The 283595-nt window shown below is 43.9% G+C and overlaps 13 protein-coding genes and 2 long non-coding RNA genes across 30 annotated transcripts; 7 read left to right on the top strand and 8 right to left on the bottom strand.

Moving 5' to 3' along the window:
• Window positions 1-94466: 94466 nt before the first annotated feature.
• TINCR (TINCR ubiquitin domain containing) lies at window positions 94467-94730 on the bottom strand. The gene has a single exon (XM_074808377.1). The coding sequence runs from the start codon at window positions 94728-94730 to the stop codon at window positions 94467-94469; it is 264 nt and encodes an 87-aa protein (XP_074664478.1).
• A 10259-nt stretch (window positions 94731-104989) lies between these two features.
• Window positions 104990-114565, top strand: TPM4 (tropomyosin 4). Of its 4 annotated transcripts, none has more exons than XM_074808569.1 (9): window positions 104990-105321; window positions 107842-107967; window positions 110851-110984; window positions 111237-111354; window positions 111687-111757; window positions 111979-112054; window positions 112671-112733; window positions 112817-112886; window positions 114081-114565. In XM_074808569.1, exons 1-9 carry the CDS (start codon window positions 105208-105210, stop codon window positions 114161-114163), a joined length of 855 nt encoding a protein of 284 aa, XP_074664670.1. In that variant the 5' UTR covers window positions 104990-105207; the 3' UTR covers window positions 114164-114565. The 4 variants fall into 4 exon arrangements, with proteins under 4 accessions (XP_074664670.1, XP_074664669.1, XP_074664673.1 ...); XM_074808568.1 differs by lacking the exon at window positions 114081-114565 and adding an exon at window positions 113407-113633 and having other exon boundaries at window positions 104991-105321; XM_074808572.1 differs by lacking the exons at window positions 104990-105321; window positions 107842-107967 and adding an exon at window positions 108670-108824.
• Window positions 114566-114952: 387 nt separating this feature from the next.
• RAB8A (RAB8A, member RAS oncogene family) lies at window positions 114953-129868 on the top strand. 4 transcript variants are annotated; one of them, XR_012621076.1, is made up of 9 exons: window positions 114953-115105; window positions 115471-115531; window positions 116179-116239; window positions 116613-116690; window positions 117146-117235; window positions 117898-117963; window positions 118504-118554; window positions 128835-129678; window positions 129771-129868. XR_012621076.1 is itself a non-coding variant. In XM_074808345.1 (8 exons), exons 1-8 carry the CDS (start codon window positions 114982-114984, stop codon window positions 128880-128882), a joined length of 579 nt encoding a protein of 192 aa, XP_074664446.1. In that variant the 5' UTR covers window positions 114953-114981; the 3' UTR covers window positions 128883-129679. The 4 variants fall into 4 exon arrangements, 3 of the variants coding, with proteins under 3 accessions (XP_074664446.1, XP_074664445.1, XP_074664447.1); XM_074808345.1 differs by lacking the exon at window positions 129771-129868 and having other exon boundaries at window positions 128835-129679; XM_074808344.1 differs by lacking the exons at window positions 128835-129678; window positions 129771-129868 and adding an exon at window positions 119487-123582.
• Window positions 124013-128813, bottom strand: CIB3 (calcium and integrin binding family member 3). Its single transcript, XM_074808348.1, has 6 exons — window positions 128478-128813; window positions 128133-128167; window positions 126335-126446; window positions 125838-125985; window positions 124744-124939; window positions 124013-124257 (listed from the first exon to the last, which is right to left on the bottom strand). The coding sequence occupies exons 1-6, from the start codon at window positions 128526-128528 to the stop codon at window positions 124236-124238; spliced, it is 564 nt and encodes a 187-aa protein (XP_074664449.1). The 5' UTR covers window positions 128529-128813; the 3' UTR covers window positions 124013-124235.
• FAM32A (family with sequence similarity 32 member A) lies at window positions 129569-130815 on the top strand. Its single transcript, XM_074808349.1, has 4 exons — window positions 129569-129678; window positions 129771-129909; window positions 130036-130089; window positions 130275-130815. Exons 1-4 carry the CDS (start codon window positions 129602-129604, stop codon window positions 130341-130343), a joined length of 339 nt encoding a protein of 112 aa, XP_074664450.1. The 5' UTR covers window positions 129569-129601; the 3' UTR covers window positions 130344-130815.
• A 487-nt stretch (window positions 130816-131302) lies between these two features.
• On the top strand, window positions 131303-139566 carry AP1M1 (adaptor related protein complex 1 subunit mu 1). Of its 2 annotated transcripts, none has more exons than XM_074808617.1 (12): window positions 131303-131381; window positions 132030-132186; window positions 132570-132637; window positions 133213-133343; window positions 133488-133635; window positions 134030-134156; window positions 134544-134686; window positions 135521-135592; window positions 135880-136038; window positions 136701-136826; window positions 137025-137100; window positions 137683-139566. In XM_074808617.1, exons 1-12 carry the CDS (start codon window positions 131340-131342, stop codon window positions 137703-137705), a joined length of 1272 nt encoding a protein of 423 aa, XP_074664718.1. In that variant the 5' UTR covers window positions 131303-131339; the 3' UTR covers window positions 137706-139566. The 2 variants fall into 2 exon arrangements, with proteins under 2 accessions (XP_074664718.1, XP_074664717.1); XM_074808616.1 differs by lacking the exon at window positions 131303-131381 and adding an exon at window positions 131414-131713.
• A 13763-nt stretch (window positions 139567-153329) lies between these two features.
• On the bottom strand, window positions 153330-165364 carry LOC141916463 (uncharacterized). The gene is made up of 3 exons (XR_012621132.1): window positions 165268-165364; window positions 162711-162733; window positions 153330-153606 (listed from the first exon to the last, which is right to left on the bottom strand). It is a non-coding gene; the product is annotated as an uncharacterized LOC141916463 (long non-coding RNA).
• Window positions 165365-167074: 1710 nt separating this feature from the next.
• KLF2 (KLF transcription factor 2) lies at window positions 167075-169568 on the top strand. Its single transcript, XM_074808793.1, has 3 exons — window positions 167075-167192; window positions 167378-168269; window positions 168678-169568. Exons 1-3 carry the CDS (start codon window positions 167118-167120, stop codon window positions 168851-168853), a joined length of 1143 nt encoding a protein of 380 aa, XP_074664894.1. The 5' UTR covers window positions 167075-167117; the 3' UTR covers window positions 168854-169568.
• Window positions 169569-175914: 6346 nt separating this feature from the next.
• Window positions 175915-221713, bottom strand: EPS15L1 (epidermal growth factor receptor pathway substrate 15 like 1). Of its 6 annotated transcripts, none has more exons than XM_074808476.1 (25): window positions 221638-221713; window positions 216450-216491; window positions 216136-216225; window positions 215744-215791; window positions 214943-215038; window positions 214259-214321; window positions 213212-213337; window positions 211606-211665; window positions 211042-211278; window positions 210282-210439; window positions 209724-209880; window positions 208923-208985; window positions 207271-207356; window positions 206792-206864; window positions 206117-206284; window positions 205069-205266; window positions 204622-204786; window positions 202613-202739; window positions 202440-202490; window positions 201926-202062; window positions 200801-200861; window positions 200329-200411; window positions 198764-198896; window positions 186080-186285; window positions 175915-181445 (listed from the first exon to the last, which is right to left on the bottom strand). In XM_074808476.1, exons 1-25 carry the CDS (start codon window positions 221665-221667, stop codon window positions 181299-181301), a joined length of 2805 nt encoding a protein of 934 aa, XP_074664577.1. In that variant the 5' UTR covers window positions 221668-221713; the 3' UTR covers window positions 175915-181298. The 6 variants fall into 6 exon arrangements, with proteins under 6 accessions (XP_074664577.1, XP_074664578.1, XP_074664579.1 ...); XM_074808477.1 differs by having other exon boundaries at window positions 206123-206284; XM_074808478.1 differs by lacking the exon at window positions 208923-208985.
• Window positions 221714-223362: 1649 nt separating this feature from the next.
• On the bottom strand, window positions 223363-227515 carry CALR3 (calreticulin 3). Its single transcript, XM_074808735.1, is given in 10 exon segments — window positions 223363-223637; window positions 223750-223842; window positions 224483-224626; window positions 224713-224826; window positions 224945-225158; window positions 225919-226013; window positions 226701-226872; window positions 226874-226901; window positions 227035-227136; window positions 227269-227515. Coding segments are annotated over 10 exon segments (1377 nt in total). The 3' UTR covers window positions 223363-223469.
• Window positions 227516-227787: 272 nt separating this feature from the next.
• C29H19orf44 (chromosome 29 C19orf44 homolog) lies at window positions 227788-233026 on the top strand. Its single transcript, XM_074808512.1, has 8 exons — window positions 227788-227906; window positions 228111-228752; window positions 229009-229366; window positions 229903-229979; window positions 230347-230818; window positions 231611-231706; window positions 231837-232003; window positions 232404-233026. Exons 1-8 carry the CDS (start codon window positions 227868-227870, stop codon window positions 232488-232490), a joined length of 1938 nt encoding a protein of 645 aa, XP_074664613.1. The 5' UTR covers window positions 227788-227867; the 3' UTR covers window positions 232491-233026.
• CHERP (calcium homeostasis endoplasmic reticulum protein) lies at window positions 232957-245878 on the bottom strand. Of its 2 annotated transcripts, none has more exons than XM_074808510.1 (18): window positions 245780-245878; window positions 245503-245676; window positions 244755-244936; window positions 243879-244016; window positions 243497-243648; window positions 243018-243129; window positions 242577-242666; window positions 241691-241925; window positions 241164-241342; window positions 240365-240761; window positions 238180-238418; window positions 237213-237346; window positions 236834-236920; window positions 236383-236532; window positions 236137-236253; window positions 235538-235632; window positions 234848-235033; window positions 232957-234091 (listed from the first exon to the last, which is right to left on the bottom strand). In XM_074808510.1, exons 1-18 carry the CDS (start codon window positions 245802-245804, stop codon window positions 234054-234056), a joined length of 2730 nt encoding a protein of 909 aa, XP_074664611.1. In that variant the 5' UTR covers window positions 245805-245878; the 3' UTR covers window positions 232957-234053. The 2 variants fall into 2 exon arrangements, with proteins under 2 accessions (XP_074664611.1, XP_074664612.1); XM_074808511.1 differs by having other exon boundaries at window positions 232957-233672.
• A 1585-nt stretch (window positions 245879-247463) lies between these two features.
• Window positions 247464-251494, top strand: LOC141916233 (uncharacterized). The gene is made up of 2 exons (XR_012621086.1): window positions 247464-247663; window positions 251133-251494. It is a non-coding gene; the product is annotated as an uncharacterized LOC141916233 (long non-coding RNA).
• On the bottom strand, window positions 248805-255751 carry SLC35E1 (solute carrier family 35 member E1). Its single transcript, XM_074808523.1, has 6 exons — window positions 255352-255751; window positions 254622-254692; window positions 254097-254234; window positions 253286-253411; window positions 252539-252784; window positions 248805-252069 (listed from the first exon to the last, which is right to left on the bottom strand). Exons 1-6 carry the CDS (start codon window positions 255746-255748, stop codon window positions 251836-251838), a joined length of 1212 nt encoding a protein of 403 aa, XP_074664624.1. The 5' UTR covers window positions 255749-255751; the 3' UTR covers window positions 248805-251835.
• Window positions 255752-256778: 1027 nt separating this feature from the next.
• Window positions 256779-281061, bottom strand: MED26 (mediator complex subunit 26). 3 transcript variants are annotated; one of them, XR_012621077.1, is made up of 4 exons: window positions 280779-281061; window positions 262488-262562; window positions 259100-261125; window positions 256779-258356 (listed from the first exon to the last, which is right to left on the bottom strand). XR_012621077.1 is itself a non-coding variant. In XM_074808397.1 (3 exons), exons 1-3 carry the CDS (start codon window positions 280851-280853, stop codon window positions 259431-259433), a joined length of 1845 nt encoding a protein of 614 aa, XP_074664498.1. In that variant the 5' UTR covers window positions 280854-281061; the 3' UTR covers window positions 258398-259430. The 3 variants fall into 3 exon arrangements, 2 of the variants coding, with proteins under 2 accessions (XP_074664498.1, XP_074664499.1); XM_074808397.1 differs by lacking the exon at window positions 256779-258356 and having other exon boundaries at window positions 258398-261125; XM_074808398.1 differs by lacking the exons at window positions 256779-258356; window positions 280779-281061 and adding an exon at window positions 273472-280185 and having other exon boundaries at window positions 258398-261125.
• Between the last annotated feature and the right edge of the window lie 2534 nt (window positions 281062-283595).

Here is a 283595-nt window from a genome sequence, read left to right as displayed (position 1 = left end):
TTGTGGGTGTTTTTTTCCTTAGGAGAAACATTGCAGTGAAATTACTGTTCTCTTGTTGTTGCTAGAATCCCAGTTGAACGGAGCCCGGCTTTCTTCTCACTCAAGCTGGGGCAAATCAGGACAAAGTCCAAAGATGCTTGTGACAAGAAGCAGGCATGAAGCTGGTTTGAAAGGTAACTTTGGCATCTGATTCTTGCTACCAGATGGAATATCTCAGGATCAGGGCCCTGCTTTGTGAATATTACAGCAGGGGCTAAGGATGGAGTTGTTCAGTGGGACAGTCTGGACGGCCTCTGGCTGAAGAGGTTCCTGAAGATGCTCATCTGGAGGACATGTGCTGGGGACAAATCCCACATCACTCCTCTTTTCCCTTCTCCAAGCAACCTGGTCACTGAAGGTGGGACGCTGGGCAAAGCAGCCCTGAGCCATGACCCCCCTGTATTCCTCCTTGCTCTGTGAGCTCTTTCAGAAAAGCAGTCCTTGTCCAAAGGCCCAGCTGTCCATCCAACACCCCCAACAACCCAAATGCTCTTTTGCTACCACCACTGAGCAGGGCTGGGGCTACTCCCGTTAGCTTGGTTTATCCATCACCACCTTCTGCCCTGTGTGGGCAGTAATGTCCCCTTCTTCCTCCTCTTGCTCCAGCGAAGGCAGTGCTCCCACAAAGGCGTGTTTGTACAGGGGAGGGATGTACATCAGCAGCAGCAGCAAAGATCCCCATTCGCTTTACGCACCCTCTCCAAGCATCACCCGAGGATATGCATTAACTTGAACAGGCTTGTTCCTTTATCAAGGATTCCTTAAGAAGATCTCAGCAGCCTGGAAAGCTGCGTGTGCTTCAGACAATATGTCTGCACTTCACAGCTTTATTTGTTTAACAGGTCTGATAACAGCTCTGCCTATTGCACCAAGAGCCGCCCCATTCAGGCAACAGGTTCGTTCCTTTATCACGCATCAATCTAAACTGATTCCACCCAGGAGACTCTAGAAAGAAGGTGCACAGTCAGGTTATTCTTCTAACAGCTTCATGTTGATATCATGCCGTTGTTTCACTGTATTTAAATCACCAGAAAAAAGAACACCGTCTCTCTCTCTGTACCATTATCCTTTGCTGAGACAGTCTGAGGAATGTGTCAGGGAAAGGATTTATCAAAGCCAACAATCCAATAGTTTTATTTCCTTCTTGTCAGACACAGGGGCCTTATTCAGCTCTTTTATAGGAACCCTGGATTTGCCAGTCTGGATCAAACCCAATCTCTGTCTCCAACAGCAGCCAGTTTTGTTGGCTTCCATGGTAGCACACAAATCCCCTGCAGCAGGAGCGCTGGTGGTAACCCAGCCAGGCAGCCAGCATCCTTCACACTCTCTGGGAAGGTGTAGGTGATGCGCTGGAGCAATGAGGTTTATGTCCTTTCTGTAGATTTTAATGCCCATCGATCCAGTGCCTTTCCCTCATGCTACTGTTTATTCCAAGAAAAGCAAATAAAACCCTGCAAGGTGTGCTAAAAGGCCACCATTCTGATTCCAAAGCGGTTTGCACTGGTGTAAATGAAGTTGCCAACAGGCTCGTAAAGGGGTTGGTTTTCATCTTTCCCCTTATGACCACTGAATATTTTAACTACCTACATGCATGGTCAAACATTAATTGTTTTAGTTTTGCTTTGCCCTTGGCCCAAATGGGATTCTGAGAGCAGGCGTCCCACAGGTTAACAGGGAAGCACTATGAAACTTTCTTGCCCCAGGGCCCGCTCTAAAGTGGCTGCTTTTCAAAACTATGAAATATCTCCTTGCACAAGCAGGGCAACTGGTGTTGCTAACCCAGTTTCAAACCCCTCTTCCACTTCTCACACCACCAGCAGCTCCTTCAAGCAGGATGCCAGGGAGGCATTCCCAGAGGATGCAGAGGAGCAGGAACCCTCTGTCTTCAGCTTTCCTGCGCTGACGTGACATCCCCACTGACCACCCAAACTAACACCGGGGAAGCTTGAACCAGCAATATACAATCCTGGGCTTGGCCCAGCCTGGAAGCAGGGAGAGGAGCAGCTAACTGGGACCCACTCAAAATGAAACAGCTGCAAAGGGAAGGGGGTGAGGGGACAGGGAGGGAAGAGAAGGAGGGAGAACGCTAAACAGATGGCTGGGGGAAGAGATGGTGAAAGAGGAGGGAAGCAGACAGATGGAGGACAGAGAGGAGTGGGGTGAGTGACATAAGCAATTCTCTGCGCTTGTTCATGTTTAATCAAGAATTTGCTGCTGCTGCTATTTGCATTTTGGCATTATTTGCTTTACAGCAGCATTTAATCGGGCCCTGCCAAAGGCCAGGGCCCTGGGAGCTGTGTCGACACTCAGGTCCTGCCTCCAAGAGGTACAGCAGCCAGGCTGCCTTTCACGGGTGGCAGCAGGGCAAGAAGAGAGATTTCTGGGCACCCATCTGACACCAAGCACAAAACCAAAGCATCCAGACCCATGCAAAACCTCAGGGAGGAGGCGAGGCAGCATCAGCAGCACAGCCACCTCCCGACTCTGACTCAAGACAACCCACAGGACCCCTGAGAGGCAGCCGTGCCTCTGAGGGGAAAATGGCGGGTCCTGGGGGGTGGGGCAGTTCCCTCACTGGCCAATCAGCAGCTGCAACCTGTTGACCCCAACCAATCCCATCCAGCCGTACCTCATGGCCGGGCTGTAAATGCTGGCTGGGCAGGCAGCCCCTCACACTGGTGTTGGCTGCTGATAACAGTTGCCCTGTTGATGTCAGGCAGCTAAGGTGTAAAGGCTTAGTTTAAGTTACCTCGTTTTGCCAGCTGAAAGTGGGTAAAGGCTCTTTCAGCCTCCTTTTTCCTGCCTCAGCTCCTGTGCTCCTGTGCCAGTCAGAGGTGAGGCCACTGGGGGCTTGGCTGGGCCTCAGGGCCTTTACATGAGGGCTGTGTTCTTGGACCAGTGTCAGGGTGAGTGGGGAATCTCCTTCCTGCAGAACCAGAGTTTCTCCCATGGCCAGGGAGGAGCTGCTTGGCCTTGTCATGAGGACAAAGCAGAGAGGGACCTTTGGTGATCCCTCTCCCTGCTGTGGCCGGTGCAACCTGTGCTGTGGTGGAGCAGCAGGCTGTCTGGGGGGGCGGTCGCCTCCTTGTAGCCTTTTTGAACGTTATATGTACTGAGGAGAGTCTTGCTGTGCAGCTTCACCCTCAGGGCAGTGAAGGGCTTTGTGGAGGAAGGAGTAGATAAACTGAGGCACAGTGTGGTTACTGCAGGGTGCCTCTGATCACACAAGGGAGTCATAAGCCAGTCTGAGAAGGGATGCCAGAAGTCAGGATGACTAGCTTGTGCTGTGCAGGGAATGCACTTGGGGCCTGAGCGAACATTCCCAGCAGGAAATTTGCTTTTTCTGCCCAGCAAAGGACTCTTGTTTCCAGATAGAATTCCTAGCTTTTTCAGAGTCCCATATAAAGCATAATGTCTTGCCACTTTGACATATCCCTAGCTGATGATGTCTTAGGCCAGTTCTAGGAGGAATAATAAGAACAATCATTATTATTTGTCACATCTAATCCAGCCTTACATCCTGTGGGATCTCAAAGCTTGTTAGCAGAGAACAGGGCTAATTCTGCTCATCTCTGCCACCTGTGTCCTGCTCCTAAAGGCAGGGTTTAAATATGCTGTATAAGCCTGTAGATCTCCTCTGGGTAAAAATAGCAAAATAGCTTTAACTCCTGGAGTGTCTTCCACTGCAAATGGGAAACTGAGGCACAAAGTGAGTAATTTACCTTTAAGAAAATTAGTGGTAAAACACAAGAGTTACCAGTCTACTTTTGCATCTTACTGGAAGTTAATGTTGCCTAGTACTTTATCAAAAGGAAAGAAAAGAGAAAAAAAAAAAAGAGGAGGGAGGAGGTGGTCTAAGGAAATAAGGAGGGAGGATGGCCTTTCCAAAATGAAGCTCAGGCACAATGGTTTTTGCATAACAGTAAATCAAAACTGCCCTCTCTGCTCTTTTTTTGAAATATGTTTTAAAGCAATTCTTTAATTTCTGGGTGACTGAAAGACAAAAGCATCTGAAAACCTCTCCAGTTTTCTCTTGCTCAGATTTTTTTTAAATTGTAATTATGAAACTGTCCCATTATCATATTGTGATGAGGAGCCTTTCAAGTAATGAGAAATTCAAGTGAAGTCTTGATTATCTCCCCTGAGAACAAAATGTGATGGGGAGGACAGAGGAAGGGGGGGGGGAGATACAGACAAGTTTTATAATAATAAAATAAAGAAAAAATTAATCATGGATCCATTAGTGTTAATACAAATGCTTTATGACTCACCTCAATCATTTTACATTATTTAATAACAGAAAGTCATTATTTCCTGGGAGAATTAGGATAAAGCCTGTTGGGGGAGTTTTGTGTGGTTTTTGTTTTTTAAAGTAACCTGGTAGCTAAAAATTGGATTTTAGCTGTAGTTAGAGCAAGACAAGGCGGGGGTGAGGAAGGAATGTTTTAACCCCTCCCAGTTATTACCCTTCTTGAGCTTAGTCTGCTACAGGTGTCTGGGGAGGACACCAGCTGGTGGTCTGTGAAGGTGATCCAAGAAAGGGGAGAGATGGTACCCAGGGGAGTGGAAGAACATCTGAAAAGCCTCCCTGGGTGTAGGCCTTGCAACAGCTCAGCCCATCAGTCGGTTTTGGTAGTCTCTTGGGGTGATGTGTGGCTTTGTAGACATAGGAGGAGCTTCAGCTGCTGGCATGTGTGCTGTCATATTTGCTAGATGGTTGGTCTGAGCAGCGGGACATCTGGGGGCAGTGAGGGGCACAGACTGGCTCTGTGATCCAGACACCCAGGCACCTCTGCCAGACATGGGCTTTTCCTCTGAAGTCGCTTAGTCTCTTTTTAAGCTGACCTCACATCTGTCTCCTGCACTTCAGTCTTTCTTGCTTTCTCTCGTTTCCAGAGATGGTGCTACACTCATTAATGCTGTTCCTTCAGAACTGGCTTTTAAAACTGTTGCAGTCTGTCTCCAGGCCAGTGTTATGAAAGGATTGTCTTTTTACGGGAAAGGCATCCCCAGAATGAAGCAAGATGCCTTGTCCCTGACCAGGTGAATAGTTCCCAACTGTACCACAGAAGGAGTACAGAGAGGCCCTCGTCTGAGGCTGACCAGGGGATCCTCCACTAATTTCAGTGGTCCAGAGTGAGTCAGTGTATCATTGCTCTGGGAAAGTAGATATGTGGAAAGATGAAGGAGCCATAAGCAGGGTATTATCTGCATCCAGGCTGCTTTCCCTCAGCCTGTGCCCAGTGTTCACGCTGCCTGGCTGTGTGGTGACACGGGGATGTGTTCCCTTGCAGCTGTGACTGTAGCTGAGCCCTGTGTGCTTTCGGGCTCCTCTGTGGGAGGCGAGTGAGTCAGCTCCTGGAAGTGGCCTCCTCTACATAAAGGCTACGTGAGTTATAAAGGGACCGGAGGCATCTCCCAGCATGGGAAGTGGAGCAGCACAAGGGTGCTCTCTACTGATTCAGCTTTTCAGGTTGGGGGAGCTCATCTGCTCCTGAACTGCAGAGGCTAATGGGAATTGTGCTTGTGCTTGCTAGAAGGCAGGTTTTAAACCAGAAGGTTACATGCTACCTGCACACAACCCAGTGAATTGCAAGGTAAAGGGATTACATGCAGCTTAGTCTGGAACTCTGGCTCTGTGAGCAATTAAACTCCAGTGATTCCACAAAGATGAAAGTTCAGGCTGAATGCATTGCATTCCTCATGTTGCCTTTTGTCAGTGAAAATGAACATGAATGTTACCTGTGGCTGAAGCCAGCTCCTGGAAATTTGCTTCATGGGAAGATGACAGAGTCATCTTTTGACAAAACTACTGCAGAAGGGAACCTGTTGGGGATCCCTGGGAGAAGGGCTGCTCCAGGGTGTTGGGATAAGCCCCTTATTAACTGCTAAGCTGTTGGTCCTGTGTCTCGGGGAGAGGACTCAGTTGGCTGACACTTGTGGTTTGGGTGTTCAGGAACCAGATGGATCCACAGCTGGTTCCATCTGACTCACTACTCCACTCTTCTATGCCTCAGTTTCTCCATCTGTAAAATGGGAATAATTACATTGATAGATGTATCAGTGTAAAATGTCATAGCATCTGATTGGAAAGCACTGCTTCTTGAAAATCTATCCTTCCATTTGAAAAGAAGATTAATTTAAATACATTTTCTACCAAAACCTGTTAAAACACGATTTCTGTCTTGTACTTGCAGAATCCTTTGTGAGTGTTGGCTTTATAACAGCTTGAAATAACCTTGCTGTTGAAACTGAAGCTGTTTATATGATGAGCATCTTCCTGCCCCCTCAGGTACTGCTGTCATGGGGTCTTGGGTGCTTTACGTGCTCAGGCCAAGAACCAGTGTCTGCACAGATAATAGGCAAAAGAGGAATTATTCCTCTCACCTCGTCATGAGAAGCTGAAGGACAGAAATGAAGGTAATTTTCCACGGAGCTCAGTTTCTGTACCAGGGCCAGGGAAGGCACTGACTTCTGTGTGACTCAGTCCAGTATTTTAAAGAAGAAAAACCCCATCCTTTCTATCTAGGGAGAGACGAGCTGCTTAATCCAGCTGTGGGAAACATGACATGTAACTGTTTCAGTGTGGGCTGGGGAAGCTGGGAAAAGCTCCTGCCAGACCCAGGGCATCCTGAGGATGCCTTGCTAGTGTCTGTTTACCTAAGCAGTGTAATTGCTCAAGCTATTTGCTACACGAGGAGTTCAGAAAGTGACAGAGGCAAACAGGACACCCAATTTTCTGTGGAAAGTTAACTTTTCCAATTGCAGTTGAAAGCTTGGTTCTTTTGACCTAATTTCACACTCCAAGGGTTAACTGCTCTCTGTGGTACGGCAGGCCCTCCAGTGAGTGCAGCCAGACAATGCCATTTAAGTGAATATTCGTAGCCTACAGAAGTCCTGGAGATAGCTCCATCTTGCTCACAGTAGGTGTTACATTAGCTGCTCAAACCATATTCCAGTAAATTAGAGCTGGGCTGATTTAGACAATCACTGGGTCATTCTTTCCTCCAATTCCCAGTTTCACACAGAGATAACAGCAGCTGGGGGAAAGCAGGGAGGTGGACGAATAGCAGTTTGCTTGCTTATTAGGGGTTAGATGCAGTCTTGAGTCTGTGATTTGCAGAACACGACTGATACCAGCAACAAAAGCCTCAAAGTTAAATGCAGTATTTGTTTCAGGTCTAATAAAGACACTTAAACAAACGCCAGGCACTTTCTTCCTCAGAGGCAAGTCAATGCGTTAAAATGCCTTTATAAACCAGAATGAAACCTATGGTGAGCAGGAATTTAGGGGTGAAGGCTGGTCAGCCCACAGCTGGTCTGTGGTACATGGGAAAGCATGGCCAGAGCCCTGGACTAGGTGTCAGGCCACCTCGTCAGTGGTGTGTGCTGTGTGACTCCACATGTTTGTACACCTCTTCGTATCCTCTAGCTATCATAAACCTTTTGCAGTGTTTTTGTACATCACCTAGTGCCAGAGGAACCTGACTTTCATTTGGCCTGTGAATACAACAATAAAATGCTGTTATTGGAGTGAGTGATCTGGCTGGCTTGTGTCAGCTAGTGAGTAAGCAAGAGATCTTACAACCCTTCTGAAGTCCTTTTATATGATTTGGTTTTTCCTTCAGTCAGAAATGTGTACTACGTTCTTTAGAAACTGGGTAAACTGATATCAGAGAAGTGTTGTACCAAGGAGTTCTGCAGGTGTTTGGAGGCCTTTTTTGGCCCAGTTTAAGCCCCCAGTCCAACAAAATATTAAGCGAGTGTTTAAATAGAATCTGCCTTAGGGTCTGCGACTGAACAGATTGCTTGAAGCTGCTACAGTGCTGTGCAGAATATGGAGAGGGGCTGATGCTGCTCCCCAAGGCAGCCAAGCCGTGACCTCTTTTTCTCACATTGTAATGTCCCTGGCAGTGTAAAAATGCAGCACAAACGCTCTGAAAAGCAGTGACTGCAGGTGTGCAACAGCTTCAAGGGATTACGAAGTGGGAGGAAGCAGCAGAAGACAGGAGCCAAGGTGATGTGTAAGTGCCTGTAATTTAAAGGGAAAAAGGCTGTTTGCTGTTTGTTTACCTCTGGACGATCGGTTGCTGCTTACCTTCATGTTTTCAGCTCTGGTGTGAAATACTGTATTTTTGAAGGTGTGTCCAAGGCAGGCAGCTGCTCTAAGCTTCAGCATACAAATAGAAAGGGCACCACGGAGAGAATTATTTATCTATCTATTCCCATTGCTCTCTTTAAAACTCACTGTAATGATGTTGCTATGACCCAGGCCTCTATAATATGTGCCTCAGGTAACGCAGATTGATATATAAATACCTGAGTTTATTACACTTGAAAGACCTTTTGAAAACTCAAGGGGGGGAGAGAAATTGTGGGATCTAATCTAGCATCCCTGAGGGAGAAAATTAGCCCATGGGTAGTGCTAAATGGTACAGTGGCATTTGAATGCTGAAGAAGAGAGTGTCACTTATGAAGTGGGTCAGCTCTGTCCTGGGGAGAGGACAGGCTAAGTGGGCTTCAGCTCTGAAGCCCCAGTTCTCAGCATGCCACCCTCTCGGGATGACACAGGATCTGCTTAAATCCTGGTTGTGTTTCTGTAGTGCTGAGCTGGGCTGCAGCCTGCAGTCCTCTTTGCTCTGATGTCGAATGCTGTGTGAGATTAGACTAACCTGAACACAAGTCTTTTGGACCAGGTAATCAAAGAGCACTAGGGATTGTGTATCAGCAGGCACAGAATCAGATTAAGCTTTTACTGGGAATAATGCAGAAACCCCTCACCTCCCTACTGGCCTGTGCCCTGAGCATTTTCAGATGTTTAGGTGGAGACTGAAGGTTTCTCCCTGTTGCCCTATCCTGTTCTGCAGAAAAAATTCGATGTGTGACAGTTCTCCTTAGCTGCCTGTTCTGCCTGGTTCTGGTGGTGATCTCAGCTAGTCTGATAAAACTTTCTCATGTCCTAAATCATGTTGTATCCGTGATTATAAAGGTGCTTGCTACAACATAGTTCTAAAGTTCTGAAGGAGTAATTTTTTGCGTGATGTTTTAAAACTGACAAACATGGTCACGTGGTTTGCTTTTGGGCACTAACAGTTATCCTGGGGATGGGCTGGACTATCAGGCCTCCATCTCTATTACTCTTCAACTTGCATGGCTGCTCATGTGCATGTAAAATGTTCCTGTTTTGAGCTGGTAGCATTTCATACTCTGTTTGTTTGGGCATAGTAGGTGATGTCCAGGGCATGGAGGATGAAGAGCTGTTGCTTTCAGTGCTCCTGTGAAACCAGGACCTCTGACCTGTGAGTCAGTGCAGCAGTTACCCAGTGGAAGATCTCACTATCTGGGCTTTGTGCAGTCATGGACCTCCAAGTGCCAGTGGACCTACAGTGGCAACATTTCCCTCTGCACTGATCACTGGGCCCTGCGAATCCCCATGAAGTGCTCTGCTAATGAAAGCAGAGACGTCCAGGGGCTGGCATGGTCACAGGGGGATTCTCAGTGGCACAGCAGCATCGTTTAGGGACCAGACCTTTCAGCAGAAGTTGGAAGCACAGATGTAGCCAGAACTGCATTAACTGATAAAAAAGTGCTTCTCAACATACTGCATAATTACCATGAAACTCATTGCCACAGGAAGCCATTGAGGCCAGGCACTTAACGAGAGTCACCAAAGGGGTGGGCACTGCTACAGATGGCAAAAATATGTAAAAATATCTTAGCTAATGATGATAAATTTTACTGAAGGTTTATTAAAGCACACATTTAAGCCAGTCTCTTCCTGATAGAGTCCAAGATGGTACTTAACATGAGGAGGAGAATGAGCAGACAGACATTGGATCTGATGCAGTTTGGCAGCCCCTCCAAGGGGCAGTGTGTTTGACAAGGACCTGATCCTCGTGCCTTTAGCTGGCTCAGTGTCATGGTTCTGTCACTGTGCCTCTCCCCTCTGTAGCAAAGAAATCTGCATAGTTTGTGAACAATAAAAGTGGGAGCACAAAGGTGAAACTAGTTTTCTTCCCCCTAAAGAGGAATACATTTCCCAGATCATTACATTTTTGGTTCATGCGCTGAGGGTTTCTCTCCCTGGGAAGTTTTTACAGTAGATTGAATCTGATCATTGAAAAACTCATCTGGAAAACAGGTTAGATGCAAGTATGAAATCCTTCCCTCCCTCCCTGCTTACCCCATCTTTCCTCTCTGTACACCCAGAGAGAAAAAGCTGATGGTAGATTTAACAGGTTTTAATTATCATTTAGGGCCTAGGTGAAGTCTCAGGCCTCTCCTTCTGGATTAGTCTCCAGAGAATGGGTCTTAACTTCCCATTATCTGCTTGAGGTGAGTGGGTGGTCAAGGCACATATTTTCCAACAGAAGTTGTGGTTTTCTCTCGTGCCTTCTGAGCTTCCACTTCAGTGTTGGAGGGACGATGAGACTTCTTTTAATAGCTGGATTTGTCTTCATTCCTGCTTTGGTTATGGGTTGAGAATCTGGATTTATGCGTTCCTCTATGCTTATCTCTCAAGAGTGTAAAATATCTGTAGAGTTTGCAGGGTTCCCATGTGGGAATACAACAGTACAATAATGTTAGTGCAGCAGGAGCGTTACTGGTGGGAGGAAAGAGGAGCCATGCATTCTGAGCCCTCAGCTTTCAGCCCAGTGTTTGCAATTGCAGAAACTACTTTTTCCTGTGCAGATGCTTTCAGCTACAGCAAGGGCTCCACTTCACCCACTGACCTTTTGTCCCTGTGCTCCTGAAAAGTTTGGCATCCTTTTTTAATGGCATAACAAGCAGCTAATGCCAGTACCAGTGTTGGCACATTGTACTGGCCCCAGAGCCCCCCACTTTTCTGGACAGGAGGGGAGCTCACTGCCCTGCCTGGCTGGTCTTTCTGTGTAGACAGCAAGTAGCAGTGGTGGCAGCTCTGCTGTGTGGCCGGCTTGCCATTAGGAAATGGGATGAGATCACAGTCTAGTTTCACCTCCTGATTATTACCAACCTGGGCTGGATCTGGAGATGAACTGGAAGAAAGCTCTTGTGTGCTCTACCAGCCCTCACTAGCGGGCAGTCTTCAACAACAGCCTTCCATATTAACATAGGCAGTAACAGATACACCCATATGATGAGAGCCTTTTAGATAAAGACTATAATTCATACTTAAAACATAGGCTATAACCTCAGTGTTAACTGAATCCAAGAGATCCCTGTGTGTGTTAAACTGATCCTGTCCATTACGTGAACTTGATCTGATCAGACACATAATGCAAAATGCAAAGATGGTAGACTTGATGCTGTTAGTGTGTATGCTGGGGTCACCCTGATGCAATGAGCTGAATAACTGACAACGGGGGGTTGTTCCTAGTTGTCATTGTAAACAATGTGGTGAGCAGAAGTGAATGTGTGAACAAAAACATGTTTAGCCCTTCTGGCTGTGATGGAACCCTGCAAAGGCAGTGAGTAGGAGAAATAGGTGTTTCAGCTAAATGTAGATACTATTCCTGTACGGTGAATCTCAAGCATCCCACATCTTTGCTCACTTTCACCTAGCAAAAGCTACTGTTACAAATGATAATGATTAAGTTTTCTCCTGGAGATACAAATCAGGACTCCTGAGAGGTGGGAGATATCAAATACCTAAACAGGAGACGGCAGCGGCGGGTGGAGATCCCAACGTGGCCTTGCCAGTGCACTATAGGTGCAGTGACAGTATGGACCTTGCTCTGAAGGCAGATGAGTCCTGGCAGGAGGGAACTTCTCCTTGCCTGGGTTGAGCATGCTGATCTATGTTCCTAGAAGCCAAAGTCAGTCATGCACCTCTGTAGGGGTCTACACTGAACCATGTGTGTGCATGTTGTAGATTGTCCCCGCCCAAAGGATGCAGTGGGGCAAAGATGAGGCTTCAGTGGCCAAGCACCAGGAGGAAGATAAATCAGGCCTTGCAGGAAGCTGTTGAAAGCTGCTTGCACACAAAGCCAGACCCAGCCTGCACCAAAATGCTCTGTAAGAGTGCTGGAGGATGGTTAGAGTTAACATGTGAGAGCTGTCCTGTCCGTGCCTGCTTTTATTCCCTGCACTGCAAACACTTGTTCTGGTTATAAATGGATCCATGAAGAATTTATTTCTTTTGCTGTTTCTGGGTTCTGTATTCCCCTGCTTAAGTTTTTAGAGCACAGAGGGATATCACTCTTGCTTTGTGTTTTGCTGTCCATCTCCTTCCTGTGCTCTTTTTCTTTCCCTCCTACAGCAGAGCCATTTAGGCATCCATAAAACTCCAATAAAATTTTCTCTCCCACATACTTTTGCAAGAGCAGAAAAATGTCTGCTTCACTTCACAGACATTTTGATGTGGGGGGAACAGACTTTATATTAAAAAAGTGAACAGTGAGTAAAATAACAAGCACAGAGAAAAAGGGCAGCTTTTGCAGAGCTGATGTACTCCCACCAGCTCACCTTCAGAGCAATTACACCATGTAAATCTCCCGTTTGCAGAAAGAACCGAGGAGAGCCAAAACCAGCACCAGTCACTTTGGCTTGTCCCCTGCATGGAGAAATAGCCTTAGCATTAACACAGCTTGGCTGTGGGCCAGATGCCTGTGCATGGAAACATATTTAAACCATTGAATAAGCAGGGTATAAACAAGAATTTTCAAAGTTTGGTGTTTTTTGCAACTCCAGGCAATGCGAATTAGAGTCTACAGTTATTAAGTTCCCATCTGGTGGCTTCTTTATGAAGGAATGATATTTGCATGTTTCCAGCAGAGAAAAGCTGTTTTTAGCTCAGATAAAATGGAACATTTTGCGATGGTATGGGAAATAACAGATGATGCTGATTTTAGCAACTGGGGTTGTAGGTTTCACCAGCTGCCCTTTAACAAAAAAAATTATTTATCTTTAAGTAAGGGGAGCCAATGTTTTTAATAATACCCTTAACACGCATTGACTTGGAAGACTTTGGTCAGAGGAAATGGTGTCTTACAGAGAAGGGAAACAGCCCATCGGGTCCTCTTCTGGATATGTTGGCCCTTGGTGTAATTTTTTTTCCCTTTTAATTTCAGCAAGGTGCAGGGCTGGTGTAGCCATAGGTCACCAAAACACAAAAGGGCCTGATTATTTTCTTTCTTGTTAGAGAGTGGTTAGCAGGAAGGACTCGCAGTCGCTGCACTGCATTGCTGCTGCAGGGATTGTTAATATTCCAAAACACACAAGGCAGGAGCCGCATGGATTAACCTAGAAGGAAGCCAGTGCCTGGCTTGTTTTGAAATATCCTCTTCCACCACTGCAAACTGACTGTGGTTCTGGAACCAGACACAGCTTTGTAAACCAGCCTGTTCAGGCTGGCACTGCCAGCTTTGAGCCTTGAAAACCATAAATACAGCTTGGGCAACAACTGAACCACACCGCTGCTCAGACACAAGTGCTTTCCCACCCAAACAGCTGCTCTGCTGTCACAGCCAAGAGCAAGGGGGAAGGTAACGCCTCAGCGGAGCTGCAGCTTCGGGACTGAGGCAGGAGGCTGTACCCAGGCTTAAAACAGTGCCAACATCATCCTCCCCACCCTGAACTAAGCTTAGCACATGCAGTGTAGTTAAAGGGGAGGAAGGCATGGTATTTTGCACACAGGCAGTGAAGACTGTTGCTGTGTGTTAGCTTCAGCAATGGACACAGCTATCTGAACATGTTTGCACACCCCATTTGAAGCCTAGCAGCCTAGGTGTAACAGCTTCACTATTGCACTATACTGTGTAACTCCAAGGGTGGCATTTTTTTTATAGTAACTTGAGCTGTTTGGAGCCTGCTAATAGCAGAGTGTTTAGAAGAAGGCAAGTCTGCTATTCCCAGAGAAGATTGTTGGCCTGCCCCCAAGTCTTATAAGACCATTGGGGTGTTGCTAGGTTTGAACAGGGATGCTGTAGTGGGATTTTGGGGGAAGATTTGTCTTTGACATGTTCCTGCTCTCCTCTTTTGTGGAAAGGCAAGGCACAGCTCATGGTGTGTTTAAGACTTTTGCCAGTGGTAGTGTCCAAAAGAGCCCATTTCTGGGAATTCCCTCAGCTTCTTTCTATTGCTCCTGTCCTAAAAGTAAGGTCAAATCCTTCTCCAGCACTGAGAAGCCTTCGACTGGCTCTGTGCAGTGTCTGTAGCCTCCACCTTTCTCCAGGACCCTCCTGTGCAGCTGGGTACCAGGCTGGAGATTAGCTCAGCTGGTGGTACCTGGTCCTGGAGTAAGAGTGGTGCTGCAGTTCAGGGCTGCAAATACATGCATAGCTGCAAGCTGAAAGGGCAAAAGGAGTCCGTTCTCTGCAGTGTACTACGAAGGGTAGTTCAGTTAAACTTTTCTCCTTCTTGCTTCCTGCAAGGTTTTCTGTTCATGAGTAAACACCCGAAGCAACAAGTCTGCAGTTCTAAATGGCCTGGGAGCTGCTCTTTTCAGAGATATGAATACCCAGACAGCGTTCAAGAGCTCAGCCAGGTATGTGTGATCTGGACCCTGTGGGTCGCCTCCTTGCTGGTCCTGACAATGGAGAGTCCCGAGCCACTGAGCTTATTTCATTTTTTAACCACAACTCCCAGATCCCACACTTTGCTCAAGGCTGGCTGGGCTGCTCTGCAGATGATCTTGCAATGTTATGACAGTCCAGAGAGCCATTATTCCAAGCGCTTGCCAATCACCAGACTGCTGCCAGTCTGTGTCAAATGAAGCATCCCAGGCCCTGTCACATTAAATCCAGCAGCTCTTTCATTTAGAGCAGAGCAGTTTGTTTATTTGTGTTCCCTCCTCTCCTTTTGGGATGCCACACTCAATCATCTCAGGGGTTCGGTCTGCCTGTGCAGAGCCTGTAACCACAGCAAAGCTCAGTGCCCCTTAAAGGGCCCCTCATCCCCAGGCAAGCAGTGCTGTTGAGAGTTTTCCTGTGGTCTTGTTTTGGAAAGAGATGGGTGTAAATCAGGGGGAAAGCATGGAATACTGGTATGGCAGAGCGTGTGGTTCCAGATCAGTTCTCATCAGTCATTCACACCAGTTCAAGGGCAGGGTGTCTCAGCCTGATGAATCGCACAGCTGATGCGCTCTGTTGTAAATGAGAATAAGAGGTGCAGAGTAGTGTCACATCTGTTTGCACCAGTCAAAGCTATGCAGCACCTCTGTGCCTCAGTTTCCCTGTCTTGAAAGCAGGTGGGATGAGGAGTAGCCCAGTCTCTGGAAAGGGGAAGATCAAGCCAGGTGCCCTGCTGCAACCATATGGAGGGATGGAAAGGAGAATGGTGGGTTGTGTGGCTTCAGGTGAGGATACAGGGCTTGCTCACTTTCTCCACAAGCATTAGTGTATAGAGCTGAATTTTTCCAAGGCAGGATTGTGTGTGAGCCGGTGCCCTCACTGTTGCTCCAAAGCAGCTCCTGCCCTCTGCAACTTCTCTGTGCCACACCACCAAGCATGACAGTGCTGCAGCCGTCACGTGGAAGGAGTGGGAGTGCTCTTACAAGCATGGGTTTCTCAGCTATGCTGCTGCTCAGGCAGAGGTGACCCCAAGAGGAGAATTGTCCAATTCATGCAGGGGCTGCAGGTGGAGGGTACAGAGGAAGATCTGCACAGAATGGAGAAAAGAAGGGAAAAATTATGATGAGCTGGCTGGAAGCATGATTACAGGGAGGAACCAGGATCCTCCATGCAATATTCCTCTTTCATCAGTCCTGTATCCCTGCAGGAAAGCCTCTTGAATCAAGTCTGTCTGTGTAAAGGATGTGAAGACTGCTCAGCTTCTGTTGCTTTCTTACGTTGGGAGAACAGGAGAAAGAGATTTTTTTTTTTTCATTTAAAATGCAACTGCAATAAGAAGTCGTTCATTTCTTGTCATTGCTTGCTTTGGTGCTTAATTTGCCTCCTGTAGGATTTGAATTCAGATATTCTGATGGGTTTTTTCCTTTACAAGAATTAAAAGCAAATTCACAGTTAAAAGAGAATTCCAGGGCTTCCAATCATTTGACAGAATGAAGTCTGCAAGCCAAATTAACTGAGCTTCCTCATTACTGTTGTCACTTTGCATGCTGGCTGAATGCTCTTGAATTCAGCCCTGATCCATTACAAAAAATATTTTCCTTACCTTTCTTGCAAGGGGCCCCCAAGCTGATTAAAAGCAAAAGAGGTTTTAACTGTGGTCTCTTTCCCCTTGAAGAGTAGCTTTTATCTGGGGCTGCTTGTTTCACAAGATAGTTTCTGCTTGTTTCATGGTTATTGTGCAAATTCATGGGGAGAGTTTCCCTATGGATGAATGGAGATCTCTTCAAGGAAGAAAGATGCCTACTGATTTTAAAGACTGCCTTCTAACAAAACCTTTCAGAAATCACCATTTGAGGTGTCACTTCCATACCAATGTCTCTTTAAGAAAGCATAATGATAAATCTAGCTTCATTATCCGACATATCTAACAATCAGCCCAGTGACATCCTTTCCTTTCATTACACGAAATAGAGATTGACTCATTGGGTGACTCTGCTTTCAGTTGAAACCACATACAGTAACTGGAAACCCAGGGAGACTCTGCAGTCTCCATGGAGACAGCACACTTACAACTTAATGTGATCAACAGATGCTGCAATAATCTTGAAAGATGGAGAAAATGTTTCAAACCGAGTGTTGTTTATGGTGGTTCAGTGGATGTTCAAATTTGCTCTGTTATGACTGGGCTCCGTGTAAACGCACACTCTTTTGAAAACACAGACGTGTACTGAGGGAGAAGTCTCATGTGGATAAAGCAACTAGGAAGTGGGCTGTGGCTTTTCTGTTCTCAGCATCTGCCCTTGGGGAGGTCACTGTAACTTTCTCTTCTATCCCAGTTTATCTGTAAAATGGGGCAGTGCTAGTCATCCAGTTAATGGCTGCAGCATCTTTTATGCTCTGGGGTGGATGACTGTAATGAGATGAAACTAGTAGGATTCCGATGAATGAGTCTGTAATCTCAGTGAATTGAATAGGGATCTCCCTCTGTGCTGTATGACCTAATGTTGTAGCTGACGTCAAGATTTCCAGAGCAGATTTATACTTGTTTCATTTTCCTGTGAAACCTCTAACGAGTGATCATTTCCCACTGAATCTTACAAGCTGTTGTAAAGAAATGACCTGTTTTCTGCCTTCCCTGCTCTGGTACTGGTGTAGCCCTCATTACTGTCACATCTGGATGCCTTGCATCAGTCCCAGGGGTAGGGAGACACAGTACTCAAACAGAAGGAAGGGCACACAGATGCTAGTCCCGCATCAGAAAAATTCCTGGAGCATAACTATTAGAGAGGATGATCCAGATGCAAATACTGGCTCAAAGCCTTCATTTCACTGATTGCTGGGAGCTGGGAAGGTAGAAATTCATGCTGTACTTGCCTGTTTCTTATTCTTTCCCTAAGCATCCTCTGCTGGCCACTCTTGGAGACAGGCTGCTTGGCTGGAGGGATGCTTGCTCTGAATTCCTGTTTTGCTCTTAAAATCTAGTGGCTGTGGAGAGTGGAGAGATTTTTGTGTTTTCCCTTGCTCATTGGATTTTTTTTGAGGGAGGATTAATCTTTGATAATACAGTGGCATTTAGAGCTGTGCTAGGTGCTTTACAGACATGGGGGGAGATGCAATTACCAGCTCAGAAAATGTAAGAGCAGTCTATAAAGGAAAGACTACCTAGACCAGTTTTATAGGGAAGAGACTATCGGCTGTGGCAGGACTGTCCTCAGAAGCAAAGGAGGCTGGTCAGGGTGTTCGTCCGTACCTCTGCTGCCCCAGCTCACAGCTCAGTGTCTTTGCTGGCATGCTGAGCAAGATGACGTGAGCTTTCTGGCATTAGGGAGCACTCAGGCAGTCCCTTCTGCTGGCAGTCGTGTAGCTGAAATTCTCTGCAGATGGGCAGCAGTTGGTGACTTCATCTACACAGCTACATTAAGGAGAAGGCATCTTTCCAGTCTAAGCATCCCGCTGGAAATCACCTACAGAACCTTCAGCAGAGCAGGGTGCAGTCCTACCTCCCAGCTGCTCTTTCCTCCCACCCAGGGCCAGCCTTCCTTGCTTGCAAGACCCTTACTCTGTCAGGCTCCTAGCCTGGACTCTTGCCCTTGATACAAGGTGCTCAGCATTTTGAACTCACCCTTCCCATGCACCTGGGGGTCAAGAGTTTCCACGTAGAAACCATTTGTCACTTTTTGGGCAGCTGTCCTTGGAGAGATCCTCAACCGTGCAGTCCAAGTCCACGGACTCCCCATCCAGTAGCTGGTTTCCATGTCACATGCATTACATGTACACGCAAGGAACTGTAACCCATGGTGCAGCCATAAATATCAGCAAGGATTATTGATCAGGATCTGTCTCCAAATAATGACAGGAATGCATCTCCTTTCAAAATTACAGGATCTCTAATTCAATGAAAGGAATTCCTCGATAAAGTCCCACATGGGCCCATAAGATCAGCCTGATTATTTTTTGAAGCCTTAGTTGCTCTGAATAAGGCTGAAAATTGAATTAGCTCCGAGAGAGACAGCCCTGGCCAATCACTCAGGGAAGCTGAAGGACAGATTATTGATTTTCATGTTTCAAAAAAAATTAAATGATATCCCTTTTTGTTATTTAAAATGCTGCTTAAGCAATTTAGTAATGTGATGTTGGAGGCCCAGTTCCAGGCTCTGAATCGGATGAAGGAGGGGGAGATATTTCCCTTGACAAGAGAGCTAGGTGGAAGAAAGATTTAGTGTAATTGCCTTCCCTTCCAAATAATTGATGATGCCAAAAGAATGGCTATATTTTGCCAGCTTCCTTTCCTGCATACCATTTATTAAAGATATAGTAATTAATTATGTAAATAGTTGATTTATAATCAACAACACTGGTAGTTAATTGATTTTTTTATTTGTGAATTTATATGATGGGAAAATACTGATAAGGTGATTATACTGTCCTGCCAGGCTGCAGCACTCTCAGGGAGAGGGGGGTGGTCCAGTGAGTCTCAGCACATGTATTTGTGGTCCTTTCATTGGGAATTTAACCCTTCTCCATCCCTGGAATGAAACTGGTCTTTAAGGGATCCCATCTGTCCAGAACAGAGACTCCTTACTCCAAGGCTGTGTGGAAAGAAAACATCTTCCAGGAACTGCTGTCTCTTTTAGTTGGAAATGAGCTCTGCTCAGCTGCTTCAGAAGGGGCTGGGTGGAGAGTGCCAGCCATTTCCCAACCCTCTGCAGTGCTTCTTGGATTAAACTGTAATGCATGATTTCTCTCCCCTGCTGCCCCACCCCTTCCCTTCGTATTGTTTCAGGCAAATCTTTCAGAAACAGCTCTTAATCAAATGAATGTGCAGTTATAAATAAAATATCTTCTCCTCCCCCTTCTCCCCTCCAACCTCAAATCTTGAACCTTTGCCCAAGCAGGAGAATGGGAAATGCTTCAATATGCGAATGGTGGCTAAAAGGTGCTGTTTTGTGCTGTGCCCCTGTTTCCAAGAGCCCCATCCCACACTGGGAATGGCTTGAGGACATCTGGGTGGTCTTAACCCTTCAGCATGAAGGGAGGAAAGGTTTGGTGAGAGCTGAGTCTCCTTAAGCTTATCTAAATGCTACTAAGGCTCTTTTCACCCACAATCCAGGTGAGGTGTGCTTTTGTGGCTGAGGGTGAAAACGCTCTTTGGATGCCAGTGTGGGGGCAAAGCTCTGTCTCCCTCTCCCACTCTCTGCAGTGCTGCTGGGTTTAGGATCAGCCACCTTGAGCTTATCTAAAAGCCTCCTGTCGCCCTTGCTGGACAAAAGGCTCCTGCATTGGTTCTAGCCTCTCCCTTGTATGCCGCAGGTGATTTGGGAACTTAGGTGGTGTGTAAATCTGTCTCGTGCTGCCTGAAGTTCCTTGACCTTCAACTAAGACCTGAGCTGCCTCTTCTCTGTGATGAGTCGACGCTATTAATTGGAAATCCAATTTTGGAGGATGGCCAGGCTAATGCTGAGCCAGCATCACTTGGCTCTGCAGGCAGGATATAGGACATGCCTTGGTCTATCTATAGCCAGGGAAAGTCAGCTTGTTCTGTCTTACTGCAGGGGAAAGTGGGGTAAATAGGTCCCAGTTCCTACCTCACCAGTCTGGCACCTCACATGGTTTTACTTTTTCCTGTAACTAGCTTGTTGCAAAATGAACTGCACAACGGAAGTGTCAAGCAAAAGCTTCTTTACCTGATCCCTGTCAGCACACAGGGCAAAATGGCATCTGTCCTCCGCAAGCAAGGCATCCCATCGAGGTCCCTCCAGCATTGGTGGAGAGCAGTCAGTGTCCTTCCAGCCTAAACACTGACCTTAGGGCAAGGTCATTTGCCCTCAGAGGGGCCGATCCTGCTCTCCCTTGATTGCAGAGGGAGCTGTGATTCAGAGCACTGTTGTGACCTGCTTGATGGGATGGCAAAGCAGCTCCAAGTGCTCACTGCTCACACATGTGGCACATGAGATCATCACGCTCCTGACTCCCAGATGGGGAATTCTTCAGTGTATCCTTGGGATGCAAAACAGTGGTAGAACTGCTTTCCAGAAAAGCCTGTTGTGTTACATCACCCAAGGGGTAAACAAGACATGCAGGCCTTGGTGAACAACTGCTCCAATCCCAAAAGTCATGCTTAACAGAGACCTCGCAGTCAGAAAAGCTGCTTTTATTGACATCTGAGTTGAAGGCTGATTGACACCATGTGTCGAACAGCAAAGAGCAGGAGGTGAGCAACAGGACAGCACTTCTCTCAGATCAGAGGGTCTGCTCTGGCCAGTGCTTGACTGCAGTCTCCAAATTTATTTGTGACCCATCCAGTATTGCTGTTTCTTGATCCCAGAGTTTAAGCATAGTGCAGAAAAGGAAAGGCAAAGGGCAGGCTGCAGACTGTGATACAGATGGGAAGCAGACAATAGTGAGAAGGCAAAGCTGAACAAAGATTGGCATGGAGGACAGGGCTGGATGCCAGGCATGGACACCAGTCTGACACAGACATTCACTGCTGACTCACATGGGATATTTGATGTAAATCCTCTGCCCTCCCTTTTCTCTGCTTAGGCTGGGCGATCTCAAGGATGCATTTCCCAATGGGTTTGTGCATACCCCATGGCATGGAGGGGTAGGGAAATGCTGTAGTGGTCTAGGAGGCAGTGGTAGGCTGTCCTGATGGTTGGTCCTGGGCTGAGCCGCAGCGCAGTCGTGTATCACAGCATCGGCAATCAGCACTGAGATGTGAGAGTGGCTGACAAGGGCTGCGCTAAGCCAGAGCTGATCAATTCCAATCTGATTAATACTAACTGTTTATAAAGTGTGTCAGACCCAAACGTGTATCCAATATTAATTAATCCTCTGAACCACCCTGGGAAGTAGGGAGGAAAGGAAATATTGTGTCTATTTTTAAAGAAAGGAAACAGTTTGAAGTAATTGATTAGGTGGTGCTTGGAGCTTGTGGGTTATTTCTGCTTCTCCATTTGTCTTGGACATTTGTAGGGAGGTTTGGTGGGCAGGGCCCAGCTTTTGAGTCTGGCACAGGGAGGGGGAGGTTGTCCACACATTTGGGCTCTGCTCCAGGAGGTGCAGAATGACTGATTCATTGCAAGTCCCTATCAGGTTGTTAAGGAATTCCCTGCTACTGGGTGTGCATTCAGAAAGGGGAGATGTCTCTGGCAGGAAGCTGCCTGTCCTCTGCAGGTGCTTTGTTCTGGCCAACAGGCATGGCAGGCCACTGTGGGTGCACTCAGGGCCATGCAGGGGCAAGAAGGCTGCTGGTACGTGACCAGGGTCTCTGCAACACTAGCAGAGCTAAGGACAGGAGTTGGGGCTGTCCCTTCAGACACCAAAGCCAAGTACAATGGTTTGGAGATGAGGGAGTCCGGCTCAGTTTGGTCTGTGCCCCTGGGAGAGCCCAGTGCGTTGTCGACACAGGCTGAAAAGACCCTCTCTGCTCCAAAGACTGTTGCCTGGTGCACAGTCTCTCTGCTTCTTTCTGGGTATCACTGTGTTATCTCCCATTTTTGTCACATCACTGAGACAGCAGATGAAGCTGCAAAATCTGGGCCTTAGTTCTAATTTCAATCAGACTTTTGATTGATGCAGTAAAGCCAATGGAAACCTTTGGTGCAGGCACAGCTCTGTGACTCCCACAAAGGGTATCACATTGTGTGCCCTGACAGCTTTGAGGGTTCCTGGCAAAGAGCTTCCAGACCCTGCAGGTGGGAGCAATAAGTTTTTCAGCTGCTTTGGCTAAATGTGCACAAGTTCCAGGGCCCTCATTTGGTCTCTGTGTGTAGCCCCAGTGCATTGATGCGGATGGAAATCGATGTCAAAACAACAGCACCTTAAACAGCCCAGTTGAATCCTTGAGAATCCCTCCAGAGCTTGGGCCAGACCCTCTGCTGCTTGTGACAGCCCTGTGAATAAACAGAGTACTTTCTTCTCCATGCTGGGGAATCCAGGGCCTTTCACAAGCACTAGAATTTGCATAAAACACTTAAAACTCACATAAATAAACCTAGACAGCCAGATCTTGCAGGAGCCGAATGAAATCATAAAGCTCTGGGTTTTAATTAGTCTCTCACCCTTGCTATATCAAACGATCATCATTGCTCATGTCAAACTGCTGCTTATTCTGGTATATAGAAGAAAGTTGGAATCCCCTGACAGGGCTGAGGGATGTAAAGGTGGAGGGAGATGAATAGCCATTTGGGCCCGAATGGTTCCTGGGCTGTGGTTTCTCTGACACAGGACTTTCCTGAGGCTTTCTAGCACAGATGAACCGGAGTTTCCTTCCCTATTTCACCAGTGGGGACAGGGCAGAGAACTTGGGAAGGACTTCCTTGGGGAAGGACTTGCACCCCAGCTATGCCAGCCTCACGCATGCTCCCAGGGAGCAGAGCAGGGTTGGAGACATCTCTGTCTGGGGCAGACCTGGCCTGGAAACAAGAACTGTCTGGCAGGTCCCAAACCAACCCCAACCGGGGGCAGCACTAGGTGGCCTGATGTCCCCTCCAGACACTGACAGACGAAGCCTGTGGGTTTTTTTTCCTCCTTTCCCTTCATGCTGCCATCCATGCAAGTACAGGTGGTAGATAAAGAGTTGTTGTTAAGGATTATTAAAGATTGAATTATTTTTTTTTTGCTCTCCCTTTGATTGATGTGTTAATAGACCCATCCAGATGTGATAAGGTCAAATTTAAATTTAATCAGTTTTGTTTGGGGTTTTTTTTTTTAAATCCTGGGTGATGCATAAACACACCAGAGTGCTGGGGAGGTGCTGGCAGTGGGGGAGCTTGTGATAACTTTTTCTCCCAGCTTCTGTCCAAATCATTTTAATGACAGGCTGCTGAACTGTGGGATTCCAGAGCTTTCCAGGAAATCCTGGACACGGAACCTTTTTTGATTGAGAAATTCCTATAAAACACTAGAAAATTCAGAGAAGGTGCTGGGAAAATTCCTAGCTGGGAAATCCTTGAGAGCTTCTAGACCCAGGAATTCCTGGAAAGCACCAGAAAATTCCTACAAATCTTCCACAGCACAGCATCAGATCTTGCCCTAAAATAGGTCTGAAAAAGAGCACATTGTCAAAGATTCCTGCATCCTGCCCTCAGCTCTGCAGCTGCCTTGTGCTGTTCCTCTTTTAGGAGGTGAGGGGAGGTTGTTTCAGGAAGGGACCTTGCAGAAATCGAGGTGCCTCTGTTGGTAACCCCTTTTAAAAGGATTAGCCCTGATTTCTGCTTGCCTCGGTTGTTCTGCTTGGTGAAGTCATAGCATGGGGGGGTGATGGGGTTTTGAAGTGCTGCTTAGTCAGTCACAGTGTTACAATGACAACTTCTGGGTTCATAAATGTTGGTGAAACGGTGGGGTGGGCAGGACTTGCAGCCAGACTTTAGGTGAAGTGATAATGTCTTAAACAGTAGTACAAGGCTCAAATCTCTCACTGCCATCATTTCCTACCCGTAAGCAGAGCAAGCTCTGCTGCAGAACTGTGCCCAGGGCTGCTATTCGGGTGCTACGGTTGCGTGGCTGATGCAGGGTTTACACCTCTCATTTATTTGACGAGTTTGGCTGGTTTTCTTCAATGCTTATGTCTGGAGTCAAGCGAATACATCAGCCTCAACTTTCCCTTTTATTATGCCTGCTCTTTTCCTAGTTTTTGCTTTACTGGCCTTTCCCATTGCTTCCATCGGGGCAGGAGATGGTTTGCAGAGGTGTGCTGCCTGGGTGCAAGACCTAGAGGAGGAAGGCAGGATGGTCCCTGCCTCATGAAGGTCAGCTCCAGACAGGAGCAGCTCTCATTAGGCACTGGTTACTGTTACGTTAGCTGCTATTTAGACAAACATGTAATTGTTAAAATGCCTGCTCTCTGTGCCTTAATGCAAACAGCACTACAAGAGCAACAGCTTATTAGAACTTGTTTGCATTAGGGACATTTGCAGCAGGTTAGCCACCATGTGTCATGCTGCCGGAGCGTACTGACAGGGCAGGGTCCGCACTGCAGCTGAGGTGGCTCCAGAGACTCAGGGATTTGGTGAGTGGCCTGGCTGTGGCCAGTGTCTTCGCTTGCCCAGAGTATTTCCTTGCTAGCTCACTCTCTGGCATAGTTTTGACTAGTCCAAATACCACTGTCCCAGATGACGTGGGCCGGGTGTAGGGACTCATCCCAATAGGTGCTCTGGCTGCGGCAACGATGAGAGCTTTTGGCGAGAAAGAAGAGTTTGGCTATATGGCAACTAGCCAAACCATGCTACTTATCCTCAGGCAAAAGAGCAATCCGTGGCCTGCTTGCTTTGCTATATTTATAGCCTCAGCCAAAGTGCCCATGCTGTGGGGAAGGGCTGCCAAGCATAGGCCAGCACTGGGTGGATTGGGCTGCAGCGACTCGGGGCTAATTCACTGCATTTGCCTTGGCACAGAGATGATGAACTCAGCTGCATCTCACCTCCACGGAGCCCAGCGATGGGGCTAAGCCCTGGTGTGAACAGTGTGGGTCTGGATTTAAGAACAGACTTGGCTTTTACTTGACTGTCAGTGTAGACACATCCTTAGTGTTTTCATTGCTGGGGGAAACAAACCCTTTGGCGTGCGCTTCCCTTCACACCCTGTGTGGATCCAGCTGTCTCTGCTTTCTCTCTGCTCACAAGCAGATGGCGGAGCGAGAGAGGAGATGCCTCAGGTGAGTCGGGCTGGGAGCCGCATGGAGACACAAGTGTGAAGAGACATATCCTTGCGTTGTCAAAATATTGGGATGTCTAGTTAAATCAGAACAGAAGGGATTGCAAAAGCCACCAGCTCCCCTGGTAACGGCACATGGGTCCGTGTGTAGGCCGGGAGCTGGGGGAACATGCGAAGGTGGGGGTTAGCACCGAGCTGCAGATGCTATAGGTGGGCTGTGTGCCCTGAAGGCACCCTTGCGCTGCAAACAACGGGAACATTTAAATGCCATAAAGCTCATTTTATCAGGGAGATGGTTTATACTACTGAAAGTGGTTGTTGCGCACGCTTCCTTTGATGGGTCTCAGCAGATAGCACCAATTATAAAATTATTAACAAACGAATGTGCTCCTTCGCTCCAATTAAATGATAAGAGCCAAAGCAAAGGGGCAGATTTTTATCATTATCAGATTACAGGCCCATATTGTGCTGATAATAAAGCAGGCACTTTCTAATACGTTACCTCCAATATGGTTCCTTAGATTATTGTTTGGCTGTAGAAGAAATAAAAAGAACTTTGCAAAAGCAATAACAATGCTGGAAGTGTCTTTATCACAGGCCGTTCTAGGGAGCATAACAAAAGGGGCACAAAATGACTCAGTCCGATGACAATGAGGATAATAAGAACATCAGGAGTGGGGAGGGTGCCCACACCGCAGAGCACTGGGCCAGAACATCTCGAGTCTGTTAAAGAGATAAAACCTTAAGAGGGAGTTCGCTTCAATCAGGGAGGCAGTCTTCTGCAGCCTCTGGAAAAGTGAGAAGAGCCACAGGAGGAGGAAGAAAGGAATATTAAAAGATCTTCTGGGGGTGGGAGGAGTGTTTCTCTCCTATTCTTTTTTCCCCTAGAAAGTCGGGTAGGACTCAGGCTGCAGCTACAAAAACCCAGTCCCTCTTTTACTGGCTGAAATCTGATGTTTCAGAGGTGATCAAATGTAATTAGGCAGTGTAGTACTAATTCAGCTGCCATGTGATATGTTGAAGGAGGAGAATACCAACTGCATGGGAGGGGAGACGGAATGAGTTTCCCCTTCCTGACCCTGAAACAATCATACCTAGAAGCCTGAAAACTGATTTTATTTTCCTCTCTGCAGGGGAGAGACAGCAGTTTGAAGAAAGAGTCCTACTCTGTATTTGACTCTCTGTCTTGCTATGTGTTAGGTTGTTAGGCTGGTAAAATATGTGGAGGATGTGATTCCCTTCTTGTACTGGCATAAATCAGAAGTCACTCTAGCTCTGCTGATTTACACAAGCAAAGGGTTTGGCTTAACAAAATTATAACAGCATAAAGCTGGTGAGGAGGAAAGGTCAAGCCTGCCATATCTGTCTCAAAGCATGGTGATATCAGCCATGAAATTGTGATCATGACTGATCAGGGAACCTTGTCATTAAGTGATTAATTATTATTAATTATTATTTATTACTGTAGCACCAGGGAGCCCTTGTCACATCTGTATTAAGTTCCCTTGAACCTGGATCCACTCCAAGTTTTCTGAAGTCCTTGAGAGCTGCTGATCTTGTAGGAACAGGTCTTGGGGTTTAATACTCCCGGGACCTACAGTTCTCAAAGGAAAAGTGCCATAATGTGTGCATTGCTTGGGGGGCGGGGGAAGGAAAGGGCTCCTGGAAGGAGTCCAGCGAAGTAGAACTGGAAAATAATAATGTTGTGAAAACGGTGAGCTAAAGTTAGACAGACTTCTGCTTAACTCAGGGATAGCGCTTTGTGTATGTGCAGCTACAGGCTCAAGTGCTTCTAATTACCCATCCCTAATGATCAGATCAAATTATCTCAGAGGGCTAATTCCAATGGATTTTGCTCTCATTTTCACTGATGTAAATCACAGCTCCTCTTCTGTCAGCAGAGCTGGGCTGGATTTACACCCAGCGTAACAGAGGTTGGAAAGCATCTGCACTGAATTCCTGCCAGTTCTTTTCTGAGTCTGCCTGCAGAACCGGGTGACATTGGCTTTCCTAGGCATCAAAGGGCCACTTGAAAGGCTAATTAATGTTATCTCTGTGCCAGATCAAGGAGGTAAAGGACTGTTTTCTTGTCCTGATGCAGCACCAACATGTGCAGTTTTACAGCCCCAGCCTGTTGGCTGCTGATTCTGCTTTCGTTCCCTGTTATTTACAACCCTGCACACAAAAAGGTCTATTTTATTTATTTGTATGTTTTTGCTTCCCGGGAAGATCTTCAGCTGTAAGCTGAGTCAGCAGGATCTCTAGTCAAACGGTGAGCCTCTTTCCTGCAAGATATTGAAGCCCCGTGATGTTTAGCCTGACAGGAGAGAACTCTCTGCTTTCAGTGTGCCACATCACTCTTTCGTCTCCCATCTTTCCCTGCAAGCAGGAAGCAGCCCTCTTGAATATAATTTCTATTGAAAGCAAATGGTGTCTATGTCTGATTAGTTCTGGCTTGAGGCTGTATCAACAAGCTCACTGTTGGTCCTGCATTTGCAGCCTGGAATATTTTAGGGCACTTGAGTCTGACAGATTCATGTTTATTACATTAAACCATTTTATCATTGACTTGCCAAAGTGTTATTCTCCCAGCTGGAAACAGGCCGTGAAAAAAAAAAAAAGTTATCTACACCACTGGCCCAAGTGCTGACAAAAAGGCCAAATCCTGCAGCCTTCATCTAGATAGAGCCTCAGAAGGCCTAATTCTGCTCTTGTTCAGGGCTTGATCCTGCCTCTGCTGTAGTAAGTGCCACAGCTGTGGTAGAAGGGCCAGGCTGTTATGCTCTGTTGATGTTATCAGGAGACCCCTCTGAAATCAGTGGAATTAGATTGAGACACAACCTGGGTGAGTGAGAATCAAACCAGGCAGATTCTGGGCTGTTGTGTGGGCCAGGAGCTCTGCTGGGCTCACCCCCAGCGTGTCCCTGTCCTCATATAACTCAGACCAGACCCCTTCTCCCCCTCCAGGAGCTGCAGCCATTTCATCGTGCTAACATCAGCAAAACTTGTCTGTGTCAGCAAGTAAGACTTGCAAGACAAAGACGGAGCTGTAAGGGGAAGTGCCTTTGCTTTTATTTTATTCTTTTGCTAAGCCATTTCTGTAACTACAACTGTACAAACAGAATAAGTCACCTTTTCCCCCTAAAAGTCCAGGGCCTCAAGGCAGGGCAAGATTCTGTTCACATTTCTTCTCTGGGGACAGGGTTTCCATTACACCAAGGCCCCTCTGCTTCACTCTGGCAGCCTACAAAGGTCTTGAAAGGATTGGAAAATGTCCCCTGCCAGCTTCCCTTGCTCACGAGAGCTCCCTGGCTCACACAGGGCTGGCATAAGGCCTTAGTCTGCCACAGGAGCCTCTGCTCTGTGGGGAGTCCCAAGGGGAAGAGCTATGGTCTCTTTCAAAACAAAGGTATAAATTTCAAAACATCCTGTGGAAGGGAAAATACCAGCACCAACCAGAAAAAGGTTTTGAAGCAATCAGACAGTTCCATTTAAAATGAACTGGAGTCTGGCGGCCTCCTCCATTATTTTTCTTTCTTGTTTAACATCTAAAAGTCTCTGAGGAATTTCCTGGTACATTTGCTCTGCTTCACCACAGGTCTCCGTAGAGTGACTGGAACAGGCAGTGTGTGGCCTGACACTTGACTTTGTCATTCTGCCCATCCTGTCAATTCTGATTGAATAATCAGAATAATACTTAATATTTCCCAGAAGTAACTTCTGTCTAGGACTCCTACAGGTGTTTTACCCATGTTATTGGCAGCTGTACACCATCTCAGCAAGACAAGGGAGACCAAGGAATGGCAGGTACTGAAGGTAATTAATCAGAAGTGAGCTGAAAGTTAAGAATTTTAACTTAGACTAATTGTCCAGGCTTCCCTTGTCAACAAAGTGAGAGAGACAAACTCCCAGAGTACAGATGTCCTGTGTCGGGGGGGGGGTGAATAGTGGTTTGGAGACCTGAGAGCAAGTGGATGCCTGGAGTTGGTTAGGGCAAAAGGTTGATGCTACTTATCCAGAGAGATTTGGTGTGTGGGATTCCTGGGAACTGTATCTTTACCCTCATTTTATAGATGCGAGACAGCTAGAGAGGTGACAGGCAGTAGACGGGGGAGTCGCAGAGCTGCGATGCACATCAGGCTTCCCAAGTCCCAGGCCAGTTTCTTGTCCATTAAACAGCACAGCCCTCCTTGCTGCCTGCAGATTGTCTTTCAATCCAAGGCTCTGTTCACAGTCCAAGCCATTTGCAAATTTAAAGAACAGACAATAAAATAGATGAAAGCCAATCGGAAACTAAGTAAAGTCCATTAAGATCACACTTGGTAACCCTTCATTTAGCTAACCCGTTCTTTAAAGAAACTGGCTGAACATCTGAAGTGTTTGCTCAGTAGACAGATAACTCTGAAAGTGGAACCCGGTCTCTAAAGAGCTTTAAGCTTTCTTAAAAGGAAGCAAACGACTCTGTGTTGTGCCACATAAGACATTAATCTTTAAATGTTACGCAGATGACTGGGGAAAGAGGCTATTTGTTACAGGAGGGGAAAAAAGAGAAAGATTTTTTTGTTGGCTGCGCTGCCAGGAGAGCCAATTCCCATCTGTGGGTTTGATGCATTGTTTCATAAGTAACAGTGTTGGTTTTGCACGGGAGTCACTCTCAGAAACCATAACGTTTAATGCAGAATGAAATGTGTTCTAGGAGAGAGGTTTTCTTTGCTATTTTTGCAGTCGGTGGAGCAGGATGTGTCTCAGAAAGGTGCTCTCCCTAATGCCCTCTGATTCTGCAGCAAAGGCATCGTCTGGTTTGTGGTCCTTGTATCGAATGTTGCTCTGTGCACCATAGACCATTTCTGGGATATTTTTGTCTTCAGAAACTGTTGCCATTGCAGAAAGTGAGCCAGAAAACACATACATTGTGTTGTCCTGGGCAAGAGATGTTATTTTTGTTCTTTCTTCTTTGGTATGTCTTCCCTCAAAAACAAAAGTAATTTGGACTAATGGAATATGCTACTTGTGTGCAGAAAAGCGTGCGTGGCCCTGACGGTATTGGAAACTGCAGCTGTTGGTAGGATCCTGTATTTATGCTGATGTAGCGCAACAAGTTCTGGACATGGAGCAGTTTCCCAAAGGTGGTTCCCAAGACAGGCAGCGATGCCATGAAACTTGGTCACCTTCCTGCACTACATGAGTCAAGTGACCTCCCGGGGTGGGGAGTTTTGCATTTTGCTGCTCAGTGATCTCGCTTCTTGACCACAGTAGGAGATACTGTAGACTGCTCTTGTGGGGAGGAGACTGGTGCTGAAGTCAAGAATCCTTGAGTCAATTTGCTTTACATGGATGTACAAAGTCTGGTTTTTAGAGTAGGGGAGAAACTCCACAGCCTAAAACAACAGCTCCTAACCTTTTGTACATAAACATGACTCAGAAACTTGTTCCATGTCTCTGTCTCCCCACAAAACATGCACAGTTGTGTTTGACTATCCTTCTCTGCCCCTTTTCTCACTCCCACTCCAGATTAAACCAGGAATCCCCCTCCTGCCTTCCCCTTCTCAAAGCATTCATACTCAGGACAGCTTTACATTTCCCTTCTGTTTTCAGTGATGCATGCGCTTAACTGCAGCTTTCTTATCGAGGCCTAGCAGTTAAAAACGTACCGGTTTCAGTGTGGTTTATCCCAGCCTAGAGTAAGAGTCTGACCTTCCCGTTAGAGATGGCTCTGCTCTGCATGCAAGACGCGTTACCAGAATGCTGCTTTACCCTCTGGCACGCTTGCCTCTCTACGGGCATTATCAAAGCACTAGCTATCATTGCTATACTGCTCCAGCACAGCTCCTCCTAATGATAATATTTTTCTCATCTTAAAACAACTTGAACGACCATGACTAAGTACCCAGCAGGTCAGACGGGAATAATCAGGGTTCTGCCTGTGTCTTTCAAACAGAACAAGGCCTGTAAGGCATCTCCCGGTCTCTGCGTCACACACCCAGGCTTTGGGGGAATTGCCATTAATGGCTGGGAATGTGTCTTGGCTTTTCTCTTAATCTCTTATCACAAGATTAGCTAATGTCTGCGAAGCCCAGGAGGATTGGGTAATGATAAGGGATCATCAGGCAAGATGGGAAGATAAGCATTGTTCTCTGAGAAACCAGCCTGGTTGCTTCCAAGGAGATCATTATCTCCTGCTCTCTGCAAGCCTCACACAGTCCCCCACCCCAGAGACCCTTCGAGCTGCCGCTGACGTCCCCCCACTTGCAGTGGGGCACAGCAAAGCAGCAGCAGGGGAATTAGTGCCTGGTTCTCTGCAACCCCGTGGAGAACTGCGGAGCCTCGCGCTTCGTGTGAGTGTGTGTCATTGATGCCCTCCTGTCATCCTGGGCCACTCGGGGCTTTGCCTTTGGCTCCAGGATCCCAAATGCCACGTCGGGTTGCAGACCACCCTCCTTGTGTGGAGGACAGTTGGCACCATCAGCCCCACTACTAAAAGGGAGGAGGGAAAAGCCACTTCTCTTTTTCCCTGCTCCGCAGTGCTAGAAGAGCAGAGCAAACATCCTGCTGGATGTCTGTGTCTCAGTACATGGAGTGGTTGGACAGTCGCAGGCGATGGAGCAGTTGGAGACATTCCTTTCCATCAGCTGCTCGTAACCGGCCTCAGCCGAGACGCAGTCGCCTACAGTGCGTGCACATTCCCAGCTGTTCCAGTGGAAAATGAGACTGATTCCTCTAATCCGCCTCTCCCCATGACTGTGTCTCAGGGCTTCCTGGGGCAATTATTTCTTCAGAGCTGGCCGTTTGGTGAACAATAGTTCATATCCATGTGAAGCAAGCGTCAGGTCTCCAGTGGAGCAGGAAAGGCAGGAGCAGCCATCCTAAAACTGCTAGTGCTGGTGGTTTTGAACTGAGGAATTGGAAACGGGCTCATTTCCTCCACATTCTGGTGGTTGCAGCTCAAGCCACAGAGGAGGTGTTGGAGAGGAACTGGCTCCTATGCCACGCCATCTTCAAGGGAGTGGTAGATCTGGGCTGTCCCCTCTTTCAGAATGGACTGGGGACTCCAGGCCGTGGGCAGATGGAGACTGGTCCTGCTGCCTGCTTAGCCTCCCCTGGTTCTCCTTCCTCCCGTGCTCCTTGCTGTTACAAACACAGTTAGCTTGGATTTACGCCTTTAGAGGCTCTGTGTGTGCTGCTGACTATCCATTTCATTATCTGCTTGTAATTGTTTTGTCTTCCCTGATCTTTTGTTCACCTGTGATGAGTGTACAATCAGTTTTGCTCTCCACTGACATGAGTTACATGCCTTTTGAACCCTGACTGATTAAACTCTCTTCCTACTTCAAGTAAATTGGTTCCCATAGAGCTGTCCACTGGTGTGACTTCATTCACTGTCTGAATTACATCTTCCCAGCTGACAGATGGATTACTTGAGGGTTTTGTGGTCATTGTGCTAGCCTTAGAAGTTTGTGGATGATTATATTCCCAACCTGGTCAGCCTGCTTTTGTTGTTTTCTGGGACTTTTCTTTTTCCACTCTAAATATTAGTGACTGATGCCCAGCCTTCAGCCTGATTGTTCTCATCCTACTGGAACCCACAGCTGCGAGGGAATATTACTGTTATCTACAAGCTGAGTCGCACTTTTGGGGCCCCCTCCTGGCTGATATTACTTAGTATGAGCACCAGCCCCCAACCTTCACTGCATTTCAGTGAGAAATGGATGCCAGAGGTTTCAACTCGGCTGATAGTTTTTATTTTGTACATAAATGTACACAGACTGGTGCAAAACAAAGTGAATTTGAAGGATGAAGCTTGAGAGACCATGCTAAAAGGAGGAAGACAGCTACAGACAAGGTGAGAGCAATGCCACGCTCCATCCCAGAGTCATACCTGTGTCCCATGCAGCCTGGAATTCCCTGTCTGGTACCTTCTGCAGTGGCCAGGATGACAGTTCATATGTGCACAGCTCAACAGGGGTGGATTGAACTCTGCTTCATTGTTTTCAGAGGCTTATGTAGCCCTTGCCTGGCTAGTGAAAATGCTTGGAAAGTTGGCCAGTAACTATGTTCATTGGCTAGTATGTATGGTATTTATTTGAATGTCAATTTGTTGAGAAATCAACAAAAATAATAACTCTTCGTATGACACTGAATAATGAAGCAGTAGTAGAATTAGTGACACATTTTTAGCAGAAAGGAATACTTTTTTATTACTTAAAACAAGCTTAAATTAACAACTGTAGATAATGATTCCCCAGAGCTAGATAAGGGGTTAAGGATCATTGCTCTCAGTGATGACAGGCTACTCACTAAATGTGGTGAGTTATGTTTTGAGGTTAAGGTTTTATAGCTCAGATATATTGTCTCCAAGTGAGTGAAACTTGGTTGACTGGCAAGCGAAATGACTCACAAATTGACCTGAAGAATAGCGTCCCCTCCCAGCCTCCATTGGATGAATGGTGTTTGGAAACCACCAGCTCTGTGACAGTTTATAAGATTCATCTTATTTGAAGAAGTGGAAAAGATGAGTGTAATCTGAAGACAAAAGGATCTTGTGTCCCAAGATTTTGGCAGAGCAGCTGAGCGCTGATGTCAGTTAAAGGGCTGCTGTTGCTTGTTGCGGCTTTGGGAAGCGATGAGGCTGATGCCTATTTTGGAAAGCAGGTCTGGAGCATGTGGCGTCATGCAGTGAAGTCCGAGATGACAGGAACAGACTTAGGGTGTCCCTGCTTCTTACTGATCATCTCATCCTCAAGGGCACACGTTGTGCGCTGCACCGACATTGCTGTGTGTGTAAAGTGGATTGTGGAGCTGATCTGTGGAACGTTTCTTTTAAGCTGATCCACTTTCCCCGTCTGTTTCTCAGCCTGTTTGCACACCTGGTTGTGTCAGCACAGTGCAGGGGCTGTGCACGTTAGCATGAGGATGGGAACGAAGAGGACAGCGGTGATACAGTCACCTGAAATTGTCACTGAAGGTTTCATGGAGCAAAACCACAGCCCAGTTCTCTTATTGCCTTGAGCTCAGCTGAATATGCATTAGACCAGAACGAAGCTACCCACTGCTTTTCAGTGGGTTCGGTGTTAATGCATTAGACATGCACTTAGATTAGAAGTTGGGTTTCAGTGGAGTTCTGCCTCACTAGCAGCTTTGCAAGACAAGATGAGAGTCAGTTTGTGATGAAAAGCTAAAAATACCAAACAACTCTGGCAAGCTGACGGTGGCCCCTTACTGCAAACACAGTCGTGCCCTTCATGGAGACATTTATTCCAGCACTGAGTGCCTGTGGCCAGCCCCGTACAGGTGCCAGGGTCCAACTGCAGGGTATCAGAAAATCAGTCACATTTTCATCCAGATGTCACTGAGGGGAAGTTTCCTTCATGTTTCTGTCATATTTAATGGTGTCTGAGCTTAAAATAAACCTACTAAAGGCAGCTTCACCTTGGATTGCAGCTTCTCTGTAATCATTTATGCTGGTAAAAGTGGTGTAATTCACATTTCATTTATGCCCACGACACAGTACATGCAGCAGCAGGGGAACGTGGCCTCTTTTGTCGCTGGAACCTTTAAGGTTTCCAGCTCCAAGTGTAATTGGACACTATTACAGTGTTTTATGAGTCTTGTTTGCCTGTACTAAGAAGAACAAAAAGTAGTTCTTAACTCAAGCTAAAATAGCACTGAAAACAAAGCAATTTGCATTGTAATGTACATTTGTAGTGGTAACTAAAGCAGCTTGGTCTGCTGCAAGTGTGGGGTTGGCGTACCCCAAGTGAATAATGTGTGCACCCGGGCAGCACAGCCACAGAAACGGGCTGGGGGCCAGCTGGGAGCCCCAGCCTGGGATTTCTGGGGGGTCCCTACTTTCACCTGTGCCCAGAAGCTGCATGTGACAGGTTGCTTTACTTGGATGTATTTGTGAGAGTGAACCCTTGTTCCTGCTAATATTTATTGGGGTCTGTCTCACTGTAAACATATCCCTATTGAAGCTGTTAAATATAAACCAACTCAGGTAAATCCAGTGCAGACAAGGATATACTGGAGAAATATAGACTAAAGCCTGTCAGATTTATTTTTATTTATGTCGATTTCTACAAACATAAAGCAGCTCTGCTAGACTTTGAAGGAGTCAGAGAGATTCATGCTGTATTCCCTATACCCTCAGGAGTTGCATGCAAAGCTACACACTGGGTTTTGACAGCAAGGATTGAGCCCACACCCTCAGGTTAAAGCTAAATTATTTGAGCAAGAGAAACAATCCGCAGACTGTGGAAAACATCTTAAAGCCACTCATATCTGAAATATATAAAGCTTGAGCCAGAGCTTACCGAAGCCAGTGGCATGCTTGACTTCATTGGCTTTGGCTGCCAGGAGATGACCAGGTCCCATGTCTGAGCTCTGCAGGTATCCAGGGAAAAGGGGCTGCTCCAGACACAAGACTCATCTGTGGTTGCATGTCTAAAGCAGAGCTCTCACTTCATTATGTCTCAAGAAAATAAACTATCCTCATCCTCCTTCCTTCCCCTGCTTCAGTACGCAGGACAGGAGAGGGCTGTTCCAACAACAGGTATTTTTTTCACATGCACAATTCCAGTTCAGTGAAAAGACTACTGGAGTTGTTCCCCATTTTTGATTTATTGATAAGATATGCAACTATTTCTGTCTTAACAACTTGAAGCAAAACAATAAGGAGCAGTTGTTTCTCAGTCAGGTCCAAGTGGGTACGTAGCTGAGTGAACCATGGCATTTCCTGGCAGCCTGGGACAATTTTCTGTCCCTTTGGGATCCATGTGTAGCTCGTGCTGCTTTGGTTGTTTTTTCCAGGTGTAGGACTGCAAACATTTCACATGTTGAGGCAAGAATAAAGACTCTCTTTTCCAGCAAACATAATCCTGCACTGTCTATAGCTTCTCTGACTCAAAATCTCCTCCTTTTAGTTTCTGCTTCCTTCTCCATGTCTTCAAAGTATCCAGGAGAGGACCAGTGACTACTGGCTTCTCTGCAGCCACCTGGTGACAGCTGAGCCATAGGCTCTGGCTGCCTGGAGGCCCTCAGTGCTGGGGGAACCCAGACCTGGGGGGGTGTTCAGAACCCCCTGTAGCTGCGAGGGGGGCTGGAGGGCTGCTGGGTGGGCAGGCACAGTGCCAGGGCAAGTGCTGGGAGCACAAGCAGAACGTCTCTGTTCACTGGCTGGCACCCACGTTGCCTCTCCCTCGAATCCTGTGGCTAATGCTTTCTTAATTTGCTCATCTGTAAAGTACTTAACATCCATCCACTGAATTATGGTTTAATTGTGCAAGCTTCCCTGATAATGCTGTTCAGTGACATAAGGCTTAGTATAAAATGTTGATTTCTTGGTTGCCTGTAATTGTGGTAATGATGCTCTGTAGTCCTAGGACACTGGCCATGCTTTTGGGCAGGAGGATTATAGTAGATGGCACTTCACCACTTCGAACCTGAGTGAGCACAAACAGGTAGTGTTCCTGCCATTGCTGGAGGTCGGGAAATTGAGGCAGGGAACAGCTAAAGTTAATGGTCACTGATTATTTGGGAAGAGGACTTGAGTCCCTGGACCTGCAGAGGCTCAGAGCAGCCCCACATTCAAATGAAGTGTTCTGTCTCCCACCCTGTGCCAGCAGGATTATAAATCCTGAGGCTGAGGGCAGGTACTACTCTGGGAACACATGGGGAAAGTGCCACTGAGAATGTTTTGGGGTAAAGATCTGTAGAAAAAACTCTTATTCAGAGCATTTTTCTGCATCTCCTTCAGGTCAGGCATCTGCAGACAGCTCAGGAAACCTGTGTCTGTGTCTCTGGGACTAAACTGGTGTTGTCATGTCTGACACTAATGGAGAGGACGTGTTTCTCCATTAGAAGTTTACCGATAGTGAAGTGATTTCCACTTTGCTGGTAGTTCCAGTTCCCCTGTGGTTAAGTGAGGACTTTGGAGGTTAAAGTCTTGTCAGGTCTGGATCAAGGTCAGGAAACCTGCTTCTGATTCTAAAGATTTTAATTAACTTTGCACCACACAGAACCTGGGCATGCTTGAAAAGAAATATAGATAAATTTTACATTTAAATATTTGAATAGTGTCTATATCTTATGGCGACCGTAAAAAAGCCCCGTTCAGGCAGGCTGCAGGAAGAGAGGAGATTTGCATAGCAGAATAATTGGTTTTGCAAATAAATCTGGTTCTTGAAATTTGTAGATTAGCAATAATATGTCTCCAGATGAGAAGGAAAGGTCATGGATGAATAAAGCAACAATTAAACTTTCAGGAGATTATTAAACTAAACACAAACCTGGCTAAATGCATATGAGAGAATGTCAATAAAGGACAGGAGTGGCCTGTCAGGACTTGTGAGCCTCCAGGATATTAATGTTACTTGGAGATCTTTTCTTCCAATGCAGCTGCTCTTCTTGAAGTAACAGCCTTTGCAGATTCCTCCCTAATCTGGACAATCCATTAAATAACCCAGTTAATTTAAGCCATTTAAATCCAATAAGGCTGGTATGTAATGCTATAAAACTCTAAACAAAATCCTGGGAGTATTACCACGTTAACTGTTGCACTGCAGGCTCCATCCACACCTGATGCTGGCCGAGTAGGTGCCTCTCAGGACAAGGACACAGCCCGCACTGAGGAGAGGGAATACTAAGGTGGTAGAAATGTGGGTTCTGTTCTGAATCTGAAGGGAAAAAACAAATCAGTATTTTCCAATAGGGCCATGAAATACATCTTTTATGGCAGGGAGAATGAAGGTTAGGGTAATTCTCATTTCAAAGTATTGAAAAGTTGTGTCCAGAGCATTCAACTTTTGGTGCTTTCAAAAAGATCCTAAAATCAAATGTTCCTGGAATGAAAAACCTTTCCTTTCATGGTACTTTTTGCAAAAGTGCTTTTGAAAAAGAAAAGTAAAAATTTATCTCTTTGGAAAAGCAATTTAAAGGTCCCGGGCATTTTTTGAGGAAAATATCGCGTGTTCCCCTTCTCAGGCACCTCTGCTAACAGAAAGCACAGGAGGCACTGGGCTGACCATGCTCCTGACATCAGCTGGAGCTTGTGAATTCACATCTGAGCTTCCTTACCCAGCTGGTACTGGAGGAAAGCAGCTGCCTGTGGTGATGCAGGGGGAAGACCATGCCCACGTTCTCCTGCCTTGGAGACTTAAAGAGATCAAAGTTCCTGATGCTCAGCCACACTCCTGCTGTGTGAGCAGAGGAATCATGTCTGCTCTCAAGTCCGGTGTGTTAAGGATGAAGCCTTCAGCAGGAGGTGCTGACCTGGCTTGTCCTACCTGCCCTCACCCAGCAGAGGATCACGGGGCAGCACTGCCGGGGCCACTTTCCCCTGGATGGTTGGAGGAACAGCGCAGCCAGTGGCGTTGGCATGTGCCCATCCACAAGGGAGAGAGGTCAGTGCCTCAGTTGGGAGTGGGAGCGGAAGAAAGGAGAGCTTTCAATGGCTATTTCTTCCCCCTCCTCCTGAATCTCAGACATAAGGTGGAAATAAGAGTTGAGGGAGGATTTCAGTGGACCAAGGCCCAGCCCTAACCCACCTTTCCCTATCCTGATGCCACTGGGGTCAGTGAAGCTGCCACCTCCAAGCATATTTTGCTTCTAAATGTCAGGTCTGAATGACCCCAAACTGTGAAATGGCTGCCTGTTGCCTGGTTTCCAAGCAGCTTATCACCCTCACTTCTCTCACATAAACTCAGAGTGCTGTAGCTTGCTAAAAAAAGCAACATACACAGGGAGCCCTTCGTCCAGAAACAGAGCCCAGACATGAAACAAGCCTGCCAAAACAAAACACACCACCACATATTTAATTTTCCCTTTGGGGATCATAGAAAAGTTGCATATGACAGACATGAGTCATATCACTTTGTGCAGGTCTAGAAGATGCTCAGATATTACCTTGAGGAGCGCAGGGGAAGGAATTAGATGGAGCAATAACTCTGTGATGCAGTACTCCTCTTTGCTAGCTCTGAAGGCATTTTACAAAGGAAGACAGTGTCGGTATCCTTGTTTTAAAAGGGGCACTGAGAGGAGGCATAAATTCTCCAAGGCCACACAGCCTCCAGTGTCAGAGCAAGGGTGAGAGCCTGAGCTACCCAACCCTGCACTGCGCCCAGGGGCCACCCTGCTCCAGTCATGCTCTTGACATTGGCATTATTGCCTGAGCAAAGGACTGCAAAAACCCACAGGCTCAGCCTGCAAAAACCATGATTTCTCTTCTTTAATTATGCTCTCTGTAAATCAGTGGGGAATACCTCCCCCTGCTCCTCAGGACAGGAGCATGGCCACGTATAGGATTGTTCGGGGCATTTCATTCCTTGAAATGGTTCATTTGCATGTAAAATCATATTAGCCTTTATTGGCTCTCTCCACAGACCCTCCCAGCGCAGACAGATCTAAACCTTGAAGTGCCATTAATCTTTGGTGTACTCTGCCCGCTCTTTCACATGGCACTTTGTGGCTGGTGACCTTCAACAGAGGATTTTTGTTGTAGTCTTTCCCCAGGAGCCCTGGCAACACCTGCAGCAGCTGGTGCTAATCTTCCTGGAGTGAGAAGGAAGAGGGGGGGGATCAAGGCTCCTTCACATGTATTGACAGCTGAACACCGAGCTGCTTTTCCCCTTGCAGGAGATAATTGTTGAGAAAAGGCCAAGTCCTGGTGTAGTGGGGAGGGTCGGCGAATTCCTGCTGAAGTTGTTGTTTGAGCTGATGCTGAGCAAGTCAAGGCAGCCTGTGATGGTTGTGTTTGTACGGTGCCGGGCATGGGGGGTCTGCCCCTGCCCACAGATCAGAAGTACTGTAGGGGAGTGAAAAGATGATGAGAAGGTGAGGCTGAGGCCTGGATTTAGGAGAGAGCAGCTGGAAACTCAGTCCTAATTCCACTGCATACTTATGACCTAAGGCTCATTTATTGGTACAAGTCAAGCTAAATTCAGGTACATCAGTAAACAAGCACATTCATGTTAGGTGTCACTGGATCTTTCAAAACACTGGCACATGCCATAGTTCTCCCAAGGTTTACCCTGGGAGCTCTGATGGAGCTGAAGGCAGCTCTGGAGAGAGCAGAGTGCTGGGGGAGAGGCAAAGCTGGAGGGAAATCCAAAGCAGAGCTTGAAGTGTCTTGTCTGCATGTGGCGCAGGGAAAGCCTGCCTGTGAGACTCTCTCTGGTTCAGTCCCTTCCGAGGTGCTGTTTTTAGTGGTAGTAAGCGTTGAGCTGACACTTCAGATTTTCTCTGTATTACAATGTCTGCCAACTCTGATCAAATAGGTTTTTTTGCCATATCTCTTAAGGTTTAGCCTCTTTAAGACCTCTGCCTCTGTCAGATTAGACTTGGATTGGCCAGTGGGTTTGAAATTACAGGGGAATAAGGAAAAAAGATATAGACACACACATGTGAGTGTGCACACACAACCTGGTTTGATAAGAGACCAGGCTAAAAATAAATCTATTTGGCAATTCGTTGGCTGTATTGAGAACAGGTATAAGTTGGAAACTTGCTGTTTTGGAAGGAGAGAGGTTGTATTGTTGCTGCTCGTGTCAAGCCACATCACATCCACCCCACCTTGTGCTGACACGAGAGCAACACAGGACACTAGTCCTGTGTTGTCTGCCAGACATGTTCTGCCTCCCAATTCCTGCCCTCACCGAATCATGTCTTTGTGGGCCTGACTCAGGTTTACTGCATCACCTGGAACCTTTGCAGATGCCAGAGCCCTGGCATTGTTTGCAGAGAGGAGCATGCTGTCTCTCTGAATTAAATTCAAGCCCTTGCAGCTCTCCGTTTTACTCAGGCAGGATTGATCTTTTGTAGGGGGGTACTGTGGGAAGCAGAAATTAGCTGCTTGAGTCTCTTATCATTTGCACCCAAGGAAAGCACGAGTCACACGTAGAAATCGATGGTGCTACACCAGACTTACATTAGCATTGTCAAGAACAGTAGCCGGCTTCTGTATTAAAGACATTTATGAAGGAGATGCTGCAGTCTTTCAGACAGAGAGGTGAGGTTGCAGGGGATTATTCTGTGCAAGGGGGGAAATGTTCCTCTAATAATTCACTTCCTGAGCTCTTACGGTGGGATGCAGAGGCAGAAGTCTCCATCCTGCCTGAAGAGCTCCTGGAGGAGCAGTCCTGTGAATCAAAACTCTTCTTTATTTTTGTTCCCCCTTTCTTAAAGTACAGTGGATCTTGAGCCCTCTATCTTTACTCTCACTTGCCATTGTCTGTCAGGCTGCAGAAGCTGAAGAGAAAAAGGGATTTTTTTTCCCCACTCAGTCTTTGGGTGAGAGCCATCAAAAAGAAAGGAGGCAGAGTTGGTGACACAGAAGGTGTCAGCACTTGGTGAGCACGTTGAAGCAGCGGTCAGGTGTGAGGCAGGGGATGAGGTGGTGAAGGTGTTGCGTTCCTAGTCCATAAAGCCTATCTGGGGTCATTCAGAAGGGACCCACACACCAAAAAACAGAGGCTGCTTTTAGAAATGTTCATGTGTGAATCATGGCCTGTTACTGTATGTTACTTTTGCATCAGCTGGGAAACCATAAGGAGGTTTTCATAACCATCATTAGGAATTTGCTTTAGGAAAAATATATTGGGAGTCACTGTGGCTTGTTAGATAGCCAGACTGTGAGACAGCTGGGCTGAGGGCAGCACAGAAATTGCTCTTCTGGCTAAGGACTACAGCTGAGTGAGAAATTTCTAATTTGTTTCTTGGCTTTAACTGGAGGAAACTGGAGAGTGATGTTTTTGGGGGGAGGCCACCTGAAACAAAGTTTTTTCCATTATCTGTTGCCAAAATAGAAGTGATTGGCCTCAAAGAGTTGTATTTGTTCCACACCAAAGCAAAACTTTCTGTTGCTTTCTTGGATGCATTTACCCTGTTATTGCAGTTCTAAACAAAATGCCTTTTTTTTCGAAGTAAAGCATTGAGAAGATTTTGTTCTGGCTTCTTCAAAAGAGGAATTTTCCCATACTGCCATTTTGACTCAAGTGCATGAGCAGTTTTTGCTGACCTGCCACCCAAACTGCATTTTTTTACAGGACAAATGGAACACTCAGTTTCTAAGGGATTAAAGGTTTGGCCAAGACTCAGCAATTGTTTTATCATAACACAGGGCGGGAGATGCTGTCAGAGATCCTCCCATTCTTTCTTGGCTTAGGGTCTTCCCTTTCACTGTATTTTGTTTTCTTGTTTGTACCTGGGTATGCAAGCAGTGCCAGATCAATGTCAGGGCATTTCCCATAGGGCTAGTAAGGAGCAAACTAACCATGCCCCCACTGTCCCTCCCCTGCCCTCTGTGTGACATTCCTGGTGCCTTCTGAAGATCATGGGAAGTCAGCCAGCCTTGTCTGAGGCTGGGGAGCATGTGCTGCTGTTGAGGAGATGCTTTGGGGCTGGTTGCCGTGAATTGGGTTACCTCTGGGGCAGTCTTTCCTTGCCATGGCTGGTGGAAATCCACCAGTGCCTATTGCTGGTCTCCTCCTTACCTTTCTACTTCTCTCTTTCTTTTGCAAAAGCCCACTGTTATGACCCAGAATGTTTCACCTCGATGTTGGTGACATCCAGGTCTGACAGCAGAAGGTCTGGAGCACACATTGCTTCTGCTTGAGCTAGCAGAGAGGTAGCGGGTGACGAGCCTTTGAAGAGCAGAACAGCCTTCCAGGAAAATGGGTATCAGGGCTCTGGATCGGTGCCGTTGTTTCAGGTGCTTCAGTCTCCATTGCACACTAGCAGGGACCGGTAACGTGCAGGCAAGCGCAGGAGCCCAGGTTGACTGTATCACCAAGGAGAGCTTGAAGTCAAGGATCATCGTCTAATTAGTCCATGCAACGTTTAGCAAGGTTATTTTTATCTCAAGCCCTTCAGAACATACATAATCGTTCCACCTTAATTCTTTCAAAACTTGGTCTCTATGGAAACCCTAATATAAACGACTGCTCATTTCATTTCTGTACATCTGAGCCGTGTTGCAGACTCCCTCTGTGTGTGGATGTGGCCATATATACACATGTGTATACACACACACACAGAGTGACACCAGACTGATCTGTATTCTTTACTGCTGGTCTTCCTGTCCACCCTTCAGATAATAGCATTTGGGTTTTATTTCTTCCGAGCACTGCGTGTTTAGATCTGTAAACCTCTAAGGAGCCTTTGTTTCCAAACCGGAGGGAGGTGGGGGTGGGAGGGAAGGCAGAAATCTTTGTGATGCTCAAGTTGATGTTCAGCCCACTCTTGTGGAATTTGGGGCAGATGCCTGTAGGATGCTGCTTGTGGCTTCCTGAGCCATGTGAATGGAGTTCAGGGTGTGGACAAGCCACTTTTCTAACAACTGTCTCGCATTCAAGCGCAGTTGTTACTGGTTTCTCCATATTTCTCTTGTGAACACAAGAGGGCCACGTTTCGTGAAAAAAAAAAGGCTGACAGCCGCTCTGCAAAGGGAAAAGAAGGAGGCTAAGTGGAAGAAGCAAGCTGGGTGTGCTGTGCAGCTCTGCGTCGAGTTTAATTGCGTGTTGCTCTGAGATCGTCAGGCTGGGGGAGGATGCAGTGCCTGACTCTGATGATTAGCTGCATCTCAGTCACATCAGCATCAGCCTCTCTTCCCTTCTGCTGTTTTGCCTCTCTGTTAGTCCCATCACTGTGGTAGATGAACACCTCTCAGGTTTCACATACTTACCCTCCCAGCACTAAGGGCTGTCATTTCCTTTCTCTACAGTGGGAAACTGAAGCACAGGCAGGTTGCAGTTGTGATCCGCTAAAGGACACAGTGCTTCAAAATTAGCCTTATCACATCATCTTTAAGCAGCTGACTTGCAGATAATAATCTGCAATAGGACTGAAGTGCCTCAGCTCTCATGATTGTGCCATGGGAGGATTTTCCTCTCTGTTCCAGGAAATTCTCTTCTTCTTCTACCTGGTCTCTGGGCTTGGGACAACCATGATGTATTAGGGTTATGGCTAACGTGTAGGAGGGGTGTTCAGCAGGCTGGGTAGGTGGCAGATGGGCTCGGTAAGCAGGGCCAGCTGCAGCCACCCTGCGGGCTGGCAGATGTGCAGCCACTTCTACACCCTATAACTGGGAACATCAGTAATGCACAGAGAGAGCACCAGCCTCCGGTGGCCCAGCCACCCTCTCCTCCCTGTTAAATCTCTGTCTGCTGTTAGCAGGGAGGGAGGTTACTGGATATAGGGAGTGACGCCGCGACCTCTTGGGTTTGTTAAATCTCATTCCGCATGCCTTCTGGAGCACTCTCTACTTCCCTGTACGTGCTAATACGAAGGGATATCACAGGGGGTAGCAGAGCTTCACCCTACACCCTCTCACTTGTTAAGGTAAGATGTCTCCGAATGCACTGGGTGGTGCTGCTGAGAAGGCAGTGGGGCTGAGAGTTGGAGAAAACTCACTGAGAATAAAACAGATCTGAAGGCCTTTGAGCCATGGCAGGGGTTATTGTTCTCCAACTTGTCTTTTTTCTAAGAACTCCTCTTTTAAGCAGTTAGCTAATTCCCTGCTTCTCCCCTGCCCATCTGCCCCTCCAGTCCAGCTGTGAATGGCTGCAGGGCATCAGGGGAGATGTTGGCTCCCTCATGAACCTCATTGTTGCAGTCTCTTCTTTGGAAAGGATTCAGACCTGCTCCAGCAATTTTAGCTCTGCCCTCAATTCAGCCCCCATTTGCTGTCAGGTCCATAAGGACCTGGCTACCACCACCCCCAGAAGGATGACAGTGAGGAGTCTGGCCCACTCCTGCAGTCAGAGGAGGCTCGTTCGCGTGCTCGGTATAAAAGGCAATTTCATTAGTTTGCAGCCCTGGCTGGGAACCAGAGCTGGCACCGGAGATTGTTTTTATGAATAACACCCTGGCAAAATAGAACTGGTAGCAGCTTGGGTGGGATATATATTTATTTCATCCCCTTTCATTCTTGGATTGACAAACTGGCAGGTTGCAGAGTAGTTGCATGTCTCTCGCTGTGTGTGCTGTGAGTCACACCAGCATTCGGGGTGCCCGGCACGTGACCAGGGCTGTGGTCCTGTGCTTTGCACATCTATCGAGTCACCAGCTGGCACGGGGACAGGGCTCAGGGTCTTCATATTGTATTCGGTGTGGGCTCCTGGCACACCAGGCGCTTGCTGACCAGGGCTTAGTGAGAAAGCTTAGAAAATGAGAGATCTTTAACAAACAGATAACACTGGATCAGCTTCAGATTGCCTTCTCTTAATCCACTGGACTGAAGTCTGTTGGTTCTCACTGCAAAGCCCCACAGAACTCGTAGCTTTTTGTGAGTAGGCAGCGTTTGGTCTTCTACACAGCAAGAAACTGGATTAACAATGCCAAGGACTTCGTGGAGACAGTCAACATCTCAGCATAAACTGTTGGGCTGTGTGAAGAAATTCTGTTTTGCACCTGTCCGGGAGGTATCTGAGCAGCTTCCAGAAATCACCGCTTACAGGTTGTTTTCTGTTGTGAGCACAAAATGCCGCAGCTCTCTGCTGCACAGAAGCACGGCAGAGGTTAAACTTCATAGCTTGAGCAAATAGTCTCTTCCTTGGCTTCTGCTGCTGCAGCAGGCTCAGTTTCTCAGGCTGAATGAACTTTTCCAAGCTGCCAGAGTGATTTAGGAGCCCACAGGCAAGTTCATAGAGTGCAGCAAGTTGTGCACCGTCTCCTTTGTGCAGCCATGCTGCAAGGCAAGGTAAGTTAGCTGAGGTTTAAAACCACCCAGGCGTAGCTTCAGAGTTGCCAGATTGGAGGAAGGCAATTCTCTGGCCTAGAAAAGGGGGAAGACCCAGCATGACTCCTTGCTCTGGCTACATAAACATGCCCTAATCCCACAAAAGCCCTGTCAGCCACGGCAGGATTTTTCATACTGGTCTCCAGTGGGACAAGGGCTCTCACTGAATCTGATTGGAAGGTTTTTCTTTCAAGAACCTTATTCAGAGGGAGAAAAATGTTGTGCACTGTTCTCCATTGTGGACAAGGCAAGATTTATTAATTTGATCTTAAATTAGAAGAGGGGATATTAAGGCAAGAAATGGAGAAAACTTCCCACATATCAGAAGACAAGCTTCAGTGATAGGCAGCAGGGCTGGGCCCCACAGCCTCAAGGGTGTTGTTCAGCCCTATTTGAGAGTCTCTCCTGTCCGGTGGGTTTATGGAGCGGGGCCTTTCCCTGTTTACAGAGACGAAGCACTTTCCAAGGTGACTCATTTGCTTTGAATTGGAGACAACTCTCCTCACTGCTCTGCTGGAGAAACATGTAAAGACCAGTGGCCTTCCCTTAACCGTTGAGATGATATCACTTGCTAGAAACAGCATCCAATTTCCTGATCCTTTGTTTGAACAACAAACAAATAAGATACAAGCACTGCAGCTACAGGCACATCTTCTTCATAAATATCAAGAGGCACGAGCCTCTCGCTTTAAACACCTAACTCTAAATAATGCCTCAAGCCAGAGTTGTTACCCGCTACCTTGAATACAGCCCCACTCCATCAGCAGGTTAAAATAATAACAAATAAAACATGGAATTATAGCTGTGCAACACTCGAAAATGAGCCTGTCACTTTGCGTCTGTGTTGGAAATCAATCACCAAGTCTTCGAATCAGGTTGTGCTATTAAGGGCTGGAAGCGGGAAAGATTAAAGACATGTCCATGAAAGTCTCTTTCTGCAGATATGCTGATCTTCCACCATTTTAAACACATCTTTTTTCTTTCCTTAGCCATGGTTTCTGTCATTGTCTTCCAAGTTGGTGTCCTTTTTGCCAGTTACTATTAACTACTACATGTTAAATGATCTGTTTCACAGATGGGTAGGGAAGAGGGAGATTGCATTATTTGACTATGCATAGATGGAGTAAGAGACACGTGCAAGAGTCCCATTCTCCTTCGCAGCAGCAAGCTGGAGTTGCTGACAACGAAGCCCCAAAACTTGTAGCACCCTTTCTATAGACTGCGATTCCATCCCTTCTGTCGAATTCTCCTGGGCTTCAGAGCCAGCTCTACAAAAGGTTTTCTGGAGAGCAGGAAGCATGGCTAGAGCAGTGTTGTGTCAAGGGTACAGCAGTGCCTTGGCACTCTGAAATCCACATTCCAGACCCTGACTTTCTGTCAGTAAAGGAAAAAGCATTTTGCTTCCTGGCATGGGAAACAAGACCCATGGAACAGAGTGAAATATCTTGGGGCAGGAACTGCATTTGCAGGGATCCAACACTTCATTGGCAACTATTCACCACAGTTCCGTTTGGCACCATCTCTTCTTACTTTCTTCTGGCTGATTAAAAGTTTCTTCCCTCCAGTCCCATCATCCCGTGGCTGCTCCGGCAGAGGAAAGGGGTGCTTCGAAGCGAGCAGGAGGCTGGCAAGATCTGGGCGAAGGGGCTCCCATCTCCTTGACTGACAGTAATTACCCCTCGCTGCGCTGTGGGTGTTGCACGGCACATGCTGGAGAGGGAGACAGGGCTGTGCACGCCTCAACAGGTTTCTCCATTTAAATATCTTTTTAAGTTTAGAGAGTGGAGTGCTTTCTGCCTTTACCTCTTCCCCCCTCCCGCTTCCCCATTCGGGAGCTTTGAAAGAGTTTTGTTTTAACTAAACAGCATTTTACATTTCATGCAGAACCATCATGTATCGCGCGTTTGTTTTCCCTCTGCCATGACAGGCTCTGACATTATTTTGATGAGAAGATTTCTCAGCATTTTGAAACGATATTCAGTCTTTCCTCGCTTGGGGTTGCTTTTTAACTCTCCGAGTTTCAGCAGCCCTGTTGCAACTCCTGGGGGAATCTGCCAAAATTTGGGAGGCTCCAGGGATCAATTCCCTTTTCCTCTTCACTTACCAGCCTGCAAACTGCCCACGAGATTCTGTCCACACAGGGAAATCCCCTTGTGTGGTTGTGCTGGATGGATTATTCTGCTGTAGATATGCTGGATTAGCAGATTTTGGAGCTGAATTTAGTTTGGGATAAGAGTAAATCCTTGCCATAAAGGCAAATCCTCCTCACGGAGACACAGTTCTTGTCCAGAGAAGATAAGAGGACAGCTGCCTTGCCAAATCGAGGAAAACATTGACTATCTTGGCAAAAGGATCCAATATATGTTATTTCTTCATGGCAGGGGCAAAGGTGTGTGAGGGGCAGATGGGTCTGTGCGTGCTGGGGAAGGTGTGTAGGGGTGCAGGGAGGAGAAGGGCATGTTTTCTCATGTCTGATTAACATAAGGATGCCGGCAAAGTTGGCTTGAGAATGTCAGTGCAGAGACCATTTTTGGAGAAGGTTTGCAGCCTGATTTCACACCCAGATGCCTGATTCTGTACCATTTCCTCTGAAGCAGTTTTCCCCAGTAGCTGAAGATGCCTGGCAGAACCGGGTGCGTGGGGGACAACTCCAGGGCATATCCTCACTGAACTGCTGTTGCCCGAGGCTCGGTGCTTCTGTTCCCTTCTGCTAACATCTAACTTGTGTCACTCTGTTGTGCAATACATCCTGATTTACACGAGGATGCAGTTGCCCATCAGGGTCTTGAAAACTGTCCCAGCAGTCCCCAAAATCAATACAAACCCCAGTCACGGGCTTTTCAGCTTCATCAAACTGTTGGTTGTCCTAAAGACCTGTTTGGGAACGTAGGCTGCAGGAAGGCGAGTGCCCTCCCAGCATTGCACTGCTGCCGTGAACTCAATTCCCTAGGCTTTGATTAAGCTCAGTAATTTAATTCTGTCTTCCTGTGGGTTGGGGAAGAAGTAGGGGAGGAAGAGAGGGAAGACAAGGAAGGTGCTTAAAGATCAGTAGCAGTGTTTTGTGCTTGAAATTGGAAGCTTTTCAAAGCCTTCCAAAGGAGCTTAGAGGAGTCCGCAGGTAGGACGTGCTTTTAAATTTCCTGGCATCTCTTAATCATTAGCTGCATCCAAAGGGAATTAAAGAATGTCAATCAACATAAATTATTCTTCATGGGAGCATCAGCAGTGTGGGCAGTTTTTATTGTAACTTAAGCAGGAAATTGAAATATCAGCATCAGAGTGTGAAATACGCCATTGCAGTGAACTGTTCTTCATAAAGCAAGAGGAGAAATGTAAAGAAGATTACACACTATTAGTCCCACTAGAATTTTGCTCTTAATCTGCCTTAAATTGAAAAATTCTTTGGAAGTGTTAGCAGCTTTCTTGTGCCATGAAACAGAGGGGCTATCACAGACATGTGGCACCTGCAGGGATCTCAAAGGTGTTAGGACTGGAGGGATATCAGCACAGAGTAACTGTTGTCTACATTTACATAGGGGCTCACCTGGGCACCTTCACTATCGTGGCAGAGCAACATGGGGGTTTTTACTGTGTCACCGTGGCCCTTTGGGGAGGCAGAATAGTGAACTCAGCACCACGGGATGGTGTGCTGGGACGGCACGTGGCAGGAGGCAGCGGGGCTGGGCCTCCTCTTGTCTCACATCTTCACTTAGTACATCCCCACTCCTTTCAGGCCTTGGAAGTACATTATATCTTGTAGCAAGAAGGTAAATCTTGAGGCCCATTAGGGATGTTTGGTTCAATTTGAGGCACTTGAATGCACAATTCAATTGAATTCCTAATATTTTGGACGGGGGAGGGTGCTGTCCTCCCACCAGAACAAAAGAATGACATTTGGTAAATACCCAGGGAAAGAAAATTCCAGGAAAACATCTTCCTGGCTCTGGTGGATTGTTTTGTTTCGATTGTGCATAATCATTTCACCCTATAATGTTGAAATATTTCATTTGGGCTTTTGATTGTATTAAAATATTAAACATGGAATATAAAATTATAATAAAACGTTAGCATTAATATTTTATTACAATCCAAAGGTTGAAACAAAACATTAAAACCGCAGAGGAAACGTGGGGTGGGGAAGGCAGCGTATAGACAAGGGGGATTTATGCACATCATCAGCCGTGTCTGTCTTCTCTGCATTGCAATTATCTTGACGTGCATACTATACCCATCGCCTGAGCATGCATGCTGCTTCCTTCCCTCTTAATCTGAGAAGCTCCCCTTTCTTTAGGCTTAGGAAGGGACTCAGGCAAGAAGAAAAAAAATGTGTCCTCACTATTTTTGTAAATGAATGACTCTTGATCTTTAAGTTCACACCAAAGAGACAGACGCACACAGAGGCCCTGTGCTGCAGGGCACCATGAAGAATGTCACTGGGCTTGGAACTCACGGAAGAAGAAATTTCCTTGCAGGGAGAGAGTTTATGTCTACAGTATGTCAAGAGGAAAAGGAAAGAGAAAGAAAAGACTCTGGGGGGTAATTTTTATAGCATGCATTGAGAGAAGAGACAAACTTTGAAAGCTCCCAACAGTTGACGATCTGTTATTGCTGCACAATTCCTGTTAGCTTTCTGCTTGGAAGAATATGAATGGTTTCAGAGCAAATGCAGGCATAATGTTATTTACCAGACCTGGCCTTATTAGGGACATTCATTCTCTTGCTCATAACCTGCCCGTTTATTTTGAGGGGAGCTGTGACATGGACGGATGTGTGATGAGATTATCTGCTCTGCCTCAGGTGTTTTCAGCACACTCAGGATTTTGGGATCTGCTTTTGATGCACCAGTCTGGTGGCTGCACACACGGCCAGAATAGGTGTGCAGACCCCAGAGGCCAGTGAGAAACCAGAGCTGTGTTTCGGATGCTGGAGTCACCCAAGGGAGTTTGATTTCAATGGGAATTGGGGCTATCAGAGGAGCCAGGGTTAGGCAGGGGCTCAAACAGGGCTTCATTTTCTTTTAGGTGTGTCTTGTTTTCACCATTAATAACTGGCTCTGTTGAGCTGTAATGAAATACCCACTGAAGTTCAAAACTACTCGGACTATTTGAACCAATAATCCTTGAACTGTCCAGTGCTAACAGCATTAAGTCTTATATTACTGGGTGGAAGATTAATCAGTTGAAGAAGCCTAAAGAAATTTGCCTTGAATGTTTCTCTTAGACACAGAATTTGTGGTCACGGATTTTCTAATCTTCCCATGTTCTCTATCTGCTGTCCTTAGCCCGGGTTTCCTGGTGTGGGGCAGAGCATGGCAGTTTGTCTGAAACTTCCAGTCAAAGCCTGGGAGTTTTGGCCTCTGGTTTGCTCAGAGGTGAGCTCTGGCCATGGAAACAGAGCCTAGGAAGAGGCATCATGCTTGGCAGTGGAGTTTGATGCCATATTTAATTCCTGCTGAGAAGATGACTTTGAACAGGGAACCTCTTGACCTTTGGTTGGGCCTGTAGCACTTTATTCTCCAGCCAGTAACTGATGGGTGAATAAAAGTCCTGGAAAGTCCCCAAAGCCTCAAAGAGAGCAAGTAGCTTTAAACCAGAGCTACAGACTCTCACAGTGGGCTTTCAGCAAAGTGCTGAGGAGAGATGGGAGGGAGGGACACCTGAAATGCTGCCTGGAAAGCCAACAGCAGGACACACTGTGTCTCCCACATCCAGTCCAGCCACACAGCTCAGTCTGGACCGTGCAGTGCCTCTGCTTCCCAGTCAGGCCAGTACAACTGGTTGCTGCATTGTCCTTCCCTGTAGCCCTCCTCTTCCCTTCACACATCAGGACTGTGATTTAGCACAGGGCTTACGGGCACGCTTCAGTTCACTCCTGTGCCTGGGGACTTTGGCAGAGGCTCAGCACGTGCCTCAGAACCTTTCCAAATAGCAGTGGATTAGCGAGGGCTGGGTCAGGGCCCCTTGTACCCTCCAAGCTCATCTGCTGCTGGTCTGAAAAATCCAGTCTTCACTGCTGTCTGTTAGAGACTCTTTATCACCAGCCGCAGGGGCTCTGTCATAGTCAGCAGAGGGGAAGGGAGGAGTCACATTATTTCTTGCTACTGGGAATCATAAAAAGGAGAGGCACGAGAGATACGGGAAGCAGTGCTGATTAGAAGAGGTAGCCCAGGCTCTGGCTTTGAAGCGCTGTCCTCAATTTTATGCTTTTTCCTTGGACATCTGCTATTCCCATTGCTGGTAGTGGACTTGCAGAGCAGTGGGCAGACCCCATGTAGCTGTTTTGCATAACAATTACCCTTATCAAATCCTTAGAGACTGGGATGGCAGTTTGGAGCACACAACCTTTGTGGCTTTTGGGGTCACCTTCAGGGTCATGCTGTACCGTGCAGAACTTCCTAGGAGCAGAGCTGAGTCCCCACCTAACTCATTTCATACGGAGTGAATCTGCGACAGCAAATGGCACCCGTTTGTCCCTCTGCTCTGGTGCCTCAGGAACTCGGGAAGAGCAGATCAGTTACAGATAACTGGGATCTCCAACCCATTTGTGCCACAATGCCAGAAATCTGCCAGCTTATAATTAGCCTCCATGAATAATTCATTGCAGACACTGCGTCCATCAGATCTGACAGCCGTAATCGTTTTGCCAGCAAAATATGGGGTTTGTCTTATTTGTGAAAATGATTCAGGCAGCACTTTTAAATAGAAAAGGGAGGGGTACATGTGTCTATGCCTGTATATAAATATATATATTATGTACAAATATATAAAAACATATATATATCTCCAGGCACACACACACGCTTTGTGTGCTCACTCTATAATAAAAGCTATGTTTGTATAGCATGGATCAAACCTATCAGTGATGTAACTGATTAAGCCAATTGGATTGCACCAGGAATGAAGACATATTTATAGCTGCTCTCTTTTACAGTCTAAAAATACCCTGTAATTCTGAATGGATGTGTTTTTAGGCAGCTGCATTTAGAAATACCTCCAGACCCACATTTCGTTGTTGTTTTTGGAAGGGAGGCACAGAGATCAGTCTTGGGGTCTTGTCAGGAGCCCTCAGATCTCCTGTCTCTTTAAGGCTCCGTCACACTCCCGCTCTCTGTGCTTCATTCTTAAATACGGGATGTGTCCAGGCTTTATTAATTTATAACAATAGCTGATGGTGCTGGGGAATGAATGGGGCTATGAAATATCTGACATGGCAATTAGGGCTGCTATCGCAGCGAGGCCTGATTTTTGCTGGAAGGGAACTTGCTGTAAACCAAGGCTAATTAATTGCTTTTGGAAGAAAAAAAATAAAACCTACACACAAATGATCTGGGCCAAAACTCTTTTCCTGTCATGGTGTAAATCTGGAGCATATCCACTGATTTTTGCATGATTACCTGTTGTATATGACGAAGCCCTAGCAAGCACACTAAGGGTGATCTTGCAGGCAAAGGTGTGTGTTGCAGACCAGCAGTTTCCTCAAATATCGGCCTCCCTTTATTGCCACACACTCCAATTCCAGAGGCACATCAAGCGTGTTGCACGGGATCGCTTGTGTTTCTCTCTGTTGTGAAGGGAGACTGGTGTGGCACTGCGAGGCAGTTCGGCTGTCTGCATTACAGATATCCCCAGCTCGTCCGCAACTGCACGCAGTGCTTTCAGTCCAGTTGTGCCAGGATGATGAAAAATCATCTCCCCGTTTTCTCCCCTCGTTCTTTGGCAGTTTGCCTTTCTCCCTGCTCCCCTGAGTTGTGCTGTTTAGTCCTTCAGTTGATGCCGCACTCCAGTACCAGGTTGGGTCTGTGCAAACGGGGCTGAAAAATGTGAGAGTGTGATCTCAAGTGTGGAAAGGAGTTTAATGGAGGGGAGAGGGGTGGGTGCAAGCTTGCTCTTCCTGGGCTGCTAGATGCAAGGAATAAGCAGAGTGGATAGTCATATCCTCCAAGGGCAAAAGCCACAACTGACTGATACCAGCCCGAGTCTGGGGACCTCTAGACCACATGGTGAGTGCTGCAGTCCTGAGCATCTCGCTGCTTTTCCCCCTCTCTTCCCCAGCTCTATCTGGTTCCCTGCAGGTTCAGGGAGAGATGATGTGTGGTGGAAGGAGAGAAACTTTGATCAGCTTCTGAGTGCTGGGACCTGGATGGTTTTCAATATTCAGAGAAAGTCTTGGGGGCAGAGAGAAAGGGTTTTTTCTATTAGCTTTTCATTAGAGTACACTGAAGCTACCTCTAGATTAAAATGTTTCTCTTCTAGAGAGAGAGGGGGAGGGAGGTGGGGGGGTAGCCTGCAGTTGGGATGTTTAGAGACAACACCTACAAGTTCAAGCACAGGGAGCTGGGGCGCCTGTGGTTCAGTCCCAGCTGGGGAGGTGAGAGCTGTTGATAGCCAGAGCAGAGCAGGAGCCAGAACGCCTGGGTTCTCCCCTGCTCTCACCACCCAACCTTGGGAAAATCCACCTGCTCTCCAAGAGCCCAGACGCTCCACAAACACATTTTGCAGCAAGGTCAAAGGCATTTGACTCTGGGCCTCAGAAAGCACTGTGAAACTGGGCCACTGAAGGCCACAGCCCTGACACGGTGTCCCCAGGTGTGCTGGACCTCAGGAAGGGAGCAAATGTGCTGGCCCCAGACCAGGGTGGTGGATGCTGACTACGTACATCCCAACTCACCCTCACCTGCCAGCAGCTTTAAAACAAGGCATCCAAGGGTGACTTCAGTAATAAAATGCTCTGCAGTGACAAACAGCAGCAGGAGAGGTGCTGGCAGAAGGTCACATGTTTCCAGCTCCTTTTCCTATCTCTGCTCAGTGATCCCAGGCAGAGGTGTGACACCACCTGCTAACACACCGCTCAAGATGACTGATCCAAGTAGAAGTGACAGCTCTTGGCAACACATCACAAGCCTGAAAATTCAAACCAGGTCCTCCAAAATGTTCAGCTAAGAGTCAACAAGGTAGATTCTGGCTGCTTCTGCTCTCTCCTCTTTCACGGAGCGGTGCTGGAGAAGGGCCCAGAGCACAACTCCGCGTGATGTCTCTTGCTCTAGTAGGGAACGTGGCCATGGCCCATGGGGTTGGAAGGGAGGTCCGTCTATCACAGCGGGCTCTGGAGAGAGCTTTGGGCTGCTCCTCTGAAAGGACTTACATCATTGCCCAGGTTTGGTGCATAAGCCCACTTCTTCCTCCCCATCTCCAGGGCAATGAGAGACACCCAGGTAATCACAGCCACTGGGTTCCAGCTGTTTTGCAGCAAGTGTGCCAGGAGGGATACAGTTACAGCTACATTTTAAGGCCCATTATAGTTATCCTTACATCCACCCAGCCCAGCAACATGAGGTCTGAGTGAGCAGGTGTGTTGGTGCGAGGTGCAGAGGTTTTGGAGGTGTGGAGAGGGACACGGTGTGCAAGTGAGGGTGGGAGCATGTCCATGGCCATGCCTAGGGAGCCAGAACGTGTGCAGGAGGTGTGATGGGCTACTGAGGTATGTATGGGATGTGGAGAGGGAGTGTGTGAGTGGTGGGACATGCGACTGCGAGTGTTGTGTCTGCACAAGGGCTTCCAATGGCTCCATTATAAAGAACACAGAGCACTGGGACCCCAGTTGCTTTTTCTCTCTCAGCCAGCACTTAAATGCCAACACAATAACAAACACAATGCATTATTTAAAAGCCGCTGTGCTTGACCCTACAAGGAGCTTTTCAATCGCCTGAATGTCAAGGAAAAGGATGTTGCTGTTTCACCGATGGCTGGTGGGTTAACCTCCTTCTCATTTACAACGTGACTGAGGTGAGAGGCAAAGAGCTGCTGAGATGAGCGTGTGTGGGGGTGCACGAGGGGATGGGTATGAAACCAGTGTAGTCACCCACATGGAGCGACCTATGGAGCTGATGCTGTGGACTGGGAAAGCCCAGTGAGAGAAGGATCAGTCCCCAGGGAAGGAATACAAGCTTAGGAAGTAGCTCTTAAAAGAAGCTGTTCTCGGCCTGTGCTGCTCCAACCTATCAAGCTGGGTTTGTTTGTCATTTGGTCTTGGTGGTTATTAGTGCTGGCACTGAGATGCCGGCGAGGCTGATGTGTCTGCCCATCTCTCAGAGCTCGAAGGCCACAATCTGTGGCTGCAGTGCCCAGCAGGGCTGGACATGTGCTAGGGCTGGGCCTGGTGGGGTCTGCTCAGAGGCATTGAGTCATTTGGTCCTCGCTGTCTGGAGCTGCTCCTTTGCAGTGTTTCACATGTTTACCCCCCTCCCTTTTCTTGGGCAAAGCAGGTTTGGCCATGGGCTTTTGATTGCTTATTTACCGAGCTGCAAACCCTTCTGGCTCGCTGACTGCTGTTAGCAAATTAAATGTTTCCAACCTCCTGTCCTGTTCTCTGGCTTCAGAAGAGACTTTTTCTTTCTCACAAACTTTCCCTGAAACCCCTTGCAAGGCTGCAGGTCATTATCTGCGAGTCACTGTTGGAATGAGGTTGTGAGCAGTGGCAAAAGTCAGAAACTAGGATCTCTCTGTAAGGAAAAATCCTCAATCACGTTATAAACAACCAGTGGTATATGTCTATATCTAGAAAATGTTGTTTTGGAGATGAGAAAAGGTCACCAGTTGCAGTGGTGGCATTTCACCCCTTATGACCTCATTAGAGGTTTTTCCCAAGTAAGTCACTAGTTTTATTTATTTAACAATGAGACTGACTTTTTTTCCAGTGTCTGCACAAAATATGAGCCAAAGCATCCTTTGCTGGATGAGATGTACCACATTAAGAGGAGAGGTACTTGGTGCTTAGATGCTTTTCACATTCAAAGCACCTGAAAGGTGGTACACAGTAAAAGTGAGGATTAAGCTGATAGGTGTGTTGGTGATGTGAGAGGTGTTTTACTGGGCAGGGCCATTAACTCAGGTGCTGGGAGGTTGTGACAGCCAGCTTTGGATGAGGAGGTAGAAAGACCAGGTTCATTAAGAGAGACTGGCTGTGCTTTGGATCTGGAAGCTGTGCTCCCCAGCCTTGCTGAAAGCCGTGGAGTCCCCTGAGGATGCTCAGCGTGCGGGTGCTCCTGCCTTGCCGTGTGGGAGGCGAGTCTGGCACCGAGCAGATGGTGCGGGCACACCGTGTGCCTGTCGCATGGGTGGGGAGAGACCCCACACCATGTTCGGGTATCTCTGGGCGCTCACGTGAGCAACACCACCGGCTCTCTGTCCTGGGTAACGGGGGTGGAATTGTTCAAGATTTGGTTGTTAAATAATTGGAGCTGTCTTGGTCACAAGCTGTGCTTGTTATTATTCTTCACTCCATGGTGACTTCTGATAGCCCCGAGTAAAGTACCCACAATAGTCAGCAGCACATGGTGAGGAGAGGGCTGGGGGTTGTTCATTTCCACGCATTGGCAGTTTGGAAATAACTTTTAGGCAGCTTGATATTTTTGGCACCTGCAAAGATAGGCATATTTGTGTTTCCCTCTTTTATTTGTACTGTGGAAGGACTAAAAAGTCACAACTATAGTCTTGTCTTTGTAATTGCCACAAATACCGTATTTCATCTCTCTTACACTGATGATGATGATGCTGTATCCTGAATCCCTGCTGCTACCACTCCAGGTAAGGCTACCAGGTTACACCTAGATGAAAAGTTACCTAAATCTAGTTAGAATGGACTCAGTCTCAGGGTGCAGCAGACAAAAAGTGAAATTTTCCAAGCACTTTAGGAGTAGCTGCAACATTTTTGACTCGTATCTAGACACCTAACTCACACAGACTGAAACTTATAGCAAGGCTTAGTCTCCTCGCAAGAGCCTTTTAAAACTTGTTCTCAGAATCCAATATGGATTATAAATCATTAGAACAGATGAGGAGGGATCCAGAATGGATGAGGCTCTGGTAGAATAGATTAGTTAGAATACAGAGCAGATCTAAAAGCATGAACAGCTAGGGAGATTATTAGTTCAAGACGATGAGATTAGATAGAGCAGCTCTTCCTCTGCTACCCTGGCTTTCCTGTTCAGTCTCCCAGCCAAAAACAGCTTGTGCAACAATGCCAAAAACCAAAACATGCTTCCTCTAAGCTTCAAAATCAGGCAGCATTTGAATTTGTCCAGAACTCTGCCTCCATCCCAGCCTGTCTGTCTCTACTGAAATGAAAAAAGAAAGGGGAGGAAGGAAAGGCAAGTGCTAGCAGTTAGCAAGGGCCATGGCCCAAAGTCTTTTTTAGAGTTGGGGTGCAATGGGCAATTGCTTGCAGAGCTCATCAACTTTAGTTCTCTGGAGCTAAAAAAGAGGGGTAGAGCCCAGGCAGACAAAATCACTCAGTGCTTGGTTTTATTTACACCTCGGCTCCACACCAGCAGTTGCTGGAGTTGACCCTTTGGGTATCTTGCTTATTGTTGCTGGCGGTTTTTAATGTTTGTTTTTCCAGAAGCCATAATTCCAATGGATGGAAATGCAGTTAAAGCTTCTTAAAGCAATTAACTCATTTGCTTTGGTCCACACTGCTGGATATTATTGTTAACTGGAAAACATCATCCATTTGTTTACATTAAAGGGGAAAAGTGAGAGATTTGCAAAGAGGAGGTTGCGATGAGATCGATCTGTCCTAGTGGGCCATGAACTGTTCATCTAAGAGGAGTGAGTTGAGCACTTGCAGACTCCACATGTAAACCATGTAATCACCTTGTTAACACACCTTCCAGCAGTAACTTCCCCGACTCCTGCCTGCTCTGGAATATTCATGTGCTCATGCATCATTTTAATGAACTTATCAACACATTCATAAGCTATTAATTAAGCATTTATTAGTAATTATGCTTTGGGATCGCCTCATGCATAACTCCTGGGGTTATAAATATGACATCTCACCCCTGCGTTTCACCAGCCCAGTCCACAGGGCGAGAAAGACCCCTCTGCAAGGTGCAGGGCTCCTTCGCTCCCATCCTACCCAGCCCTCACCCATATCTGGCTCAGCTCTCACTAATCAGCGTATTCTGCTTCCCTGGGCATTGTGGAAATGAGCTGGTAGGAGAAAACAGCAGAATTCACTGGGTGATGGCCCACATTACCAAGGCAAATGTGTGCTGCGGGGCAGCAGCATGCACAGCCATGGCAGATCCTCGCTGCAAATGTTACAGGGATTTCCAGATGAGAATTAATGGACTTTCCTTGGCTAGCGTAGAAGAAAATGTTCTACGTGTGGTTGTTTATTATTTCTGTTACAGTCACTGTACTTGCTTATTGCTTCCATCTGTTGGCATCAAACTATTGGCTCTTGTCTTATCGCTGGGATGTAAACCCTTCACAGGCAGGGAGCATGGTTTGGTGAGAGGCATAACAAAAGCGCCTGAGAAATTTAGGTGCTTAAAAACTGAGATGCCTTGGAATCAGTTCCAGAGAAGAACTCTGGTACTTAATTCCCAGAGGTTTCATTCAGGAAGAAATACGTTCGATGGCCTGAAATATTAAGTGCATAAATTGTTACCCTTTAAGTCTTGCAAAGTCATTTGCTCCAGACCATCGTATCTCCAGTTGGTGCCTCAGGAGATCATTAGCTTTGTTGTGCGGAGTTCTTGGGGAACTGATTGACCCAGACCACGTCCTGCTTAAAGAATTCTTCAACTCTTACTTGGGCATAAGTTGTTCTGCTTATTCTTCCTTGCTGCCCCTCCTCTTTAGTGCTGACACATTAGGCAGGACAGGATCAAGCAGGCCAACTGGGAGATCCAGAATCATTGTTAAAAATAAAGCTGCTCTCTTGCCCGTTCTCCAGGCTGTGTCTAGATCCACCATCGTTAGTCAAAAGAGCGCAGACTGATTTAGAGGGAGCCATGGGACCCACTGGCAGCTAGTAGCCTCCACAAACAAAACTCTCTCTGTCCACTGCAGGCAAGTGCTGGCTCTCTGCTGCCACAAGGGACCCACTGAATAATCCTGTGCAGGTGGCCCCAGCTTTGCTGCTTATACGCGGCGATTTGGATGAATTGGCAGGAACGGGAGATGCTGCACTAGGTCGTGTGCTGTTTTATAAATTTTAATCCTCGCTTTGAATTTTCCAGCAGAATGGGTTTGCTCTACCTCTGGGCTGGAGGGAAACTTCTTTTCGTTACCCTGGAAACATGAAGACGACAGATCCATCGTTCAGTGGCAAGAGGGAGAGGATGAGAGAGAAGTAGGTGACAAAATATGGGGTGGGAAGACCAAGGGAGTAAAAGGGCCTTGCAGAGGAGCCATCTTCACCAACTGCATCAAGGCTGGGAGCAGGGAGTGCTCAGGCTACCACCAGTGGTCAGGACTTCCCAGCACTTCACTGGATCTCCCATAGAAACAGACTCACTGGAGCAATTTTGCTCAACTTTGACAATAAAGCAACAGGTGATGGATTAATGTTAATATTTCCTTGCTCTCTTCTCAGCTCTGGCAGCCTGGAGTCAGCTCACGCTTTACATACTTAATCTTTTACCTCATTTAAACCTGGGATATTGTGTATGCAGAGCACACTCAAAGGTCAAAGAGATGCTCAGTGAGGAAATGACCAAGCTGCAGGACAAGAGCAAGTGTCCTGATACCGTAGATGGGAACAGGAGGAATCCAGACATGCTCACTTGGAGGCCACCTCCCCTTCACAGGGAGCCTGTGAGGATGTCAAGGCAATTCACCTGATTAAAGTCAGGCAGGAGTTTACATCTCCCACTTAATTGGCTTTGTGAGGAAGCCAGTGGGTTATCCGTGTCCAAGCAGCCACAGAAGAAGTTGTAACATCCAGTGTGGGAAAACTGAGCACACACACAAGACACAGAAAGACAGGGTAGGGATCAGGCTCTGAATGTCCGTGCTGCTCTTGCAATCAAATCAGATCAAATCTGCTCTTGGCAACAGATGAAGTCAGGGCATTCTGGGTGTCATGTCCCTGGTGGCAGCTTCAGAACAGATCAGGAGTTGCCTTTTCTGCATTGTGGGGTCTGGCATAAGCACCGGGGGGAACCTGAAGCTCGCTCTGAGTCTGTGCAGTGGCATAGCTCCACCAAGATACACACCCATGCTGCAAAGTTTAAACTTAGGGCAGGGCTCTCTGCACTCAGCTCTTGAGTTACCTGGTGTCACCATGTGTCCTGGAGGGTACAGTGCCGCAGAGTCCCATTTTTCCCCTGTGAACTGAGAGTGCTGGAGAAGATAAACCACTCTTTAGTGTCTTGGTGAGCTCTGAGCTTCAATTAAAGGGAAAAGAATGCAGATTTCTGCCCTTCCCGCAGAACTTGCAGGAGTTAGACTCAGGAATTACTTTTTTTTCCTGCTGGAAATTTGAGAGAAGAGTAGGTGAGAAAGGATACTGCAATGCAACATCCAGCTGCTTAAAGTCAGGATATGTAGTTCTTGCCCCCTGAGTTCCCTGTGCTCACCTCCTGTTTCCATGCCTTGATGATATAAGTCCCCCTCCTGCACTTTGTCTCCCTGCTGCCCTCCAAAGCACCAGCTCATATTAATCTTCTCTCTCCTTGCTGAGTTGCAAAATGCTTAAAGGCAAGGGCTCCATTTTCCTGCTCTTATAAAGTCCCCTGTGCTCTCATGGCACCATGCAAATAAATACATGGTGATAAGCACTGGCCTCTCATCCATACTGCTCCCAGGGCCACAGGGAGCCTGGGATTTACCCCAGAGCTTGCAGGGGTGCCAAGGAGAAGGTATGTTCCCCTTGCCCTGCTAAGCTGCATCCTCCTCGCTCTGCCCCTCCCTGGTCCCCCAGTATTGCCTTCATGTCTCCAAGTTTCCACTTGTCGCAGCCCCATGTCCCCCTCTCCCATTGCCACCCTGCACCTCCCAGCACTACAGCTCCGTTAACGGCCTCAGCTCACCTCTAAAGCAAGCCCGGGGAAGAAGAGAAAATGGAAAGGAAATATTTCCCTCGAAATAAGAAGATAACCAGTGTGGGCCAGGTAAAAGTTGTTGGTTTCGTCAATATTTGAGGAGCTGTACCTGCTGAGACATGTAGGCTGCCATCGGAGGCAGAGCGCAGAGCTGGCTGGATTTTAACTTGCCACTGCCATCTGCGGGGCTGTTGTTGCTAGTAGTGAAGCCGGGCGGTCTCGGGAGGATACTGATCTGTGTTATGGTTATTATCCCCTTCCCCAAGGAAGTTTGTAGTCCCTTTTCCCTCTCTCACCCTGTTGCTGGAGCAGTGTCAGTGTAGCTGCCAGGCAGCATAGCGTCAGCAAGAGGCAAGTGTAGCAAACACTATTTGACAGTATGTTTTGGATGCATTTCAGGTGAAAACAGAAAAAACCAAGCGTGTTTGATCCTGGCTGTACCTGCCTTCCATATTCATGTTCGTGCGCCTCCATGTCATTATGGGATTAAAGCATCATTAAGCACACAACGAAAGCCTTTGATAACACTCTGCCCCATGCTCCTCCTTGCCTTTCTTTTTTGCATTTCTCCTACCCCATCCTCTTTCTTTTTTTTTCTTTTTTTTTAATCTAGTCTTTTTCCACCTTCTTTCTTCTCCCCAGTCATTTCAGGGATGCTCTGGAGTAATACCTTACCAAGATATGATACGGTTGAAAGGACTGTATTCTGACTGTCCTTTACACCAGCGTGTATATCAGTTTTAATGTGACAAACTGGAGGCAGTGTCACCCAGTGCAAATCTGTGCAGCTGTATCCAGGTCCACAGCAGCTCTGCCAGTCTGGGAGAGCAGAGGACGTGCTGCAGCTGAGGTGGTGCAAAGAGGGTGGGGAACACAAGTGGGTCCCCAGCGTAGGGTTCTGGTGTAAATCCAGGAGTTACTCCGCCGGTGCTGGAAAAGCTGCTTCAGATTTACACCAGGATTGCAGTGATCGGTATTTGGTGTTCAACATCCACTTTGCAACCTCGTTACTAAGAGCTGCAGAGTTTCAAGCAGCTGCTGTAGAATGCTAGTAGTATTTTTAATAAGGGTGCTGAGACCAATCTACTCCTGTACGGCAAACGTGACAGCAATTTCAATTGAAAGGCTCTGTTTTCCAGACAGACACTCAGCCAGTTAGTGCAAACAAAAAGGCACTTGTAACTCCAGTCCTTTAATCTTACTCTTTGCTTCATGATAGATAAGGCATCTTGACATCAAATTGCACTAATATGGTCCTCTGAAGATTAGCACTGTGGACAATGCTTGTCGTCTGGCTTTCCCTGATATGTTTTCTGAGTGTAGCAAGGTCTAGTGGTCAAAGCAGGGATGCTGGTGTGGAAAATGGGCTGTTCTCATACACTCCCCGCCTCTGACTTCTAGTCTGCCAGTGGCTGACCTTGGTTTTTGCAGTTGTAAAATGGGCATAATAGATACTAATTGCTGGGGGGGGGAGCTCATTGCGGGATGGTTAATGATTATTGGCTTGAAAATTACAGAGGAGAGAAGGGAAGAAACAGAAGGAAGGTTTTGCAATGAGTGTGGGATGTAGGAGCTGCTTCTCTAGAGATCTCAGAGCTTTTTCCTACAGATGGTCTCATTCCTCTCATTTGAACAAAGGGGCAAAAAAATATAAGGTCAAGCGATTTACCCAAGGTCATATGAGAAGTCTGGGAATGAACCCAAGTGTTGCAGGTGCTGCTGGCCTGCTGTAACCAGGGGGTTGTGCTGCCTGTTCACAGACAGGCTGTAAAGGCTGTCGATGCGCACAAACGCCCCACCACGTGCTTCGGTTCCCTGTACCGTGCATTGGGCAGAGCTGGGAGTCACTTCAGCAGACCCAGAGCAGCGTTTGAGGAGGAAGCGTTGGCTGCACAGCAACTCTGCTTCCACTCACGCGGTGTAAGGCCAAGGAGCATAGAGCCTGGGCTAAATTCTGCTCCCTGTTTCCTACCAAGTAAACCCAAAACAGCCTCTGAGAGAGGGGTGCAGACTTGCTGGGATAGGTGTGAGAAAGTGACAGCCACTGTGTATCATCCCAGGCTCAGCAGCATGCTCCTTCCACCTTCCTAAGGACTCTGTCAAATGTCCCAGGCATAAAAACCAACCTGAAGCCCACCTTGATCTGCTACGAGTCTGGGGATGAGCCCCTGCTGAGCCCAAAGCCCTGGGCTTTGCTTTTGTTGGTCACTCAGACCACCAGAATAAGGTTGCTGGATCAGCTCTCACCCTGAACAGGGCTGCATGTGCCATTCTGAGGTGGCTCCTCCATCCTGTGATCACCCTTCAAAAAAGCTTCACTGCTTCCATGGAGATGGGCCTGTCCTAGTACATTGCTCTTCCTCTGCCTGCTTGGCTTTGAGTGGATTTAGCACTGAAAATGACGGGGACTCACCTGGACTGTCCTACAGCTGCCAAAAATCCCCCACTGATGCTGTGGAGTCTTCCTTTGCAGAGGGGCCATGCCCTGACCAGGCCAAAATGCAGCGTCAGGGAAGGGGAGGCCTGGACACAACTCTGATGCCACACTGCAATCCTCCGTGACTCCATCAGCACCGGAGGATATGGGAGGTGTGGGAACAATGTCAGCCCAGCAGGGAGCTCACAGCAGCTTCTCTGAGATCAAAGTGTAGAAGTCTGGGTAAAATGGATGAACGAACGGAACCGAAAAAAGGAGGAAGATGCCTCAAGTCAATTACACCAAGAAGAAAACTCTGCGTGAGGTGAAGCAACTTCACAGTGGAGCCAGGCAAAACAAGCAGCTGAAGTCAAGAAGCAGATTAGAGCCCTGTGGCCAGGAATAGCAACCAGCCCTGCATGAGCAGCCACAAAGGGAAGGGCCCAGCAGGCGATGCCAAGCCACGGAGAGGAGAGGAAGGTGGTGGGTTAAAGACACAGGCCTGGGAGAGGACGTGAGGACTGTGCTGTGGGATGTCAGATCCTGAGAGTTCCCTGCTGGGGCTCCCTCTGGAGAGGCCTTGCTCAGCTGACTCTTGGTGGATGAAAACAACAGTGGGTAGACACCGAGGGCTCAGTACACTCGCAGGAACTGCTGCTTACCCAGCAGCAAAGACTGCTGGATAAAACACCTATGAAGTGAGCAACCTATCTGCACGCTGCAGACACAGGGAGCTCAGAGGTGTCTTTTGTGACTGACTTTGTCCTGAACGTTTGCAGTGATTAATTCTTTGCCTGGGCAATAGAGGCATGCCAGGGGCTGGGGCAGTTGTAGCTAACTCCCCATTGCACCAGCGCTGGTAGCTCTGTGTGTGAGTGAGGGTGATGTGGAGCTAGGCCCTGCTGGCTCCTCGCTCCTGGGCAGCGCTGCTCGGGCTGCCGGGCTCCCAGGGACAGGAGCAGCCCTGCTCCTGCCCGCAGGGACAGTCTGTGGGCACGCAGCTATTGCCAGGCATGTGGTACCAAAGGATTCCTGCGCTAGCAAGAGCCTTTTGTTGTTTCAAAGGCTTTGAAATGCATGTTTCATTCTTCCTTGTTCTGACATGACAAAGGACTATTTTAATAGCTGTGTATTAAATCTATTCAAGGGGGAGAAAATGAAGGACTGGTTTAGCCTGCAGTTCAGGGAGTTGGTGTGTTATCAATAGCATGTTTCCACCAGAGTTCGACAGGAGACGGTGTCAGCCTCGCCAGGGTCAGCGCTGGAGCATTCCCCAGCCTGCATTCCCTGGGTGTCGATGTCCAGCCTTAAAGGGGGATATACAACAGTGCAACGGGCTGATTTTTCCCTCCTGTCCCTCCCCTCCTGCTGAAAGCCTGGAGATCCCTGACTTAGAGCGCTTCCCTTGCAAATATTTTCATGCCAACATAAACAGAACTCTCCAGCTCCTGGTATTTTGGCAAGCGAGGCCCTCATGCCAGGCTGCGAGGCAGGACAGGCCAACACCACCAAGCTGTCCCTGAGAAACGTGCGTTTGCAGCACTTTCCCTTGGCTGCAGCAGAGCTCTGTCCCACGTTGGGACTGCCCGCACCTGATAGAGCCGGCCGGAGGATCGCAGGGCAGGGAGAGAGGTAAGCCTCGCAGTGGAGCTTGCAAGGCAAGGGACCGAGAGAGTGACTCAATATGTGAAACTTGACAGCTCTGTGTCGAGGTCTGGCCACAGCACAGGGCCACGGAGGGGAACGAGGCTCATCAAATTGAGCCTGGGAAGGTTTCCAAAACGTTGTCTTCACGAGGCAACAGCGTGCGGGTTTGCATAAATATCTCTAAAATTCATCAAACAGCTCAAATGAAATACACTAAGGAAGGAACTACTTCTGCATTTAAATCTGCGCACAGTTGCTCCCCTGTCTTTGAAATCCAGCGACACCCGCCCCTCCATCAGCCTAGGAGCAAGGTACATTCCAGATGGTTCCCCCATCCTAAAAAACTGCACTGCACAGCCGATTAAATTCTGCTTGTTGTAATTAAGCCCGACACAATTAGCTGTCAAGCAGGGCACTCATCTGTTTTATGTTGCAATCTCTTCAACAGGCGAGGCTGCTAGACAAGATTGTCACTTTTCGAAAAGATTTTCATTAGTTACCCTGGGCTCTGTGTCAGACTATGAAATATAAAAATGTGCTCTGTAGCCAAGTCAGGGAAATTCTCATTTAATGTTCCACACAGTATTATGAAAGTAATGTACTCTGAAAATGAATGCATTTTGGAACATTTCGGAAGAAATGTAATTTGTCTGCTAAGTAATAACTGCATGTTCATGAATTTACTGATTTTTTTCAATATGCCTTTCGTAAAGTTGGGAAGACTTTTTCTGACCTAAAACGAGAGGAAGAGAAACTGTTGATTTTAATGTAAATGTAAGTCCTTCCTCCCTCCCTTTCTCCCTCCCTCTGTCTTTCTTTTTTTCTTTTCCATCACTTCCATGCACCCTCTGTATAAGAACCAGGCACTGTCCGATAAAAGTGGAAGCTTGGCAGAGAAGAAATATGCAGCTTAAAATGGAAAAGACAGAAAATGATTGCGGTCAGTGAGGAACAAGGGAGCTCCATCTTTCTGTGCCTTTAAGAACAGAGAGCAAGAAATCCCCTGTTGCTCCTCACAGTTCAACAACCAGCATCTGTCAGTGGAGATGCAATTACAGTTTCCCTGTTTTGGTGGGACTGTGAATTTTCTGCATTGCTAATGTCAGAGACTAAGTGGGGGTCAAACACACAGAGTTGTGGGTGCTTCTCACCACCAAAATTCAGATTTGAAATCAGGGGAAATAAGGAAGTATTCCAGGCTGGCAGAGCCTTCTCCTTTCCTTATAAATAGCTGCTGGACTCTAGGACAAAAGGTTTAACCCTCTCCAGCCCGCACATTGCCTCCCTCTGCTCCAGTTCACATAGAGAAGTCGTACCTTCAGCTCCAGTGCTGAAGCGTTCATGAGTCTGGGTTCAGATCTGATGGTCTAACTGGGGATCTTGCACTGCCAGGGCGATGGGCAGCAGAGCTGAACGGCCACTGAAATGCTGGCTGAGCTTCCCCTCAGAAGAGAAATGGCTGAGCCAGAGTTACTGGGTTCAACCAGGCAGGAATTTGGTAGAGGGCAGAGGGGGAAATGAAAAACCAGATTAATGGCAACAAGTTGGAAAAAAAGAGGAAAATAAGTGAGGAATTACAGTGAGAATTGGGACTGTAGTCACAATTGGCATGAGTTCAGCAAGCTTCTGCATTTATTTAAGATGTGATTTTGATAGTTGAAGGGTGACGTGGTCCAGACCTGGATGAGCCAGCGGAACTGAGGCGATGGTGTCACCGCGTCCCTCCAAGCCGTGGTTAGAAATATTCTCCTCTGGTCTCTTATTACCCCACACTTGTGCACTTGTGCCCCTGTGTGGCCTTGAACAGGAACAAGTAAAAAGTGGCATATATCACTGTCCCGATATGTCTGTACAAATTGGGGTTGTCAGTTTATATGTTGAGATGAAATACTGTTTTCAGATCATAAGAACTTTTGTGCTGAAGTTTGAACCCTGCTGTGACAAGAATTACCCAGCTTTGTTTGCTGCCTGTTACTGGCCATTAACTCCCCGGGCAGACTCTCTTATTCAGAATTCAAATGGCTTTAATCAGGCTTCGTTTACCCTCCTTGGGAAGGAATAAAGTTCATTCAAATTAACACCACTTTATCTCCAAATAGAAGCACCCCCACATGAGGCTCAGTGTGCATTTTAAGATTTATCTTTTATGGCACACCTTTTCCTCACTCAGATTTCCTTTGCAGCGAGGCCTTTTCTTGAAAAAAACTCCCATTTTCCCAGGAGCAGTTCTGGACGTTGTCTCATTCCTGCCCTGGGTCTCTGCCCAGGGCTGGGAGCTCAGAGCTGGAGTGGAGCCCGGTCCATTAGCATTCACCACACAAGGAAGGGCAGGAAAAACTCCGCAGAAGCAGAGCAAATAAAAGCAGAGTGGGTGAGCAGGAAAACATTGTCTCTTAATTGAGCTGGGGGAGAAGAAGGAGTAGTGGTGATTACAAGGCTTGCAGATCTTTGTTTACGAGAGCTGCCTTCCCGCGATCTGTCTCCATCGGTCAGAAGCATCCAAGCCACCCTTGAGAGAGCGTCATGCAGGGAGGAACTGAACCAGAGCGACTCTATGCAAAGCATGAGGGGTTCATGGCTGTGTACGCACCATTTCAATGCTGTTCCCAAATGCTGCAAGCATTTTTGGTCAAAAAAGCAGAGCACCAGGGCTTTTCCTCTCCAGCATGTTCCTTTGCTTCAGCCCGGGGCAGAATCACCATGGAGTAGCGCAGAATACAGCAGGGCTCGCTCTCGTATCCTAAATGCTGATCATAAAGTTGGTCACATACACCGTGGCATGCACGGATGGGGCAGAACAATGCGGAGTCACAGTTCATTTGCCACAATGACAACCTGCATAAACAGAGTAAATCTAACACGTCTGAGACAGGAGAGACCCAGGGTGTCCATGCTGGAGAGCTCAGCTGGATGTGCACGGGGGCTGTTTGACCAGGTCTCTGGACATCTGCTCTCCACCCTGAGCTACTGCTCCAGCCCAGCTGCCAGGGCTTTAACATCCCAGAGAAACGGCTCGCGTCTTTTTTTACACTGGGATGAAATGCCTGGGCAGAAAGAGCAGGTCTGGGCAGGAGACACAGATGTATGGCAGCTCTGCTCCAAGTCCTCTAGCCATCTCCTGAGCAGGCAGTGATCGGTCTGGCGGATGCTGCCTTGAACACCCGGTTTCCCCGCAAGCTGCTCGCTCCGTGTAGGGCTGGGGCCCGCCGTGCGGCTCGGCTGACGCTGGCGCCCAGGAGATGCTGGCTTTGCTGCTGCAGGTGGCCGGCACATAGTGGGTATGGGCTTGCTGTGACTTGCTGCTTTATTGCAAATAGCTTTGGCCATAGCTGCTGTGATAACAGTAAAAACCAAACCCCCCTACATCCCTTCCTGCTCCATCCTTTAGCTGGATCTGCTGCTGGTAGCGGCTTTGCCAGCACCAGGTGCAAGGGGCTGCGCAGGGGGTGCAACGAAACCCAGCTCTGATTTTTTTGTGTCTGTTTAACCTTTTCCTCCCTCCATTAATATTTGTCCGTGGGACTCCCTCCCTTCCTAGGTAATCAAACTGAGGGATATTTTCCCATTTTGTGAGTGTTTTAACACTGGGAGAAGAGTCAGGAAGAGATCACTGAAAGAAAAAGGCCTCCGGGTACTGGAAGAAACTTCCAGGTGCCTCCCTCCTCCCCACGGCGCTGCTGTTTGCCACAGGCTGGGATACACAGGCAGCCCCACTGGGGTTCTTGTTTGGCGTTGATTTGGGATATCACAAAGCAGAGGCCTCAGCATTTACTCCCATGCTTGAGTTGAAGCCCATGCTTAAGAAGACTCCTAGTCCTTTTGCTTCCTCCTCAGCATCTCCCTGATGAGGGCCTAAGAGTCCCACCAGTCCCATCTGGTTTATCACACTGGACTGTCGACCACTACGCACTGCACGTCTCAGCGCTGGTCACAACTCCCTGATGCATTCCGAGCCTTCATTAGGTTTCATCGAAACCCCACGTTGGCAAAGGTTTTACCGCAGTGACCTCCTACACATCACAAACCACAAGTATCACCCCACTTTTTCAAAAAGAACCTGAAGGGATGGAAGAGAAGCTCTCTGTTGTCTTTCAGGTAAGCAAATTTAAATACGTAACTCTGTCTGACAGTTTCAATTATTATTCTTTTAACCTCACTACAAGAGAGGAAAAAAAAGAGATTTATCACAAAAGATTATTTTGGGGGAAGGGGGGGGAGGATGGGGGAACTCTAGAATGTTTTATTTATGGGAAAACTGAAAATTACCTTAATAAATTCCTTTACTAAGCTGTGTCAGCTACTAAAACATTGTTCTTTGTGGGTGAATAACTTTTAATTTGAGTGTTCTAGTATTCAGCAGAGTGAGGTAATGGATTAGCAATTGCCTGTATTGTAAATGTCATCTTGGCATAATTAGGGTGATTATTGTTAACCAGTGGAGTTTAGTATTTATCTGTCACTGGGTGAGAGAATATAACAAAGCCCCAATTAGTTATAAATGGTGGTGGGTGGTTGGAATGGAACACAGCCTCTAAAACGCTATTTTTGTTTTAAATTTGTTTCAGTGTTTATTTGGTTTTAACATCGGCATTAACGTGATCTCCTCCTGACAAGAGGGATGGCGAATCACATGCACATGTAGATGCCATGTGTGTCAGGGCAGGAATTACAGCGGGGCGGGCGGCAGGAGCGGGAGCAGCACTCCAGTTTACTGCACAGGGCAGGGGTTGCTGCCCGCCTTTCTGAAGTGTAAACTGCCCTCCACTGTGCCCAGCTGGGAGTCCATGTGATCCCTGAATCTGTCCAGTATTGCAGGCTCAAGAAAGAGTAAAAAGGTGTAAGAAAAGCTTTTTTAACTGACTCCATCTTGATTTCTCCCTTCTTGATCCACTCACCTCTGTCCCTTTGCCCTTGGAGCCTTATTTGCCCTTCAGATAGGCCAAGGGAATGTTTGAGCTGTGGTAACACTCACTCCCTGAGAAATGGGAGCAGAGAAGCCGGAGAAGCTCACGCCGGTAGAAGAGGGAGGCTGTGTTGTTGGAAGATAGCAAACACTACTCCAGCTTACAGTCTCTGACTGTGGTGCTTCTGCTAGCTCCAGCTCCCAAACATTTGCACCCACTAATTGCAGTGCAGATTAGGTGGCCTTTCCCCACGCAGCCCGGCTGCTCGCTGCCGTCAGCACCCGCTGTGTCATCGTCTCTGATGGGCACCAGCATGCCCAGACTGAGCACCAACGTTTAAGTCTTAATTTCCGTTTAGGCTCCTCACTGCCCGTTCATTGCTAACAGTGCCCTGTTTCTGATGGGCAAATGGATACTTTACGAGGAAGTGGTCTGGGATCAGCTCTGCAAGGGAAGGGATGCAAAACCTTATTACAGGCAGCTATGGAGCAGTGTCCCCAGTGGAAACATCATCTCCTTTCCCCTGAGGGCAGTCAGCAGCTGGCTCAAGGCACCAGGGTTAATGTCCTCTGCGAATACTTATCCGGCCTTATAGAACTGGGGATATTGCTATCACTCACAGATATTTCAAATCCCTCCTCTTAATCCTGACAAGCTCTTGCCCTTAATAACTTCAGTGGGACTTTTGCCAGAGCAAAGACTGTCAAGTCAGATTCTCAAATGAAATGAAAAGAAAAGCAGGAAGGGAAGTTCAAGGTGAGGGTTTTTTTCCTTGATGCTTTTTATGGATGTTCATAGCTGGAAACTGGGTTTTTTTTCCTTCTGATTATCTAAATGATGGATGAGTCAAACATCCTGAGAAATGTTTCCAGATCCAGACACAAATGACAGAGGACGGACTGAGCAGAGCCATCAGGGGCTGAGAAAAGACAGAGAAAGAAGACTTAGAGAGCTGATAGGGAAATAAAAGACTCAGTGGGAAGAAAGAGATTTCAGAGGAAAGCAGGGATCATGTGCTTTATGAAGCTTACACATAGAAAGAGTTTATACATTTTTAATTAATGGATATTTAAGTACATTGTAATAACCAGTTGATTTAGGCTATCTCAGACAACAGGTTGCTTGTGGCCGCAGTGTATTAGGTGGTAGCTCTTTAAATCCTTTGGAAACCTTTTGCAGTGCTCACTCTCCTGTGACACAGATTATCTCAGCTTTCTTTAAAAATGAGAGGAATGTTTCCATGCTCTCTCCATGGCAGAAAACCTAGAAAACATGAAGCTGAGAGCCACAAAGCAAATAAAGATCCAGTTCTTGTTTTAAGACATTCTCTGATTGCTGGAGACATTTCTACTCTACAGAGGGAAGAGGCTTGATCGATGGTTTGCAGGGTTTAGGGCAAGTGATGCTGATAAGCGATGAGCTCTTGTCAGGATATGAGCCACAGGAGACAATGAGCAGCAAGAACAGAAGATTTTAAGCTGTTCTTAGGAAGAACTGGTATTTTCCTGCATCTTTTAGAAGCAGGCACAAGATGCCATGGGATCTCTCCAGGCACCAGCTCAGAAACAGGACGGATCTTTCTCTGCCCAGCCTTGTCCAGCCCAGCACCATGTGAAGTTTGGCAAGCTAAAATCCCTCAGGGGAGCTAGTATCCCTCCAGGCCCAGCCTAACCCTGAATCATTTGTTTTCTCCCAGTGTGCAGACACTCACCTTTTCACCCAAAGAAGGAACTGATGTCACCACCCGAAAATCTGCAACATCTCTGGGAGGATCCGCGAGCCTGTGGCTGCAGCAGGGCACGACTTCAGCAGCCAGAGGCTTGCCAATAAAAGTAGGGTTTGACCTGTTTTTGGAGTGGGTGCAACCTGGATTTACTCCCCACAAGACTGCACAGGTACTGCTTCCATTGTAAACTATATAAAGCTTGTAAATACTCAGTAAGCCTAATTTAGATCCCGATTATACCTGAAACAAGCCCATAAATCCAATGTATTTTTTTGCAAATGCAGCCAAAGTTCTGCTATTATTTATTTAGATGCATCTGGGAGCTTACAAATTTGCAATATATTTGCCAGCACAAATATTTTTCAAAAAAGCATTTCCCCCCTTCTCTATAAATATTATGCCTCCGGCCTTTGTGGGAAAAAAGATGTTTTGGCCAAAGTGGGAAAAAATAAAAATCTATAAGCATTTTATAGAACTCGTCAAATACAATTTTAGTTTAGTTTTACAGAGAAGCAGGACTTTCTATTCTCTTCAGCGTCTATGGGAAGGTCAATATTACTTCTATAAAACCTTCAGCAGCAAGGTTTTTTCATGGGTATGTCCACTTTCCATGGAAAGTCAATAGATACACTCAGAGCAATTCCTGAACAGAATAGGAGGGATCAAAAGGGAATTTTTGAGAGGTTGAGCTCTCTTATATGAACTGAAGAAGAGTCTAATTCCTTAAAGGCTTGATCAGCCCCTACTGAGAGATATGAAATTGCTTCAACAGAAACAGGACCCGACCTTCACCGAGAGACAAGCCAGGACCTGGAGGAGCCCCAACTGCTTAACACAGGCACAGACACGCCAGCAGCCACCTCCTCACCCTGCCTCGGTTTGGATTGCACTCAGTCCCTGGGAGAAAATAGAAATTCATCATAATGAACAGAGCGGGAGGCTTGGCTCAGTAGCACCATTTAACGCCTGATAATCCCTCATCCCAATTTGCTCCAGTTTATTAGACATCCCTGGAAACAGGCGTGATGGAAATACCATGGAAACATGACAGCAAGTAGAGCTGTCAGTTCACCGCCTCTCCATCGATGGATTCTTCAGGGAGAGCAGAGCTGGCATCACATGGGCACCTCCCTCTCCTCTTCCCAGCTTCACGTCAAGAGCATGAAGACATCCCCATGCTGCAGCCAAGAGGGGCACTTTTTCATCAGGTCTGGAGGGAAAATCAAGCCAGCCATGTCCACAGCCGTCAGCGCCAACAATCCTCCCGCAGTAACAGCAAAAATCCCAGTATGGGCAGAAAGGGGCAGATTAAACTGGCTGAACTAAGCTGCTTGCATCTGTAGACACCAGAGGGAAGTGTTACTTCCCTCCCCCCAGCCCTTATGCTTCAGCATTGCCACTTGGCTTGGATAATTTACTTTTAATAGTCTGGTTACAAATGAGATTGCAAAGGAAGCACGTGACTCAGAAAAGGGATTTCTGAGTCACATTCTCATTTCCCCCTCATGCCTGCTAGGCCTCTAATAAACTACAAAGAGACATTAAGAAAACACTAAGAACTCTTTATCTGCTGAGATTCAGGAACTGGTGAGCAGGCAATAATGGATTCTGGGTATTTGCAATACGTCCCTGTGGCAGCAACCAAACAAGGGAGATGGGAAGTTCAAGTGCTCAGGACATGGACTGCCCCGATCAGGCAGTCAGCGGCGGATAGAAAGCAGGTGAGCAGTGGCTGAGGTTGGGTGAACACGCCTTTCCCAGACAGTCTCTCAGGAGGCTTTCAGCTGTGCCCATGCCTTGTTCCCTGGGAAACCCGAGGGGAATTAAGTAGCTGTGATCTGTGCTTTGAGACATCTTCTACATCACCCCTCAACATGTACCGTGTCACTTGGGCCAGGTTAAATCGTAGCATGCAAATGGGAAAAGGGGCCACATCCTTCCTCTGCCTACAACGTCCCTGACTGTAACACCAGCTCAACTGACAACTGCAGGTAATGGGAGAATCTAGCCTAGGGAATCAACGGGCAAATGTCCCCCCAAGGCAAAGAAATCAATGCAAAAATCAAGCAGAGGTTAAAAACACATACCTAGAACTAATTACAGAAAGAGAGCTAAGCCTGGGGTGGATGAGAGCCCTTGATAAAGGAAATGGCTCCACCAGGTAAACGGAGCAGTTGGCCTCAATGGCTTGGGTTATTTATTTTATTTTTTCTTTCTTCATGTAGGTCAGATGTCTTCCCGAGGGGGTTTCTCTTAACTTCCCTCTTAGGATCTCAATTACACACTCAACCCAGATTAACAACAACAACAGATAATAGAACAGTTAGAGCAAAAGAAACCTCAGAGGAAAACACAGTACACTTAGACCAGAACAAATAGCAAAGGGTTCATGGGGAAAGGAAATCAATGTGGCTGATATTTATTACACTCTTTATGGAGGGAGATGGGACTCAACCAGAGCCCATTTAGAGTTCTGTTCCGCTTGGGTTTTGCCATAAACAAAAATAATGAGTCCAGCTCTTCATTACAGTTTTGTGCCCAGCACATTTTAATTAGGGTTAGGAAAAGAGACAGGTAGGAAAAAAAGCCAGAAAAAATAAAGAGAAAGAAAAGAGGTGAGAAAAATCTTCAGCTAATTCATAATTTAGTATCAGTTCTGTTCAGGCTTCTGTTGGATCTTCCAAAAGCAACATCCCCTTTCATTCGGATTGGATAGTTGCTGTTCAAACAGCCTTTTGATGCCACACATGAAGCGAAAACAAACAACCATGAGCAGGGAGGGGAAAGGGGGAAAAAAAGAAGGCAAAGAATTCAACATGTATAGAATCTAACACAACACAGCGTCCCACACTGGGAGGCAAAGACCAGTGGTGGTGACTGTAATTCAGTACAGATGGGAACAAAGTAGAAAAAGAAAGGGCACAGGAAAACCACGTTGTGCGTAATCAAATCCTCTTGCTTTCACCCACTTGCTTCCTAGCATACACACACGGACAGACACACTCGGAGCCACGCAGCAGGGGTGCACAGGAACGTGTGCGCTCACTTACGCTTGCAGGGACATAACCGTGACCTCCACGTGGGACTGCGTGGCCCTGAGGCCGTGGGGCACAGGAGCATGTGCCGTGCTGGCTGCTGGGAAGCCGTTTCTCTCTGCCCACAAAGTCAAACGTGTGTGTGTTTGTGTTCAGGTGTCTGCAGTGATCCACAAAATGTGTTCGCCCTGCTTGATCCATCCTACTACATGACTGACTGTGCTCGGACATGGTGGAGATTGATAGCATTGAGATCAGACTCCAGTCAAGGAATTTGAAATCTGATTTGAGGTGAGTCCTGCTTCAAGTATAGCTCAAAATCAAATTATTTTAGTTTTGGCAGGGAGGGGGAAGAGAAACAGAGTAGGTGAAATAATAGCTGCTGTCTACCTAAGATAAGCCAGGCAAGACAAAATATTAATTCTGATTCTGTTAGCACACCAAACAGAGAGCGCCGAAATTCCATCCACCTGTCCAAATCAGAGAAAATTACTGTCACCGATGGTGCGTAATTCAGGAGTGATAAATCATTAAAACCAGGTAGAAATAGTAATATTCCACTATTTGATGCCATTGATAATAAGCCTGTCTGGGAGAGAGAGATCCTATGAGTTAGTGACTCATATTTCTTTGTGAACAGAGGTGTGGGTGGGCTTTGAAGTTCTCTTAAGGTTCATGAGCCTCCCTGATAGTGGAGAATATTTCCAACCCAGACTGCATGCTGACATCTTGTACCTCCCCATTGCAAAAGCCCAACACCAGACTGAATCTGAGCTGTCTCCTCAAGCTCACAGCTGTGTCCATCCACTTGCTCAGAGGCTGGATGGGGTGACTTCAGACCCAGAGGAGGCCTGAAGATAAAGCCCCGCTCTGCTTGCTCCCAGTTCTGCCAGCAATGTGCTGTGTCATCTTGAGCAATCACTATGGCTAGACACGTCCCCTTTCATATCAGATGGCTCATACAGGTGTCCTCGTTAACCTCATTAACTAATGAGCCAAACTGATCACACACGTCTGCTGATGAGACTCACTTTGAGTCTTGGAGTGCAAGTATTGCTCCATCAGCCCACAGTAATTCCATCCGACACGATCAAAAGTCTCCTTCCAACATTTGCCAGCACAGCAGGGGTAAAAGGAGATTGAACTGGGCTCAGTGCTTGGAAAACAGAGGTGTTGCAGGTGAAACACAAGGAGTTCAAATCAGAATTGAGAGGAAACTATTCTCTGCTCTACGAAATTAGTGCATTTCAGAAAGAGGACACAGCCGGTTTATGGAGCATCCTCGGTTTGTCATTTTCCCCACGGCTCCAATCACTTTGGGCTACCCTGGAGGAGTGGGACCGTAATCACTGCCAGACACAAAACAAAGACAGGAAAAGAATCTCCTGGTTTAGGGAAGTAGGGAAACCTGTGGCTCAAGCTGTGTCTCTGCAGGAGCTGGAGAAAGCTGCAGCTTTCTGCAGCCACCTGGAGCTTAATTGCCACTTAAAGGAATTATCTTTTGCCTTTATCCCTAAGAAAAACAACTATTTGTACGGAGCAGACAGACAGATAGGGAAGCACATTGGAAATTGCTTTGTAGACTTGCTTCCCCTCTTTCCCCCATGTTCAAAGTGAAAAAAAAATAGAAACAAAATTCAATCAACAGCAACAGGAAGAAGAAGAGGTGCTGGGCAGAGTGTGAGCCTCCAGAAGCTGGAATAGGAGAGAACAGACACTTGCAAGCATCCCCGGTTCCTGTGTTCCTCCCCCAAGCACCCACAGCTGGTCACTGGCACACACTCCGGACGGACTGGCCCTGTGTCTTACCAAGGGCACCCTTCTCACGTCATCTCTCAGGGTAGCTTTTGCTGCTTTTGGCATTACCGTAATTAAATGTTTTTAGGGAGTTCTCCCAGCATTTGATAGCTCAATACCATCACTGGGATTCTGTCAGGAAGACTATTTCTTCTCTCCTTTAAAGAAAAAAAGGAAGCTCTTTTCTCTTTCATACATACCAGGAATAACTCCTTGCTGAAATGAGCTACTCGCTGTGGGAGAAAAGCACTGCACTGACAGGCTTGAAAACTGACAACTTACTATTAAAGTGCAAAAAAAGTCACCTCCCCAGCGATGGTGGAGGCTTAGCAGCAGGAGACTCTTCTCTTCCAGCATCCTTTTGCTGTACTAAAAGCTTCAGAGGAAATTGTAGAACTGGGCAGGTCTAGCCTGATGTACCCAGAGCTTAAACTAGCTCTGGCTCAAACGCTGAATTGTTTTTTCTACCCTCTTCATTGCCAATACAGTCTTGCCTCATAACATCATGTCCACACTCCCTTCTGGAACATCTCTCTGAGCACTTGGTACTGAGACATCCAGGCCTCTTTACCACGCTGCAGCAATCTGGAAGGATGCCCCACAGTGAGAACGGACTTCAGTGCTTAGGGCTAGATCAAGGCTCCAGTTACTCATTTGTCCTTTTTTCTCCTTTTATTCCTAATGTTAGAGTCTCATTAGTCTATGGGTGGGTCTCCTTATTCAGAGCTTTATCCCATATCTACTTTATGTCCTTGTCTCTCTTTCTTCACCCAAGCATCTATATACATCAATCCAGGTACATGATCTGTTGCATTCTCAGCATATGGCTTTCAAGCACTTGCTTTTAGAACCATTAAAATCACCTAAAATAATCCAGACTCTTTCCCATACCACCACGTTCTCCAGTTCACAATCAAGAGCTATCACCAAAGGCTTTATATTTAAAAAACTTACTGTGACTTTTTTTCACAATGAAATATTTTAATCAAACCATCCAGCATCACATGCCCTGGGAGGCAGAGCAGACAGTGGGAAAGTCCTCAAACTATCCGCATAAAAAGGGATTGATTGAAGGACGGCACTTGGTCAGGAAGATGTGTTTTAGACATTCATATCCCAAATAGGTAGGATTACAATTTGGGAAGAATCCATTTTTTAGGAAATGACACATTTCCTGCAGTAACAGTTCCCTGGTCAAAAAGCTTCATACCTAGCAGACTCTTGCTTTCATTTTCTTGACCTTGGTCCTTAGTTTATGTATATCAGCGTCTCTTTACAGAAGTCAGTAGAGATACCTCTGTTTATGTGAGCTAAAGATCTGGTCCAAGCCTCAGTCTATATTACAAACAGGTTTCAAAGAGATTCTTGGCAAATGAAGAAGGAAAATAATAGTCTTTTTGTACTCTGAAATTTCCCAGGAATAAAACAAATGCACAGTCAAAACTATTCAAATGTCATTTCAGGAGATCAGTCATAGAATCTATTAATGCATTTGTTTTTAAACAGATGGAGTTTGCAAATTTACTTTGGGCTTATAGGCTAAACTGTTCTATTGCCATTGTGGCCAAACCTAATTTCTGACATAAGACCCAGCTCTGTGTTCACAAGAGTCTCCATGCTGAAATGGATAGGATTCTGCCCAACATAGATAGGGTTTAATTAGAAAAATAATAAGAATCTTATCAAGGTTGTATCAGCTATTGAAGCCAGGTTACATACATATTTGAGTAAATCAGGCATATACTCACCAAAAATGATTTTTCAGAATACAAGATGAGAATTAAGCATAGGGTCTCACATCCATAGTGGCACAGAGCAATGCCCTACCCTGGGGAAAGCTGTGCTGAAACCACTGTGACTAGTCTCTCAGTGAAGCTCTGCACAGCACAGTCCAGTCCACAGCATTTCTAGCTAAAGGCTGTAGCTACAAGCTTGGGCCTGATTCCCCACTGCACAGTGTGAACAATAAATTACAATTATTCCCACTTTTAAGGTCCTTGCCTAAAGAGTTTTATTCCTATAAAAGCAAATAACTGCCCCCCATCTTCTTGTATTGCTGGAGCAGAAAATATCTCTGCAGTTGTGATTCTCCCTTGACTGTATTTGGTGGTCCTATTACACCCACCGCAATATAGGCTTTATTCTCATGCACACTAGGATCATTTACAGGCAGTGAGTAAAGAGCAGTGATGCTGCTGAGACTCTCCAAGGAGCTTGGCAAATTGACTTTAGCTGGTTCACTAGGATTACATGTGCTTTGCAGTCCAGTGCTGCCCACGACTGCGTACGGTGCATTCTCGCAGAGAGCTGGGATTGGGCTGGGACTCAGTTACTCCTCGTTTCTGCTTTCTCTTTGCTTCCAACTTCACACGTCAGCCTCACTGACATGGATGAAATAAGCCTGTGGTACATGGCAAACAGAGTGAGAAATGGGTAAGCTGGAGCTTTTGTTTGTGTATCAACAATGCAACTGTCAGGTGCATCCTGGCTGCAGGCATTTATTCCAGGTGATGCTGTAAAGAACAGAAACAAGATAGCAAGACATTGCATGCCACGTAGTGCCACTGCAGTGCCAGCAATGAGAAAGCTCTCGCAAATTAAGCACAGCTGACCTGCAGGAATAAGCCTAAGCAAAAGTAAGCCATAATAATCACAGCTCTTTGAAAGCCTCTGTTTCATTAGAGAGACTTAAATAGCTTTATAAAATCAGGAAAGTATTTATTATAACAATTTACAGATGGGAACATAAAGACTCTGAGAGGTAGTGGCTGGAACGTTCAGATGCTAGTCGAGATCCGTGCGTGCTTTGTTGTTCACGATCCAGCAAAGGGTGATCGTGCATGTCTCAGGCTGAACATCTACACGTTAAGGCAACCATAGACAGAGGCCACTTGTGAGAATCTTGCCCAGTGAATTTCCTGAGGATCCCACAGAAAATCAGTGGCAGGGAAAGAGAAACAAGGGTTGCTGACCACACCGCTCCCCTGGCTCTTTGCCCCAGGAGACTGACTGCAGGCCAGCCTCCCTCTGTGGTTTTCAGACGTCGGGCTCTAGCCAGTCCCTTGAAAGAAGGACATACAGGCAAACAGTTATCCAACTTTCAGAAAACTCTTTACCTTTGAAACACTCTCCACACCTGTTATTACCGTGTTTGCCTGGTTACCAGCAAGATTTGTATTTGAATAATGGCTTTGCCCCTCCCTGAATCCCATTGACTTAGGGCTTTAGTTTGTTTGCATGTCTTCTTCTCCTCCTCTTGTTTTAATTAAGATATATTTTACTAATTATCCAAAGAGAAACATGAACACAGATTAAAAACTGAATTATGTAAGAAGTTGGGGTGGCTGAGATTCAAGGGACGGGGCTGACGTGGCTGTGCTCTTACTCAGGCATTGTGCTTTTCCAGTGACTTTCACCCAGGGAGGCAAATTTGCTGCTCAGACATTAATTAACCCTCTCACTTTCCCCACGAAGCAACGGGCCCCCAAGGCCAGCTGCACAGTGGCACAGAGAAGTGCAGTAACTTGCCTGCGGGAACGGAGCATGACACAAGTTCCTATTAGATCCATTAGGGAGGGTTATGGCTCCGTTCTGACCATCTGACTGAACACAGCAAGAGTGGAAATATGACATTATTTTGCTTATCTACGGAAAGGTCTCCTGTGCATCCTAGGAAATAGCTGGCCCTGACCACTGCTAGTGCGGAAGGCAATGAATTTGACGTACTTTGGGGAAATCAGAATAGTTGTTGCTAAGGTCTGTCCTCCCGCGAGCTCAATCCTACTGCTCTACATTGTGAACACAGAAGAACAAGAGCAAGTTTAAGTGACTCCAAAACCAAGCTCAATACTTCAAATTCATCATTTAGATTCTGAAAACACTAGCGAGAGCAGGGCTCATTTGTTGACGTCTGTTTGCAGGGGTTTATTTGTTTGAAAAGGCTAATCAGCTATCAGGATGCAGAGGCAATTGCTTAAATGTAAAGGAAAAGGAAGAAATTGTTCAAAGCTATTCAGATGAGGTAGCATGGTTTGCTTTTTGATGTCGGTGTGCAGCCAACTGACAAATGCTGAGCCACAGTCTGGTGTAAATCCAGATGAATTCCATTAGAATCAACAGACTCGCTTCCAATTTATTCTGATGTAACAGAGAGCATGGTATTTCCATTTAGATTTACATTACATTTGTTTCCTGTTTTCCATAATTCAGTCAGTTTCCATTGTGTACAAAAACAGCCTGGGCCAGATCTTGATTTCATTTGCATTGGATGAAAACAGTTGTTTCAAATGGAGCTACACTGGATTTATAATTGCATAAATGAGAGCAGAATCTGATCTATTCCAAGGGAGAATTTCCCAGGGCGTTGCCATGTGAGAACACCCTTGCCACGGTGAAGTGATCAGGTGCTTTGCCATTGAAAATGGAGAATTTTCATCTAAATCCTGCACTGGAACCTTGAGCTTGACAGCTGCTGCTTCACACACCCAAGTTCTAGAAGCCCCTTTTTCCTTCAGAAGATGAGCTAATGAGGCAACACCTCCACCATCTCATGATCTAACATACAAATACCACGCACTGGCTTGGAAGAAAGTCAGGAATGGAAGGAGCTCAGCCTTGCTTGGCAGAAGTCTTCCTCAAAAGATATATTGGCCTTGATGTATTTCATTTGTCACACACATTGCTTATAACCCAAGTTCTCCATGTTGCCTTTTGCTTCCTACAGAGCTTTCTCCCTTGAGGCCCTTCCGACTCCCCTTGTTCAGTTGAAATTGGAAACATTAGGAGCAGTACAATGATTCTCTGGCAGATGAGGCTGGCTGTTTTGGTGGCCATGCTGCTAGCAATAGATTGGGTTATTATTAATAACTAATAAGAAGGCTATTCCCAGCAACATGTGCAATCAAATGGATTTACTCCTCCCCATTGAAGCTGCTTATTTCACTGCTAGCGGGAAAATAAGGCCATTTAGAGTCATTTATGGTGGTTGCAAAAGCTTTTCTGAGTAGATATGCAAGCCATGTCGCCACAGCTTCTAGGAGGACTTTGAACTCAGCTCATCCATCTGGCTTCACAACGTCTCACTCCTGTTCCTTGCTGTCCTCTAGAAGCCACCATTTCAGTGGGCTGTGAACAGGTATTGCTCTCAGACTGGATCTTACAGATACTGTACAAGCTCAGCTAACCCTTCCAACACCGGCCTCCTGACTGCCAGCTATAACGCTTTATAAGCATGGATATTCCACCACAGTTCTCAAGGATGAGTTTTGCTATGAAAACATGCCACTTGATTCTTTGTTACCCAGGGCCTGGGGAAGTGCAAAGCTGATTTTAAAAAAAAAAAAAAAAAGGATAAAAGCAGCTCTATCAGCAGCATATCGCTTTACGTCGATATGGCTTGCCATTTGAAATGAAGACATACCTCTTCCAGTTGCAGGAATCCTGTGTGTTTAATTCCACAATAACAGATTTAAATATTTCTCTTAATTTACAACATTTAGTACCAAGCATAGGAAGACAACAATGACAAAAACAACCGCAACGACACCAATGACAACACCATGCTTACAAGGCTATCAGTATTAGGAGCACATTATGTGGCAGATTGAAATTTCAGCATCTCTATGCTTCTCTCACCACGTCTTCTTAGCCCTGTGCAGAGAGACTGGAAATTACCCCATGGGTTTGGCCTGCAGTATATAAAACAGAGCCTTGAAAAAACAAGGCAATCATCAAATTTCCAGTGTAGGCGGCAATCTGTCTGTTAGGTTTGCACACATACACATTATCAGGGCCCGTGAGTGCCTAAAGGCAGGCTTACACAGAGCAGCTCGGCAGCTTGTGCCTATAAAACACAAAGGCACACCAGGTTCTCTTCTGTCTGATGCTTCACAGCGAGCAGTAACTGAGCGGGACCCATCACGCAGTAACAAAGGCTGACATAAATACTTATTTGTGATTTTGTTCCCCGTGGTTTTTATTCCACTGTGCAATTTGCATTACAACTGGATCCTAATTGTCCATTTTAGCAGGCAAAGAGCAATCTGATACAGATTATAATACACGAGGTAAAGCAGCAACTTCACAAAATAGGTGCTACCAGCCAAAGACGGCCTTCCTGTCTCCCAGGGTTTTGACACCAGCTGATTAAGCAACTGGGTAGCACTGCTTGGAATTAACATGAGCTCAAAAAAAACAGGACAGTGGGAGCCTGCTTAACCAAAGCAAAAGTGCCAGAAACCCTTTTACTGGGGCTTCCTGATAGCCCTGAGTGTCTGAGGTGATGAAGTCCTGAAAGCACCTTTGAGGTGACACTGTCCTCGGTGAAGTGACACAGCACGATGGCCTGAGGACGGGAGCCCCTACGAAGCACCACTGGTCCCACAGTGTTGCTGGGATTCCATGGGAGGTAACGAGGCACATTTGGCCTCAGCCACCTGTCTGAGGTAGCACAACAGAGCCCCAGGAAGCAGTGTGTGGCCCTGAAAAGAAAGCCATGTGGCTGAAAACCAGGAACACTTGTAAGGAGAGCACTTCCAGCCGGCCTGACTAGGAGAAGCTAACGTGGCACAGCTGCCCTGTGCCAGCGAGCTCCTACAAGGAAATGTGGTGCAGCTGCCATGGATTGGAGAGTGTGTGCAAGTGCTTCTGGGGGAGGGAAATCCATAATGAAACAGCCTCAAAGGAGACGTGACATAACCTGCCTGAGACCCTGAGAGCTCAGCCAGCACAGCCACTGTGTTGAAGTCTCCTGTATATGAAAAAACTTCTGTATTCCCAGGACTGCTAGTGCAGACTCATTGATTAGAAGGCAGGGCAGGAAATTAAATGAGGCAGGTGAATTAAAGCCAGACTTCACAGGCTGCATCTGTTCCTCTATTCCCTCTGGGTACAACACTGATGTAACTTTAAAAAGTAAATTTAGTGCCGAGGAAAGCTGCCAGGCTGATGGCCCTGTAAACTGAAGCACTTGATGCATCCACGACTCGGGTACAGGAGAAGCACAGAAGAGCTGCTGAAACATGCCTCAGCCTGAGCTGCCTCGCTGAAGCACAGCAGCTAGCAGAGATGACCTGCCTGGGCTTGTCTTCTGCTCATGAAGCTCAGGAGAAAGGAGCTGGCTGGGAAGGCCTGGCTGCAGCTCCAAGGTAGAGTTGAATGCAGCAGTGAACAGCAGTGCTTTTGGTAATCCTGTCTGTGATGCCCCATGAATAGCAGGATCCCAAAGCTAAACACTCCTGACCAGAAGAAATCCCATCCATGGTGCAGCATACGAAGTTGTGAATGTCTCCATCTCACGATACGCCCAGGCTGGCACACAGACAGGCGCTGGCACGCAGACAGGCGCTTACACACCTTTCCACTTTGGCCCTTGGTCTTGTCCACACCTGTGTTCACAGAGAACAAGGGAACATCCACTTCAGAGCAGTTCTTACTATCAGCATCTTTCCTGGTATTTGAAGATACGACAAGAGCCCTGAACTCTGCAGTCTGAAGAGCCTGGCTGTTTTTTGATGGACCTAGACGGGCAAGGAGAGACAGAACATCTCAAACAATTGAGACCTATTTTGCCACCTAAGTGTGAGTTCAGAAGAGGATTCAAAGCATGCCTCTGCCCGTTTGGAGACCTGACCTTCTTGGCCAGACTCAGGTAAACCCTAAATGTCTAAATTACATTGTACAAAGTGGGTGTTACCTCTTCTGTGAGCAGTTGAATGATGTGCTCCCGGCATTTAGCAAGCATTAAGGATGTCTGAAACTTAAAAAGTAAGAGGCAGCGTGGGGAGGACAGGCAGTAGAAGAGACAATGTAGAATGAGTGAGTAAAAGAGGTTGTTCCAATGACTTCCTAGTCCCCTCATCACTGGAGGGTTGCACAGTCCTATCTGCAAAGCATTAAAAATCTCTTGAAGGTAAACAACATAATGAACAGTCAAAGAAAAAAAGAAAACTGTCAGCTCTTGTTCCGCAGAGTGTAGCCTCTTTTCTTGTACATTTTGCATTGGATTATGGCATAGAGAGGAAAAAAACAAAAATACCTCAAATAGATCCAGTTAGTTTTACCTCTTTTTATGCTGTACCTGTGGCTGTTTCCAGGTGGTTTGCCTTTATTTTTTTTCCTTCTTTTTCCCATGTGATAAGATCCATCATTTGAAGGACAGCAACCAAACCAGCTCTTCCTGCTCTGAAGAAAGACAGCAACTGCGCTTAGAATAAAAGATTGTCAGGCAGATTTGAAGTGTCAATCAAAGCCTATCTCTGAAAAAAACATTAGTCCAGGCAGCTCCCCACACCACCACAGTTAATTTGCTCTTTCCAGATATTCCCCTGAACTGAAAAAAGCCTTCCAGAGCTGACCAGAGCTGCCAGCTACAGGCATGAGGTGTTAGAGTAGATACTAGACCTAATTCAACTCAGGTCGCTTTGCCTTTTGCAGAGCAAAAGACTGTGATTATCAGGTCCAGAGAAGTAAATACTGGTCTGCCAGGTTTTGTGGGGCAAACTGTACCTTTGACTAGAAGAGGGGCATAGATTTAGGACTCTGTTGCTGAGTGTGTCCCATCTTCAGTGGCACACCTTCAGTTTAATATTATTATTATCATTTACATTATTATTTATGACCGCACCTAGGACTGCACAAGGCACTTTCCAAGCACTCAGAAAAGTACTGGCTCTGCTCCAAGAAACTCATTATTTCAGGACAGACAGACGCGCAGAGGCGCCGCATGGTCAAGTGGCAGAAATGCTGACCCAACAGCACCAGCACACTCTCCACCGCGCCTAGCTTGTTGGTTGACCTTGGAAAAGTCACATTCCTTCTTCCCATGCTTAGTCCCATCCTACTCTTTGTCCATCTCAGTTGCTTGGACAGAAGAATCTTCAGCTGTGACTATGTTCATGTCTTTGTCTGTCTTAGAATCCCTGTCTGTGCAAAGTCTGAGGAAGTACCTGGGGAAGTATTTTTGTTCCTAGGGAAAAAAAAAACCTGCAAAAAGAGAAACTCCATTTTCCATAGCATTTCTTCAAACGCTTTTGTTTGAAGAAATAATCAAATATTTTCTCATTGCCAAAGAAGTCCAGAAAGGCATGGTTTTCATTTGAAAAACAGAAAACGCAGGTTTGGGGGGTTTGTTAAGACAGTTGCCAGTCATTGAAATTTTCTAGGGAAAAAGTACTGTAGTGGTTGCAGAAACATCCATTTTGTCCTGAAAATAAGTTTGAACCTAAAAATCAAGTTGTTCTGTGAACAGGGGAACTGGTGAAACCCGTTCTCCTGATTTGTGTATTACAACTGCTTTTAATTTCTTCCTTTCTTGGTGCTCCCAGCTCATTGTAATATCCCCAGGGCACCCTTATCCCCTCCAGACCTCCCCAGCAAAGTCCTCATCTCTTCCAACAGCATCTTGCTCTGCAGGCAAGGGGCAGCAAGTGCAGGAGCTGGTTTGAAGCCAGGCAGGTACTGACTGACCAGCCAGAATCTAAATGCCAGCTGGTCACCTGGCTGCTGCATCTCAAAATAGATAGGAAGCAAGAGGTGTAATTACCTTTCCTTCAGTAGGATATTAACTTAAATGTCTCTCTTCCATCCAGCTGCTGTTTTTTCATGCAAATTGCAGGAATCTTGAGTCTGTGAGACTCTCTTTCCATCAAACTGTGTTGAATCAGGTCAGCTGGTTCAGAAGTTATCAGAGCAGGGGGACTGGCACGCAGATGGAAGAACAACACGAGGAGGCTCATTGTCTTATAAACCCTGGCTCAAAAGTAAGGCAGTTTTGGTGTAACAGTGGGTCCCTAATGTCAGGTGAGCCAGTTGCTGTAACAGTGACCAACCAGTCTCTGTCCTTTGGATACACAGAGGCTGTTAAGCTCCAGGACTGGCCATAGTGCGCTTACCGCTTACTGGCTGTACAGAGCCTTCAACCTAGAAATGAGGGCCCTGCTGTATAGGAACTTCTCAGGAGCCCAGACAGTTCCTAACCCCAGTCACAGCTGGATGGACAAAGAGTAGAAGAAAGGGAAGAATAAATTATCTCAGATTTACAGGAAAACAAAGGCCAAGATCAGCAACTTACTGAGGAATCCTGTGGGAGAGTCGGAAGGAGGTTCAGATGTCCAATGTCCCCATCTAGGGCCCTAAGCAAAGTCCACCTCAGCTCCTTCTCGCTTCATCACCCAGGCAGAAGTCACCCTTTCATGGGCATTTCACACTGATTCACTGCCCTCAGGAGCTGAGTCAGTCTTACCCACGCTTCTCCTTTGGCAGCTGAGACCACATGGCACGCTGATGAGGAAACGTTATTTGTTGTTTTGTTTGGGTTAATTATTCATGGGCACTGTGCTGAAAACACTCGGAGTTGCTTTCTGAACAGTCCTTGAGCTGGCGTGCAGGGAGGGACTTACCAAACACTGGTGGCCAGGCTGCCTTTCCACGGCCAAGCTTTCTTCCATCTGCTTCCCTTCAGCCCTTGTCACACTCCCCGTCTCTCATGGCTTTGGCTGTGCTCTTTGGCATTATCTGAATAAGAAAGAGGCAAATACTTGGAGCACTGTAGACATGAAATCAAAAATGGCATTTGACCAAGGAGGCACTGACCCTGGTGTGGGGAGAGTATAAACCTGATCCTCTGACTGTTTTCTTTTTTCAGTTACACTATATAGCTGAGGATAAGCCACTTGCAGGGTTTCAGACTTGTTTATCCCTCTGCAAAAGATGCCTTTGCCCTCCTTCAGATAATCTGCAACCGTCTGGAAGCCTTTTTCCCATAAGCATGTCTCTCCCTCTTCAGTGCGTGCTCCTGGAAATCCATTTTTCATCTTAGAACACGGTCAGCCTGTAGCTTTAGGAGCACTTTGAGGATGTTTACAGTAAGATAGAGCTTGAATTGCTCTAGACATGCTCACCCCCGTGCATTAGCACTAAACGGTAGTTTTCTGAGGTTATGATTCCATAAATACTTTCTGATAGGAGTACAGACCCTGCGTAGAAGACTTAAGCTTAGCAAAAGGAGGATTACTTTCTTAGTTACTCTTTTGAAGACCCTTAGAAATCATCTAGGGCTACCCCCTGGGATCTCCAGAACAGAGGCTGAAGCTGTTGCAAGTTTCTAGGGGTACCTCTTCAGGGCTAGCATTTGCTTAGAGATCTCATTACCATGCCTTGGACTGCAACCAAGATACTCATGGCCCATAGGCAGCAGCTCTACCCCACCCAGCCGAGCTGGTGAGTGCAGGGCTGACTCCTGTGAATTGCTCTTTGCAGTTATGCAGCCAAGAAACTGAGTCCGTCCTGCAAACTTTTCATCAGGACTTAGAGAAGTTCAGAGTTCACGGGGTGGGGTTTTTTGTTGGGTCCTAGCAAAGGACACTACAAGTCTACTGATAGCAATTGCTGGTTGGGTTTTCTGGAAAACCCAGAACAGGATTCATATTTCAGGACTTGCTTCCTCACTTGAAATTTCAGGGGATTGTAATAGCCAAGGATTTGCTGTGAGCCCACCCTGTAGCACATCTGCCTCATAAAACATCAGGACACAGGAAAACGTATTTATCCCAACTGGGCAAAATCCTCGCATGGTGTAAATCAGCACAACTACAGAGCAGTCCAGGAAGCTGTGCCGTATCACACCAGAAGAGAACCTTGTTTAGAATATACTTTCCATTCATTAATTCTTTGCCTAGAGTCAAGACAGACCCCCATGGGACACATTAGCTGTTTCATCTACTGCAATTCTATGCAACTGCACAGGGGAGGAATTCAGATCCTGTGGACCATGTTCTCCGCTGATGCAACCCTCTGCTTTTGTTAAATGAGCTTCTTGGGCTGAACAGTAAGTAACTGAGCTAAATACAGGTATAATTTTCTGGCCTCTACGCTGCAAGAGGTCAGCAGAGGTAACTGCACCGGTGCTTTCGGAACTTAAAAATCACTTAACTGATTTCAAGGAGTTTATACCAACAGAGAGCTTGGCCTGTGAGTAATACACATAAATACTACCTTCAGCCACAGAGATGAAGTCAGTCCCCCACCTGGCTGTTGCCTAAGTAACGCATCTCTAGGAGGATATTTTTTAAGCCAGTGTTATTTATCCAGTAGATGGAAGCAGGCCTGTTAAGGCCATACCAGGTCAACATATGTCTAAGCATGTGCTGAAGAACTTAATTAGTTCTCCCTGAGAAGAGAGATTCCCCGTGCTATTTAAAGGATCGTTATCCTACTGTGAGATGCCTGGGAGCCTGCTGCTAGGCCTAAACTTAACAGGGCAAGTCTGTAGTAGTTGGATGGGAGCAAAAAGTCTCCCCTCCATGCTGAGGAGTAATTGCTGAGCAACCCCAGGAGCTGGAAGGTCAGTGCGAGGAGCAGACATCACAAAATCACATTGAAACCCAGTGTGAGGGACTTAATTCATGTCTTGGCTGTAATGTCAGCTTTCTATGCAGGGTCAAACTGTGTAGATCCCATTATTTTTCTGGTTTCTCTTTGTAGAGATCCAACATCATCTGCTGTGCTTGGTGACTGCTTCTGAGGCAATTCCAGTGAGAGTGAGAAAGGGTGACAGGATAGTGGAGTAATATAAGCCTGGGGTGAGCCACTGCTGAGTGTCTATGTCAAATATCAACCCTTATGTCATCACGGGAGACAAATGTAGACAGTAGTTTCTTAGCATCAGCTAAACTGGACCTTATGCAAGTGGCTCAGTCATACTTCTCATGCCAAGGCTCAGTCATAGTTTTCATTTATGAGGCCAAAAATCAGAGACTGTAAAATGAATGCTAATAAGGGAATTAGCTGGGTTCCCCAAAGATGGATGGTTCTGTTATTCTGCCAGGAGGTAGCTCCTTGAGGGATGGACCTTTGGAAAACTAGGCTGAACAGCCTCTGAAGGATAAAACAGGGTCTCAAGCACATTAAAGCTTGTATAAGCACTGGCACTCACTGAGGCTGGATTGCAGAAGAGGGAGAATCCTGGACATGCTTATCTTGACCTAAGAGTGGCTTATATACCACGTGGGACCTTGGTCTGCTCTTCAAGCTGTCAAGAGTTGTTCTTAGATGAGTTGTTATGGTAACTGAGCTAATGCCCCGAGATAGATGTTTTCAGGTGGCTCCAGGCCAGAAAATCACCACCAATAGATTCCAGATAATAGACTTCAGCTAAACTCAAGGCCGGCGTCTACTTTATTTAACCTATTCACTGATGACTTACTGAACTCCATTCTCTGGGCAAGCCATATATGATGACACTAGCTGCTTGGCCTCAATGAACCTCGGCTTCCAAAAGACTGGGGGGATCCCATGTGCTGTGGCTGAGACTATGCCAGTAAACTAAATGTGCCTGGGACTTTCTTCTGCATTGGGAGGGCAGCTGACACAGAATGGCCAATGTTTTCACATTAAATTCTTACCCTCCAAACCTGCGTGGTCACACCCAGACAGCCCATAAGGAACAGTCCCTGACCCATGCTAGCTCCCGACATGCATCCAGACTGGGCCAAAACTGCAGTGCAATACTCCAACATGGTAACAGAGAGCAGTCCAGACACTGGTTCGTTTTTTAGTACAGACCTTGTCTGACTGACTGCTAGAGGTGTCTGCAAAAGAAGGGAGCCTGAAACCAAGTGCGAAGGCTCTGTCAGCGTGCTCATGCTTATACCACGTCCAGATCCAGCTGGAGCTGTACATCCTTAGGAACAGTCAGCGACAGGCACACAGCATGTCTAGGAATCAGTCTGGATCACCCATTTACACCCTCTATTTGAAATAGCTCACAGGTTAAGGGGTGGATTCACCAGTTCAAGACAATATCCCTCCACCTAACATCGAACATCAAAAGGCAGCCAACAAATTATCAAGAAGGAGCTGCTAATGCCATATGCCCATGATCCAGCACTGCTGCTGACTACACCGTGGGAGGCCTCTTTGGTCGGTGCTCCGCAGCACGCAGCCGGCAAAGAGCATCCAGGCAGCTCGCTGCGGCAGACAGAATTCAGGAAGAGTCGTGCCAGTTTCAGGAACTCCCACATCACCACCAGACCAGCTGAGCAGCTCCCTGGCTCTGGGGCCCTGCACCACCTCCAGATCGAGCCAAACAGGTTCTGCCGTGGCGTGGTCCGCAGTGCCAGGACTGATCATGCCTCGGGCATTTGGGACAGCTTGCTGCATGCCCTTGCAGATGCTCTTGCATCTGTGCTGGATGGCTGCTCTTTTCATGTCGAGACTCGCTGGTGGTCTCCTTGCACTGGGCACCGATGGCTGGAACACCACAGGCTGGCCCAAAGCCACTGAGCTGGGGGGTTTCTCTCTCTGTTCATTCACATTTCAAGTCTTGCTTTGCTTGTTTTACCCCCTTGCAAACCATGTTATTGTAATATGTAGCTCTCTAGGGCAGAAACTGTTTTTTCAGCGTGTTCCTTGCTCAGCTTCTACTGCAACTGGATTGCAATCTCAATCAGTGCAGCAGTAACGTAATTAACAACCTCTGCACAAGGGGGAATTGCAGCCTCAGTGGATGTGATATTCCCAGTTCTGGCCTGCCCCTGTGTTTTCCCAGGGCAAGAGGTCATGTTGACTGAACTCCAAAATGGCTTGCTCAAACTTTTAAACACTAAGATCCAAATAAATTTTCAGCATTAGCTGGTATGCCGATCCCTTTCCTGCCAAGCTGCAGCCTTAAGTGAATTTTTATGACTAAGTTATAAACCCCAGAAAACACGAGCAAGAAGTAGAAATGCTGACTTGGCCTTTGCTAAATGACAATTATCTACAAAGGCATTGGGGGGGGGGGGGGATGGGGGTGAAAAATAGGGTCATTTTCATGTTTTCTCTGGTTCAAACTGTCCTGTGAGCCCCTTGTAGGAACACATAGCGTGCAGAGTGACCATTAATATTTATAGGCACGACACTGAGCTGCAGACCTTGGCAATCAGAGCAACTCCACTTTTGGAATTAATGTAGCTCTGCTTGGCTGTCATCTCAGTGCCAAAGAGTAAGTAGGACACACTAAGATTTTCAGGGGGAACTTCAGAAGCAGATGCTGACCTTTGATGGAGAGGGTCCATACTTCACTGAGTGGGTGAAGTACAAAAACCAACCCTTAAAGCCTCAGGGCTGCTGGCTAAACCTAGCACTGTGTTGTCTATTCCTCTCTGCTCCTGTGGCTCCTAGACAGTCCCAACACTGCATAGGCTGCTCTCCTCCTCTTCCCCAAGGTTGCACGCTGTTGCCCAGCTGATAGAGACCAGCATATCTCTGTGGACACCGTTGGAGCAACATGGATTTATAATACTTAAAGATTTGGCTGAATAATCTTATGGCTCAAAATGGTGCTGAAATCTCAATTTCGGTGCAGCACCTGCCTTCTCCCACTCTGTATTTCCTAACTCCCAGTTGAAGCGATAGAGCCAACCCTCTAAAAACCAGCTCTCTGTATGCTGAGGCTTGGGCAAGGTGCTGAGTCACAGGGCTACGCTCAGCCCAGGACTGTGTACTGAGCAGGGTGATGACTGCCAAGCCACGCACAAGCATGTCTCAGAAATATCTAGGGGGACCATGCCACAACGGATAAGCCTTTACAGAAATGTGTCCCCAATACCTGGGCATTTACCACTTACACCATACAAAATACTTACACCTAGCCCTGGGAAAAGGAGTAAGAGATTGGTCAAAGGTGCTTATTCACGAACCAGGAAGGTTTTGATGAAATTCAAGGAGAAAAATATTAGAAATCCCACTCCCTTTCTCACATACTCTTAAAAATTGAGCTGGGACTTTGAGCAACAGGGTCTAAATTTTCAAAAATGGCTAGTGAGTTCTGGTGGGTACCCTGAATTCAGCACACGGGGGACAGGATCTCCTGGTGATTTTTGCATTGCAGCAGTTACATCCTGCTTTTGCAGCATGTGGGAAGGTGCATAACGTGTTATGGAAATCAGGCATCTGTCAAAAGAGCGTCAATATGTGCACTCCATCAACTGAGTCCCTCTGAATCCTTTTTTACTCTCGAAAATTCAGGCTGTGCAATTTAAGAAAATAAACACTGGAAACAACAACAAATAGAAATGCTCCTGCCATTAAAAACAAGGTGAAAAAGAGGAGCTCAGCCAAGTTAATCAGAGAGCTGAAATGAGATGTTGGAGAAAGGGGCCGTGGGTGACTTGGGGTTTGCAGTTAGCTGAGCAATGTGAAATCTCTTGTGTCTGGCTGAGCTCTGAAAGGAAATGCTTTATTAAATCTTCTTTGTGTGAGATTTCAAGCTGCCTCTGGACTGGAAAATAGGACCATTCCAGTATGTGGCATATAATCAGGAACTGAAGTCTTTAGTGCAGGTTTTTCTGCAGAGGAAACTCTGATCAGCATAGACACATAACTCAGCTCAGGATTTAGAAAGCTGAATTAGACACAATACACCCGTACTCTGCTGTGCATCTCTTCTACCCAGTATCCCCAAAAAGCTTCACAGAATTAATCATGCTGGTAGCAACAACCAGGCATTAGGAAAGACAACGCAGGTGGTCATAAATTCACCCCACTAAATCTAAACGCCTGTGGGCCGGTGGGTCTCAGGTCCATTATCTCAGCTTTCATTCCCACTGGAACATAGTACTTGCCCTGACTGATCTCCTTTGCACTGGCTATCCTGGAAGTCTCTAGTCTCACTGTCCTTTCTGCTACAATCTGGCCACATTTTGGGAAGCTGCAGCCTGTTGCCATCTCTGTCCAGCACTCCTCATGTTTTGCTGTAAGGTGGCGGCTCACAGCTCTGCCCTGTCAAAGCAGGACTGTGCCACCCCCAAATACTTGCAGAAGGCATCTACTAAAAAGAAATGGAGAGGCAGGCACAACAAGAAAGAATTAAGACAAGCGAGAGGCTCCCAGAGCACTCCCCCGTGTCACACAATCTCCCATGCCCTTTTGCACATCTTGTCTCTCCCTCTGTGCTTGGCCACGTAGTCAGGGAAGTGAGACCTGATTAGAGACAGGACAGGCAGCATCAACCAGATTTCCTCCTCCTCTTACCCCCTCATTTCACACCACGGCATGTCTGGATATGAAGAGCCTTGAATCTCAGTCCGCCTGCTGGAAATTGCAGGGTTTGAGTTCCTGATTCTGCAAACCCCGACAGGAAAGTGTCCCTAGGGGCTGAGATACACAGAGCATTCCCCTTCCTTCGCACCGCCCCCGCTGCAGACGAGCTCCTTGCCTACCTTTTATTGCTGACAAGAAGCAGGACAGAGCCATTCTGGATATTGGCTTCTTTGAGAGTCTCGTGCTCCTCAAGCTGCCTGGAGTTGTAATAAAATGTCTTCTTCCAGGAAGTGACGCCCTCCCGTACTAGGTGAGCCCGTAGGTCCATCACTGTGTCTCTGGGCTTGACCGTCAGGGGCATCATCAGGTCCTCATCAGCCAGGTGCACCTTAATGTGGTACCTCTTCCAGCGAGAAAGGCTCCTTCGCAGCGTGTCCATCCTTTCCAGCTCACCAAGGCCAGTGTGGCAGCGAGGAGCATCCAGCTGGGAGGTCGGTAAAGCAGGGATGTGGCTCTGAAGAGGCTGTCTGCTGTGAACGACTTAAAATGTCCTGCCAAACCTGTTCCTCCCAGTTGCCTCACTGCATGCTTCACATTCCAAGGAAGAGCTCACCTGGCTCCAAGAGCCTGCTGGCTGGGAAACATCCCCATGAGTCATTTCCACATACCCCTAAATCCCATAATAATTACAACGTCTTCACAAAGTGCTCTTCATTCCAATGGCTCTCAGATGACTTCAAAGCTGGATCTCCATAGCCATTAGAAACGTGGGTGCATGTGAGAAATGAATGGGTTTAGTAACCTCATGTCTCCTGCTCTAACAAGCTGCCAGCAGTGGGGTAGATCAGTTCAACAAAGTAGGTGTTGAGGAACCTCACAGCTATTTAACATGGCCATTTTAATGAAGAAAAGTACTCTGCATAGTGAAAAATTCCTCATGGGGGAGATCCAAGAGCATCCTGAAGGAGGCACAGAGCCTTGGCTGGTGTGAACACCCTCATTAGTGCAGTGCTGTTTCCCCCTAGGAGATCTGTATCATTACTGTAGGCAAACAGGCTGGGACCCTCGAGAGGGGTAGGACTCATTCACTGCTCATCACACCATCAGATATCTAATATTGACTCACACGTGCTCCTCGCTGGTTCATCATCTTGATTTCTTCTTCCTTTCAGATCCCTGCCTAATTGAAGGGCTGGTCGTATCCTGCTCTAGCACGTGAGCGAGGACAGCATCACGGGGCTGCAGGCACACCACGCAAACAGGCGACAATGGAGGTCTCAGAATACCAAGAGGAATAAGCAATACTTTGGTAAATACAACGATACCTCCAAAAGGAAGGAAGCGATGCCAGCCGCGGGAGCCGGCTGTAATTGAATGATCCTGCAAGGCAGACTCTGGCAGTCACAAGATGATACTTCAGAGCAAACATCATCAAGATAAGGAATTCTTTTTTTTTTTTTTTTTTTTTCCTTTTTCTCAAAAAGATCAAGTCACCCTCTTATCTTGTAGGTAATTTCCTGCAGCCCATATTACAGGAATTAATTCCCTTGTCCATTCTTCTCAACACAGACCAGTATTTTTAGACCAAAGTACTTCAAGATAGTTGACTTCAGAGTCTGCTCTTCACTAAAAAGGGGCTGCTCTTGCCCGTTAGATAACAAAACAAGCTGTCAGATTTTCAGATACGGCAGCAGTCAGCTCCCATTGAGAACAAGAGAGGTGTCCACTCTCCCATTGAGAAACAGGAGGTTTCCACCCTGTCTTCACACCTCCCTTCTTTTTCCCTCCCCAGCACATTCTGTCACTGCCAAGAACAGCGGCGAATGGAGATTTCCCTGTGCACTTGAGAACTGAAGCTTCTGCTAGCAAGATTTTCTTTCCAGATTTGGTCACTGTAAAGGTATGATTGTTTTGGTGGGGACCAGGATTCCTGGGTCCTCACTGTTCCGCTGAGTGGCTGCAAAGGCTTGAGATGAGTCATGTCATGCCTTCGTGTTTCTGTTTGCTCGTGTCATGACTGCTGCATGGTGTAACACGTGTTCCTTAAGTGCCTTGTGGGAAACAGGAACAGCTTTTAGCACAGTCATGATCTAGAAGCATTTAAAAATGCCTGGATCTACAGATATGTCAATAATCTTCTCGAAGACAGGACAACACCACCCCTATTAGAGAAGGAGAAACTGAGGCATAGAGTGGGACAAAGCTGTTACAACAAAAAGTGTCAAAGGTCAGGCTCTGGTCCCCATATCTAGGCATCTCAGTGAGAGGTCTCGTTTTCAGAGACCTACAAAAACTTTCAAACCCGGGGCCTGGTGTGTCTTTCTCCATTGGGGCGACATTCACACGGGGAGCCAAAATCCATCCCTGGTGTAAAACCAGAGTCTCGGGGGTAAAGCAAGGGTCTGATCCAATTCCCACTGCCATCCCAGGGAAGACTCTCACTGACGGCAGCCAGAACTGGATCAGGCCCCAGACACCGAGGTCTGAAGGCTCTGGCCAACAGAACTTGCCCAGCGAGTGCCAAGGGAAGCATAAGGCATTCTCATTTCAGCAGAGCCTGTCTAGTGTCAGTGAGTCCATCAGCTCCATCCTTCTAGCATACGTGACAGCCTGACAGTTGCCAGCTACCTCCCTCAGACACCTTTCAGACAGCTCCTGTTTATTTTTAGGACAGCTCTTCCCAGTCAAGGCTCAGATGCGTATCATTATATAGAAAGGGGGATGGTGACAGAAAGAAAACACACAGCTATTATTTTTATGTGTTTGCCTATGGTGTGGTTGCAAACTTTTCTCATTTACCCCCATCCACCCATATTGGGACCCTTCATTTTCTGAAAAGAGATGATATTCTAGCCTATGAAAGCCAGGATAAGGAGAAGCATAGCAGTGAAGTCAGCTTATGAAATATTGAAGCAGTGAAACCCTCACTGGAACATGTGACTGTCTAATGCCAGTTCCAATTAATTTTGAATTTTTCATTAAACCATTATTAAAAGCAAGAGGACAGCAGAAATAAGGGAAATTGACTTGGGCAGTATATTAAGTACCTTAGTTTTGCTGGAGGATGTTTTATTATCTGTCCAAAGCAATTTTTTCACCAGCTCCTGACAGTTTGTGGGCTAAACAGAAGAATAAAGTTCTAGATGGTCTTTCCTCAAAGTTATTTTAATCTCCATTCCCTACCCTGCGCCTTGCAGCCTACTTAGGTGATGTCTCCAGCATGTCATATCTGGAGGACAAGACATGGAGTCAGAGTTCTGAGAATCTGCGATAATGTGTCACTCTGATATTATTTACAAATCAAATAAAAACTCATTGACTTAAGCTTTTACCCATATTGAGGGCAAGCAGAAGACATGCAAACATTCAGAGCAACATTCATTAGGAAAGCCTGAAAAGCAATTTAAAACCCAGGTGGGTGATGATTTTTTGAGGGGGGGGGAGAAATAAAGCAACAGCATTTATAAAATGTTGTCTCTTCTGTTCTCAAAGCTTCCTTACTCCATTGACTAGAGCAGAAGAGAAACACCTGCCTAAATTAGGTACTTCATTAAGATGTCTCAAGCTGGTTGAGATGATCCTGGGCCTTATAATGTCTTCTTATAATGCCAGAATAGAGACACTCATTTCTTAGGCGGGCTTGCTTGCTTGTTTGTTTGGCAATCGCTGTGTTTTGCTGCTTGCTGTGCTGCTCTCCTTGCAGAGGACAACAGAGGAGAAGTGGGATGTTGCTCTATAAGGAAATAAAGGTTTCTTTCTTTCCTTAGTAGGAATCATAGGGAAATTTCAACATCTGGGGAAAATTTGACCCTGCTTCCCCTGGCAGAGCCTGTAAGTCTTTGAGGAAACCACTCCGATAGTGTTGGTCTTTCTGGCAAGGAAGATACTTTCCTGTTTCCTGCAGCTCTCTGATCCCAGGCCATGCAGTCAGTAACGATGAACACTAAGGATTTTCTGCTGATGTTTGTTTGGGGTGAGTCTGTGTTTGGGAGCAGACAGACAACAAGGGGTGAAGTGTGAGAGATGACTGACCTTGCCAGGTTGACCATGCTTATACCTGCAACTCTACAACACTGGGTACCAAAGAGGGGCTTTTTGTTACTCTCCTAAGTATACAGTTCTGCAGGTGGGCACATTCTCTATGCCATGGTTGTTCTCCTGCTCCATTAACTGACAGTGCAGAGGCTGCAGCATTGTGAACTCTGAGACCCACACTGAGTGCTGGGGAGCACGGGGCTGGGACAGGTTTACTCACAGGAAGCCAGTGGCCATGCAGGACAAATCACAAGGCTTGACAGTGATGACTTAAGGTTAGAAATCTCCAATCCAATATGCAACCTGACACCTAATTCATTCAGTGCCCCAGATATCTCAGGTGATGGGGCAGCTTAAAGCGCTAGTTTGTAGTCCTGAAGTACCCAGAGGCCCCAGCTAGAGCTGTACCACCACGTGCCGAGGTGAGTAAGGCCTTTCCTGTCACCCAGTGCTTTCCTCCTCCTGAGATGTGCTTGGTTATAAAATGACTGGGTTTACTTTATATGTGAAGCTACATCTACAGCAAACAAACAAAGAGCTAATAAATGATTAGTAAATGCTTTGTGAAATATGTAATTAAATGCAACAGCTTTTTAGAGTCCAACGGATAAGCACAAAATATGTAAGCCCGAGCGATAACACTTTCTCCTGATATAACTTATCTACAGCATACTGCTCACATCTGCAAGAGTGCTCAGGAATGCTATTAACTTCTTGCACACCAGGAATAAAGAGAGCCTTTCTGTGATGGAGGAGCACTTCTCCCGGGGATTAGGGGAAAATCCTCATTGTTTAGACCACTTAAAATCCAGAAAAGCTGGAAGGTGCTTATGTTAATATATACGGGAGGTGTGAGTGATGAGGGAAGGTGACAGTCTCTGCACTGACCCTGTCCTGTCATTTGCCTGTCAAGCTATAGGGTCCTTTCCTCCCACGCCAAATGGCCTCTCTGTTCCACTGAATACCCAGCCACAATCTCCCATCCTTGCCTGGCACAGGGGAAAATGTCCCTGTCATCCTGCCCTGTTCTAGACCACAGTCAGGAGCTCTCCATCTGCTCCAGCAATATAACAGATTTTTTAAAAAAAGATGTCACAAAAAGGGGGGTGATCCTAGTTTCATTGGTTTTGGTACAAATGAGGATTTCTGCCACTAACGCAGCTGAATTTGCCAAGTCCAATGGATCCTGCTGCAGTATCCAAAACAGATTCCAAAAGGCCCTACAACTTCCCTGGCTACCTGCCCAGCATCAATGCTGCATCACTGGGAGCTGGTGGACTCTCTTTAGCATGGGATTGAAGTTTAAACAGGCTCCAGAAAAAAGCCAGGTATATTGAGCTTTGAAGGAGCAAACTTGCCTGGTTTTGGAACACAGACGAACCTGCAAGTTTTCTGAGCAGAAGTTGGATGTGAGTTGGTGACATTTTCTGGTAGAAAAGGAAATGTGAAGGGAAAAAACCCAGTAACGCACATGTTAAATGAACCAGTCAAGTGCAGACAATGGAAAAGCTGAAAAATGGATATGGAGGAAAGCATTTTGCGGTGGTAGTTATTTCTCACTGCAGTTCTTTATAACTTTCCAGATGGGAGATTCATGACCCTAGGAAGAAGTCTGTATCCTCCAGGGTTTGGCCTGCGGCAGCCCATGACTCACTCGCCTGCCAGGTTTGGCAATAAGCTGAGAAACAAGCAAGACAGCAAAATGCTTGTGGAAACAGCAAAACAAGAGACAAATTAATTAATTGCTGGAAGAGCGAAAAAATAAACCTCTGTGCACAAAGGGGGATGGAGAGAAGGTGAGTGAGGAAAGATGGAGAGTGAGTGCTCGTGCCACTGAGGACTCCAGAGGAGCTGGCATCCCAGGCAGCCAGCTCCATTCCTTTTCAGGTGAAACAAATTCAGGATGTCTCAGTCTTAAAAGGTGAGGTGGGTGGAAACAGAAGAGTTGAGGCTCTACCAGCCATTCCACCAGCAGCAAGGTGGTTTTCCGGGGGCCCAAGGAAGAAAGAGGATTTGTGGATCTACATTGCCATCTAATGGCAAGGAAGAGCTAACAGCTTTCACTGTGGCCCAGAAATGGGCTATAACAGCAAAGTAAACGAAGAGGGGATGATCCCTACAGATGATTGTCCTTTGGTCAAATCCTTCTCTGCGACTGAATGGGTCTCATTGGTGAAGGCAATACAGCCAGCCCAGAGAAAGGAAGGGTCGCCAGAGTCTTGGGATAGAAGCTGCTGATTCCTCCTCTTCTGGCATCCTCTTCACTCCATTCTGTATTAGCCAGGAACGTTAACATGCATTAGGATGGGATTTGCTTTCTTCTGGTGTACCAGATACTGGCAGTGAGACAGACTTCCCAAGCAGGTGCATGTTTCAGGTGCCAAGTGAATTCTGACATCCTATTCAAAACAGTGTCAAATTCAGCACCTCAGATGTTCAAGACCCTGCTGGGAAATGCAGATAACCAGGATTATTTAAGAAAAGAGGTAAATTCCCCTTGGGTCTAGGCACAGGAAGAGTAGATCTACCATTCTGGTCACACCTAGCCCAGTACCTTGTCTTCATCTGTGGTGAGTAATGGATACTTAGTGAGAAAGTACCAGAAAGGGTATTACAGCTTGTTACTGCCCTGCCATTCCCTTCATGCTGGGAGACAGCCCTGCAGGGAGAACCCACAAAGAAAAGAAATTCAGTTAGATGTGAGGGTTTACATATACTGTCATTGAAAAGGAAATGCCAAGAAGAGACAAGTTTAATGCTCATTCTAGTGCCACCTTTGCTACAGCATGCTGCTAATGATACACCCTATTATATAGTTTCTAGAACAGAAAATTTACAAGGGAGAGTGGACTATTTGGAGATACTTACATGAAGGAAATTTGGTAAAAGGATTGTCAACAGCTTCTGCTTCTGCTTTGAAATGTTTCTAGCCTTGACACATGCAGCTTTGCTTATGAAGAGGAGTTGGAGCTCGGTCAATGTGAAAGAGAGAAAGGTGATCTTTTATGACCAGGAGTTTAGCACAGAGGAGGAGCTGGGGGACAAACAGGGGGTGTAAAGTGTTGGGCTATTCCCAGATAGTGAAATGGAACATGGTGTGGGTCCCAGCTAACTTCTGGGTAACATAAAAAGAATAAGGATTGAAAGCATAGAAAATTTTGAGAGCTGCCAGACTTCAGGCCACAGGTCTGGCCCTCCCCAGTCTGTTAAAATGCCTGCTGCAACATGCTTCCTATGCAGCGTGCTGCCAAAGAAATGAGCACACTCTTGAACAATCCAACTTCATTTCCTTCTGGTATCCTCTCATATTTACACACCCAACCTTGCCAAGCCTTGGTAGGCCCAAACAATCCCTCTGGAAGAAAAGGAAAAACAAAGGAACTCCTACAGCTTGTAAAGCACATTCCTGCCCACCCCCCCAAAAAAAAAAGAAATGGTTTTGAGGGCTCTTCTTTCTCTCTTGATCACTCACTGTTTCCCAAGCTAATGAAAGCCAGAGGCTGTGGGAGTGGCAGGATTATCATTACTGAGGGACCAGAGTGAATATTTCAGGTATTTCTCTCCAGTTCGTGAAGCAGGGAGGGGAAGAAGGGAATGTACCTGGTTGAAGGGCTACACAGGGTGACATGTACCTTGATGTTCCTTTCTAAATGTGGCTCTGAGTCATGCCACAGAGTTGATTAGAAAAATTATCTTCCTGCAGTAGAAATACAAAGACAAAAGAGTCTTGTTCAGCGTTCACTTCTCCAGCCCCGATTCTGAGCCTGCCCAAGCCTGCGGCAGGAGGGGGGCTGGTGAGCTGGCTGGAAAGCCACTTCCACTCCTCACAATAATCAGAAATTATGAAGAGGCTGCAAGAGCAGCCATAAAAACGGCTTGAAACATGCACCTAAGGCTACATGCAGCTGTAGTCCCAGGGAGAGGTGTGCACGGTCTTGCATCTGCCTCCATCACGCGAGTTCCTACATGTGCCAGGTCAAACGGGGCTAACGCAGTCCTTCCCCGCTCCGTTTCCTCCCCCGCTTGACGTGTTTCCAGAGCAGCATTCCAAAACCTGCTTCTTCTGAAGAAGAGCTACAAACAGCGCCTGCGACACATCCACCCCTCGTGGCATGCAGGACCACAGGGTGAAACAGGTACACCCCTGCGGGGTCCGGTCCAGCGGCAGGATGCCAGCGACAGCGTGCTTGAGGGAGGGAAGCCCCAAAGGAGCCATAAAACACGGCCAAATGGTTTGAACTCACAGGAGCAGCATGTGAGTTGGACCACCGGGTTGCAGCCAGCAGAAGAAAGTTATTAAAGGTGTCCATTGCTCCGAAGGAAGCTAGCAGAGATCACCACGGCCGTACTGGCTATCTGAAGAGGCAGCTGCAGCACGATGGCGGCTGCCAGGACCCCGTGTGTCTCCTCGGGCACTTCAGCACCCGTCTGTGATCACCAGCACTGACCTTAACTCGACACCCGGGGCTCCACCATCAGCCCAAATCCCCCAGATCCCTACAGCAACCCGCTGCCCTCGGCCAGGGCTGAGCCAGCAAACTGATGGGGCAGGAGGGCAATGGGAAATGCAAGCCATGATGGTGATCAATATGGGTTACTAGTTTTTAATGCCATTTCTGCAGATTCAGCAGCACTGTTAATTTAGTGCCTCACCCCTACTCCTTAAACCTGTTCCCAGGCTCAGGACCCGCATGTTTTTATCTTTCACTGTTCAAATCATTGGAATTGGACAAAAAAATGGCTGTGGGGCCACCTTGTTGCAGCGGTACCTGTGGGCCAGAGGAGAGAAGGCAAATATGTCCATTTCTGGGGAAAAAAAAGCACATTTAATTATATGAGGCATGCTGAAGAGTACAGGCGCACACCAGATCGGGAAGAGCCAACACCGGTTTTGCAGCAAACACTCAGTTTACAGATGTTAAAAATTCCAAGCATTGTTCTGTACATTGGGGGGGGAAGAAAAAAAAAAAAAACAAACACAAAAACCAAGCGGCTGAACCTGGGGTTATTTAATTGCCGTTAATGAGGGCTGGAGCACAGGAGGTGGTGCCCCTCGCGGGGCTGAGGGCGCGGCGGGGGGGCCGGCGGGGCCAGTCGCGCACAGCCCTCTGGGAGGTGTAGTCCTGCTGCGCGCCGCCATCTTGGCGTTGCCACCACACAGCCCCTCGGGGCGCTTCCTGGCAGCCATCTTGGGATGGGGCGGGGGCGAAGCTCTCTTCGTCAGGGAGCGGCTGGGGCTGCGGGGGGTTGAGGTCTTGGTTTTTGTAGGAGCGTGAGCATTGTTTTTATTTTGGATTGAAGCAGGAGTAAATCTCTCACAAAAGGCAGCCTGAGAAGCCTAGCAAGCGCTCTGACACATGTGGTGGTGCTTTAGGGATGGTTTGCAGGGCTCTGGCCTTGCTTATGGGCATTGTGCTGGTGTTGTCTTCGTGTCTATCCAACCGTCATCATGTTTAGCTAAATAATGGGCAATTTTTCCTTATAAGTCTCTCCTGAAGGCCTTTCAGTGCTATGCCAGCTCACTCCAGAGGATGAGGGAGTTCCTGGGTCTTGTGCTGAGTCTTCTGGTACCCCTCATGGCTGGGGATGCTGCGAGCACCTCTGAGGGAAGGCCTGACAGGGTTTGTGAGGGTGTGCAGAGAGTTTGGGCCGTGGGTGGCCTGGGAGGGTGAGAGCAGAGCAGGGGTAGACTCGGAGAGGAAAAGATCAGGGGGTGGTTAATGGGACCTGAATTTGGCAAGGAAGTGGGTTAATATGAGGGCATGCAGGTCCTCGTATAGCAAAGTGAACAAGTGCTTTCAGTCTGCTCTGGGAGGTGGAGTAAGTAAGCCCTTGCTGCAGTCAGGACAAAGCAAGTGTCAGGGGTTGTGAAGCTAAGCAAGAGCATATGAAGGGGTGGAAGAGGGCAGTTGGGGGTATGAGGATGTGTTTTATAGGACTGTGAAAGGAAATAGGGCTCATCCCAAGGCCATTGGATGCTTTTGTTAGTGTCCTCAGTGGAGCTGCTCCTGATGCTCTTCCCAGAGCCTACTCTTGCCTTGCCTGCCAGAGAGAAGGTGACTCCTTCATACAGCAGAAGAAGTAATTTACGGTGCTCATCAGACTGCAACTTCAGGTGTATTGTTCAGTTCCCTAAGTATTTAGTGAGTGAAATTTCAAAGGCAGGCATTCAAACTCACTGAATGCCTTTGAGCCTGAACTTGGGATCTAAATTTGACCTCTATGTATTACAGATTATAGCTAGTTCGTTGACACCAGTGCTTATTTTCACAGCAAAAAACCTCCTGTCTCATAACATAGCCTGCATCTTTTTATAACATAAATTTAGCTACCTCTTAAGTGTAGGGGTTTTTAAATTTTATTTTCTGCATGCATTTATTTTGGAGTAATCCAAAAGATTCTTCCCTTTCCTTCATTAGTCTTATACAATTATTATAAGAAGCCAGGCCATCCCCACAGATCTGCTGGGCTGTTTAATTGCTCTGCAAACACGGAGCGGTGCTAATAAGCTTTCTTTCAAGCATGTGTTCATATGTCAACACTTTTGCTTCAGTCAGAAGCTTAAAAATGGAAACAGTTTTCTCTTTAAGAAAACAGGACCCAAATAAGGAGATGATGGAGTGGTGAAGATTCCTCTAGTGAGTCTGTTCCAGCTCATTCCTTAGAAAGGCTCTGTATGAAAGATCAGAGAAGAGACCAGTAGATCTGGGTTTTGTCCAGGGGTCTCTGGGTTTAAAGCTCTCTACAACCACTTGAGCTCATTTTCCCTGTGACTTGGCTGGGTACAACTTCTTTCTCTGCCCAAGCTGTTAAAAATCTAAAACTTTACTCTTCGAAATTCTTTCAGTAGCGCGACAGATACAACCTATCCTTTAGCAAAAATGGAAGCTATCAAGAAAAAGATGCAGATGTTGAAGTTAGACAAGGAGAATGCCATTGACAGAGCAGAGCAGGCTGAAACAGATAAGAAGGCAGCTGAGGACAAATGCAAACAGGTAAGTAGAAATAAAACCACTGATTGTGTATGCGTTATGGAAATAAGTGTAACAAAATACTGTGTTGCAACTTTCTGATGCAGAAAGCAAAATAATTTGAATTTGGGTTTTTCTGTGAATATTTTGAAGTCTTTCACCTTTTTGTGATGTTACGCTCATAACAGCCAGGGCTAGGTATTCTCTTTTCAGCCATCTGAGTCTCTGTAAAATTAGCACTATCCACAGATTATTAAGAGTACTTTGTCTAAGTTTTCTTGAATCTCACATAATTGCCTTAATTTTCTTGTGCTTGTGATTCCATGGAAAAGGCCTTACATACTCCAAATCAGAGCTGTATACCTTGAACACCTGTAGACTAGTGTTAATACCTCCTGAAGAGTCAGCTGTGTCTAAACATTAATTGTGCCTCTCCTTGAAGTGAATTAATAAAGTTCACTGGAGTAGTCCTTGGTATACAGAGTGGCCCTTAGAGGTGCCAGCTGTGACTCAACAGTAGGTGTGTTGTATTATTTCTCTGTTAAGAATAATCAGAAATAACTTCATTTGAAAGCTCTTCTTTTAACTGAATTTTAGTGATAACATTTTCATATTATTTTGCTTTTTCAATGTTCTTCATTCTGTGTGTCTACCTCATATTTGAGCTGTGGCTATTTTCAGAACGATGTTGGAATGCAAGTTGACTACACTCAAGTTTCTTATAGCGCTTCTTGTAAAATTACCATATCTTTTCCTTTTACATTCTCTAAATGTGGCTGCTTCTGCTGCATCTTCCAGACTGCTATAATACGTCATTAGCATTCATTTGGCCAAATATTTCTTATGTTCAAATTCAGTTTGAGATCCTGGATGATGTAACTGAACTTATCAACTGATCATCCATGTAGCTAAAGCAACAGGAAAAAAGTTTCCAAAAGGTTCAGCTGCTGCTGTCTTCCCCCTCCACCCCCAACATAAGGAAGACTACTTGTCCCTTCTGTGTCATTACAGCAAGCTTCAACGAGCTGCACACATCACCCCATGTACGTAGTCCCTGTTTGTTTTCTGGCTTCAGAGGTGTTGATCAGATCCTGTTCTGGTGGGCCCCAGTTTCCCCAGCTAATCTTTCTGCACTCAGTAACAGCCACAGCAGATTGTTATTCAGAGCAGTTAATGGTGATGGAACGCTTAGTCTTCCTTTACATTTAGTTATCAAAGGTGATTTCCTACAGAGTGATGAATGACACGCTTGGGGGAATTTTCAAGTATCTATATGAGGGTAATACACAAGAAAAAGCTAAAAGAGAAAAATAAATCTTTTGATAGTACTCTTTTCTGAATTGTCTCAAATTTTTCAGGGTTTTTTTTTCCTTTTTAACGTGGGCACAGTACTCAAGTAGTGATTTTAATGTTATACACAAAATAAGCATCACCTCCTTCATCCTGCTTGCTGTCCCTCTGTTAAAGCATCCAGGCAAGCATATGCAGTTCTCTCACACTATCTGCTTACTCTAAGTAAAAGTACAGTAACATAACAACGTTCAAGAATGGCACGTTACCAAAAATGTTGTTAAAGCTATCTTTGAAGCTAGAGTGAAGAAAGTCGGTGCACTGAAACACAAACTATTTTGAGTGAACTATATTGATAGACTAAATTTGTGTGAAGGCGGAGCTGAATGGTTAAATCAGTTTCTCTACCGACTAAACTGTTTTGTATTGCAAATGAAACGATGGAGCAGATGGGTTTGCAGGCACCCTTATCAGCAGCAAGCTTCCTGATAATGTAAATTCTTCACAGAGCATGAGACAGTTTATCATCAAACAGTCTTCCAGCAGGTTATAAATAGCACCGTTCTCGAGTACAATATGGATTTATATGGTATGGAGGAGGGAGGCTGACCCTCGTGGTAGGATGGAGCGTGCGTTGTTGGCCTGCAGTAAGTCAGGGGATAATTCAGGTTGGAAGGGACCTCCAGAGGTCATTGAGTCCCACCTCCCGCTTCCAGCAGGGTGTGTCGTGGGCTGGACCCACTCTCTCCTGCTTCCAGAGCATCACATTTGGCTTGAAGTGTCTTGAACAACATCAAAAGATGATTAGGGAACAACCACTTGTTTTTTCTAGCTATACAGGAATTGAGTTGTTTCCTAGTAAACCATCAGGTAATAGTGTTAGAACAAACACAAGGACATAATGTTATAACATTTATAATTATGCTGTAGAATTAACTGCTGCAGGGTGTTGTGAAGTCCAAAATAGAAATGAGGAGAAAAAGGGCTTATACAAAGTTATGTATTAAACCGGATCCTGTGTGCGCAGTGGCAGGGAATGTTGTTCTAGGGATGACAGGTTTTTAATGACCTTTCCCTGGCAACTGCTACTAGTTAGTCTCGGACTACTTGCCCCAGCAGAACTTTGATTTGGTCTTTTGTGACTCTTGTGTGTTACTAGTTAACTACTAGTAAAGAGAGGTTTTAACCATATTAAACTCTCACTGATAATACATCAGAATGCTCACTTTTTTTTTTTTTTTTTTCTCTTGAAAGGTAGAAGATGAGCTGGTAGCTCTTCAGAAAAAGTTGAAAGGAACTGAAGACGAGCTGGATAAGTACTCGGAGGCTCTCAAAGATGCTCAGGAGAAACTAGAGCAGGCTGAGAAGAAGGCCACTGACGTACGTACCGATGGCTAATCTTTGCCTGTAACCGTGCTGTGTGTGTTTTGCAGTGGGTGTGTACTCTACTGGTTATGAGAACCGCTGAGAATTTTTGTACTGCGGTACTTTGGGGGGGTAGGAGAGGCAGTGGGACGATTCAGGTACGTGTCTCCAGCCCCCTTGCCAAACCCAGCTGGGGTGGCTGCCTGCGGGCACCCAACACGCTGCACCCGCCAGGGGTTCTGGAACGGGGGGGAAGCGTTTCTGGGCGGGAATTCTTTCGGAAAGGCGACATTTCATTTAATCGAAATAAACAAAAGAGTGAACTTTCAGGGATCTGCTGTGGCGTTAAGGATGGAGTTTGGCTTCAGCCACATAGCGGGCTCCGCCGCCGGTCCCGGCTCCCAGCCACACCCCTTCATTTTGCTGCCAGAAGGGTTCGGTTCAGCAGGACCGGCAGCAGGCGCCTGAACCCCACTTCTGGGGGTCCCGCAGAGCCCCGGCGTCCCGCGGCGGCGGTGGCAGCGCGGAGCGGGCCGGGGGCGGCAGCGCGGCGGAGGGGACGGGGCGGCCTCCGGGGCGCGCCCGTCCCGGCGCTGCTTGCGCCGACTCCTCCGTGCTACGTCACCACCCCCCCACCTCCACCTCCAGCCGCGTGACGTCATCGGCCCATTGAAAGGCGCGGGGCCGCGCGCCGCCACGTGCAGCACCTCCGCGCCCAGCCCGCCGCCAGCGCCGCGCCCATGGCCGCGCCGAGCTCCCTGGAAGCCGTGAAGAGGAAGATCCAGTGCCTGCAGCAACAGGCGGATGAGGCGGAGGATCGCGCCCAGGTCCTCCAGCGGGAGCTGGACCTGGAACGGGACCTGCGGGAGAAAGTGAGACCGCCCGGGCTGCCTGCTCGCCTCTCTCGGTCGCTCTCTCCCGGGCTGCCCTGCTCCTTCCTTCCTGTCTCTGGCTCTCTCTCGCTGGGGCGGGCCTGGCTCTCCCTGCGGCGGGAGGAGGCTCGCCCCGCCGGCCGCCTTCACTCCTCAGCTGTCCCCCTCGCTGCTCCGCTCCGCAAACTCCCTGCGGAAACCGCTGGCGCTGCCGCAGCGCCTCGCCCCGCACCGGCCTCCGGGGGCGCCGGGCACGGCGGCGGCTCGGCCCCCGGCGCCCCGCTGCTTATCGCGCTTTGGGGCCGCTCCCTTCGGAAAAGGCGTTGCGAGCACCGATCGGCATCGGGAAGTGGTTGCGAGTTTAGTAGGAAATGGCTGTTTAATTAGGAAAAAGCGCTGCATGACAACGAGCGGGGAGTTCCCGCCTCTCGGCGCCGCACCGCTGGCTCCAGCACAGCTGGGAAATGTCCGTACTGCTGGAAAATAACTTTCCCTCCTGGTTTTCACAGAGAAATCAGAACTCTCCACTAGTGTGCGGCTCTCCCGGGGCCGGACAGCTGGTTTCACTTAGATTTGTGTGTGATCAGCCTTCCCGGCATCTTCCTGCTATTTTATCACATGTCAGCGAGTTAGTTTTACCGTATAAGGACTGCGGGCTGCTTCTGGGAGAGGTGGAGCCAGACGAACTCCAGCTTCCCAGTGGCCCCGTCTCCATAGCTTTGGAATCTCGCTTAATTAAAATATGACTTAAAAGTGTCCTCCTGTCTAGTGGAAGGATTTGCAGGCTGCCACGTAACAGATGCCAGATTTCTACATGATCGATGCCCTGTGTGTAAATCGAGAAAGTTAAACACATAGCAGTGGGTAGAAAACAAATGAAATGCTGGATAATTTATGACTAGAGGAATCCTGGGTCAGCTTCCATTTGGATCAGCCACTGGAATCCTTTCCAAGATGGTACAGCTCTGGCTGGAAACCACTTCCTCCAGCTTAGGAGCAGCGGTCACTAACCAAATTTGCAAAGCTGCAGCAAAACAAGTATTTTTTCCAAAGTGTTTACCATAAAGCATAAAACAAATGCCCTTCCAGGATCTGTAGCCTGTAAAAGGTTTTTTTAGACAAAAAATAAAAAGTTAATCTTATACATGGCGCTCCTGCTCAGATTTGGGGACAATTAAGTGCGCAAACCTGGCAGTTATTAAAGTAGGGCTTTGTTTTCTTTCAAATAACAATCAGTTAAAGCAGCCATATCTTAATAAACACAGTGTATTTATGGACACCAATTTGTTCATATTGTCTGTACACGAACATGTCTCCCAACCTCTCTATTTATCTTCTATTTTTTAAACATTAATAGTGTTTCCAATTACTGTGCAGTTTATTCAATAATATATAAACAGACCTTATTATTAAGAAATGCTTTCTGCCTGATTCCTTAAGTACCACAGGAAGCAATGAAAAAGTGAACTTATTTTAAGAACATATCTAATTTTGCCCTATTTATGTTCCAAAGAAGAGTGAGTCTCCCATGCCAAAACCAACTATATCTGCCCAGCTGACCACGTAAAGATTATATAGTCTGTGCGGGCTGAGGAACCCGTAATGGATAATGAAATGGCTTTAACTTGAGCTGTGTGCTGTGACAGGATATTGCTGCAGCCTCTGATGAAACCAAGAACAGAGAATTCGACTGTGAAGTTCTTGGAACAAGCCATTATGGAAACAGTTCAGTGTTTGGGTAGATCCAGCCCTGTGACCTGAAAATAGTTCTCCACTGGCAATCGGTGTCGAATCCTTTGTTGCATGGCAGGAATGATAAGTGCCATTAAAAAAGAAAGGAGAAGCACATACTCGATACCTTGAAATTCCTGAGATGCCATAGTTTAAACAAACAAAAAGCAGAGACAGAAAGGTTCCTAGAGCCTCCCTGCGTATACCAAGGAGAAGCCTTTGCAGTTTTAAGGAAAACTGATTAGTTGAGACATTTGTACATAACCTCAGTTCGGGGGGGTTGTGTTTCATACAGGCCGAAGGTGAGGTGGCAGCTCTGAACAGACGTATCCAGCTAGTGGAAGAGGAGTTGGATCGTGCCCAGGAACGGCTGGCCACAGCCTTGCAGAAACTGGAGGAGGCTGAGAAAGCGGCAGATGAGAGCGAGAGGTACATTTCCTTTTTTTTTTTGGGGGGGGGGGTGTTAAAAAATGGAATGTATATGCATCTGCATGTGCTAATGTGGATTGCGGGTCAGACACTCAGAACTTTTTTATAAGTTTGAATGAGTAATTCTGGTAGCCTTGAAGAACATGTGTGGTCATAATGAGCCACTTTCTGGTTACAAATACTGAATTCCACTTTAGGACCTTTGAGATAAAAGTGCTTCTACATTAAACACACTCGCTTTGACTTCTGCAGAGGAATGAAGGTTATCGAGAACAGAGCAATGAAAGATGAAGAGAAAATGGAAATTCAGGAAATGCAACTGAAGGAGGCTAAGCATATTGCTGAAGAAGCTGACCGCAAATATGAAGAGGTAAAAGGGACAAGGAAATGATTAAACATAGGGGAGAACCGTGAACAAGTTCCTTACTCTTGTTCAGTCATTTTTGTACGCTTTTCGCTGTGGGATGGTTCAACTTCAGAACGTTCCCAAAAAGGAGTAATTCTAATAGTGACTTTGCAGCATCCTAAATATTTAATGCTAAAAACACTGCAAAATCTAACTTGCTTGGGGAAAACACCTGTGATGTCTGTGCGTGTGTATTTTAATCTAATTCCATCAGTCGGAAAGCACAAGCATAGTGCTCTGAGAGAAGTGTCTACAAAGTTACAAACTGGCTTGATACAGCTGTTTTCTCTTTACAGGTTGCTCGTAAATTGGTTATTTTGGAGGGTGAACTGGAAAGAGCCGAAGAGCGCGCAGAGGTGTCTGAAGTGTGAGTAACTTCACGTGCACGGAAGCAGTCAGGGTACAGTAGAGGTCAAAGCTGTATTTAATTAGAGAAATCTACTACTGGTGGGCAGGCATGGGGTATACATGGAAAAGCTTTTTTTACCCTGTATACCCAATTTTCTCCTTTCAGACTATAATTACTTCATCCCTTGTTTAAGTCACAACGGGGACAGCAGTAATTTATACTTTTGTTTTTCCCTACAGTAAATGTAGCGACCTTGAAGAGGAGTTAAAGAATGTCACTAACAACCTGAAGTCCTTGGAAGCTCAATCTGAAAAGGTTGGTTCTTTCTGTAAACTAAGGGATAGGGGCAAAGTCAAAACTTGCAAATCAAATTCCTAGAAATAATCCAGAAATACAAAGAAAGTGAAAGGGTTTAGCTGGGTGTAACAGAGAGCGTTGATGAGGCTGAATCAGTTCTGCCCAAACCCAAGTCAGTAACCTGAAAATCATTTGCGACGCTGCTGCAAGCCAGGACCCAAATCTCCGTTTCCCACACCTGCCGACTGCTCTTGATTTTCTGATCTCTCTCTTTTTGTGGTTTTTGCCTTCTTAACTATTGAAAATGGTTGAAACTCTTGATTTCATTAAAGAGTTGTTTCTGGCTAGTTAAATTAGCATGAAAGGCTTCACGTTCTTTTGCACATTCAGCTGTTTCTGTGCCGCAGAAGGTGAGGCCGTTAAGGTGCAGGATGACACACGAAGGAACTCGGACATCCCCAGTCTTAAAACGATGGTTTCTGAACCTGAAATGTCTTGGTGAAGAGGAGAAAATTATGGAAAGGGTGTTTGCAGCTGCTGTAAAAGGAAAAGTGGTTATAAATAGGTCACGGATTCATAAACATTTATTATTGTTGCTACAACTTCCCTTAAAGAGTGTTTATTGCTTTCACAGTACTCGGAAAAAGAAGATAAATACGAAGAGGAAATCAAGATACTCTCTGACAAGCTTAAAGAAGTAAGTTTATCCATCCCCAAGCTGTACTTTGGCATCATTTTTTTAATGCCATCCAATTACTCTTATTTAATTTTTGTTTTTAGGCTGAAACTCGTGCTGAATTTGCAGAGAGAACAGTTGCCAAACTGGAAAAGTCCATTGATGACCTGGAAGGTATGGAATGACTTGCGTTTCATCTAAAAGGGGTCAATTTCCAATCAGAAAACAAAATTCTAGGAGTGGATATTAGATTTATTGGGAAAGGCTGGCGTGTTGGTAGATGAGTGTGACGTGTCCCGTCCCGTGCGGCACCTCCTGGCTGGAGGAAGTTTTCCTGGAAGAGGTTCTTGTTGGGAAAGCTGGTAACAATGACCTGCTTTTGGCAGCTCCCAGATACAGGGACTCAAGGGCTTCTTCTATTAGTAAGATCACAGCCCCACTTAATCTGATTACTGAAAAATAATTCTGTGAGGTTAAAAAGACAGGAACTAGATATGAAGCTTCTGGCCTGGCAGCTGTGTGGATTTTTGCCTTTCGTACCGATACTCAGTTACGCATCTGTTTTCTTCTTTTGTTTTCCTCCCCAACTGCTTTGGCTGCTGCCTTCTGACTGTCTCCGTGTCTCCTCCTCTGCGCCTCTTCTCTGGACTGTTTCTCTGCATTTCTTGCTGAAACGTGCCCTGGTGACCGGCAGACGAGCTGTACGCTCAGAAGCTGAAGTACAAAGCGATCAGTGAGGAGCTTGACCATGCCCTCAATGACATGACCTCTTTGTGATCCGCGCCGGGGGCCGGGGCTGCTCTGACTCGCTGCGTTTCTTACGCTTTTCTGGCCTGTAGCACCTCTCGCTCTGCAGCTGCCGCAAGCCATCCTTCCGTCTCCTCTGTACGAGCTGAGCTCAATAAAAACAAGATACCTCCACCTTCCCGCTTGGGTTTATTTCCTTATAAATCACCTAAAATACACTAGTAATGACACTGAAAGCACAGTCAGCTCCTCGCGCTGGCAAACGCCTGAATTTTAGTGTTCCCAAGGCCGCGTGGGGCAGCGAAAAGCTGAGAGAGCGTTGGGCACGCGGTCATGGTGCTCCACCCGCCTGCTTAAAAACTCTCAGGACACAGAAAACTCTGAAGGATGTGCCCGGTAAATCCCATTCAACCAAAACACAAGTCTGTCACATGGCATGTAAGATAGATCCAAAAATCTCTCTAAAGGAGAGCAATTACTGAAAAAATTGGCCCCGTTTTGTGGATGCAGTTACAGTGTTGTTTTGAATGTGAAGGTAAGTAATCATGGGTTTTATTTAAAGGCAAAAGGCTGTAAAATAACGTGGTTTAAGTCTTGGTGTTTTTTCTTCTTTCTCACTAGAAAAACTTGCTCAAGCAAAAGAGGAGAACTTGGGGCTGCATCAGACACTGGACCAGACACTAAACGAACTGAACTGTATATGAAATGGCAAAGAACTCCAACGGCCAACAGAAACGGAAACCTGTATCAGCATTTACCGTATCCTTCCTCTCTCTCTCTCCTTCTCTCTCTGTAACCTGGAAAAAAAAACGATTAAGTTATGACCAGCACAGACGTCCGCAGGGCTTCGGGCGGGAGGCGCAGGCGGTCCCACGCCCCCCGAGCCCGGCCGACGCTGCTGCAGCGGGCGGGCGAGCGCGAGCCGGGGCGTCGGGAGCTGCCCCCGAGCTTCCCTCCTGCCGGTCATCGGCGCGCGGCTGTAGCTTCTCCTCACGGTTGAGTAGTTGTTTTTCTATAACCCCGGTAGCGGCTGTCCCCGAGCTGTAGTGTCACCCTCCGCGGTGAGCCTCTTACTGACGTTTCATATTAAACAAGTTCTCACAGTACCGAGGTCTCCTCCCCGTCTTCTTGGAGCGCTTCTCCCCGGGTGACGTCACGGACCCGCCAACCTGCGGGCGGTTCGAGCCGTGACGTCACGGACCCGCCGGCCTGCGGGCGGTTCGAGCCGTGACGTCGCTCGTTAACCCCCGGCCTCGCCTGGCAGCGGCGGCGCTGCACGCGCCTTCCGCTCCGCCGCCGGAAGTGACGGTGGGCAGGGCGCCTGCCAATCGCGTCGCCGCTTACACGCCGGGCCGAGGCCGCCCGCCAATGGGGCGCCGGCTCCCAGCGCTTCCTGCCGGGCTCTGCCGTGACGCGCGCGGCGCGCAGCCAATAAGCGCGCGGAGGGCGGTGATGGGCGGCGCGCGCGGCCCGTGAGGCGGCGCGGGGGGCGGGCGGGGCCGGAGGGGCGGCGCCCGCGAACATGGCGAAGACGTACGACTATCTCTTCAAGCTGCTGCTCATCGGCGACTCGGGCGTGGGGAAGACGTGCGCGCTCTTCCGCTTCTCCGAGGACGCCTTCAACGCCACCTTCATCTCCACCATCGGTGAGCGCCGGCCCCGGCCCTCTGCTCCCGCCTGGCGCGGGCGGCGGCTCCGGGCCTGGCAGCGGCCGGTTCCGCCCCCGGGGTCGGGTGAGGCGGCTGCGGGGGCCGGGGCCCGGCTGGCCGGGGGCGAACAGCCCCGCCCCGCGCCTCGGCGCGTTCCGGCCGCAGCCGCTTTCGAAAGGTCGTTCCCGGTGTCCTGACCGCGGGGGCCGGGCCGGGCTCGGGGCGCCCTGGGCTCCGCTGCGTTGGCCGGCTGAGGGGAAGGGCGCTCTGCTCCTGCTGCTCTGAGCAGCGAAACTGGAGGGAAAAGTGTGAACTGGGACTTCGGCAGAAACTCAGAGTAATATAGTTGCTTCTCTTTCCAGGTATTGATTTTAAAATTAGAACTATAGAGCTAGATGGCAAGAGAATTAAACTACAGATCTGGTAAGGCTTTTCTTCTGAAGTTAATGCCTGGTACCGGGCGTCTGCGCGCTGCGGGGTGGTGACCTTAGCGTTAAGCTTTTATTCCAGTTGTGCTCTTCAGTTTACATCTTAAAAACTAAAAGATCGTTTTAGTTTTAACGTCTGAGGAGCGGCTGAGGGAACTGGGGGGGTTTAGTCTGGAGAAGAGGAGGCTGAGGGGAGACCTCATGGCCCTCTCCAACTCCCTGAAAGGAGGGTGCAGAGAGGGGGGATGAGTCTCTTTAATCAAGTAATAAGTGATAGGACAAAGGGTAATGGCCTCAAGCTGCACCAGGGAAGGTTTAGACTAGATATTAGGAAGCATTTCTTCACAGAACGGGTAGTCAGGCGTTGGAATGGGCTGCCCAGGGAGGTGGTGGAGTCCCCATCCCTGGAGGTGTTTAAGAGTCGGGTTGACCCAGCGCTGAGGGATCTGGTGGAGTTGGGATCTGTCAGTGCTGGGTTAACGGTTGGACTAGATGATCTTTAAGGTCCCTTCCAACCTGGATGATTCTGTGATTCTGTCTAAAGACTGTTTCAATGACATTTAATTAAAACGTCAGGCGGCTTTGACGCGAGCGCGGTGGCGCGGGTGGTTCGCGTGAGCCCCCGTGTTCTGTCTGTTCCAGGGACACCGCGGGGCAGGAGCGATTCCGAACCATCACAACCGCCTACTACAGGGGAGCCATGGTAGGAGCCACGCGGTCGCGCTAAACCCAGCCCGGGCCCTCAGATCAGCCGGGTTTAACGTGGCATGTGCACAACTGCTGGCGTGTAAACCCAGCTCAGGATTTATGGTCGCGCTCCTGGTCCGAGTGGTGCTGGGACCACCCGGCAGCTCCTGGAGGCACCTTTCCCCCTCTCCGGGCCTTGCTCCGCAAACGGGCGTCCCGCACACCTGAGCGAGCAGGGCGAGAACTGCCGTTAAACGTTACGTGGAACTGTGAACCAGCTGCTTTAAAAATAGTCTTTGTTAAGTTGCTACTTTCCGCCGCGGACAAGTCTTTAGCTCCTGCTTAAACTGACGCGAGCTGAAAGAATCTGTCTCCTTCTTAATCTTTAGGGCATTATGTTAGTCTATGACATCACCAATGAAAAATCTTTCGAAAATATTCGGAACTGGGTCCGGAATATTGAAGAGGTAATTTCTCTATTTACTTACTGAATATTAGAGATGCTATTTCTTCCTCCAAAGTCAGTCAAAACTGAATTGCGTCGGAAGTGTTCCGTTTGAATTCACGTGCCGAAGGGTGCTCGGAGAATAAATGGAATGAATCAGTCTGACCTTCGGGAATGTCTGGGCAAACAGCAATTCCCTGTGCTGGCTCCCGAGAGGCAGCGGAGGGGCTGCAGCCCGGCCAGTGACAAGGGCACCTAAAAGTTGACGTTCTGCCACGACGAGGGGTCCCAGAGCTGTCGCTGTGCAGGACGTGCCAGGCTGAGGGCTCTCGGGGAGCCCGTAAATCTGCGGAAGATGCTCAGCACCAGCATCTCTGCTTTAAGTACTTGATGTCTCTTGTTTTAAGTACTTGTCTTTTTGGCAATGTTTTCCTACAAAAAAACCAAGCCAGAGTCTTTGGTCTGTTTCTATCTTAGCACGCCTCTCCAGATGTTGAAAAAATGATCCTTGGGAACAAATGTGATGCAAATGACAAACGACAAGTTTCTAGAGAGCAAGGGGAGAAGGTGAGTGCTGTGGCTTTAACATATTTCAACTTTGACTTTGCAGAGTATTTAAGCTGCGTCTGTTAGGGTCTGGGTGCTGCTTTGGTGGTATTTCTGAGTAGAACTATTGAACGTTTCCCAGGCTGTAGTTGCAGGATATTTCCCCACTGGTACAAAGATGAGTCTGTGTTAGGAATTCCTGTCGATGACCTGGTCGAGATGTGATACGTGCGCAGCAACGAGCTGGATTTTTTCTTAGCAAGGGGAAGAAAAATCATGTTAGAGTTTGACATTTAGGAAATGTCTCTTTTTGGCTGAAAGCCACTGAGACGAGGTAGACGGGATTGTCTTTTCTGGCGTTAGCTGTCACCTAGCCAAGGTGGAGAAGGTGCTTCTGCGCGCTGCAGGTGTTAAAAGCCCGATGTCTATGTGAGAAAAAAAATTAAAAGGCAAAGGAACAGCTGAAAATGTGTGCAGAGTGTAAAACAGGAAAAAAAAAAAAAACCAGCAAGAATAGATGCTAATGGGAATGAGATTTAGTTCCTGATTTCTGCAAATTGTTCTGCCTGAGTAAATCCCCGCGTCGCGGTGAATCACGCCGCAGGGGCAGGTCCTGCGCGGTTGGTTGGATGATTGTGGGAACAGCCCTAAACACAACTAACGTGAAACCTGCTTTTGTTCAGCTTGCTGCAAGTTTTGGAATTAAATTTATGGAGACCAGTGCAAAAGCAAATATAAACATAGAGAATGTGAGTACTGTGACCTTTCTCTTGTATTTATTATCTTATTTGTGCAAACGAGCAATAAGAACACTTGAGCAATAAGATGTCCCGGCGGGTTGCAAACCTCAGTTGTTGGATACTGGGGATGGGTTAGGACGTTCACATCCCTGCGTTCCGTGAAGCTGTTGTCTAATCAACGTTATGCTAATTTATTTAAATTGAACGTGGAGCTTAGGGCGTAGCACAGGGTGTTACAGCAAACTGCGTTAGAGCAGCGTGCTGAAAACTCAGCTTATGCCTCGGCATTCGGTAACGGGTTTGCTGAAGGGTGGCGTTTCCCACCCTGTAATCCCGGGCTGGGCTGGGCCACGGGTGGTTTCCAGGCTCGGAAAGAAGGAAGTGGAGTGAGAAAAGGAGCATTAAAACCTAGAGGGGGAAAAAAGCCCTGAAAACTTGTCATACGTCAGGAGTTCAGTATATGCAGAAACTCAGGAATTTTTGTTTTGCTGAACAAAAGTGTTAGAATATATTTTATCTACCGTGTAACACTTAACTGTTTTGTCACAGGCATTTTTCACTCTTGCAAGAGATATCAAAGCAAAAATGGACAAGAAGTTGGTGAGTAACTTTTATTTTGTCCACGCTGAATTTAAATGAGGAAAAAAAAAAAAACAACCAAAAGCCAAATAGCAAGTGCTGTTTCACAGCGTATAAAAAATATTTTGTGGTCTCTTTCACGGGGGATGCACTGAAGGTTATAGAAATTAATTTTTAGTTTTGTCAAGCTACGCTCTGACCTTGGCTTATAAACAATTGTCGCTGCATTTCAGGAATTAGCTGCAGTGGTTGAGGTTTTGTAAATAAAATGATCTTATATTTGTTTTATTGAAAGTCAAGTGGGTGGTATTTAATTAATTCATATTAATGGTATTTCTTGCTCTTGCGGTCTGAAAAATGGAATCATAAATTAGACCTGTATTAGACACATCGTAAATTAGACACTTCATACTCCAGGGTAATCTTCAAACTAGTATGTTTAAAAATAGGTAAAGAACTAATTTTTTTGATAACTTTTGCAAAAGCGCCATGAGAAATGATTGGGTTGTCTTTTGTACAACAAATAAACATCTGTCAATGTCGGTTTGTTCCTTTCGAAGTGAAGCTACAGAAGGTTCCTTCTGCTCTTGCTGAGCATTGTGCCTCCGGGTGACCAGACGTGTGCTCTATTTGGGTCTTGCTGGCGATTCCAAAGTGTTTCAGCAAGAGCCAAACATGACCTGTAATTTTTTTTTTTTAATCTCAGCAGTCTTTGAGTTTATAGAAAGAAGAAGAAGGGTTGCAGTGCCTCTTGGTCAAAGCCAAAAGCAGCAGCTGCAGTTCTCTGACTTGTTGTAGTGGCTGATGTGAGGCTCCGATAAATGAGCGAAGGCCCCGTTCTCGTAACGGGTTTCGTGCGTGGCAGGCTGGATTCCCCAGGGTGCAGAGATGAAGTGCAGATGCTAGAAGCTGTTAAGTGTAAATAAGTAACTTTATATTCTTTGCGTCTTCAGGAAGGCAATAGCCCGCAAGGCAGCAACCAGGGAGTCAAAATCACACCAGACCAGCAAAAGAAAAGCAGCTTTTTCCGATGTGTTCTTCTGTGAGGGACACGGCCTTAATCTGAGCATCTGCTCAACTGAACTGGACTGTGCCTGTTCTGAGTGAGATTTCCTCTGTCTGTGGACTGAGCATTTTCAACATACTTTGTCACTTTGTGACCAGCTGAATAAGAAAGTGTTTATTTTAGAATTGACTCTTCGATTTTGGAGACGAAACAAGTTTATTTTTGTCAGATTGCCACTGGGCACGTGCATTGTCTAGCAGAGGGAGTACAGATCAGATGTGACCTGTGACAGAGCACCTTTGCTGACAGGCTTCGATCTTTTTGTTCATATCCGTAATGTATCCAAATTAGAAAGATTAAGTTATGATCCAAATAAGAAACTGAAATGCCAATATTAATAACGTACAGGTATGTGTACATGATACATGTGCATAGCCATGTCTATAGATGCATATGGAACATCAAATAAATGCACTTACGTAGGCAGTACAGGCTTGTACCTTTTCAGAAGGTAGAAGGACGCTTTCTGCATCTCCACCTCTTTGCTACCACTGAGAAAATCCTTTATCTGCCTGTAGTTGTGTTGTTCTAGACAATCCACAAGTACAATTGAAGTTTAAAAAAAAAAGATAAAATCCTCCTCAAAGGAATCTCTATTTTTCTAAAAAAAACAAAGTGTGCTGTAAATAGAATGGATCCTTACCATCGGGAATTGCTTTATCCATGTTAGACTCAACCGGGCGTGATTAAGTACTCCAGACCTTTAGGCACGTTCAGCGGGGTGGTGACGGTGAGGCCCGTGCAGATGGTCTGCTCTTAGAGAAGCAGACGTGGGTCAGGTAGGGGCACTTACTCAAAATTTGTAACCTTACAATGGGTGGCTTTTCCTTCTCCAGTTGAGAACGACTCCAGATCCGTCATGACGTAGTAGCTAGTTTGAAATTGTGACAAGAAAATGTATTGCACTGCTTCCAGTCGTGTGTTCTCATGCACACTTGCTCACATATGCAAATAAATGTTGCACATATGAACACTTTCTGAAAACAAACTTTTTTAAACTGAGATTTGCCTCGCTGCTCGGTATCGGTCATTTCAGATTTCAAGCAGCAAGAAACCTGTTAATAGCGTGCATCAATGCAAATGATGTTTAGTCCTCAGTGGAAATATTCTGTGTATTTATTCCTATAAACACAGTCTATTACATTCCGATGTATAAAATGTAACAGCCAAGTAGAGCTCCTAGGTAGCTAATTGCTCTCAGTTTAGAGGCTGTAAGCCTGACTCTTCATTAGACTGACAAAAGGAGCCAGTAAGAGTCAGCTACTTCAGAGTCTGCTGTCAAGTGATTCGAATTACAGTGTATTTAATTCAAATGAACATATCAGCTGTGTCTTGCAACTCACTGGAATTGTTAACATGCTTTGTTTACATTGACAACTGCACTTAAGGGTAAAATTAAAGCTGATTTTAAAGTTAATGAATTTACTCACCAGTTTTGTTTTCTTCAATATTGTGGTATTATGTTCTGGCCTCAAAGTAGCACTTACAAGTGTTACTGTAGTTAAAGATCTATCAGAATCATAATTAAACTTTATACATCTGCAGCATGCAATTGGGCTCAACAGGAATATTGCCTGTTTTTCTAAAATGGAAAAAGGAAATTTTACTGTATAAGTTACTAGTTTATAAAAATGCATTTTATAGGCTACCAACTTTTTTTTTTTTTAATAGCTAGCAGATTACAATGAGCTCTGTTCATGATTAAAATCATCCATAAAACTTTCCTCTAACCAGAACCTTACAGTGGGGTGTTTTTGTTTACTTGTGGCTCTTTAGCATAAGGACTTGGTGAACGTGCACCGTAGTGGATTACATGCAGATGTGTTTGTAGGATAAAATCATGTTCAGCTACTGAAGAGCCTTCTGGTCAGTACGTGCTAGTCGGTATACGCTTCAAGGGGTATAGACAGGCCAAGCAGTGCTCTCCCTTGAGATGAGGGTGCTTTGAAAGAAAGATTTTGGGTATGCTTCACGGAATTACTGAGGCGGAATCGGGGAGGTGATTAAGGCATGGTCTGTTGTTTTCTTACACAAAACTGATCTGTTTAATGATTTGTTTCTGGCTTAGCTCTGTGCGTTGTCTCACATCCATCCTTCTACTTTAATGCAGCCAGATGTTGCAGTCAGACTTATTTTTCAAAGTGACTGGAAAAAGAAGTGATTGGTCTGACTGGATAGCACGGGCTGTCCAGCATGATACTGGGTGTTGACAGCATCTAAATCGATAACTTGAGGTGAGAAAGCAAACCATAGTAATTTACAAGTGGATAAAACTTGAAGGATGGAAGTGTGATTTTTCACTCCTTGTTTTCCCAATCTTAAGTTACTCTTTTGCATTCAGAGCTTTGTATGTGAATACCTTTTGTTTGAACTCATGCTGGTTGTTGCACATGTTTATGTACCTAATTTATAGCGTGATTTCCTTTTACTAAGTGACTGGTTTTACTCAATGAACAACTACATTATTGCCCGATCTCAGGAAGTTTCATACAGTTACTGTGACTACAGTCATCACTGTACTTCTAGGGTATGCAGACTCTACACAGAAATTAAATCAGTGTAAGCAATATGAAACCTAAAATGCAAATGCAAGACAGGAAAAGGTTAAAGACACTGCAGTTGCACGTATGCTTGGCTATGTGTCGCTAAATACGGACATCAAATCTTGGAGAAGTACAAGATGTAGTTAATGCTTCCATCACATAATTAAATTACTGTGGTTTTTAAGTAGGAGTGTTAAGGAAAACACAATGATCAAAAGAGGTCCTGCGTAAATACATACAGTAATGTATATCTAATCTTTCTTTAAGGAGGAAAAAAATCTGAAATTGGATACAAAATTTGTTAAGCTGAGTTTAAGTTGATCCAAAAAACTATGTGCTTACTACACATTCTCAGTGTCTAAATGCCACTAAAATTTCAGGCAATCGATTAACATTTGGTTTGTAGAGAAACAAACCCATTTTTGAGCATGTTCTCAAATTCCCTTACTTTAATGAGTATCATAGAATTCTCTGACCTTATTTTTGAGGCTGGTTGCAATATTTCGGACAGTCTTCACCCTTTCAGGTGTAGCCCTGTCAGTAGCTCATCTGTCAATAAATGGTGGAACTGGTGGTGCACCGCTTTGCCATTTTAACCCTTGCGTTATCCAGGTCCTGTGCTGACAGGCACATCTAATGTTCCTTGACATCAGAGCCTTCTGCCAGCGTCAGACTTTCAGCCTCAGAGTTATAAATCCTATGGATTATTGTAAATCTCTTTAATGCTGCTGAAAATTATTTGGTCTCTCCTTTCATGTGAGCTGCTGATCATCTCACTGACAATTGTTCAGGGTTTTATTGTTGTGGTGGCGGTGTCTTTGGCTGATGATCATGCTCAAAAGCTGCCGTGATTTCTTGTTCTCTTGGACTTGAAATGGCTGGTGTTTATGCTGGAGAGGAGATGGACAAACAGCTGCGTAGAGGATGGTCTCCATTTGTACTAGAAGTTCGTAGGGGCTGGGAAAGAATGATGACTAACTTCTGTCTTCATTTATAGATTAAACAAAGATCTGTTCAATTGAACGTTAATGGTAACGTGCGGTCTGATTATTTCAGGCCGCCTTATTCTTTGACCCATCTCTTTCACTGATCATTGGAGTTTTTGTTTCTGTAGATAATACAAGTTTAGCGGGCTGGTCTCTGGCCTTTCTGCAGGAATCGTATGCTCTACGTTGAGCGTGAGTTGGGACTTACAACTTTGTTTTGAAGGGAACTTAATGCATCCCAATATTTTTAAAAATAACTGTAAATTGTGTTTTTAGAATGACCACTTTTGGCTGCCACCCTTCCAACATTACAACTGCTTTCTTAAACACTTCTCATTGATTTTCATGTTTGTATTAAAACTGTTGTTTATTACAGTATGTATGTTTTTACTCTGTTGTACAGGACCCTGAGCACTGCATAAATAAACTTCTTATGAAAAGAGAATTTTACAAACTTAGTTTGTCAGTTCTGTTCTGTTAGATTCTTGTGTGGAAAATAGGGTATTTCTGAAAATGGAAAAGAGGGACAGGAGCCCGGGGTAAGCTCTTTTGTCCTTTAAAGTGTGCTGACTTTTCGTTACACATTGCGAAAGGGAGGGCTCTTCTCTGTATTCTTCTGAAACCTGTAACCGTCTTTTGTGACACACTGGGAGAACATTGATTCACTGGACTCTTTAAGAGCGTTAAAGCTGATCAGAGGAGTTGCTTACACAATTTTGATTAACCATAATGTTTTTGAAACTATCTTTAAGGGTTTTTTATTAGTTAAGGTATTTTCTTAGGAATTTTTTAGAAGCTATAATTTGATACAATTTCCTGTACTACCTGGTGGTATCTGAACTTTAAAAAAATATTTCCCATCTCACTGTCTAGGCCAGATTTACCCTGGCTGGGGGCGGGGGGGAGATAGACTTTTTGTTAAATTACAGGGAAATCTTGATGAAGAGCTTAACGACTTGTTCCTTTTAAAGATGTAAACAAGAGACAGAGTTCTCTGACTAGTTCAGTTACCAGAATTGTCCTCTTTGCTCCTCTCATTTTGCTGTCTCAGGTGAAGGAATAGCTGTTGGAGGTTCAAGAAGCACTTCTGTCTGCATTTCACTAGACTCAGATTCGAATGTGAAATGTGCTGTTAAAAAGAGGAAGTAATGATCGCTTATGTATCTCTTCCCTATTCAAAGGATTCACTATAATTAAGCCTAGCACTGTACAAGAAATTGGAAACTTTATTTTGCAAAGCGCTTGCAAAGAATAGGTGCATTAAATAAGCACAAGGTTTGGAGTGCTGCTTTGTGTAAGAGGCATTGGAAACCACATTAAGACTGTTAGGCATCGAGGGAGCTAATCTCACGTACTTATCAATGAGCCAAAGTGCTAATGTTAACTTTTGAAGCTACCGGGACTTTTTGTCATGTAAAAAGTACATGGGAGGTTCAAAAGCAAGTCGAGAAGCCTCCACACTTTTTCAAGCATCTCTTTTCCCAGTCTTGGCGGTGGGCAGCTCTGCTAGAAACCATCAGGGAAGAGTGATGATCTGAGGAGATGTGAGACTTCAGAGGCTTCTGACAGAAAAACTAAGGGTGATTTTGTGTTAGAAATTAAAAGCAAACATTACCTGAGGAAATCTGGAGCTCGAATTATCATATGCTGAAAGTCTTCCAAAGACAGCTTGCCATCGTTGTCCACATCAGCTTCGTAAATCACCTTTTCACATGCAAGCCTAACTTCTTCTGGGGTAAGTTCATTTCGGGTTAACTTGTTCACAGTTTTCTCTAGATCTGATTTGCATATGTAATCATCATTGTTAAAATCTGTCAAAGGAAAGAAAATGAATTCAAAGTGACAAAAGTCAGCATTTTACATGGTTGACTGCCAAGACCTAATAGGAAGGGTTTGGTTCCCAGGCCACAATGTGTTTATGGAAGTAGAACTTTCAAATCAGAAATTAAGTTTCCTGTATTTGCTTTATAAAAATTCAGTAACAAAATAAAAATCCTGGAATAATTTCTCCTTATCGTGCAGAAGGGTAACAATTGTAAATAGTTTAACAGCTAAACATAGCCTAGCCATAATTAAATCATTCTAGTGAATCAGTGCCACTGAATGAAATGCAAGAAATAGTATGAAGGAAGAGAATGGGCTGTTCAGTTTTGGTGGAAGTTTGCTTTTTTTTTTTAACATCTCCACTGAATCAGGTACAGTTTAAAGCACAAAAAAAGGGTTTGTTTGATATATTGTTTGGATTTATCTGATCATAAACAAAGTAATTGAAAATTGTACCATTAAAAAAAAAAATCTCTTAAAATTTGTCCTTGGAGAAAAATGCTAGAAGTGTTCTTCCTTGCCTCCACCCCTCCCTGCTGAAACCACCCCACAGATTTATGGGCAGCCTAATCCCTTGCACTGCCCTTTCCCCAGCAGCCCCTCAGACAGAAGTATTCCTTAAATGCTTATCAGCTCTTGAAAACCGCAGATAATTTCAGGTTGTAAATTTTGTAGTAAATCCTAATCACAAATAAATAAGAGACAAAAGGATAAAGAAGACCAGAAGTTTCTAGGAGAGAGAACAGACATTCAAAAGCAATGAAAAGAAAGGCTGCATTAAAAACATACCTAACTAGAAATCATTATGATGACAAAATGAATATTTTGCATCCCTACTGCTGCAGGATTTCCCAAAAGTTTACATTTTATGCATGTCTCACTCACCATAAATTTTAAAAGCATAATAAGCTTTCAGGTCTCTGGGAGCCATTTCACTCAGAACTGAAAACATATCCAAAAAATCATCTAAAGTCATGTTGCCATCTCCATTTTCTGAGAAAACCTCTGCTATCCGCTGGCGGAATGGATTGTCCTGGGAAACAGAACACGGGAGCAAGGGAAGGTCATTTTTACTGGCATTAATTTCAGTGCAGATAAGACACAATTGGAGCAAGCTTGGTTTTGCTGCAAATATTCCCCTTTCTGCTATTACGTTCTTGTCTAATGTTATCAGAAGTAGACACAGCTGCAGCCTCCTTTAACCTTTGTGTAATTTCAGGGTGTTTTCAGGGAATCCCTAGAAGCTTCCAGAAAGACTTTTGACTTCAATAGTCAAAATTTATTTGTATTTCAGCCTTCCAGCAATTAGTACTGGATGAATTATTAAAAAAGGGTAGATTGAAACATGTCACTCGATGCTAGGTGTGTTCCTTGCTGTGTACCTTCAGCTCTGGCATGCTGCCAATGAGTTGATAGGGAAGTGTCACGTCTGGTTTATCTGTGTAGTCGAGTGGAACGAGCTGTGGGGCCAGATCCCGGTATCTGTAAAACAGTCTGAAAGGGAAAGAAAGGCTTGTTTAGGGAACAAGTTATTTAGACCACCGAGAATGATGTGTTTGCCTTTTCCATATCATTCTTCACACTCTGCATCCTTTAGCAGATGGATGATACTGGTCACTAAATAACATTTAGCATGCTCTGTAGTTGGTGGTGGAAGAGACGGTGTTAAAAAAAGCAACATTGCATAACTGGTGATAAATACAAAGCCTTCGTGCTCACAGGACAATTAGGTGAAAATGCTTACAGAGGTCAGGCGGCCAAACCACTAGATACCATGTAACTGAAAACCGATTTTTAAAGTTTGATTTACTTGTCCATTGCCAGCAGCCGTGTTCTGGCAGGTACTGTAGTTAGGATGTATGTGTAACAAGGCACAAGACCTTCCACTTGAAGGTCCACTTGATCTGTTTCCAAATACACAAAAACTTGTGGCAAGGCAAAAGGGATCTGTTTTCCAAGTCCACAATGAATGTGACCAAAAATAATGGACTTCAACTGGAGCATGAAAGATTCAGTTTAAATGTCAGAATAAAACCCTGAATGCCTAAAGCCATGGGCAGGAAGAGAGAGCTGGGACCAACACTAGCAGGTTTTTATCCACACCAAGTAGCTTCCTGTTTTTCCACAGAACACAGGTTCAAGAAAATGTGCGTAATAATTTGCATTCACCACTTTTTCAGCATGCTATTTGCTTCGGTTCTTGTGCTAGAGTAAGGATCCCATTCACAGCTGTTATCAACAAAACAATAGGACAGAATTTGAAGAGGGATCCTTATCAATAATAAATGTCTTATTCAGGACACAGTTATGGTTCTGGCCTCTATTTACTACGTCAAAAGCAGACGGTTTTAGATTTCAATTATTACAGAATCATTCATATTTTATCCTGTAGAGAATCCATACACAGGTATCAAGGGTCTAAAGAGGGACATGCTCTGTACAAAATTGTCACTTGTGCTCTGCCCTTCAGAGAAATTAGCAAATAATGTGTGATGCTGTCTTAAGAGATGCAGAAACTGAACACTTCCCTTTCTGTTAGTACGCCCAACGGTTAGGAAGAGCAATTGCAACTTCAATATTCTGTACGTGACTATCTGGGTAAGTATTTTTTATAAGAGAACAAGTTCAGGTTTTCAGTGAATACTCTCAGTCCTACATGAACAGAACACTGAACCTGCCTTCATCAGATCCTCTGGCCAGAGATTAAATGGAACATTCGATGAAATGCATGAAGGCTTTGGGAAAAATCCACCTTAGAGTATAATTATTTACGAGAAGTCATGAAGAAAATGTGAAGAGAATGTGACACAATTGTTAAGGTTTTCATAAACCAGGCAAAGTATTCCAAAATGTAACAGTATACTTCGAAGCATCTGCCATAAAACAAGGGGAGAGGAACATGATGTCACTGGCAAAGTATGCACTTGTCACATTTATTTCTGATAAATAAAGAGAGACTGGAACCTTAATACAAAATTTAGAATTCTGGCTCAGTTTAGGCAGATAATATAGGATTTGTACATAAAAAAAGCAACAAAAAGGTTCAGATTGCCCAAATGTATTACTTTAAATGGCAGTAAATCCTTTTAAAAATTATTTTTAAAATACTTCACCCTATATGTAACCTGTCTCTATAGCAATCTCTGTCCTTTACCCACAAACTGTATATACAAGACTCACCTCAGAATTTCTTTCCTTGTAAAGAATGTGCAATCCTATGAAATAAGAAAAGATATAACATGTAATGACAATTTTTAGCATGCATTGGCCCTAACTTTTCCTGTCCAGTGATTCAAATGAAGTTATATTGTAATATATGTGGCCAAGCATTAAAGCTCTTTGTTTTTGACATACAATTAGGAGTATTTTATAACCCTTCGTCACAGTGTAAGAATCAAACCATGTTACTAAAATCTTTGCTTGTAATTTAGTACTCCTACTTCCTAATTTTTTTGAGATTGTTTTTAAAAAGCCCTCGACATTATTCAAAGTTCTGTCCAAACAGCCATTTAGTTTGTTTTATACCTGATATGCATCCAGTTGCTCTGGAGTGAAAATGGTTTGCTTGTTGCCCATTTCTGGGTCTGAATGCTGATTCTTGTCCCATCATTCTTTCCTCAAAGGCACCTTTATAGGAGGTCTGGATATTCCGTTATTAAAAGCTGTAACAAAGAGGTTCAGGTATAGCAGAGGATCAAGTAACCAGCTTCCCTATTCCACTGGCTGCAACGTATCATAATAGGAGCATTTCATCAAATCTTTAGTCCGGCTACTTAAGGCTCTTATCCAGCATCATTCACCTGTCTCCTGTGTGCACAGCAGACTCATGTTACAGTATTTAACCAAACAACTAATAGCTTCTTGTTTGTGTCTTTGAAGCAGCAGGCAGACTTCATGGATCGTATCTTTTCATTCCTTCAGATATGGTAAGTTAACTGAAAAGCATTAGCAATGTCTTTCTTCTTTAAGAATTAACACCAAATGCTAGAAATTAGTAACAGTGGTAGTAACCGCTTGTCCTTTTCTTCTCACTAATGCTAATGGTAGTTTTTACTGGAGGTAGTATCTATAAAGTCTGCTCACTCCCATTATTCTGCATTATCTGCTATTATACAATTATTAGTGCGCCATGATACATATATACCTATACATATATGGCCTTTACACTGAAAATACACGTGAGTACATAGTTTATACATGTGAACAGAAATGTGATGTTACAGGCTGTATGAAATATGAAAAAGAAGGATAGAAGGAGGAACTGACTGCACAACTACAGCATGTGGCAGGCTGCCTTATTTAGTGATCACGGGCAGGTTGTAAAATCTTAATTTCTTGGTCATTCCTATCGTCTGGCTGGATGGGCCCCTCTGTCCTGTGGAAAATCAGTTCCCCTCAGCGAAGGAACGCCAGCCTCACTCACCCGCGCGCCTTCAAATAACCAAAAATTATTCAGAATGGTTCTGTCCGGCGTGGAAGGAGGTGTGGGGGGAGGCTGGGACTGTTTTTTTCCCGGCGCAGCCCGGATCTCTGGACTTTCCTCTCGGGGCGGTGGCGGCCGCTCGCGGTTTCCCCTCAGGACGCCCCGTTGCCGCGGCAACGGCCCCGCGCGCTGCCGCCAGGGGGCGCTGAGGCACGGCGGGCCCAAGATGGCGGACTACGAGGCGGTGCAGCGCGGGCCGCTGCGGCTGAAGGGCAGCGGCGCGGCCCTGGGGGCCGGCAAGCGGTGAGGGGGCGGCGGGCAACCGGGGTGGGGACGGCCGGACACACAGCGGGGTGGGCAGCTGGGGCTGGGCGCTGACCGCCCTCTGCCCGCAGGAAGAAGAAAAAGGCGAAGGACAAGGCCCAGATCCTGGAGCAGATCGTGAGCAGCAAGAAGCAGGAGGAGGAGAAGAAGCGCGGCCTGGACAAGCGGACCCCAGCGCAGGTGGCCTACGAGAAGATGCAGGAGAAGCGGGTAGGGCTGCCCTGCCTGAGCCGGGCTCCGGGGGGCGACGTAAAATCCCCAGTTGACCCCTCAGATGCGGCCCCTGAGGGGCTACGAGTGCTGGGAGTAACTGGCCTCTCTTGTGTCTTCCCCCAGCAAATGGAGAGGATCCTGAAGAAAGCGTCTAAAACCCATAAGCAGAGAGTGGAGGTAAGCAAAGTTATCCCGATTTACTCAGGCCGGCCTGTGTTTATCAGCAACGCAGGCTTGTTGGGCTGCAGGAACGGTTTCGCCTTTGTGAAACACAGAAGTGGGGCGGCAGGGAGTCTCGTGGTTGAACGGTGGTGATGTCAGCAGCAAATATTAAGCGTTTTCTTTCTCTTTCTCTCCCCTAGGACTTCAACAGACACCTGGATACTCTGACTGAGCATTATGACATTCCTAAAGTCAGCTGGACTAAGTGAAGGGTGGACTGCTTTTCAAGGCTTTGGATCAGGAGTTGTGTTTTCTTTGTGTTGAACAGGGTTGCCATGTAAATCTGTGTATTCTCCACATTGAATGTTTAATATATCTTCTGAACGTTTATGACTTTGTACTGTCTTATTTCATTGTTTTGTTTTTTAAAACCAGATATTCAAAGTATCTTCTTGGCTGATGAACTCTGATATATGTAGGTGCAGAGGGCTATTTTTTAGCACTTAAAGTGAGGTTAAGGCCAAAGTCAATTGCAGTGAGCCAGCTGGAAAGTGTTTTATTTGTTTGATTATAACAGTTCTCCTTTTTGGAAGTGAAGAGCCTGACAGCCTCACATAGCATAAACTTCTGTAAATGATAGGAATTGTGTAGTTTCTTCCTATCTAGAGTTCTTTCAGAGGTGGCAGGTCTGCTGTAACTTGTAACTTCGATGTAACTCATTAAAATGCTGCTTTCATCCTTTTTTTGGTGCTGACTTACCTATAAAACCAGGGGCAGTGCACTGACAAAACAGCCTGTGTGTGGAGTTTTTGAAGTACCTTGTCTGCCTTTGCAATTCTTACTCCCGTTGAGAGATGACATGTATCTTGATGTTTAAAATCCTAACGTGCCTCTTAAACCCGAGTATTGTTCTAAACCCCAAATATCGTCCCTCTGCTGTCAGGGGATGGGCGCTGGGTGCTCAGCCTCTGCCCAGGGCTCCCACCTCAGCCTGGCCAAACCCCGCCCGTGGGCCGCGGCACCGTTAGCACCCATCCCCGGTCCTGTTTTCAGCGCTATGGGACCCTTTCCCAGCGGGGAAAAAGACCCCGGGACTATTTAACAGAGGTCCCGTGGAGTTAAGGTATTCTTCCGCTGCCGAGCCCTGCGCGCGTCCCTCCCCGCAGCAGCCGGATCTCTCCTCGTTTCGTCACTTCCTGCCGGAAGCGGAAGTCGCGGGGTCTGCGGCCGGAGACACGGCGGCCCGGGCGGGGGGCGGTGGGGCGATGTCGGCCAGTGCCGTCTACGTGCTGGACCTGAAGGGGAAGGTGAGGCCCGGGGAGCGGCGGGGCCGAAGCGGAGGGGCCTCCCTCGCCCCGGGCTGCTGAGGGCGTCGGGCACGCTCCGGGCCGTGAGGGGCCCCGGCATGGCGGGGGTCCCCCGGGCCTCGCTGGGGTCTGCGGGAGCCGCTGTCCCCTCCCCGGCAGCTCCCTGGTGCCAGCCCCAGCTCTGCGTGGCACTGCGGGTCCTTGCTGTGACAGGGGAGCCGTGGCCCGTGTCTCCGCCGTTACGGATGCTGAGGGAGGCGGCAGCTGATAGATGCGCCAGCAGGGCCCCTGGGCATCCCGCCGGGGGTAATTAATCTCTGCCGTAACTGGAGGTAGTTTGTCTCAGAGGAGTTGTATGTTTTCCCATCTTAAAAGCATTATTAGGGTGTGTGCGGCAAAGCTGAAGAATAACTCTGGAAAATATAAATACATGAGTTTGCAGTGAAAGATTAGGATTTACATTCTAATCAGCGAAGTATTTTGGCATTGTGATTTGCATTTGTAATATGGATAAAGGCTAGAGTAAAGCTTGGCGACTTTTTAAAAGTTACTTAAAGAGGCCTTCCAAATACCTTATGTGTTGGTCTGGCATGGTAACATCACCTCATGAAAGAGAAAAAAAAAAATGGATTTTGTTCTTCTTTATAGGTTCTTATCTGTCGGAATTACCGTGGAGATGTGGACATGTCAGAGGTGGAGCATTTCATGCCAATCCTTATGGAAAAGGAAGAAGAGGGGACACTTTCTCCTATTCTAGCACATGGAGGAGTTCGTTTTATGTGGATTAAACATAACAACCTATATCGTATCCTTTGTACTGCACGTAGCTCACAGATGCTGACATGCCAAGTGCTGCTGCATTAATGTTGTTTGTGTCTAAATGCAAACCTTGAGAATGGGCACAGTGAAATGGGGAGGCTCTGTCAGATAAAGTCATTTTATGCTTTACATAGTGTAAGGTGCACCGGCAGCACAGGATGTAGAAAAGTATTTCTGTTAATTTTACTCTCATAAATTATTTTTGGAATGTTTATCTTCATATTTTGTTAGGCCAGAGGTATTGTTAATTAAATAACTCATAGGTTTCTGGCCAACCCTAGTTGCCTAAGGCTTTTAAAAATGCACTTAGTAACTAACATTTTTTTGAATGGTGTCTCTGAATGCATGTTCCTGAACATCCTTTATCAGTTGTTGCAACTTCTAAGAAAAATGCTTGTGTATCACTGGTGTTTTCATTTTTATATAAAGTAGTTCAGGTGAGTGTGACATTTCAAAAGTAACCTCTGTTGTCTTTTCAGTTCACCCTAAATCTGCTCTAAATAGACGTGCATAAAGCTTTCACATTTTTAAAGAACTTTATGGTAATAGCATTTTTACTTCATATTTGATTATTTTGTAGAACTATCTTCCTAACCACTAATAATGGAATTGATATTTTGTAGCTGAGTAGGCAAAGGATGTGACACAATGCTGTAAGTAGTTGCACAAGACCTGAGAACACAGAGGAGAATTGTGAACTTGATGCATGAGTAGTGGCTTATCATATAGATTCTGCCTTTGGTTCGTCTGTACCTGGCATGAAAAATATTTTCTCCAGAATAAATATTTTTCATAATGCTTAGAGTTCCTACTAGGATTCTCTAGCTTTTAATTGAGGTGGGTTTTCTGAGGCTGATCTTCTGAACAGAATGCTGTTTGTGAGTTACAGGGTTTGGTTTGGGACTTTTAAAAAATTATTATTTTAGATGTAAGAATACATTCTGAACATTCAAGAATACATTCTTCCTCAGTTAATATTCTTCTTCCCCTCCCTCCTGTCATTTTGTTCCAGGTTTTTTCTGAATATTTCAAGGAGTTGGAAGAAGAGAGCATTAGGGATAATTTTGTTATTATTTATGAGTTGTTAGATGAGCTTATGGATTTTGGTTATCCACAAACCACCGATAGTAAAATTTTACAAGAGTAAGTATCATTCTGCATCACTTAATGACAAACTCCTTGGAAAGTTTTGAGCATTCTTCCATAAGCAAACAAACGTTTCGGCTTGGTCTAGTTGTCAGAAAAATTAATTTTCATTTTTTTCATACCAATTATGTGGCTGTAAAGGTACATCACTCAGGAAGGTCACAAACTTGAAACTGGAGCTCCACGTCCACCTGCCACAGTTACCAATGCTGTTTCATGGAGATCAGAAGGGATAAAATACAGGAAAAATGAAGTGTTCCTGGATGTTATAGAGTCCGTTAACCTTTTGGTGAGTACCATTAACTTGAAATGAGAATTCTAATAGGAAGTGTTGGAAAGGGCTTATTGTCTGAAAGCCTGCAAGGGTACAATTAACAAGTCCGACTGACTGTGGCTAGTGTACTGTGATGCTCAAAACAACGTCAGTCGTTAAGACTGAGCACCCGTAAGGACATCCAGAGGACAAATAATGCTTTACTTGGACATACTGCAGATTTTTGGTACATCCTTTCCCCCTCCGTCTGTGCCCATCACCTCCCTGATCTAATTCTATTCTACTGGGTTAATTTCTTCGGAGAAAAACATCCAAGAGAGCTTGGGACGTGGGGATGGGGTGAGAGCATTGTGGGATGTCACAGCATATCACATGGGAGCAATCTTACCTTTCTTTTTGTTTTTGTTAGGTCAGTGCCAACGGAAATGTATTACGGAGTGAGATCGTTGGATCCATTAAAATGCGAGTCTTTCTCTCGGGAATGCCAGAGTTGCGCCTTGGTTTAAATGACAAAGTTCTCTTTGATAATACAGGCCGTGAGTATTTCAGTGGTATCTCGATAATCATGAAAGATGTTATCTGGAGTCTTAAGTTTTGGAACGCTTGAGGTTCGACGAAAAGGATTTGTTCTGAGATTATAGAAATACTCCCTTTATCAGTGTAGAAAACCTTATCAGCTCTTGTGTGTATGTGACAGTACCAAGCCAAGATGGAACACCGTGGTAATAGGTGGTAACCATCAGGGCTTCCTCATCTCTTCTTTTCTCTGGGACTTCTGTAGTCCTAAAAAACTATAGCAAGCTGAAAAAAGGATTGGCTAAAAGGGAGGAATGTCAGCAGACAACTGCTTTGGTGTGTAACTGCCTGTGATGAGGCATCGGACAGAATTTGCGTAGCACCTTGAAATGTGTATTTTCTGCTAGGTGGCAAAAGTAAATCAGTAGAACTGGAAGATGTAAAGTTTCACCAGTGTGTTCGTCTCTCTCGCTTTGAAAACGACAGGACAATTTCTTTCATTCCGCCTGATGGAGAGTTTGAACTCATGTCATATCGTCTTAATACCCATGTAAGTCTGGATGTTTGCATTTTTTTATATGATAATGTTTTAGATTGTAGGCAAAATTGCTAACAGCTTTCCCTTATTTTTTTTTTTTTTCCTTAAAGTATGGGCAGCATAGTAGTTTTCAAGTCAACCGTTAATAGCAAAGCTTTGTGCTCTTTTTGGAGGAAGTAAGAATGAGTTTAGAAATAACTTGGCAGTAAGTCTCTGTCTTTTCAACTACTATTGAAACTGGTTCTGAAATAACCGTTCCTGTGATGATTTTTTTTTTTTTTTAAGCTAAGTACATGATGAAATGGCAGTGTAGCAATTCATTGTGCTTGACAACAGCAGTGTTTATTAGTGATTTAATTTTATTAGAGTATGCTAGCCACAGTGGTAAGGATAGCTTTCCTTTCAGAAAAGGAAAAATTCAATATAGAGAAGGTCTGTGATATGCAACTGTGACAGGAGACGACAAATAAAAAGTTTAGTATTTTTTATTTTAAGGGGAGTAGTTTGCATTAGAGTTGTTTTTAGGGCTTGTCATAGTTCAGTCCCTAGTGTGTTAAATTACTAAATATTTTGGAATGCAAGTGTTTGTTATTAGGGCTTAGTCTGAGACATACCTTTTTAAGCCTGTAATTCTTGCAACACTTGATCATTAGTATATCAACACTTGCTCATTTGTATAATTTTTTTTTTTTTTAAATAAGGACACAACTTGTTTGTCATTTTGAACACCACAGACTTTCTGTTTTCTGTGGGGTTCCCATGTTGAGTGTAGCTTTATGGGGAAGCAACGTTTTCATGACAGTGTCAAAGTAAAACCTACAGCTGTGAAGTGTTTTTCCCCATTAGGTAAAACCACTGATCTGGATTGAGTCTGTGATTGAAAAACATTCCCACAGCCGCATCGAATACATGATCAAGGTCAGAAGTTCTAAAATAATTCTGGCTAATTTTAGTCTTCTCTTTCATTTGTTTTCAAAGCTTGACCACCAGTCTGTGCATTTTTGTACAAGTATTTAGTATTTCTGTGGGACTTGCATCTTTTCAAAAACTTCGTTTGTAAGTTATGATCTCTGTGTTACAGTTCTGTTTCTCAGTACGTAGGTTGGGGTGGAGGGGATTGTGTCTCTCAGCTCTCTGAACTCACTAGGATAATGGAAATATTTAGAGGCCTGTTTTTCTGATTTTTACTTTTCTTTCTTCTTTAGGCAAAAAGTCAATTTAAGCGTAGATCAACTGCCAACAATGTGGAGATTCACATTCCAGTTCCAAACGATGCAGACTCGCCAAAGTTTAAAACCACTGTTGGAAGTGTCAAATGGGTTCCAGAGAACAGTGAAATTGTCTGGTCCATTAAATCTTTTCCAGTAAGTGTTATTTTTAGTCTTATTGCCTAATAGTGTAATAATTACTTAATATTTTATGCACGTTCATACTCTGCCTAAAGCAAATTCTAATAGTTATCAGACAAGTAGTACTGACCCCTTCCTCTTCCCCCTTGGATGAGGGCTTGGAACGTGCTAATAAATGTTTGAGATACTGTTGTTTATATTTTTTTTTGTTTTGTTTTTAACTGGGATAGTTTTGCAGAACTGGGTTAGAGAGCAGATTTTTGAGCGATGTCTGAGGATGGTGTAATCCCTTGGCCTCAATTTAGCAGCAGCTGTTTCAGTTTGTCAGATTGTGCTTCTTGGGTGGTTCCATGAGCATGAGCTCTTGCAAATGTTGATGGGGTGGTAGTACAGCAGTCTGTCACCACGCAATCAGAATGGTCAGTGGCACCAAAAAAACTGAACTTTTTTTTTTTATTTTCCTCTCGTCTTTGAGTATGAAGCTGGTCTTAATTTGATCTGCATCTTAAAAAAAAAAAAAAGTAGTTTAAAATAAAAACAAATGTTCACTTTTAAGCCCTAGAGAAGAGCTGAAATGAATAGTGGAGTTCAACAATTTGACATTAAGAAAATCATGTGTATTGTGGCAAGGTTTTTTTTATTTTTTGTTTCAAGAAAAAAATGTCCCTTTTGGGTAGGGTGGAAAAGAATACCTGATGAGAGCTCACTTTGGACTTCCAAGTGTTGAAGCTGAAGATAAGGAAGGAAAACCCCCCATTAGTGTAAAGTTTGAGATTCCGTATTTCACCACTTCAGGAATCCAGGTTAGTAGTTGCAAATAGCAGTACTGATAAGTTAACACGCCAGGCTCTTCACATGCAAGTTTTTTCTCATCTTCTTGATGATTCCTGTTCAATGTTATCCATAAAACACATTTTTGACCAAATTTTTTTTTTCTTTTTTGCTAAATACCGTTTGGCGGAAATGGGAAATTTGATTTCTGAACACATCTTTCTTTCCAGGTTCGCTACTTGAAGATAATTGAGAAGAGTGGCTATCAGGCTCTCCCGTGGGTTCGTTACATTACCCAGAATGGAGGTAAATGGAAGGCAAGAGACTGTAGATGTCTCCAACTTGCATGTTTTGTTTCTCCAGCATACACCTACAAATCAAAACACACAAAACCAGTTTGCTCGTGTCCTTGATTATCAAACTGTATGGTTTAGATATGTGTTGGATTAAGGTGTGCTGCTTTTTCCAGTCACCTTTTTTGATGTCTGAATGAAAGACCCAGTGGGATAGTTCAGTAATGCTGTTCCAGGATTTTGTAATTAAGATGGGATTCAGTGAGATTTTTGAAATAGAAAATTAAAAAGAAATTGCTTACACACATCATTCTGCCAGCTTTAAGGTACTAGATCATTTGTGAGTAAAAGCAGTGGGAGGGTTTTTTTGTTGGTTGTTCTTTTTTTTTTTTTTTCTTTGTTTCTGCTAACTAACTGGCTTGGAAGCACGAATGCCTGCAGTTACCTTAATTGCTTCAGAGCCCATTTTCATGGCCATTCTACACAAAAATCTGGTTTTATTTTATATTGCTTCATCACAATTTGCTGATCTGCTTTACTGCCTTTAGTGAGACAGGTTACTAAAACTGGCTTTTTGTTTTTTTCCTTTTTGCAGACTACCAGCTTCGAACACAGTAAAACACCTCGTAGGCACCACAGACGACAAAACTTCAGGCCTAGAATTTGTTTGCAGAAGCTTCTGTGGTACTGAGAGCTGTGAATGTTGTTGCCAAGGGTCTTGTTTCTGCAATCTTGGATTGGCAGGAGAAAGATTGGAAAATTACTGTTTTCAATAATGTGTTTGAGCATTTGAACCATTAGTATTGATTGCGTGAATATTTATTTCATTCTTAGAACATGCTGATCTTGCTGCTAAATGCTAATTACATTAGGAGTAGCAGTTACCTTGAGGAGCCAGGAATACAGAATGAACCTTGAGAATGTCTTGTCAATGCCTTGTCCGTTACATTCGCAAAATTTCTAGTATTCATATTTTAGGATCTCTAAAGACATTGGCAGCATTATGCTACAAATTAGGGAGACGATTGTGCAATTAAATGACTGCTGAACACTTAGTTGTATTTAGCCCAAGGTATTTATTTTTTTCTGGGCATATGGGTGCCTTAACTCATTCAAAGCTCTGTTAACTTATAAAAATTTACAGAATATGAGTTATATCTCAACTCCCAAAATACTATTGGCTCTTTTTGCATGGTTTCAAACCAATTAATCTGACAGAACAACTTCAAGTGAAGGGTTTGGAAACAAAAATATGGGTTTGTTAAAGACTAAGTTAACTGAGAACAAGAGATCACAGAAGTAAATGTCTCTGGGAGCACCTCTGTGGAAGCATGATGATTGCTAGCTCAAGATAGTCGAAATGCAGATGGAAGAGTTTCAACCCTGTAATACCCTTAGGGCATGGAAACCCTATGCCAATTGACTAGTATTTGCTTTTTTTTTTTTAATTTCTATTTGTAAAACAAGTTCAAAACTGTAATATGTAGATTAATTATTAAAAAAAGACCAAAACAATTTTGGAGGTGATGAAATTTGGTAGGAAGATTGTGGTTTATTATCATTATTTTTCCAGATAATACTGCAACCTCTTCCTGAAAATTGTTTATGAACAGGCTGATAAAAATACAGTTGCCATCTTTGTTCCAGCTTGCCTTTGTGTTAATTTAGGGCAAATGTTTGCCTCTGTTGCTGTAGTTCACTAGAATTGTTTAACTTTATTTGCCCTAAGGGGGATGCTTTCTTTCTCAGTCTTTTCCATTTGTAAACAGCTATTACTATAACTTCCTGGCAGAATGGGTAACAGTTCAGAATGTTATACTTAAAGGTATTATTTTTTTTACATGCCATCTCATTTTTTTCTGAGAAGCTAAGATTGGCATGGGTGTACATAATTATTTTGATTTTTCAGAAGAATTTTGACGGTTATCAGTATTTTCTTTAAACAATTTTTAGAACATTTTGGTTTGAATTTAGTCCTCCTGACAGATGCGAAACCAAAACCATCAATATCTAAATACATGTCTGCAAACGTGATGTGATACACCGTGCGCAAGGTTCTCCACACCTCTCTGACAGTCCTTGACTCACCCACAAGATTGAGAAGATATTTCATTGTCCCCACTAAATCCTTGTAGACTATATATAGAGATACACCTGTGTACACAGTATATACTATTAGCAAAAAATCAACTATTCCCCAGAGATGCAGGTGCTGTAACATTACGGGAAGATCTGCCTCGGAAGGGACCGATCCCTGGAGGTATCTAGGCAATAACCAGACCTCTGGTTAGGCAACATGAGGTGTGAACGTGTGTATTCTGGAGTAAGGTTACTGTATTTGTCACCCAACAAGCTTGATGTTGAAACAAATTAAATCATCTTGTTCAAGATTTTGGTCCCACTACTCATTTTCATTTGAACAATTAAGCTTATGACTGGACTAAACATTTTTATATTAAAACTGTAACTGGTTGACAAATCACTTTCTGATGGCTCTGTTCTTCAAAGTGTTCAATTATTTGCCTGTAAAATGTGACTTTAATAGCTTCATTTGTTTTCCTGTTGAAGGTTGCATCTTGTGCACCAGAACAGTGTTTTCTCATATTTTGTCCAAATTTTACTCTGTTTTGTCAGTGGGGCATCAGCTGTGCTTGTGCAGGAAGTAATAAAGGGCAGAAAGTCCTCTTTGAATCAGTTGAACTTCACTTGCTCTTTTTTTTCAGTTTGATTTACAGCAAGCTGTAGCCTCTAGAGTACCTTCAGTTGTTCTGCTGTGAGGCCTGGATAAGTGGAACTGAACTTCATAAAAGCAGAGAGTATTCATATTCCTGATTTACTTACCAAATACTGGCAAAATCTTTTCTATTGTTCTCAGCAAAGCCCATGCACTGTAAAATCAGTGCTTATTAGCACCCTCTGTTTCAGAAAGCAAAAGAAAAAAATCCAGCTCTTCATCTATTTATTGTCGGAATGGAGGGTCCCGGTGTACTTACGCAGGCATAAAGGCAGGACCAGCTGTGATGTTATTCTAGCACTAGCTCTTGTCCAAGGAGTAAATTTTTTTTTTTTGTAAGTTTTGTTCTTAGAGCAACTGCTCAGTCCTTATCTTGATGGTTTCTGTTCTCTGCCTAACGTGGAAAAATGTAAATTTGATGGTTTGTCACTATGTTACAGGTAAGTGCCTAACATAAAATACTTTTAAAAGACAATTTGCATAATTCAAATAAGCAGTAAAGTGTCTCATCGGTGTTTCCAGCTTGACGTGGTTTCATAGCTGTGTTATCTGGAATTTGGAACATTAAAAGACTAAACTTAGAACGCGTTCCTATTCCTAATACAAAGCCAGCAATGTTCCAGTGTTCTCCGCAGCCTTGTTTTTGTGATGAGGTGAGAAGCAGGCTGGGTTTTTCTGAGCAATCTTAAGTGTGTTTTCCCCTGCTCTATCCTGGACACGAACTGCTGGCTCAGACGATTCCACCAGCAGGAAGCATCCCCCTCTCCCTCCCCTGCACGCACAACTGTAACCTCGTTTACGCATTATTTAATTGCGAACAGATTAGATAGCTGTTCCTCAAGGTGCGTCAGCAGCGCTCCCCCGCCGGAGTAAATAGGTAGTTTTACTTCCTGTAGTGGTGCGTGTGTGTATCTTGGCTTTCTTAGAATGAAAGATTGCAACAAACTACTACGTGTTTCTTTTTTGATCCTCCCCCCACTGCCAGTTCTGCCAGTAGATGGCATTCTGAGCATGCTGCGTGCTCCCCAGTAAGTACCTGAGAGTCGTACGCTCACACCCTAGGTGCAAAATGTGTCATTTGATTTGGAAGGTATTCGGTTTAGTTCTTGTGAGTTCATTAAAAAACCCACAAACCTATGATTTTTTTTTTTTTCGGCTTATGCAATATGATTTTTGGAGTTCAGTAACTTCTCAATTATTTGACAGTTCTCTCTTAACGTTTTTATTTCTGTTACTCTCCTGTGGCTGATAAGGGCAACCCTGTGAGACAGCGGAGAGGGCATCGGCACAAAGGGAAGGGACGAGCTGCTCCGCAGTGCCACAGGAGCAGCTACTCGGAGTTGTACCTTGGTGGGGTTGGGCATTGCTGTGTCAGAAATTAAGACTCAGCTGGTGGTCTGGAAGCTCCTGTTTGGTACAACATATGAGAGAGAGAATGTGGGGTTCCCCACACCCCCCCTTGATTACCTCTAGAGAAAACTGGGTTTGTCTTGGTAAAAGAAGGCAGAACCTACCTCCCAATCAAATAAGACGGGTGCATTAAAAAAGCTTCCTCCCACCTCTGTCTTCCAGCTGGAGTGGGTCTTTTGTTGGTTTTCTCTTATGTGTTTCTACCCTCACTCCTTACTGCCGTGCTTTTATTCCTGTATACTGTTGGGGTTGCTTATATTTGCTTCCTGCCTCTAATCTGAGCTGGGTTTGCCTACAAAACATTCCTACACATAGATAGACTTTATCCATAGTGGGTTTGTCTTGGGTTAAGAGATTGCACCTGTTTATTTCTGAATTTATACTCTGTGACAAGAAATGGGCTAAACCTTGGCACCTCTATCTTTATCTTGTGCCAAATGCAGTATGTTGCAATTTGTTCAGTGCTTTTATTTTTTTCTTTTTCCCCTCTGTGGTTGACACCCACTGCTGTTTGTAATTTCAGCAGCCCTGGCACTGTGAGGGTTGATGGCCTTGCAGAAAATAGCGTGAGAGAGCAAAGTTAAGGGACAATATGAATAATCTTAATTGCTATGGTAATTAATTATATGACAATGTCATTTATGCTACGGGAGAAGTTGTACTGAAATCACAAACAATCATAAACCCTGTTTTCCACTGAATTTTGTGCAATCCAGAGTGTTCTACAAGTCATGCCCTCCCTACACACAGATAAAACTTGTTTCTCTTGTAGTTACGGCACAATGTCTTGACTCAGCGTTTATGAAAGCGGAGTTAGTCACATCTCTCACTCTAGTCAGATGCAGGAGGTTCCCTTTTGTAGTTATTTCACTTTGTCATTAGCGCGTTAGTTAAAGACTTTGAGTCCTTCTGCATTTCCTCCCTTCCCGGGGCTGGTGAACTGGGCTGTAACTCTGATCTCCGGCTTCGGCCGCGCAGGGTCTGTGTGCGGATCGTGGCCAGCTCTGGGTGGGGGCCCTTCACGACGTGACCACTGCTCTGGGCAGCAGCGCGTCCGGCTCCGCTCCTTGCGCGCCAGTTCCTAAACACAAAAACGTAATGTGTTTTTAAAGATAGGAGTTGTAGCTACACTCCATTCTGTGTTTGTTCTCCTGAAAATGAAGGATTCTTGTTTTATTAGGCTACGTTCTGGGCTAAGTTCCCAGGAACATGGTGCAAACAGCCATCTGAAATTGAGATTGTCGATGGCCCTGCGAAATCAATGGCATTGCACAGGAAGATTAAAGCCACTTTTCCCACTTCAGCTGTTCTGCTGCTCTGTGGTTCTTGGCAGACTGGTTGAACCAGAGGCTTTGGATAATTTTGAATTTTATGCCCAGCTTAACCTTATGACCTTCCTTTTCTTCTCCCTTCAAGCTGCCAGCATCTCTTCGTGCTCATTCTGGTCTTGTTGACTGCCCTGGCAGTTGCAGCATTGCACTGATGCAACTTCATTGTGCTGTAGGTGGAATTACACTGGGTTGTTCTCAAAAAATTACGAACTTGAACCTGGAGTCTCCAAGTTCATTTGCAGGCTGATGGTCAAATAAATAAGCAGAAACAGGCCTGAATCAAATGATCAGCAACGTGAAGAACAAGACGCTCCCAAAGTCAGCGTGCTGGGCTACGGCCTGTTCTGGAGAAAGTTTTGTAGGCTTAGTTCAAATCTTGGCTGTGGATTTGTACCTTGGATCAAAGTTTTGTTGCAGGCCCTTCTCCAATATAAAGCAAAGAAACGTAAAACAACAAATATCTAGTGAAATCCAAACACAATCTGCTCTATGTTATGCTACAAAAATGAATGAACTCTGCCTCCCACCCTCTCCCACTGTGCCTTGTTGTGAATAAGCACTGCTCAAAGGAAACTATCGCAAGAAGTTCTGCCTCTTTCCAGCAGGAATAACAATTGAGCAAGGAAAAACGCTGACTAGTTTTATCTCTGCTCTTCCAGTTGGGCAGGTATAGGTGAAGCGCAGATGGGGTCTTTTAAGTTGAATTGAAAGGAATCACTCTCAGCACAGAACTAAAGCACAAATATTCAATTATAAGGTTTTTAAAATGTCCTTCATAAGGAGCATCCTATACCTCATTTGAGACTTTCTTAGACCATCTGAAGGAGCATGGTTGTTACACGACAGATTTTGAAGGGTAGAAGAATATCTAGGGAAAGCAGGCAGACGAGGTTCACTCCCTAAATCTGCTATTTATGAATCTTTAAACCACTGGGTTAAAGTCACTGCTGTACCCCTTGGATCACAAGGAAGGCTCCGCCGAGTGGCTCCTTATGGGCAGGCTCTGGATTGCACTGTTGGGGAAACCAGGTGTGGAGCCTATGCTCCAAATCAGAGAGAGGACAAATTTTACTCTGAGTTATTCCACTTTAAACCTTAGTTAAAGAGCTTGTAGAAGCTGCTGGTTTCTACCCATGTTCTGGTGGGTGTAAGTGTGCTCCTGCACCAGCAGGGAATGAGGGATTCAAGAATCCCATAAAGTCCAGGAAAGAGCAGAGGTGCTGAGTTTCTTGTCATATCAAGATGTAGGAGGCTTTGTTGTAAGGGCTTTGTGAGTGGGCTGGCAAAAACCTGTTGGGTGCTGGGTAGATCTCGACTGTGGTTTAGAAATAGATGGTTAAGAGGTAATATAGAGCCCAAATCCAGCTGTGGTTTTATATTTTCAAGAAGTTTTTTCACAAAGCTCCTGGAGTGCTGCGTTCCAGGCTGCGCACCCGTGACCGCTGCAGTCTGGCCAAGGAGATGCGACAAAGCTACAAAGACAGGAAGAGTTTGAAGAGACTTCAGTGTAAAAGTTGGAAAAAAGGCTTGGGGGGAAAGGATACGAATGAGGTCTGTTTAGAAATGCCAATGTTATAAACAAATGAAATCTGCTTTTTCATCTTCAAACGTAAAAAACCAGTCTATAAAGTTGAAAAGGAATGTGTTTAAAATTGACAAAAGAAAATATTGCAGTGTGAAATTCCACCTTTTCGCTGTATTTGTTTAGAAAAGGACTTATCAGTCAAGCACTGCCCCACACCAGAGGTAGGAACCCTTTGCTAACAGAGCTGAGCTCTCATCTACGTTCCAGCCACCTCTAATTACTCCCTGACCAGTAGCAAGCACATGGCTGCAGAACGAGTGTTTATTTTCTTTCTTGCTTATTTATTAATACAAAAGCACAAGACAGAGCGCTTCTACGTGTTGTGAACTCTACAATTGTTAAAGTTTCCGAGAGGTCACGAGGGTCCCAGATAACATTAGCAGCTAAGTGCTATGTTGTCCTTTTGTGTTATCAACAGGAAACATCTTTACCAGCACAGGAACTACAGCTTTGTAATTGGCCTGGTGCAAGAACATGACAGTATTTTCTCATCCAATCAGGACTCGGATATTTTGGGAGCTGGTATATAAAGCTCACAGCACACAGTGTCTTTTGGACATTAGGAACAGGTTCATGTCAGAAATCAGTGTGCTTTGCTATTTTAGTAGTTGCTATAGTTGCAGCATGAATGATTTTTCTTGCCCTGCACGGTTCAGGGTGGTATTTCATTACAGTTCATATGTATATTTTTATTATTTGAGTGCAGATGGACATATCTCAAGTAATTAACGTGGTGATATAAGTCTTGTAACGAAGCCTTTAGCAAATAAACAACGAATCCATAAATCATATCAATGCAGGCCTTGTTTAGCTTTCATTTCAAACCCACAGATTTCTCTGGTGCAGGGTTGAGCTCTATCCAAGCAAATTTCAGATTCACTAGATGATAAAATGTTATATTTGGGCTCTGAAATAAGAAGCGTTCCATGCACTGAATGATCTATGTGTTGAAAGGAGCAGCCCTTCTGCCTCATGCAGTTAATGGCAAAAAAGTCCACTAACATCTAAAACTAGTATTAGATCAGAGAAAATAGCATTTAAATGGAGCTGTAAAGAGCTGAGCTGGAAGGGGGCCAATATTGCAATTAATATTCTGTACAGAATTACACCACTTGCTGATTATAGCAAACCTCATTCAGACCATTCGATAAAGCTGGAGTGTTTTTTTCCATAGCTGCCGTCACTGTTTTGATCCAAAGTAACTCTAATTACTGTGAAGGGAAAAATGACGACAACAAAACCCCAGCATGAGCATAGCCCAAAATATGTCCTGAAAAGTGCAGAGTGAGAAATTCTAATAACTGGAGGTTCATTTTAATCCTTCAGAATAAACAGCACTATACACCCTTTACTGCACTAATCCATGGCTGCTTTTATAGAGTTCCCAAAGTCAGATTTTCTAACTTCCACTCTTATTACAATTTTTCTTAAACACCCCTTGACTTCAGAAACCCATGGGATTTCTGTAGAGCAAATTTGTCGGTAGAGATGGGCGAAGAGATGATTTTGTTATTGATAAAACTGACTTCTATGAGGAAAGTCAGGATTTTGTTTTCTGTTTTATTCTATAACACACAGACACACACACAAAAAATAAACCCTCAGCAGTTTGCAGGCTCGTTTCAGCAGTTGGTTGGTCCCACAAGCTTCCTTTGGCACAAAGCAGCATCCCTCACCGACGCCGGGCTGTGCTGCGCCTGCCCGGGCAGTGCTGTCCCAAAACGTCCCGACGTCTCCGGGCAAAGCCAGAGCCGTGCTGGGAGAGCCAGGGAGCTGCAGCGCTGGGATGGCTCTGGTTTGCAGCGCAAAATTATGTCCCCAAACTTATCTCCACGTATTGTGTCAAATACCAAAAATATCAGGGGCTGATGACAACAGGAGTTATTTCTGAGGGACTGACACAGTGCATAGAAGGGGCATTGTAAGAGCTTTTTTTTCTCCCTCTTGCTCACTCTTGCAACATGCTGGTGGAGGTGGTGGGAAAGGAGGGAACGTTTTCATCTTCGTGGCTTAAGCGTGTGAGCAACCGAGCTCTCCGAGGCAGCAGTGTTGAAGCAGCTTTCTTTTTTCCAAGTAGTATTTTGTGACAGTATAGCCAGAGGGGTTTAGATTAATGAAGTGAAATTTTTTTGTTAGCAAACACAAGATTTTTTTTTATTGGGGTAGGAACATGAATTCAGCAGAGAAAAGAAACAGCAGCTGCAATGGCTGGAAGTTAAAACTAAGCAAAGTCAAGTTAGAAGAGAAGTGTTTGCTTCCAGCAGAATGTGTGCGTGTGTTTGTGTGCATGTATTTGCTGCTGGAAGAACTGATGCAGGGGAGGGCTCAGAGGTCCTTGCGTGAAGATGGGGGTATCTCCTCCAAAAGATGCACCTTCTCCAAAAGCTGCAGTCCTGGAACTGCTGCTGCAGCAGCTCACGTCTGCGGGCACAGAGCAGCGTCTGTGCGGTGCGTTACGTTAAAGGTGATGTATAAAGGACCATAGCAGTCCCTCGCCTCCAAAGCTTCAGAGTAATCCTTCCTCGAGGTATTTTCCCCTGCTGAACTCATCAAAGCTCCTGCCCTCGCGACAAGCCACACACCTCCACACTCAGTTTAAATTTCCTGCAGGTGCCATGGGACGTCCCCGGCTGAGAGCGGGGCACCACGTGCTGAGTCAGCGCGCCGTGCGGAGGGAGGCTGGTGCCCGGGTGCCTCCGTGGGCAGCCCGCAGCGGGATTACGTCTGCTCTCAGAGAACTTCTCACCCACGTTTCCTGCACGAATCCCGGGTGAGAGTGGCAGTCGTGCGAGGGCACGGGGGAAGCCAGCGGCGTGGGAAGACATGACAGCGCATGGTTTGTCCCATCCTGCCTTGTTGGGCAGCTGGTACCAAAAATGTTCTGTTCCCTGTCCTCCATACGCATACGCAGCCCACTGCTGGAAATACTGCCTCTTTTTTGGACTGAATACCACTGTTTTCCCCTTTCTCCCTCTCCAGTACACTGGTTACCCTATCCTTTGCCATATGGGTTAGAAGCTGTTGGCTTCGTGCTTGCGTGGGGGATGCTGGCCTCACGTTGTCTGGCTTCTGACCATCCCCTCTCCCCATACCCACAGAGTGAGAGACAATGTAAATGTTACAGCTGCTTTTCCCTGCATCCATAGTGCATTTCTGAAGGGAGGCTCTCAGCGTGCCTTTTTATGGTCCAACATTTAATCATGCCCCATGCTGGATCCCATCAGCCACAGCCTTCAGTTCAGAGCCATTAAAAAGCTCCGTAAGCAGAGGAAAGGTTTTAAGGCCATCTCGCAGATACGGAGCCATCTCGGGGCACAGGAGGAATTAGCAGGTGTCGGTCACAACAGATTTCCTCCAAGATATTATTCCTGGCGGTGCGAGTGCTGCTCTCCAAGGCTGCCCAGGTGCTGCAGAAGGGGTTATTTGCACAGCAGGGCACTGCACTGAGCCCGGGTCCTATAAAGCAGAGCTTAAAGAACTTGGGATAAACCTGCCGGAGCCTGGGGAACGGGGCACGACTGAGCTGTGCTCAGCAAAGGTTCACATTTTGGTGGAGCCTGGCAAAAGTGGTCGCTGTTAACCAGAGCTACCAGTGCAATGTCAGTGCTTTCTACGAAGGAAGCGCGAGTACGGCTGCACTTTGCTCACGAGAAGGGTGAGGCATCCTACTTAGATTTAGCAAACCAAACTTTCTGCAGGGCTTTGAGAGGCTGCAAAGCACAAAGTCTATAGCACCCTCAGTGTGGGGAGGTGCCTGGGGCTGCAATTCTTCACCTCTTTTTTTTTTGGGTGGCTCTGTTACTGCTTTTATCTTGGTCTACAACAGGGGAAGGACAGTTGTAGCTGATTCCCACAGGCCTGCAAAGCATCAATGAAGTAAATTGGAAAAGCTCCTTAGAGAAAGGCAGAGAATTACTGCTATCAGCGTGGCTGAAAGTGAAAAGGCTGAAGAGGCCTTTGGCCCACATGGAGATGAGACCATCTTTGTGTTTTTCTGATACTCTTGAAAAGAAACAAACAGCTGCTTTTCATTTTCTGTGTTAACCAGCACCGTGGCTTCAGCAGGGGTCAGCGATGGAGCTGCTGTCGCAGCCGTTACGATGCTGCACGAAGCTGAGCTGAGCCCGTGTCTGGGGCTATCGGTGGCACCGCTCAGCAAGAGCAGCGAGTCAAAAGCAACCAGGAGCAGGGGCACAATGGTGGGAAAATGTTCCGAATATTAATTCCTATTTTAAAAAACCCCTAAACACACAAATTCAGCTTGTTCTAAAGCTGGATTGCTTTTTTAGCCGTCATTAGAATGAAAGCAATTGGGTGGGTATTAATTCCTGTTCCCATACTGGGGCATTGAGCCTCTATTTGCACTAACAAAGAGCCAACGCTGAGCACGGTGCAAAGGCTAAATGAACCTTTTCTACTATTCTGCAGAAAAATACACTCTTACAGCCTTCTGTAGAAATACTTCTGGGCAAAACAGAATATTTTGACTTTGGACAACATCATTCACGAAACGCTACGCCACAAGTTTGGTTTGAAGGAAACCACACACGATTTGACTCTTTTTATCTCGTATCAGCGGCGGAGAGCTCGGTGCGGTTACAGTTCTCCTCATTTCTGAGAAGAGAGGATCATATTTAATCATTGTGTCAGTTGGCACAAACACCATGTTTGTAGTGAAATGCTAAAAAACAGCACATTTATCTTTCCCTTGATCAAGATTCATACGATAGAAGCTCTTAACGTTAAAACTCATCAGTAATGAAACATTTGAAGGGCTCAGCTACCCAGCTTGTTTACTGTAACTTTTTTTAAAGAATGGTCTGACCTCTCCTGCCTAATATAACAAATACAATATCAGTAATCTCCACCCAAGGGCATTCGTTCCTTGGCAGACTTCACTTTGGCTCTAAGATATTATTCCTGGACTTTCGGGGGGGGGGGGGATGATAATGACTAATTTGCTTCACTGAGCAGCACATTTCCAAATCCAAAGTGCCTATAGGGGTTGCCTCATAGCACGTCCTTACCAGCTGCACAAGTGGAGAAGCCAAGAGCAATTTGGAGAGAGAGAGAGATTTTGAAGCCCAGGGAGAGCACTGTGATCCCCCATCTGACCCACACCAGAAGGGCCAGAGAATTTCACCCGTCGTTTCCTGCAAGTGAGCCCGTCACGTCTGCTCGGAGCACAGCAAATCTCAGAGACACACTGTTGCATACGGCGATATTACATCACCTGCTACTTAAACAGCCCTAATATTGACCTGCCCTGATTCATATTATTTTATTGGCACTGACTTGTGCTGTGGTATCGAGAGGGCCCAAGCACAGGAAAGCCTCCCCTGCACCACAAAGTGAACAAGTGCCAAAGAGAACAGTCAGTCCTTGCCCTAAAGAGCTCACTTATCGCTCACCTTTAAATCTAGCTGGGTTTTAATCTCTTTTGTAGGGCCAGCATCTGTACAACGCTCACCTTGCACAGAAGTGTCAGTGAGAGCAAAGGCTGAGATCTCAAGGAGACAGACAATGCCATTGGTGAGGTGCGATGAGTTTTGTTTGTGCTCAGACTGCAGTTTCAAAGACACCGATAAGTTTGAAGAATTGCTTTTCTTTAGAAAAGGCTATTTGAGCTCTTAGAAACCCAACAGGAGGAGGCGTCAAGGCCAGGATCTTCCTGCCTGGCACCCAGACACTGCAGGGTCAGGGCCTGTCACGTCCTCCAGCAGCGTCTCCCCTGGCCACAGCAGCACCCTCCAAGTCAGCCCCAAAGGAAAAAGGAGCATTGCTAATAGCCACTCCGATTTATGCTGCGTCAGCTCAGCCCCTGCTTCAGGTGCTATACAGCAGCTCACAGTTCGTGGGACCATTGCTTTCATAGAGGTTTGAGTTTCGGTGGTTTCTAACGACTTGTTCAGTTGATACGAAATTGTGGAGGAGTTGAAAACTCAGCTGTGCTCTTGGCAAAACCCAAGCCAAACAGCCAGATGAAAAGCCAATACACAAAGCAGCGCTAAGCCTGCACCATGTCCCTGAAACAACTTGTTACGCCTCAGAAGCTGCTTGTTTTCCTCCTGTCACCAATATTCCATTGCTGACCGGGTGCTGGTGGCTCCTTAAAGGTGTATGGCCACGTTCTGCAGGATCATCCCTTTGCAGAAGCATCTGGGATGAAAAATTCAGCTGCTCCTCTGCTGCACAAGCCCATTTACTTGGGAAGTGCTGCCACATGGCCAAAGGTACAGCCAGTGGCAAGATGGAAAAGTCACAGTGCCAGCATCACACCTCGTAGCAACCCTCGCCACACCACCGCCAATCTACCAGCATCAGAGGAGGGATGGGGTTGGCTTACAAGCAAAAAACTCCAATCAAACAAAAACACCCTGATGAACTCACGACAGAACAGCTCGTGAGATTTATAGCAGTGGGGTAACCCTGCAAGCGGTTGCCTTGCCCTTTGCTCTCCCACCTTTTTAAGGCTGGAGCCTCAGACAGGCTTTCTTGGGCGGTTTAACAGGGCCATGCTTGTTTTGGGCCATTTGTTGCTGAGCTGTGATGGTTTCTGTTGTACTTACACATGCATGATATGTATTTGTACATACAACAAGGGGGTTTGTGGGTGGGTTTTTTTCCCCAAAAAAAGATATTGAAACATTTAATTCCAAAAACCTGTGCTATGGCTAAATAGCTTCTTTTTGCACAGGTGTCTCTGTCTATAGAGTCAACAGCCCTTCTCCTGTTGTAGCCTTCCTCCAGTGCACCTCTCAGATAAAATTTATATTTTATTATTTTATTCATATATATTTATATATGTGTGTGTGCACGCATGTAAATATAGGTTATATATAGATGTTTTATATATGTTATATATATAAAATATATAAAAATATACATATAATTTAATTAACTATGCTTGCTCTAAAATGAAGTACCAATAAAAGATGAGTTATGATGTTATAAATCTCTATCAATCAGTCAGGAAGCTGGACCAGTATTTTATAGAAAAGCAGAAAGCACTGAGTGAAAAAAAAATCCCAACCTGAGCCCAGCACAAGCAGCTTTTTCACTCGCTGCTCGCAAGGAGGGAAACAACTTTCATTTACTTGGCGGCTGCGAGGGAGCAGGTGTGCAGCAAGCAGCCGACCGAGCTGGAGCTGAGTTTCATGGCTTGACTTTCAGGGAAATGGGACCAGAGATGTGCACATATCTCAATTTCACTGTCTGGATGGCATTTTATTGTAACCTGAAAGCTTTTCGCTCTCTGGAGGCTTTCTCCTCTCCTGTCTCGGTGCATCTCAGAACGGAATTGAATGTCCCGTTAAGAGTAAACGAAGAGCTGATGCTCATATGGTTGATTTAATACTTTGATACTATGTTGATTGAACCCAGATACAAATGCTAGACAAAGCCATACATCCTGAAGCATTAAAAATATGTCATTTCATCTGTCATCCTGTATCGAAGTATTCTGAGAGTCTCAGGAAGGCTTAAGCTTCTTTGGACATGGCCATTTGGGCTGGATTGCCAAAGGAGCATCTACAAAGATCCAGGATAAATCATTGCTGTGCTATAGCCCCCAGGCTGGGAACTCAGGGCAAGGGTAGCTTGAGCAAATGTTGGTCGAAAGAAAAACAAAACTTGGGGGGAGGGAAGGGGTTGGCCGAACACATCTCTTGAAGTTTTTTTGCAGGTGGCTTCAGTTTCAAAGCCACTTGTGTCCTTTGCTACAGAGTATGTGGCTGTCTACAGCCCCTTGAGGTTTGCTGATCGACTGTTAAGCTGCTGGAGCTAATAGCAGGGCTTTATATAGGCAAACCAGGAGAGAACTGACAGTTCAGAGGCCTGCAAACCAGCCTGGGAGGATTCAATTACAGCTTCAAGATGAGTAAGTTAAAGCAACAACAAAGGACGGTAGCTTCAGCCTTTGAAATGCCAGCTTACAGCATGAAGGCAGTGAAAAATAATACTTCGTTAACTTCTTGTTTAGGAAAAAAAAGCAGAACACTTCCTTTAATGACACATTAGCTGACAGTGGTGCTTTTATGACTCTTTCATAGTCACCGATGAATCACTGGATGGAAGCGCAAGGACAGACTGTTCCTATCTAAAGGTTGCTGTGCCGGTGGTTCACCATCACCCAAAACAAGATGCTGCTCTTGCTCTTGCTCTCTCACATCATCGTCATCAGCAATTCAGCCCATCCAAGCTCTTGCAGGGCTGATCAGCCCAAGATTACAGCTGATAACCCTGGAGGTTTGTGTGTCCACCGCAGAGCCACGGGTGAAGGAAGCTCCATCCCCAGACCAGGCTCTGGGCTCTCCACACCCTCACTGTCAGCGTCATGGCCCCGTCACCACCACGGCCCTGTCACCGCCACCACCGCTCGTGCTTCCCAGCACGGCAAGCCAAGGTGTCTCCGGAGCTTATCAGGCTTTTCTTCCATTGTATTCCCTCCTAATGCAGTTCATATGTTTAGACATTTCCCTTAGCAGGCATCCGTTCTTTCCAAATTCCTTACATTTTAGATTATATATTCTTGTTTTTGATCTTTAGCATTAAAAAAATGCTTTCATTTGAAGCTTAATAGTGAGGGCTCAGTGCATCTGCCAGAGTTCCTGGCACAGCTAGCGTCCTGCAGGAGCAATTACTTTCCAGTGAGTCTCTAAAATTGCTTATTTACTTTCACTTGTATGCCAAAAATACTTTAAAATCAGGACAGTTTTTTCCAGTTACACAATCACCAGAAATATCTTGAATCCATACACTTCCACTGTGGTTCAATAGTCAATCTGAAAATAGTCAAAACAGTTTATAAAGTATGTAAAAAGTGTTCTCTCCCAGAATTGAGGCTTCAGAAGCACAGCTCCATGTGTCCAAGTCAACGAACGCTACAAAGCAAAATCAATTCCCCCTCTTTTATAACAACACGGGGAAAACAGACAGCAAACACGAGGGCAGCCAGTCTCTGCTGCTCTTCAGCAGCTTCCTGAGTGGAATTATCGCAGCCAACCACTTCTAGAAAGTCCTTTCATGTCTGTTCATGCAGGGTTTATTTACTGCTCTTGGCAAAACAAAACAACAGTTGATTTCTGACAAGCCCTGAGATTTGGGATATTTTTCCATTAGAGCTTTTTAATTAATTATAGTTAATTTAGAACATTAGTGTGGGACAGTAGCTCCTACCCTTTTTGATTTATCAAAAGCATTGATTAAACCTAGTTTTCAACAATCCTAGCTTAAGTATTGGATCCTCTCCCCTCCCTGTCTTGAGGGCACAGGTAGCAAAATGTACAGCCATCTTCTAAAGATCTCAAAGTGCTTTGCAAATTGAGGGCTCCATTTGTTTTTCTTACTCATGCATATTTTAAATTCCCTTTTAAGTTTCAACGGTTTGCATGGGTGTAATTCAGAGCAGACTGGGGCCTTACATATTTTGCATACCAACGAGTTATGCGAGTCCAATTTCTGAAAAAAAAAAAAAAAGATTATATGAGCATTATGATGCAGCTGAGGAGTAACTGGCTGGAAAAAAAAAAAAAAAAGAACAAAAACACAAAAAAACCCAACAAAACCAGAAGGATTTACTTTGCAATTTTAAGCGCACGTTCACAAATGAAAGCAAACATTGTGTCCATCAACAATGACCAGAGCGGAATCAGCCTTTCTCCAAACCTGCTGAAGACCCATGGTCTTAATTTGTAGGTTTAAGTTACTGGCACTCTTTTTTTTATATATATATATATGCATATATATATATATGGCATCTAGACTCTAAATGATATTGCAAAAGTAGAAATAGCATGATAAACCTTCAAAGCTGAAATAAAAAAGAACCTGTGTTTTAACTTAGTGTTGAGTATTTATACAGCCGGCACCATTTAGTCCGGCATGTTTGAATGAGTGCAAGTCTGTGGTTGCAGTTGTGTATAAAAATATTGTAGCCTGCTCCTGCTTTAGGAACTAAACTTCAGTTCCCAATAGCTCCCTCTGTAATTCTCTTTCCAAATAAAAGGAAGAACTATTCCTGGCTCGTAACGGTGTATTTCTGTGGCTTCTTGAACTATAATGAAGGCAGTCTGGAATGTTAAAAATTACATACTCAATGCCAGTTCTTAACCCACGGTAATTTAGGCTTTAAATGTTTTGAAGTTTACATTTTGAGTCTGTTATTGTACAACTTTTTAATTAAAATGTTGCTGTAGTCCAGATCACTAATGCTTCTTGCTCAAAGATCCATTAACATCTATCTTAAAACCACTACTTAGGGAGTTTGATAATTTTGGTATTGAGGGCTAAGACCATCTGCTTGGAAAATTATTTGGTTTTTATTTGGCTCCTTCTAATTGTAGAAATTCAAAGACATCTTTGATATCCACTGGATTCCAACAACGGAAATATCAGTTCTCTCTCTGTAAATGCTTCAGTGCTTGTCTCTACTGTAGACTAAATCTTGATGCAGTTCAAGAAATAATCTGCCAAGCTTGTCACTGATGAATCAGGTTTGGATTTTCCCTGTGCACTGTACAGACAATATGCACCATTGATACTCATTATCATCTCTGTGTTTTCCCATTGAAATGCCACCAAATAAATCAGAAAAACGTGACAGGCTTACTTGGGGCTTCTAGATGTCATCATAATCCAATAATAGCTATTTTTAGGATTAATAGCACCATGGACTCTTCTTGTTATGATCTGTAGCAGAGAGTCTGTAGAGATTTATGCCCTGAAATATGCCTTCACATTTACATTCTATGTACAAAGTGAGACTTTAACCTGACATTCACTCTCAGCTTAAGTTAAAAATCCTCTTGTACCATGTGTAAACAGTGGGAATTTAGTCCAGTATCAATGAGAGACACAAAACCCGAAAGTTGACATCACAAGGCTGGGGTTTTGTTGGGGTCTGGGGTTTTTTTGGGGGGGGGGGGAGTGTGGGGAGGTGCCTCCAAAAGCCGATGTCAGAGCTGGCCCAGTTTTAGGAGGAGTGTCCCTCAAGGGTTTCTCAGCAAGGCCCCCAGAAACATATCAACTGGCTGTAGAAATAACTCAGCTGGATAGCAATGGCTTCGTGATAATTCTGCATATTGAGGGGGAAGTCAGAGCCTTCCAGCTGAAAAGACCCATGTGCTTCCTTGTGCCAAACAACTCAGCAATTTAATTACATTTAGCCCAGGTTTAGATTCCTCTTTGGCCTGAGGCACTTGAATACGTATCATGTGCATGTATGTGTGTGTGTGTAAACACACACATACCTCTCTACAGGACACTATTTTAGTCCTGAAACATTGGCCAGCCCACAGTGGTAGTCTCTTAAGTCCTCCACCTGAAGCAGGTCTGCTGTGTCTGACAACTCATTAAAACCTACAGGACCCCGTACCAGGAGAACCGCAAAATGTGAGACAAGTCACAGACACTGCAATCCAGGAAAGCAGCTTCTAACAGCAGGAAGCACCTTGTCCACCCTGAACAGCTATTATTCTATTTACATTTACTAATTATTGGACAATAATCACAATTTCCAGCGTAGCATTCATGGGATTCTTATGAAACTCCCTCCATGCTCTGCAAATGGCCTCTAAGAGCTTAGAGACACCTCTGTGTGGCTCTAAGCAAGCAAGGAAACAAAGTCCTATCTCAAACCCCAAGCCCACAGCTGATCAGCCAAAAGGTACATTGAAAAATACACTGGACCTCGTTAGTGTCTGACTGTGTGGTCTGTGGAGGCTTCAGACCTTGACTTTTATCACCCTACACCTTGATATTATGTACCAAGGAAAGCAAACCCTCTGACATGTCAATGCCAACCATCTCTCTTCATACCAGGCACATGCTTTTATCCACAGTGCTTCTCCTGACATGACATGGTTTTCTGCCCCATACCTTATTTTTAGCTATGAATTTTGTTTTTCAGGTGTAAGTAAAATGAGGTGTTATTATTTCTACATAATCAAGGCAAAAACAGTTTCACTTTCTTTGAAGCTTTTTATCTCCCTACAACTGGATTTGAATCTCTGACTTCATCACCACAACCCCAGAGCCATAACCACAAGGCCACATGTCCCCAGAGCTGTTTTTGGAGGTGGTAGTGATGTGAGTTATTTTAGAAGCTGCTAGCTATAAATTTCAGTTATATTTGAAGGAGGGTAAGTTAGCTTTGAAAGTCCTTGGTGAGTCTGTTCTTCAGTGACTAGTGGGCAATTACTGAGGCCACTGGCAAGAACTCGAATGGAAGGCTGTCTTGCAGTTTCTACCATAAACCACTGAGTACAAACAAACAACAATTGTGAACGACAGTTAAACTAATTGTCCTTGTTGGTATTACTATCCCAAGACGGGTTGTGACGCAGAAAGTCAATCTGCACAAAGTCAGTTTTTCATTACAGTGAGCTCCAAATAGCATCAAAACAAGTCAATTTTAGACCGCTCGACTGCGCGTGATAAACGCAACCCAACCACCTTGATTCTTTTTTAAAAAGGCTTCACCCTGACCCTTCAGTTCATGATGCATTTTTGCAGTCTTGGTTTCCTGCCTGAAAATAAACGTGAATCTGCTCTTGCATACCTCTTGTTCCATAAACTATGCAGGCAAATGCTATGAGCTATGACTGTAACTACAAAACTTACATTTGCAAAATAAGGATCACTTGCCAAAATAATAAGCTGAATTTAAAAGACTTCCTTGCCAAGATTCATTCAAAGGAGGGTGACCCTCACACAGCCGAAGTGAAATGGTTAGGTATTGATATGAGATAAAAGCCCCAAACGAGCAACAAATGAACAGCAGAATGAGTTGCTAAAAGTTACAAAATGTGGGATTCAGCTCTTTCACATCTAGAAACTGTTTACATTTTTCTTTTCTCATAAGAGTAATTTTCAACTGCAAAAGCTAACCACATCTGTGTGAAATGTAGATAACTTTGGGAGTAAAATGATTTCAATCAGAATAAGGGTCATCTGAGAGATGGTGGTAGTTACTCATTCAAGATCATGCTTGATACACCCAGCTCCCAGTTCAGTATTTCATTGTCACTGGTGTAGCAAAGCACAGCTGCCTGAGCAGCGTTATTGAGACCAGTAAAATGGAGATAAATGTTACTCTCTTCCTCATGATACAGATGCCCTTTCCCGTTGGAGATGCTCTCACACAATAGCCGAGCTCCAAGGGAAAGGCAGAGGGCAAAAATGCTGCTGTCATAGAAAACCAACAGAGATGGTCAACCTTCAAAACTGAATAATTCATTTTTTCTTTCTGTAAGGCATAACCTAGTGGTTCAGGGCGTGACTGAAGAGACTGAAGGACTGAAGAGAATCCTTTAAGGGGGAAAAAGAAAATAGGAGGGAATTCCACAAATCTGTAAAGCTGGAATAGTATTAACTGCAATGGCCTTTAGCTCTCTAAGAACTGGCCATATCATCCCAGGGTGGGACAAATTCAACATCACTTTCCCCTTTAAGTACAACCAGAGCCTTGCAATCCCTTAGCCTATGTGCTTAAGCTGTGGGTGATTAAAATTGGGGGGAGAGGGAAAATAAACACACCTTACTGCCCAGCTAGCAAGAAAACGGGCAGGTCAGGGAAATCTCCCTGCCCCAGTGAATCTGCTCCCAACAACCATGCTCGTCCCTCCAGTGTCTGAGATAAATACTGGGACTAGAGCAGCCAGGTAGATGTTACAGATGATTCTTGTTCATGCCCAGGGCAATAAATAACCCTTAAGGCGATGCTGACGCAGACAAAGATGATACTACTGGAAATACTCCTAGAAAATCAGAAAATCACACAAGTCTAATATTCTGGAGTTATCATCTATGATTTCAAGTCATTATTGCTGACAGACAGGAGAAGTCGCTTCACGGTAAGATTTCTCAGAATATTGTAAAATGTCAACTCAGGGAAAAATAGCATTTTCAGCATCAAAGGTCACATCTATTCTGATACTTGAAAGCATTTTTGGAAGCAGGAGTCCCTTTGGAATTGCAGTGAAAAGCCTGCAAGAAAAAATAAAATATGAAGGACTAACGTTATGCATAAAACGCATGGGTAAAGGCACTGATAAAGTGCAACTGACCTCTTCTGTTGTCCCTCAGGAAATCAGAAGTCAGTTGTGCCTGTTATAACTATTATTTAACCGTTAAGGAATGGCAGCATTTAGAGACTTGTGCTCAGCGCTGGACACAGGCCTTTTACTGAAGAACTCACAACAGCCATTTTGTCCTGGTTTCCAGGAAGGAAAGGTTGCTCCTGGAGCCTAAGAAAACTGTCACAAAAATCTCGAAGGAAAAAGAAAAAAAAAAAAAAAAAACCAAACCAAACAAACAAGGAAAACATTTCACTAGAACCCATCTTTGGAAAAATATAAAAATATTTTTCCATCCAGAGAAATAACTATAAATAATGTTTGAACTATTAAAAGGGTGAACGCAGAAAAAGGCTATTTACATAGGAGCATTTTGTGCTGTTTCAGTCTAATTTGTCACCGATGTAGGAGCCTCATACGTTAGCTGGAGGAAATCCAGAGCTTTCAAAGGTTTTCTGTCAGGGCTTGAAAAGTTGCCAGTTTTTTTAATGGAGCCGAGCAGTCTCAGGCCTGTTGTTCTCAGAGATTTTGTGAGCCAGGGCCGCATGTTAGCAGGAAACAGAGCCAAGTGGGCTTCCTGAGCGTCTGAGAGAGGAAACACTGTAATAAGCATGGAGGCTGTGGTTAAAAATAACTCTGGTATATAAAGGCTGCAAAGGATCCCCTCTCGCTCATACACGCCGCTGCCTCTTGGCTGGCTGCTTCGCGCTGATTTCATGTGAATGAGACGCTTTGCCATCTCATCGGAGCAGGTGGTTTTTAAGCAGAAGAAGACAGAAAACAGTCCGCGAAGAAGCCGAGCACAAGATAGCTCTTATGTTGTGTGTTTGCAGCAAGCAGGAGCTTAGGTTTTATTTCAAGAGCATTGTCAGGCTGAGCTAAGCTGTAGCTACGGACACAGTGTTTCAGTATCTAACTTTAGGCTGAAGTAAAAGTTATGTTGAAAAATAACTCCGTTTTCTGTGATATGAAACTTGAAAAAGGGAACAGGGTGAATCATGCAAGCACTTGAGCAATAGGAGAAAGGGCCCCCTAAATTGTTACCACCAGGCCCAATGTGGCTTGTACCACTTCTGCTACAGAAGCTTTAATCCCACCCTGTGCTCCCCCCTTGCCCGGTGTTGGCCAACTGGAGGAGCTAAATGTGGCAACCACCAGCTGAAGGGATTGGCCACCATCAATCAGTGTTTTGCAGTCCCCACGCACTGGTTTCTCACCAAGCAGAAGACTGCCTGCTTCTCCTCACTGAATTAATTTTGCATAGAATTAGACCCATCTCTTTTCTTTCAAAGGCAGTGATTTTCCTTGCAAATGTGGGATGAAAAACACACTGGTTATTTGGCAAATTAAGGCAACCCTTTTCCCTGCTGTAACCTGACACTAACATCCATACTGAACTCCATTCTGAACACTTCTTTGTAGCCTACATTATGCTGTAATTGGCAAAACACATTCTTCCCAGGCTTGTATTTTTATTGCAAACATTTATTTGGCACTTTACGTGGCAAATGAAAAGAAAATTTCACAACTCATTCTACAAAGTTGCATTGTACTAGGCTGTCCCTTGAAAAGCATTTTATTGCTCAAGAATAGCTGTAACCGTTCAAGGGATTTCAACAGCGTTAGTCTCTTAAACTATAATTGCTGTATATACCATAGCACCAAATATTAATAATTTTGCTCAGTATCGACCCTGACGACTGGCACTTAATTCCACCCTCAAGCTGATTGTCAGCAGTAAGTGTGACATTTCTTGAAGGCATATCAGCTGAACAATTTGGAGTAAATTTTCAGGTGCGTGAAAAAATAAGCTGAAGCTTCATTTCTGAATAGAAAGCATTTTCTACAAGACACAAAGCACTGTTCCTAAGCTCAGATGTATCCAGGAATTTAAATACATAAATATCCTAAAAGGCAGGCATTGATAGCTCAAGAAAAAAAAAAATGGTCACAACAATAGACATAAGCGTCTAGAAAAAGTCTGTCCCAAAATATCTCAGTGAAGTTGCAAAGCTTAATCATAATGATATAACTAATTGTGACCATGGAAAAAATATATACCATTCTGAATACTTAGTGATCTAAGTCTGAAAAGGACTTCACGATCCAGGAAGACAAATGAGATCAGCTGCTCTATACATGCAGCCTATCATGCAAAGATGCCTGTCTTCCTCTCACTGGCTAAATCACCAAGCTCTGATTCATACTTCCATGTATTCAAACAGGGAAAGTAATTCCAGGCAGCAAGCAATACCAATTAACAGTGTCACAGTTAATGAAATGCTTGCTCCAGTATTTCCCATTACTCAACTGCAGGACATATGACTAATAAATAATACAGGTGCAGTACAAAGAAGGTATTTTATAAATGAGAACTAAACCCCACATGTTCATCACGTTAAACAAGGCGTTCCACCCTACACCCTATATGAACTCTTACTTTGTATACTTGGTGAATAAACCTCCACTTATCAGATAAAACCATAACCTATAAAGATGTTCTGCATGTCAATGAGGGAAAAAGAGCCAAAGCCTTCCTCACTTCTAAGTAATTCTCTTCTTGTGGCTGGTTTCAAGCTTTGTCCAGTCTTCTCTCCCCCTCCCCCAGTTAAAACCTGTGAACTTCAAAGTGACAAAAAAATCTGCTAAGAAGGCCATCTGCATCTGCCGTGCTGACTCAGACTGCAACAGATCTCACAAATTAAAAAGAGAGAAAAGTGCGTCTGATTAGTTCTTTGAAGTTCCCTCAAACAGAATTTTTTCCTGCATTAATTAAACCCCAAACACAATTCTCACTTCTAAAACCAGTTAACCTCATATGTCTTAAAACATTACTGATTGTCCCAAGCGGACATAAGAGATAAGACAGCATTTTACTTTTTCTCCTGCCATCTCCAACCAATTATGTAAGTTCTCTCCTAAAATGCAGATCAGGAAAGGCGTGACTAGTTTGAAATTTCACAGTGTAACACCTGCTATATTCCAGAATTAAATGAGTTTCATTTTACTGAGCTTCTGACTTCGTGGAGGCTACTACATGTTTGTTAATAGTAACAGTAATTTTTCTGAATGAAACCACATAGGTACTTTCTGACCTATACTCCTATTATTCCACACCCTTACTGGCCATTTCTAAACTAGAGATTTGATTCTGTAATAAAAAGTATTTGGCAACAACTGAAATCTGCTAGTCATAATCAGTGACTGATATTTTAAGCAGTTTCACTGACACAATTAAACACGCTCGCAGCGTTTTTGAAACTGTGGTATCATTTCACAGTTCTGTAAAAAAAATAAAAGATCTGTCAAATGTGTTTTTAATTGATAGCTGAAAGAGACATCTGCAATACAACATATGTACATTCAACACACACAGCAGTAAAAGCTGGCAGAAACACAACTACATACCTAATCAAAGCTGATAATTAAAAAACTGGCAGAAATTGTTGAGGTTTGAAGAGTCCCCAAATCAAAAATGACAAAAAATCATTTACAGCTGTACGCTATCATTCTTCACACAGCAAATTCAAGTAACAATACTTGAATTCATTAAAGAGCTGATTTTTTGCATGATTTACTGAACCATGAACGTACTTTAATGATGGGAACAGTATTTTCTTGCACATGTCTGAGAAAAGTATTCTTTATATAATTTGACATATTTACGGAAATGGAATTTAAGCTTGTTTTTCCTTTGCCGTGATGGAAGTCTGCCTAGCTAAAGCATGCAGTGGCTGAAAGTGTCAACGCTTGACTTTTGCTAATCTTTGTGAACTAAGTTAATAAGGCTTTCACTAAAACGAATTAAGATTGCCATCACAATGAATGGAAATGATAGAACTGTCAATAATCCTGCTGAAAAAGCGGAAGTGCTAAAAAATATTTCTGTTCTCTCTTTGGGAAGAAGCCAGATGCTGTATTCAGATCAGACAATAATGATGTTGAAATACTTTCCATTCCAGTAACTAAGGAGGATGTTAAAACAACTGCTACTCATCTCGAACAATATTAAGTTGCCAGGTCTGGGTAACTTATAAGTAAGTGTTTCAAAAGAACCAACTAAGGACATAACCAGATGGTTAATGTTTGTTATCAACCAATTTCAGAACAGTGGGGAAGCCCCAGGTGACTTGAAGAATGTTAATATTTTGTCAGGTTTTTAACAGGGTAAACAGAATGACCCAGATGTGCCTGTCAGTGTTATATAAACCTGGGCAAAAGACTGGAAGGACTTGATAATAAAAAGATGGTTTAGTTAATGACAATGGTGTTTTAAGTAAGGCAGCAGTGCTGATGTAACAGGCAAAGCTCTGTAAGGATGTGCCGTGGTGCAGCATGATTTTCACAATAAGAAGCAAGAACATGACAAATCAATATGGTGTGCACACGCGAATTGGTCCAAACACAAGCTGATACATCTTGAAATCTAATTTAAATTTTAATCAAGCAGGTTTATTAGTTCTTGATCTTTTTTTTATCACCACTTACCATTCAATGTTGTTAACAATGACCTGGAAGAAAACAGAAACTGTTACTGATAAAGTCCTAGATGACAAAGATCAAGGAAGTGCAACATAATTTGAAGAACATGCCATTGTTAAAGAATTATTGTAAGTGCTTCACTATCCAGGCAGAAACAAACACCACGCATGGCCATACAGACATGCTTAAGGCCATACTTCTAGGAATGGAAAATGCAAGAAGCTCTGCTTTTTGGTGTAGACAAAAATAGGTTCCTACCTAGGCCAACAGGTAAAAAAATTGGGGCAGCAAAATTGCTCTGCTGGAGAAAGCAACTGTCAGATGCCTCGTTTCATGGTGCCTTTTGCAGTCTCTACCTTCCATCTGCACCGCCCTAAATGAGCTGGATTCCTCCCAGTTGTTCCAAGCATCTCATGATGCTTCCCAGCCCTGCACCACGGCCCCCCAGTACTCCTACCAGGCCTCCAGGGCTTTGTTCCACCTTCCAGTCTCCCCCCATGCCCCATGTGCTCTGCTTTCACCATTCCCATAAATTAAATTAAGTTGAAAAGCCTCAAGCCATCACTGAGTGCAGATGGTAGGTACAAGGTGGTGGTGCCCTTGACTGAGGAAGCTGAGATGTGATGGAAGAGCTGGGGGAGAGGAGGGCTTTGTGAAACAGTTACTCATGGGTGAGCTTTGGTGCAGGCCTTGGCTAAAGAGGGGTGACTCGTACTTGTCTGCTGCTCCATGTTTCCAGTGCTTGGACCTCAAGAAAGATGTTGAAAATATGCACGGAGGAGAATCACAAAAAATTAATGAGCCCCTTCAGCTTATCAAAGAGACAAATATTCATCTTTAAGTCCCCAAATGGGAACAAGCTCCAGTCATGAAAGATCCAGTCAAAAAGATGCCTTTATCAAGTCAATTCATGATGTTAATCAGATAAAAGGCCTACAGGATTAAACCACTGTCCCCAAATTAAGACAGGCGTCTCCAAAAAATACCTGTAGATTTCATTTTATGTGGTTGTTTACATCATTTGATCAACTTCCTTGAAAGCAGAATCTAAAAAGTACTAACACAGAATCTGCAGTTTAAATTAACAACAACAATTAAAAAAGTGTCATCAGCAAAACTATGTCAATTTGAGATGCAGACAGGGAAATCCTACTGTAATGTTTGTCTCATTTAAATATGAAGTGGTTGGTCACGGTGTTACTAGTATTGTGATTTTGAACAGTGGTGCTAAGAGGTATCATTCTCAGCTCGTTTGCCTTGCTATTATTAGGTTTGCTCTAGGTGCAGTCAGGACTTTCTGAGAACAATCCCATGAGAAAGGAGCTTTTTGTTTGTTTGTTTGAGTCCTGTAATGACTCAGAGTGCTCCAGCAGCCAGGTGACGTGAGCACTGTCACCAACCCATCCAGAGTTTCACCAAGGCTGAAGTTCATCACACAGCCCCAGCTTCGATTCTTCTATTAACATGTGGAATCTTGACTGCAATCCCTTAAAAAGTTTCTCTTGATGTAAAAAGCAACAACAGAGATCAGCAGCAACACCTAGAAAAATCAACTTTGCCATACAAAAACGGTTGAGGCTGTGTTTACTTTGGCTGGAAGACAAATCACACATCATTTAGCTCTCCTCTACCCACAGCAGATTAACAAATACTTTCTAATCTCACATTCTTAACATTTATACACCAGTGGCATCACTCCTGATCTGTGCTGCCATAAGTGAGATCAGTGCCAGGGTCTTGGGTCTGGATATTTAAAATAAGCTCTGCATACAGCAAAGAGACAGAAAATGTCACCACAACGATCACGGACCAAGTGGAAGGTCATGGCAAAGTTGTACTCAATTTGCAGAACTAGTGACTCACAACGTAAATAAATTCTCACATTCGTCTCACCAGGTTTAGTTCAGCTATAGCTTTTCAGCTTCGCTGCTTTACTTGAAAACAAAAAGAGACTAAAGGCAGTGAATTTATTATTTAGTGCACTTGGCTTTCATTCTCACTACCCACTAAACGTTTCCTTTATGCGAAGAAAAAACACAGTTAGGTGACAGTGCAGTGCTATAAACAAATGTCCTTCCAGTGCCTACTGGAAGGCAGCATCCGACTGGAGCTTCTCAGTGCAAGGAACACATACAGTTGTATATCCTAGAAACAAAATATTTTGTTATAGCTGTTGCTGAAATCGCAAGCACATAAACTGCCACAGACATTCGGGGTGTGTTATCAAGGGAACATTCACATTCATTCTGAATTCATCAGAGTATATTTTCTTGGCTGACTCACAGCACCATATATACGTATTGTGCACTTACTAACATTTTATTAGAGGAAAAGAGTTTACATTGAAAGATTACACAAGTGTGACATTACATAGCTATGAGTCATACATCTTTGTGTACTTCGTTACCATGCATTCAGTGTATTGATTCTGCTGCAGTCACAGAAGTTTGGCTGCTCCTCCTGGCCATCCTGTGAACTTTTAGAATAAAAAGTATAGAAAGCTAAACGAGAGATACTCATTATTTTAAAACATGTGTAGCTATTGAAAAGATCATTTACTCACCCTAGCAACCGTGCTTTCCTGAGATGGCTGCGTACAGCCACAAGCCTGGGATGGGCTCTAGCGACCATGCTCAAAATGCTTCTGAGAACCAGAGTCCATCAAGGGCCATCGCTCTTCCCCCTCACGGGGCACACAGCGCATACAAGTGAGAGTTGTTCTCCTACACCCTTCTGATCTCCAGCTCACTTAGAAATCCTTTTAGAAGTGATTGCAAAGGAAATATGGAGGAGGTAAGGGGAAAGCATAGCTCTTTCTCTGAACAGGCTCTCAAAGAATCAGTCTGTCCTGTGATAGATCATCAGTTTTCCTCTGTTAAAAATTGCCACTTTGGCTCTTTCGCTCTTGGATGACTGCCAAACAGCCGTGATCCTCAAAAACAGGAGTCTGGGGCATGTTATCAAAAATTATTGGAGAATAGCTCCTTCAGACTGGGCATCTGAGCTAGAGGCCAAGGTAAGGGAGAACAGTCTTCCCTTCTGAAAAATCCAGCCCAGGACCATAAATTGACTACGACCAGAGAAGATCACCAAAGCTACTTGCATTATTTCTCTCATAATGTCATAGGGAAATGTTGATTTTGGCAATCTTTGTGCAGTAAATGGAAACTCTGCTAGAGATCTGGACTTCCATTAAATTCAAGTCTCCAGCGGAGACCGTACAAGAGTGGCATTAAACACCTTTCTGTCAGCACCAAGGTGCGGCTGAGACCTTTGGGGTGACCAGAGCCGAGGCTTCCATCACCAGCCCACCAGTGCATTTACGCACGTGGAGCAGGGCAGCTGCCTCCCCTGCTGTGCTCGTTCTGCTCCCTTCTGCTCCCACCCTTGTTTTCTGGGTCTGGCCCCACCACATGCCCCAGGGATGAGGCCGGGTCGTGGGGCAGCTGCCGTGAGGGGTGGGGGGATCAAACCCCTCATTCATGGTGTCTTCCTCAGTGTCCCCCATGCCACGGCAGATCCCTCACGATGCCTCTCAGCTCACGGTTCCCTTATGTCAGGGAGGGTTCCTCAGTGTCCCCAGGGCTGGGACCCCTCAGTGTCCCCCATCCCATGAAAGGTCCCTCACAGTCTCTGTTGGAGTGTGGACCCATCAGTGTCCACTCATGTGAGGGAGGGTCCCTCAGTGTCCCCAGGACAGAGACCCCTCAGTGTCCCCCACCCCACGGCAGGTCCCTCACGGTGCCTCTCAGCGCACGGTCCCCTCATGTCAAGGAGGGTCCCTCAGCGTCCCCAGGGCAGGGACCCCTCAGTGTCCCCCATCCCATGGCAGGTCTCTCACAGTCTCTGTTGGAGCGTGGACCCATCCGTGTCCCCTCATGTGAGGGAGGGTCCCTCAGTGTCCCCCACCCCACGGCAGGTCCCTCACGGTGCCTCTCAGTGCACAGTCCCCTCCCGTCAGGGACGGTCCCTCAGTGTCCCCAGGGCTGGGACCCCCTCCATGGCCCCTCATCCCTCAGCGTCCCCTCAGCTCACGAGGGTCCCTTGGCGTCCCCGGGGCCGGGACCCTTCAGTTCTCCCTCAGCGGCCCCAGGCGGGGGTCGCCGCTCCGCGGCCGCCCCTGGGCCCGGCGCGAGCCCCGCGCTGAGGGGAAGGCGGCGAGGGGGCCCCGCCGGCCGTGCCGGGCCCGGCCCCGCTCCGCTCCGCCCCGCTCGGGCTGGGACCGCCGCCGCCGCGTCCTTTTATACCGGGGCTAAATTTAGGCTGCGCCCGAGCCGCTGCCTCCCGCCCGCCCCGTCCGGGACGCGTTTCCTCCGCTCCCTGCAATTGGCTTGAGGGCGCCCGCGCCCGCGTTATAAGGTGGGGAGGGCGGCTCGCCGCGCCGCGCCGTCCGCCGTCCCGCCCGGCCGCACCATGGCGCTGAGCGATACCATCCTGCCCTCCTTCGCCACCTTCGCCAGCCCCTGCCGCGAGAAAACCCTCCACGAAGTGAGTTTCTTCCCCCCCGCCCCCCCCCCCCGCCCGCCACCTCCCGCCGCCGTGCTGAGGCCGGCGCGGCTCATCGCACGGGTGGGCGGCGGTGCCGCGGCCCCGCTTCTCCCTAAATCTACCGCCACCCCCCCTCACCCCGTCAAACACCACCTCTAACCTTCTCCCTTTTCTTTCTCCCCCAGAGGTGGAAGTGCGAGCAGGAGGCCAAGACCCCCGCCGGCACCTGGGGCGGCCTCTCCCCGCGCAAAGAGGATGAAGATCTCAACAACGTGCTGGATTTTATCCTTTCCATGGGCAGCGACGGCTACGGCCAGGGCGCAGCCGGTGGGGACTATCCCCCTGCCCAAGGGGAGAGCGGCGGCTTTTACCAGACAAACCCGTCCCCGGGATGCTACAGTGCCCTGGAGCAGGGCAGCCCCCCGCCCTACAACGCCGGCATCGTGCCGGAGATGATCCGCTCCGAGATGGACTCCAACTACTGCCCTCCTGGCAACGTCCACGGGCGGTTCTTCGTGACACCCAGCTTCGGGGGCCCGCAGTTTGTTGAGAACATTAAGCCCGAACCCGACATGGACAATTATGGACCGGTCTTAGGTCTGGTGCCCCAGGCTTGCCCAAAGATCAAGCAGGAGGGCAATGCGACCTGCATGATGGCCTACGAGCAGCCCCGGGTGGCCAGCTCCCCCCAAATCCCCGGGGCAGAGACACCCCCGCTGAGCCCCGATGATCTCATGGTGAATGACTGCCACACGCAGATGATGTGCCCCTCGTCCGTGTCCTTCCAGCAAAGCTATCACCCAGCCTCCGGCTTCCACCACCCGCAGACCCATCTCCAGTACCAGAACACCTCCCAGTTTGGCCTTTTCGAGGACAGCCTGCCCTTACAACCCTCCGCTCCCAGAGGCATGCTCACCCCTCCTTCCTCCCCTCTGGAGCTGCTGGACTCCAAACCAAAAAGAGGACGTCGGTCCTGGCCACGGAAGAGGACAGCCACTCACACGTGCACCTATGCGGGTTGTGGGAAGACCTACACCAAGAGTTCGCACCTGAAGGCCCACCTCAGGACGCACACAGGTAAATACAGCTGGCTGCCTTCATCTGAAGACATGCTGCTTGCCAAAGCCTGTATAAAACAGTTTGCAGCTTGAGCTTTAACGCTGTAGTCTCTTAAACTCCAGGAGTAGTCACGGTTGGGCTGCTACAGGTGGTCAGATCTATAATGTCTAAGTGTTTTCCTATGCATATATAGGGGAAAGTTTTTTGAAAGGCTTCTAGCACCTTTTCTCAAAAGATTTTCACTGCAGGTATAGGTTAGAATTGCTAGAGCAGTCTGGTTTAAAAGCGCTTGGATTGTGTTGGGGAAGGGCTTGGTAGCAAATAAAAGGGTACGCTGAGATAAACTCGGAAGGTTGCCTGGCATGTGATGCGGGCTGTACGTGGGAGTGCCGCGCTGAGTCACGCTCTCTCCGGTTTCCCCAACAGGTGAAAAGCCCTACCACTGCAACTGGGAAGGCTGCGGCTGGAAGTTCGCCCGCTCCGACGAACTCACCCGTCACTATCGCAAGCACACCGGCCACCGGCCCTTCCAGTGCCACCTCTGCGACAGGGCGTTCTCCAGGTCAGACCACCTGGCTTTGCACATGAAACGGCACATGTAGCCCCGGAGACTCCGACCTGCCGACAGTGGACGTTATTTAACTGCTCAGGTGCAGAAGCGTTAAAAACTTGTAGCTGGTACTACGTAGGGAGGCACCGACGCTCTGGCGATGGAAGCTGAGGAGGTTTTGACACAAGGAGACTTAGCCAGTCATCTCCTGCAGAGAATTTGACGTGACTGTATCAGTGAACCTGCCCGTCCCGGTCAGGAGAACAGGGGGTATTTATGCAGCTTCTGTGAAGGGTAAACTCCATAAGACTCCATACAGATTGTATAGAAGAAGCTGTAAATATGTGTTTTTTCTGATTCTAACTGCCCAGTCCTAAGCTTTACGAGACAATGTTTGTATGGAAACTGCCTGAAGTTGACCCTAGAAGAGATTAAATGAATGTTACTGTAGCTCACGATGTTATTTTAGATCTCAGTTGAAGGCATGGCTAAGAGAACACTCCTATTGTTAGACTGTTTCACAGGTGCAATAATATTCTTGTTTGCCATGATCTACACTAGAAGTACAGGGCTTGATGTCTTGTGAGAAAATAACCTATTTTACTGTATTTTTTTTATATATTGTAAATAATTTTATACAATGAGAAATATTGTATATGTAAATAGAAGACAAATGGGTATTTTGCCTATTTCTGTTTTTATAAAAGCATAATTTTTCAATGTTTGAAAACATTTCATCTTTTTAATAAAATAAGTTTTTAATTGTTGTGATTTTTATTCTCCTTTGAGATCTCCCTGTTATTTTCTCCCTGATGGCTGGACCAACAACCACCTGGTTATATTTTACATTATCAACAACTGTAAGAAGACACTTAAAAAATCTGAACTACGGGTTTTTCTGAAACAGATAACAGCATACATAATCCATCCTCAGTGGTAAACAACATACAGTATGGTGTTTTATCAAAAAATCAAATAGGAAAGTAGATCATATTCAAAATATACTTCCTAAAAATGGTTAAGTAAGCAACTCTGTAATTTCAGTCTCATTTCTAGTTTATGCTAGACTATTTTAATAGCATCCTTAATGTTTTCCAGATGCAGTTATAGTTTTGCCAGCAGTGTGTGGGTTTTTACTATAAATTTAAACACTGCATTTTTGTAATTACGGAGGCTTATTTTAAGGCATTCTTGTACATAAATTATCCTTGCTCTCAAGAGCTCAGTGCAGAATTCCAATAGAACAGTAGTGGAATTTAAACATGAATTCACAGCACAGGTTAGAATACCTTCATAACTCATTCCCCCAAAATCTAAATTCTATTCTAAACTACTAATTTGTAATCCCACCTCCATTTCAGGAGTTAAGAAAGATATTAACTATTTTGGAGGAAAATAAGTTACCCAGGAATCCAGCTTCTGAAAACTAATTTCAAATAAACTGGGTACTGCAATAGCTGTAGCAGTAAATAGCTGCAACAAGTCAAATGGAGCCCCCCCCCCCCCCCCCCCCCCAAGCTCTGCCACAGCTGTAAGTGAGATCATAAGTCCAAGTAGTACATCTATGCAATTACTCAGAAACTCTGATGAGGATCCTCTGTTTTTACAGCTACGGTTTAGTGGTGAGCCTTGATACTTGTAGAACAAAATCACTGTTAATTAGGTATGCAGATTCAGCTTAATATTGAGGCATTTTTCCTTAACATCTGGATACTTGGAACTTGATTTTAATCAAGGTTGTGACATTTTTCTGACTTTACAAGTTAGAATACACAAGAATGAAATCAACAGGAATACATTTAGAGTAACTACAAATATAGCTATTCTTCTGTGAAAGCAAAGGCTGCAGTTGTTCATGTGGAACAGATGTATTTTGGGCTTCTAATCATTGACATGGAAGAATGAGTTCCACATTTCACTTTTATAGCTCTTTCAAAGTGAAATATAAGGGAGACTTAACATTTCTTCATTAAAAACAAAACTCATTTATTTGCAAGAAAAAAAATTGCACAATCTAATTCCAGAAAGTGAGGATGACTTAAAGATGTTCTAAAATTAGCACATTCATTGTTGCAACAGTTCTAGGTATTTCCTTCTCTTTCCCCATAGCCAAAGATTTTCATATTTCAGCATGTCCTTTGTGTTTATAACCTTAAGAACACAATTTTTGAAATTAATTCTTACCCTTACTGTTCCATAGCCACCTGGCTTTCCCTTGCTCTTGCTGAAGAACTGACAATGGTTTTAGTCATACTCAGGTTTCGGTGATAACAGTGCAATCTTACATTATTCCCTCTTTCATAATACAAACAGAAAAGAGGCAGAGGTTTGACACCTTGCTGCAGTGGGTACGGTCGCTCCTCAGTGCACAGCCCCACATCTGGCTGGGGAGGGTCCCCAGACAGAGCTGGCCAGCAGTGGGGGAGAGCTTGGAAGCATCACGACCTGCTTATTTGACTCTGCTCGTCCCCAGCCATCTCTCCTGACCTCTGTTCGAGGCAGGCTACTGGGCTAGGTGGCCCTTTGGTCTGACCACTTCTGTATCCTCCCAGATCAGCCAGGGAGCACAAAGCATATGAACCCTGCACAGTGCCTGCCTGCAGAGATACATGCTGCTGTGTTCACTAACCCTTAAAAAACCCTTTGTGGGGCTCCTCTGTAGCACTCACTGCAGTGGGTGCTCCTCCTCCCTCCTCCTGTACCTCTGCACGGGAGCATCTGAGCTTCCCTTTGCTCCGGTGAATCGCCTCATTGTAAGGGTTATAAACTCTGCTACTTCTGCTCCTCTTCACTAGAAGGTCTTCAGGGAAGAGACTTGTTATCTGCCTGAGACCATGTTACCAAACCACACTCAAATCGTGATGAACGGTGGAGACATGCTCTGCTGTGTGCTATTCACTATGTGAAGATGGGCAGGTTGTGTCCTCCGAGCTTTTAGATTTGTTGCAACCCAACTGAAAATAGGGCAAAGCCATCCTCATATATAAATATCAAAACCATCATATAAAAATATATAAATTCAGGCCTCTGAAAGTGGGGATGGACAGGGGACACAAAACACTAATAAAAGCTCATGATCAACTTTAATTGTTTAAGGGAGAGCATATATGATAAATTCTGTGTGGTCTTTACAGGAAACTGCAGGTTCTTGAATCTTGAGATAATCTTGTAGCAGAAAGAAAGAGATGCTGATCTCATTCTTCTCACATTCTATTATGAGTAATTTTCAACTCTCTTTTTTTTTTTTTAATTGCCTTAAATTAGTGCATCCAAAGATGTGTTGATGTGATTCCACCCATCTACCAAGCCTCCTCTGGCCAGCAGGAGGTAGCTAGTGCTGTGCAAGTCCTCTAACAATAGACAATCAGGTCATCATCTTTTAAGTAATTTTGTTCTAATTAACACAAAAGACTCAGAATCCCAGATGCCTCCCAGGGAGCATGCAGCAAAGACCAGTCCTTTCAGTCTGCAGCTATCCTGGATTTAATTTTGACACACTAGGGGGGAAAAAAAAAAAAAAAAAAAAAAGAAGTTGTAGTTAAACCCGATGGAGGAAACGTAGAGTCCGTTGTAAACAAGATTTTCACACATATTCTTACAAGATACCACAGTGATGGGCTCACTATACTTGCAAGATAGATTGCCAGATTAGATAGAGCACGTTAAGTACAGAAACTAGCAAATCCTGCACAATGTTCCTAGTGAAAGTTTTAGCAATTATTTCTGAACTCGAGACACCATCCAGAGGAGTTACTGTTTAAAGTCAGTTAATTCCACGCTGGGTTTCAGAGCGTTGTGTTTCACTATGCTGAAAACGGTTTTTCTCTCACCTGCTGACTTCAGAAGAGTCAGTTAAATCTGTACTACATGGGAACTCATCTTCAGAAAACACCCTGACAAGGAGTCTGTTGCTGCTGAAACAGCACCCAGAACAGAACCGCGTCCTGCCACCCCGAGGGGCCGTTGCAGCCGCTCGGCCGCCTTCCAGCTCTCGAGGGAGACGCAGCACCCTGCAACGTACCAGCAGCCTGCCAGCAAGCAGGCAGGGCGCTTCCAAATCAATTTTTTTTTTTTTTTTTTCAACCCAAAAGTGGAAGGCTGGACTAGAAACCCCCCGACTTTTCTGGAAGTTCATTTTAGATTTGCAGTTTTGCAGATGATCACGGCTGGGGGAGTTTAAGCTTTAATTTTGGCCGTAGGCTCACCTCGTGCAGGGATGGGGGGATTTCAGCCTGTGCAAGTCCTTGGTTACTCGCAGCCATTTACAAACTGCCTGAAAACATTGACTCGCTCTAAACTTTGGTCCTCCATCCACAAGAAGTGCCAAAAAAAGTTTGTCCATTCTTCAAATTATAGGATTGTGCGGTTCTGTGGTTTTCTGTGGTAGAAGCTCTGTGGTTTCTAAAGCTATTTTGTGCACCTATAACAGACTAGCTGTTAGGCTTTTCTTAAATTGAATTTTCGAAGCCAGAATCCCAAGCTCTAGCAATTTCTTTTGCTATATTTAAATTAAACAACTACAACGAAGTCATGTAGCCATCGCTATGGTAACTAGCAGTGTCAGGGGGAAACATAAAGAGGAACATTCAATCCAAACCCCATGTAATTTAATAGGGAGAAAGCTATCCCTGTTGCTAACATCGAAACATACTTGGTGGCATCTACGAACCTTAAAATTCCTGCATGTCCTTGAAGCAGCCGCTCTCAGCTGGGTGCGTAACAGGTCCCACCTGCCCGGGACTCATCCTGCCAAGAGCAGAAGGGTTGGAGCTCCTGAAACTCGCTGGCACTGCAGCAACCCCTCTCTGCCCTGAGTGAAAAGCCAGGCTTAGGCACAGCTCCATTCAGAAACAGGCTTCTCACAGAGTTGGAGGAGGAGGAATAGGTTTACAAGCCAAACACCAGTAACCTAAAGCACGTAGCCATACACAATTCACAGGCCCTGGATGTAACTGGCTCAACTTATTGACTCCCAGAGACTCCTTAAAGCTCTGTACTATTTGATCCCAAACCAATTCCCCATCACTTAGGCTGAGATTGGGAATAGTCTCTGCCACAAAACAGTACTCCAAACCTGAAGTGTGCAGAGGAGGCAGGGATTTATCCTAAACTTGTTAGGCAGAAAACATGTTTGATTTAATCTTTTGAGGTCTGACTTTTCAGCCACAATTATTTGATCTTATAATATTTTATGTAGACAAAAAAATGAGTCATATGCACTGCTTTATATAATGAAGATGTATTAACTTTACCAAAACCACCTTTCCAAGCACAAGGAGAGCAGGAGCAACAAAGTTTTCATTTAGTCTGTAACCATAGTTAGCATTAGTTACCTGCTTATTTACCTGCTTCAAATATAATTCCTTTTAGCAAATCAAAAGTCTGCCCTTTGAGTAAGCATAAATTCAGCAACACAGAAATTGCAGATGAACTTACCTATTACAGGTTTGTAATTAGATATACTATCCCTTTAAATCACTTTTACTTTGGTTTCTTGCACTTCTAACAGCTCAGAGCATTCCTGGAGTTCTGACCTATCATTATGTCATCAGGAAATATCTGGAATATCACATTGGACATCCCCTGCGACATTTGATATATTAGACGAGAAGCTACTGAGCCTGAGGCTTAAACACAACACACACAAAGAATCCTCAAACCCCAACAACCACTTTTTTTTACAGCCCGTGCACGATGACAGCATAAGTGGTTTTTGATATATTAATCATTTTATATTGCAAGCACTTGCAAAACAAGGGATATAGGATGCCTGGGTGCCCTTCCTGTGGGTGCAAGGGATGGGCAAAGCACAGGGCTTGTTCCTCTGTACAGTTCCCTTCTGAAATCTGTGTTTGAGTACAACATTTATGGGAGGTTAAACAGCAGAAATATATTACGTTTGCAGCTGGGAAATAGTGTTATGAACATAAAAGTCATCATTAGAGAAGGCTATAGCATTTGTAAGAAATGCTGTATCAGCACCAATAAAAAATTTTAATTGCGGTCATTACATTAAAAAAAAAATGCTAACTAGACAGGAGGTAAAAGATGTTCGGAGTGACTAAATTGATAGTTATGTACAGCAGACAGGAGATTCAGCAATTTTCTCCCAGTAGCACCTCCCCAAGAAAAATATGACTGCAATTTTAGGGGTAGGGAGGGCAGCAAGGGCTCCGAGAGCTCAGACTTTCACAACGCAAGCTGGTCCCGGGTCCTATTTAGGTCCCTTTGCTTTTGAGGTTTAACAGCTGTGCTCGTAGCTTGGCGTTCCTTTAAGTTCCAGTTTCCACTTGTAAATGTTTCTTCTCGAACAGGATGTCTTGCTTTTCTTCCCAATGAAGAGCCTCTTGGCCTCTACGCGACGCCTGGTACAGGGAGTCCTTCCAGATCAGGCATGGACAGTGAACATCGGGCAGGTATTTGGGGAAGTGTTCAGATGAGGAAGTTGTCAAGACTCCAAAAACCTGAGTGGGAGCAAAACACAGAGCTGTGGCCCACGTTTTTGTAAGCGAAGAGGAGCGTTACCCGACGAGAGAAGTTGGGTAGGAAGTTGTGCTTGTCTGTGACACACTATAGTAAAATCCTGGCTTCAAAATGTCAACGTACTAAAAATATTGCTGCAGAGCAATTTCAAGAGAAACCTGCCTTGGCAATCTGTTGTTAACCATGCCAATGTGTGCAGAAGCAGAGTAAATAAAACAAACAGATGGGAGAATAATGAGTCAAAGTGAATAATGTCAAATAGTACGATAGTGAGGTGTGTTTTTCCAGCAAGCAGAAAGGGTTTGTCTCTGGTGATCTCTCTAACCCCTCCCAGAATAAATTGCCTGGATGTTTAGCATTGCGGCACACAAATTGTTTTGGAAAGGGTGCGGTGTTGGATTTTCTGACTGGTCTGTACAGACCAAATGTGGCCAGGATGAGGAAAAAGGGGAAGGACAGAAGGGAAAACAGTGTGCGGAGGGCACCAGCCAAAAGAAAAAAAGAGCCCAACACAGAGAATCAAGCAGTTTTTCAAAGCAAGATTCACAAATCTGACACAAAAGCTTATGAAATCATGGACCAAAAAAAAAAAAAAAAAAGAGTAAAGAAAGATTGCCGAAGTCTCAGAGCTCCAAAAAGTAACTTTTCATTTATTATATTAAACAATAACATTTCTCTTATTATATTAAACAATAAACACACGAGATGGGTTAAAATTAAAATACCTTTCAATTTGTTATGATATTCGGAAGATAAATATAACTACAATAATGTACATATTTGGAGATATTAGTCAAATTTAGGTCAACATTGCAGTTTCCACTTTGTGTTTTCACCTTTTTTAGGTCAGACTAAAGAACGTCATATTAAAAGGGACACCAGAAGAGCACTCTATAATTGTAACAGCAGAAGGAACCATAGTCACTAGGAGTTTTCCTTTTAAAGTTAAACTTAAAGGGGAAGGCAGAAGTTGGAAAAATGAAAATTCCATTTTATAACAAATTAGCCTTTATTTATAAAACTTTCAAGTAAAAAGAGCAGTATATCAACTGATAAAACAGGTGTGTCAATGAGTAACAGTTAACATATTTACTCTAAAAATAAATCTTCTATGATTCCACCATACTCCAAGCAAAATTCCTTTCTAAGAAAAGATGTTTGTTGTGAAGTCTACAGAGAGATGCAATGGTTGACACACAACAAAAACTGAGCTGTTCCACCGGCATAGGAAGGTGTTTGAACTAGATCATTATTAGCACAGATCAATTCACTTTAACAGAGTTCCAACTCTAAATGAGGATTAAACAGAAATGAAATTCCTGAGCGGGAGGAATAAAACGCAAAAGGAGGGAGAAATCAAACTCTTACACGAGGGAAAGCAACAATTCTACTTGGACCAAAATTCCTTGGGCCTCAGTTCTACAGAATAAATACTCTTCTCAATGGAGAAACACTAAAGAAGAAATAGTAACCCCAAAAGGATTATAAGAAGAATCCAAGAAAAGTGCATTATCTTTGAGCATAAGATGACAAAATAAATTCTACAAAATTTCTGACAACAGATTTCACAGACAGGAATTAAAAAAAAAAAGTTTACACAGTCAGACACAGCTTGGAATTTCCTACACTTCGAGAGCACATTACATGAAACAAAATACAGTAAGGACTGATGATTCTCATAGGGCAGAGATTTCATAAGGAAAAATTTGCCAATATAAAAATATTTCATACAGCATTATTGTAGAAGTACTACTTTTATGAGCATCTGTTTTTATTGCAGAATGACTGGTATGTTTTACAACAAGACTATTTGAATATAACTTAGGGAAACCACTCGAGGCAAATGTGAACATACTGGTCTGTAAAGGATAATGTGGGCAATTCAATACCTGTGTCCTACATGCAAAGTTTGCATGCGTAGGTTCAACGTGAATAATTGTCAGTCTTTCCTGTTTTAACTGTTGTGCCTCGGTGCTGTGTGCAATTCATGGTTTTCCATGAGTCATTCCAGCAGTGACGATACTCTGTATAAAACACACATGTGCCACTATAAAAGCCTACTAAACTCTTTGTGATTGCTCAGTGTACCACAGAGTCTAATAATTTATCCGAGTAGAAAGCAGAATCACCTCCATTCTTTCCTCAAAGCCAAGAATGCAATGGATAGTCATTCCTTCTGAAGTAAAAGCTTAGGTGGAAATGGAGGAAAAACAGAGCTGAAATCCAGATGACAATTATGTGCAACCTATATAACTGGAATGAAGCAAGAAAAACACGTTTTCCACCTTAGCATGCGACTGTTTGGGGTGTGTGTGTGTATGGGAATAACTCCTTAAAAACAATTTTTAGAAAAGGGAAAAAAAGAGAGAGAGAAGTGAAACTACAAGCAAATGTAGGAGAAAAACCATTGCCTCAGCCTCAGAGAAAAAAGAAAAGATGACATGACCACCACATGCAAGAAGATCAGAAATTAAGCCTGCATTTCAAAAAGACACTTTAAAAACTCAAAAGAATGTAAAATCACATGCAGTGCAGATGATACCTACTTTCTGCCAGGTTTCTCTCTTACACTTGGCACAGCTAGAATGCAGTTTTTCATGCCAATGAAAGTAATCCTGAAACAAATTTGTTAGAAGTAGTCATTTCTCCTTTTTTTTTTTTTCTTTCACCAGAACTTTGAAATTAAGAGACATGATCTAATCTGAATTTCTGTAAAAATTCCATTTCTGTATCCATCTCTGTTTAGAGAATACATAAACACACACAAGCTTTAATATATAGAATGCATATTCTACATATTCATTGTATATACACATTTTATGTACAGCACAAGTAACTATATACTAGACATAGTATGTGGACATAGTATATACACACACTATTATTACATTATACAATACACTATATATATATATACACACATAGACACAAATAATATGGATCTCAATGTACACTGTATATGCATTGTGTATACTCACATTTTATATATCTTGCATTGTACATATTTTCTCTGCCCAAATAGTGATAGGCCTATTTGTGCTTTAAATTTCACTGTTCTGGAGGAAGGAGAAGATCAATGTCTTGCGATAAAAGTTTTGTCTTAGAAGAACAAGTGCAGGTATTATATAAAACACTGAGTTACGAGCGTAAGGGAAGAATGGGGGTAATCTTCCTTTTTATCTGGAAAACTGTATTAAATACAACGGGGAGAAATCACAGCTAAGTTTTCTTCTACTGCAGTGTCTAAAATTTTGACTCAAGAGTGTTTCAGTAAACCTAAGGTTACTAAATCTAATACACTGTGCATAGAGGACACATTCCGTCCTTGTTCATTTGCTTGATCTTCTGTTACTGTCCAAGCAATTATGAAGAATGAGTCAATAAGGAAACAGGAAAATGAGCAGTTAGTTCTAACACTATATGGAATGCTAGATTAATTCACGTTTCTGGCTTCCTGCTAAACATCTTGAAAAAAACCGACTCATTGCCTTAGAAGCATTATAAATTACAGTATTTTAGAACACTGACAGAGTAGCAGAAAGTCTTGTTATGGTACATAACTCAGAAAATGAATCAAGCTATTTAGCTCATCCACCCCGTCCCACCGGAGTGACATCATCCAAGTAGTAGTCCAAAAGTGGTTTTCCTTTCTAAAATGGAACTACATATGAATGGGGTTTTATTGTAGCAGAAGAGACACCACAAAAACTCAGGCCCAAACGAAAGTGAAAAGGAGAATATTACACATGGATACAATTTGTGTAACTTCACTGAGAATCCTGCAGCCACTCAATTTTGAAAATTGCTCTTTTATAGCAAAAGTTTTATCTCAGCTATAGACAGACCGAGCTTGTTCTCAGAGACTTCTAGCCCTGTACACCAACAGCAAAGAGAATCTGTTGACATTTTAGTATGTTTGATCATTTAACGTATTTTAGAGAAAAATTACCACAGCGGGAAGGCATTTCAAATCGGGTGCTGTAAAATTAGAAATATTTTCTACATTCCAAAGGGGTCATTAAAAGACCGTATTCAAGATCATTGTATGGCTGGTTTTGATACTAGAATGCATCTCTTCCCCTTCTGCGGGGAATTAAAAGATTCACATTATTTGTAGTACCATTAGCACAGGAGACACACAGCAAACAGGGAATTGTGACTCCTAAAACTGCATTTTGAGATATGGGGTTTTGTCATCTGTATTGCTGCAGACATACATGGATGGATGTGGGTGTGTGCAGGCACGTACAGACATGCACTCACCCATATACCTACTCACAAAAGCCTGAGACAAGAAATGCCCCGTCTTAGCTGCATTTCAGAACTAAAAACTACTAAGAAGATTAAAACGATCCAAACTGATTCTTATCTCCGTGTAAGGAAAGCATCCAGAATAAGGCAATTACAACAGAATGGGGAAAGATTGTTTTCACTCAGTGAACAGGCACTGTCTTTGTATTATGAAAAATAAAAGGAAGCAAGGACATAAAAAATATAAATGCATTAAACATGATGAAGGAATACCACATTTTCAAAAAAAATAGAGAAAATGTTTTAAGATAAGGGCTGCATCAGTAAAAACACAGACTGTTAAACTTTGTGTTCCTACAGAACCAAGGACAGGAAAGCAGATATACATTAAGGACGTTTTAAAAGTTTTGTGCTAGATGCCTACTCTATTTAGACATAAAAGTCCAAGGCAAAGACAACTAAAGTTTGAGAGTTCCTGTAATCAGAAAAGGCATTTTTAGTAAGTAAATAATTCACAGACTTATCATAAGGACTTATTTTATATATGACATGTAAAACACATTCTGTGTTATCCTTACCAGGTAGAAGTATTGATTTTTACAGGTGTATATAAAATCTGTTCCTACTTGGACTTACTACTGCAAGCTGTATTTTAAAGCCAATCCAGTCTACCAGTACTTCTATAACTTAGGCATGAACATGTATTTGGCAAATAAAATCTGTTTCAACTTGGCCTTATTTCAGCTAAATTATCTTTGATGGGTAACCCCATAATATAAGATAGATGGAATTAAAGAAACAGAGGTAGGGGCTGTCTCACATAGTCAACTGGGTAACACAGATAACATGGTCTACGTTCTGGCCGTTGGAGCAAAAGAGGGATAAATGAGTTGTAGGATGAACACTGTTCAAGCTTAGGACGTTTTCCATTGCTTGATTTTACCTGAAAGCAGCGCTCAAACTTGTATCACAATCCTGTAACCATATTTGCTTATGAGATAAAGCAAGATTTTACCAAATGGTTTAATTGCCAAATTACTTGTCCAATTTACCACCACGGAATTAACTCCCTCTTTTACAACATCGCATACAATTATTACAACTCAATGCAAACAAATGTTTAAATTAGAAGAACTACTCATCCATAGAGGCTTCAAATTTGCAATATTTTATACACTTCACTATGTATTCATCATACATAAATTGCCAGATTCTTTTGTAAAAGCCACATCTCCTGGATAAAAAGGGACCATTTAATAATGGATTTATGCTGAAGACTTTGACATAGATGATGCAGATGATGTACTAATTAGCCTACCATGAATTATTAAATAAATGTAACCAGTGAAAGCTAATTCTATAATATTATCTTTTTATGACATTTTCTTCGAAATTCATACTGCAGCCTCAAAAAACCAATGGAATTCAGGCAATAAAACGCCAGATTCACAAGTTGCAGTTTACTATATGCAACATTGTCTTCCAGATAAAGAAACTCTGCTTTCAGTATCTTCGGATCATACGTTAAATTTCTTACAAGCAGTAAATTTTATCTAGAACATATAATACAGCTTATACAGTGTTTCCTGTATATTATGCACTTGAAAAGCCACAGAGAGCCCAGTTTGACGTAACCAGCCAGTCTTGTTTAGAGTTGAAGGTGACTAAAATTATTTTCACAACATAAACCAAGAATTTAGTATTTTTATAAAAGCCATGTTTAAAGGTTTCACTTGGACAGGGTGGAGCCAAAGAACCCCTATTTAAGAGTTTGGCATATCAGCCTTACTGAGTGCAATAGCCAACTCAAGGTCTTCTTGTTCTTGTCTCCGCAACCGAGCTAGTCTTTCTTGCTCTGCTTTTTCACTCTCACGCTTTGCCCATGCCAGCTGCTGTTCTTCATTTCCAAACTAAAAAATGAAAATGGAAAAGAAATTAATAACTTTACCAAAAAGCTAGAAGAAATTATGTGAAAAATACAACGAATCAGACTTATTAAATATATGAATCAAGTATACCAAGCTGTCTTAGGGTAGTTCTTCTGGATTAAGATAAAAATTCACTCACTGATTTCCTCACTTCATCCTTTAATTTATTTCCTTAATTTCTTCCTCCTCCCACCAGGAAACTAACCCATCTGGGCTGCACGTCCCTGCATCCATGTCTCAGTTGTGTATGAAAATGGCCAGAGGACTGGAGCCAAACAAAAACTCCACAAACACAAAAAAAACAAGTTAGTGGTTTGGGAGCATAGCAACCTACATCCATTTTTAAGAATAGTAAATAGCTGGTAAAAACAAGAGTTATTTACTCTTGTGCAACTCCATCGCAGAGAATTTTACTGTAGCATTTCCTGCTAAGGGTGAGGGGGTTTAATAATGACTCTGGATACTGCTGATTTGTGGGAAGTTTCAACACCAAACCAAAATTTACAAAAAGTGCTTCTGTTACTGTTCATAAAATACATGCAGAGTTTTTCCAGTAAGAAATAACGTAAGAGAATCCAATTTACTTCAGCAGAGAACACTAAGGAAATATAACACATTATAACATTGAGCTTCAAAGCCTGTTTGAGCTTCCCAAAACATATTTAAGTACACTGCAGCAAAACTATTCCAAAATTATATTCCAGTATTTATCATTGAAGTATGCAAAAGTTCACTTGTTTGAAGTTTTTGCACAAAATATTAAAATATTTTATGGCAATCATAACAATTTAAAACTAAAATATAATCTGTTACTGTTTAATTTTAGCATTTGCTGAAGAGGTTGATGTTAACAGAAGCATTCGCACAGCTGCATGGAAATGTTTGCATTATATCCCACTTCTAAAATTTGCTTTGTACTATCTTTTTTTGAATGTTCAGGAAAACATATTATTTGGGGTTTTTTTGGAAGAGAAAACTACATGGAATTTATAGCTTCAATTTCAGCTGAATGTATACTACAAAAATTGCCCTGTGGTCCACATCGTAACTTTGAACACAGCAAAAGATGCCATTGCACTAGCTGATACGGCTGCACCTTCCCACGCAAGCTTGAAATATTGAACCGAGCATTAAATGCAACTTTAAGTGCTAGATCTATGCCTAGCTGTATATATACCATGCGATGGCCCCCACCCCTGCATTTTCCACCCTGCGTTGTATCTATAATTCGTATTTTTAAAATAAACGCATCTATTTGAATTTCTTTCAACCCAAGTCCAATTATCATTTTCTCATAATTTAGTTAAATTATGTCTTATCTATGGGCTTCTGGATGCTCACAATTCCTCATTTTATTTCTCTCAATATGATTTTTCAGATTATTTCATGTAAGAAAAGAGGACTATTTTAAAATCATATTTCTTCAAAGACTACCTCTGCTTTCATGGCTATCAAAATTTAGATGAGGAACTCTGCATTCAATGTTATTGAAGTACAATAAAAGTGACACACATTTGTGATATTTTACTTTTAAAATGAAGAAAACCTACTATCATTACTCATTTAAATTACGTCAGCTGACAGGTAAGATTTAAAAGCTCACTAAGATTTTAAATAGCTTATTTTTTTCAAGATACACTAAAGACGGACTCAAATGGAAGTAGAACTTTGCCACTTATTCCAAGAATTCAAAAAGATCATATAGCTGGGATGGAGAATAACAGTTACTATTTTCAGAAATACAATAAGCTTTGGTCAAACCCTCAAGGGTATCTTTTTTTTTTTTTAATGTTGAGAAAACAGTTTTACTTATATAGCTTACATCTTAGGATAAGTCTTCCAAAGCTTATGAGAGTCCCAATTATAACTTGTTTATGGTACACAAGTTATATTTTTGTGGTTAAAAGTGCTGAGTAAAAAAAAAAAAAAAAAAGGAAAAATAGGCAAGTGATTCATTGGAAACAAATCTGGATGTGCCTTATTACAAATGGTTAGCATAAAGTAAAATTTTCAGGAGCATAACTCTGACCCTTAGATAGTAAAATACACAACAGTTCATTAATGCCACTGATTCTTGCACAGATTGCCTATAAAAAGGTAATGTAACTGAATTACAAGTCATTAAATACAGTAACGTATTTTTTGCATATGTCCAGGTTTCAAGAAGTCTATAAATATGTATCACATATCTGTCATTTCATAAAACCCCCCCCTTTTTTTTTTTTCAACAGTACAGTTAGACCCAAAGCATAAACGAGGAAAACAGCAGACTGCAGCAAAACTAATCAAATACACAAAAAGCTGCACTGACTTGTGTTTACTAAATTACCAGCTTCTATTAAGAGCAAAATTTGAGTTTAGTTCTAAGTGCTCTGTTTCTTGGAAATTTAAATGCTTTCTGTTGGCAGAAAGATTGCTGTTCTTGTTATTCTGTAAACTGAAGCTGAAACCTAGAAATACCTGAAATATGAGCTACTAAAAGACTCTGTTTTGTTCCAAAGAGTCGTTATTTATTGCCAGTGGAAAAGTTAAGAATGCAGTGAGAATACTTAAAATCTGGGTGCATGAATTTGCCAGTATCTCAAAAAAAGTGCCCAATTTTCTAGAGCGTTACTAAAATCCAGTGAAGGTCCTCATGTTACTCATTTGCAACAGTAAAGAATTCCAATTAAAAATGAGGTTATTCAACTATTCAAACCTACACGAGTCTATGATTCTGTTCTTGGATTCCATGGACTCAAACCATACGTCAAAAAAACTTCTGTAAGTAAAATTGCTTTTAATTTCCATTATGAACAAAGTTTCCCAACCATCAGGCAAAGAGAAGCACAATATTCTTGCTGATTACAAGGTAACCAGTACACTTAAATCTTCATACAGAAGGATTAGGAATTATCAAATGTCACAACGTAATTGTGTTATCGGCAAGCAAAAAAAAAAAACAACCCAACAAACTGAAAAGAACAGGGATCAAGTCTCCTTTCAGTGAAATTCAGTTAACACTTTTTTTCTTACAGCAGTAGAAAGTAATTCACAAAAGCGATAAAAAAAAATTAATTTGATGAAGTGCCACTTAACAGTAATTATAAGTGGCAACTCCTCAAAATCTTGTTTCTCCTACTTTTTCCTTATCTTCTAAAGTTAATCTCATCTCCTGATGGCACGGCAAATTTAACACTAGAGCACCCACTGCGATGGGCATCAGAGGTTTTGGTTAATCATTTGATACAATCACTCAAGTGTAAGCAACACTTTTAACTTAAGAAATGCAGTCTGTAAAGTAAGACAACAATCTGGGTAACAGTCATTCCATTCTGTTATTTGTCTTTCATTGAAGGAAGAAATTAGATGTTGTTCAAGAAATTTCAGATAAAGCAAGTTTTGCGTCTTATTTTTATTAAGAATGTCACCATTTTGTATACAATCACAGAATTTAACTGTGCAAATTCAACAGGCTAGTACTAACTGTGGTAAAGCATACATAGTATCTTGAACTTTGACGTCTTCAGCATCATAGATAAATTAAAGCACTGAGGCCAGCTAAAAGTATGCACAGATGGCCTCAACTAACAATATCAAATAGGAAAGTGATACACATTTACTATTCACTAATAACTAGGGGAAAAAACATGAAAAATAAGCAACCTGAAAGATTCAGCTTAAAGATCTCCACTTGTTGAACACTGAACTGTGTCCAAAGTTAAGTAACAGATTAAGTTGGCAATTTTACTGCATGGCAACGTGACAGAACAAAAACACATGAAAGGAGGAAGAAGCCTGAGGCTGTGGATGGAACAGATTTCTATCTACTCATGGAAGCAATAAGAACCACACTACTACTACATTTACAATGATTTCCAATTCAATAACGTACCTGCCAGCACTAAAAACAAAGCCAGGCTTTTAGAAACCCTGGTATTTTTTAATGAATGGGTACTTGGCTTTGCTTTCAAACCTTCCGATACTGTCCTTTGGAGTGCAGTATGGACGTTTCTATATTGGTTCGACAAACAATTTTGTTTTCTTAGTCATAACAAGGGCTTTCCTACAATATTAGTAATTGGAACAAAATTCAACAGCTAAATTTCCAATCTCTGTCTCGTGTATGTATCTTTATGACCACATTCCATCATATACAGCAAACATTGTGACAGGATTGTCAGAACCTTTTTTCACAAACAATTACAAATACTTTATGGAATCTTTCCCTTTAAGGATTTTCTTCTCAGGATATGGTGAAATTGCTATATAAACGTTTTCAACAATTGTTTTTGAATCTTTACATCATTGGCTCCCAAAAGTCATTTTACAAAATAGCCTCCATGCAACAAAAACAATACACAGATTTGGCTACAAAGAATTTGTGAGTAAAGGCACACTGTACTAAAATAATTTAAATGCAAGTAAACCCTTTAAAATTTAGTATGAAACTTCTTTTTTATTGAAATAATGCCTTTTTATTACAGAAATATTAATACAAAAACAATGAGGACAGCATGAAGGTACTAAGAGACAGAAGCCAGTGAACAGTAGGTTTGCAGTTAAAACAAAAACCCAATAGATTGCTGCAAGCAGAGCAGAAAGTGGTTTGCTCAGAGACAATGAACTTAACTTACAGAGCTGAAGTCTGCAAACCCCAAGGAAGAGTCTTTAGAAGTTTTACTTGAAGAGGAGGGAGCAAATGGATCTTTTCCACTAAATGGGTCCCCAAACCCCTTTTTACTTTGAAACGGGTCACTGCTGTCAGCCCCAAATGGCTGGAATGGATCATGGGGCTTGGGAAAATCTGAAGACCCAAGGTGGCTTACAGGAGTACTTTTACCTGGAAAGTTTAGGAAAAAAACAAACAAAACAAAACAAAAGGAGAAAAAGAGAAGTTACTTACCACGGACAATGCAAACCCCTTAAATAGGAAACCGTGCCGATACACTTTAGTATCATCCATTCTTCCTGGGGTGGTTTAAAATTTAACCAAATATAATGGTACTCATTTCTCAATGCAAATCATCTCAAACAGTTGTTTTATTTAAATGGATTTAATATATTACTTATACATACTGCAATATTAACACCATCAAGATTTTAAATTATAAAACCCAATATAAAGACATTTGGTCAGAAGAATTTGACAAGTATGACTTTAGTTCATTTTCCAGGATTAGAGACATTTCAAGTTTAAGTTTGGGATTATATAAAAGACAAAATACTTTAAAATATCATTAAACATAAATAATTAATCGTGTTAAATAGAATTGAATAGTAACTTATCTGTGACTTTACAGAATGCATGCATTCTGGTTTTTTTCCTGGAACTGGTTAATCCTTCTAGCAGCACACATACAAGGGAAGAGACTGATTAAGAAAACACCTTGTTCTGGGGTGTTTGTTGCACAACCCACCTTTTGTAGGTGACTGCTTGTTCTTATATTCCACCCCAATAACAAATGAAATCACGGGACCTATTGTATATGCTCATAAATAATGGCTGCATATTTTATTTCTTGCAATTAGAACCTTAACAGTTAATTTTTAATTCCCCTTGCAAAAAGGACTATTTTGTTAGGTCAATTAACTAAAGAGATAAATGTAATTTTTTTTTTTTCCTCTTAAAAAAAGATTGCTCCTAACAGGGAGGGTTCCTTGGATGAACAATCCTGATTATAACGTGCACTTTGCAAATGATAAAGGAAAATCTAGAAACATTTTTAAAAGAAACAAATATTTACAACTTCCTGCATAATAACCTGAATTACATACATTATTTGCATTAATAAAGCTATCCTTTTTGAAACGTTCAGTTCTTTGAACTACAGTTTAATAGGAATCTTATAATTTATTCACTTCAGGATACAGGTACTAGGAAAGCACCGAGAAACAGAGTCAAACCCCCAAATCTTGGAGTATGTACTTGGCATGTCTAAGATGGAGCCTGATAGCTTTTAAGAAGGTACTTTGGTAGTTGCTCCTGAACTTTATAATATTTGCTCAGATCTGTGGAAATCCTCATTTGTCAAAGAGAAATAAAGGTCAGCAAACTTGCACTAAATAAATAACCTATCCAGCAGCCAGCCTTCCCCTGCCGTTAAGTCACAGCTCAGCCTCTCCTCTCGCAGGGGCCAGCCAGAAGTCCATCCTTCCTTCCACTCGGCTTGCCCTCTGCCATCAGCCAGCTCCGCACCGTGCTGGCGGCACCTCCTCAACAACTGCACAGGGCGCAGGGGCCAATAGTCCTCAAACTCAGCCAGGCACAGATTTACAGGGGAGCTGAAGGAATCGTGCAGATTCTTAGCTCATTAGCGCAGTGCTAATGGCAGACTCGGGCCTCAGGTGCAACACGGTGACCACCTGAAGGCACTGTGCTTCAGGGAAAATGGGAAGTAAGAAGGTCCACAGCTGAACAAGCAGACAGAAAGAGGCGTAGAAAACAAGACACACGCAGTAGGAGATATAACTGGATTTGTTTAGTCTTAAGAGTATTCAAGGGGAACCTGATCTTAGTCCTATAGGCATGTCTTCCATCAAGGAAAAGGCTAATGGGTTTAGATCTTACCAAAAGAGATTTACATTACAAAATCCGTAACATCTTTAAAACTTAAGAATACTCAAGACCGCCTAGGGAACTTGCTGCATTCCATCATCATGTCCATGAGGTCTGAGAAACGGTTTCTAGAAATCACACTGGTTTAGCTGCCTTGAAGCTGCAGCATAAACGAGACCTCTTAAAAGTTCACTCCAGAACTATTTTTTATGGTTCAGTACGTGCTCCATCCTGGTTAACAGATGTGGCAAGGATATACGGATACCCATATTAGCAACCACATGTGGGACTTCAAGACAGACAGATCAGACCAGTGATTTGTCCTTCATGGAAGGAAGTGACAAAATATACAGGAAATACCAGCAGCATTTGCTCTCCCCACAAGCATGGACCCTCCTTCACCACAGCTTCAAACTGCCTTTCCTATCAACAGAGGCCACATTTTGTTCTCTGAAAGGGAGTGCTGCATTTACATCCCGCTCATCACCAGGGTCTCACCTTCAGCCACAGCTGTGCAACGTTCAGGAACTAAGCAAACTTGGTCAGAGATCAGCAACTCAGCATTTTGTATGTAACTCTCCAGAAAAAAGAGCAACTTATTTTAATTTATCTTAAATTACAAAGAGAATTAAAGTATCTGCATTTCTAATTTAAGGTCAAGCCAAAACAAGAGCTCTACTTTTTCTCTCCTTCCTCTATTGCCAGTTACTAGCAAGCAAATTCCCCCTAGTGTCCTTCACCCTATATTGCCCCAAACCTCTTTTGACTGACAGAGGCAAAAATGACCCATTTTAAGCTGCCCTTTTCTTAGGTTAAATCTTTTGCTGCCAAAACCACTCTGTGGAATTGGTGACTGTTAATACAAACGCAGGGTTTGCAACATATTTGCTCAGCAAACCTGTTTTTTCTAGGTGGCCTGTTTAATGTTTTTGCACAAAGTCCCCAGTGGTTTCGGAACATACACAGAGCATTGGGGTTTCTCGTGCTTCATCTTCACAACAGATCACAAAGAATAAAACTTTGCTGTAGAGGAAATGTCACCATGAATACTAGAGTTACTGCTACTAATATTGAAAATCTTTATTTTATGTCCTGAGTGCCATTCTCTTCAGCTTTTCGTATGTTAAATAATAGAAGAGGGCTATAATTTTGTTATTTTGAAGAAAAGGTGAAAGAGGGAAACCCTTATAAAATCAGGTTTATTTTTTGCAGAGCAATTTTAAGGGCAGTACCCATGCTGAATACGTCAATCCTGGCACTCACAACAGAGTCCTTAACGAGCCCTCTTTCACTACACTTTGTACATTGCTTATTGTTTGTTTTATCCTGCCACACTCAGCAAACATGGTTTTGAGGCCTGACAGAAGTTTATTTGGTTCAGTTAGATGTTCAAATTTACTCAATTATTAGCCATAAATTAGTAATAACAACATCAAAATTATCTTTCTGACATCCTTACTGGCTTAAACTGGTTTAAGTGTGAATCTCCCAGTGCAGTAAGTGTATACTGAAGTACACAACAGGTTTTGTATTCCCGTGTTTAGTATGTCAAGAATGTGGGTACAGTATTTCGATAATGTAAAGCAAAAATACCCAAACCACATTAAAAAGCCACCAACTGAACTGAAGGACATGGGTAAAATTGTAATATTGCAAAATATACTCTTAGTAGTAACTGAGATTGCATTAATCTTATATTCACTGGAAAATATTACATTTTTACACGATACTGCTCACCGTTTTTGAGGTACGGCAGTACGAAAGTGCAGGCAAACAGTTGTAACCCTTACTTGTTTGATTTTTCTGCTAATAGTTTCAGGGGAAAAAAGTTCAGAAAAAAGCAAAACAGGTCCTATTCTGAAACCACAGCAGTTTCAGCAGTTACCCAAGTGGTGCACCCAAACCACACCGAGGACTCACTTCAGCAAAAAGAGATGATGAACAAAATGGTTTACCACAGCAAATGCTGTTAACTTATAGTGAACTCCACCCATACGAAGGGTTTATCTAATTTCATACCCCACAGCAAACTTCAGGGCTGAGATCTATAGTTCAAGGCAAATATAATCTCACTGGTAGGGTACAATTACAGAATTTGTCTTACTGAATTACAAGATATTGACAATGAAACAGTGCAGTGAAACATTTATAGTTTTCTCTCTATTCTACGTTTCAACGATGGTCCTGACTTTCTGCTTAGAAGAGTATCTTACTGATTTAGGAGAAGCAGCATGTTTTCATGTCTTTGAAGACTGGATTATGCATGCTCACAGGTATAAACAGGGCAGAGGTGAGATGACACGACTTTAAACTTTCACTAAACAAGTACTCCTTTCCAGGAAACTTTCTGAAGTGAAAAATACACTTTAAGAAGTCAGAGCTGTGCTATGTAAGTAGTGATAGTGTGAGTTCAGTCCATACCTGCAATTATACTTGAACATGTAATACCAGGGTTCCTACCCCTCACATCTTTTATATGGCAGAGGATGTGACTTCGGAGACTGTGCAGCATGTAAGGTGCCTCCAAGCACATCCTTCTGTTGGCACTTTACCAAATTATCATTCCTAACTTACTCAGCATGTTTTTCACCACCCTGTTAAATCACCCAGCTCTTCCACCGATGCAGAATAAAACTTTCATAAGCATTGAACTTTAAGAACTTATAGAAAAATTATTACTAGTTTTCAAAATGTGCTTGAAGGTCAGTTACATTAAAACCAGTTTTCTACAGAATACTCGGAGGTATTTGTCTTCAACAGGGGCTATTTTCTGCACTGTATTTCAAATTCAGCTGTTCAGTATTAATGCTCTTTGCACAAAATCACAATACGTATTATTAGTAACAGAAGGAAGAATTTTTCCTATGCAAAAAACCCTTCGAAACTGTTTTTGCTTAATATTTGCAAAATCTGCACCTTGAGCTAGCCCGTAATTCTGAAAACCTTAGCTTAAAAGAAATATTCTGAAAACTACAAACTTTTTGAAAGGTGAGAAGAGAAATCGTTATAGATTCAGCCTAACAATCTGTTCTGAAACAGATGCTGAACAACCTCTTTCAACAATCGGTACTGAAATATCTTTACTGTGAGAGATCAGCATAAACAACAGAATCAAAGCGTGAATGGAATTTTTAGTTTGTGGCTGGGCAGGTGCTCCACCCATGAGTCACTTATCCTACACAACAAGGGATGGCTGTGTTCTAATGCAACTGTCAGGTCTTCTAGAAGGCATGAAAAATAAAAAAAAGTTTGCCTGTCAGTCACAAACTCTGAGGCTGAATTTTTCACTCTCAGCTGCAGATGAGGAAAAAAATAAAGGTAAACAGGCACTGTGCTACTTGTGAATAACCCTGGGTACTCAAGAAGCTCTAAGGAAACAGGTGTGTGGTACCACTCAGAAATAAACACAACACTCCTGTAACTCCCATGATCACGCAGCAAATAAAGAACAGAACTCTCTGCTCTCCTCTAGACCAAATGATTGATCCCCAGAACTTGAACACGCCCATGCAAATAAATGCAAGGGAATTATTTTACATTTTTTTCTAATTAATACAATTCTTTCTTTTGTTCATAAGTCCTGATTACATCTATTATACCTAACATGGCTTCTTTCTTCTTAAAATTCTCACTAAAGAAACAAAGCAAGTTTCTATGCAAATTTGTATCCTGGGGACACTGTACATGGTGCAGGTCAAAAAGACTGGCCACAAGAAGTGATGTGTTTAAACACGAAGTTTTTATAAGAGATCATTTTCTTTCAAGAAATTAAATCATAAATGTGCACAGCAAAGCATTCAGGCTTTGCTTTGCATGTTTTTAAGCAAGACACTGAACAAACTATGAAGTCTTAATTTTCATCTAGTTGAGACACCGAAGACACGTCATAGGCAAACACCACTAAAAGTGCAACTCAAAAAGTAGCAAAGATCTATGCTCTTTTTCCCCCACTGAAAACTGTCAATACGAACTGACAGCGCCCTTGTACTGCTTTACAGATGAAAAATAAGTCTAAAATGATAAAAACAGTCAAACCATAAAATGCCTTAAATTTAGAGAAGTGACACATGTGAAAAAGAACCGTATTTATCGTCGACATAAAGGAGGAGGAAGCATCAAAGGAAGACAGCAGCAGAACAGGGCTGTACAAACATCGCCTCTCCGTGAGCTGTCTGCACTACCCTTCTGATTCATGCAAGCACAGTGGTGGCTGACAGCATTAAGCATCTGATTATGCACAGTAAAACTAAGAGGCATCCAAAATAATTCAAGAGGTGCAAGAGACATCCCACAGAGTGAATCTAGCTCGAAAGCTTCTAGTGAGACAATCCTGGTCCAGGTAAGCCTGGAATATGTGTGCATAGCCCATCTGGGTATTCACTCACTGAAGCTCTGAATAGCCTTCAGAATACTTTCTTTCAGTATACATTCTTAATCATGAGCACTTAAGTGGGCAAATCTATCTTAAATTTACCTTCAAGGTCCATGCACCATATGAACAGAACAGAAAGCTGCTCTGTGAGTTGGCTGTTAATTTTTCTTGCATTTCTAGCTTCTTTGGGGCTGACAACAATCTTCTCCTGCAACCATACTTGTGAAGAAAGAGCAAAGGATCCTCATCCAAAACTAGGGAATTATTATTTCTGTAGATGATGGATTACAACATGCATCACAGCTAAAGAGTTTTCAGATTAGTTCAATAAAATAATAAGAGCCTGAAGATCTTAACAGATCTTTAATAGATCTTAAAGCCCTGACCCCTTTTCATTTTCTTTTAAGCCATCAACAGGTCCAGATAACATTTCTCTTTATCTGCCAACTGGCAAGATGAAAAAAACAGGACTTCCATCAGTCAGATTTTGCTTAAGTTAGTAGGGGCCTTTTCTGACTTTGTTGGTAGGACAGCAAAACACATCTAGCAGTTTTTCAATCTGTGATTTGGGCTAACACCTTGGCTGGCTAAATTTATTAGGAATAACATCATTACTACTATTCTGTAATAATTTCTAGTCACTCATATTAAGTATCGTGCAAACCTTTGTGCTTGCACTGAAGTCTTCTGGGGCTCCACGCAAACCAGGCATCTCTGAGGGGTTACAATCATACTTCCTAATTCAAGGCAGGCTGGTTAGTCCTCTATTCTGTCTTCTCAGGATTTTTTCCAATATTTTGACATTGCAAAACCACTACCAGTCATACAAATAATGGGAGAACAGAATTGAAGTCCTTAATTCAAACACAGAGGCGTTAACCCCTAACCTCTGAAATGCCAATTTATAAATTCAGTTGCCATCACACATCAGAGCTACAAAGAATAAATGGATCAAAAAACAAAGCCAAAGTTCTTTGACAAACTCACTGTGTGCAGTCTGCAATAACGATTTCCTGACAGAATTAATCTTAATACCTGTATTTCAAATAGCAGCTAAATAAATCCACTAATTCCTTTCTTACATGGGATGAATTCAATACATAGTCCTTTGAATCCTAAGTTACATGATATTTTTCTGCTATTTGTGTAGTGGCATCCCAAAGAAAAACTGAATTTTAAAAAACACATTAGCATTGAAGAAGTTAATAATACAATACCCACCACCTCTATTAGTCACTAATATACAATACATTTACTATGAATTGTAACATTTACACAGGCTAAAAAAAGCTAAAATAATTAGGTTTATTAAATAATCATTGCAAGAAGAAAGCACACTGAAATTGGAAAGTATGTTTTCTTCCTGCGTTTTTAGGACTTTTATATTCTTTCAAGGTTAAAAAGGTCAAAACCACTATAAGCAAGCAATAAAAATTTAGAAGAGGTTGAAGGTTACACACTGGTTAGTGGTGAAGGTTCTTCCACTAATATCACTGGTTAACAGTACTGTTATAACCGCAATGTGGAATGCATGGTGCTGCATTTAAAGGAAGTGGTAAGGGTGGGGCAAAAGCAGTAGGTCCCACGATCAAAGCACTAGAGCATTGAATTTTACTTATAACCCAATCACTGACACCCACACAGCGACTTCCTGTACTTTAAAAAAAAGAAAAAAGAGAAAAAAAATCTGTTTCTCTCTTTTTGTAATCAACAACTTTTACCTAGAAACTAGTTAGCGGTGAACTTTGACTGATTTCAATCTGCAGCTCATGGCAGAAAACATAATTGTTCATCTGTGAGAACTTACAAAAACCATTTAACTGACAGGTTTCAGTGTATCAGCTCTTTCAGACTTTTTTATTCTTAATTACACTAAAGTCCTACAAAACCCAAGAACTAGTGTAAGAAATGTAAAGTGACAAGAAGTTCAGTAGTGCTAAACACTACAGGTAATCCTCTATGACAGAAACAAAAATGCACTTATAAGTCTACAAAATAACTTACACTGCAATTTAGAACCCTGTCACAGGGCACCTTTGCTTAAGTATGTCAATATACACTACTATTATTTTTGTTAATGTGATTAATATTGTCTTGTTTTCCATTTATCATAGCCCATTATGCAAAGCACAGGCCTGCTTATATATGGATCATTTTTTGGTGCTTTTTGAGCATTATTCAAGATACAGCATCAATAAACAGAGAAAACCTTCCACTTCTCTCTGGAGAAACCTTCAAATTCTCCAGTACCACGTGGTGAACATCAGATGACTTCAGCCACGTCCCGGGGGAGCCGTTCGAAACCTAATGTCCATTAGGAACTTCATGGACCATGAACGCATTCCTCAAGAGAAGCAACACACACATGCTGCCTTGGGGGTTTTTATCAGAACAGTCTAGTCAGAAGAGCTGAAGAGCTTTTTCTTAGCTGATCTTCCTCAACCTAAAAGGAGAATCTTAAACCAGAGACAGAGATACTGATTTTTTTTTAAATCAGTATGTAAATCTGCATGTAACAGGTATGTTGGAGCTTTGATGTACACCTGTATCCAGGCTTGCTGCTTCTGAAGCACCATATCCTTTTCATTCTCTATGATTATACACTAATTTATCAGCCTTTCTCCAATTCTTTTTAAAGATTCTGCAATTTATCTTTAAATAGTTATACTGAAAAACCACAATAGAGCATTGAATCAGAAAAACAAACATATGAAATTTCTCTGGGACCAAGCAAGGATGAGTTTAAGATTCGGTAACATCTAAAAGATCTTGAAAGACTCTGGTTCAAAGCAGAGCGAGAAAGAAGGAAAATGATTTCTGAAGAACAGAACAAGCATAAGCCTGACATTCAGCCTAAGATACAACTTTAAGGAAATAATCTCACGACGGTCATCCTTTCTCTTAACCTTAGTTTTTGAGAAGATACAGATCTCCAGGGTGTCTAATCATGCCACACAGTAAGCGTTTGCCTACCCTGGCCAGATAGTAACAACCACAGACAGCTGTGAACAGAGGTATCTGCTAATTTAGTCAGCAGATCACAGCTGCTTCTCAGTGTCCAGCTCTGGAAAAAACTGAACACCAACAAAACAAGCAAACCAAACCAACCAACCAATCTTCACGTTACAAGCAGCCAGCAAATAGGTCAGGATTTATAAGGCCAGACAAGGATTACCCACTGCAGTCCTGCTACTGACAAAGCTGGCAGTAGCAGAAAAGTTCCCTTAAGCGTGGTATGGAGATTGTCTCCAGAGCCCTTCTATGAGAGCAGCTAATCTGAACTACATACTCCTTTTACAGGTTTTTCCAGGTACATCTGAAGGCCTTTTGACCTGACCTTCACTAAATGGTAATCAGGCGACGTCTGAAGTGTTTCCCTGGCCCCAGGTTGAGTCCCAAAGGTTTGCTCTGCCTTTGTCTTTGTGAAGACACGAGCCCTGGTGCACAACTCCTCATTCATCTGGACAAAACACAGACACATGGGCAAGACGGGATCGTCCAGGACACCCTGCAATACCTCGATGGATCAATCAGACAATGCTTGCATGTCACAACTCCTAAAAAACTTTGCATATGTAAAAGCACTGAATCAGGAGCAATCCCTGGTGGATTTTGCTAGTTTCTCCTATCGATAGCTACCTAGGAAATCAGACAGCTCTCAGTGCTCTACAAAAACATTTATTAGTATTTTCTACTTGACTGTAGAGTGTTGAGGACAAGTAAAGATTTATATTAGATCTTCACTGCATCTGCCTAACAAAATGCAAGCAAACCACACAACCGCTTTTCAATATTAAAAATGCCCCCCCCCAACAGAAAGAACAGTTTTACTAAAAGGAGTAAAAAACTGGGAACAGAAAGGCAAACTACAGATTTGTCTGGTAATAACTAGCATTTATTCATCCTTCAGCAAGATCTTTATCACCTACTTGTTTTTTTAATTAAACAGACCAATGAGAAAGGTAAGAAACAACGGAAGTTTCTTGTCTGTTGTTTGTTTTCTGAGCAGCGTTCCCATTTCTAACACACAGTTGTATGCTTCTATCTCTTGCTAGAATCGCAGTATATTACTATATAATTTCTCATGCTTTAAGTAACCACTGAAGATTGCCTTAGTTGTGGAAGGAAGGGAGGAGTATAACTGCATAAGCACATGAGGCTTATTTGCTTTAAAAAAAACCCTGCTTTGTTTCCTCCTTAGTCTATTTTATCATAACAACATTTGCTTTTGGTAGAGCAGCGGAACATTACAAATATTGTGTCTCCCAAGAAGAGGGGAAGGTGCACCTTTAAACAAATTTTTTTAAAAGACTGATTAAAGGCTGAGTGCACATGTCTTAATTCAAAACAAATTATTAAACCTAAATGTTCTCCAAAATTCCTCAATATGTACAAAACAGGGAATGAAGAGACATAAATTGAAAAAAATCCCATGTAGGTGAGTCAATCCTATGGCATGTATTTCTCATCTTTGCTGCTATTACACTGTATTTGCTAGGAATAATCATGTTTCGAGCAAGAAATAGAGAGAAACCACATGAAAGAGATAATATAGGTAAATTTAGTATTTGTTTGACTCATTCAACTTTATACAGGCCCTTTAAACACTGCATTATTTTATGTAGACATCTCTTAAAAAGAAAACATGGCCACTTACATACTTTCCTAGAAAACCAAATAAAGAAAAATAATATCATTCACAATGGCAAATAAGATTACTTTCAGCTTTTGTTTCTGCTTTTATTCATTTGTGTCCTATTAGTTGATATTTGTCAACATTACATATTATGGGCTTTTTTAATTACTAAAGGCTCTCTAGTACCTCAATAGTAGAAAATATTTACACAAAGCAAGCATGGAACAGACCACTTCAATAACTTTTCCACAATCCTAGAGCACTTCCTGGCAAACTTTCATCAATACTCACCTACACAGAACCTCATTATTTGATTTCAGGGTTTTAGTGTACATCGTCTCCTGATAAATATCACAGTATTTAAAATAAATTAAAATCACAGTAATAGGAACAAACTAATTCTGTTGCAATGGCCTGCTTGTAAGTCTACTTTATTAAATAATATTTTCCAAACCTTCAATCAATCTATGGCATAGCTAATGACATCTTCAGGATACCCCGGTAGTAGAAAGCACTTTTCACATTATCCAAGGAGCTAGTTCTAGCATAACTGGTTTGCAAAACCAGCCAGATCAACAATACCTGTTATAAACAGGATGGGTGCAGGGTGCATGCTTTGCTACAAAGTGCAACAGCAGAAAGGTAGACAATCCACATATTTAGACAGGGAGACATTAATAATGGATCTGTTTTCTTTGTATTACGCTTCCTAACACTGCCAGTGGATACATGAGAGTACTAGGTGTTGACCCACATGTTTGTACAAAATCACGTGCCTATTCATAAGCAGAATCCAGCTTTTTTTTTTCGCCAACTGAATGTTCACTGCTAGTATTAACTGAACTATACCACTGTTATTAAAAGGAGACCTGAAACTAACAGCTCTAAGTGCCTTCAGTTCTTAAAACAGTTTCATCGGTATCTGAATATTTTGAGAATCAACCCTAGGGAGAGCAAACATGTAGAAGTTCATTAAAAGAGATCTTATTTTCAATTCAGGAGATTCATACATCTCTAAGAATTTCCATACATAATGCACTTGAAGCAGGAACAAGCCATATATTCAGAAAGTGGCTTATATTTAATTAATGCAGCAATGGGTGAATGCAAGAATGATCATATCTGGACAGATCAGGACAGGTCTATCTAGCCTTGTACTCTGTTCTTGTTAGTATCTAGTGGCAGATGCCTCAGGAAGAACATCAAAACAAGGTAAAGATATGGCCCTATTTCAGACTACCTTGCAGACATTCAGCAACACAGGAGCCACAAAGTACTTTGGCTTTGGTAGGTCCTGCTGCCCCTATTGGATTTTTCTGCTAAGAATAATCTAGTTCTTTTTTTAAGCCCATTTAAACTTTTTTGCATTCACCATATTCTCTGGCAAAAAAAAAAATAAAATCCTAAATTTAGAGTATTGTATAAAACCAAACCTCTTCATTTGTTCTGAAGGTGCCATTTACTAATCTCATTTGTTGCCTACTTGGAAAAGACAGAATTTTTTTCCCCCCCATTTTAACCTGCTACATGTGATTTTACAGATCTGTCATACCACTCCCTAATCATCTGTTTAACAGTCTGAAGAGTTCCAGTCTGGTTTACTGACAATTTCTGCCAATCTACTGATAATCTCATACCTTCCTCCATGGTTGAAATATAAGATAATGAGATAAAAAACTGTCAGCTTGTCCTCATGTCCAATAATATACAGAAAATTGGGGGAACTGGCTATTAAAAAATGAAAACCTCCTTACCACTGGGTGGCTTGGGTCGTGGAGGAACATTTTTCTTCGGTGGTAACGCTGGTGTGTCTGATTTGCTTTTGAAAGGGTCATCTGAGAATCCCATCCCTCCAAATGAGGAGGCGAAGGGGTCTGAAGCTACAGACTACATAAAAAAAAGGAAAAGAATGTAAGCACATTGTAGAATATCTGTGGTTTCATGACAACTGCAAGTTAACTCATGTAAAAGTATTAACTTTCAAAAATGAGGACAGATTTACACAATTATGTCAGTGGTTTAAGAGGCTAACGCCCACTGACAGAGGTGCTAGGAATTCATTAACATTCAAAAGTACTTATGCTCTTAATCACTTAAGTAATTCTAGAACTTTTAGTCCTAGCAAAAAGCTGATGAAAAAAATAAAAGGAAGTAAAACTCCACTTGTTACTATTTGGCAATGAAGTGTCATACTACAGTCTGGCCTTCACTCTGATAAACAGAACTATGACAGAAACTTGAAAAAACACGGTAGATTGCAGAATGGATAGCTTTTTTCCAAGCTTTTAAGTTACACATAGTTATTTGTCTTTTTTGTAAAAGCTCAGGGAAGAGTCCAAAAACATATTTTTTAGTGTTTCCTATATTTAGCTGGCTCTTGTGAAGGACTCTCCTATTTATTAAAAAAGGCACAAAAAATTATACCATGCAGGGAAATTTATCCTCCTGAAATGAAGAAAGAGGAATTCTGTAGGCAAAGCTAAAGCTCAGATTTGGACTTCAGCTACAACTTCTAATTCAAGCCAGACACATCAATATTTGTAAAGACTGTTGCCATCTAGTGGAGAGTTAAAACCGCCACAGAAAATAGTAAGAAAAGTTAGGAAAAAACCCAAGAAGTTTTAATTAGTCAAAGTGATATGATAATCTATTTTCTAGTTAATATTTACTCCACAATGTTCAAGAGTTACCGTGGAACTAAGTGTAAAAAGTTGGGCAACTGATGTCAACTGTGAATTCCAAACTCCCATCTCAGAAAGCTAACAGCTAACTGACTCGGATGATGAGGTAAGGACCTAGTTAGTTCTATTGGAAATACCCTATATACTCAGTTTATACCAAGAAACCAAGGCAACAGCAATTCTGTTAAGAGCTATGAAATGTCAGCACACCATGTTTTCCGTTTTCCTCTGGTTCCTTGTACTCACAGAGAAGTTTAAGAACACATCAGGACTATGAGAGATGGAGTATCCAAGAAGCAGACTTCAGGTCTTAGAGGACGGTTAGACACCGAAATATATTAGTATCTGGAATAACTACCTCTTCTTACAAGTTTCTTTTGCTTCTCTGGTATTTGAAAATGTTTGTGAAAAGTTGATTTACCCCTGCTGAATCTACCAGTCTTGGTAAGACTTTGCCATATCTGAGATGGATGGAAAATGCTTTGCTAAGTAACTGGTGAAGTTGATTGGAAAAAAAAAAAAACAAAACAACAAAGTGGGTTGCCAACTGAGAGGTTACAATCATATTACATCCTTAAAAAAAAAAGTATCTGTACATACATTTTCAAAAGGACAGTTGCTTTCCTTATAACCTTTACCTTTGACATCTGACTGAAGTCTGCAAATCCTTCACCACTACTGAAAGCACTACTTCCAAATGGATCCAGTGTTCCAAAGGGATCTGAAACCGATACAGGCAAAAGAAAAAAAGTTACTTAAAATAATACTTAAGAATTATGAAGAATGCTTGGTGCCAGTGAAGTACAAAACTAGGCAGGTGATTAAAAAATGCCTGGCATTTTGACCTGGTATGAGATGTTAGAAGGGTACTCCATAAAACAACAGGTTTTCTACCAGTTGTTTGGAGGAAAAAAAAAAAAGGAAAGAAAAGTGAAGTGTATAAGTAAGTGTGTGCAAAGACTTAATCTTCATAATCTGTAATAGGACCCCAATGGTATTTGCCAACAGCTCACAAGACACTTTCTTTATTCTCAACTTTTACATTTGATTCTTCTTTCATAAAGAGATACCTCCTTATACATCTTCGTGAGAAAATATTTTTCTTCTTACCTGGACCTTTTGAAGAGATACTGGAAGACGTAAAAGGATCACTGCTTTCAAAAGGGTCAGGCTAAATAAGAACAGATATACATAATTATTGTTCTGCTGTACCGTGCACTTGTCTTTTTATGTCTTTTATCTGCTTCAAGATAAATTATTTCTAATTGCAGATCACTCTGTTCAGTGGACATATAGCAGGAGAGAATTCACCGATTACATGAAATCTGCATTTTTAGTGCATTTGGCTATCGATAGCCTTGAACAAAACACCAAGTACCTATAAGCGAAACATGTTCAAGTGAAAAGTGTATCATACTGAAATACAAGCAATATTAGTTACCAGGGCAAAATAAGAAATTACACCCAGAAGTGTTCAGTCTTTAAGAAACAGAGACTGAATATTCAGGTCAGGCATTTACATTATTACTACTTCAGAAAGTCTGTATATCACTTTTTAAATAGATGGTGTTTACAGTTGCTCTTCAGTTTAAAAAGTCTGCTGTTATCTAGGTACAAACCTACACTGGAAGACAAACTAACCTCTCACTGACTGATACTGGAATACTGTTCTAACACTTGGGTGGCAGCACTCAAAGAATGCCATAAAGGTGAGGGAAAGGATTAATTAAAAAACAAAACAAAAAATCCATACCCCCTCCCGCCAACCAACCACACACATACATGTAAGGACAGCTTAAGAACTGTGACTATACATTTGACAAACGTGTTCTGTGCAGTCCTTCCACTGTGTTGGCTCTATGGGCTGTTGGTGGCTCAGTAATCCTTTAGCCAGATCAGTTCCTCGATCCGATTCACTATGTGACTGCACAAATAGAAACATCGATGGAATGGAGGTAATGGTGTGAATGAGGGGGTGCTGGTGGCTTGAAATCCCCAACAGAGAAGAAAAAAAATCCACCTAACTGCATCTTCGTGGGGAATATACATCATTATCATGGAACTGGAAAGAAGCTGATTGCCTTAACAATTCACACTTAGAATTTTAAGAATAAAGTTAATGATATTTCATCAGTTAGGAGAAAAGTATTTAGTGATATTTTGTTCCTTTTAGCTTTCAGACAATGATTACTTGTCAATAGTAATCTATCATGTGCAGATTTAAAAATTACTGACCTTTGCGGGTAAAGCTGGGGGTTTTGTGAATGGATCTGAGGTAAATGGGTCACTCTTCACCTGTTTCTTGAAGAAATCCTCAGGGGCAGAACTACGAAATGGGTCACTTTCCTTAAATGGATCACCTCCAAATGGATCTGGAAGAAGTATTAAAAAGTAAATAAAAAGTAGCACCTAGTGGGTCCATAATGAACCATTCGATATTTGACCTCGTACTCACTGATGTAACTTTTATTATAAAAACACACACTGATTTGGTAAATCTGATAAATCTTCCAGATACCTCTCTAAACAAGGTATTTACTAAGTTTGAACAAGTACATGTTTATATTAAGGTTATGGACTTAACAGTTACACAAGTGTTAGTAACATACTGACCCTGAACGCACGCCCCGTCAGATTTCTACATTCCCACATGCAAACAAAAAATCTGAAGCCAGGGAAACCTTGAAAATCTCTGTGTTTGGCTACAAGCTGTTTATATCACATCTGTCTTGTATCAAAAGGCTATTACCTGCTGGAGCAGGTGGCTGCTCTGCAAAAGGATCATGCTGGAATGGGTCACCTATGCAGAATAGAAAAATAATTTGGTTTATCCACTATTTAGCAAGATGATAAAATTTTGTGAAAATATCATTTACTCAACAATTGGTCTTCAAGGTCCCAGGTAAGCCTTTGGTCACTTACTGCCTTTAAAAGGGTCTGCTCCCTTAAATGGATCAGATTTGAAAGGGTCTTCTGACTGGAATGGGTCTGTATGCAGTTCTTGTGTATTATTGGTAAACATCAAGGCTTTATTCTTAAATGGATCATCCTAAAAATTAAGAAGAGAAACATTACAGCAACTTACCATGATTAAAATGCTCAGTTACCTATTTAGCAGAAATTCTATAGTATCTTGGTTCCTGTTTAATTATCTTAAAAATTACTTCCTAAAAAGCTTTCTGAATAAGTGGTTTCTAAGCAGAAGAAATTACATGTTAGAAAGGAATATGTAGCCTGAGGCCTCACAGAACATAAAAAAGATACCAATATTCAAGATTGTCTTTTTACTCATTCTTGAGCTTAAAGCTCTGAGTACCGATTCACATTACAAAACACTACATGGCAGGAAAAGTGTCACCCCAACATTTTGAGGAGAGAGGTTTGTCAGCAGAGGCCAACCTATAGCTTGGTCAAGTTACAAAAAAATCCTGCGTGAACAAGTAGCAAACTAGAGTTATAAAACCTCTTCATCACATTTGTTTGCATCTGATACCCCTGTCTTTTGTCTGATTTGGGTCTCTGATGAAACCAGCCCTTGCCACAGTAGCCATGTGTACCTACAGCACCTGTACAACAGAGCTCCACTGACAATCCATTCAACTCGTAAGGTAAGAAAGATCCACTAACAGCTACCCACTTACACTGCCTCCAGCACTAGACAGATATGGGATTTCCTTCATCCTTTTACAAGACATAAATGAAGAAGTCTTAATTAATACTTCTCAGAAGAGCAGGGAGGAAAGCAGGGAGAGGAGGAAGAGGAAGGAAGAATTTAGAAACAGGAAAGGGGCACAATGGTTTAAAATATTTACTATGAACAAACACTGGAGTTTTCTTCCAGTAAGTGATTCTTAGGTTTTGCAAGTGAGAGAAACATCTGGAAGTTTCCACTGGAAATTAAATATAATGTTTACACCAGCCACGCAAGCACAGAAACTAAGCACTGAAGTGTTTTAAGACCATGTCTCTCAATGTATTGTGGCTTTTCATCTACACTTTTCTTCTTTTAAGCATTTTGTTTTTACAGAGAAAGTGTAAAGCAGGGCATAAAGGTAGTATGCCTGCTGAATATTTATTAATACACTCTACATATTTAACTTCATACTAAACCCACAGTTAATACTGTGCTTACAAGGATTCTGGAAAACCAAGCAGATGAGCAAGTAGAACCAAGCAAGTAGACAACTTTTATATTCAAAGTGAAGAAATAGGCTTAAAAAATGAAAAATCTTGTGATTTAGAGTATTATTAAATATGCAAATCAACAATAGATAGAAATTGACTGGAAAAATCTTTAAGAACCTGAAGGATCTTATGAATTGGGAAAAATACTGATTAAAAGAAAACATAATAAATGGAATAAATGCTGCAGGAATTGTTTAAGCAGAAGAGAACTATCTACGTATTTAGGGAAGAAAATACATTTTTTACTGAAATATGTAATAAACATAGCTCACTACAAAGGAGAAATTCGTATAGCTTCTTTTGGAAATAAGAAAGAAATATATGATTAAAGGGAAGTTTATAGCAAGAGAAGGTGTCGCCTTGGTAAACTGGAGAATTTGCAAGAAAAAAACAAAACACTTGAACTGGAGATAAGTCCTACCTACTTCCTGAGGCTAAAGATGTGACAGGCTACAAATCAAAGGTTAACATGACCTTTTCTTTTTGTTTCCGTAATTACAGTTTGCTTAAATATCCATACTGTTACAGTTACACAGGCACAAAATCCTAACCCAAAGCTCAGAAATCAGGTCTCCACCAGCGTTACAATCTTTGCTCTGCCTTACACTGGAGATTGCTACCTTGCAGGGATCACGCTATTTGCCAACATACCAAAGTCAACTAAATGAACAGCTTAACTATTTCAGATTGGGTGCAAGTCACAAACCTAATTATTGTAAAATACACTAAACAGTATTTTTTTTTACCATAGCTCCATAATTGCTTCTTTCCGTCTGCCCAAGGCCTTCACTTATGTCTGCTAAATTCGTCAGACTACCACCGTGAATCCCATTGAGAGCTTCATTATATTCTTCTATACTCTTATTGACTTCTTGATGACTCTCTTGAAGTTGAGAGAGTTTACTTCTTGCCTAAGCAGTGAAAGATACTTTAGTACATCGCGCATTTAATAACTGTCATTATCGCATTCTCGTTAAATGTGGTTGCCAGACAGTTGCTTTTTCCTCCCCACCAGAGCTGAACTTTTCCTGACTCAAACTGGGAATTAACCTACTGAGCACCAGTCAAAAAAGGCTTATTTCATGAACCAGTATTTTTTTTTCCTCTTCTAAAAAAATAATCTATCTAGGTGATGTTCAACTCTTAGCCCTTCAAGAAACAAAAAAGCAGCTGTCTAAAAGTACAGTAAATACCTGGTTTATTTCTTCCTGTGTTGATTTTAAAGATTTGATTATTGTTTCAAGCTGCACTTTTCCAGCCTGAATACTCTGCTCTAGCTGAGTCTCTTCTTGCTGGAGGCGATTCAGCTCTGCTTTTGCTCTATTAAGGTCATCTTCCTGTAATTTTAAATCTGATTCCTGAGATTGAATCTGCATTTTTAATGATGAAATCTGAAACAAAACATTACAAAAATCAGAGTGAAATTTGAAATAGATGTAACTTAATAAATTATGAATTTATAATAAATAATAGAAAGTTGTAAAGCAACCTATCAACTGCTAAGGAAGATAACAAGACCTTAATGTGAAGAACTGCATGCTTCTTATTATGTTACACAAAATTCTTGATAAAAGCACATAGGACATTCAGTAAAACCAAGAAATATTAATATTTTAAGTGACAGAAATACCACACTAATTACAAAGGTAATTAAAAGGTGCTTCTTAGATGGTTACCTTGTAGCTTTCAGAACTTGGCTCCTTTTTCCATTCAAACATTTATCAAGTATTACAAAGTTGATTTTTAACTCTTTGATAAGAGTTAAAATTACACAGTTGCATATGACTCCTTATACACTTTCTCACATGACCTTACACACTACATTTCTGCATTAAGATAACGTTAGCTACACTGGAAAACGTATCCCAAATGAAAAGTCACTTTTAGCTCAGAATACTGATGAGGATCACATTGATCAAAACATGCACCACTGCCCATAGGCTGTGTCATGGGTCAGGAATAATGCTTCTCAACTACCCTATTAGGTTGAACACGTTTCATATATTCACAGACTAATGCCTGTAGAAAGGGACCCCTGGAGATCATCTGGTTCAATGCCCCATTTCTGACCATTATGAAAGGTATTTAGGTTGGCAAAATCCTTTCCTGGACCTCTGTGCTTGTGTGGAAATTGCTATTTATGGTAAAAATGAATAAACCAAGCAAGCTTATTCATTAAATAAATAGAATTCCCTTCAACAAAACCCACAATACTCTTGAGCATGTCCAGAATTAACGTACACTCACCACCTGTGTTTCTTCCTGGCATTTCTGCCTCACATCATTCAGCATATCTTTCAGTTTGGCTTTCTGCTGGTCCATTTCATCCAGGCGGTCTTGGGCATCTTGTTTCTGAGCCTCTAGTTCTTGCAAGTTACTTGTCTCCCTATCTAAATCATTTTGCAGCTCCTGAGGAAAATTCCACAGTTCGTAACTTACATTTAGCTGTTGTCTTATAGGAATGATCAACCACAAACAAACAAACTAGCAAAATCCCAAAGATTCTCTGTGTCATATAGGCTATTCACTGCACGCGTAGTTTTGTTTCTACAGGAACTTGAATGAGACATGAGAAAACAAATCAGTGCCCACAAAATGGAAAGAGTGTGACACAGAGCACATGTAATTGAGCTATCCCAATTATCAAAACCAATATTCTTTGAACACCGATTTCCTAAATTACAGTGTTAGTCAAGCACTAACAAAAAGACATTTCAAACTGTTCATGTATCAGCTTCTATTTATATTAACCAGCATCAGAAGAAAACATTCTGATGGAGAAAAGGAAAATAAAGATCTTTCTATAAGTTAGAGGAAAGACTTGCCCAGAAGCAACACAAGGAAAGACAGAAGAAAGAATGCTTAATTCCCTGTATTTTAGATTAAAATAAAAACTAATAATGATAGAGTTTTTACCTGAACTTCATTAGTCTTCTGTCTGATTGATTCTTCCTTTTCCCTAATGTCCTGCTCTAGCGAATATTTTTCTCTGTAAGACACACAAGCACATATATTCATGATTAGTTAAATAATACAACACACACACATGTGCGCATGCAAAAAATCAATTAAATATTATTCTGGAAACACCATACAGCCAAAAATGCCAGCCCATATTCTGATATATTCTTTAAAGGAGCAAAGGTGTACACAAATCAATTATTCTTCAAAAAATGCTATCTGTTCCATAACCAATCTTCTGAAGCCACCTGGTAGAATCCAGGCTGGCTTTACATAATTGGCTAACTGTAGGGTATCAGTGGGAGATTTGCCACCAACTGCAGTGACAAGTAATTATGGATAAACTGACTAAAAGAAAACAAAAGTAACAGACACATCAGCACTATATACTTCACTGATTCTCCAAGATTTTGTTAATAGTCCACTACTCTTACCTTTGCAGCTGTGCAATTTCTTGACTAATATCATCCAGCTCCTTCACCCCTGTAAATTCTCCTGATCCAACGGAACTTGAACTATCCTGTTAAGAATGAAATACTCTATTAAAATGGCAAGTCATAACAGATCTTCCTTTATAAAGGCTGAGAACAAAGGTGGGACACTTCATTATATGCATTTGCAAAATTCTATGAGAGATATGAAATTATTATGCAACAACCGCTGAGCATGCCACACAATTCTACCTGTGAGACAGAAGAATTTTCTCTGTGCCCATTTAACAGATAGGATAGTTGAAATACACAGCAGTTAAAGGACATGCACAACGTCAATGAATAAACTGCAGGCAATGGTAGAATTAAAATTCAAAAACTAAAAACCCAGCTCTGCTGTAGTCAATAGCAAAGCTTTCAGGAAACTTAATGAAATCAGTTGTAATTTCAGTCTTCCTGAGCCCTGCCACAAATTAATGCCCATTTCTGCAATTATACCCAATTTCCTGATGGTCATTTCTACAGCCATTCAGGTGTAGATCAGGGAAGATGCAGAGGGTATCCCTTGCCTTTTAGACAAGGAAAATGTCATTATAAGTTATTAAGAAAGGATCTCAGCATTTGGAACAAAATTTGTCATTATTATAATAAGGACTGCTAACTCTTTGAAAAAAAAAAATTACTTCAATTGAGCAAAACCTGGAACACTGAACTTGCTACTAGTATGACAAATCAGAAGACCTACCATTTAAAAATAGCATTTTAAAAAGAAGAAAGCACAGTTTGCTTGCTTTGCTCACTTTGAGATTGCTGTGATAACCACAGAAAGCTTGGCTTTATTCAATATTAAAAAAAACCAGGAACCCAACAAATCACAAAGAGATAGCATAGTAAAATGTGACATTTTTTGCAGAAACAATAGGTGAATATACAGTTTAAATAAGTTAATTATGTCCCCCCCTTTTGGGTGAGCATTTCTTTAGTTAATATGTCATTACGTAATCATAAACAACAACAATCCTGACTAATTCTTCAAGCTAGCAAATCGAAAGCTTCTAATATCACTTTTTTATTTTCAGACCAGACACAGATTTGCTGAGACCTGTACTGTGTGCTGTACGGGATCATAAGGTGTTACCCAGTATGATCAAGAAATAAGTTAAAATGAGCTGCTGCATTGGTTAGGATAACACAGTTCATTGTTCCACATGAACAGAAAACTAATCTATGTTCACAGTAGCATACAGTTTATTTCATGTTATATTCAGATAAAACCACAGTAGATGAGAAAAAAAGATACAACAAACTGAAAAGAATGGGAAGCTTAAAGCTCTCACACCAAGGTGTATTTACTGCCTACAGCTTCAGAGAACTAGTACACGAGTAACTTTAACATGCTGACACCAGACTGCCTGTCAAAGAACTTCCTGACAGCTCAATGCATCTCAAATTGTTGAAGGAAGCAGTATCACCAGATCGACAGCCAATACTAGTAACTTCACACTACTGTGACATTATCATCATGCCAAGAGCAAGTGTCACAGAACACAAGAGCAAAGAGACAAGAGAAGGTGTAGAAATAAAAAAATTTCTTTAAAGTTACAAGTGGTGTACATAAATAAATTTGCATTCTTCTGGATGTTACAATTACTCACACGACGCATTTCTGTTAGTGCTGAGATCTCAGTTCCTACAGGGGTCAAGTAACCTGACAGAGTCTATAGAAAAAGGATATAGGAAAAACCTTAAAAGGACCAGAGCAACAGCAACAGTTAAAATATATTTAGAGGCTCAAAAATTTTCTGGTTAGGGAAAGTAAAAAAAAGGAAAATTCTATATAATTTATAGAAAAGATGAATGTAGTGACATGACAAAAGTATTTATTCAAGTTTCAGAAATACACTAACACGCTATTGAGGAAAGGAACAAAGCAGGGTTCATTAGAAGATTAGATGCTCCAGTAAAATGGTATTAACGGTGATGAATACAGGACTACGAGGGATGAATGAAACACCAATTCCCAGAAACTAGGAAGTCATCATTCTTCATATAGACATTAAAAAATTTTTCATTTTCACGGAGGAATTTGGTACTGATCACGGTCAGGGGTACATTACAAAACCAGCTTCTAACAGTTGCTTTTAATAGTTTCCTGAAGTTAAAAAAAACCCACCTTCTCTATGACAAAGGAGTATTTTTCACGCTAGACTTTTCTCAGTGTTATTATTCCTTTACTTATGGAATATTCTACTGCATTTTTCTTTACTGTCTTGTGTTAAAAATTTATGTATATTTTCAAATGCTAAAGAATTTTGTAAGAGGAGATAAGAAAAAAAAAAATTGGCGATTCTTTACCATAGTATTACCAAAAAAAAATTTTACAAAATTCATACTCAAAGCCCATTACTTTCAAAGCATGTAAATTCAGTATTATCTACAAATAATCAATGACTTACTTGTATAGGAGTGTTCCTCTCTGTGGGAGGGATCATATCTGGGGACAGCACTTGTGGAGGATCAATCCCTTTACTGACCTTCTGTTGAATGAGATACATTGCTAGTGCAAACTGATCTTTGCTCAGCTTTCCCATCTGTCTTGTGTCTGCCAAAGCCCTGGTAAAAAATAGATCATACTTATAAACAAGAAAAGCTTATTTCTCCTCTACCAAGAAGTCTGAAATACACATATACATGCAATTTTCTTTTGATGCAGCCTCATCAGAGCTTGTTTATTCCAGTGAAAGAGTTCCATAAACACAGTAGTACTTTATTAGACATATTTAACTGAATAGAATGGTGTTACTCTGAGAAAATATTCAGAGCACTAGAACTTCAAAAAACAATCACAGACTGACCTATATTCCCACATATCGTAGTATGGCAACAGGACAAGTAAAAGAGGTTGGGGTTTTCTGTTTGTTTTTTTGTTCTAATGTTAGGATCACAATTCTGGCTGGATAATCTGCCTTCCCAGATCAGCAAGTTACAAAATACAGCTACTAGGGAATTCTTACCATATATGTGCTAGAAGATTCTGAGACAGACCTGAATGCATAAAAATGTCCTTTACTTCTTGTCCACTCACAAAACCATCCATGTCTGTGTCTGTTTTTAAGAAAATTTCATCATATCGCACTTTTTCAGACATTGGTACTACCCAATTCATGGATGGCTGTAAAACAAAGTTCTGTATTTCAGAAGGTGATAAACAGTCTTTATCAACACACTGAGTATATATGACACTATTCAGAGCTGGATGTGCTGAATATCTTGCACAGTCAAATCTGATTGGTAAATAGCTACTTCCCCTTTTCCCATGAATATTTTAGCTTAATACTTTTTATCTGAATTATAAATATTGATAAACAGCTATTCATTAGCTGAAAAGCATTAATTCTTTGGAAATACAGACCCAGCTAGGCATACTAAGTCCTCATGCTAAATAACACAGGAGCTTTAGAAGGTATATTAATGATTTCTTTGATATTAAAGCAGATACGTTAATAAAACCTTTCTATGAAAAGTGACAATTCCCTGTACGATTTGCTATCGCATGGTCACTCTGACTAAAATTCACCTGCTCTTCTTCTGTTGTTCCAAGTCTTACTATTCTCATTTCACTCCCTCCACCCAAATCACCCAACAACATATTTTCAGAAAAGTGCTCATAAGGCAGAAATCAAAAAGCAGTTTTATTTTTTTCCTGCAGTTTACTGATAACAAAAAAAAGAAAAGAAAGAGGAGGGAAAAAAGGAAAGAAAAAAAATATTTTACCTGTGTTTGTTTGATGCTGTGCTTGGGAGACAAACTCCCTGTGCTGTTCAGACTGTTGACACTACCATGAGACGGGGTAGAACGGAGGCTATCTTTTGGTGGAGGACTTGCAGGGAGAACAGGAACTGCACCAGGAAAGACGGGCGTCTTCTTTCTTTTGGAAGGCGGTATGAGAGAAGGGGGTAATAGTGAAGGAACTGGCTCTTTCTCAAGAGCTCTATAAACCAAATGCATTGCCTGCAAAGGCAAAAAGGTCAGGTAACATTAACAATTGGAAGAAAAAGCAACAAGATTTTCCAGTGTCAGTCATTTACATATTAGTAAAACAAAGTAAGATTAGAGATGTAAACCAGAGCAGATAATTTTGAATGTAATTTCAAAAAGTTTAATCTTGATGACACAGGCAAGAGTCAGTAGATGGATTTGAGAAAGATCAGTTAATAGCTCCGTGTGAACAATTTAGATTAGAACAGTCGACTGTAGCAGAGAAAGCTGCAACGCTCGAGAGAAAACGAGCGATTTGCTCTAGCAGACACACTGAATTGGGAATTTAAAGCAACCTACCACAGCAAATTCGTCCTTGTCCAGGTGACCATCTTTATCAATATCACTGAGATCCCAGACCTAGATCAATTATGATAAAGACAATGATTTAGAGAACAAGTTACATTTTGTGCTTTTGATGTTAATCGACATCGTATCAAGCATGCTCTCTAAAGACTCCTAATAGATTTCTGTGAGGATTGTATTAGTTATATTAGACCTAGCTAAACATTCTCTGATGAAACAGATTGGATTAGTTTTCTGGCAACATGAATCAACACTGGCTCTAACAAATTCTGGACGCAACACAGGCAAGTTTTTCATCTTTCTATGTTGCAATTAAGGAGTCATCAAGATGCCTAAAACCATCCAGAGGTGGTTTCAGAACTGTCCACAGGGTGTGGCAGATTGTCCAAATTTGTCTTATAAGAAAGTTAAAATATTTTAGAATAGTCAATACATTTCTAATTTGCATTGCATTCCTAAATTTCTAGTTCTCATTTTTAGTCAAAAAATTAGTCCACCACCTAAATTTTCTCTAGGAGAGAATTTAAGCATCTATTAACTTCAGTTCATTACTAGGTCAAGTCAACAGAACTTGCAGGGGATTTAGAAGGATACAAAACTTTGTGTACTCTAACACTCAGCCATCAGCTAGCACTGTTTAATCATCAGTATGACTTGAAGACACAATAGTAGTTGGACAGAAAGCTAAGACTGAGGCTCAAGCATCTGAAAATTACTCCGAGCTTTATCACTGGCCTGCTGTACAAATTTAAGCTGGCTGATTAGTCCTTTGCCTGTTTCCTCAGTCCCCTAGCTAGTCCACAAACTTTTCTGGAACAGGAAAAAGCTTCCTGGATTTCTATCATGACAATAACAAGATAACATACAAAGCTTTTCAAGACCAAGTACTTCACAATATTCAAGTACAGAAGTAAAACAAGTCATACTTAGATTTTGTAGATAATACAGAGAAAGAGGCAGTTCTTCCTGAAGAGATGAAAGTATAATGCAGATACAGCTCTTACATAGAATGTATTCATTCTCAGTCATATCAATATGCAAAACATTAAAAAGACGTATTTTAAATGGAAGCAGACAATACTTGAAGGTTTGCTTCCCTTGCAAATATGCAATGGATGCACTAAACTAAGATCTCAGAAGTATTTATAAATATACATGAAAAAAAATACTTGACAATTTGACAGCTACAATAAACTAGCACGTTTTAAAGCATTCTCTTGTACAAACAGTGGATAGATTTAACGGTATGTCTAATAACTTGTATTTGGAAAAATGACAAAACAGTGGAATATACTGTTATAAAAGCTATTATGGTTTAGGAGAGCTTTTTTTTTGTTTTTAAACAACCAAAATAAAAATTTCCAGCTCTTAAAATGAATACACAGATAATGAGGCCAATCTACTCTAGGGCCCAAATTACTATTATTATTATTTCTAAGTGGAAGACTTCAGAGTCTACTTAATGTTCTTGCTTTATAGCATGCACTCAATGTAAAATCTCAGCCAAAACCTAATCTATGTTGATGTTACATTTAAATATTTAATACTGCAACTACAAGAAGCTAAATAGAGAATAGCTAAATCTAAACAGTGTACTTACCCTTCCTAGGATATCAAGAGGTAGCTTTGAATTCATCAGTACTGGTTTTACTTTGTCTCCTGAAAGTAAACCATTTACTGGCAAAAGGCTTTCAAAAATACCATCAAACTTTGCTTTTTCTTCCACCTAGTTGGTAAGAAATAGCCTGAATAAGTAAAAAAGTGTGCCTGTGTGAGTGTTGAAAATGAGATCTTGCAAGAAATTCAGACTGGTCAGTAACGTATTCATCCTAAATTTCCAAGCTTTCTTGCAAGTGCCACCATGCTGTATTTAGATGTAAATCCCCATGGAGATAGATTTAGGAGCTTATTTTCAAAGCTAAGGTTATGGTAGCTACGAGACTTTAACGTGCAGCATACAAGATGTGTTTCTGTAGTGTTCTAAAAGGACAATGCATTCCAATTAAAACACTGCTGACCAGATTTTAAACAAACTTTGACAAACTCTGTAGAACTAAAAACTATTCTTCCCAATTAATTTGCTTCCCACTTTAAAGTACAACATGCAAGTACAAAAAAAAAAAAAAAAAATCAGCATTAGAAGTTATTTTATTAAATTTCTACCCTTCAGAAAACGTTTGCATTTGAAAATTAACTAAATACAAATAACCCCATATATATATCAAGTTACTTTTATCCAATGATTTATGTGTATCACTGAATACTAATTAGAACATATGAACTCAAGCCTTAAATTAATACTTCAGGATGGTTTTGGTGAAATGCTTTGCTGTTCTCAGTGGGGTTCCTTTATACAAACATGAAAGTGCCTACTACTAGGATTCTGGAAGAAATCCAGGCAGAAGATTAGAATTCATTGTGTCTTAAAAACATCACACCAGGGGTTGTCAAAGGCTTGTTTAATACTTATTTCAAATATAAAACTACAGCTCAATATTATCTATTGTTCACAAATCTGTTATCAGAAAGAGAGGACTTCTGAAATGGGAAATATATTTGATACAAAATTCTCTCTCTGGGAAAATCAGCAACAAGGAAAATATTTACTTTTAAAGAATGGATGGAATGTGTTGTCTTTTACACTTACCCTAACAGCCCAGTGAGTCTCTGTTGAAGGTGGCGTGATCAGCAAAGGACTGCTAGTGTCATGCTAAAAATTAAAGAATTTTTTATGTATATGTATGTATATAAAAATACACACACTTCTGTCTCTGATCCTTATTAATTGCTTTAAGAGATGGTTATAGACATGAAGCTTAACTACACTGAAAAAAGAAAAAAGGCTGCTCATGTACCCAAATAAAAATGTTGTACTGATTTATACTATTACAGCACTTCAATAAGGATGTCAGGTCCATTAGGTACCCACACACAGAACTAAGACAAGGTAAAGGAGGTTCCATAGCAGCTACTGCAGACAAAGCTACAGTCATGCCCTTTACTACACACTCCTGTTGATCCAGCCACAAAATCATCTTTTTTTTTTTTTTCGTCTTTTTTCATAAATGTAGAGTTTAGCCACATCAGCTTCCTGAACAAGCTGACCGTAGTTAAGCTGGCATCAGTTTTGCAGTCCAGGAAGGGGCTGGTACATAGGACTGAGGAAGATGGGACTACGGCAGCCACGACTGCAGTCGTCCTAAGGAAGAGTTTGACAGCAGCCCGAAGTCTCAGAACCATGACATTTATGAAACAGATTATTCCAGCATTCCAACTGAGGCCTCACTTCTCATATAACACATATATACATTTAGGTATATATATTACTTACAAATTTAGGAGGTGGCACAGTCAAGTTCAGGCTGCTCAGGTTAACATCATGGCCATTCTGTGCACATGCTACAAGGCGCAACGCGACATAGAAACCCTACAAACAATAGTGTTTTCTATTAAAAGAAGCAACCAGTCTAAATCAGTCTCCAATAACCCATTTATGTACTAACACTATACATGTGCAACTCAGTAAAGTATGGAAACAACAGATGTGTAGCCCCATTCAGTTAACTGCATAGTGACAACTCCCCACTGCTTTTAAAGATGATTCAGGAAAAACGTCACAATAACATGAAACAATTCAGAAAAATTCAAACCTAGCTTTTAAGAAGGACTCTCCCATAATTAACAATAGTTAATTTTAATAGTTTTTCTCAAAAATTTCAATAATTTTTTCTTAAAAATTAATGTTTAAGAAACCCCCTCCATATCTACAAGTAACTTGATATTTGATATTCTAAGCCATTTTTAGTAACACTAGTTATATTTTTTCTTGCAAGAAAGACTCCTAAAATAAATCTTAAAATCATAGTTTGTGTTTGTGAAAGACTCAATGACTGTGTATCACATCCTATTTACAAAACAAGAGAGAGGCAGGAAATTAGATCCAAACTTCTCCAGCAGCCTCACCAAGTAACATACTGGGATATGAGCAGTATTGGGGAAAAAACCTCATCTTGTAAATGAAAACTTTTAAAAAAAAAAGCTAAGGATAACTACTATTGATATCAGGGTTTTCTTGAAACAAGGCTAATCTGTGGAAGGTAACTTAAGAGGTCTACAGGCATATTTCATTTACCTGTTTATCCAAGTATCCTTTACCCTCCGGGTCAGCCAAATCCCATATCTGTGGAGATACAAAATAAAAGCCATTGTGATTTAAAAATAAAACTTAACTCAGCTCAACAGTTCATACTGTACGTCTTCTTGAACTGTTCACTGCAGCTTTCAAGCTATAATATACAATGTTATTCAATTCTCAAGTTAACAACAAAAATGTTACACAAAAGACAATTCTTCCTTTTAGATTCCTATAAAACTCAGAACAACACCTTGGAGCTGTTACAAATCTGTGGTTAACCTTATGTTCTATGGATCTGATTTGCATTCCACCGAATTCCTTCTTGCAAACCCCTCAATGTCACCTGCAGTTAAACAAGTGCACTGCATCATCTAAGTCCTTCAACTTACTTTTCCAAGAATAATATCAGAGAGACCGGATTTTTTAAGAAACAGCGCAGCTTCACTTGCCCCAACTCTCCCCGTATATGATGGATCTACCTGAAAGATAAAAATTCACATTCAATTGAAGCATGTCTGTCATGAAAGCAGAGATAAATAAAATGTCTCCTGTCTCTAGATCAAAAGGAGTTATACAAGCATGCATTACCACTCAGCAGAGAATTTACAGAAGTTTAGCGCTGCACTGGGGAAAGGAAAGAGAGCGAAACCTTGGGGAAGAGGAAATTACACTTTATTTTTAAATTCCTTTTTAAAGAACCTACCTGTTTGTAGTAAGTTTCGTATAATGGATTCCCAGTAGAAAACTGAAAAACAAGAAACACATTAACAAAGAATGAACTGCAATCTTTAGGGACTGATAGGGGAAAAAGAGCATACATTACTTTGTGTGTTACGTCTAACAAAATATAAAACAGTGTATTTATTTGCTGTGCTCCAAACTGGATGCTTGAAATCTAAGTGCGGATAACAGAGATCCCCCAAAACTTGCAGCCAACCTACTGTCACCTCTTAAAACTTATTCACCAGCATTTGTACTTATACTCACACTTTTAATTAAGAACACTATGTGGTAATAAGGTTTTGTAGAACAGCTTTGAACTATTTGCCAAGGTATTTCAGATCACAGTTTGAGAACTACTGATATCAAAGGCAGAGTTTTCAACGTAACGCTGACTTGGCTACCTCCTGCATTGTATATATACTTATGGAATATTTTCAGCAGACAGTTATACACACACACAGAGCCCTGGTATGAAAATATGCCTGTGTTTATGCATTTTCGGGTCTAGGATCTTAAATTGAAACAGAGTTAAAAAAAAAATAATTACAATGAATGGTTAATTAACAAATGTCACAATTCCCTGACAGTGTTTGAGGATTTCAAATTGGTGTTATCACTGCATTACACAAAAGCAGCAGACACAAAGGTAAGCCCTGCCTTTTTGTAATACTAAACAAGCAGAGTCCTCTTCCCTTTTGCTGACATTCCAAGCAAATGAGAACTGAAATGCCAAAAGAGGCAGAAGCCCCAACACCCATCTGCTCAGTTGCCTCCTACAATTGCCACACAAGTTCTAGCCACGTGTAGTTATAACCCCACACTGCTCTCCAGCCTCAATGCCAAGAGCAAAAGCAATCAAACAAGTCACCCCTTTGAGCAGTCAAAGGCATTTAAAAACATGCAACAATACAACCCAATAAATAAACACAGTTTAATGACTGAGACGCAGAGATGCCAAAACATCCCAAAGCCTGCTTGGGACAACTGCTCTCCACCTGCAGGACACAGGTCAGATATCTGCCAAATGATTATTTTGCACTGACTCTGATCACTGGTATGTCACCTCCCAAACGCTACCTTCTTCCTTGACATCCACATGGATTTCTGGATGTTCTGCCCACACTGAGGGGAAGTGAGACTGAAAGATGATGAAAGAAAAGGCTGATGAAGAGCGTGAATTTTTATTTTACACAAAGAGAAGACGCCTGTAAGTTTACAATAAACATGCCAAATCTTAATTTAAGGAGATACTCAAAATAACTAAACCCTATTAATCAAAAGCAAGCGAACACCGAGCTCTTTCACGATCAATTGTTCCACTTGGCTAGATAGAGCATGCATTTTCTGAAGAGCTTCCTAAACATCTTAAATGTACTTCACTTCTATCCATCAACAAAATAAGCCACTGCATTCTCCACCAGTATGCTCTAGAAGCTCTTGCTCTTCCAGAAGCTCGAGAGTCATTCAGAAGAAAGCTGCGACCATAACTCGTAAATCTGACTCATCTTTTTGCTGGCTTGTAAACAATCACCATAGATAAGCACTGTGCTCCTGTCCAAAGTAGGAAACATCATTCAGAGAAAAGGTGGAAGTAGGAAACAGTCTGTCCACCTCTGAATAAAATCAAGTATGTTTTAGCCAACTATCACCCAACTATATATCTCTCATTTATCAGAAGGCTCAGAGAAGTTAGGCAGAGACCAACTACAAGCTCCTCTAACTAATTTGGCGAGTATCCTAGAGCACGCAGAGACTGGATTCATACCAAAATACAGAGCAAACTGCTCCAGCAGCAGTACTGAATGATCTCATCCCATCACCAGACATTCTTGTCATCCTCATTTGATATTGTCAGCCATGACATACAGCTGACTTACCTGACAGAGGTGGCAAGAATCCAGAAGAAATGTGCTTAAATGCTGTGAAGTTTCTTCTACAGCAATATATTCATCCAAGTGCTGCTGGAAAGCACTTCATCACTCAATTCTCTACTTGCAGAATTTTACAAAGATTAAGCCTCTCTGACCGATTTACCTAAATGGCTGCATCCCTGTGATGAAGCAGACCTGACAAAATGGGCTCAAGTGATAAAAATAGCATAGCTGCCTATCTACCCGTCACCACATGTGACTACATCACTATCATTCAAGAGGATTCTGTAATTTCACGGCATCTGCTGGTGAAGAACCTACACAAGGCAGTGTCAATGTCAGCAATCAGAGAAAAACATTTTGAAGAGTTTTCAGTTGATGACTGGTCAAAAGATATAACCTGTTATACGGCGGTTCCGTTTGACTTACAGTTTAACAATCCTCTGGTTTCTAGGTCTACTCCGTATTCCCCAAAGCGTCATCTATGACCAACAATTACACCATCTCCTGAACAGACTCCAGAACCCTGGTGCCTTGTTTGACCTCTAAGTTGATTTCCTGTACAAATCTGAAGTTCAAGTCTCAAACTTGCACTCTCACGGCAGATCTGGTACCCTGCAGTACACTCACATGAACACGTCTCCATGTCCCTTAACACAGGTCTGGGAAAAAGGCAGGCGTAAGCTGCTGCCACCAGAACAATTAATAAAGCCAGTCCTAGCAGCCTATTTCCTGAGGTCATCTCAGGGCCACAAAGAACTCTGGATCAGATGAATTACTTTCCTTGGAGCCTTCCTGTTTCACAAGTTTATTTCAGCCGCTCTTGTCACATAATATGATAGATGAAAATAGGTACTGTGAAAGGGGAAAAAACCCCAAGGTGTTCCACAAAGATGAGAGACAAAAGGTTGCTGCTGTCCCAGAAAGATTACCTTTGCTCTTACTCTACTTGCTGAGTATCCTGAGTTGCCTCAGAAGACTGAGCTACAAAATGATCTGCGCTGTCCCAATCTCTCTAACATAACTCTCCATAACCTCCAGAGGCTGTAGGTTGAACATGCCTGGCACAGTGGAAAGACCACTGATAAGGTGATCAAATATTCAAGAAAAGAAAGTTATCAAAGATAAACAACAACTGAAACTGGATTTAACTCCAAGAACTGATTTTATGTGCTTGCTCTTCAACTGTTTTTATGCACAGCCAGTTGAAACAAAGACAGCTGAAACGTTAGTTTGCATACACTTAGACATCTAAATTCTCTTTCATAAAAGCGCCGTAAAAACATAACTTCATAGAACAATAGAACCATAATAAAATTAACGTATGAGAACAAATATGATTAAACACTTTCACATGCTTGCATTACCCATATTGTTTATAGTTCCTAATACATTGATATCAATATTCTTATTTTCTATCTTTCTGAGTGAACACGCTTCACCATTATAGCACGTGTAACCTCTCCGATTCCTTTTAATACCATTTCTGGCATTTATTATAAATAGCACATATCTCTATAGTAATCACAAAACTGAGGCTATTAAAAGAGGAAGTTTATTCATTTCCAGGGAAATTCTGTTTACTGCCCTGATAACTCCTAGATCAGTCTTGACAGTTCAATACAGAAAAACTAGAATGCTTCCACTGAATTAGCTGGAAAATAATATGGCAAAATAACTGTTACGTTCACAGAACATGGCCTTTTTCCCTCAATGTAATATGTTATACGAAAGAAAATACTATGCCATTCTCTCAAATACCGATTAGAATTTAAACAAGACAGAAGCAGGATTTCTAGTATAACATTTGATACACTTTTACAAATGTACTACAGAAGTTCCACAATAACAAACTCTTTCAAGTCCAGAGTTTATTTTACATATATTTTACACCAAGTTACTTCAGTTGAAGACTTTTGGTAACAGTTTGTATGTTTGCGGATGTCTTCAGATGCTTCTGAACATGTTTATTTAATTAAACAGATGTTAATCAGGACTCCTACTGCTATCAGAAGCTAAAAAGCAGTGCACTCTCTAAATAAGATGCACAGCAAATTACATATTACTCAAGCATCACATAACTCCACTGAAAGAGAAATTTTCAGTGCATCCCAAACAGAAGTCCATTATTAAAAGGAAATCAATATATTTAAATAATTTGAACTACCAACAGCAGTTGTTCTCAATTCCTGATTGTCCTAGTAGTAGAAAATAGTAGTAGAAAATAGACTGGCCTAGTGTAGAAAATAGTTTTAACTTCAAGGCATTGGGGGGTTGGGGGGGGTGTTGCTTTTCTTTTGTTTTAAAGGAAATAAGTTAACTGCTTGTCTTCACAGGAGTATGGAAAAGAATAAACAGTGATCACACCGTTCAGGTTTAAATTATTTGGGTGAGAAATGAATGAAAAAACTTGTAACAACAATAACCACAAAAATCTACCCAGGGATCCCAAACATTGAAACCAGAGCTCGAAACACAGCCTCTTCCCAGAGTAACGCCACCCTCCTTGTGCGAGACAAGCTCCAAGGTTCAGGGTCTTCCACTCCCCTGCAGAAGCCTCATTCTCCTGCTGATGGGTGAAAACCTCCTTTTCACTCCTACCCAGTCCCCTCCTGGTGTCCCCTCGCCTATGGCTTCGCTACTCGTGCACCTCCCAAATATTACGCGCAGTCATGACACCCCACCAGCTAAAGGCGGCATGAACCCCTGTTACAAAGAGGAAAACAGGGTGACGTGACCGAAGTCCCGAGCAGAGCGAGCCCCAGCCCTGCTGCAGCCCAGCCCTGGACCTCAGACCACCGGTCCGCACTAACCCCCGCAGCTCAACCCCCGGCGCTGCAGCTGGGCGAGGGAAAAGCATCCAGAAAGCCTCGGCGCTGCCCTGCCCCTTCCCCACGGGGGCAGCTCCGGGGCCTCCATGAGGGGAGGGCGCCAGCGCCTTTTGTGCCCCCTCAGCAGCGGCCGGCGCCTGCCCCGGGAGGCTCAGCCCCGGCCCGGCGGCGAGGGACAGCCGGGGGCTGCTCGCCCCCCTCCGCCCCAGCCCGGGGCCTGCTCCCCGCCCCGCACCGACCCTCTCCCCCCGCGGGCCGAGCCCCTCCCTGGCCGCGGGGAGAGGCAGGGCCTATGCCCCAGCGCCGACCCGGCCCCGGATGCACCCGCCTGCTGGAGGGGGACCCGCACCGGGGAGGGCCCGCTCCCCCTTCCCCGATCGGCGCTCAACCGCCGGGGCCGGAGGGCCCCGTCTCCCCTCAGCTGCCCCCACCCCCGTCCCGGCAGGGTCCGGCCGCCGCCGGTTACCTGCTGGCTGAGGGGGATGAGCGCCGCCATCTTCCTCCCACTGATTCGGGCAGCGGCCGGGGCGGGGGGAAGGCGGGGCGAGCGGCGGCGGGAGGCCGCCCGGCCGCGCCTGGCACCGCGCGGCCCCGCTGGGCCTGGCCTCGGCGGGCGGGGGCCGGGGCCTGCTGGGCCGCCGCGGCCGGCAGCTCGGCAGAGGCGTCGGACCCGGGAACAAAGCGGCTGCCGGCTTGTCTGGCCCCGGCAGCCGTTCCCCACGCGGCGGGCAGGGGCTGCTCCCGCTCTCTCTCTGCTCCCAGACGCGGCTCTTCCCCAGCTGCCTCCAGCAAAGCTGGCGGTGACCTACCTACGTACGGGCAAAGTAGGTCTAGGGAAGGCTGCAGCTGCCCGGTGGAACATTCTTCCAGGTAACAGAGTCAAGGCACTGATGGACCTTTTAGCTAGATGGCCTGCATCCAACTTTCTCCTGGACAAACCTCTGTTGTTTTACTTCATGACACTAAACCCTGTCAAAACAGACCTCGCCCAGTTAAGCTTCCTCTGGTCTGTGATCAAATATTGAACATCAAATCCAACAAAGTTATCAAATCCATGACTGCAAAATATAAATACTGAACAGCAGCCTGAATCACTGTGGCCATATAAAAGCTAAACCACGAATCTACCCTTTTTCCTAGTCAAAGAGCAACTCGTTACAGTGTATTTGAAAAGCTTTTAAAATTCTTCACCCCAAAGCCTCACGGGAATTGTTTAACAGGGGACAGGACTCAGCCAAGCAGAAACAAAAGAATTTGACCTCAGCTGCTCCACAGGCTAGAAACTAGTCCGGCTGAAGTCGGGGCTTCCACAGATCCTCCCACTCCCTCTCTCCTTGCCACACAAAACTCTGCTCAGCCAGTGTCAGGGTAGCAGAGAAAATGCAAAACCATTGGCTCTGGAAGCCTGATTTGCTAAATGAGCCTGGCTTCAAGTTTTTGCTAGATTTACAGCATTAGTTCTTGGGGAGGGAATGCAGAAGAACAGAAGGACCTGAGAAAGGACGAAGGAAGTGACTGAACAAGTTATAGGAGTTACAAGAGAGGTCAGACAGAAAAATAGGCACATCGTTCACTGTTTCAACTTCCTCCTCCACCAGAAAAAAAAAACACTATTTTGAGACAGCTTCCAAGCACTGTATGTATTCATTTCAGATTTTTGAAGGGGAAGAACTGTCTGGCTAGATTTAAACCTTTAAGGACAGATTTGTGAATGGACAGACTAACATCACTCAGGTCCCCCACCGAGACAGAGAGCTAGAAGCTTCCATCAGCAGCCGAGCAATGGCCGAGCAGCCGAGAGCAGCCCCGCGGCTGCAGTAATCCCTGAAACTCTGACAGGTGCTCAAGTACTACAGAAGTTTAGCAAAGCTTATCTCCTTAGTCTGAAACACACTTCACACATTTGACATGCCAAACCCTTTAATGAAATATTGTAAAAAGCTTATTATGATATGTCCTCAACCAAAATGAGCATGAATTCTACATTTAATATTAAACCATGAAAGTGTAATCATTCCAAAACCTAGTGCTTTATTACAGGTCTTTTTAATACATTTTAGCGGTGTTAAGATATAGTTAATTAAAAAATTAACCTTTTCTATAGAGAATTTACCTACGTTTTTTTTCTTAACTATAACAAAAACTGGTCATAAACTTTAATGTTCAATTTTTAGAAAAATCCTGTTTTAATACAACTCCATTGGTGCAGATTTCAACAAGCTGTTAAGAAAATATCAAAATCCTTATGTGAAAAAATCCCTAAGTGATTTAAGTGAAAAAGTGAACTTCAAGTAACAATTAAAGCTCTTCCTTCTTGATAGTGTTCCTCACTGCTCTATCCTTTCCAGATTCTTTTTTTCTCTCTAGTTTTTCCTTAAACTGTTGCTCAAAGTATTTTTCTTCTGTAACCCTTTCTCTCTCCTGCTCTTCCTCAGTCTGCTTTATGTTAATTTCCTTTTCAGGACCCTAATATTAAGATTTCATTTTTATGCACCAATAGTTTCTTGATCAGATTAGACAGGGGATTTTTAAATTGTGGTAATAAAGAACCAAAACAGACACAAGAATTTCACGTGACCTCTGTTCTTCCCCATGTTTCATTGCCAAAGTCTTCTGCATAAACCTCATCATCTGTTATCAAGAAGTTGTCAAAAATTGTGCCAGCTCTCACCTTTGAAGGAATAGGGGGGGAAAAACCAAGGATGTCTCTTTGTTCTCTTAAAGAGTTTTCTTTTTTTTTTTTTTTAAACAATATGTTTGTATCATATATTCAATATAGAATAATCATATCAAGAACCCCATAGGTTTTTTACAGAATTTGATGAAGGATTCTCTCTTTTTGGACAACCATTTTCAAGAATCTAAAGAACCTGTTTTAACTTTAGGCAGACTTCATTGCTCTTCCAAGTTTTAAGTCTCATCACTGGCTCGTCAAGAAACCTGAGATAGAGGCACCCCAGAGGGCAGTTTTCTCCTCATTAATCTCTGGGTAACTCAGGAGTAACTGAGCTGCTTGAGGACTCAGTCATACACCTCAAGTCAGGTGAAATTAAGTCATATTTTACAACACTTAGAAAAATTAGCTTAGGCACCTCACTTACCTGCAGATGTTTATCATCCAAACAATAACTACAACAGAAGATTGGTGTGTCTTAGACTTTTCAATTTGTACACGTATTTAAATAAGAGCAAGTTAAACACATAGGTCCCTAAAATACCAAAACAACAGATAATGTTTATATGCAAAGGGTAAACAGGTTGCTATATTCTCAGTGAGAGAAAACTTCTTTTTTCCAGTAAAGACATCTCACCTGCCAGATATCTAGTCCAATGATACCAATATTTTCATAGCTGTAGATACTGAAGTCTGGCGAGTAATTTGGATTGTGAATCTGTGGATGAGGCCAAACTCCTCTATAATTTGGGTTATCAATCTGCCTTGGTTTCCATTCCCCCTGGGATAAACCACATATTCTGAAGTCAGGCAAAAAAAAGGTGCTTAAAGTGTTACCCATAACTAGGATCACGAGATTATTTATACTCTGTCTAGGGGATTCTTGACCATAGGATAATGCCATGCTCCATTCACAGCATCATCCCAGTCTTCAGGTTTCCCAGCACTTGCGTCCATAACATATTCAGGTTCATCCCAATCCTGTAAAAAGACACAGGAAGATTTGGAAAGCAAAACTAGCGCAGAGTTCAACTTTATCAAACACATACCCGGTAGAAATGAAATAATCCAGTAATGCAGAATAAGGGCAGCAAATTACCTCAGGTTTGATGTAATTTGGATCATCAATTTGCATTCGATCATCCCAGTCCTCACTGGGTTTCCTCACTGTCAGATCATTAATTTTTCTCGGTGGCAAAAACTCTAAATCATCTTCTAAGTTGCCAGATGCAACCATTTTATTATCAACTTTTACTTCGTAAGTCTGATCTGGCCTTATAATCAAGGTATATAGGTGTGTATATCCATCAACCCGGGTTTTAAAGAAAGCAAGTTCAATTTTTAAGAACCTTGAGAACTCTTGGGAACTGTCTCACACCAGAATTTTAATGCTAATTTCTAATGGATTTTTCATAAGCAGTAGTAAGAAAAAAAAAAATTCCCAAAGTCTCCTAGAGGGGGAAAATAAATATAATGACATTTTTCATATATATTTTCCAGTTCTCCCATCTGTGTCTCTGAACAAAACTGAATGGTTGCAAGAACACATAGTCTATACCTGATTGTCAAGAGGAAGTGTCACAAGATTGACAATAGTATCAGATAAAGTAATGATTTTAGTTGATATTGAATACAAGTTATTTATATCCCAAATACCTAAAGCAAAGGCACGTAAAAAGGTTTACTACACAGGTTAAAAGCAAAAATATAAAATACAGCCAGGATCTTACATTTATATCACAAGAAAGCGCTCTCCCATTATGAAATGTGGAATTAAAGTTACAATTAAAAACCACAATTACATATATTGCTTAATAACATACAGCACCATCCAATCTTATTCCATTCTGTTATCAGGTATCAGGAATGCAATTATTACATCGCAAATATATAATGAACTAAGAAATATCTGAAGTCCCAAAATTAATATGACAAGATATGATGAAAAGTGGAACATCTCAAAGGTGTTATGTTTGGAATAGTTGTTTGGGGTTTTGTTTTGTTTTTTTCTTCCCAATATCCCTGTAACTTGTTTATTTTAAAGTTTATGTATCTTTGAAATGTGTATTTACCTTGCATCTGATCACTTTCTTGATTGGACGGGGTTTATTCTTGTAATTTAAAATAACATGGACTTTCCTTGTCTCAGATCCACAAATATCTGGCCCTACAAAGAGATTATAGGCTTTGTATCGTTAACTTCTTTGCAGAAAAATACAGATTGTTTACCTTTTCCTTCTAATACCGTTAGATACCTCTCCCATTCCATGTATTTTGATATATTCCATTCCATTTTTAACGGATGACATGGCTTCTACTCAAAGTCTCTAAATCTACCTTCGAATTAGATTTTGTGTAGTTGGGGGTTTAGTTCTGTTACAGAACCAAACCCAGAAAATAGATATTCAGGCAATATAAAAGTTAACTCTGCCACAAGCTGAATAATTATATTAGATACATGACAAATTTCACTTTGACATACAAATGTACAAATTTCACCAAGTCACTGGAAATTACATACAAGTATATACGGGCAGATAATGGCCTACAGTACATTGTTTCAGTTAAAGGACTTAAAAAAATTAAATCTTGCTGAACAACTACTTTTATTCTAAGCTCATTCTAACCATTTTCAGTCATGTCCTTCAAATCAGCTTAGAATGTTTGCATAAATATGTATTTTGTTAATGCATATTTAGAGATCTCTCAAGCATGAAAGAGCAAACTCCTTACAGCCACACGTCCTGATTTTTTTAATAGAGCCTTCCTTTATGATTTTTCCACACCTATCTTTGAAGAACTGCACAACAGCAGTGATAGTATTTTAGTAATGCAGAAATAACTATAAACTCAGCAAACATGATGTAATAATGTGAATCTCCACTTAGGTTCTTCTGGTCCAAGTTTGAGGAAAAATTCTTAACATATCCCCCACCACAATCTATCTTCTGCTCATGTTTCACAGTATACTGAATGACCAGAGCCTTCCCTTTGTTACTAAATGGTTTAAATCATGAGGATAGCACAAAATCCAGAGTTTCCACTAGTTTGTAAACCTGTAAAGATATAATAGTTAAATTTACAGTTTTCTCCATTTGCAAAGAAAAAATACTTTTATTGCCATGCGTGGCACATCCATAAAGGCAAATCCCCGACTCCCATAGCGTATTTCAAATGAAACCCACATACCTTTATATCACACTGCATCTCCATAAAACTTCCCTGCAGGGAGTTTAAACCTCCCGAGGTCCACCTTGTACTCAGAAGTCACCCACCTCTTCTGCCAGGTGGCTGTTCCATCAGCAGCGACACACGAGTGGGGTCAGTAACCGCGGTACAGCGAGGGGGGCTCCCTCCCCACCAGCTCGCGCACCCGCCGCCATTACCGGCAGCCGCCCCCTCTCCCCCCTGCCCTCGCCCAACCTCTGTCCAGAAACTGCTCCTGGAAATACACCACGGCCCGGGCAGAGCCCAGCGCGGCCCCGAGGAGCAGCGCCAGCCTCAGCGCGGAAGCGGCCGGGGCTCTCCCGCCGCGGCCTCGGGGCCCCTCATGGCCACCGCCCTCATGGCCACCGCCCTCATGGCCACCGCCCTCACACCGACGCGAGCCTTCGCGCCTCAAGCGCCGCCAGCCCTCAGCCTCGCGCCTTCGGGGCCCCGCCCTTTCCATGGCGGGCTCTGATTGGCTGCGCTCCTTTAACTTGTTGTGACGCGGGATCAGATTGGCTTAGCGCCCCGGAGGGAGGGGCGAGCTGCCACGTGCCCGCGTGGCGAAATGCATGCTGGGGCTTGTAGTCGGCGCTCCCCCGGGCCGGCGGCAGTATCTCTTCTTGGGATTGGCTGGTTACGCCCAAGCACCGCCGGGGCGCGAGGAGGGGTCCTCTGCGCGGAGCCAATGAGGGGGCGGGATGTTGGGGAGTCCCTGTCTCCGGGATACGGCCCGCCGCCGACAGCGCTGGCCGGGAGAGCCGCCGCCTCCTCCTTCTCCTTCTCCTCCTCCTCCTCAGGACGGTCCGTCCCCGATGGCCGGGATCGCTCGGGCGCCCGTGGGCGGAGGGCAGGTGAGGCGCCAGCTCTGGTCCCGGCCGCCGCTGTGCCTCAGCCGCGGGCTCCGGGCCGGTGTTTCAGCCGCGTGTGGGGAGGGCCCACACCGGAGAGTGGGAGGAGGTGGCCCGGCACAGGCAGGGACGCGGGCAGGGGAGCGGGAGCTGAACCGGGCCGCCTGCCTCCGCCTCTGAGGGCTTTTTGCATCCTCTCCTCGGCAGGGACACAGTGATGCTCCCCGTCGGACAATTCTCACGGCCGGGCGCAGCGTCCTTCCTCGCTCCTGTAGTGACCTCTCTGTGGTTAACACAGAGTTGGAGAAGAGTGGGAGAGCTCCGTTCTGCCACAGCAGATTCCTAAAGATGCGCAACGAAAATGGACGTGGAAGCCAACGGTGCCAGACTTGGGGAAATGCTGTGCAGACAGTGAGCAGACATGTCGCAAAGAGCACGCCGGGTAGTGCTTCCCACACACGGCTGAGCTCAGCTCTGAGGAAAGTGGCACAGCTGGAAAGCAAAATCATGAATCGAAGAAAGCAGATGGAACTGCAAAGCATTGACATGCGCCAGACACCTTTGGGTGAAGAGTCCGTCTCATCTGCTTCCAGTCATGAACACAGCGCAAGGGGCAAGAAGTATCTGAAGAATTATGCTGCCGCTGGTGGAAATATGACCCTCGGGAATGCCTGTTCTAAGGAAGAGGAAAGCATCCAAAGCCCTAAAAAGAATGTTACGGTTAAACAACAGCTCGGTTTGGATAGTGATGAAGAGGAAATGAGAGAGTTGATGGAGAACTCTTTGGAGTTTCCCAGTGAAAATGAGTATAGGAGGGTTGTTGTAACTGATTCTAAATGGGGTGGAAAGGTAAATACAGATTTCGCTGGATTATGTATTTTTATTTACACTTTTATGAAATTCTTTTAATTCATAGATCACTTTTTATTTAGATAACACCAGAAACTAAATTTTAATTTTGCATTTGTGGCTTGGTCATGATATGATTTACCTTCAATTCACATTTTAAAATTACTCTTTTTTATCCATTATAATTTGATTTCCTTTTTAGTGATCTACACATAATAAACGAAGTAACAAATCTCTTTTTCATGTTCTTCAAAAGAGTAAGACTCCAGTTTCGTCAGGAATGCCTCTTCCATCTCATAAGGAAATTTCACCAACAGAGGTGTCTAAAGCCTCTTTTTTTCATGGCAAAGACTCGGAGAAAAATGTTTCTGGTAGAGGTAATTCACCAGCACCTTCACCAGCCAGCAGAAACCTGTCACTACTACATAATATGAGATCTCAATCGCCGTCTTCTTCTGTGAAAGACAATACTGTAAAGATTACTCTGCCTAGAACAGGCAACACCAAGCAAAGCCAAATATCACTTGGAAGTGACAGAAGCGAAATAAAATCATTAGATGAATTATTTTCAAAAGCAGCTGATGCAGAAGATTCAATGAGCAGCCGCTCAAATGGTAAGTTAGTTCTAAAATATTGTCTCAGTAGACTTGGTGTAAATTGTACTAATAATCTACTAATAAATTTACTAATAAACATGGGCAAATACTTCAAAAGGCTTTATCAAAGGAATTATGTTAATATTTTTTTTCATGCAATGTATTTGTATTTTTCTTGGCTTTTGATTTAATGGGTTCAGTTTCATAATTCTTCCCTGTGTGACAGTTATGACATCAAAACAATTACAACATTTAGAATAGCTTCCATATATCAGTGGGACAATCCACTAATGGGTCTGAGTGAGAACAAGTGTAAATGAGAGGCAGCAAGAATCTCCTGAACCTGGACTAGCAGATCCACTGACAGGCAAAGGAGGAAACTAGAAAGAGCTGCTGCAAAGTTAAAGGTTTAGAGTGATTGCTATTACTTTTCAGTATTACACTGTAAACTAGGAATGTAGTACTGATTTATTTTTTCCCACTTTTCTTGCTTAAGGGAAAGTGTACTGTAATTTTCATGTGAATTCTCATGATGGTATGTCATTTGATTGCAGACTTCAGACTGAATATCCTGAGCCTTGATGATTTGGCACCAAATAGCACCAGTGAGGCAGCAGAATTAAAGCAGAAAGTAAGTAGAAATTCCCTACCAGCACATATTTCTATTCTACTTTTGGTGGAGGGTGGATATTCTAAAAGAAAGACTTCTGTTCTGCTCACAGCCTGAGGTGGGCGTGTCTCACTAGCTGTTAAGGGTTAGGTCAGGATTTTAGTCTACTAAACCTGACCAAATTATTTTTTTAGCGTCTGTATTTCCTTACTAAATGTAACAGCACTGCACAGTTTGTGAGGTGACACAGAAGAGCAACCTTTTTATTTCCTAATAAAGTAGTAGCTAACTCTTAGTGATACGCAGCAGAACAGATGAAGAGGAATGGAGGCAGATTCTAGGTTGTACTTTGCTGAGTCTCCTCACATACAGCTGTTTTGTTTTACAGGGGACAGACCTTCAAATTACTCAAGAATCAAATAGAAATCCAAAAAAAGATGCATTCCTGGTGGAAAAAGACCAAACTTCTCTTAAAATGGCAAGTGCAGTAACTGGTGTGAGTGATGCTTCCAAAGGGGATATTGATAAAACTGACGCTGAAGCAGAAATCTCTGAGCGTTTAAGTGGAGTTTCTGCAGATTTTCCTAGACACAAACAGGATTATCTTGACCACGATGAGAGAACTGTTAATTCAGAATATTCTGAAGACTTTGAAAGGTCTCTGTCTACAACAGACAGGAAATCTGTATCAAAAATGTCAGAGGAACATTCTGAGAGCCGCACGTATTCTGGAAAACACCCATCCTCAGCATCGTCACCTTCACTTACCCGAGAGCAGCATAAGCGGGTACAGAGAGTAACTGTCAAAGAAACTGCAGTTCAGACAGTGGATCCTCTGTTCACCTACCGCTGGTCGAAGAGTAAGTTCACGAGATCTTGCCCTATTTGGGCAATTTTTACATTTCTATATTTTATATGCTAGCCTAGTCAGCCTTAATAGAGCTATTAGTTTCAGTACTAGCTTCCCCTAGCTGCCATTAATTTAAAAACTTTCAAAAGCCCGGCACTTTCATCTGCGAGCTGTAGAAAAGATTGGGATTGGACAACAAAATAAGAACTTGGAACTGGTTTTTGCTAAAAAAAAAAAAACCCCGCAACAGGAACTGTGGATGGTTGAGCTCATGTTAGCGACAGAGCTTGCAATAGCCTGAGAAACATTCTGAAATGGAATTCAACATTTTTACTGTAAGCAATACTATTGCATTGTTACTAAAGCGATCACCCATCGTAGAGTTGGCTTTGCATTGTATGTATTTCTTGGGAAAGCACTATGGCCCCATTTACAAAAGACAGACCTGACCTTTAACTGTTCCTGAGGGGTAGCAAGGAGGAGAGAACAGAGGTTCACAAGAAGAAAATAGAAACTCTGGTGTGCTTGAAAACAGTAGATTCCTTCAAGTACAAAAGCCTTTATTTTTACTCAGTCTAGGGTTAGAAAAGGTGCCTCCCACAATGACGTGTTGTGAACGTAAGAGTAAAGAAACAGTGGAGGTCATAGAACTATTTTAGCATTTTTTTGGCTGGCAGAATTCCCTGTTAGGCTCTACAGCAGTTCTACAGCAACTGATGTCCCAGGAGGCTGCTGAAGATGAACTGAGTTCCAGCACTAGACCTTTCCAAACCCAGTAATTGCAATTTTATCCTGTACACAGCGAACGCCTCTGCAGTACTCGACCCACCTGTAGGACACAGTTACGTTGACCCAGTACCTGTTGCCAGTCACACCATCAGCATGGATGCAGTAGAAGGTACTGAAAACCAGGTTTCTTACTCTTCTGTTTTACTGTATTTTATACATCTAACCCCTGCTTGGATTGTTCAGCCCTCACTATCTGACTGTAATGTATGACTGAAGTATACACTCTCCCTTTCTTGCAGCCTTGACAGCGTACAGCCCCTCCGTTCTTGTTTTAAATGCCATGTTGAAACAGCACTTGCTGTTGACTCAGCAGTTTGTAGAGAACATTCACCACCTTCACTCATCCCTTGTGGAGTCATTAGAGAGCGAGAAGTTCCACTACCATACCCTGGAGGAGGCCAAAGAGGTACTTGTGATAGACGAGACAGCAGCCTAGATCCACTAAGGGTGTGTTCCTTTCCAAATGCTCCTGGTATTTGCAGCAAACACATTTTCTCTGTGTATTATTAATGAATCAGATAAAGTTTACGTTATCATTGAATATATTACTTCATAGAAGTTAACGAGTCAGGAGTTTATACAGTAAACGAAGACTGAAGTCTCACTGGAGGTGATGGGTTTGAAAGAATAAGCTTTTTTCTGTAACATTCAGCTGTCCTCCAAGGAGCAAGGATCTCCCTAATGTACAACAGAAGTATCAGTTTCTGGTGCTAGTACAGGGAAGCGATCATCCTGACGTAAAGATTATTGAATACTAGAAAGTATTTATCCACATAATAAATTTGTATATTAATTTTTTTTTGCAGTACATCAAGAAACACAAATCCCCACCTCTAACAATTGAGCAAGCACGTGAAGAAATTTGGAAAGCACAGGAGGAAAAACTGCTTTGACTCTTCAAATTTTAAATAAAATTTATATATACAGATCTCAAGGTGGAACAAGACACCCCTCCAAATTGAAAAATTGCACAGATAACTTTTAAACTACATACTGGACATGTATGTTATATATAGTTTTCCTATTTCTGAATTTTATACTAATGTACATGATTTAGGGATCAGCAGCAACCTTCAGCCAGACTCTGTCAGTGTTCAGCAAAAAAGAAACCAAGAAAACGCTGCTTGTGTCTATCACGTAGATTGGGTGATCTGTGATCAGGGTAGAAGTGAAAGTCTGTGCCACAGCACCCGAGGAACGTGATCACAGGAGAAAAATACCGTATCCTGACTTTAGTGCCATATTCAGGTAGTGTTTATATGGAGTTAACTGTGTCAGGTAACTTTTGTTTGGTTGTGTAGGTAGATAAATTCAACACAGGGAAGCTTTACAAGCCAATTCCTCTGAAATGAGCCACCATTTTATTTTTATTAAAAAAAAAAGTGTTTATTGGAAGGCAGAACAATAAAATTCACAAGTTGATAACATACAGGTGTTGTATGCTGATTCACAGACAGTTACAGTTCCACAACTACAGTAGATCTAGAACAAACTGATATTTCACCATAGTAACTGAATGGTTTTAAGAGGGTTTCTGCTATACAAACAAAGGGCTCTGGAAGAGGTTACCACCACGCAGACCTCTGGAGTGGAAGTGCAGTGTAAGGGCCTAACATCTTCAGCTGGTGGTCTCTGGAAACAGTTACAAAAGGTTGGTTTTTTTTTTTTCTCACTGCGATTAAAGGAAGTTTCCGAGAACGTTTCATTGTTAGAAACTTGCAGAGCAGAGAAAATGGCTTCTCTTCTATTGAGCTAATTTGCTTTTATTAAAGGGTATATACAAAAATATAAAAAGCTTAAAGAATGTCTTCCGTTACAAAGCATTGAACATCCCTTAGAGCGCGTGAAAAGCTAGAACAGTTAACCCTCGTGTTCTGACCAGAGTTGTGACTGCAGCAGCTGGTGTGTAGGGGCGTTAAGTTGTAGGGTAGGTTCTAACAAGCTTGCACAGTGCTCATAGGTCACCTGTACTGGAACTAGATGCTTCATTCCCCATTTAGACATTAGGATACACTGCTCAGCATCAGTCTGACTTGATCCCAAGGCAGCACCCCTCCACTTCAAATAGAATTAACCTTTTGAGAGAAATAAACATACATTATGGAACTAGAGAACAATGTAACCATATCAGATAACGTCTGTATTCCACAGGAATGAATGAATCACAATCCTGCACCAGGGAGAGCGTGACCGGGGTTTAATTCTAGTATAAAATGGGTAACTAATTAAAAAATTTTGCAAAATAAATGGAAATTCTTAAACTTGCTAGACATGTCATAGTAACAACTGGCCTTTTTTAAGCACTAAACGACAAGTGTTGAAGTACATGTCATAGCTTTCCATTTTTCACCATAGTTTTAAAAGTAATTCATTTGTCACTTCCTCCAGACTTTAATCCGGATTTATACAAGTTTAATGTTTTGTAGAAGATGCAAGACATCTTTCTTCAGAGAGTCTTATTCGGGTGGTGGAGGGTCTTGCGTTTCACGCTTCACTGAAACAATAGGGAAAAGAGTTCTTACACATTCTGCAGTTACCTAAGCTGTCTGAAATGTTTCATGGAATGAGGGCTCTATTCATAAGGAATTTTTCCTTTTGGGCTTGATTTAAACCCATTTCATTACACAGATCTACTGCAGCCATAGGCAGAAGTGACTTTTCATTCAGCGTGCCAATTTTTTTCCTTTTAGTCATTGGCAAGCGTAGTTGTTCTACCTAACACAGACTCTCTGCAAAAATCCATCGTTTTGGGTAATTGTCTTCACCTCTCAAGAAGCACCTCCACTTTTTCTGAACCCTTCCTGCACTACAGTGAATTTATTACCAGTTCTGGCTTTCGCAGAACACAGCTAACAGTAGGAACCTCGGAGTTGGGCAGGACTCAACAGTAAAGCCTGGTTTAACTTCCTTCCAACCCCAAAGACCTTCCGGCTCCCTCCACTACCTCGGGGATTGCTCCTGTTCTGGGAAGGGTGACGTTCAAGGATGCAGCCAGGAAGTGGCTGACACAGAACAGGCTAATTAATTAATGTTTCATAAATGAGAATACAAACACAACTCCTAAAAAGGAAAACATGCGGGGTTAATCAAGAGTATATGTCTACTTACCTGCTGGTTTACTGTATCCGTGACATTAGAAAGAATTAAGAGCTACTAGTCTCTGCATTCAGGTTTACAGTCTACAGTAAATAGGACAAAACCACTACCGAGTCTGCACAGTTTTTTAAATTGCTTAGAAACATTCACTTACATTCATCTCTGGCCTTCATGCGTGCGATAAACGAGTAACTTTTATTTCTTCGGTAGTTTTCGTAAGGGTCATCTAATGCAACTCCCACTCCTTTATATTGATCCCATTTGTCTCGGATATCCCCTCCCTTAATTGGATCCTGAATTCCTTGTTCCTTGGCTCCCAATCCACCAGATCCACTCCATCCTGCAGAAAAGACATAACATTGCAATCCTGTGACTGTTTTTTATTACTAGAATTCTGAAGACAAACATAGACATTTTGGAAACAACCAAAAAAAGCATCAATTCGATAAGAGCAGGATGGTAACAGCCTGAGACAACACGGGAACTGTTTATTTCAAAAGCATTAATATGCAGATTCTGGGAGTCAGCACGATCCCTAAAAACTTTTACGAGGGCAAGGGGAAGCCAGCACAAGCCTCATCTGTCCAGTCCAGCCCGCGGATGTGCTACAGGGAGATGAAACACCTTGGGTAGGGAATTTCTGTTTATCTTGCACATCCTGCCCAGAACGGCAGCTACCACCACTGCTCCGTGTGCCACACACTTACACCTCTGAATATCCTTACACTGACCTTGGAATACCAAAGGATAATTACTTATGAACATGCATTTATTAATTGTATCCAAGGGTTTGGTGCCCGATTTTGTTTCCTGGCATGTGTAAGATTCCAGAGCAGCATCTCACCCATTTTCACTAGCATTTGATGGCCTTTATTTTCTTCTCCAAGTCTTGATTCTGGTATAGGAGGCCCAGAACTGGAGCCCAAACCAGCAGAAGAACTGAGGAAATAAAAAGAACAAATTAAGAACAAGTGATCCTTTTCTGACACAAAGCAAGGTCATGTATATTCTGTTAAACATTAACACCCAGTATAATCCCATCTGCTCTACTAAACTATTCTTTTATAAAGCTATTAGATTACAGAATTCTAAAGGTGCCAGAAACACCCAACCTGCTTCTCACTACCAGGGAAATCAAACACTACGGTCTTGCTAACAGAGAGCACTCAGAGGATTCCTCCTGCTTCCCAGGAAGGCACACAAAGCCTTCACAGTTGCAGGCTTTGTGGTTGTAACAGGTTGGTTATACCAAAAAGCCACTACAACCAAATAATAGTCTCTCTACAAGCACACACAGATATGAATTGTTTCTAAATCCGCTTTCCATCTTCTTTTCTATGATTTGTTGAAATGCTTATTGTTCCCAGCTTATGCAAAAGCCCCCACGTTGGTACTTTTCCAAACAACCCAGGTAAAAAGAGGAATAAACAAACAAAAGCGTACGGAGGAGTGGGGCTGCGAGACCGGGACCGGCGCCGCCTTCCTGGGGAGTACGATTTCGATCTCGACCGCGACCGTGACCGCGAGCGGCTGTGCGAAGAGCGGGACCTGCTCCGGCTTCTGGAAATGGAGAGCACACGGGGTGAGGAGCACGAGATACCAGAGCAACAGCCAGGGCCCCTCCTTCAGCTTGGAGGGCTGGGTTTTCCCACCCCCCCACTTCCCAGGACCCAGCCCACTGCACCCTACCTGGACTGGGAGCGCGAATAGGATCGTGATCGAGAGCAAGAGCGAGATCGTGACCTCGAGTAGGAGCCAGATGACTTTGAAGATCGTGAATTGGACCGGGAGGACGAGCGACCTCGGCTTTTAGACCGACTGCGAGACCGAGAAGGTCCACTGCACAGATAAAAGCAGAGAAACCCCAGTGAAACTCCTGGGAGAAGCACAACCAACGCAAATATACTTCTGATCAAACTCGTATTGCACGCGAGCACTGTATTTCTGCAGACAATCCAGTGAAAACATGAGTGTGGCAAAAACTATTTTCTGCAGATCAGAGAAATTCCAGCGAGTTGAAACTCAGTTATTCCATCAGCACGTTGCTGAACAGACTTTCCCTCTGCATTTAGCCCAAGATATTCCCAGCACCTTCCACACGAACAGCATGCATCACAAGGCAGCAGACAGGATCTCTCACCTATTTCTCTTCTCCTGACCTTTCCTCCGCCTCGCTCTCATTTTAGCTCTGAAGAATTCGTACAGTCCATTCTGCTCCCAGCCTTCACTGCAATAAATCAACCACACATAGAACCGACATCTGTAAAATTCTACTTTGATCAATGGAGACGTTCAGGATTTCCGTTAGATTTTGTTGGGAACAAAGAGCCTGGGCAAAAAGGTCTCGCAAATCTCAGTGTAAGATCAAACAGCGTGTGCAGTTTAAAACACAACAAGAGCACTCATTTCAGCATTAGAAGAACCAAGACACAGGCGAAGGAAGAGAGAGGCACTTCGTGGTTTGAGACAGCTTCTTAGGGCATTTTCCTTACCATATTGTTAGCTATACCTACTCTTACCTGTTTCTAGGCCTGTCATGAGATGGTGGACTATAAAATGCCTCAACCGCAGCCAGTAGTCTCTCACTGGGGGGCATTGGGGGTGGAAGACGTATATCTTTAGGATCTAAAGGTTTATACTCATGATCTTCAAGCTGCCGGAAACAAAACAAATTACATTCGTGTCATGTGTCATGGGGTGGCTACCTGAAGAGATAAATATAGATTTAACTGTGTAGGGACCTCACATTTCACTACTGGATAAAAAACGGTCCAGAAATAAGGATTCTGCAGATGACCCAATGCTTTCTCGTGCTATCGCTACCATTTTGAGTTCTATGAGAACAGCCAGCACTACACAGGTTGCAGCATTAACTGGATCGCCAGGTAGATAAAATGCAGATCTCATCTATCCACCTTGTGATAAGTGGCTGGATGGAAGCCTGGCAAAAGCTGGTGTATGCTGAGAGTAACACAAAGTTAGAGATGGAAGAGCCCTATTTGTTCATCTCAACACAGAATGCATACATGTGTATACCCCCAAAGATGCTGATACAGATACATTTCCTGTTCCCCATCATTCTTTGTTTGTATATATAACGTTAGTGTTGCAAAACATCTTTGTAAAGAACTCTGAATACCAAAAACTAGGACTGTGGCCACATCAGAACTGCAAGGTCCCTCTGCCCATCTGAAAATCACCGGGCATTTCCATTTTCTAAAAACCAGGGTAAGATTTTCAAGACTAAGTTAGTCCTTCACATACATAAGCTCAAACAGCTTTCACCAGGACGCAACAGTTGAAAGTTTTACCATTTTCACTACCTTCTCCCCCCGCTCCTGCCCTTACACACCCTTCAACAACTTGGCTGATGGTTGCTGGATGAAAGATTTGAAACTATGAATGTCTGTGTTTAACTGTCCCTACTATTGATGATGGGATTTTGATCTTTTAGTTCTACTAGCCAGGGCGTCTTGCAGCACTTACTTTTACAAGCGGAGCCATCAGCCCAGCAGGAAGATCAAAGTAGGGAACATTTGGCACCAGACTGGGATCATCGTGGTTCATGTGCGGGGGCCCTTGTCGCCGCATGTGAGGAGGTTGCCCGTTAAATCCATGTGGGGGAGGCCCAAAATCAGGGTGCTGTGGCCCTCCCCAGGGAGGATGCTCGCTGATTCCCGGATGAGGCAATCTGTGACCAGGGTGATGATGAGGAGGTCCAATTTCTGCAGAGTGGGAGGGTTAAAACATTTTATTTAGCTATAGAGAAATGAAGTACATCGTTAATTGCCTTCCATTAGCACATTTATCCTTAAAAACAATCTCGGCACCCAGAGCCTTGCAGACTCAGAAAAGCAACAGAACTGGAAAACTAGAGGCTGGCTTGAGGTCCACGTTCATGGACACTTTCCAGTGCATCTCCCTCCCTGGCCATAGCAACCGCTCTCAACACAACAGGATACTTTAACCTTAAGTCACTGCTTAATTGGGGACGTACTGTGGTCAAAAAGTACCACAAAAAAGACACACTCAAGAACAAAAGGTTTCAGGTGCAGCAGGGCAGCTACTGATGAGATCGATTTCTGAAGCATAAATACACAACCATGATTTAGCACAGACCTGTAACTAGTTCTGTCTCTATGCCAAATCACCATATATAAAGAAATAAATATGGCAGGAATTAACTCACATGAGTAGGTGACAAGAAAATATTTTGTTTAAAGAGGCGTTTCGAGAAGAGGTAGAGATAATATCCTGTTAAAACAGAGAAGTGAATGACATCCATCCAATCACTGATGGACAAACCATTCGCCATGAACGCCAGGACACCCTGCTGAACTCACAGCACTACACGGAGAAAAATGCAAGACTGAAAACCAACATTTGCAGCAGCAGGACCAACAGTTTTTCCAGAAAAAGCCATTATAGCCACCGCCCAATCTTCAGCCAGTACTATTTGACTCATCTTCATTGGAACTTGAGCACAGTCTGTGTTGTTATGGCTTCATCACTTTCCTAACTTTAGCCATCTGATTTAGTAGATCCCCTCCTCCAACAACTTTGCATGAAACAACAGATGTTTTGGATCAGCACTACAATCCAAAACAGAGCATCTTTTCTGAGCTTAAACCTTAATTCCCCCAGGACAAGAAAAGCTGTTTTCCCTACTCGCTACCACAACTCTTAAAAAAACCCAACCAAACAACAAACCCAAAGAAAAAGAAGGAAAAAAAAATACCACAACAATCTTTACTGAAGAAGTTAATCACAGTCCTAAATATCTAAGCTCCAATTCATTGGTTTTCAATGTTTTTTAGACCTGAGAATTGAGACCCTTTTAAGCTTAAAATAGCAACTCCTACACAGCAACATAATTGCTCTGCTAAGTGGCTTGTCATACAGAACCAGAGTGTTCTTTAGACTTTACACTGATAAGGATCATTCCAGAATAATTATCACTTCTGCATGTGAAATAGAAACTACATCCAGGCAGAACCACACCAGACTTCACGAGGGAGCCCGCAGCCAAGTCTGAGCCCCAAAGGCACCGACTCCACTCTCAGACATCCCCGCGTTCCAGCAAGGGAGCAAACCGAGCGAGAGAGGAGGGAGAACTGGAGGTTATAAGGATCATTTCACCAGACACTACCGTGCCACACAACATTAAGGCAGGTAATTAGAGAGCTTTTCAGTACAAATAAACAGAAGAAAAGAAGGGCATGGATGAATGTATGCACAGAACAAATGCTTCCGGCCTGGCTTCCTCTAACCTCCTCCACCTATGGAAGGCACAGCTGAAGAGCCCCCATCTACGGCCTGATGCCCAGGAGATCAGATTTACAAGCAAATGCTGCTTCTCACCTTTTGAGTTTACCACTCCTAAAAGTGAAGTAGTCACCAAAGGGGTGCCTGTAGAGATGTTAACTTGAGTTTGGATTGCGATTTCTGGTTATCTGCATCCGTTAGGGAGGGAAGACTCAAAAAGCAAGGAAGCATCCAACTCCGCATGTATTTCCTACTGAGTTGTTAGCAGTAGCTTCCCAAACTCAACATTTCTCAGGAAAACCCCAACAGTCCACCAAGAAGAAGCTGTCACCCCAAAGCACTAAATAATTTTGTAACGGCAATCAGCATCGCAACGTAAGAAAACCTGGCCTGGTACACACTTTACCTTGAGGAAAATCCCCCTGGGGGTAATCAAAACGATGAGGATAAGGAGGCCTTTCAAAGGGATGGCGAGGTGGAAAATCATCCTGCATGAAGCGAGGTGGAAAGCGGTTGAAATTATGCGGATGCGGGGGCTGGTTGAATTGGGGATGTTGCTGATGTGGAGGAAATGGGCCTCTGAAGTGAGGTGGCCGCTGCATTCGAAATGGAGGTTCCCTTTGACCCCCACCCCATGGAGGTTGTTCATGCTGGTTGTTCCACGGGGCTTCAAACTGGTTGTTCCAAGAAGGATCGGGCTGGTTGTTCCAAGGTGTCTCTCGCTGATTGTTCCAGCCTTGATCTCTCTGTTCGTTCCACATTCCTTCATGGTTGTTATTCCACGGAGGACAGTGAGGTGGTCCCTAGTGGTGAAGAAAAGCAGCCTGGTCATTAGGCTACAAAATTAATGAATGCAGTAAAACCAATCTACCTTTTTAAAGTAAATATGGCCTGTAGGCAACACATACAAGTGGAAAAACTTTCCGAATACAAGGTCTGAACAGCTGCAGCTTCAAAGACAGGAAAAGACCAAATTGGTACTGAACAAACAACTTCTTGTTCTGCTTGTTCATAGGGAAGTGTGATGGTTGACAAACTGAAATACAATTTCTACTTTGCCTTTAACCGGGCTCAGAATGAGAAAGCCTAGCATTTGAATATGGATTTCTAGCTTCCACAGCTTTTTCACCACACTTCCACAACCAAAATGGTCATTCTGAACCTCCACCTCCCTCTGCATCTTCTTTCAGAGCTCTGTTTCTTACCTGTTGTTGACCCCATGGCGCAACAGGGTGAGGTTGGTCAAACCAGGGTGGTTTATTTGGGGGAATCTGATCATGAGAGCCAGGGCCCCGCGGCCCACCAGAGGCAGGATCCTGCACTCCGGACCCTGTTGTGTCATATTCTGAAGAACCAGCTAGAGGCAGCTGAGATTTACCATCATCTGAAACAAATTGGAGACTATTATAAGCATCCAGGTCACACGTAGTTAATAAAACACCAGCACACCTACAACAGGCACCATCCGAATTTTGCTGGATGTGTAAACATTTTGCAGAAATCTATTTCTGGGAGAGAGGATTTCTGATCCATTTAACATTTGTCTCTTTAGTTCTTTTTATATTCAAGCACCAGCTGCAAGCCTCCAAACAGTTTCAGGCTTTTGCCTGAATCAAGTCAGCATAGCACATTACCTCACTACTAAAAAAGGAGCGGGAAAAAAAAAAAAAAAAAAATCTCACAATGTTGCTACCCACAGATTTCTGCTGAGGTCCCCAGAACAGGTTTGTACCTGCTTGTGTAACTGGAGCAGATGGTGGAGCCGAGGCTGGTGCTGCTGTGGGGGCCTGAGGTGGGGGTGTTGATTTCACCTCGTTCTCTAGTGGTGGTATTTGTATTTGTTGCTGCTGTTGCTGCGTTAAACTGTTCACAAACTCTTCGTGTTGAGTTTTCAGGTTCTGTATTTGCTGTTGGAAGGCTACTTGTACAGGCTGTACTACCGTTGCATACTCAGTGATCAAATTTGCCTGATAAAATGAGATAAAATAAGACCAAGTTAACACTATACCTAAACCAGTTATCCTCTCTGCTCATTCAGAATCTCCTACATTGCTCTCCACCCCCTCACAGAAATGCAGGAGAACGCAGGATAACCTGCTGGCAGAAGAACCCAGTCACACTATGAAGCTCCACGAAGATTTCCAAAATGCTCTCTGCAGGCTAGAATCCACCATCTCTATTAATGCCCAGCTTTCAAATACAGCTAAAATCATCTGCATTCATTATTAATGCTAAAAATGAATAGTTCGGGCCATGACAACAATTTTTATGCTTACTGTATCCAATTTAAAGTTATGGTTTCTTTAGTTTCCTTTTTCCCAAACGTTCATTTCCATAAAAAGAGAACACACTGACAAATATGTACATGACTGTAGCAGTTACAAATGCAAATAGACTTTCCAGGATCATATCAGCAGCCAGATTATTGAATGTTTGAAATAACAAAGTTATGTTTTACATTATTTTTGTAATCCCTTGTAAACAACTTCAGGGGAGTAGGGCACAGGGGCAGGGGGAGGAATTAATATTTACCTTTCAAAAACCAAGAACATTTCCTAAATTTGCTATCAAAACATTTACATAAATAAGAACAGCGTTACTCTTCTTTCATGGCTAACCTGGTACTGGCCAAGTCCAAGAGCCGGGCTCTGTAACTGCTGAATAATTGACTCATCAAAGTATCCATTTTTCTCCCATAGTTGAAGAAGCTGCATAAATTCAAGAGTGAAAGGTTTTTAGAAATTATGAACAATAAAAGAAAAATTGAGGTACAACATTTTTATGTCTCTAGCTTTGTCAAAAGACCTAGGATTTTGGCATTTTTCTTTGAACCACCAAAGATTCAGATGTATTCATCATTATGGTAAATTTTAAATAAAGCCTAGATACTTCTAAATTCTAGTTTAAACATTAATTAAAGCACATCCTGTAACAGACTTTATGAAGACAATCAGACTAGAAAAATCTCAGTGGTCCTTTTCCATCCTCGTATTTGTGATTTTACCTAGCACTAACCTAACGAAGCAAAGCATACAGTTAAACCAAAACCAGATACTCACTCTGGCAATTTTCTGTTGCTTATCCTCCTCCACTGCTAAAAAACTGGTGCAATAAATAGGCACAACCACCTTCTGTAAAGCAGCCAGAAGATCTCGTGCTTGCTTCCGCTGGCTTCAGAAAAGGAGTAGGAAGAGAAGAGTTACTGCCTTTCACTGTAACACTAAGAGCATTGTAACATTCAATTCATCTCCACTTCTGCTATATTAAAAGTAGTGGATTCATAAAACAGAGAGTTCTCTCCTTTGCATTTTTACTGTAAAGCCTTGTCTGGAGGAAAAATACATAAAGTAGATAAAAGTTGAGTTTGATTATTAAAGTACTAGATCTTTGTCCCAGCTATGGACATCTTAAGACAGCTGCTCAAAGTAATGACTACATTAAATAAAAAGTGACTAGTCAAACCAACAATGTATCAGTCGGAGAGAGACTTCACCACATCAATCAAAACATCAAACTGAAAGCACAATTTAAGCCTTACCAGTGATGCAATACATCATTGATTAAGTAGATCAGATGTAACCGAAGCTCAAAGTGAGCTCCTTCTGCCGTTATACGATTTCGCAGGTGCCCAGCCATCAGCTCACAGTGTGCAGGAGATTTTGCATTACTAAACATCCAGTTCTTGCCAGCCTTAGAAAAGCAAATTTAAAATATTTTAAGTTAGTCTAATGTGTTCACATCACATGGAATGCCTAGAACTCTAAAATAACTGCACGGGAAGCTTTCAAGTAACAGGTAGCACCTTACCTACTGCACAATATAAGAATAAAACTGCTGTTTACTATACAGACAGTCTCAAAATTCAAATTATACTTAATCCACACCACCACCAAATAACCATTCAGATTTAGACCACTTACTGAGATCGCATCTTTCGTACAAGTGTCAATTATCGGCTGCAACAAGTTGTCAAATTCATTCATATCTAACTGGGTTTCCTCCAAAACTTTTTGCATTTGTTGCTCAATTGCAAGGGCTACTGCTGATGTGACTTGTTCCTGAAAAAAAGAAGAAGAAAAAAAAAAAGAATTATATTACATCCAATATTCTTCTGAAGAACTAAGCTGCTGTATCACCAATCTCTTAACTGTAAGTAGCTATATCAAAGACCAAGACCTTGTACAAGCAATGTGACCACATACAAACGTTTTAGTTATTTTTTTTTAAGAAAAGCCTCTTCTTGTTCTTCAGGAAAAGTCCGGGTTGTCTCCACCTCTAAAATCTCTCCATAGTGAAGAAAAAAAAATAATAATTGCAGGAAGCTCCTAAACATACAGAACACAATCTAGGCATACTGCCTTCCTCTAGAAACATTTCAGTTTTGTTCCCAGTAGCTTTAACAGTAAAACGTGGCCTGCAAAAAACAACTAGTTCAAAGCACACAGTGCCCTGCTACCTCTAATCAGAATCTAACTTAGAATACTACAAGCTGGAACGTCTTGCAGTTCCCAGCAACCTGCAGCAGATGAAAGCAGTTGCTGTTTATACCAATCTGCAAATCAACAAGGTTTTTCATATTGTAAATAAACTGTTTTAATCCAGGTTCAATCTTGCAAACACATCAGATATATCTGTCCTAAGGAGATTACAGCATTTGCCACAGAACAAAAATAAGCAAAGGAACACTCCCTCTCCTCACCAACCACCAGTCCAAAGGAAACCTTCTTCTCCCCCTTCACTCCTAATTTCTGCAGCCACTGGCAGATAAACCAGGTGAGTGTTTCTCTTAAACCAACCTGTCTCATCGCAAGGAGATGCTGCTCCTGCTGCTGCAGGTTCCACTGACTCTGCTGGATAAGTTCCTCCACGGAAGGTGTGCCCTGAGGAGCTGGGATAGGCGCAGCCGGTGGCAGAGATGGTTGTGGCAGTGGCTGGATCTGTGCGGTAGCCTCGATATCTTGACTTTGCTTGCACAACACTATCGGACAAAGTAAACTTTTAAAGTAAGCCTCACAGAGAAACCTGCTACCACCAGCCCACACAGGAAAACCATGCTGGTTCCAAAACTGACCCTCACTTTTTCCATAATTGCTTAGCACAAAATGAAAATCGTGCAGGCAAGGGTGGATGGTGCAAAACAGGAGTGTCAGCAACTCCTCGAGCACTTCGAGAGGAATGACTCCAACACAAGCCCAGCCCCCGGAGCTCCTGCGCTGGACCACCGTGCTCTTAAGGGCCCTCCGGGCGTTGAGCTCCGTCTGAGCCGGCGGTGCAGCCCAGCCTACCTCCAAACCCGCAAACGGGGGGGGGGGGGGGGGGGGCAGGAAGAGCCGCGGGCAGGGCTCAGCCAACTACCTGGAGCTCAGAGAACAGGAAGAGGCTGCAAACCAGTCCTGGCAGGTCACAGCGGGGCCAGGAGGGAGAAAAGTGGCTCCGCCAGCCGGGGCCGAGCACCAGTGGCCGCGGGGGAAGGGAGCAGAGCCCGCCGCGGCCCTGTGCCGGCCCCGAGCCGCCGGCCGCGCACAAGCCGCGGGCCCCACTCACGCTGCTGCTGCTCCAGGGCCAGCTTGTACTTGTAGTAGCCGTAGAAGTCGCCCCCGAAGAGGAAGGAGAATTTGGGGTTCTCCTTCTGCTTCTCCATCGTCATTTTCTCGAACTCGGGCCCGTTCCGCGCCACGAACTGCGCCAGTTTGTCGATGACATTCCGCAGCTCCTGGTCTGTGGGGAGGCAGCGCCGTCAGCCCCCGCCGGCCCTACCGCCCCACTCCCCCTCCTCCCGCGTCCTCCCCTCCCGTCCCACCCGCTCCCGGACCGCGCTCACCGTCGGGCGGCAGCGGCATCTCCATGGCTGCGGGACAACGGGGCGCCGCCGCCGCTAGGCCGCACCGGCCGGAAGTGCCGTGAGACGCCAGGCGGCACGCGCAGCCGCGCTTTACGGCTTCCCTCCCTCCCGCCCCCGTCGCTATGGAGACGGCGCCCGGCGTAGGGCACGTGCGGCCGTTCCCCGCCCTCTCGCGCAGCTCCCTCAGGGGAGCCCCGGGCCCGGCCCGCGGCGGCGGGGAGATGCAGGGCCCGGGCCTGGCGGGACGGGGCTCGGAACCCGGGACCGAGCCCAGTAAGGGGCTGCGGGGGGCAGGGGCCAGCCCCGAGCCCGGGGGTAGGCCCAGGCCCGGCCGTGTGAAGGCCCGCGGGGCAGCGCCTCAGGCCGCTCGGCCAGCGTTGAAGGAGCCATCTCGGCCCGTCAGTCGCCCATCCGCAGCGCCGCGCCGCTGGTGTAGCTGAGGGCTTGCACACACATCGGCTTTGCCGGCCCCTGAAGAAGCTGCTTCTGGACCTTGTCCTCGCTCCCCGAGTACCTGCAGAGCTGCCCCAGCACTCCCAATTCGAGAAGTTCCTCTACTTGTAGAACTCAACGTCCAAGCTGCAATTCACTTGCCAGAAAATAGGATTAAAAGAAAGCGTGTCATTTAACATGTTTCATCGTGAGGGACAATCCATTGCAGCGGCACTCAAACTACACAGACCATTGGCGTGATGTAAAAAGGAACATGGATGTGTAGGAAGCCTGGTAGAGAGCAAATTTAACCTAAAATACAACTTGAGAAAAAAAAGTGCAGATGGTATACAGGAACATTACTTAAGCACTGCTGCTTTCGTGAAGTGACTTCATTTCTTTACGCATTAAAACGAAAATGTTCATTTCTGGTTCTTGGCTTTCCTTTTGCACCTGATAATCCAGTATTTTTCAAAGTGGGGCTAAAAATACACCACATACCTGCTGGATTCAGGAAAACATTCGTTCAAAAGCAAGGTACTGATCGGATCAACTTCACATCCAAGTCAAGAGGTACAAGGCATGGCAGAGATTGCTCAACTCCCTCTACTTACGCAATTCAAAAAACCCCACAAAACTCCACCACGCTTGAAGACCATTTACATGAGAGCTAGGCACCAGAACTCAAAGTGGGGCCCAAATAATTCTGGTGTCCTTTAGTATTTTAGGAAAACAGAATCTACAAGTGGAAGCAATCATCTGGGAATCTTAAGAGGTCTAAAGCAAACCTGAGTATCCTAACACTCACCTGAAGCTGTAATCACTATCTTAAGTTTCAGGCATTAAATTACACTTTACAGGATTTCCAGTCACACAGGTAACACTCAAGACATCCTCACAAAAAGCCAGAACTTTTTATTCTTAACAAGACGTACCATGAAGACCCCTCTGTATTATCTACAGAAGATAAAAACTCAGAAAGATTGATGTTTCCATGTATCCAAATAACAAATGAAAAAAAACAAATACAAACTCTGACCATGATTCTACATCGCTCTGCACTCCTGGAAGTGTGACACAGACCCCAGAAGACCAGATTAAGTTCAAATCTTAGTTTATATTTAAAAGTAAGAAACTTTTCAAAATTGCTGCTGCCGCCTTCCATCCCAACACAAGCGTTACTGCTTTGCACATCGGAGCCCACGCAGTCGCTGTCCAGGCTGCCGCATTCCTCAGCACGCAGCAATGGTTTATCCACAAAATGCCCCAAAAACTTCAGTTACCTGACAGAGATGTCTTCCAAAAACCATCTGAACACCTGATTTATTTTAGACAGGAAAGAGTCCCAGTACCTGGAGGTCACCAGTGTGGTTTCTTCTCGTCAGCCTAGAAGGGATCCCGGCTTCAGTACGAGTATCGACGGGCTGGAGGGTGAGTTGCAGGCAATCTGCCTGAGTAACATCAGAACTTCACAGAATGACAGAGTTGAAAGATGAACAGGAAAACAATACAAAAGTGTTCATTTGCTTAATTGCCAGATTTCATACAGCAAGGAGTGTGGGATTTTGGTTTTGTGGTTTGTTGGTTGTTTCTTTTTTCTAAAACCACCCATGTTCACATCAATTTATAGAGGTCCAACATAAAAAAACAACAACAAAAAAATAGATGGTCACTGCCACCTGCATATTTGCACTTTCATATCTACATGTGATTGTATCATACACCCGACATCTCAGAATTAACAAATTTGTTTTACCAGCCTGTACCATCACCACAGAGATATTCCAGAATTATTTTTAACATCTTACAACATGGTTCAGAAATGGAAACCTTAGAAAAACAAAACTTTCCCTTTATTTATATTGCACCTTTTTCACAAATAGCTACATGGCAGAAGTGTCTTCTGCTGCAAAATGCTACATCAGAAAAATGTGGGTTTGAACACAGATTAGAAAGAAAAGGTCTTGAGCTTCAGGAATCATCATGGGTTGACCCCAAATTGCCAACGCTATTTTTACAAATCACTGTACACCTACAAAGCCTATGTATTGCCTCAATTTTATTTAGCATTCAGTTTTTTTAAAAAACACAAGCATTTTACCAGATGATAAAGATGCTCTAATCACTACTGGGTACTAAAATTGAATCTGCAAGGGAAATATTTTGAAGATCTCTTGAAAGAGCACCAAATACTCTACAGAGCTATCAACAGAAAACCCACATGTAGTGGGGAGAGATCAGGTTCTTTCACACTGGTCATTCTAGAACTACGCAGGACTGTTTTGGGAAGATTTTTCCAATTTTGTTATGTATTTATACATATGTTAGAAATGCACAATGGAAACCAAAACATTTCTAAGCCACTGCTGTCCTAACACTAGTCATGGCGCCTGCATCATCCTAGTTTCAGTCTGTGTAAACATCCGGTAAGGTATCACACCCATACAGTGAAACATTAATCCAATTTCTCACAAGTGGCCATCACTACTCATGCGTGGCACTCCCAAAGCCTCCTGCAAGGAGAAAACCCAAACCAACCCCTTCACTTCAATAACAGGGTCATTATACACGATTGTCTACATATGCCCTTTTTATTCCAGTGTTTCCATACTTTCTACAGACCTATGTACATAGTTAAATACGTCATTAATTTACAAACCATGTTAAAACAAATGTTTCACCTTGCCAAACAAAATCTCGCAGCGGTCCAAGATTAAAATATATATTACAACAGTATCAGAAACTTCTTTTACCTGAATGTGGGCAATATTGCTTAAGGACTCGGATTCAGGTACTCAGCAAAACCACCTCTTGCAACTGGTTCACTTAACCATTTTAATTATATGTTCTACCATACAAAGTTATCCCTGTTGACCACAGACCTGAACTAGAAGAGCATGAACACTGTCAGGCAGTCTCCAGGGGAGAGATTCACTCTCTGGGCCCTAAACAGATGATATCCACATTTTGGGTCAGTCCCTTTCTGCTCTCCACTACAGTAGTTTTGTTTCAGAGACAGTGAGGCCACGAGCCCAGACTGGAATTCAGGACAAGGTCTTTTCAACAGAAAGCCCTCACCTGCTACCGCACTCCTGACAGAACAAGCTGAGCTAAAGACCTGCCACAGTACATGTGCAGTGCAAGCTTTCTCTGGAAACAGTTGCAAAAAAGATCTGCTTATGTTCTTTAAAAGGAAACCACCTAAATATAATTAATAAAGCCCCTGATCTGTGAATAAAATACATGGAGCTTTATTCCAAGTAACAGCTCAAGCTGTGTGAAGATGGTACAGCGGTGGATATACCAGATGTACAGATGAACTCACAGCATGCCTGTACATCCCTGGACCCCCGTGCTCCTTTTTTTCTGGTATTTCACGCCCCTGTGAAGTAGGGAAGAACCACCTCCATTCTCCAAATGGGAAACTGAGGCACAAAGGACACAATTAAGCGTTTGTACGAGTGTAACAGTTTACAGCCTGCTCCCTTTGAAAGCAGTTGGAGAACTTCAGCCCCTCTTAAAAATCTCAGCCTAAATATCTCATCCTCAAATCAGTCTTTTGCAGAGCCAGAACCTAATCCAAATCCAGAGTCCACACAATCCTTTTTACATGTATGTAAAAGCACTGAAATATTGGGAAGTGAGCCTTAGAAATACACATTTTGCACTTTCCCATATTAAAAAGAAATTATACATAAATTAATACTGTAACAGGCAGAAGAAATTTCATCTGAAAGAATGCTTTTCCTCATCATCTTGTTCTTGTTAACCTGGGTTAGGGAATAATTTATTTAGATTTTCTAAACTAAAAGCCCAAGTTCTAAGCTAGCATGAACAGACTTGACTCCAGCCACGTCAAGGAAGTTCCGCTCACAAATATTAGCAGCATATTTAACTCATCTCTGAAGTTTCAGAAGGACCATTTCCCCTTTTGGACTGTATGGTGGAAGGCAGTCGATAGAACTACCTCCACAGTCAGCCAAAAGAATAAGATCAGGTTGACTCTGCACTTAAAAATATTCTTTTTATTATCCAGAAAAGAGCCAAATCATCATCTCGCATCATGGAAATGGTCATTTTTAAAGCAATAAATAAGTGGAGGGAGTGTTCTGTACGACACCCTAAATTTTGTCACTGGTATCTAATACCTCTCTAGCAAAAACATAATTCTTATGCTATCAAAAATCTCACTGTACAACAGCTTTTCTGTTAAGGAAAGAAGGCCCCTAAAATCTTCTTTTGCTAAAGTAATAACAGTAACAACCTGATTCAGTGAAACCCAAGTTCAACTGGTTTCATTCCTTTCATGCACAAATGCAATACCTGATGCACAACAATCAACTCATCTAGAATTAAGCACGTTCATTTATACTGAATCAGTTCTTCTGAACCATAAATTATCTATTTACTGCTCATTCAAGTTATTTTTTTTTCTTTACAATTTACTATTCGAGCTAGGGGAGTTGCAGGAACACAGCAGGACACAAATTTTAACTTTTTTCAGTGGAAAGTGGAAGTCAGGCTAAATGCACACAGCAACTCCAAGAGCAGGAATTGAGAAACTTAATAAAACAGGTAGGGGCTAAAAAGATAAGACTTAAGAAATGATTACGAATGATGATTATTCAAATTAATGCATTCATAATATATGAATTATATAAAGAGCATAATTTATGCATAAAACAGAAGAAAACACCTTAGACCTTTCAACTTCTAAAGCAACAAAAGTTTTGTAAGAACAGGTGTGAAGCAAGTCAAAAAAATAAATCATATTATTCCAAATACTTTATTTGTGAAGGTGTTTTCTGTATTGCCAAGGAAGAGCAATGTCTGAAGTTACAGGACTGCATTATTCAGAAAACAATTATGATCTTAAGCTCTGTTTGTTTGTTACCTACAGTGACTGGGACAACAGCAATTTTAGAGAATTCTGTTTCTCTATGCCTGAAGTACGCTTCTTGAAGAGATCGATCATTCTACTGTCTACTCTTTCAGAAACACTCCTGATTTGTCATCAACAACTGAAGACATCGGCACACAAGTAGTGAATACCCACATGAAGTTTCGTGGTTGCTCGAGATGAATTCAGGCCTACCTATCTGCAACTGATACACGTAAGTCAATCCTCCTCAAACAGACAAATCCTGATAAGCAGAAGTACGCCTTGGTTTCACTTCTTTCTCAAAGTTTCATTAAAAGAAAGTACCATTAAAAGATATTAGAGAACCAATTAAAGGTGATTTTACCAGCGTGGAAACAAAATACTGGCCAGAATTTAGCTGCCAAAGGAATAATCAGTTGACAGACTCTGAAAAGGAGCAGTGACAGCAGATGTTTTACTCTGAAGTTACGTACGTGCATTTCAGCAGAATCTCTGCACAAGAGCTACACTGTGCATTTAGTTCCAGTGTCAGATCTAGCTGGTTCACGCTTAAAGGTCTGCTTAGCAGAAGTTGAAGGTCTGTACCACTTTCACTACACATGCATCTTCCCTTCTGCAAAAACTGTACAATAAAATGGCTTTACATTCATGGATGTACTAAAAGTTTCTGATAATGTTGGGGACACTTTGATATCACAGTCTATACCTGTTTGCCAGGATTCTATATATCAAAACGATTTAAGTTGTAGGTAGTTGGATAGTTTTGCCGATTATACTGGAAGTGGTCTGTTAAGATATTGGTTCGACCATACTGATAGTCTCCATGTTGTGCAAATGCCGTAAGTCCGTTCTGAGACTTTTCAGGAGTGTTTCGATGCCGGTCCAAATTCACAAGGTCTCCAGTTGTAACTGGAAGTAGCTGCTTCTTTGCTTCTTGGTTTGCATCATATTTTGTCTAGGAAAGAAAGCAAGCAAGAAAGAAAGATTTTCTTAGGGATCACCTACCGTATTCATATACCTAGAAAAAAGCATACAGTTTTACAATTACACTACTATCTACGCCTATTAGAGTCTTAAAATATGAGTGGCTTCTAATAAAAACCTCATGCCTCTCGTGTGCCAAATCAATAAGCTGCTCTTTTGCTCAAGACATTTAAGTGAGTTACTTCCCAGTCTTCATTTTTCAAGAAAACATTAAGATCAAAATTTAAGTTTGTAAGAGGCCTAAGAGCTGACCTGACCCAAGCACCCGAGTACGTCGCTGAGGTGATACACGTACCTCCTCCACAAGGAAGTGTTATGCCGTGCATTCTATGTTTTTGTTCTGCTAGCTCTTAACTTGTTGTACAAAAAAATAATTCAAAGCTACTGAACTGTTTCAAGTGAGTTTTCTGAATAAATAAACAAACAAATAAACCCCTTACCTTGTTATATAAGAAGACCCCTAAGATAGCTGTCATCATTCCAAGGACATTGGTGCTCGTAACCGGGTTGCGAAGCATTATAAGGGACACTGTGATGACCATAATTCTTTTTGTGGCATTTGCAACAGAGTAACTTAGCGGGCTGATCAGGTTAAGAATACTGAATGCAATGACGTTCTGGGCAAAATTACAGAATCCGCTGATTATAAGCAGCATCAGGGTCCAGGACCAATGAGACATCGTGCTCTGTTATAAAGACAAATATTATAACAAAAAAAAAAAATTATCTCAGGTTTCAGATAAGAGACCAAGAAACACAAATACAACCTGAGTCATTTCTTACCTGCCACTGATAGGAAGAACACCTGCAACTTACCTTAAAGAGGCACCCAAGTGCGATACATCATGCAACTACCAACTCTGAGAAAACGTCTCTCTACGTACTCGTAACACACATGCCAGGTACATTTGTTCCTGTCTCCAGCTACTAATTCCCAAGACTTATGCTGTCACATAAGCTACCTCTCCTAAGCCTGACATGAATTCTCACAATAAACACTATGCTTAGTTTTTTTACATTGTTTTGTGAAACAATTTGCAGGTATTTCACAACAGTTCCTTCCGTGCTGATAAGAATACTCTGAAACACTTAAGTGCACTTTTTTTGTATCAGTGGGGGTGTTTGGTGTTTGGGTTTTTTTTCCCCTTTTTCTTAATAGCAGACAGTTTCCCAAATACAACACTTACCAAGTCATTCTCTACTAAGAAGGAAGAAAGATCTACCAAAACCCACGTTGGGATCATGAAGAACACAGCATGGCACCCAAGTATGTTCAGCAACCGAAGATGATGTATTCGGGAATCTCTTAACACCTGACAAAAAACATTATTAAACAGCCTTTCTTCAGCTACTGCCCCTGTTATCAGCAGAGATTCAGGAGCCACGTAACAGTAACAGCTTTAGACGACAGATAAATTATGAAAATAAGTAAGTACTGTTATAGTATGAATTTCCTATAAGGATGACCAAAGAAAAACAATGTTAATTTGAAAAACAATTGTTTCTTGAGTGGTGACTCCTACTGTTAACAAGATTATAATACACTTTAAATGCTCTACAAACAAGAAATCATTTTGTAACTAAATAGATTCAAGACACACATTTTAATTTTGTTTCTAAGATTTCAAGGAGTGCCTAGTGTTGACACTGACTCATTCACTACAGAGAAAGGATTTGATACAGCAAGATACATTAAAAGCTTTCAAAGGAACTGTTAAAGTTAAGCACTATCAAACTGTCAGCAGGAAAAAAAATCTGTGCTGAGAAGAAAAGGCTCAGGATAAGCTCTGAGTTCTGCCCAATTTTCAGGATAACAGCTTCAACAGGTAGGAAGAGCTGTAAAGAACAGGCACACAAAACAGCCAACCACTACTCTGGGCTCCCTTGACTACAGCCAACTTAAAAAAAAATTTTAAAAAATACACGTACAGGAAAATACATACCATTCTGCTAAAGGATGATGCTACTGAGCAATGTTATGAGCAGCAAAACAATTACCTTCTTTGAGAAGATGTTCTGAAGTGAAAAACACAGAGTAGCAGCAAGGGCACTGATGAGTCCCCACATGTCAAAGGAAAGTTCCGTGACGGTGGCCAACAGGACACCGGTTATTATGGGGATCAGAGACAAGTACACCTGGAAGAGGAACAGAGAGGAGTAGCTTACATCTTCGAAGACTTTTCATTTCAGATGAGTTTATACAGTTGAAGGAAAGGATAGAGGAAAGGAAACGTAAGAATAAAGTGACAGAACTAGAGATCAACTTTTATACTTTTGAGGATAAGTGACCACAGCACACACTATAACAATACCAGCGTATCAGAGAGCATCACCGTGCTCTATGTTTAGATGTGTTTTCTTTACATTCACAATAAAAGGAAAAGGAACTTGCAAAACCTGTGTAATCTAGTTTCAATCACAAAACTCCCCCAGCTAACCAAAGCCTGAGCTTTCCTGATCCCAGCCAGCAGAGCACACCACAAACACCACCAAGAGAATAAACCTCAGCAAACCTGTCCGCACCTTCGTCGTCTGCTTTTCCTTCATTATGATCCGCGAAAGAAGAACCACCCATATTGGCATCGTCGCTTTTACTGAGAACGGAGAGAAAATGTCGGTGGGGATGCGAAGCTTGGGTCAACTCCATTAACTACCATCAGCAGAGGGGGAGCGCTGGGGATGGGGCTCGGGTCCCACCAAAGCCATAACCTTGGCCCACGCTGGCTCATCCCCCCCTTGTCACCGTGCTGGGCGCTCGTACAAACACGGGATGGTTCTCGGTGCTCTGGGACACCGCGACGGGCACCCGCAGGAGCACAGGCTGGGCTGCAGGTCACTGCACCGGGCACCAGTACGAGGACACTGTGGAGACTGGGACACCGCACCGGGCACCAGTACGAGCACGCTGCGGAGACTGGGACACTGCACTGGGCACCAGTACGAGCACGCTGCAGAGACTGGGACACCGCACTGGGCACCAGTACGAGCACGCTGCAGAGACTGGGACACCGCACCGGGCACCGGTATGAGCAAACACCGGGCTTCAGGTGACCCCACTGGGCGCCAGTGCAAGCAAACGCAGAGCTCCAGGACATCACGCCGGGCTCCAGGTCACTGCGCCGGCCCCCCCCCCCCACGAGCACAGCCGGCGCTGGGACACCCCACCGGGCCCCCCCACGAGCACACACCGGGCATGAGGACACGCCACCGGGCCCCCCCTCCCGCCCTCCTCTCCGCGCACGCCGGGCCTCACCTGTGTGCGCGTAGGAGACCGGGACCCTCCAGAGCGAGACGTGCGCGGAGACGGAGGCGAAGTACTTGCCGAAGGCGAGCGGCAGGATGTAGCGGGGGTAGGCGCGGGGCGGCAGCTGGGCCGGGCCGGCGGGCGGCACCCGCCAGGCACGCAGCAGCGGCGGCAGGAGCCCGCACAGCCCCAGGATGTGGAAGAGCGAGACGGTGACGGGCCGCGGGAAGCCGCCGAGCAGCAGCTTGTTCACCACGTTCCCGCCGGCGCTCAGCCCGTACCAGGCCAGGCACAGCGCCGACACCCGCGCCCCCTCACGCAGCGCCGGCCCGCGCCCCCCCCTCCCCGCCGCTGCCGCCGCCGCCGCCGCCCCGCCGCCTCCCGGAGCCGCCAGCGGGGCCGCCATGGTCCCTGCGCTGCCCGGCCGCCGGGGAAACGTCACAGTCGCCAACGCGTCGCTTCCTGGGGCGGGGCGGGGCGGGCACCGCCTCCTCAGCCGCTACGGGTGCCGGGAGGCGCCGCCGCGCCGCTCCCGCGCGTCACTTCCGCCGCGGCCCTTCCCTGTCCCCGCGCGGGACGCGGCCGTTGAGGGGCCGCCGCCGCCCGCCCCGCACTCACCGTTCCTCCGGGCCCGCAGCGCTCCCAGCCCCGCGTCCCCTCCGCCCCCCCCCCCCCCCCGGTTCCCTGCGGCTGCGGGAGCCCCGGCAGAGCCGCCCGCAGGCCACGGGATGTCACCCCCCGCCAGGGCGGGGTAAGTCAAGGCCCAGAGCTCGGTCTCCCCTCAGCTCCGGCCTGTGACCGCGTTAGGCGGGAGCTCTCCACAGCACTACGGGCTTGGGCTGCTTGAGCCGCGGCCCAGAGGCAGCCTGAGGGGTTAAAGTAAGGCAGGAGAGACGCCGGAGTACAAGAAACATGGGGCAGGGGGGGAGAAAGTCTTTTTTTGTTCTGGGTTTGCAGCACGAGTGTGCTCCTAGGTGGAAGGCAGGTGGTAAGGGCAGTGCAGACCGCCTGAGGAAACCAAAAGGGCAGCTGGCACACTGACTGAGCTAAGGTCATGTACTCCAAGGCAATGAGACAATTGCTCCTGACCTTTAAAACTAACTTAAGGAATATGTAATGCTGGTGGTGTTAAAAGTTGGGCAAGTACCTGTCAAGCAGGAGGGGGGGCGGGGGGGTGTCTAGTGCCTACTTCATGCATGTACTGTCAAAAGACATTTCTACATCATTAAAGTACCTGTAAAAACATGCACTTTAGGTAATGGCAAGTCCCAAAAGATTTGCAGATGAGCCATTTCATGTCATCCATTGACAAGAAAGAGATGGCAGTATATTAATGTAAGATTTTAGGATGAGAATAATAATTTTATAAGGCAGTCAGGAGAGACCAGTAGCAGAGAAACTGAGTTCATGCAAAAATGAGAGTACACAGCAGATACGCACACGGTAAACTTCATTTGAACTTGTTTACAAAATTGACAAAAAAAATATCACCTTGTAAACTTATTCACATTTGTTGGAGCTCACAGAACTGGTTATACTAGCATGCTGAAATAAAGATTGTCAAGCCTCGTCTCACCCTGGATGACATCCACGTGAGTTGACCCTTACAGCAGAAACAGACTCGGTCTGGAAGAAGATTTGAAGCTTGCATTGGGAGGGGATTTCTCCAGCGACGGTGTACCACTGGGGAAGGGGCTGGCTCCGACACCCGACGCTCCCTCGCGCCGAGCGAGCGTCAGCACGGCCGCTCTGCTACCGCGAGCCGGATGCGATCGGGAAGCAGGGACGAACTGAGGGCATCAGCTCCCCGAGGGCGGTCCGCAAGGGCCAGCGATCGCATCGGAAATGTAAGCAGTGGAGAAAGAGATGGCGTTTATAAAGTGTAATGTCATACTTTTGTCATTTCCTGAAATTTGCCCTAAATTCAAAGGCCTCAAAAGAGCACGGACCCTGTTCCTAAATAAGACCATTCAGGGAAAGAGGGAGAAGGGGCGGGGAGGGGAGTAAGATGCACAATATTTTTTACATAAACGAAACCCAAGCGTTTTCCAAAATGTTAAGCTTTTTAGCCCTCTACCATCAAATCTGCCTTTCTGAACTGCAAGATAGCAGCTTTCCCCAGCTCTAAAACACACTGCTTGACCTCGCAACTGCAGGAGGACAAAACGGAATTAAACTGAAAATATACTTGGAAACATTTTTTTGGTAACCACTTTTTCTGGTTTCACTCTCAGACCTCAGATATCTGATGTGGAATCAAACAGACATCAGTTAAAGATTTGAGACACCCACACATTTCAATACCAGTCAGATCACAACAACAGTAGGTTTGAACAAGAATGACTTCAAAATAAACAAAAATACAACCTTATCAGTTGTATTCCAGGGAATGAACCAACTTAACGTATACGTGGCGAGGAACACCCTTGTAAAGTCATGTAAGAGCTTGATTCTGCTCTCAAAGGCAGGAGAACTCTTGCTTCTCCACAGAGGCGAGATCCAGCACAAACGGGTTAACAGAGTTAACATCACTAAACCTAGAAATATTTTTGGTATAGTGTCCCCTCCCCTCTTCCCCCGGACAGAAGCCCAGCACTGGGGACTGCAGAAAACAACTAGTCCCAAATGTTAAAGCAATTACAGTTAATAGAAATTCTGAGCTTTCTATACTGAACCAGGCTGCTTTAGAAAGCATTTTAACAATTAGGAATAATACATTACAAAGTTACTGAGAAAAAAAGATGAACTCTGATTTTTTTTTTTTTTAGACTTTGAGGTACATTAACAGCAATTGGGTTATCAGTCTCTAGACCCTGGATGCAACCAGAGCTCAAAAAAAAACCAAACAAAAATCCAACCTGTGCGACTGAATACCACCAACGTACTTGGAAGACATTTTGCATATCCCTAACAGCCAGCTGCTTGCGACAGCGTCGGATGGGATTCAGCTTCACCACACCGCTCCGACGGATTCTCGGTGTCGATGATCACTTAGCTGGTCTGAATTGAGCAAACTTTAAAAAAAATTAGTTAAGTATAAATAATTCACAAACTGTTTTGTGCAAATTTTTTTTATTTCCACATTTATATCACAATGTGTCCACTTAAAGGACCAAATAGCAAAGTTGCTCCCTTCTGCATCCCAAGAACACAGAAGTCTAGTTACTGTACATTCACTAAGGCTCTTTGTTTTTGCAAATTGCGTTTATGATGGATATCCATAAGGCAAACAATATCTAAAGGAATGGTAACAAGTATATTTCCAGCATACAAACAGGCTTCCTTTTTCCCTCTCACAGTACAGTTACAAACTTGTAGCACCCTCATTACATTTAGATTCTAGAAAAGGTGATTTTTCTTTTTTTTTTTTTTTCCTAGAAGTTTGCAGGAAGGGAAAAGGAGGAAAAATATTTGGCTGGTGGTGGTGGGATCAAAAATATCATTAAACATCTAGTTTTTGCAGCATTTCTCAGAGACTGGATTTAAACTGAAACCAGACTAAAATATGTGGATGCCTATGGAATGTTGAGCTGAAGCTGGTCTCCCAGCCTGCAGTGCAACACCTGCTGTTTAAAACCCAATCTCCGTACCACATGACTTTAAAAAAAACGCAATCATGTTCAGAGATGTGATACAAATAAAACTACAGTTTTTGCACATTGTCTCTCGAATATCTCACTGCCAAATAAAAACCCAAATCAAGTCAAATAAATAGATGCATATTTTGTTAAGGTAACTTCCACAATTTTCTCTGTACCTGCCTGTAATAAGATTCCGGCATTCAGAAAGTGCTGGAAATCCTCTTCACTTCTTGGGGACTAACACTTTTTTATAGCTGGCTCGCTATAGAGTTTTGAACTCAATTTATCAACCTTCGTATGCCTTCCTTTGCAATTGTTAGTAAACTGGTAGCAGCATTTCACAAAAGGAGAATTTAAAGGAAAGAGCTGTAAAGAACCAGCTCCCTCACACCCTCTGCTCGTTGGGCCTGTTTGTCCAGGACAGGAGGCTTTCTCCATCTTTAAGTGGCATAGTGTCTGCCATTTTTGCTAACTGCAGATGTAAAAGCATTTTTAGCAAAACTGTACTCAGTCTAGGCAGACGTAAGGCAGGATGTTCAATCTACCATCATCCCCGTGTGGATCTAAAGATATGCACTGTGTCCAATCATACCAGTTACCCTGTGTGTCATAACAACCGTTCACGCCTGGCCAGTTATGTTCACGTATTCTGTCGAGGTCATCACTTGTGACCTCTCTTGTGACCCCAGGCAAGTCTGTAGGTTTGCTGTTAGGAGCTAGAACATGAGTCTTTCTAGCCTCTTTTCTAGTGCTTTCCTCCTGCTTTAAATATTCAGACATGAAGTAGTGAGCTCCTGGAGTCTGTACTCCCGATGAAGACAGCAAGCTACTCTGTCTGTTTAAATATGACTGAATGATTTCATTTCTGGATAACTCTTTCCAGTTCGTTTGTTCAAAAGGGCTTTGCAGGTTGGGTTTTTGCTCCTGCTTTTCCGTTTCTGTCCTGTGCTGTTCAGTAAGTGCAGGGATTTCTACCTGCAAAGGATCTTTCTGTGTTAAAGGTTTTATCTGTCCTGTCATGGGATCAAAAGTGAGTTTTCTCTCTTTTAATCTCACAGGTTTCACACCCCCTTCTGTCAGGTGCCCATCCAAGTTGACCGTATAGTCTCTGGGCCGGTACCTTTTCTTCTTTTTACTATCGGAACCTGAAGCAGCATCATCACTGTCCATTTTTGAAGTGTCCTGTGAAAAGCCCATGTGTGGCGTGAGAGATTCCCCGGGGTGGGAACTGGTTTTGCAGCTGGGAGATGTGTGCTGTTGAAGTGTCCCTGCTGTGTGCCTGTGCTGGCTTTCCGACGGTACCTGCTGCTCCTGCCAGTGCTGAGACACCTCAGCTACCGATGGCTGAGAGAACTCCAGTCTTTTTGCTGGCATTGGAGGTGTTGAGGGTTGCATCAAGGATGGTGGCGGTGATGGCACCTGTGCAGTATCCAAGAACTGAGACCTTTGAGATGGACTAGGCAGTGAATCCTTTGGTGAGTACGTAGTATGCTGCCGAGCAAAAGTATCATGCCTAACGTTTCTAGGGCTAAACGAGGAACAGCGAGGACTCTTAGGTTGGTGCGGTCCTATGGTTTCTTCCGATTTATCATGCTGCTGAAGCACTGCAGTCTTTAATAACGAGGAAGTGCTTGAAGGTTTTACAAGTCCTGGAGAACTGGTGTGAGGTTTTACAGCATTTACTGGGATCTTACTGTGTTTATCATTTTCACTGAGTTCTGTCCTGCTGCTTTCAGGCCCTGCATGTAGATTTACGTCTACAGGGCTAGGAAAATTTTCAGGACTACCTCCAATTCCATTTGTTGGAGGGGGTGAAGAGTTTTGTAATACTTCATGACTAGCTTTGGAGACTTTTGGGGGAGGAGGGCCCTGATGCCCATCCCTGTGTTCGCCTTTCCTTTTCCGGTTTCCCAATTTCTCTGTTTTTGGAGAATTTAGTTTCTGTATATCATTCCTGCTTTTCAATTCGCTGATTGGCTTTGATCCGGCCACAGCAGGAAGTTGCGCTTCTGGTTTGCAGTTATGAGCACCACCATTTGCTGATCCAGGTGGATTCGGCAACCCTCTTGGCACTGGTTCATTCTGGGTTACAGGTTCTATCAACTTTTGCCAATTCCGCAACAATTTCTTGGCACGTTTGGCAAGTTCCTCATTGGATGTCTTCTTCCTCACCTCATTGATAAGCCTCCCAAGTCTCGTTTCCTATAAAGAAACAAAAGTTGTTTTACAAACAGGTATCACTCTAAACAAAATTCTTAAGGTACCTTTCTGCTCCGTAATCCTTACCCTAAGAAATACCTAGTGAAAAACTGCTAAAGATTTAAGTGCTGAATTAATCTTTTTGGAAAGGATTAGTCCAGTTGGTCCAGTGCTCTGCCATGCAACGTGAAACCTACTGCGGATTTCAAGTCACACTGTCTTTATTCCCTGGCTAAAGCACCAGAGCCATTAGCTGTGAAAAACACCACAAAGGAATTCTTTAATCAGCAAGAACCTTGAGAATAAAGGCGCAACTTCAGATTCGAGGGGAAACGCAGCACCCAAGGCAGAAAAGGTGCGTGTTTATTGCAATGAAAGTATAAGAGCTGCAGAAAGAGGCAAGAGAAAAAAATTCCAGAATCGTTGCTGGTTACAGTAATACGCTGACAATTAAAATCTCCATTCCACAAACCTGACTAGCCAGGGTGCGACTCACGTCCCACCTTCTTCCTCCATCTCTCCTCTCCCTTCACTCCCCAGTATCTCGAAAACGTATGAAAGACCGATTTAAACAAGCATTCCGAGGGTGGCCCAAAGTGATTTCATAAGCGGAAGGAAGTGAAGTGTTTGATTGTTCCCAAAGCACATTTGAAAACAAAGAATTGTTCCACAAGTCAGATTACTTAAGAAAAGCTCTTCAAAGGAACACATAGACCAAACTGTGAGAGAAATATGCAACATGTTGTGATACAGATGTTGAAGTACAGCTGGGGTTATAATTAAGCAATATTGAAAAGCAAGTAACACTAATAATTTCAATATAAAGATTGAAAAAAATTTTAGAGTTTAGCCATAAGAACTTCTTTGGGCTCTGTTTCTAAGCGTGGCCAGTGGGACTGCAGCCATCCCACCTGCTACTTCAGCTTTTAACACACCTAATCTCACCAACTAGATCAGGCACTGAAACCCGCTTAACTGAATTTATGATTAATTTTATAGACACAGAGTAACTAGATTCTTATTTCAGATTCTTTGGTGCTTGGTCACCAAACATCTAAAAAGGTGACCAGTACTTCAGCAAGCAGAGTGATGTTGCTGAACGCAACAGAATTAATCAGTAGCAATGATTAATTTAATGCCCTGCATGAGCAGGAACTGTGCTGCACAGAATACTGATCTGAATCCAGAAAGAATCACTGTGTATGCACGGAGATGTCAGAAGCAGCACGAGAGGGACAAAATAATATCTTAATTGTGAATCCTTTGCAATCAATGTATTGTTTCAAGAAAAGCTCTTATGGAAATTAGACAGACAAAGTCCTTTTATACACACAAAAATCAAGTCATGTTTAGAGGGTGACATACCTCAAGTGCCTCTTTGGTAATGGGATATTTCTCCAGGCTGGAGATCACTTCCAGCACTGCCACCATGTTACGGATCTGCAACAAGGAAGACAAAGTCACTTCATGTTTCATGTACAGGTCTTAGTCACCAAATGTAATTTAAGACCTTCCACTTTATAATTGCTGGAAGCATTAATCACAAAATTGCTATCACACTGTCTGGCTTTAGGGAGCTGATTGTTCAAAGAATAGGGACAAGGACACTTTACTGACCTAGTTGGAAACTGCAGGAGCTGTAACAAACACGCTCTTATGTAAAACTAAAGGAAACATTAGCAACAAACCCACTATGACTTACTAGCAAAATTCTGAGACGCCTAGCCAAGGTACTAGTTAGTTGTCCTATGGCCTGTGGAAACATAAGTGCCACGTGGACCAAGAAGAGCCACGAGTCAAATCAGAAATCTTGCATTTATTCCTTTAGGCACCGCTTTAGATTGACACGAGTCTCCGTTCTACGATTTTGTTCAAAATCTCGACGCTTCCTGCAGCTGCACACCACAGTCCAAGCCCCGGGGATGAACTCCTCGGGGCGCAGGCACAGAGGAGGCAGAGGCTGCGCCCAGTGGGTGTCCTCAGGCCATCGCCTGGCGTCGGACAGACCCGGCCTGGGATGCAGCCACGGCTCCTCCACAGCCTCCTTAAAAACTCCACCAGGTATTCCAGAATTGTATGGCCCGATCCGTAAGACGGTGAAGAGTAACTGTGGAAATTCACATCACGTTAACAAAGCGTGTATCAGATTTTGTGACGGGCTTCACGGCAATATTCCTGCTCGCGTGAGTAAGCTCCGCACAGCAGCAGTTGCCACAACCTGTAGATGCTAAGCCCAAGTGTGATTTTAATAATTTCTACGAGAAACCTCAGACTGAGATCTGTATTTCCATCACCTGACGTTAAAAGCACCAAAAACTGGAATTTCTAATTCACCTTTGTAGATAGATTTAAAAGATAAGCAAAGGAAAACTTGAATCAGTCTCATTTATTGCTTAATTGCGTTTGTGACTCAACTGGACGTGAACTGCATCTGAGAAAAATCTCTCAGCAAGAACCTCTGCAGGGATCCCACATTATCCTAAAGTCTTATCAGGAGCGTAATCAGGTAGCGCTACCCTCCCAGCCACACACTCCGCTGCAAGATTCTTCATTTTAAAAAGACTGCAAGTTTGTAAGAATTAGCTTTTCCAAGTCAATTCTACCCGTCTATTAAGATACAACAGGAGAATCAGGAGCAGAAGTCTCCTCCTTTCAGAAAATTGTGCATAGACAATGTTTTTTCCAATCACAGCAGGATTGCTTAATGTTGGAGATACTTGGATAAAGCTGTCAGCAATTAAGCACTCTGCCTGAATTTTAGATTTACTTTTATCTAAATTATTTTTAAAAAATCTCTATAGGCTTTGAATGATGATAACTCTTACAGGTTGTAAAACCAACTTCAGTCCAAAGATGAATGGTTCTTTCTTCACTGAACTACAACACCTCTGCAGATACTTAAATAAAGCTCTGCCATCCGGTCAGGTCTGGTAAAACCCCGCTTAAGCTTTAAAGTAGCAGTAGAACATATTTTGACACATTTTAGTTCTTATTATTTCACTTCAGTACACTGACTTTCTTCCATGTTTTGATCCTTGCACTGCCCTCAGTCCCTAGGAAGGATGATTTACACCATAGTTTAAGGAATACATAACACCAGGGGTTTTTCAGTTTCTAGAACCAGAGCACTTGGAATAGCTAATTCTCAATTCTGGGAGTTTCCAGACAAACATTTTTAGACTTGCAAAACATGATACTCTCCTTCCCAACACGTATTTCAGACTATGAATTACCAGGGTGCAAAAAGGCTCTGTGTATTGCACACACCAATAATTGGTACAATTATTTTTGCAGTTACTGGTAATCCCCAAATATTCATTATCTAAATGACAAACTGATGGCAAAACAGGAGCATTAGTCTATCAAAAGGTCAAGATGAGGAAAGTGATACGCTCATGTATATACACACCTACAGAAAGATGAAACTGGTCAGGGAATTTCCAGTAACAGCGTTGCCTTTGTTCAATATACCCAAATACACATCTTTGGATGCCCCTGAAAGCTCAATCTCCTACCAGAGACCAGGTCTACACCGAGCCTGTTACTTCACTCCCTCCTCCGAGGGACACATGGTGCCAATTAAGACAGCGAAAGCAGCCCTACACCGCTGAGTCTGTGCTGATCACTCAACTTCTGGTAAAACACAAAACACCCATTTCGGATTCTTCACACATTTGTAACCAATTGAAAACATGCTGTCACACTGAAGCGATTGCTGCAAGGAGCACGAAGGCTCACACTTGAGATCAACTGCAAGAACCTTCCCCCAATCTCTTCCTTCTTTTTGACCTGCAAGGAAGCACGGTTCTTAAAAAAAAATTAAAAATATAAACTTCAGGCAGGTTCAACAACTTCTCCACCCTTCCCCAGTAGTTTTGTGTAGTTTTCTTGGAATGCTTCACCCAAACTGCCATAAAGAGAAGCTTAGAATAAAAATTATATTCACCTATTTCAAAATAAGAGAGACCATGAAATTTCTTTTGGTATAGTTAAACACTGTGATGAAAACAAGCCGACCTCCCCAAAACGCCTCAAGTATCATCTATTCAGTGTGAAGACACTATTTCAATAACAGCAGCACATCAGTATTACACACCAGTATCTTCACCTTAAACTGTCTGTTACTGGCTTAATATAATTAATACATCATCATAGCTGACACGAGACTGAAGTTACAAAACCCACCAGGACATCATCCTGCTTTGAGCAGCACCAGAAATTATAATTTATTAATGGAAGCTGATATTAAAAATGCTTATTGGCTACACAGCAGATAGACAAAAGTAATATAAAGCTGAGTGGGACAAGGGAGTTTGGCAGCTTTGCTCTCTGCAGACACTGTTAAGAGTACAATTGCGTAAGTCAGCATCTCAGGAACTTGCACATTATTTTAGTTTCTATTTGCCTTCGTCTACTTACACTGCAACCTGTTACTACCACCCCAAAACGAGGACCTCCGCAAAGCGACCCCAAGACCTCACATTAAGGAGCTTGCAGAAAACGGGTAAGAACAATTTATATGGCATTTCAAATTATCCCATGCTATTCCCATGTTGTGAAGATTGACTGGCACACAGACTAATTCACTTGAAAGTTTACTGGAGAACATCTGCTTTGAGTCATGTACGATAATCCTTTCCAGCCAACCCTAATGACAGTCACAGAAAACAAATCTTATTTATTCCATGCAAGTCTCCTTAAGTCACTCAGCCATACTCTGGAGCTTACTACTGGTATCTGAGATCTCTTCCAAGTTAAGCACTAAAAGTTTTTACTGCAGCCTCAGACAAAAGCATGGGTTTCTGAACTCTCTGGAAAAGATCAAGTAGCTTAATTTCCTTTTTTTAACTGCCATCTTAATCCTATTTTAGCTTTTATAAATCAAGAACAATTCAGTAACTAACTTCAGGGTGTTACACAGCAGTTTAAAAGGGTAAGAAGCGTGTTTGGGCTCAGGAAGTTTAACGTACAGCTGCTCCCTGCCACCTCCAATTCTACCATCTCCTTCCCCAGTAGATTTGAAAATAGCAGCAAACTCAGCATCCGCATGCGAGCTGCTATTGCCATTTCCACGTGCCGGCGGTGTGGAAGGGCTAGGACTAGCTGGGATGCATTTTATGCTGGACTAGCACAGTCAAATGCTTGGCTTTGATTCTGTTCTTTCATCTACAGACCAGTCCAGACATAAAACACAAAACGAGCAGCGATGTGACACCTTTCCTCCTCAGGACTGCCTCGACGCACAGGACAACCTGCCTCTCACTCCAGTGCTGCCTAAGAAACAAATGTTACAGAAACCTTCAAGCGCAGTCATTTGAATAAAGCAATTTGGGTTTTTGTTTTAATGTTTCACAGGGATGTTTCTGAAGATCTCTGCATACGTGACAAACCAGATGCGAGTTAGCAAGGATGATGTTGCCGAGACATTTAGTTTATACAGGCCTGGAGTAGGAGCAGCAGCTGTTTCCTTGCAACACGGAAACCTGAGCTAGGTGCACAATTACAAAAAACCTCGCAGTGAAGCTGCTCATACAGATTCCTCTCCTACTGGATTCTAGCTGAAAAGACTCTTTTTTATCCCTTGCATAAAGGTCACATAACACCACCAAAAGGCATCTTTTGACACAGTATTATCATCCATATGGGTCACATTAGTATCTTTAAAAGTTTCTAAAGAGTATTTACACTTGGCCTACTATGTCTAGAGTTCCTAATCACTGAAGCTTTTCTAAAACTCCTGAAATCACAGGTTATAATAATAACAGTAATAATCTGACTCCATTGTAGGCATTTTTGAAACGGACTATACAGATATATCAGAAGACACCAGCCTTGAGAGAACGCATTTGTCATCATACTTCAACTTACTTCCTCAGAATATGCTACAGATACTCAATATTTTGCTAGTTTCAAAGAAAGTACTTTTGTAACATTTTCCCACCTGTAGTATCAAAGCAATTTTACAAAAGCAGGCAGAGAAGTGGACTCACCATGGAAGACTAGACAGATCTTTCTAACTTTCCTACAGACACGATCCAAATTTCTATCGCCAATTAGGTGTTTTCTGTTGGCAATTAATACAGGAAATGGAGTATGGTCTATACAGAAGTTCACAGGAGCATTTGTACCATTTTTTGTCATCTTCCCCCTGCTCCTAGAGACAGCAGCATTTTATCGGGTAGTTATAAAAACTGTCATATATCTGTGGGCAATGTATATCCTTAAGGTAGTGCAGGATAACACGCAGGAAAATCCTGGTTCAAGGTCAATATTGCTGAAATTGCCAGGAAGGCAGAACTGATTCAGAAGGAGTTACAGCAACAGCACCACGAGCAACGCCATCCACTCACATTTATTTTCTCCAGAGCAGTGTAGTGATTACCTGCACCTAAGCACCAATTCTTACCCTGGACTGGGGTCTCTGATCAGTGTCAGGTTTGCCCCCAGCACTGCATCTGTATAAAAGTTACTTCATCGCATAATAATCTGAAACATGGAATAATAAGAAGAGAGAAGTTGCTATTCATAGTAGGCTTTATTTAAATATGGCAATGGAAATACAGTAGTATAGTGTTTATTTAGCACTTCATATAGGACACCTTAGACACCAGACACTAACAATACATATCATGAACAGTAAACTATAATGTCATTTTTAAAAAGATACAGACCAAACACAAAGTTAGAATTCAGGTTAAAACCTGCTGGTATTTAGTTCAGTTCCCTTGCAACTGATCTATTAACAGTTTCCCCTACCCCCAATGTGACATGATGTTGTCTAAAGATAGGGTACACGAGATACTATTCACAGAAATGACATACCAAAAAGATGACCATGCACTACTTTGTTCATTATTATCAAAAATGTTTGAAAGTCAGTTTGCTAAGCAGTGTTCAAATATTCACCAGTACACAGAAGATATTCTTAAAGGTGGAGGCGAGTCTTCTAATAGTATTTAGTAAAGCACATCTTTAAACATGAAGGAATCAATGATTTGGGTTGAAAGTCATCCACTGAGAGTATCTTCTATGACAGAGAAATTAATTTGGAGTCTGTGCTTTGAAAACTGATCAGAAATTTGTGCTGCAAAACAAGTAGAAGAAATGCTCCTTGACTACCAAGAACAGTCCAAAAAGTGTCCAGGCACAGCAAGCCCTTATCCTGACCTCTGGATTTAAAATTTCCAGGTCTAATTTAAAGAGTCAAAACAGTTTGCGTATGTTTTATTTGTATTTAGGCTTTATTTAACGGTAAAGTAACATCACTCAGATACCTTCCCATATATATTTTACACAGCCAAGACCATCAAACAAGAGTAAGGTCAGATTCCAACAAAATAGCGCATTGTGAAGAAATCAGCAGACCTGAAATATTTCATTGAGCAGGACAACAGTTTAGCCCCCTGTTACCTTCTGGCAGTATGTACACACATAAGTAAGGTGTAGAGAGACTAGAACAGCCAAGAGATTAAGAGGAGTTTGCCGGCAGAAAACACAGTTTGCCCCAGCAGTTACAAACAGCCTCGAGACACAAATCCAGAGCAGTTGGTAAGTGCCATCAACACTCCAGCTCTTCGCTGCAAGGCCCACTCCAAAGGGCACATCTAACCCTGGCAGAGGCCCCGACGTAGCAGGAAAACTCTCCACGCTTTGGCAAGGCCGGGGAGACCACCCAACGGAGCATCCATCAGTGGAGTCATTTAGAAAGTAAGATACAAGAGGTAGTAAAATACAGATTATGGAGACAACATGCATGCCCAGAACATAACCAGTTCACAGTGGCACACTGAGGAAAGTCCTCCTGCTCTATAGGAAGAGGTCTTTAAGGCAAACAGAAAACACTCAACATTGTAACACTTTTCTCCGTTCATATTTATTAGCCAATAATTGGAAGACATTCTTGTTACTACACAGAGGAATAATTGTCCATCAACTTCAACATTCACTAAACATTTTGTATAGTATCATACAAATTGTACCTGTAGTGCCTACTCCTCAGATGGATACCAAACACAAAAGACTGCAACATGATGCCCCAACACTTCTCCCCCACCCCCCTCTAAACCAAAACAAACCATGAGACCATGAAGTTGGGCAAAACCTTTTTGGGGAACAAATTTATTAACCTGATTTAAAAAGCCCAGCAGTTGAAGTGAAAGTTAGTTACATGAAATACTACTAAACTGGAAAGACATGTGTGGCACAAATTCGAGATAAGGGAACAGAGTGAGAAGAGGAGTGGGTAGCACGGACACAAAGCCAGGCAGGCATTGTCACAGCAGGGCAGAACAGTCTCAGTGGTATCTACCGCAGCATACTGCAAGCAAGATAATTTTAGTCTTGTTTTTCACTCAACACCAAACTGATAAGGAATGGTTTAGGAATCAAATTCAGCTGGAATTACATGTTCATCTCAAGGCACCACAGTTCAAGAACATATACAAAGAGGAGTTCAGTGGAGAGCAGTGATAAGAGGTTTTGAAAACATGGTTAATAGAAACAAGTTTAAGTACTCATTCACACAGTATTGGAAAAAAATAGGGAGGAGACACATGAAACTTGACATAAGCTCTCTATGCATTATTAGTCATAATAAAGAAAATGGTGATCACCTGTTTTCATGCTCACTGCCCTCATTTGCAACAAGACAAATACTGATTACATATTACAAATAACCAGAGAGCTACTAATGCACTCAAATAAGCTCCCAAATAGCTTCCATAGCCACTACAGAGGTTTAAGAACAGATTAGACAAGTCTGGAAGGAGTTTTTTTTATATAGGTGATGCTACTCAGCGAAGGTGATGGACCACGTAGCTTCATGAAGTCCCTTCCAGCCACGCACCCCTGTGATTCACACCCGGGAACAGACACCGAACAGCAAGTAGCAGAAATACACTGAAACACCCATTTATCTAGTCCAAACTAGACTCAAAATAGTAATTCTAAATTCTGTCCTCTCAAATTCATAATTATATGAAGCAGTTTTATAAAGGACTTACAAAATGCAACACTTTAAAATTCACTGCCCCTCTGGCCCGTGCTGCCCAGCCACACAGGGCAGGCTCACCATCCCAAGTGCCCAAGAAATGCCCAAGGCTGTCCCAGCCTTCACAGTCAGCTCATCACCACTCAGGCTCTGCAGTCACTTTGTATCACCATGTCAACCGCCTCACGCCTACCCCTCTACATCCCAACCGCCTCACGCCTACCCCTTTACACCCCAGCCGCCTCACGCCTACCCCTCTACATCCCAACACCTGAGCACATTTCCATAACAGCACTGTCCTGCCAAAACAAAGCACAATAAAACAAGAATAACCATGGAAACTATTGGGTTTGACCCAGCCCTACACATCCATTGCTTTCTAGTATAAATACTATGGATCACAGGGCCAGCTACAAATGTGTTTAACATTTAGTGGAACAACACAGCATGTCTTACAGAACAAGACTTGTCAACTGTTGAGCTGCACAACCAAAGAATACAAAATAATGCAACCTGTCACCCCCCGGGTGCAGCAATCACTACAGATTGTTTCAGCACACTAAATAACACCCATAGAACACATCACTAACACACAAGCCCTAAAAACCCAATCACTAACTTGGCCCTAAGGACATCTAACCACGACACCGTTTTGTTGTATACATGATAACAGTTTCTCCTCCTCTTCCACCTGTACAGAAACTTCAACCAGATGAATCTTGGTAGTTATTATTTATTATAAACCATGAACTAAAGTCCAAAATTACTGCTTAAAAATTTAGAGCAATACAATGAGGTCGCTGTATAATGAAAGTCACGGAACAACTGCTCTGACTTCAACAAGAGACACAGCGTTTGTTGATTATTCAGGCAGAATACAGAATATACAGAAAATTCAGCCTGAAGATGCACCCCTTCTGATTTATGATGATCTTAGTGTTTGCTACGGTAAGGAGATACCCACTCAGTCACACAGAAGTCTGTACTTAGGCTGTGGTTACTGGGGGAAGTGAAGAGCCAATGCTGAGAGTTAACGTACAAGAGGTGGGTGCCAGCAGCGCCGGACGCTCCCAGCACAGCAGCTCTCCACTCCACCCGAACTCGCTGTTAATATCTACCTGTCCTATGATAGGAGCAAAATCAGACACCAAACGAGATGATGAGAATGACCCTTACAGGCATCGCCTGGACAGAATCATTGTGCAATCACCTGCTTAATCTTCATGCACTCCAGAGAACTAGTGGAGATTGAAAATTATGCAACACACATTTAAGGACTTGACGAGAATGGCTTCAAAGGGTCAAGAGCTCTAAAGTTTTTAAATATTATGTTACCCATCACATGGAATATCTACCCCGAGCTGTTGACACGGAGCGGTTTACATCTGAATGTAATACAGAAAAGCCCTACTAATGTCACCACAACATAAACTTTACACTCTTTTCTTAAAAAAATAAAACCACCTATCACCATATTGGTGTATTTTTAAATGCAGCAGGACAACTTTTTTCCAAATCTTGGGAAGCTTCTCAGCTGATTCCTTAAACAATAAAGGCAGCTAAGGTAAGAGCCTATTGAATACACTGCGTTGTGGAGTTTGTAATTCATCACACTGAAGCACAATATGCTTGCATGACTGCTCATGAGAATTTAAGCATGGCATATTTGTTCACAAAACCTGAGAAAAATATAGTCTTACAAATTGGGACAGTTTTAAATAGCAAGTTTGCAGAGAAGTCACCATATTCTTTCAACAGCAATGACAGAATTTCTGTCGGCACATACCATAGAGAAGTTTTATGGATATGCAAAAAAAATTGAAATCAATTCACCCATCTCCTAGAATTATTGCTGACCGAATTTTAGATAAAATGCAGCCACCAGTCACCCATTTCCAAATACCACCAATTCTCTGAAGACTTTGCAGGTCCTCAGGAGAACATGGGGAAAGCAGTGCTCGGCCATTCCATTCAGTGGCACAATCATTAGCAGCTACCTGCAGGGCTTACAAGTTGGAGGGCTACTTGAAGACTAGCTCCACTCCAGAGCCAATTGCCCAGTGTGATCATGACAGGACAAAAGAACCCAGTACCCCATCAGCATTTTATTTATATTTAAACACAGAACACTCAGGAAGCTGCAACCTGGTGCTAGTTATTTCTAACCTAGTGGCAAAAAATTTAATCTTTTCCACTTAAGAAAACCCCATTTAAGCCCCTTGGCAGCCTGCCTTAAAAAGTCCAGTGAAGAAAATACTACACGAAGTCAACACCCAATAGCTTGAATTTTGATAGACTGAAACTCTTACACACAACAACAGAGATTTGATGATGCAGTCAGATCCTTAACCAGCATGCTTGCCCCATATGTACAAAAGCTGCAGGCATCCCATCTTTGCAAATACATTTGAAATACCACCACTTGCACCTTCTCTTCCACCTCATCATGCTCAGCTCTATTCAAGAATCAACTGTAGTTTCTCCAAGGATAAACTGTAATATTGAGGTATACATTTTCCTGGAACTTTCAGGATGATAACTTACACACAGATACAAAAATTCCATGTTCCTTCCTGTACAAATAATTTACACAGCACACGGAGTGTTACACACTGACCACGCTACCCAGCTCAAAGAGTTCTGCTTGAGTGACAGCTCGAGTTACAGACACTCAGTGCTGGAAGTTTGTGAACTGAAGACTATTTATGAATGTGCAACACCACCTTGGGAAAAACCCATGCTCCTCTGCCTTCAGAAGTTCTACACTCCTTAACAAAAAAAAAATAAATCAAGTTAAACCTGCAGTATAATCACGATACTCTGCAAGAGGATTCCGCATGAAAACAGTATGTGAGAAAGCAGCTCCACAAAAGTGCTGGCTGTCACTCTTAGACAAGACTTCCACCTCTGCACAGTCATCTTTACAGCACAAAGTTTCAAAATACACCCAGTTGAGTATGTTGCTGAATACTACAGACTTGGACGTAGGATTCCTCTCCTCCCCAACTGCTATGTTAGAAAACCACTTTGTTCAGTAAAACAGAACTAATTACGTTTTACTTCCAGTGATTCCCCAATAGAAATTTCTACCACCGACTGTTTGGACATGCTGAAAATTTTATACTTTGATATTAACAATCACACTTAAGCATGCACCGCTGCCCCATGAAAGCCCTGCCCCAGAAAACACTAACACGCTGTGAAGTTTAGCAGATTGCACCTCAAATTGAAGCAATTTGCTAGTACTTAAATATTGTTCCAAACACTAAAAGCATGAATTACCTGCAGAAAGAATAATTTAGCTGTTAGAATACTGAATAAACAAACCTACATACATTAAACCAAATGTGACATACTTACCTTTACCTTAAATATTTCTTTAAGGACCGAGTGTGTAAGTGGGGCCACATCATACCATGTGTTATACACAGCGAAGAAAGTTTATTTGAAGTTATCACCAAGCACAAAATGGGTGAGACGAGATAGTAGTAAAGTGTTATCAGCCAAACCAGACATGCTTTTTTTATTTATAAAAACTATACTGACATTAATTTGAACTCTAAATCTAATATATTGAAGTAACCATGCCTTAAAAGATGTGCTTCTTAATTAACATCAATTTTCCATAGCAGGCAGAAACAATTCCTTCTTTCCCTATCCTGAAGCTTTCGTGGTTCATGAAAAAGGAAAACTCTACTTGTCAACTGCAGCAGCTCCTTGGAGAAACTGGAAAAGGATCTCCCCTCATAGGATACTGGGAGAAAAAGCTTCAGCTGCCCTGAAACTACTTTGATCAGGAGCCAAAGGTGCCAGAACAACACTGTTGTGTCATATGTCCATACCAAAACCCTGAAGAGAGGCAACAACCCGCACCTTACTCCTAAACTGGGCTCACCCTCAACTTTCTGTACAAAACCCTAACAAATGAGAAATTGGAGTTTCTATCCTACATCCAGACTTCTGAAACATAGGCTAAGCCAAAGGTCTTCATATTTTCTAAGACACAGACTGTCTCTCCCCACTTGGGAGCTTTTGACAGCAAATATCTTCCCTCCCACCCATGCATTGTCAGGCTGCAGTGTCTGGGCAGCAGGAGCCCACCCAGCTGCACCCCATGCCCACCCCAGCTCCAGCCCCATGCTCAGCTGCCTCAGCTCACTGCTTTCTTGAGTTAATTGTGTGCTAACAAGCACCAAAATGGCTTAAGAAATGGCTTAATGCCTGCACCAGCAGGAACCCAGCTGCCCCAAGTCAGAGCAACTTGGGAAAGGGCAGCCTCAGGTTCTTTGCTGTCTGGGAAGTGTTTTAGCCCATCTCTCCTGGAAGGATGAACATCTTACACATCAGCTGTCTTTTCCACACAGTGGTTCTTGATGACTGTCAGAGATTATTCCTGATGTTTATTCTGCCTACAAAAAGATGGTTGTTCCATTCAGTAAGCTGCTGGTTACATCAAGAAAAATGAGCTCGATTAGTTCTGTCCCTCCCAGCACCTTCTCCCTCCAGCCTCTGAGCAATCAAAGCCTTCATTTCTCACCAAGGGTCCGTGCTACAGCACGTGCAGACAGGTACTTGCAGCAAACTTTTATTATATGGATTTAGAAAGCCTGATTCCCTTTAATGAAAACATCCTGATAAACTGAGGGGTGTCTGGCTGGAGGGTGCTGCCCCTCCAGGAGCTTGAGCTTTTACTGCTTGGGGCTGCCACGACCCCACCGTCACCCCTCCTCGCCACACACACTCCCCCAGCTACTGCTTCATGCCAGAACTGCCACCTCCGTGAGTCCGCGCCAAGCCAGGGCAGGGAGAGCAGCCCCGGGCGAGCCCCTTTCAGGTCGGGTTTGGCCAGGTGAGCTCCTCAACGGCCCAGCGCAGGGTCAGCCCGAGGGAGGGAGCAGGAACGTGCAGCTGGAGGTGGGGAATGGCTGGGGATCACCGCAGCTCTCCGACGGGTGCGGCTCCATTGGCAGTTTCAGTAGGTGTAACATGCGAGTTTAAGCCACATCAATTCATTTTTTGATTATTTGGAGCATTGCCCACACAACCTTTAGTGTAAGATGGTTTACTCTTGAGTTGCAAAGCTCACTCATCAGTCACCACTCAGGAGCATCCTTCCGGCTGTCCATAAAGAAGTTTCCCAGCATTTATCCCAGGAACTCACGCCGAGCCCCTGCATTACTGCACAGCAACGAACGCAGACATCTGTGAACCACCCGCAGGTGACAGCGACAATAAAGCCTCTACAAGTTAAACTTGACCATAAGGCACCCACTCATCTCAAAACAGACAGACCAGTGCAGTTGACTTTCACAGGTAGCACATACCTCTTTCCTACAAGGTCCTGAGCCAGCCTGCTAAGGCAGCGGGGAAGCAGGAGGAAGCAAACAGGACTCTACTTTTCAGCTTCCATACTTATTTAAACACTTTAATACCCGATTCTGCTGCCACATCTGTGCCAGTACTATTTGTGATGCACCAGAAGACTTATCAGGTAACCGAACAACATCAAAAACTACCCGGGGGAAAAAAAAAAAATTGTATTGTCTTTTTTAAAACCTTGATCAATTCCCCAGCTCAGTTCACCACATGATCCTGCAAATACTTGCACCAGCACACATAAAATGGGTGTGTGTAGCAGGAATAAGAAGTGGGTGTTATTTAAATTGTCACTGCTACCGAAACAAACACTCAAATTACAGCTTAAGAGCAAATGACTACTGCCATCATCACTGCAACCTCCGGAGTTTCAAGGAATTAACAACAGAAAGGCAATTTGGCATTCCCCTTGCTTTGACCCCTCAACCCCAACTCCCTGCTACTTTTGTTTACTCTGATTTTGTCTTGGCAGCCTCAAACTTTGTAATGGTCTCACTAGTGCAAGGGGTACCCTGCAAGTGAAGAGTTTTTAACGCCCCCAAAAAGCCTCTCAAAAAGTAACCAGCTGTATTACCACCAGTAACAAACTGACCAGGACTATCCAGGCAACTAACCAGATAAGTGCTAAGTTGGACTAGTTAAATTCAGTATCTATGTCTGTGTAAGCATCACAGGCACTACTGAAATAAACTTCCACCAAGCAAAAAAAAACTATTTTGAAAGAGGTGGAGAGGAAAGCTGCAAAGAAAGGCCAAGAAACCAACTATACCACCACCCTCAAACAGGTGAATCCAAGTGTATCCAGCTGTTAACAAGGCAGAACACCAAAATAAGCAGTCTTCCTCATTTAAGGTTATTTAAAATTAAGAAGCTGAACACAACAGAACTTACTACATCAGGCCCCAATCTTTATCTGGAACCCAGGACTGACATGGTAACACCACTTCAGAACCTCCACATTAGGAAATGCCACAACCACCCGCGTGGTTCACCACGCACCTGAAACCCAATCCCCTGCCTTGACGCACAAAATGAAATCCTACCTGAAACAAGATGGGCTACAATAAGGAAACAAGCAAAAACAGCGAGAGGTACAACAGGTCTTTGCACACTGCAGCTTCCTCGGAACTGATAAGCTTATTAAGGCCTCACAGAAAAGGATAAAGCTAAAGCAAAAGCCATGCCTAGTCTACTTTCTCCCACACGTAACACTTGTCTGCATCCAAAGAATCACCAGGACCTCCCAAAGCAAACCACCACCTTCCTCCACCCTCTACATTTATATTATTACAGCAGCATCTTGCACCTTCTCCCCTCCTTTTTAAAGTCTATTCTAGAAAGCATACGCATCACTGATGGAAGCTTTTGTTTCTAGGACTTTGGTAAAGGAATCAATACAGAAAACAGCCATGGAAGCACCTTTAACTATGCAACTCGTGTTAACTGGAAGATCACCCCAGGCCAATGCACTACTTAACAGAGTACAACACACGGACCGATTTATTATTAATAATTCAGATCATGGACCTCTCCTGAAGGTCTGAGCAGCAAGGCCAGCTGAGATACCGCGCGAATGGTAGCCTGATTTACAATCAGCTCCAGCCACATGGTGAGCATATAATGGGTTGTTACTCAAACCAAAGCTGCATTTGCATCGCAGAAAGGTATTAATGGCAAATAATTAAATTATTGTCTAATATTTAAAATCAGGAAAGGATAGTTACATATTCATGATGAGGAACCATTTAATTGCAAGCCCAATTCTAACAGCCAGTTGGAAATGACAGGCTTTCCCACAGAGCAAAACCTAACAGATCTCATTATTCCTGACATCAGGTAATAAATTCCCTGAAGAGCACAGAGCACAATTTAACAAGGCAAAGGTGTTCTGCTTGGTGGAAGAGGTGGTTTCTCAGCACACTGAGCCCAACGGGAAAAGCCTTGCTTCTATCAGAACCAAGGAGTATCTCCTCTGTAAGATCTCACGCAACTGCTACAATAAGGTTTTGGACACTCTTCTTCAGCTACTGCTTCTACACAGTTCTTCCAGGAGAAGGATTTTCCTGCAAGAAAATCCTATCACCCATCATTGTGGTTGATACCACTAAACTCATCCTTTCCTCCCATACGAGTCTTGGTACGCTCCCGCTAACGCCCAAGCTTTGGAAGGAAACTGATGTTGATACTTAGTGTTTAAGTCATGTAGCAGAAGTAGTTTGCCCATATGTTTTTTTGAGGGGAATAGGCTGAATAACTGAAGACATAATACCAGACATCCCGGGTGGCTTCCAAGATGATGTAATTTTTTTAAAATAGCCTACTTCTTATAGGTCTCCTTTGAAATAGAGGTTACCCATGTAAATTCTGAACCAAGTGTGTGAAACTAAGTTATAAATATATTCTGCAGCAATTACTAGAAGAGGTCTCAAGTGCTAAATGCATGTGTACAATTAAAACACTGCTCCTGAGTCAGCACAGCTTTAGGTAGCAGTTTGAACAAAGATGAACAACCAGCACAGAAGATGATTTCTCAAAGCAAGCAGGTTCTGAAAGCTTGAGGAAAAGGTTATTTTGACCACTTCAACTCAACACTGGTAGGGAAACTTATCTCTAATTTTTTTTAACTTAAGGCAGGACCTCAGAGTTAACCAAGATCTGTATATACCACAAAGACCTTCACAGCTACACTGGAATGAACATCCACAATGGAGAAACAGCTTCTACTAGAGAACACATCAGTCAAGCTTAAATTTACAGTGCCCTACAGTAAAGCGCTATAAAGAACCATATTCTCCTCTTCAACCTCACAAAACTGGGCTGGTTTTTGCACACCTGGCAATATTCCTGCAGTTTTCACCCTCTCCCCTCTCCAGAAACATGCATGTACACACACCAACAATTACATTGAAAAGCCTGAATGAAATCCAGGCCTCAAAGCTTGACTTTCTCAGTAAATAAGGAAGTCAATCACAATAATGAATACCGTAAGTTTGAATGCAACCACTTCTTTTAGGAGAAGATTCTAAAAGCCAGAAGAAAGTAGCCAGAGTTTTCTGTGAGTACCCGCAAGTGCAGCAGCTCGGAGCTGCAGTGACTTCCTCCTGTGGGAAAACATCAGAACACTTTCTTATACTTTTACGCTGGTGCCCAAGTGCGATTAAATTCAGAATCTGCTTTTAATCACGTTCAAAATTTAAGCTGTTCTTCCCTGCATGAAAGTGGCATGACAGGCAGTTTTACTGATTACCACGTATTCTACGTGCTTTGGAGAAAAGAGTCTGAGATCTAAGCCTGCACAATGAATCCCAACTACACCACCTCTGCTCTCCTTCGAGGAAAAGGTTAAAATGGAAGACAGCCCCCTGCCTACAGGCATTTCTAAACAATGGGCTGATTTTTCTGCCACCAATTATTGCCCTGGATAAGTATCAAGTATGTCGAATTATAATTTAACATACATCACTCCTAAGCTTATGGGGCTACTGACCTGCTGGAAGCCCAGCAGAGCTCCTGGCTGATGCTCTAACTCCCCCTTGCAGACAGCTGCCTGGTTATTTCTGGTCTCCCTCATCACAACCAAACTGCGAGCGCATTCGCAGCATAATGTAACATTAACATATGGAGAAAAGTATCCATCACAAAATAATATTTCCTGGCAGCTTATTTCCGCACAGCAACAGTGTTTTAGAAAGTAACACCAGAATTAGCGTAATCATTGCTGCTGACAGTTTTGAAGTTAAAAGAAACCATAGATCTGTTAGAAATTTATTAAACTGGGTTGGCACTTGGTCTAACATAAAGTGAAAAATTTACAGCCACAAAGAGAGAACTCAGAGCAAACAAAATTCATGAAGTGTACTAACTGACATTTCAGCAAGATTCACGTTAAAGTACTGCAAACTCAAACAACTTTGACATTTAAAAACCCACAATTACCATTATAATTCATTACTGTTACTCGAACATGTAATATTGCAGCTCATGACCAATGCACATCACAGGAGATTACTAAAGCAGCTACAAGGTCAGGGTGATTTTTCTTCAGTTTTCATGTCACATGCAGGCCACTCCAGGTGGTTTCCAAATGGCAACAACTTTATTAGCTACTTTAAGACTTCAATCTTAAAAAACCCACTTGTTCAGACAGGAGCAGGTATGACTTTAATAGAACCAAAGTACCATTTCACACAGCCAGCCTCCTGGAGTAACACACACGCGTCCAGCCTGACGTGCCCGTAGCTGCCCCCACAAACTGCAGATGGCCGAGACAAACCCACCTTGGCGTCCTGTTGGGGTGACTGTTGACCTAAGATTCAAAAATCTCACAGATTGCAGGCTCTGCAGTCATCTCACAGCCATAAACACCTAAGCAGAGGATTGCCTTAAGGACGGCTTTAATGTGCCAAAAAAACCCTTAAAAGGAGTAAATGGTACGTTGGACAAGCGCCACTTAAACGTTAAGGCCACTTACAGGTAAAATACACGCCGACTTGTGTGCTTACACTACATCCCCGAAGGAGCCGATAAGCTCATTAGCGCGCTGCAGTTAAAGGATAACACCGAAGACGGAGGCTGCTCGGTGCTGGAGCAGCTCCAGAGCCCCGAAGTCCCCGTCGAAGCCCTCCCGGCGTCCCCGGAGCCCGGGGTACCCCAGGACCCCGACTGGCGGGGGCCGCAGGGGCCGAGGAACAGGTGGGCGCCCCGGAAGGTCCCGGCGAGCCGCGGCGGAGCCCGGCCCAGAGCCCCCTGCAGGCCGCGCCCGAGCCGCGGCCTGGCGTCGGGAGGCCGCCGGGCCGCACGCCGCATGGCCGGGCAGCGCCGGCCGGGCCCCGGGGGGTGCCGTGCGGCGGCGGGAGGCGCCGCGGCGGCGGGCGGACGCGGCCCCCCGCGAGGAGGGGAGAGGCCTCCGGTGCCACCGCCGGGGCGGCCCCGCGGTCCCGGCTCGGGGGAGCGGGCGGCGAAGCGCCGCTGGCAGCGGGACCCCAGGCGGGCAGAGCGCTGGGGAGCGTCCCCGCTACCGCCCGCAGCGGAGGCTTCCGGTGCCCGGGGAGGAGCCCGGCCGCAGCCGCGGTCCCGGCGGGAGGGGAGGCGACGGCGGCGGACGCGCGGCCCCGGCGCTCCCCTCGGACAGCGGCGGGAGGACGGCGCGGCGGGAGCGGCGGGCTACCGGGGAGCGGGGGGGGGTGGTGGAAGTGGAGGTGGAGGGGGGGGGGGGCCCGCGGCGGCGGCTCACGGCCGGCGTCCCCGCGCTGCCGGCACGAGAGCGGCAGGGCCCGTTGGGCCGTACTCACGTTGCTCTGCGGGTCGATGGCCTGCAGCAGCCGGTCCCTGATCTGCTGCGGGGAGGGGGCCGGAGCCGCTGTCATTGCCTGGGCGAAGCGGGGCGGCTGCGGCCGGGGCGGGCGGGCGGCGGGGCCAGGCCGGGCCGGGGCGGCGGCTCCTCACTCGCCGGCGGCGGCCTCCTCGGGGAGCCGGAGTCGCATGTTCGCTCCCCGCGAGGCGGGGGCGGCGGCGCTCGGAGCGGGGCGCGGGGGGGACCACGGCGGCGCGAGCGGGCCGGGCCCGACTGTTCCGCTCGGGGCCAAACTCAACTGTGGGCAGGAGCCAGCCCCGCGCAGGGCACCCTGGGAACGCCCGACGCCGGAGCGGCCGACGCGCCCCTGACGCCCCGACGCACGCCCCGGCGGGCCCGGACGGCGCCTGCGCAGCGCGCGCGGCGGGGGGGGCGCCTGCGCGGGGGGCGGCGGCGCTGCGCGCCTGCGCAGGACGGCGGAGGGGAGCGGCGGGACGTGCGCGGCGGAGCGCGGCGGGGAATGGCGGGCGGGGGAGCCGAGAGCCGGGCGTCCGCCCCGGCGGGGAGAGGAGCGGAGCGCGGCGGCTGCCAGTGCCGCTGCGACCCCCCCCGTAATCCAGGAGACAGTCAGTGACCTGTTGCATCACACAGACACACACGAGCCTATGGCACCTGATGGGATCCACCTGAGGGAGCTGGCTGGGGCTCGCCAAGCCGCTTTCCATCATTTCCCGGCAGTCCCGGCTGACCGGGAAGGTCCCGACAGATTGGAAACCGGCCAATGTGACGCCCGTCTATAAGAAGGGTCGGAAGGATGATCCGGGAAGTTACAGGCCTGTCAGCTTGATGTCGGTGCCCGGGAAGCTGATGGAGCAGCTCATCCTGAGCACCATCACACAGCACATGCGGGACAACCAGATGATCAGGCAAAGTCAGCATGGGTTTATGATAGGTCCTGCTTGACAAACCTGATCTTCTACGGCAGGGTGACCTGCTTATTGGATGAGGGAAAGGCTGTGGATGTAGTTTACCTCGACTTCAGTAAGGCCTTTGACACTGTTTCCCACAGCATTCTCCTGGCAAAACTGGTTGCTGGAGGCTTGAATGGGCACACGTTTTGCTGGGTAAAAAACTGGCTGGATGGCCGGGCCCAAAGAGTTGTGGTGAACGGAGTTAAATCCAGTTGGCAGCCGGTCACGAGTGGTGTCCCCCAGGGCTCAGTTTTGGGGCCACTCCTGTTTAACATCTTTATCAATGACCTAGACAAGGGGATTGAGTGCACCCTCAGTAAGTTTGCAGATGACACCAAGTTGAGTGGGAGTGTTGATCTGCTCGAGGGTAGGGAGGCTCTGCAGAGAGACCTGGACAGGCTGGAGCGATGGGCTGAGGCCAACTGGAGGAGTTTCAATAAGGCCAAATGCCGGGTGCTGCACTTGGGCCACAACAACCCCCAGCAGCGCTACAGGCTTGGGGAGGAGTGGCTGGAGAGCTGCCAGTCAGAGAGGGACCTGGGGGGGTTGGTTGCCAGCCAGCTGAACAGGAGCCAGCAGTGTGCCCAGGTGGCCAAGGCCAATGGCATCCTGGCTTGTATCAGCAATAGCATGGCCAGCAGGGACAGGGAAGTGATCTTACCCCTGTGCTCGGCACTGGTGAGGTTGCCCCTCGATGAGTGGGTTCAGTTTTGGGCCCCTCACTCCAAAAAGGCCATTGAATGACTCGAGCGTGTCCAGAGAAGGGCAACGGAGCTGGTGCAGGGTCTGGAGCACAGGTCTGATGGGGAGCGGCTGAGGGAACTGGGGGGGTTTAGTCTGGAGAAGAGGAGGCTGAGGGGAGACCTCATGGCCCTCTCCAACTCCCTGAAAGGAGGGTGCAGAGAGGGGGGATGAGCCTCTTTAACCAAGTAATGAGCGGTAAGACAAGAGGGAATGGCCTCAAGTTGCGCCAGGGAAGGTTTAGATTGGATATTAGGAAGCATTTCTTCACAGAACGGGTAGTCAGGCGTTGGAATGGGCTGCCCAGGGAGGTGGTGGAGTCCCCATCCCTGGAGGTGTTCAAGAGGCGGGTTGACCCAGCGCTGAGGGATCTGGTGGAGTTGGGATCTGTCAGTGCTGGGTTAATGGTTGGACTAGATGATCTTCAAGGTCCTTTCTAACCGAGATGATTCTGTGCTGGGCGGGAGCGAGCCTCGTGGGGAGAGAGGGCTCGAGGGGATAAATATCTGAAATAAACCAGCGCTCCTCGGATGTGGCAGACCTAATGCCTCATTTCAGGCTCGCAGGAGGGCAATGGGGTCCTTTAAGTTGTGAAAAGTCCAGTGTATTTTGGAAAAAAATATTTTTTGCCAAGTGGCAGAACTTTGTTTTTTCATTATTTTCAACATAACAGGTGATGAAACAATTACAGACTGTCAGCCATTACCTGGGAAGAATTAACCTTACAAAAATGGAACAAATAGTTCTTTTTACAGATGTAATTCCCTTCCCACTTCTACTGTCTCCTTGATTCAGAAGAAAGCACTAGTAAAGGGCAAGTCAGGTTTTCAGAAGCTTGTAATACAAAAATGGACCTGGTACAAAAGCAGCCGTACAACAAAAAACTTAAGTGAAAGGCATCCTGCACCACACTAGGTAAGTGATCAGCCCAACATTTAAACTTTCCAAAGCCTTTAAGAGCAGCTCAAAACTAAGGGGTAATTTTAAAGCACCTACTTAAAAGCTGAGTGACAACTTTTATTGTTTTGAACTGAAATCTTGAGGCAACAGCACACTATTAAGCCTCATAATCTATTTAGAGTGATAAAATTGTCCGTATTCCT

Source organism: Strix aluco, chromosome 29, assembly GCF_031877795.1.
Source record: "Strix aluco isolate bStrAlu1 chromosome 29, bStrAlu1.hap1, whole genome shotgun sequence".
Taxonomy (NCBI): Eukaryota; Metazoa; Chordata; class Aves; order Strigiformes; family Strigidae; genus Strix; species Strix aluco.
The sequence above is the reverse complement of the archived record's forward strand: the minus strand, read 5'-3'. Positions and strand labels throughout refer to the sequence as shown.

What these genes read in the sequence shown, in the direction of transcription:
- TINCR (XM_074808377.1), bottom strand. Translation starts at nt 94,730, where the DNA reads ATGGACACGCTGCGAAGGAGCCTTTCTCGCTGGAAGAGGTACCACATT.
- TPM4 (XM_074808569.1), top strand. Translation starts at nt 105,208, where the DNA reads ATGGAAGCTATCAAGAAAAAGATGCAGATGTTGAAGTTAGACAAGGAG. An exon ending in CTGAGGACAAATGCAAACAG is followed by an intron (nt 105,322 to 107,841) that starts GTAAGTAGAAAT and finishes TTCTCTTGAAAG; the next exon opens with GTAGAAGATGAGCTGGTAGC. An exon ending in TGGAAGCTCAATCTGAAAAG is followed by an intron (nt 112,055 to 112,670) that starts GTTGGTTCTTTC and finishes TTGCTTTCACAG; the next exon opens with TACTCGGAAAAAGAAGATAA.
- RAB8A (XM_074808344.1), top strand. Translation starts at nt 114,982, where the DNA reads ATGGCGAAGACGTACGACTATCTCTTCAAGCTGCTGCTCATCGGCGAC. An exon ending in AGAATTAAACTACAGATCTG is followed by an intron (nt 115,532 to 116,178) that starts GTAAGGCTTTTC and finishes TGTCTGTTCCAG; the next exon opens with GGACACCGCGGGGCAGGAGC. An exon ending in CAAATATAAACATAGAGAAT is followed by an intron (nt 117,964 to 118,503) that starts GTGAGTACTGTG and finishes GTTTTGTCACAG; the next exon opens with GCATTTTTCACTCTTGCAAG.
- CIB3 (XM_074808348.1), bottom strand. Translation starts at nt 128,528, where the DNA reads ATGGGCAACAAGCAAACCATTTTCACTCCAGAGCAACTGGATGCATAT. An exon ending in AGCAACTGGATGCATATCAG is followed by an intron (nt 128,168 to 128,477) that starts GTATAAAACAAA and finishes CTTATTTCATAG; the next exon opens with GATTGCACATTCTTTACAAG. An exon ending in ACAAGGAAAGAAATTCTGAG is followed by an intron (nt 126,447 to 128,132) that starts GTGAGTCTTGTA and finishes TTTCCCTTTCAG; the next exon opens with ACTGTTTTACAGATACCGGG.
- FAM32A (XM_074808349.1), top strand. Translation starts at nt 129,602, where the DNA reads ATGGCGGACTACGAGGCGGTGCAGCGCGGGCCGCTGCGGCTGAAGGGC. An exon ending in GCCCTGGGGGCCGGCAAGCG is followed by an intron (nt 129,679 to 129,770) that starts GTGAGGGGGCGG and finishes CTCTGCCCGCAG; the next exon opens with GAAGAAGAAAAAGGCGAAGG. An exon ending in AGAAGATGCAGGAGAAGCGG is followed by an intron (nt 129,910 to 130,035) that starts GTAGGGCTGCCC and finishes GTCTTCCCCCAG; the next exon opens with CAAATGGAGAGGATCCTGAA.
- AP1M1 (XM_074808617.1), top strand. Translation starts at nt 131,340, where the DNA reads ATGTCGGCCAGTGCCGTCTACGTGCTGGACCTGAAGGGGAAG. An exon ending in TCTCTTTGATAATACAGGCC is followed by an intron (nt 134,157 to 134,543) that starts GTGAGTATTTCA and finishes ATTTTCTGCTAG; the next exon opens with GTGGCAAAAGTAAATCAGTA. An exon ending in TTACATTACCCAGAATGGAG is followed by an intron (nt 137,101 to 137,682) that starts GTAAATGGAAGG and finishes TCCTTTTTGCAG; the next exon opens with ACTACCAGCTTCGAACACAG.
- KLF2 (XM_074808793.1), top strand. Translation starts at nt 167,118, where the DNA reads ATGGCGCTGAGCGATACCATCCTGCCCTCCTTCGCCACCTTCGCCAGC. An exon ending in GCGAGAAAACCCTCCACGAA is followed by an intron (nt 167,193 to 167,377) that starts GTGAGTTTCTTC and finishes TTTCTCCCCCAG; the next exon opens with AGGTGGAAGTGCGAGCAGGA. An exon ending in CCACCTCAGGACGCACACAG is followed by an intron (nt 168,270 to 168,677) that starts GTAAATACAGCT and finishes TTTCCCCAACAG; the next exon opens with GTGAAAAGCCCTACCACTGC.
- EPS15L1 (XM_074808476.1), bottom strand. Translation starts at nt 221,667, where the DNA reads ATGGCGGCGCTCATCCCCCTCAGCCAGCAG. An exon ending in ACGAAACTTACTACAAACAG is followed by an intron (nt 216,226 to 216,449) that starts GTAGGTTCTTTA and finishes TTTATCTTTCAG; the next exon opens with GTAGATCCATCATATACGGG. An exon ending in AGAAGACTAATGAAGTTCAG is followed by an intron (nt 206,285 to 206,791) that starts GTAAAAACTCTA and finishes AATTTTCCTCAG; the next exon opens with GAGCTGCAAAATGATTTAGA.
- C29H19orf44 (XM_074808512.1), top strand. Translation starts at nt 227,868, where the DNA reads ATGGCCGGGATCGCTCGGGCGCCCGTGGGCGGAGGGCAG. An exon ending in ATTCTAAATGGGGTGGAAAG is followed by an intron (nt 228,753 to 229,008) that starts GTAAATACAGAT and finishes GTTCTTCAAAAG; the next exon opens with AGTAAGACTCCAGTTTCGTC. An exon ending in AATGAGCAGCCGCTCAAATG is followed by an intron (nt 229,367 to 229,902) that starts GTAAGTTAGTTC and finishes ATTTGATTGCAG; the next exon opens with ACTTCAGACTGAATATCCTG.
- CHERP (XM_074808510.1), bottom strand. Translation starts at nt 245,804, where the DNA reads ATGGAGATGCCGCTGCCGCCCGACG. An exon ending in CCAGGGGGATTTTCCTCAAG is followed by an intron (nt 238,419 to 240,364) that starts GTAAAGTGTGTA and finishes CCCACTCTGCAG; the next exon opens with AAATTGGACCTCCTCATCAT. An exon ending in CATGAAGGCCAGAGATGAAT is followed by an intron (nt 234,092 to 234,847) that starts GTAAGTGAATGT and finishes CTATTGTTTCAG; the next exon opens with TGAAGCGTGAAACGCAAGAC.
- SLC35E1 (XM_074808523.1), bottom strand. Translation starts at nt 255,748, where the DNA reads ATGGCGGCCCCGCTGGCGGCTCCGGGAGGCGGCGGGGCGGCGGCGGCG. An exon ending in GGTCTCCTACGCGCACACAG is followed by an intron (nt 254,693 to 255,351) that starts GTGAGGCCCGGC and finishes CTCCGTTCTCAG; the next exon opens with TAAAAGCGACGATGCCAATA. An exon ending in AGGAAAAGCAGACGACGAAG is followed by an intron (nt 254,235 to 254,621) that starts GTGCGGACAGGT and finishes TTCCTCTTCCAG; the next exon opens with GTGTACTTGTCTCTGATCCC.
- MED26 (XM_074808397.1), bottom strand. Translation starts at nt 280,853, where the DNA reads ATGACAGCGGCTCCGGCCCCCTCCCCGCAGCAGATCAGGGACCGGCTG. An exon ending in CCATCGACCCGCAGAGCAAC is followed by an intron (nt 262,563 to 280,778) that starts GTGAGTACGGCC and finishes TCCTTGTTGCAG; the next exon opens with ATCCGTAACATGGTGGCAGT. An exon ending in TTACCAAAGAGGCACTTGAG is followed by an intron (nt 261,126 to 262,487) that starts GTATGTCACCCT and finishes GTTTCTTTATAG; the next exon opens with GAAACGAGACTTGGGAGGCT.